At 37.3% G+C, this 275,286-nt stretch overlaps 37 protein-coding genes and 3 pseudogenes across 51 annotated transcripts in view; 18 read left to right on the top strand and 22 right to left on the bottom strand.

Moving 5' to 3' along the window:
- The window catches only part of LOC114731937 (probable L-ascorbate peroxidase 6, chloroplastic/mitochondrial), a 4,326-nt gene extending 2,333 nt beyond the window's left edge, over positions 1-1,993 (top strand). Inside the window, exons 6-12 of the mRNA XM_028919193.1 lie at positions 1-20; positions 100-186; positions 808-882; positions 990-1,067; positions 1,134-1,238; positions 1,455-1,529; positions 1,818-1,993. The exon at positions 1-20 is cut by the window's left edge and continues 48 nt beyond it. Coding sequence (XP_028775026.1) covers positions 1-20; positions 100-186; positions 808-882; positions 990-1,067; positions 1,134-1,238; positions 1,455-1,529; positions 1,818-1,970 — 593 coding nt within the window. The 3' untranslated portion in view covers positions 1,971-1,993. The remainder of the gene's footprint in view (positions 21-99; positions 187-807; positions 883-989; positions 1,068-1,133; positions 1,239-1,454; positions 1,530-1,817) is intronic.
- Positions 1,994-5,121: 3,128 nt separating this feature from the next.
- Positions 5,122-7,435, bottom strand: LOC114731904 (two-component response regulator ARR17-like). Its single transcript, XM_028919156.1, has 4 exons — positions 7,271-7,435; positions 7,036-7,163; positions 5,834-5,901; positions 5,122-5,588 (listed from the first exon to the last, which is right to left on the bottom strand). Exons 1-4 carry the CDS (start codon positions 7,398-7,400, stop codon positions 5,360-5,362), a joined length of 555 nt encoding a protein of 184 aa, XP_028774989.1. The 5' UTR covers positions 7,401-7,435; the 3' UTR covers positions 5,122-5,359.
- Positions 7,436-14,969: 7,534 nt separating this feature from the next.
- LOC114731903 (IAA-amino acid hydrolase ILR1-like 6) lies at positions 14,970-19,874 on the bottom strand. The gene is made up of 5 exons (XM_028919155.1): positions 19,305-19,874; positions 18,526-18,651; positions 16,228-16,542; positions 16,005-16,133; positions 14,970-15,693 (listed from the first exon to the last, which is right to left on the bottom strand). Exons 1-5 carry the CDS (start codon positions 19,818-19,820, stop codon positions 15,328-15,330), a joined length of 1,452 nt encoding a protein of 483 aa, XP_028774988.1. The 5' UTR covers positions 19,821-19,874; the 3' UTR covers positions 14,970-15,327.
- A 10,024-nt stretch (positions 19,875-29,898) lies between these two features.
- LOC114731929 (acetyltransferase At1g77540) lies at positions 29,899-32,161 on the bottom strand. 3 transcript variants are annotated; one of them, XR_003738947.1, is made up of 4 exons: positions 32,014-32,161; positions 31,549-31,833; positions 30,701-30,829; positions 29,899-30,553 (listed from the first exon to the last, which is right to left on the bottom strand). XR_003738947.1 is itself a non-coding variant. In XM_028919188.1 (3 exons), exons 2-3 carry the CDS (start codon positions 31,819-31,821, stop codon positions 30,758-30,760), a joined length of 345 nt encoding a protein of 114 aa, XP_028775021.1. In that variant the 5' UTR covers positions 31,822-31,833; positions 32,014-32,159; the 3' UTR covers positions 30,598-30,757. The 3 variants fall into 3 exon arrangements, 1 of the variants encoding a protein (XP_028775021.1); XR_003738946.1 differs by having other exon boundaries at positions 29,899-30,556; positions 32,014-32,160; XM_028919188.1 differs by lacking the exon at positions 29,899-30,553 and having other exon boundaries at positions 30,598-30,829; positions 32,014-32,159.
- A 768-nt stretch (positions 32,162-32,929) lies between these two features.
- LOC114731927 (V-type proton ATPase 16 kDa proteolipid subunit-like) lies at positions 32,930-34,975 on the bottom strand. The gene is made up of 3 exons (XM_028919186.1): positions 34,795-34,975; positions 33,967-34,252; positions 32,930-33,308 (listed from the first exon to the last, which is right to left on the bottom strand). Exons 1-3 carry the CDS (start codon positions 34,868-34,870, stop codon positions 33,176-33,178), a joined length of 495 nt encoding a protein of 164 aa, XP_028775019.1. The 5' UTR covers positions 34,871-34,975; the 3' UTR covers positions 32,930-33,175.
- A 1,393-nt stretch (positions 34,976-36,368) lies between these two features.
- Positions 36,369-37,002, top strand: LOC114731931 (uncharacterized). Its single transcript, XM_028919189.1, has 2 exons — positions 36,369-36,794; positions 36,824-37,002. The coding sequence occupies exon 1, from the start codon at positions 36,430-36,432 to the stop codon at positions 36,766-36,768; it is 339 nt and encodes a 112-aa protein (XP_028775022.1). The 5' UTR covers positions 36,369-36,429; the 3' UTR covers positions 36,769-36,794; positions 36,824-37,002.
- Positions 37,003-38,620: 1,618 nt separating this feature from the next.
- LOC114731928 (uncharacterized protein At4g08330, chloroplastic-like) lies at positions 38,621-40,900 on the top strand. Its single transcript, XM_028919187.1, has 2 exons — positions 38,621-39,030; positions 40,324-40,900. The coding sequence occupies exons 1-2, from the start codon at positions 38,945-38,947 to the stop codon at positions 40,718-40,720; spliced, it is 483 nt and encodes a 160-aa protein (XP_028775020.1). The 5' UTR covers positions 38,621-38,944; the 3' UTR covers positions 40,721-40,900.
- A 2,054-nt stretch (positions 40,901-42,954) lies between these two features.
- Positions 42,955-51,549, top strand: LOC114731936 (uncharacterized; annotated as a pseudogene).
- Positions 51,550-53,308: 1,759 nt separating this feature from the next.
- LOC114731935 (esterase-like) lies at positions 53,309-55,271 on the top strand. Its single transcript, XM_028919192.1, has 5 exons — positions 53,309-53,570; positions 53,964-54,173; positions 54,258-54,427; positions 54,529-54,793; positions 54,887-55,271. Exons 1-5 carry the CDS (start codon positions 53,309-53,311, stop codon positions 55,144-55,146), a joined length of 1,167 nt encoding a protein of 388 aa, XP_028775025.1. The 3' UTR covers positions 55,147-55,271.
- A 1,153-nt stretch (positions 55,272-56,424) lies between these two features.
- LOC114731925 (esterase-like) lies at positions 56,425-58,396 on the top strand. Its single transcript, XM_028919184.1, has 4 exons — positions 56,425-57,257; positions 57,356-57,525; positions 57,628-57,892; positions 57,993-58,396. Exons 1-4 carry the CDS (start codon positions 57,026-57,028, stop codon positions 58,247-58,249), a joined length of 924 nt encoding a protein of 307 aa, XP_028775017.1. The 5' UTR covers positions 56,425-57,025; the 3' UTR covers positions 58,250-58,396.
- Positions 58,397-60,481: 2,085 nt separating this feature from the next.
- Positions 60,482-62,386, bottom strand: LOC114731926 (uncharacterized). Its single transcript, XM_028919185.1, has 2 exons — positions 61,856-62,386; positions 60,482-60,945 (listed from the first exon to the last, which is right to left on the bottom strand). Exons 1-2 carry the CDS (start codon positions 62,271-62,273, stop codon positions 60,632-60,634), a joined length of 732 nt encoding a protein of 243 aa, XP_028775018.1. The 5' UTR covers positions 62,274-62,386; the 3' UTR covers positions 60,482-60,631.
- Positions 62,387-72,434: 10,048 nt separating this feature from the next.
- LOC114731907 (UDP-galactose transporter 1) lies at positions 72,435-76,152 on the top strand. Its single transcript, XM_028919163.1, has 5 exons — positions 72,435-72,873; positions 73,730-73,979; positions 74,078-74,285; positions 75,105-75,336; positions 75,594-76,152. Exons 1-5 carry the CDS (start codon positions 72,763-72,765, stop codon positions 75,822-75,824), a joined length of 1,032 nt encoding a protein of 343 aa, XP_028774996.1. The 5' UTR covers positions 72,435-72,762; the 3' UTR covers positions 75,825-76,152.
- A 181-nt stretch (positions 76,153-76,333) lies between these two features.
- On the bottom strand, positions 76,334-78,753 carry LOC114731908 (uncharacterized). Its single transcript, XM_028919164.1, has 3 exons — positions 77,406-78,753; positions 76,789-76,913; positions 76,334-76,698 (listed from the first exon to the last, which is right to left on the bottom strand). The coding sequence occupies exons 1-3, from the start codon at positions 77,778-77,780 to the stop codon at positions 76,542-76,544; spliced, it is 657 nt and encodes a 218-aa protein (XP_028774997.1). The 5' UTR covers positions 77,781-78,753; the 3' UTR covers positions 76,334-76,541.
- Positions 78,754-80,219: 1,466 nt separating this feature from the next.
- On the bottom strand, positions 80,220-91,095 carry LOC114731905 (uncharacterized). Of its 4 annotated transcripts, XM_028919161.1 has the most exons (18): positions 90,725-90,814; positions 90,276-90,529; positions 89,848-89,997; positions 89,446-89,616; positions 89,030-89,320; positions 88,755-88,837; positions 87,740-87,824; positions 87,431-87,655; positions 86,736-86,795; positions 85,947-86,026; positions 84,985-85,307; positions 84,805-84,896; positions 84,585-84,714; positions 82,949-84,114; positions 82,569-82,864; positions 81,985-82,176; positions 81,769-81,895; positions 80,220-81,278 (listed from the first exon to the last, which is right to left on the bottom strand). In XM_028919161.1, the coding sequence occupies exons 3-18, from the start codon at positions 89,917-89,919 to the stop codon at positions 81,228-81,230; spliced, it is 3,444 nt and encodes a 1,147-aa protein (XP_028774994.1). In that variant the 5' UTR covers positions 89,920-89,997; positions 90,276-90,529; positions 90,725-90,814; the 3' UTR covers positions 80,220-81,227. The 4 variants fall into 4 exon arrangements, with proteins under 4 accessions (XP_028774994.1, XP_028774990.1, XP_028774992.1 ...); XM_028919157.1 differs by lacking the exon at positions 90,276-90,529 and having other exon boundaries at positions 90,725-91,095; XM_028919159.1 differs by lacking the exon at positions 90,276-90,529 and having other exon boundaries at positions 88,755-88,834; positions 90,725-91,095.
- Positions 91,096-95,620: 4,525 nt separating this feature from the next.
- Positions 95,621-98,041, top strand: LOC114731906 (lysM domain-containing GPI-anchored protein 1). The gene is made up of 5 exons (XM_028919162.1): positions 95,621-96,541; positions 96,798-96,915; positions 97,007-97,168; positions 97,279-97,310; positions 97,489-98,041. Exons 1-5 carry the CDS (start codon positions 95,866-95,868, stop codon positions 97,773-97,775), a joined length of 1,275 nt encoding a protein of 424 aa, XP_028774995.1. The 5' UTR covers positions 95,621-95,865; the 3' UTR covers positions 97,776-98,041.
- A 955-nt stretch (positions 98,042-98,996) lies between these two features.
- Positions 98,997-101,584, bottom strand: LOC114731912 (uncharacterized). Of its 2 annotated transcripts, XM_028919168.1 has the most exons (6): positions 101,213-101,582; positions 100,879-100,993; positions 100,549-100,760; positions 100,447-100,474; positions 99,718-99,826; positions 98,997-99,311 (listed from the first exon to the last, which is right to left on the bottom strand). In XM_028919168.1, the coding sequence occupies exons 1-6, from the start codon at positions 101,462-101,464 to the stop codon at positions 99,230-99,232; spliced, it is 798 nt and encodes a 265-aa protein (XP_028775001.1). In that variant the 5' UTR covers positions 101,465-101,582; the 3' UTR covers positions 98,997-99,229. The 2 variants fall into 2 exon arrangements, with proteins under 2 accessions (XP_028775001.1, XP_028775002.1); XM_028919169.1 differs by lacking the exons at positions 98,997-99,311; positions 99,718-99,826 and adding an exon at positions 99,844-99,978 and having other exon boundaries at positions 101,213-101,584.
- Positions 101,585-103,510: 1,926 nt separating this feature from the next.
- On the top strand, positions 103,511-108,816 carry LOC114731911 (uncharacterized protein DDB_G0283697). The gene is made up of 9 exons (XM_028919167.1): positions 103,511-103,840; positions 104,342-104,447; positions 104,928-105,235; positions 105,398-105,503; positions 105,588-105,950; positions 106,222-106,298; positions 106,383-106,507; positions 107,403-107,681; positions 108,350-108,816. Exons 1-9 carry the CDS (start codon positions 103,716-103,718, stop codon positions 108,367-108,369), a joined length of 1,509 nt encoding a protein of 502 aa, XP_028775000.1. The 5' UTR covers positions 103,511-103,715; the 3' UTR covers positions 108,370-108,816.
- Positions 108,817-109,715: 899 nt separating this feature from the next.
- On the bottom strand, positions 109,716-113,443 carry LOC114731913 (gamma-glutamylcyclotransferase 2-3). 2 transcript variants are annotated; one of them, XM_028919171.1, is made up of 9 exons: positions 113,194-113,443; positions 113,014-113,090; positions 112,185-112,238; positions 111,295-111,321; positions 111,143-111,199; positions 110,899-110,939; positions 110,740-110,811; positions 110,082-110,161; positions 109,716-109,991 (listed from the first exon to the last, which is right to left on the bottom strand). In XM_028919171.1, the coding sequence occupies exons 1-9, from the start codon at positions 113,300-113,302 to the stop codon at positions 109,924-109,926; spliced, it is 585 nt and encodes a 194-aa protein (XP_028775004.1). In that variant the 5' UTR covers positions 113,303-113,443; the 3' UTR covers positions 109,716-109,923. The 2 variants fall into 2 exon arrangements, with proteins under 2 accessions (XP_028775004.1, XP_028775005.1); XM_028919172.1 differs by lacking the exon at positions 111,295-111,321 and having other exon boundaries at positions 113,194-113,441.
- A 5,081-nt stretch (positions 113,444-118,524) lies between these two features.
- Positions 118,525-121,285, bottom strand: LOC114731897 (WAT1-related protein At4g08300-like). Its single transcript, XM_028919147.1, has 7 exons — positions 120,999-121,285; positions 120,799-120,861; positions 120,114-120,230; positions 119,553-119,793; positions 119,279-119,437; positions 119,029-119,180; positions 118,525-118,934 (listed from the first exon to the last, which is right to left on the bottom strand). Exons 1-7 carry the CDS (start codon positions 121,187-121,189, stop codon positions 118,691-118,693), a joined length of 1,167 nt encoding a protein of 388 aa, XP_028774980.1. The 5' UTR covers positions 121,190-121,285; the 3' UTR covers positions 118,525-118,690.
- Positions 121,286-129,258: 7,973 nt separating this feature from the next.
- LOC114731898 (WAT1-related protein At4g08290-like) lies at positions 129,259-131,373 on the bottom strand. 2 transcript variants are annotated; one of them, XM_028919148.1, is made up of 7 exons: positions 131,142-131,373; positions 130,996-131,058; positions 130,613-130,729; positions 130,260-130,506; positions 129,998-130,156; positions 129,748-129,899; positions 129,259-129,600 (listed from the first exon to the last, which is right to left on the bottom strand). In XM_028919148.1, the coding sequence occupies exons 1-7, from the start codon at positions 131,345-131,347 to the stop codon at positions 129,426-129,428; spliced, it is 1,119 nt and encodes a 372-aa protein (XP_028774981.1). In that variant the 5' UTR covers positions 131,348-131,373; the 3' UTR covers positions 129,259-129,425. The 2 variants fall into 2 exon arrangements, with proteins under 2 accessions (XP_028774981.1, XP_028774982.1); XM_028919149.1 differs by lacking the exon at positions 130,996-131,058.
- A 3,402-nt stretch (positions 131,374-134,775) lies between these two features.
- Positions 134,776-137,214, bottom strand: LOC114731899 (WAT1-related protein At4g08290-like). The gene is made up of 7 exons (XM_028919151.1): positions 136,952-137,214; positions 136,798-136,860; positions 136,380-136,496; positions 136,029-136,275; positions 135,773-135,931; positions 135,523-135,674; positions 134,776-135,361 (listed from the first exon to the last, which is right to left on the bottom strand). Exons 1-7 carry the CDS (start codon positions 137,143-137,145, stop codon positions 135,187-135,189), a joined length of 1,107 nt encoding a protein of 368 aa, XP_028774984.1. The 5' UTR covers positions 137,146-137,214; the 3' UTR covers positions 134,776-135,186.
- A 3,769-nt stretch (positions 137,215-140,983) lies between these two features.
- LOC114731901 (uncharacterized) lies at positions 140,984-144,036 on the bottom strand. The gene is made up of 3 exons (XM_028919153.1): positions 143,605-144,036; positions 143,448-143,537; positions 140,984-141,292 (listed from the first exon to the last, which is right to left on the bottom strand). The coding sequence occupies exons 1-3, from the start codon at positions 143,866-143,868 to the stop codon at positions 141,215-141,217; spliced, it is 432 nt and encodes a 143-aa protein (XP_028774986.1). The 5' UTR covers positions 143,869-144,036; the 3' UTR covers positions 140,984-141,214.
- A 248-nt stretch (positions 144,037-144,284) lies between these two features.
- LOC114731895 (aminoacylase-1) lies at positions 144,285-147,275 on the top strand. 2 transcript variants are annotated; one of them, XM_028919145.1, is made up of 4 exons: positions 144,285-145,194; positions 145,278-145,415; positions 146,362-146,697; positions 146,798-147,275. In XM_028919145.1, the coding sequence occupies exons 1-4, from the start codon at positions 144,349-144,351 to the stop codon at positions 146,879-146,881; spliced, it is 1,404 nt and encodes a 467-aa protein (XP_028774978.1). In that variant the 5' UTR covers positions 144,285-144,348; the 3' UTR covers positions 146,882-147,275. The 2 variants fall into 2 exon arrangements, with proteins under 2 accessions (XP_028774978.1, XP_028774979.1); XM_028919146.1 differs by having other exon boundaries at positions 144,292-145,194; positions 146,458-146,697.
- A 4,785-nt stretch (positions 147,276-152,060) lies between these two features.
- Positions 152,061-153,131, top strand: LOC114731900 (ethylene-responsive transcription factor ERF014-like). Its single transcript, XM_028919152.1, has one exon. The coding sequence runs from the start codon at positions 152,153-152,155 to the stop codon at positions 152,819-152,821; it is 669 nt and encodes a 222-aa protein (XP_028774985.1). The 5' UTR covers positions 152,061-152,152; the 3' UTR covers positions 152,822-153,131.
- Positions 153,132-155,510: 2,379 nt separating this feature from the next.
- LOC114731934 (E3 ubiquitin-protein ligase RNF126-like) lies at positions 155,511-157,481 on the bottom strand (annotated as a pseudogene).
- Positions 157,482-162,215: 4,734 nt separating this feature from the next.
- Positions 162,216-164,445, bottom strand: LOC114731917 (MORN repeat-containing protein 1-like; annotated as a pseudogene).
- A 5,478-nt stretch (positions 164,446-169,923) lies between these two features.
- Positions 169,924-172,410, bottom strand: LOC114731916 (probable N-succinyldiaminopimelate aminotransferase DapC). Its single transcript, XM_028919174.1, has 2 exons — positions 172,122-172,410; positions 169,924-171,246 (listed from the first exon to the last, which is right to left on the bottom strand). The coding sequence occupies exons 1-2, from the start codon at positions 172,335-172,337 to the stop codon at positions 170,095-170,097; spliced, it is 1,368 nt and encodes a 455-aa protein (XP_028775007.1). The 5' UTR covers positions 172,338-172,410; the 3' UTR covers positions 169,924-170,094.
- Positions 172,411-174,457: 2,047 nt separating this feature from the next.
- LOC114731915 (nodulation-signaling pathway 2 protein-like) lies at positions 174,458-176,183 on the bottom strand. Its single transcript, XM_028919173.1, has one exon. It carries the CDS (start codon positions 176,181-176,183, stop codon positions 174,675-174,677), a length of 1,509 nt encoding a protein of 502 aa, XP_028775006.1. The 3' UTR covers positions 174,458-174,674.
- Positions 176,184-183,503: 7,320 nt separating this feature from the next.
- Positions 183,504-185,180, top strand: LOC114731919 (uncharacterized). Its single transcript, XM_028919176.1, has 2 exons — positions 183,504-183,629; positions 184,841-185,180. Exons 1-2 carry the CDS (start codon positions 183,580-183,582, stop codon positions 185,067-185,069), a joined length of 279 nt encoding a protein of 92 aa, XP_028775009.1. The 5' UTR covers positions 183,504-183,579; the 3' UTR covers positions 185,070-185,180.
- Positions 185,181-185,548: 368 nt separating this feature from the next.
- Positions 185,549-188,432, bottom strand: LOC114731933 (uncharacterized). The gene is made up of 7 exons (XM_028919191.1): positions 188,299-188,432; positions 188,075-188,213; positions 187,488-187,589; positions 186,977-187,095; positions 186,502-186,782; positions 186,337-186,421; positions 185,549-185,989 (listed from the first exon to the last, which is right to left on the bottom strand). The coding sequence occupies exons 1-7, from the start codon at positions 188,410-188,412 to the stop codon at positions 185,549-185,551; spliced, it is 1,281 nt and encodes a 426-aa protein (XP_028775024.1). The 5' UTR covers positions 188,413-188,432.
- A 6,918-nt stretch (positions 188,433-195,350) lies between these two features.
- Positions 195,351-197,608, top strand: LOC114731918 (flavonol synthase/flavanone 3-hydroxylase). Its single transcript, XM_028919175.1, has 3 exons — positions 195,351-195,849; positions 196,719-197,046; positions 197,168-197,608. Exons 1-3 carry the CDS (start codon positions 195,395-195,397, stop codon positions 197,375-197,377), a joined length of 993 nt encoding a protein of 330 aa, XP_028775008.1. The 5' UTR covers positions 195,351-195,394; the 3' UTR covers positions 197,378-197,608.
- Positions 197,609-199,632: 2,024 nt separating this feature from the next.
- Positions 199,633-208,445, bottom strand: LOC114731923 (fluoride export protein 2). Of its 3 annotated transcripts, none has more exons than XM_028919179.1 (7): positions 208,247-208,445; positions 206,766-207,119; positions 206,578-206,661; positions 206,358-206,456; positions 200,759-200,951; positions 200,257-200,666; positions 199,633-200,177 (listed from the first exon to the last, which is right to left on the bottom strand). In XM_028919179.1, exons 2-7 carry the CDS (start codon positions 207,078-207,080, stop codon positions 199,950-199,952), a joined length of 1,329 nt encoding a protein of 442 aa, XP_028775012.1. In that variant the 5' UTR covers positions 207,081-207,119; positions 208,247-208,445; the 3' UTR covers positions 199,633-199,949. The 3 variants fall into 3 exon arrangements, with proteins under 3 accessions (XP_028775012.1, XP_028775015.1, XP_028775013.1); XM_028919182.1 differs by having other exon boundaries at positions 206,578-206,655; XM_028919180.1 differs by lacking the exons at positions 206,358-206,456; positions 206,578-206,661; positions 206,766-207,119; positions 208,247-208,445 and adding exons at positions 201,174-201,272; positions 201,939-202,016; positions 202,114-202,663.
- LOC114731924 (uncharacterized) lies at positions 204,678-206,164 on the bottom strand. Its single transcript, XM_028919183.1, has 3 exons — positions 206,047-206,164; positions 205,504-205,928; positions 204,678-205,231 (listed from the first exon to the last, which is right to left on the bottom strand). Exons 1-3 carry the CDS (start codon positions 206,102-206,104, stop codon positions 205,022-205,024), a joined length of 693 nt encoding a protein of 230 aa, XP_028775016.1. The 5' UTR covers positions 206,105-206,164; the 3' UTR covers positions 204,678-205,021.
- A 3,459-nt stretch (positions 208,446-211,904) lies between the features above and the next one.
- Positions 211,905-213,079, top strand: LOC114731902 (pathogenesis-related protein 5). Its single transcript, XM_028919154.1, has 3 exons — positions 211,905-211,967; positions 212,048-212,711; positions 212,858-213,079. Exons 1-3 carry the CDS (start codon positions 211,907-211,909, stop codon positions 212,982-212,984), a joined length of 852 nt encoding a protein of 283 aa, XP_028774987.1. The 5' UTR covers positions 211,905-211,906; the 3' UTR covers positions 212,985-213,079.
- Positions 213,080-219,062: 5,983 nt separating this feature from the next.
- Positions 219,063-221,481, bottom strand: LOC114731942 (auxin transporter-like protein 3). Its single transcript, XM_028919199.1, has 8 exons — positions 221,326-221,481; positions 221,034-221,219; positions 220,808-220,920; positions 220,522-220,705; positions 220,303-220,400; positions 219,993-220,200; positions 219,638-219,895; positions 219,063-219,527 (listed from the first exon to the last, which is right to left on the bottom strand). The coding sequence occupies exons 1-8, from the start codon at positions 221,479-221,481 to the stop codon at positions 219,333-219,335; spliced, it is 1,398 nt and encodes a 465-aa protein (XP_028775032.1). The 3' UTR covers positions 219,063-219,332.
- Positions 221,482-225,454: 3,973 nt separating this feature from the next.
- On the top strand, positions 225,455-226,913 carry LOC114731932 (pathogenesis-related protein 5). The gene is made up of 3 exons (XM_028919190.1): positions 225,455-225,515; positions 225,596-226,259; positions 226,402-226,913. The coding sequence occupies exons 1-3, from the start codon at positions 225,455-225,457 to the stop codon at positions 226,535-226,537; spliced, it is 861 nt and encodes a 286-aa protein (XP_028775023.1). The 3' UTR covers positions 226,538-226,913.
- Positions 226,914-227,647: 734 nt separating this feature from the next.
- On the top strand, positions 227,648-230,122 carry LOC114731944 (ubiquitin-fold modifier 1). Its single transcript, XM_028919202.1, has 4 exons — positions 227,648-227,773; positions 227,892-227,989; positions 229,364-229,396; positions 229,837-230,122. The coding sequence occupies exons 1-4, from the start codon at positions 227,706-227,708 to the stop codon at positions 229,920-229,922; spliced, it is 285 nt and encodes a 94-aa protein (XP_028775035.1). The 5' UTR covers positions 227,648-227,705; the 3' UTR covers positions 229,923-230,122.
- Positions 230,123-236,743: 6,621 nt separating this feature from the next.
- LOC114731941 (O-fucosyltransferase 10) lies at positions 236,744-243,032 on the top strand. Of its 2 annotated transcripts, XR_003738948.1 has the most exons (11): positions 236,744-237,263; positions 237,886-237,970; positions 238,183-238,250; positions 238,369-238,457; positions 239,149-239,346; positions 239,432-239,636; positions 239,758-239,925; positions 240,238-240,405; positions 240,983-241,173; positions 242,106-242,655; positions 242,748-243,032. XR_003738948.1 is itself a non-coding variant. In XM_028919198.1 (10 exons), exons 1-10 carry the CDS (start codon positions 236,886-236,888, stop codon positions 242,266-242,268), a joined length of 1,713 nt encoding a protein of 570 aa, XP_028775031.1. In that variant the 5' UTR covers positions 236,744-236,885; the 3' UTR covers positions 242,269-242,800. The 2 variants fall into 2 exon arrangements, 1 of the variants encoding a protein (XP_028775031.1); XM_028919198.1 differs by having other exon boundaries at positions 242,106-242,800.
- A 2,271-nt stretch (positions 243,033-245,303) lies between these two features.
- On the bottom strand, positions 245,304-247,081 carry LOC114731943 (uncharacterized). The gene is made up of 2 exons (XM_028919201.1): positions 246,329-247,081; positions 245,304-246,186 (listed from the first exon to the last, which is right to left on the bottom strand). The coding sequence occupies exons 1-2, from the start codon at positions 246,972-246,974 to the stop codon at positions 245,561-245,563; spliced, it is 1,272 nt and encodes a 423-aa protein (XP_028775034.1). The 5' UTR covers positions 246,975-247,081; the 3' UTR covers positions 245,304-245,560.
- Positions 247,082-258,392: 11,311 nt separating this feature from the next.
- LOC114731939 (oxysterol-binding protein-related protein 1C) lies at positions 258,393-264,814 on the top strand. Of its 3 annotated transcripts, none has more exons than XM_028919196.1 (10): positions 258,393-259,275; positions 259,755-260,111; positions 261,287-261,386; positions 261,665-262,110; positions 262,226-262,381; positions 262,665-262,832; positions 262,905-263,045; positions 263,413-263,643; positions 263,812-263,925; positions 264,468-264,814. In XM_028919196.1, exons 1-10 carry the CDS (start codon positions 258,763-258,765, stop codon positions 264,633-264,635), a joined length of 2,394 nt encoding a protein of 797 aa, XP_028775029.1. In that variant the 5' UTR covers positions 258,393-258,762; the 3' UTR covers positions 264,636-264,814. The 3 variants fall into 3 exon arrangements, with proteins under 3 accessions (XP_028775029.1, XP_028775028.1, XP_028775030.1); XM_028919195.1 differs by having other exon boundaries at positions 258,394-259,275; positions 261,662-262,110; XM_028919197.1 differs by lacking the exon at positions 258,393-259,275 and having other exon boundaries at positions 260,038-260,111; positions 261,291-261,386; positions 261,662-262,110.
- Positions 264,815-275,286: the final 10,472 nt, after the last annotated feature.

The raw sequence follows: 275,286 nt of genomic DNA, 5'->3' as shown, positions 1-275,286 counted from the left end.
GAATGGGTTTGAATGACAGGGTAACTTCAATTCTATTTGTTATTTTTGGACGCAAGCAATATGATTGTGATCTTGATTATCAAGTTGCTGGATCTGCAGGAAATAGTTGTACTATCTGGTGCCCACACACTGGGGCGGTCTCGACCACAGCGTAGTGGCTGGGGCAAGCCAGAGACCAAGTATACGGTATACTATCAGTCATTTTATCAGTCTAATATTCAGTGGTGTGATGCATGATGAATAATAAAGGTCAATGGCATCGGCACTAAAAATTGTTAACAGTAGGTGATGATGAGAGGCGGGGATACAGCCTCCTATATCGGTAACAGTAGGTTAGAAAGAGTAATGAGTTCAGTTCTTAAATGGCCTGCTTTGACGACACGAAGTTTTGGACTCGCTATACACAGACCTTTCATGTTAATAATTTTTTGGGGCCGTTTATATATTTATTCTGCTTATTAATGGACTTGGAATTAAACTTAAAATTTACTTTATAGTCTGAAGTTGAACTGCTATAGCTTTGCTGCGTCAACCAAATATATGTCACTGAGTATCGTGATCTGGGATGATAATTGGTTTTTGTCATTATCTGGTATACTTCCATGCTTGAAGTCTTGCTTCAATTTCTTGTTGAATAAGGAATCTTCATTTATGCTTCAACTTTGTTCTTTCTGCCCTTGAATAAATCGAGTCAGTCTCTAATGTCTATTTCTTCATATTTATCTGGTTTCTTGTGGAATTTTAAGAAATTGAACGCGTTAAGATAACTAACAATAATTTTGAAGTCCTTGTTCGTTTTCTCAACAGAAAGATGGACCAGGAGAACCTGGGGGGCAATCCTGGACAGTGCAATGGTTGAAGTTTGACAACTCTTACTTCAAGGTCAGGGACCTGCATATTCCGTTTTGTTTCTACGAGAGAGCGTTGGAGAGGAGGAAGTTGGTTGTGATACTCAATTTCCATTTTTTAACTGTTGTTTCTTCATATAGGACGTCAAAGAAAGAAAGGATGAAGAACTATTGGTCTTGCCAACCGATGCTGTTCTTTTTGAGGATCCGCCTTTTAAGGTGAAGTGATTGTTTTTATTGATCATGGCTGTCATGATTCAGCATTTAACTCTGAAAAATATGCAGGTCTATGCAGAGAAATATGCTGAAGATCAGGAAGCGTTCTTTAAAGATTATGCTGAAGCCCACGCCAAACTTAGCAATCTTGGAGCCAAATTTGATCCTCCGGAGGTCTGTTCATTTTGGGTTACTTTTTAGTGAATATTACTTGAACTTTAGATGAGTGGACTTGTGTATCCTACAATTGTTTCCCAAGCCTTGCTGAGGTGGAGATATCAGATAACTCTTGGTTCCTTTTTCTATTCGCTATCTGAGTCCAACCAACGACATAAATGATCAAGGTAGATGTCATAATAACAGATTCCTGTGGCATCATCTGGTTTACAGGGTATTGTCATCGATAGCGGTTCTCCAAAACCTGAGCCAGAGAAGTTTGAAGCAGCGAAATACTCGACTGGAAAGGTTGTAATCTTGCATAACTCATCAAATTTGAATATTCGTTTGATTGATAGTTGTAGAAGGTTTAGGACTTCTTATTGTTATTAAAGTGGAAATTTTATATTTAAATATTGTTTTGTTATACTTATCCTTGTTTGTGGCGGGAATAAAAACAAGAAAAGATTTTTCTAGCGTCAGTGTCTTTTGGTACATCAAGAATAGTTTTCAAATCCAGTGATCTCACATGTAAAATTTGGAAGTCTTAATAAGGATTGAAGAATAGATTCAATAGTTTGCGTATTTGAATTGCAGAGAGAGCTGTCAGATGCTATGAAACAGAAGATTCGGGCCGAGTACCAGGCAGTTGGCGGGAGCCCAGATAAGCCTCTACAGTCTAACTATTTTCTAAATATCATGATTATCATTGCCGTTTTGGCATTTGTGACATCGCTGCTCGGAAACTAGTTGGATTCGCTTTCTTTGTTTTATTTTTAAAGGAAAAAAAAAATCTCTATAATTGCACGTGTGTTAGTGTACATACAATCTTCTAACTTATTCCCGGGGAAAAGAAGTCTACTTGAATTAGTGTAAGAAAGCCGCCTTAGGTGTTTAAGGCATTAATTAATAAATTGATAAATAATATATAGATAAATACTGCGTTTTCGTTGAAACTGTGTCTGATTGCTGGTGTTTGGTGAACATGAAGAAGAAATTAGATGGTACGGTGTCGTCGAAGCTGTGGATCCATTTTTCATGCATCTCGAAATCTAATATTTTGTGTAGTTTGAAAATTGAAAGAGTAAGGATTTACGGCAACACGAATTGTTTGACTCGATTGACAGAAGGAGTACGGATTTAGTCTATGTATTTCATGTTTAAAGAATCGAATCTTCGACAGGTAAATCCCCCGAAGTGCCTAACCTTGCCCAAAAAGATCCTCGAGGGCCCGAGATTTAGTTGAGTCGTGTTTCTTATAAGTTGCTACAATTGTAGCTTTACGAGTGTTGAACTGAAAGAGATTTGATTTTTTTAAAAAAAAAATTTGGAGGGTGTTTTTCTTCCGATTCCCGTCAAAAATTTGTCGTGGGTGATGGTATTTACTATTCAGCGACGTGATATTGTAAAAGTTCAGGCTGTGAAGTGTCTGACATTTGAGATGGATTTTGAGTTTGTTATATCTCTTGATATCCGTGGAAAATGTACTTGTTTTCACGTATATCCGTAGTAGGATTCAGGACGCAAAAGGTATCGAAGTTGCATATTACAGCCGACGACGGTAATCGAGATAAATGACATTCATTTAACAAAATATCGTGCATGAGACCATTGCTTTCAGTTAAATCAAATGTACTAGATTCGGCACCTTTTTATTTTTTCTTGGTAAAAGATTCTGGACCTTTTCATGATTAAATATATGATAGGTGTGGCCATTGTATTGCACTAGGAAAAGAGTGCTCCTGTGGAGGAATGTTTCCTCCCTTGATTTTAATATTCCCTTAGAAGTTAAAACATCAGGCAAATAAAATAGTGCGCATCTCTGAGCAAAATTATTACTCTAATGATTGGCACCCCCATTTCACAGCAGCCCCCCTCTGCGCCGAATGATGAAGAGAGGCTCAGTCCAAAAATGATCATTCCTTTTTGATGATTATAATATTACACTAACCAATTCAACGGAGGTTGAATCTAACAGAAGGGACTAGTCCCTCATAACGTGGTAAATCAAGATTCGAATTTCTGTTGAGAGAGGTGAATTTCTGTTGAGAGAGGTGCTCACATTAGTGCCTGATAATATTTTGAATAGGATTACTTCTAATAGAAAAATACCTATACTTTAGCAAATATTACACTAGCCACGCAAGACTAACGTCTGAGGGCACACATGCCACATGTCCTTGTGATCTAGATTATTTAAGTAAGTAATTTATATCATTTATCTTTATACTTCATCCAAAATATCTTTTTTAAGCTATAGCATAAAACGTAAGCCATCAACATAAAATTGAAACCATGGTTAAAAAAAAAATTAAAACAATGTTTCTAAATTTAATAACTAAGCGAAGCCGCCATTGGTTTGTAGCCGTCGGCCTTCATGCGTCCGAACAATAATACTTTGAAATTTGAAACATGCAAGCAAAACAAAGTAACAACGACGGTCAAAGTTCTGTGGAAGGACCCATAGATATGATATCTTTTACTTACTTGGGCATACATCTCATGGTCTTTTTTTTTCCTTAAACCAAAAAGAAAATTATAGTTTGATGCGTATGATTTCAGGTCATCGTGGTCAGTCGGACTTGAAAAACAAAAGGTTCGGACTTTGGATTCAAAGTTCAAACGTGTTCTACATGAGCCCATCACTTTCACTATTGGCCTCTGTTTCTACCGATTATCGGAAACAAATTGTAAGATGCAAACGAGGCCTCTTCGGCTGAGCTGCATCCCCCTCTCTGTAGCTACTTCTATAGGTCAAACTGCGTTATTTTTTTTTTAACACAAAAAAAACATCTTTAATAATTTTATCCGATTTTCCATTTTAATCGTGTATATCTAAGAAAATGTAATTAGGTCATTTTAATTTTAGATTTCTTCATTTCATTATTATCATCTATATTTCAGCAACCCAAACATTATGCGTTATTTTGATAATGTGATTCTACATAATCCAAGTCAATTATTCATTCAAACCACTTCAGCATAAAAATTTAATGTATACATACACACGTTATTTTATTATTTATTTTATCTCTTTCATAACATAAACAAAACACTGCTCCTTCATGTTCTTAATATAAGAGTTAGTTTGACTTTTAGTTTGATTCTAAATATATGACCCCAATTTACTGTCTTTCATATTTATTCATTTTTCTCAAAATAGTTCTTGTAATAGTTGTAATTATTGCACATATCGAAGATTTCATCAAATAATAGTTTTAACTAATATATTTGATCAACAATAATATTTTAAGGAAGACAACACTTATTTATTAAAAGTAGCTAGCTTAATTAATTTTTTTTAATTTCTTGAAATTAGTCAACTCGCTGTTATATTAAAAAGTGGAGGTAGTACATATTTACAGTTCCAAAGGACCCATGACTGATTATATCGTCCAAATATGATACATTGATGACATTATTAGAGTTTAACAATATAGACAAATTTAGTTTCTTACATTAAAATAATGAAGATATCAATATATGATACAAAATTTATAAACTATTTATACGTCATGAATAATATAATTTATCTTAAACTCCATACGTTTTTAAAGCATAAAAATCAAACTAAAATTTGGAATTAAGCGAACGTAGTCCATAGATAAAATAAATACTCGGTAAAAATTACTTGCCCATATCCTGCATGTTGCCGTTGTCCAAATAAGAAAACTTCCAAGCCTCGTATATGATGCATCATCATCATCATCTGCTAGAGGAAGATCATCAGGAAAGAAGAACGAAAAATGTGTAGACTTTGCTTCCTAGCAATGGTTAATAAAATGGTTGCGTGGATTAGGAACCCGATTAAGTACTGGAGGTTTTGAAATTGCTTTGTCTATTTAAGGAGAGAAACAAAATACGTTAGCAATCCTGAGAGAAGAACTGGTTTTGCAGGGATCACAGAATAGAAAAATGGGTTGCGAACGTACGTGGCGTTACTTCTAAAAGCCCAACATAATGAAAGTCTCGAAGTGATTTAACGGTGAACGCCCAAAGAAGAAAAATGATGTGGTTATCAGAACAGAAAGCACTACTCAGATATGATATGCTTGGGATTTGCATATATATGGCTGCCATGTTACAACGCTCTACAAATTCAGCAACCTCTTGAGATGAAAATTACTTTATTTTTCCATTCACACAACCTCTAATTCTTTCATCTTGGATCTTGATCTCTCCCTAGGTTCCGGTGACGTCGCCTTCCGTTTGCTAATACTATTACAGTTATTATAGCTATTGTCGGTAGATATGCATTCTCCTTCGCAGGAATTGTCGGGTAGTTTCAGGAAGTAGGGTTGGAGCTTCTCCAAATCTGATAACTGAAGAGGCTTCAAGAGAAACTCCTCTGCTCCTCCTTCCAGGCACCTAATGATAACACAATATTTCACTTTATTTTGAATTTCCAGCCAACACCCATACTTGATGTATAGTTGATGCACTGCCTTTTTCTATGAATTAATAAAATGCAGCTAAAATCACGGTGAACTTTTTTAAAGGTTTAGTTAATCAGGTCCTTATTTTTCTATGAAGGTATTATCGTTGGATGAAAAGAAAGAAGAGACTGTTAAAAGAGAAATAATTAATAGTAATATCAATAATAACATTCTCACATGCTGATTCTTGAAGGCACGTTTTCTGATGACATAATGACGACGGGTATGTCTTTCCAAGGAGATCCCTGCAGGACACAGTAAGCAATATATAACATAAGATGGAAACCAAATTAAAGACAACAGAATATAAAAACTAAACAAAAGACGAGAGCAATCTTTGATTTTGAGTTAGAATTGAAATTATTCTTCTTGTTTTCTTTCGTCAATTTTTTTCGCGTCCCTAGTCTGTACTGAACTTGGGGCATTATATAATATATTTCACTTGAAAGAAAATGATGAGAATGCTGTGGTGGAAAGGTCAGAACTGATAAGAAACTTTGAAAGAGGAAAATGAAGATGGTGGTGTAGAATTGAATGAAACAAGAGCACTAGTACTTGTGGTGCTTGTTATTCATGAATGATATATACACGATCACATGTATAAAGAGTAGAGAAAATATGGTAAAGAATAAGACCTTGAGCCGTTTAAGCAAATCATAACCGCTCATCCCAGGCATGCAGTAATCTGTCATGATCATATTCACTTTTGTACCCTGCATTTCACACACAATTTAACACTACTTGTTACTGTTTCGCATAATAACCATCCCCAGTACCACTACAAGGATACCCCTAGCTAGCTATACCTACCACCACCCTTTTAAACGTCACCTCCTATATCCTTTTCTAGAACCGAATTAGTAGGCTTTGCTCAGAAGTAAAAGCAAATTGATATAAGATAGCCGGTACAGTGAAAAAAAAAAAATCTCCTGCATAACCGGCTACCGCATTCTTCTATATATGTTCAAAATGAATAATAGAGTTGGAGATTCAAATGCATTTTCCATTAAGATCTTCGATAGTTCTCTACATCTGAAGCTTAGTTTCTTTTTTTTTTTTTAACGTGAAGTTCGAGAACTTGACCCTGGGTGGACTTCATACCTGTAGAGGCATTCTAAAACTTTTTTTTTTTTTAACTTCGGAAAAAAAGGAAAGGATTGCTGTGTACTGGAAGTTCGACTTGTGTAGGACGGGTTCTCGTCTTCTTTTAACCTTTGTTTTGGCAGAAGAGAGATTTGTGTTTGTGTGATTAGAATCAATATATAAATATAAGCTGCAGCTAGGAGGCTCAAACATGGCAGTTAAAAAACAATAGTCTCAGATTACGGTCACAGGCAGGAGAAGAAGTCGTGGATGAAGATCATTAATAAATTAAATACCTCATGGTGGAGCGATTGATCAGGAGAAGACGAAGGTGAAAGGGAAGAGGAGGTAGCATCAATATTGTGAAGGTCATCAAGCAGACCAAGGTACTTCAAAGCTTTATCCCCAGAATCCACGCAGGTCACTGCACAGTTCAGAATAATTAAACACAATTCCTCACAATCGAGAGATTTGGACGAGATTAACAATTAGAGCGCCAGGATATAGGTATATATGTACAAAACTTCAAACCTTTGCATGAAGAAACTGTAAGGAGCCTCTCTAAAAGCTTCCTGTCGATGACACTGTCATCTACTGCCAGCACATGAAAATGCTCTTGCTTTCGCCTGCCCACCACCACATCCTCCGATTCAACCGCCATTATTTATTTATTTTCCTCCTTCCCTCCGGACTCTCTCTCTCCCCCCCTCTCTCGCTCGATATGTGCATTTCTGCTGAAGACCAAACCAAGTAATATATATTCACCAAGTAGTAGTTGTATTCTAGGAATGAAATAGCGATCCCTGTAGGTCCCATCCAAGTAGAGCCCACTATTTATTCTTCACTCTCTCTCTTTCTCTCTATCACACACACTTTGCGGTACAAGAGAGGAACCACCCAGGCCGCAATTTACACACACGCAAAAAAATGAGAGAGAGGACAAAAGAGGGAATAGAAAAATGAATGACAATGCAAGAGAGGTGGCAATTTATTAAGTGCCCTTTTGTAGAAGTGGACGGACGCATGATATGAATAGTGGGAAGGAGGAAAAAGATCTCATACTTGTAAATTACTCGTAATAGTTGGGGCTATAGTTTGACTTTCTTTATTAAAAAGTTCTTATTTTACTGCCACATACATGAAGATTAAATCAATGTAATGATAAGAAGTAGTCTTATTCTTACTGATGTGTATTATAATGTAATAGATTTAGCCTTGGCTGGGGCTCATGCCGAGAAATCTGTCTCTGGAGTCGCTCCATGGCGTTGGTACAACCACCACACACTCTAACACTATGACACTGATGCTTTTTCTCTCTGTATTTTCCCTTTCTCTTGGATTTTATTTGATTGCCTACCAAAATCTCAAGATCTTTGATTCCATCATCGTCATCATCATGACCAAAGTTACGACTTTGATTTTGGGCGTGGATCATCACTTTTAATTTAACTGATTAAACTGCTATTACTTTTCCCCTTTCCTCCACATCAGTGGGGCCTTCTTGTCTTCACATTCACCTTATCTTATTATTCTTCTTCTCTATTTTCATTTTGACACTGAACACACAGTGGTCTGCATTAATCTGACAATATCATTTGTTAAATATCATACTCAAAAACACAAATAAACTGTACTGGTTTTTAATATTAAAATAAGCAGTAGTTACATTTTCATCTTTGGAAATGACGAGTACGAATAGAATAGAATTTAACTCGAATGTACAAGAGTCTCCCTTGAGGACACCTAGAATGGACAAATACTTGCTTTATTTTGGTATAACTAATGTAATTTTGCTGGAATTCTTTTCTTGAGTTCCTTTCATGAATGATTGCCAGTTTGTTGGGTCTAGAGATAAGCCATGATTCCCAAACGACGTCTTCAGTAAATTTCAGCCGATAATTCTGATTATTCCCTTGTCCATTTATCTCTGCTGCAAAAACCCCACAAAATTCCTCAAGAAGCTGTCCATGTGACGCATAATATATTTACGTACGGTTCAAAATATGATTCACATTAACAGATGGCAAGACACACAGAGACAAGAAAAGAAGAAGTAAAAATTACTAAAGCTCCGGTAGTGTAAATCATCATATATCAGAAGCTAGTCTGATAAGATACATGTACAGACAGATATACATGTGTCACATTAATACGGAGAGAAGTATATACATTATATAGTGAGTGTGACTGTATATAACATAGAGAGGGAGCGAGGAAGGATGGAAATGATTGAAATGAGAAGGTGGATGGGAGCAAATATAATCTTGGGTGGGGTATGTTTGGCATAGGGATATAGATCTCCCATATTTCGAATCTGTTGCCTATCGAGGATGTCGACATTCATACGCAGCAGAAAGTCTTTCCTTTTATTCACACTTGATTGCGGGCCCCATCTTCTGTCTGCCACGTGTTGCTCCTTTCGTGCTTAGACCCAATCATACGTCTGACAATGAGGCTGATCATTATGTCCTAACGTGGTTTCACATTGACCGTCTGATCACATCACCATCAACTCCCTCCACCCCCTTCTCTTGTTCTTTTCTCAACCTTATGCTAAAATCTCCAATTCAATCTCTCGTCCTTCTTTTGTTTGTTCTCTTCATAGAATGGCACATCATCTCATCAATGTGTGTCGCGTATCACGGACTAACGCAACACGGCGCAACACAAAATAATAAATTAAGGGGTGAAGAAACATATGTATAGAAGACGACATCCAATATGAACTGAAATATCTATTTAATTATGTATATATACACTTATCAAGTATATCTCTTCATTCCTTCATTTGCCAAACCAACTTCTAATTTGCACCGCCTTACTATTTCTGCCTTTGTCCATCACATGTTTTCTTTCCTTCTCTCCCCAGCATACAAAAACATACTCCCTCCGTTCCTTATTATAAGAAACATTTGATGCTTATAGCATGTTCTTATATATAAGAGACACTTACAAGTTGTCTCTACTTTTTTGTGTTGATTTACTATTTTACCCATATTTATTATCTCCAATTCACACTCTCTCTCCCTCCCACTTCTCTTTCTTTTAATAATTTAATTGTTCTCTCACATGCTCTCTCTCCTTATTAATGAGGGCATTTTTGGAAAAAAAATTATACTTTTTACACATTAATTGTTCTTAACTAATTTTAACTATTTTTTTTATCAACGTACTTTAGTTATTTGTCTTTTATAATAAGGAACGGAGGGAGTATTTCCAAACACACATTATATATGCTATATGAGTTTCGTCCCAAATATACAAGTCTACTACACACTCACATGCACATATCTACTTGGATTTGTCGTCAAGGTTTTCTTTTTGGTCTGATATATATATATTACTAACAGTAATAATTACAAACGTTGGTTTTGTCGCCCGGAACAAAATATCTTATTTTGCTTTACCTATTAACTGTCTTCTTGTTGGGCCAACCTTTATTAACCATCTTAAATTCGATCCCTTTAGTGTATCAGTTTCTCTAAGTTTGGTCAGAATTTGAATCGTCATGTGAGCTTAAGCTAATCAGAAATGGACACACAAGAGCCCGGCACCTCTATCGATATCCCAGGTCAGCGTCATAAGGATTATATTCTTAGCTAAATTTGTCTCGTCGATCATTTAGCTAGAAGTCAAATCAAATGATATAGGGCGCCCTTCCTAACTATAAAATCTGATCTTTTTTTGGTGACGATAATTATTTAATATTTCTCATACAATCAGCCAATTAATTATCTGCATGAAGCAAAGCAGCTGCCCCCAGGACTTGAGTCCACCCAGTTGATGAACTACCATGAACCCTAATGAAACATAGTCACACCTGTATGCATGGGTCTTTCATAACGTTAAAAATACAAGGGAAAAAGCTTCGTAAACTTTTGATCGATGATATAAATTCCAGTTTAATAATGTTAATTACTCTCGCGCACGCCCCATGCATAATTTTAGACTACTTTCTCATGATTGATATAGTGTGTATTAGTGATTAATAGTCGTCCTATTGTCTCAATTAATGCCGAAGCCAAAAAGACAAAACAACAAAAGCGAAAATGACACAATTTTTAAAACTTCAAAATTATTAATTTTGATAAAGCAGGATTTACTTACGAAATGACTCTAAAATTAAAGAATTATAAATATTATCTGAAAAATGTTAAGCCAGATTTAAAACAAAACCTCACTAATTAATCCTTCGTCCTTGATATATCTGACAAGATCACATCACAATATCACATGCACCCAAATACCTCATTTGTGCATGAAATTCAAAAGCAGAAAAGGTTGTCTTGAATGAATGCATGCCGACTTTAAGCAAATTTCTCTTGGGATGCTAGTTCTCCCAAACCGGAGATTAAAAAAGTGAGTTTAAAGCCTAAATACCGTCTTTAACAAACATTTATCGCTTCTTGCCTGCATTTTTGCAACTGCTTGCCTGTTAATTAATCAATCAAGCTGTTCACGAGCTCCTTTTTTTTAAAAAAAAAAATTACCTATCAACTTTTTCCACATTCATTTTGACTTTGAGTTACCAAACGTGGGGCCATCTCTCACGAGATTAAAAGGATAATCTTGAGAGATTACCATTTAAAATTAGGTCATGCCCCTGTCATACGAGATTTCCCTAGATCTGCTTTCCGGGCCCACTCCTGAATCTGGCCATGTCTCTTTAATCTCCTTCTTTTGTTTGTATGCGATTTTCTAAAGGAAAGGGCCCATCCAACCAACCTTTTTTAATTTGGGAATTTGAAATATTTTTCACCCGTACTCTTGTTGCCCAAGTTTCTTTTGGTCAACTAATTAATGAACGTTGTTTGAATTAGGGTGAGACAAAATCACAGTTTTAAAATGCTTATTTTTTTACTAAAAAGGAAAGATCATAGTACTCAATTAGTTAATGATGCGTACAAGGATCCATTCCGATTTATGTACGTTACCCTGGCCTGCTCCTTTTCTCTTCCTCCAGATTCGTCACCATCCGAGATTATTTCTCATATTACAAGGAAAATAATCGATGGATTCAGACTGGTTAATAACTAAATTAAGATTAGCTCCATTAATTGCGATGATTTGGTGATAACGGAAACGTGGCATCCAAGCCTGGATACTGGCGGAAATAGATTCTCCTCTCTTTCTTTTCTGGTCTCTCTCTCTCTCTCACATGTCGAAACATAATGTAGAGGGATGATGATAAATATTTCAGAAACAAAAGCCCAAAAAAAAGAAAAACAAAGTGATAGTGTGCTTAAAGAACGGGAGAGAGGACTGGGGAGATGCAACAGGAGAGAGTTGAATCTCAGCCCGGATACTGACAGAGACAAATACTGGATTTAATTTAGGATGGACCAACATACGGAACTAGCCAGCAGGCCAACTCATTGATAATGATATACTCCCCACATACGTGGAGCTCATTCTCTGTCTAGTTCCAGATCAGTATCCTATCATTGCACATATCACATGATTTCTTTTGATCATCGTCGTAACGTTAAAAAATACACTTCCCAAAAGCTCCTAGGAGAAAACTCGTCGTTCTACGGATGGGTCTAATACTCCAATCGACTTTGTGAAGTTAAATAAGCCGATGATATGACAGGGTTTTGAAAGTGCCATAATGTCATGTTTATCCATTGTACAAAATAATCTCTTTCCGCAAAAACATCAGATTTAAAATACACTTTCCTAGCCGGAGAATAAAATGTGCATTGCCCTTAATTTTCAACCAAGTATATCAGATTCAAGCGTGATTCGGAATGGTTCGTATAGACACGCCCGCAAATCATTATCAATATATATCACGTCCCCGATCTCTTCGTTCACGTTTTTGGATGCACACATTATTGTCTGTTGTTTGCCTTTATGTAAGGTCTGTGGCTTGGTTATGCAATCGAGTCATTCAATACAGATATCTAGTTTGACGTTGAAAAGAGGAAAAGAAAAGTGGTAAAATCTGTAGGAAGATATTGCATGTCGTCGTTTGTGACTTTATTTTAAAATGAGAAACCCAACTGGGACAAGTTACGCAGAAATACGCATGATGATTCGAGATCTCGTGTTTGAAGCTCTGACAAGCCCACCAAAGACGGAGGTCAGTTAGGTAAGAAACATTGTTTTCATGGTAAAGGAATGTGTGGCTTTATAAAAACGTGACGCTTAAAAGGACAAAAGATGAATCAAAGCAAAGAGAAAAATCAGCTCGAATGGAATGAGGGGTCCCTTCAATTATGTGTTTGTGTTGGGATCTTCCTGTGCTGGATTAATGGCCACCCTCCCAACTCACATGCATGCCCCTTATCTTTCTTTGGAAACTTAAAGCATATTTCATGTGGTCCATTTCATTTTCTGAAATATCTACTCTTACTGATCCCCCTAAAGTCTTCTTAATTCGTAAGTATGGTTTCTCTGAGATGCGAGATTTGACGCTAGAAGAATCGACCCCACCAAAAAAAGAACGGGACGAACAAAGATCCAAATCATTAAAGGTTGTAACTTTGAAAAGAATTGTGAAGAAGAGTAATCCATTGAGGCACTGCACCTTTTTCATATCGGCAAACAAAGAATACAAACGAGAATCTGAATTGTACAACAAAGAAATTGCATGAACAATAAAGTTTGCATGCGCATTCAGCCTTATCTTTGATGATTGGCTTCTATTGATCTCACAAATACGGTTACCTTCTATGAATCTATAGAAACAATGGCACCAAAATGATTTATAAAGTAAAAGGTAACAACTTTTGATTAATATGAATTCTATTTCGCGTGATTATCAGTTGTGAAATTGAATGGTAAAGAAGGGTGAACTTCTTTCTCTGGCTATTGAAAATATGAATAGCTATGAACTAAATGGAGATTTACGTGAGCTGATGCCACGACCATGATGAACAAGATGGAGGGTGCGTGATTCAAACGAGTCGGTCTTCATTTCCTGGGAAATCTGTTACCGCCTTATACTTTGCATACGAATGGATTAAGATTGGAAAAATTCACTCTCAGCAGATTGGAGGCAATTCAGTATTAATTCCTTTAGTCGAACTGCGTACGTTTGATTCGCTTGTATGTACTTCGGCTTTTCGCTACTCGTCTAAATGAAAAAAAAAAAAAAAAAACACTACATCGACCTGCCAAACTACCAATTCATGTTGCGAGCGAAGAAGTACTTGACGACTTGTAATTAATGTTGGTTAATGGATCAGGAAAAAAGAAAGAAATATATATATTTGGTGGTAAGGCTACTTATGCAGATTAATTGAAGCAGAATTGGCTGGGGAGGGCATGCGGCTATATATGTTCTTTGATGGGTGTGCAGTGATGTGTGGTGCGAGATTGTGTAGGTCACAAAAGAGAAACAAAAAACACGTACATTTCAACGAAGGCAGCAGAGAATCTCTCTCTCTCTCTCTCAGCTTAGTCATAAAAGCCGTCCCAAGAATGTGGACAGAGTTTAGCTTCTCTATACATGAATTAGATTCTGCAGACAAAGTACAAATACTTTGCGCAGAAACAGGCTTTGAGATTTGAGCCCTCCCAAATCCTGAATGGCTTCATGTGAAGTGCTAATATTTTGCGTGCATGTATCCAAGTAAACCGAATTACAACAACTTGCATGCCTTCTCTCCCTGTCTCTTTTATCAACCCATTGGTTGCGTGTAGGTGTTTGGCTTAGTTGTTAGTTGTTGCTCTTGATCATTTGAATCTTGGAACAGTGATTTTCCTCCAAAGTTTTGTACAGGCGCATGTGAAAATGTGGCAAGATAATGAATGGATACGAGATACAAAGGGGTAAAAAAAAAAAAAACCAAAGAGAAAAGGATAGAGAAATTATCATGATAAGAATGTGTTTTAAAGTCATACACATAAAAAAGACGGGAGAGAGAGCCAGGCCCATGAGGCAGCGGGCATCGCATCCTAAATCGCATCCTAAATATAAAAACTAGTTGACTAATTTGAGTAAATTAAGAAAACAAGTTAAATTAATTATTTATAATAAATAGATGTTGTTTTTCCTAAACATCTTTAGTAATCAAGTTTACTAGTTAAAACTATTATTATTAGAAAGACCATCTTGAAAACAAATAAATAAATATGAAAGACAAAGTGAATTGGAGTTTTATATTTAAGACCAAAATAAAAATCAAATGAAGTCTTATATTAAAAATTGGAAATAGTATCTGCTGGCGCTGACTCCTCAACAACATAGGCAGCATGGGCGCCGCGTTATTGGAATCATTTCGGAAGGGGCAACAAATGAATATGAATCTCTGGGAGAGTAATATTCGATCGAGTCTTATCCTTTATAATATGGGTCTAACCGTATATACGAGTTCCTGAGCTTCCTAGTAGTTTACACTCATGGACATCTTCGTCAAAAGCGAATTGAAACACCATTGACAATTTGACTTTTGGCCCATTTTCTGGAGATCCACATAACGATAGAACGGGCTTTTGTTTTGAGTGGATCTTCCAAGCCCAGCCCAAATGACAACATGAGCGCACAGGGAAGATTCGATAAACCTAACGTGGCTATTCTAATTTTGTACAAAATAAGTTGCAAACCGGAGCCGTGAGGCGTAGCTTTGAGACATGCAGAATCAGTGGTGTTCAATGAGATACCTTTCAGCAATGGAGGCATGAGTAGCAGCGCCAATGGGAAGAGCATCCTCATCGATCATAAAAAGAGGAGAATGGCCAGTGTGAACAGACCCCAACGTTTCGTTCCTGATTCCTATGTAGAAGAAAGCAGCAGGCACCACCTCGGAATAGAAGGAGAAGTCTTCAGCGCCCATCATGGGTTGGACCACCCTGAAATTTGTTTCGCTCAGCAAATCCGTCGCCACCTTCTTCACATGCTCATACGTTCGATCACTGTTAACTGTTGGAGGATAAATGGTATATTCCTTTTCGAAGAAGTCTACTTCTCCCCAGCATCTGTAGACGCTGGCTTGTTCCACAATCACCTGTTTCACATCATGCAATTCGACTTACCTCCTTCGCTATTTTGCTCTAGTACTCTAAATCAAGCATTCATGACCGTGTCCCTCACTGTGCTTAGTATATTCAATATTAAGAGTGGCTTGAATAATTCTAATTACCTAATTTCAGACCAGCAATTAGTTCAATTATTCAAGATGCCGCGGCAAAAATATATTCCCCCCGTTTTTAGTGCGTTACTTTTTTTGAAAAAAAAAACAGAGAAAGAAAATTTGCGTCAACGTTAAGTATAAGGTTTGTCCATATATATGTGTGTGTACATATATTGGTGGCTAACCTGCTCTATTCTTTCAAGGAGCTGGTAAAAGCTTGCGTTGGAGAAAGCTCTGAAAGTGCCACCAAGGACCACTTTATCGGGTATCACGTCGAGACTGTTGCCTCCGTTGAGAGAAGTCACTGAGACAACCTGAGTTATTAAGTCAGGCCATTGTAAGTGAGAGCTAGTCAACAGCATAAATGAACACGAACAAGACAAGACAGATGAAGAATTCGAAATAGACCTGGGAATCTAATGGATCCGATTCTCTGGAGACAATACCCTGCAAGCTGATGACAGCGGCAGAAGCAGCCGTGAGGGGATCAAGAGAGCGGTGAGGAGTGGCAGCACGAGCCCCTTTGCCACTAATGACAGCTCTGAAGAAGCCACAGCCAGCGAGCAGAGGTCCGGGCCTCGACCCGATAATGCCCGTTGGGAGCTGGTGAGATACGTGAGCCGCAAATATGGCCTCCACGTCCTCCAAAGCCCCCTCTTCTATCATTCGTTTCGCTCCATTCCCCGCTTCCTCTGCTGGCTGGAATATCAGCACCACTGTTCCCTGTGAATAAGAACACAACAGTCATCAAAGTTTACTTTTCCTCCCTTAAAATAACTCCGACAAATCTAAACTTGACCCTTAAATACGTAAATGTTATTTCCCAAGAAATCTTATTGATATCTACCCAAAAATTTTAAAAATAAAAAAACTTCTTAATCATTAGAATTTTTGTTTGTTTCGGACCTGAGACCAAGAACTCTCGAACGAAATTACAAATACTAGATAAGTATAGTGATTCTTGCTGTTCCAATATAGTCTGCGGGGTAGATCACGTATATAACGGCATCTGAATTTGTACCCCAATTCAACGCGAACAGACAGAAAAAAGAAAAAAACTGAAATCTTTTCAAGGTAACTTTACAAAGCTCCCGTACGCGTAGATTCCGTTCTCCTCGAACGAGAAGAAAAGGGAACCGAGCAGCGCGGCCCTATTGAACCACGTGCTCTTGTCATTGGTACAAAAGCTAGCCGGCCATATTCAATATCGATATTCGATGGCGAGCATCTTAGCTCAACACCATATATATTAACATTTCGTCAGAACAAGTTCTTTCCTAGTGACGCAGGAGATGCCAATCTGCCTGTCCCACTTAGCAAAAAGTATTCACTTCAAATTTTTTGAAAAAGAAAGAATAGGATAACGGATTCATAGAATAAGAATTGCTTTAACTAAAGTCTGATAAAATGTTAGTGAATTATCTTAAAAGGCAATTTTAAAAAGTAAAGGCTGATGAGAAGGCCATTTTTTGTAGGGCCACAAATGAGTTGACCTAATACCAGTTGAAAGACAAAGGGGAAGTGTTAGTTTGTGAAAAAATAAAGGGGGTTGGAGGGATAAAGGTGGAAGGCAAAAGCAAATGGTCCAAGGATGGAATCCGTTTTTGTTTTCTATTGTATGTCCTGAGCGGAGACATCAACTGACGTCCAGGGTAACTCGAACTAACCCCACTCGGAGCTTAAAAATCAACCGAAAGTCGATGACATGTTTGTACACCCTCAAAAACTGATTCTGGTTGGTGTACAACATAATGAGGTTCTCTGGCCCCAAACTGAAAAGGCACGTAACGTGTTCTCAACTGAAAAGAGTTATCATATGGAAGCGTCTCGATCACCTCCTATATCCATTTTGATCCATACAGATACATTAAAATAATCTCCGCACACCATAGACAGCATTGGCCCGGCCGGGGGAAAAACTAATCACCGTACTCCGATGAACACACCATTTTTCTGTCTGTTAATCAGAAGGAAAAGCGGAGACAACATCCATTGGGCAACCATAAATCACAAATGGACAGCGAAGGGATTGCACGGCGGAACATGTTCCAACGAATCGGGTTTTTGTAATTACTGCACTGTGCTAGGGGTTAAAAAGAAAGTCTGCAAAAACACTTTAGAGTCGACCCCCCGGAAACACGTGTCGACCATACCAACCCCCTACTAAACGTCTAGCAGAAAGAACCGACCCACGTGAACTTAGTTTGCTTGGATTCCGGAAATTAAATTAAAACAGAATAGGGGATGGGGAAAACAAAGAAGAAAAAGAAGATTGTACATGTGGAAAACCCAATTGCCCCTCCCAGAAGTCATATATCGTCAAACCCTAGCAAGCAGAACTTGAAAATATGCATGTATTTTTTTGGGGGGGGGGTTACAGTTTATTACTCCATTTTATATTAAAAGAGCTTAAAATGTTGACCTGTTGATACGCACCATTGTCATTTATAACTTCATTGAGGATATGACAATAAACAAGAAAAGAAACAAGAGGTCAGAATAAAAACATGCAAATGTTGCTGGCGCTCGTGTGCCCTTGTGGTTTACGGCCACCCTTTTAAACCACAGGGCACGAGTTCGAGCGCTGGCATCCCAAGGAAGGAAAAAAAAAAAAAAAACGTGCTAATGTTAAGAAACAGACCGACAATTTTTGATCCACTACTACAGTGTAAAATGGGGAAAGGAATGGAGAATGAAAGGACGAACCTTCAATAAATGCTCCCGACTCTTGAGGATTTTAGCCGCACCGATGAGCATGGTCACGTGTGCGTCGTGCCCACAAGCATGCATTTTACCCGCAACTTTAGATTTGTACTCCCACTCCGCTGCTTCCTACAACCAAGTTACCCCACACCTTTTTCATTACACTCTGTAAAATGCCCAATTGTCTTTGTTTCTTCCGTGTGATAAGTACATAACTAAGCAAGTTACTTGATATAATACTCAGCCTTCTTGCTTGCTTGCTTTAATTTGCTGGAATCAAGCTAATTATAATCAAGCATATCGCGTTTTAATGACACATTATAATATTGCCCCGGTCCACACGTTAGTACCAAATATCCCCACAAAAACAATAGTTAACTGCCATTTAAACACGTAAATTAAGTACCTCGGTTAATGACTTGTCAAAAGATTTCAGTGCAACGTTGGAGAGGAATATGATTAATTTTATATTTTATGACGGTGCGTGCATGAGAGTTAGAAGATAGAGATTTTTATAATCAAGTATTTCATCATAAGAAACTATGGTTCCCGTTGAAAGTCCCGGAAGTCTACCTCTGTAGTACTGTTAAAAAGTGATGAAAAAGAACAAGAATACTTTAAGATAAAATTATTAGAAAACGAGAGTGAAAGGAAGAATATTCAATAAACCTCGAAAATGGAGGAGGGGTTAGCCAGAGCAACGCGGAGTGTTTTTCTTTTCTTCTTTTTTTTTTATGGAAAAAAGAAGAAGGACGAGGAAAAAGTACAATTCAGGAGGAAACCTGAATAGGAAGCGCGTCCATGTCAGCTCGGATGGCAACAAAAGGAGGACCACCGGTGCCGATCCAGGCCCGAATACCGGTCTGAGCCAGAGGATATCGATAACTAACTTCCATCCGATCCAACTCCTCTCTGATCAACCGGCTTGTCTCGATCTCCTCGAAAGCCAGCTCTGGATTCTCGTGGATCCTCCTCCTCAACCGTTTCAGCCACTCCACCGTCTCCGGCTGCCGCGCTATACTCAGCACCCCCTCCGAGCACGCTTTGGTCCATACTTCACAGCCCGATAGAGGTGCTCGTGATCGGAGCGTCTGGTTTTTACAAGTCACGGAGGAATTCAGCGAGTTCTTCGTCTCTGCTTTCTGGTCCAGGCTGTAACACCGGTCGGAGGAGAAAACGGCGTCGTAAGCAGAGGCAGCGGGCTCAGCGAGGGATCGGGTGAAGTGTTTGGGGGCCAAAACAATGAATAAGAAAGTAACTGCAGTAGTAAAACTAAAACAAGATTTATGGATTTTCATGGTTGTGTCTGAGAGGGAGAGAGGGAGAGAGAGGCAGCAGGGAGAGGGAGAGGGAGGAGAGGGGATGAGAGAGAGCGTGAAGGAAGGCGGACGAATTTAAAGTTTAAACACGTGGTGATGAAAGGGAAAGATAAAAATATAATACCCTCCTCCTTTTTAATATAAAAGTTAATTATTAAATTAATTTGGATTCTAAATATAAAATTTATTTTTTATATTTATTATTTTTTTAAAATTATCCTATGAATACATTTTAATCATAATCAAGTAGAAAAGAGAAAGACGATATTAAAAAGGATAATTACGGTATTTTAATAAAAACATGTCATATTTCTTATAATTAACTAATTTATCTAATCTTTAATATAATCAAATTAGTTAAATATATCTTATATTAAGGATCAGATAAGTAATACTACATCTAGTCATTAATATAAGACATTATTTGACTTTTACTTTGATTATAAATATAAGATCCCAATTCACTTTGTCTCTTATATTTATACATTTTTTCTAAGATAGTCTTTCTAATAATGATAGTTCTAGCTAATACACTTGATTAGTAAAAATATTTTAAAAATAACATTTATTTATTATAAATAACTAATTTAATTTATTTTTTTAATCTCTTCAAATTAAATTAGTTAATATTTAATAATACCAGAGGGGGCCGTTGATAGGGAATAAGTGAAATAAGCACGTGGAGAGAAGTGGGAGGGGATGGAAGCGGTGAGATGTGATTGATTCGAGACGGGGCAGTTGGGACCCCTCCACTTTCATTCACGTTCATTTACGGCCCTGTCTTTCATTCTTCGCTTTCTTTCCTTTTCTCCTCCCCATTTTTCTTTGGAAAAAACGCAAATAAAGATAGTAGAATTAGAAAAATTACACACAAATACTGATTCAAAAATTATTATCAAAATTCATATTATTATTATCAAAACCTATACTAATATTATCATGGGTCTCAATTTATAATTTTTATAATTTTATGGTTTTTATTTATGATTTTTCCTTTTTTAAAATTTTTTTGACTAAAGAATACGTTTATTTTTTAATTTTATGTAAGATTTTAATTTCGATCTTAAATATAAGACTCTTATATTAGTATAAAGGTGTTATGTTTAGAACAGAAAGAATATATTTTTAGTCATTTAATTCTAAAATTATTAATCTTAAATGATAATTTTTATAATTATTATGGTTGTTTTAAATATCAAACTTAATATGTTAGCATTTAGTAATATTTTATCAGTATTCAAGAGCAAAATATCATTATTTTTTTTCTTCTAACAGTTTTAGGGTTAGAGGAATAAAAAATTATTTTTTAAAGTTATAGGGCCAAAATAAAACTTTGTGTAAAGTTAAAAGACTAAAAATATACTTTAACTTTTTTCTTTAATGTGAACGTTGTATAAACTATAGATTGTAATCATTGAAGGGGCAAAATATTTGTGATTTTTTTTTTAAATTATAGGGACTAATATTTTAAATAAAAAGTAGTTTAAAGAACTAAAACTTATGATTTGAAATTTGATAAACCAGAATTAAAATGAGAGCAAACTTAAAGGATAAAAAATTATATTGAATCATGCACTACCTCTGGTACTAATCATAAGAGCCGGTTGACCGATTTGAGAAAATTAAAAAAAGAAGTTAAGTTAATTATTTGTAATAAATAGGTGCTGTCCTTCCTAAAATATCCTTACTGATCAAGTATGTTGGGTAAAACTATAATTATCAGAAAGACTATCTTGAAAAAAATTGAATAAATATGAGAGACAAAATGGATTGGGGTCTTATATTTAAAATCAACATAAAAGTCAAACGGAACCTTATATTAAGGATCGGAGGTAGTATAACATGAGCTAATACTACTTCTGGTACTAAATATAAGAACTAGTTAGCAGTCCTATATATAAGATTTTAATATATTTTATCTCTCAAATTTATAATGTGTCCTTAGAAATATTCCTATTGATTGTAAAATATTTACATTCAAGCTTAGTCCCAATATATATGATTGAACAATGGTAATTTAAGGTAGTCAACACACATTTGTTATTAATAATCAGTTTAACTAATTTTTTTAATATTTTTAAATTAATTAGCTAGTTATTATATTAATCACGGGAGATAGTGTATAATTATATGTATATGTTCGTGCATATTTTGTTGCGCATTTTTCCCCCCCCAAAGGATCAATAATTAACCAGCGCGCGGTGGATTCCGCGTTTATGAATAAATATTAAATCACGGTCTCATTAAATAAGAAGCTTGCTGCAAAACATGGTTGCCAAAAAAATTAAATTTTTGAACATGTGATTATACGGAGGTAGCAAAAGAGAAAATCAAAGATTTCATGCTGTTTGTGAACACTACTATCTCCGATCCTATTTATAAGAGCTAATTGACTAATTTGATGAGATTAAGAAAAGAAGTTAAGTTAGTTATTTGTAATAAATATGTGTTATTTTTTCTAAAATATTTTTACTAATAAAGTTTATTGGTTAGAATTATTATTGTTAGAAGGACTAGCTTAAAAAAATATATAAATATAAGAGATAAAATGGATTGAGTTGTTATATTTAGAATCAAAATAAAAATCAAATAATATTTTATATTAAAAACTTGAGGTGGTATAATGCAGCTGCGGGCGGAGTAAAGAACAGTTTTTGCATGTTTGTGAAGTCATCATTTTCCTGCCGGCAATACACGTTAAATGCATCAAGCAGCGGATCTCCTGTGAACGCCTACCCGTGCCTCACGCGTAACATGCCACCGCCCACAGCACTAAACCTTTATTCAGTAAAAAACAAAAAGCGAAGAATTTGTAAATTCGGATAAGGAAGTAATATCATCTTTTATTTATTTTGTTGCTACGCCCGATGAGATAGTTAGAATTATTATAATGAGCCGAGTTAATTCCGTCGATGCATGTTCAGTAAATTAGCGTTGTGAAAAGGATGGGAACAAATTTTTACACCGTATCTTTAAGCTCAGAAGCTCCAAAACACAATTACCCAAATCAAAAGCCTTGATATAAAATGAACAGATTAAAACCATGTGCTTGAATATTATTTTTTAAATTGAAGAAAATTCCCCGTATTAAAAATTTTATTGGTGACAGATTTGTAGAATACAATCAGTACACGTGCTTTATGTGTAATTCTTTTTCAATTTTCCCTGATTTTTTGAAATAGGATGGTAGGATTATTCGCTTTCCTTTTTTGGCCAAAAAAGTATTATTCGCTTTGTAATTAATATGATTTTCGAAAGTATGGGATGTTTGGTCCTAATCAAGTGCAGTGAAAAAGAATCACAAAACTGTAGGACGGGTCTTGTCGCAACGATGGCGTTGCGGGAGAACCCATCTTCCCAGTCAATGAATTAACGGGTCATCATCGGCGTCGCTACAGTGGACAAAGAAAGGTTAAGAACTTTTCTTCTGCCACCCCCACCGGCCACCAAATCCTTTTTGATTCATTACAAATAATTAAATTATTTAAATTAATGAATTAACTAAAATTAGTTGGAGATAATAAATACATATAAAATATTTTTTTTAAAATATACTCTTATCTATGAAAAATATGAGGAGGTGAGTGAGTGAAAAAAATATGAGAAAAGCAAGTAGAAAAAAGATAACAAAATATCTATACTTAATTGGGGTCGGTTAAGACAGACTATTTCTTGAATTTATCTGTTGTAAGTAAGTTTATTCCATAAATTAAAAAAAAAGGGGGGCTGAACCCACGTTTTGTTTGACTAACGTGGAGAACCTCCATTAATTCGTCCTGAATTGAACTTGTTATCCAAACATATGAGCTATGTTATTAATATTTAAAGATCAAGAAAAAAGTTTTCAGCTGATTATTTGGGGAAAAAAAAAGCTTTTTAAAAAATATTTGTTTCGGCGATTTGCAATAAAATTACTTTTTTAATGAGACTTTCTTAATATGTACTACCTCTGGTCTTTAATATAAGACCTCATTTGACTTTTCTTTTGATCCAAATATAAGATTCTAATTCACTTTATCTCTCATATTTATCTATTTTTTTCAAGACAGTTCTTCTAATAATAATTCTAACTAATATACTTGATTAATAAAGATATTTTTAAAAGATAACACATATTTATTATAGTAACTAACTTAATTTATTTTCTTAATCTACTTAAATTAGTCAACTAGCTCTTATATTTAAAACCAGAGGTATTAATTATTAAGAGAGCTTAGAAAAAATATAATATAATTATAAATTTGAGAAATAAAACCAAACAATATTTTATATTTATAAAAAAATATGTATCTTCCTACTACTTTTTCTGGACTAAAAAAGAGTATGTAATTAAGATTTGAATGTAATTTGAATATTACTTGAGAATTTACAATAAAAACACATTCTTTGTCGACTAGTAAATGTTGGATAGTAACATCTTGTTTTTGTATAAACTATTAAGTGCCTGTTTGGAATGACTTAATTTAACCCATAAGTAGCTTTTTATCAGCAAAAGCCCGATTGAAAAATTATCTAATGTTTGGGAGGGCTTATAACATATTAGGCTTATCTCTTACAAGCTAAATGATCGAGCTTTTAAAATTAAGTCAAGAAGATGAGCTTATTTGAAGCATGAAAAGCTTATCCAGGAACCGTGGGTGTGTCAGATTTATTTTTCTCTCACTTCTGGCATTATTCCCTCTTTCATTTTGGTTTTTTTTTAACCGGAGCTCTCACCCGTGATCGTCTCTTCTACCAATCTCACTTGCCCCATCACCTCCTCCTAAAAGGTCCGTCACTGGTCACCGTGAGCTCTGTTGTGTCACTGGTGTGAGGTGTGCGTCGCAAGTTCGAAGCTGTTGCCTTGTCCAAGCTGTCTTCAGCTTCCGGTCTGTCTTCGAATGGGTCTTCTCTAGTTTCATCTACGCATTCTCCTTTGCCCATGGTTGCATCGCCTGCGGCTACCTCAGCGACGACTCCGGTGAGTAGCCCAGTCAGGGCTTTGCCCGTGGTTGAGGGACCTTCCATCGTGGCAACTCCTAAGGCTTCTACTAGTATTCCTTCAAGTTCAGAAACACCACCGGTCTCACCAGTAACCCTTTTGTCAAGCAGAAGTTCACCGGTGATGGCGTCGACACCGGCAAGTTCATCTCATGAAACGAGTCCGGCAAGTGATGCATCGGGTGCAACTTCAGCATATGGATTCTCAGTTATTTTTCTGTTTAGTGTGGGCCTTTTGTTTTGCTCCCGCCTGGTCTTATGACGGTGAGGCAGGGCAATTTTAGTCATATATCGCTCTGCTTTATTTACTTTTTAATAATTGTTTTCCTATTTGTATTTGTTGAACAAAGTCTTTCCACTAGTTCAAGAATATTAATTTATTTGATTCAATTCTCATTGTGTATTACCTTTGTTTTCCTTTCTTTTTTGCCAACTTTCTTTTTCTTTTCATGTTATATTGTCCTTTAAGCATGAGTTTTCTCCGGCCTAAACTTAATCATATCGGATTGAAGGGTAAAGGGTACACATTATGAATAGTTACATGAACTGGGATTCCGAGATGGTAATGCAACTCTCAATTATTATCATTTCAATTTAAGGTACACAATAGAAAGAATACTTAGGGTTTGGAAGAATAGATTTCAAATCTTATGAAATATATGTAGTTACGACTTCCAGATATTAAACTGATTTGCAATAATTTTTTTCACTCATTAAATTTGACTTCTTATATTAAATTATTTTAATTTCATTGTATTATGAGAAATCAATTTTTTAATCATGTTTCCTTATTTATTAAAATTCATATCTATTTTGATTATTTTACAACCAAACTTACTTTTATTCAATTCTAACCCAAACAAACTTTTAACAATCTCACTTTTATAAACTAACGTTCTTGAACTCCAATTCTAACACAATTCAACTTATTCAATTTAACTTTTACCCAACTTTACTTTTTCAAAAACTAAATTAACAATAAGCTATTTTTTCAATCTCTAGTCTAAATGGATCCTAAACCGCAGTCAGAGTTTACAACATTTGCAAGTGTACGGCACTTGACAGCGACTTGCTAACTCCTCTGCTCATAACCCCACCACCGGCAGCTTCACCCCCCCTCCCTCTGTTTTTTTTTTTGGGCCGACCACCATTTTTTCCTCACATTGTGAAAAATCGAGTATTTCTTAATTTAATTGAGTTATGTTGCCGGTAATAATATTCATGAAAACAAAAATTCGAATATCAACATATAAATTTAAGGAGCAAGTAGCAACCACTACTCATAAATCAAACACAGATAAGTCTTGTAAATAAAATTATTTTAATAAAGCGCCAGTGCAAACCACATTTTAGAAATTAATATGAATATGCTCTCTAAGTCATGGTCGGAAGAAAATAATGGTGCCGTGGTTCTTCAAAAAAAAAAAAAAATCAGTGGTAGAGAAAGTTGGCCATTAATTTGGTTGAAGACCTGGTGAGTGTCGTCTGCCACGCTCCGTCCAAACGAGGAAATGAAAAAAGTGCAACAGTGAGACCAAGAAAACGACCCCTCCGAAGTCACCATCATCTTATTTCCATTTTAATTCTGAATATAGAACTTTAATTTCTTTTATTTCTAATATTTATCTCTTTTTTTTTACATCAGGTTAATTTAGCTAACTAATAAATTGATATATAAGAATATTTAAGAAAATTTTATTACATTTTGCAGAATTAAAGAATTTCTTACGTCAAGTATTGGGAAAGTAAGTTTTTTCATGTAGATATTTTCTTCGGCTAATTTCTCACGTTTTTTTTTTCCAATTTAATCTTTCGCAGCAGTGCTACTGAAACCTACAATTGCAGATAATTTTTTTTTTTTTTGGTTTTGACCACATGTGTATAACTCAAAAAAGTGTTTCGATAGAAACTGAATTATTGTTTTAAAAATAATTTTATAATGTACAAAATGAATATGTGGAAAAAATTTATTTTAATTTACATGAAAATATTTTTTTAAGTGATTTTGGGTTTTCCAAACACGCCAATCAGATGGGGAAGCTTCTTTTTTTTTTTTTTTTTGAGGAGGATGGGGGTTTACTGTGCCTGATAAATTAGGATTAAGTCTATTTCAAGACGACATCAAGGAGCACTCTCCCGTGAATCTTTCAGTCAAGTTTTGGGTATTTAGAAAGATAAATATTTCAGGCGTGGACCGCGATGAAAACTAAAACATCTAATTAACAGAATGAACTCTAAGCATATGTGCTTACATTTTATTCCAGCCTTGGGGCGTCCAAATTCTGAATAACTCCTTTCACTCAAATCCTGTTCCTAGCCAGGCATGCTAGCTCTGAGCAGAGCAATGAACTCACATTTTACGAACTCTGAGTAAATTATGCATATTTTCTATGAACTTGAATTATTTTTTTTCAAAAAATAAACTGCCCCTTTTCTTTCTTTGTTTTTCCCCCCCTCTTTTTGGCCAGAAGAAGTATTCATTCATTCAAACAACAAAGTCATTACAAATACCAATCTAAAAGTAGCCAGCCAATGAAATACATCAAACTCAACTCTAAAAACTACAAATAGAGCCCTTAACACACCACGATACTGTGAAGTAAATTTCCAAATTCCCAAAAGATAAGACTGCAAAGTTGTGTCCAGTGATCCTTGATAACCGCAGGAAAAGGTGGTTGTCGTATGACTTGTTTAAATATTGAGCCCAACCCTTTATATACCAATCAATGTTTTAAGAACCGGATCGGACCGGACGGTCGAACCGGTTGAACCGTGACCCGGACTCGTTAACGACTCGGTTTGGACCAAAAAACCGTTCATATAGTTGAGCCGGATTGGATCGGAGTTGAGTCGTAATTAAGCCGGAAACCGGAGTTGGACCGGAAACCGGAACGGTTTTCAGAAAACCGGACGGTTTTTTAGCCTGACTGAAAAAATACTAAAAATTTAAAAAAAAATAGAAGAAAAATAAAAAAATTGATCCCCTTAAATATCCTAATATATTTTTAGACTATTTATAACCATAGAGTATTATTTCATTGAAAATTTCATATATTGTGGTGTTAAAATGTGAGTCGCTAGTCTTTTTGTTTTGATATTTGGTCTATCGTTTAAAAAAATATTTTGATTTGAATGAATTGATAATTTGTAATATCATTAAATATTTTAAACATACATAAATTTAAATATATAAGGTTTTAGTCCATTTTCAATGATTTCATTATAATTTTAGATTATTTAAATGCATTTCTAAATTATTTAATAATTTGATATTTTTCATATATACTAATTATATGTATATAATATTGTTTTAAATTAATTATTGCATCACCGGTCTGACCAAACGGTCCGACCGATCCGACCGATTGAACCATAACCCGTTGATCTTTTCGATTCGACTTCCGGTCCGGCTTTTAAAACATTGATACCAATGCTGCATTTTTATCAGCAGCTTTAACAGCCCCTCTCATACCAAGAGGGAAAGAACACTGAAAGTTATTGAGAACTTTCAGCCCCTTTTCGAAACCCGCGTACCCATTCTAAAAAGCAAGTTACATAAACCTTCACAGGTTTTTATTGAAATGACGTAGATTTTCTTTTCCGTTTTCAAATTCTACACAAATTTGCTATGAAATAAAGAGAAAATTACAAGAATTTAAGGAAATAAGAACAATTTTTTTTTTCCAAAGAGAAGTCAAGTTAATTTAGGTTTTCAAGATAGAAATGAAATCCATGCAAATTTAATGTAACACACGACACGAGGAGAGCCAAAAAAAATTTCCGAAGATAATTACACCGAATGTCAGAGATCTGTGGGATTAATTCACAATAAGTGATGTCTGTGCGCTCTTTATGTTTTCCGAGCCAACTAGTCATGGGATAAAATAAGCACATATTTTGGCGCACATGGTGGTGGGGCCGGAAAACGCTTGGATCATATCCAATTTTATTTTATTTTTTCAAATGAAATATCGAATCACGTCAACATAAGCCAGGGACATGAAACAGTCAAAAGAGGGCACCATCAAAGCCTTTAAATATGAAACGCCACCGACCACCGTCTCACCAATATTCTAAAATGGTGGGTCTTCAAATTAATATGTCAAAAATAGCATTAGAGAACTGACACCAAACATATTTAATATGTCGAAAATAGCAAAACATATTTTTTCTTCTCTTTCTTTTTGCCAAAGCCGACATTCTTTTTTTTTTTCGGTGACAAAAGAGTGAGTAAAAAACTACGTGTCCGATCCTCTAGGGATTACTATTCCTGCAGCGTCTTTGTGGAGGATGTCAACAAAATCACTCGGCGGTGACTCCCACAGAACCCAGCTTTCTTCCAGGTAAACGCTTTTCTTAGCTAATTTATCGGCACATCTGTTGCTTTCCCTGTATGCGTGTTGGAACTTCAGCTGCCAGTCTTGCTTCATCAGTTCTCTTAAGTATTTCGTGAGGAATGGGTCCCCTGCAATTTCACTGTTGCTGTTTATCTGTCTGATTACGACTTCTGCATCTGCTTCAATGATGATTTTTCTTAGTCCCAGTCTCCAGCACAGCTTTAGCCCTTCTATAATCCCCCAGAAAAGCCGACATTCTTTAACCACTGAATACCGTCACTCGTATGTTAGGCGGGCCTTGCTAATTATGCCTGTTTTCTCTTTTCAAAGGCTGCGGGCTAACTATAAGTTGGCACAGCGTAATGAGATTTATGTTTAAATAGATATTTATAAAAAATTAGTTAGAAAAGTTAAAGATGTTTTTGGATTGGTGTTGGGCAAAACTGACTTCTAGTCTGATGGATTTTCATGATTAAAATTAGAGTAAAAATCAATTAGTATGATATGATTTGTGTTTGAATAAGTATTTATAAAAACTCAATTGAAAAAATTAAAAATTATTTGGACAATTAAATAGAAAAATGAGTTCCGTGGGAGCTTCTTCCGAAACATGAATTTATATAATTAATGACCGACACTAACATCTCCTGTCTCGCTAACCATACTTATTCAGGCCATTTAAACCTGCAGGAAATTATTCTCCGCTTTCTTCCTCATCTCTCATGTTTCTGCTCTTCCGATAACCGATTGTCACCAACAATAATATTGAGCTGGTATCGTTCTAACAATCTTCACAGTCTAACAGTGAAATATAGTTTGACAGCAAGCTTTACAAGTTGCTAAAAAAATTAAGAGTAGTATGTACACACACACACAGAGAATGGGACTATGCATACTGCATAGGTTAAAGAGGAAGAAGCGGCTACAAGGGGTGTTGACCAGATTAAAAAGGTTGATCAATCTAGTAAGTAGGTATACAGAAAGATGACAAGGCAAAAACAGAGTAAACATGTGGTATGTTTGTGAGATGATGCATGAATGCCTTTATATAACACCGACAACTTGTGTTAGTCGAAGGTGCTTGTCGCGGATATGTGTATATGGCGGTGACCAGCTGGATTATATTCCCTGAACCTGATATTTTGCCACCCGCCTCGAATCTGGCTTTCAATTCTCATTCGACCATGCCTTTCTTGGACAGTGTTAACATCGCCTGTTGGACTGAATTAATTAGACTGGCCAATTTTAGCAGTGAATTTGTAAGTTTAATTATTAGCTTCCCCTGTATACCTGGTCCACATTGATGTTCTGACCCCTGGTGGTGGAGATGTGATCTCTTGTCCAATTACCGGCAAAGTCATGAGAATTGAGTCCACAAGAATTTTGCAGAGCTCCCTACTGTTTCATCCCGAGAATCCAGTAAGACAAGCAATACTCAATAACACAAATGTTCATTTTAACTATATATATAATAAACGCCGAGTTATTTATTTCAACACCCCCTACATGAGGGTCCAAAAGCATCATCATGCCACAACTTACATTCAAGGCTTCAGAAAAAGCCTACACATCTATTTCAAAGCTCAATGATTGTTGAGTTCACATATTGGATTTTCCGCCCTCTGTGTACAAGACAGACCTCCAAGATGGGTTCCTCGGAACAAACGTGTCCTGCCAACAACATCATCCGTCACGCAAGGAATAAAAACACTCATACTCACACCATTTTGGTATGCAGGTTTAAAGCCGCAACTTTGGCACATAGGAGGTGATATAGTTAACTCTGAAAAGCAGAGATGATTGGTTCACACCAAAAATCAACACAGGAACTTGCTAAAAATCGTAGACACGATGACACGAAACTAAACCAAACTAGCTATCCCACAGGTGAATTGCAGGATGAGCCGATGCTCTGTGGGGACATGAAATGTTGAATATGCTTAAATAACTTGAATGCTGAAATGATGACCATGAAACATGGCCCAGTCGAGATTCAAGCTTACAATGATAACTGATGCCAATAACTAAACAAGTATTTTCTATTTCTTATGAATTGCTCCGGCCAGTTAAGATTTAATATTATAAATGCTAATATTTGTCAGTTACTAAAAACTGGTCTTGTATACAGAGACTGCACAAAACGAAAGGATAGCAAGCTCTGACCATAAGACCTATCTTGTTTGTGAAAGGGAAGATCGTCCTTTGTGCACAAGCAGTTTAATTTAAGGTTACGCTTTCAAGTAAAGTAAGTTACTGAGTTATGGGTCTTCCATAATTCTAATAGGTAAATTGGGGGGGGGGGGGGTCAGAACAGTTAACACACTTGCCGCTGTAGTTGTGCAGTGTAAATGAAACAAACACGGAAAGGGGATGGAAGAAATCGAACTCACAGAGACGTAAGAACAGGTTGGGATAACCGAGAGGGAATGGGACTGGGCGTGACGAAAGGCGGCAACACAGAGATGAGAGGCCAAGCCCAAACTCCTCTTGGAAGAGGGCACAAAAGTGTGGATCAAGTCCATGACCTTACCATCATTTCTCAGCACGTACTGTATATACGACTCCTTGTCCTCCGTCTCGAACTTGTGCTGTCTTTCGTTCAAAACTATCTTCGGAACAGCCTTGGCGCCACTCTGCCCCTCCGATTTGGTCGTCGCTGCCATTGCCCCCGGTGTCTGCGTTGTGCGTTGACATCAAGCAATTGATTATGCACATATCAAAAGTCAAAACCTCAATTGATTAAGGGCAAGGCAAGGCAAGGCAAAAACTGAGTAAAACAAAAATAAATAAGGGAAATTGCAGTGTTCGAGGGAGAAGAGTGACGATTGACAGGAGAAGAGGGAAAGATAACCCACCGAAAGAGAGGGGAGAGCGCGAGATGGCAAAACAAGGAAGGGGGAAGGGGACGCTTTTAATCAAGGAAGGAAAGAGATTGGTAAACGCAATGGCAAAAGGAGGCACGAGGGAATAGAGATGCCTGTTTGCATCGCATGTGACATGAGAACCAGGACGGCATGGTGGATTAAGCGATTCATTTACCGCAATACGCATCTCCATACACAAGATGTTTTTTCACGCTTCCAATCCCATCACCCTTTCGTTAATTAACAAAATACCATTAAAATAATAACGATTAGCACAAAAAAATTATCAACTGAGACCGATAGTGATAAAAAATTTAAAAACAGGAGCGACTTCAAAAAATAAACGGAGACCTCAGAGACCATAGTCCATATATTGCAATCGTTCCTTCGGCTTTCGTTAGCTGTAGCCTATCTCCATTTGGTGTGTTGACATTCACTTGACAACATTGGGTGGCTTGATATTCGCATACACGTGAGGATAATACTTAAAAAACAGAAATGAAAAAGACTCCAGTAATATACTAGAATGTTACCCCCGCACACGCATAATTAGAATTAAAAGTTAATAATAAAGAATAATTGCTGTTGAATAATTAGTATAAAAACACCAATAATTCTTATATATCTTAATTATGTACCCAAAAAATAAAAATTTCTTTTGCTACACAAGCAATAGTTAACTTTTCCATTGATCATTTTTCAAATTGTCTCACCTTTCCATACCTAATGGCAGGTCAAGCAAGTATTCCTAAACTATTCAACAATAATAACTTCTAGAGATGAATTAAAAATATAATTAAGATCAATAAAAATATATATTTGATATTTAATTCTTTTTCAGACTGCCCGTATTAATTGATTAACATGATGCCTACGTATTTAACGATACTAACTTCGGGGCAGAATGTGATGGAGAAAATCAGAAATTCAGAATAGGATAGATAGAGTCACGAAATCCTATCATAACAATAAGACGCAGGAAAATCAAAACTCGGAAAAACTGTTGGAATCCGCGTATAAGATACAGGGCGTGTCTCCTGAAAAAAATAGTTATAATAAACTGCAGTCACAAGAAATGCATAATTATGGTACATCATAAAAGATTTACTGATCGGCTATCAACTATAACGGCATAACCCCATACGGCCTAATTTCAATCAGCACGGGATTGGCCAGCACGAGATGACAGAATGATACCCACGATGAGGCCGTAGAGGGCCAGAGCTTCCGCAAAGATCAGAATAAGAATCATTCCCACGAACAGCTTTGGTTGCTGGGCGTTCGCCCTGAAAAATCAGCAACAAAATACCTACCTCAGGATTTTCATCTATGACGTGATTAAAAGGGGAAACAAAATGGAGCACAGGCAGGTGCGCAGATGCTCACACGCCCACAGATAAGAAGATGAAGCAATACGACGATTGGGTGTCAGAAATGAAAGCATCAGAAAACATAGAAATGCAATAGGTAAACTACCAGGCCTCAAGTGCCAAACAAGCGTACAGAAACGCAAAATGCTTGCAGAGATTACTCAAAAGTTGCACAAAATACAATTCTCAAACATACGAAGTTCCTTCAATTGATGCTAAATTCATTCATATGCAACTTGTCTCTCGAAGTGCCAATTGCTACCAATTACATACAGCAACTATGACAGCAATGCTCTGATATTCCTCCAATACCTCCAATTAAGAAGATAAATAGTAGGTTCCTTGAAGTTTTACCAGGAGTCGACATAGTCTTATTTTACACTTCATATGGTTGACAAGCCCAGTTTATCTTCAGTAATCAATTTTTCATCTTACCATTGTTTGCACCTGTATTCTATTTCTAGGTCCAGGACTGCATGTAATCAAGCTATTTACAAAATCAAGTACGAGACCGAAAAAGAAAAGGATAGAGTAAGAAAAATACTTGTAAAAAGAAAAGAAAAATAAAACATACCGAACTCCAGCATCACCAACAATTCCAATCGCCATTCCGGCAGAAAGTCCGGCAAGGCCACAGGCAAGGCCGGACGATAAGTGGGCATACCCATCGAAGAGATAGTAAGATTTTGCTTTCGGGTTAATTCCTGTACTAATAATAACAGCTATGATTAATCCATAAATACCCAGCACTCCAGCCATTACCACTGGGACAATGGATTTCATGACGAGCTCTGGCCTCATAACTCCCATAGAGGCCACGCCTACTCCACTCTTTGCTGTTCCGTAAGCGGCTCCCATACCTGATATTGAAGTTTAGTGGGGGAAAAAACTAAGCATGTCAAATTTCATTGTTATCTATTCCAAATCGTTGTTTGCTGGGATTAGTACAGAGTACAAGAAAACACAATCCCAACATCACTCGACTGCAAATTTTCAATGCTATCTGTTCCAAAGCGTTGTTTTCTGGGAGCGGAGTGCAATAAAACAGAAACACAATATCACAGGGATCAATGATTAAAGTAACTCGAATAAGCGCAAATCGAAAGAGAGGGTGACGCATGGTTTCCCTGATCATCGAATAGGAAAGAGTTTCCCAGTTATTGAAAGTGAAACGTGCTAACAAGTACTAGTCTTCATACATAAGCTTCCACGATGTCAGCAATGCGAAAATCCCTATGAAATTAATTTATCGTTCGGATTCCCTTTACTCAACTTCCAAGACGGAACATAAAATTAATATCATAAATGGCAAGTTCGTTAATTGCATATTTCTTTGACCCAAACAGCCCGAAAACCATAAAATTACGCCCAAGTGCATTTACATAGAAGTTTAGAAAGTTACAGGAGAAGACAAGGGCAGCAGCGGCTCCAAGGAAGCCAAAGAATGGAGCAGTTTCGTCACCGCTGAAACCTGCCATCGTTGATCACTGTCGAAGAGGCAGAGGGATCTTTCTTTGTGGTAGGGATGACGAAGGCCGAGAGAGATCGGTTTCAATGATTGAGGGGGAAATTGTGAATCGGGGTGATGATCGCGCCAGCCACGGGGAATGGGGGAAGTTTCGCCCAGCCGTCTCATTTACCATTATACCCTTGTCCCCTACTTACTAACTGTTGAGCCTCATTCCCTCCCTTTCTATCTTCTTCTTTTTTCTTTCTTTTTTTTTTTACCATTAGGTTAATATTTTAATAGTTCGCGTTTAAATCTTCTTAAAATTTAAAATTTTTTATAATAGTTTATAAAAAATTAAAATTTAAACTATTAAAATATGTTAATTTAATAATAAAAAAAAAAGGATGAGAAGGGAAAAAAAGAGGCTTCAAACGGGACGCCATTGCCATCACCCTTTTTTTGGTACTGTGTAGCGACACATTTTAAGGGAGTGTCTGGGTAAGAATAAAACTATAGTTTCAAAAGTGCTTTTCGGTATACGAAGTAAATATGTAGAGAAATTTGTCTCGATTTGTCAAAAAATACTTCTGAAAGTGCTTCTAGAGTTACTCAAACACCTCCTAATAGGTCTTTCTTGCATCGCTTCTGATTGGGCTACATCAAAGCCCATTGTTTTTTCCAAACAGCTTCAATCTACAGAACCCATTTGATTTTGGGCCTCATTGCCAATATCAACCGAGGAAACCCCTTCTTAATTCTGGCTTATTTATGATATTTTATATTTGTCTAACAATATGGTCTAATATATAATTATATAAGTATATTTAAATCATAGTAAATTCTAGATAATAATATAAAAAATTATATTTATGACAAATAGGAAAACCATGAAGTAAAACAAGAAAGAAAGTTATGATGTACGTTAAACATAATAGCACCTGATGGCCAAAAGAAACACACAAGAGCACCGCTTTAAACTACATGTCTTGTACCACTGTAACTAATAACTTGGAAATAGAAAAAGGAAATATTAAACGAGAATGAGGCTAAAAGCACAGATGCTGGAGCCTTTCACGCGGTTCTCCATAAATTTTATGGTCGATTTTTTTTTAATCATTAATATTAATTACTCCTCCGGTCCTTAATATAAGACCCATTTAACTAATTTGATTAGATTAAGGAAGTTAGGTAAGTTGGTTAATTATAAGAAAAGTGACACATTTTTCCTAAAATACCATAATCATCTTTCTTAATACCCCTCCTTTCTCTTATACTTGATTATGGTTGAAGGAGTATCCATAGGGGTAATTTAGAGAAAATTGATAAGTATAAAGTATGGATCTTATATTTAGGATTAAAACTAACTCAAAAATTAAGTTCTATATTAAGGACAGAAAGAGTATTATACTTTTGAGAGCATTATCAGAGTCCAGAAAAAGAGAAGGCCCAACTGCCCAAGAATTCTCGAGAGAACCGAGGAGAACAGAGAATATTTAATAACGATATAAACGCGACCGGCGAGCCGTCTTTTGCAGAGAGAGTGAGAGGCTGAACCCTGCGGCAGTGTTTAACGATTGATAGGGGGAGATGTTCTTCTTCTTCGTTGGCGGGTTGGAGCAACAGGTGCGTCAGGTGCTGAAATCGGGTGTGGGCAGATGTATAAACTGTAGCTCGCCGGCCGATCTGGTGGAATACGAGAAGGTGCTGAAGCTCTTCTTCGTTCCCGTATGGCGGTGGCCCGGCAAGGAGCCTCTTTTGTATTGTAACAACTGCAAGTTCTTCTTCCCTCAATCCTACTCCTTGCCACCGCCGCCCCAGTCCACCACGTCACCGCCGGAAGTCTCCGATGTATTGCGTTGCCGATTCTGCGACCGGATTGTGGAATCGGACTTCAGATTCTGCCCTTTCTGCGGCTCCGAACTGTAATTTACTTCTTATTCCCTCTGTCTGAGTTTTGGCTGTTATTGACTGCATATGGGAGTTTTGGAATGGTCGTTCGGTTCCAACTAATAGGAATTAAGAAGCGATTAGGTGTGATCACTGGTGTTGTATTCCGATTATATGGACCCCAATGCTTATTATGTAAATAAGATTCATGCGAGTCTTGTGCCAATTTCGTTAATGATCCTTCTTGACTGCATCGCTTGCGTTTGTTTAAAATTACGGGTCGACAAAATTATTCAACGAATTTATGACTGTCTCATTAGTAATGCCTGAAGTCGTATGAACACGAATCATTCAGGACCCTCTAAATTATCTTTGGGAAAAAAAAAAAAAGCAGCCTATACTTACACGATACCACAGATGCCCCGCTGTTTCCGTGGTGAGGTGAAGCCACCAGTTGAGATGGTGGTGGTGTTAGAACAAAGATTATTTTTGCAAAGAGACATGAATTTGGGGATTGCCTCTGATCAATTAGCAGTGCCACCATGGCCCAAGGGGATGCCTCTGCAAGTGCCACGGGCAATGCTTTATTAGAGTGAAGAAAGAGCAGCATAAAGCCTCAATATTTGTTTTTGTTATCACTTACTATGGTAGACGCATTGAATACGACCCTTATTTACAGAGGATATGCATTTATATGCTGAATGGTCATACTCCACAGCTGATCCAAACAGCCGATTAAACAATAAAACCAAAGGGTCATTTTGCTCTCGGAGCAGGCGGATGGACAGCGTCCATGTTAATATGAATGCATCCATGAAATTTGGAGCTAATGCTAAGCATCTTAGGAAACTCCGAAACAGTGTGAAGCGGCTTTCCAGAGGACACGAGCTTCCTTCAAAGCATAAAATTTAAGAAAAATATTTACATCAAGTTTCTTATATCTATCGTGTTAAGATTTCAATCATATATGACTATGTGTTCTATTTTTTAAATATTAACATTTAATACTCCTCCGGTCCTTAATATAAGACCTATTTAACTAATTTGATTAGATTAAGAAAGTTAGGTAAGTTAGTTAATTATAAGAAATATGACACGTTTTTTCTAAAATACTATAATCATCTTTCTTAATACTCTATCTTTCTCTTCTACTTGGTTATAGTTGAGGGAATATCTATAAGGTTAATTTAGAGAAAATTGATAAATATGAAAAATGAATCTTATATTTAGGACTAAAACCAACTCAATAATTGGGTCTTATATTAAGGACAGAAATAGTAACATTTAATTATAAATCCATATAAAATAAAATAGAAAACACATGGTCATGTATGGTTGGAGAACAATCGACCTAACACCAAGTCACCTCTTTGAACCATTTAGGTTTTATAAAAAGTACAATACTTGCAAAACTATATTATATTATACATATTACAATACTATTTCTGATTTTTAATATAAAAGCTAATTTGACATTTAATTTGATTTTAAATATAAGACTTTAATCTACTTTATCTTTCATATTTATTTATTTATTTTCAAGGTTATTATATGTTAAATGTTTCGTCAAATAATAATTATACATATGATTAATAATGACATTTTAGGAAAGATAATATCTATTTGTTACAAATAACTAACTTAATTAATTTTTTTAATTTATTTAATTTAGTTAACTAACTTTTATACTAAAGACATGAGACAGCATATTAATAGTAGAATTTAATTAAACAAACACCTAAATTTACAAAAATTTAATCGCGCCGGTGCAGAAGTACGGTTTTTTTTTTTTTTGGGTGATGCCACTCGCTTCTGGTGCTTTTGCGGTTTCGCCTCCAAGTTACGTTGGTTAAGAAGGTTTTGCCCCCTTGTTTTTGGTTACCATGTTTTCGTGAGGGTAATGAATGTCGAATAGTGAATTGAGAGGCAAAGGGAAAGAAAACATCGAAACCCCACTAAACAGTTATCCACTGCCGTCTTTAATTTCCCTACCCTTGCGCTCATCATCGTCTTCTTCCTTCTTTGCTCTGGGTAGCAATCTTCCATCATAAAGCTGCGTGCTTTGGATTACTTTCTGTGCTCAAAGTCTCACCCAATCGCCTGAGACACGCTCGTTCCTCTTGCTAACTTCCAATCCATTTCCTTCTTTCGTCGCTGTCGCTCTTTCGCGTTGACCGTCGCTGTCGCCGTTCAAGCTGCTGATCTCTGACATTAGATGGAGAAATCCGTGTTTAATAGAGATGCTCACCAGAATCGAACATTTTCCTATTCATGTTTTTCTCAGAGAGATGTCTGTTACAGGTTCAGTCTCTCCCTTTCCTCCCTCTCTCCAAGATTCTGCTCTGCTCTACCGAAATGTGTTGATCAATTTTTTTTTTTAAAAAAAATCGTTGGGGAAGTTGGAATCTGAATTCCGTTTTGGCTTTCAGTCGTTAGTGTTTCAAGTGTAATAAATTCCATTTCAGAATACTGGTATGCAATTGAATCGAATTCTTGATTTTGGGGGGTGTCAAACGCAGTTGTCGTTGTCAAGAGTGAATGAGATTTTTAAGGGCTCTATTTTGTTATTTCAATTTCCTGTGTTGCGAATTATGACTGATGATAAGGATCACAAGATAAGAGGCCTTTTCCATGAGTGGTAGGTCTTTGCTAATCTTTGTGGGAAGTAGGAACACGTCATATAATGATAAGGGATACATGGATGATGCTCGAAGCAAAATTAAATTTAGATAAACAACGTACAGAACGTAAATGCTTTGAAAACTCTGTTCAGATGGCATTTTATTGATAATCATTGAATCGCCCAACATGCCTTTAAATATGTATTGCAGCTGCGCCGGATAGAAGAAACCAAATCACCCCATTCTTTAATTCAACCACAAGGGATAGAAATTACCAACAGACTAGAGAAAATATAGAGACAGAACGAACATCAAGTCTTTACCTGTGTCAATGATCTACTACTCCGGAATTTAAGCATTTACGGGTGACTTTAAAATCACATCTTCAACATAAGATACAGACCAATTTCTTCTTTATCAACTGAGAGAGAAACTTCGGTTGTTTTCCCCTTCTCCTGATCTCGAAGGGCGGGAAAATCTATACTTCGTTCGTATTCTGGATTTTGTAGTGATATAATTGATCTTGTTAATTTGAAGGATGCGGTGTAAGCTGCTATCATAATGCCACTTTTATGCATTATCTGTCTGCAGAAGAATGAAAAAAGATTGGATTGTGGACATTACTTTTAAATGTGATCAAATCGTCATGACAAAAACAAGCAAGGTCATGCTTAATTTGGGTCTTCCAGTCCCGTTTTGGAAACATCTTAAATTGGAGAAAGCTTGGTTTCCTCCTTTTCCTAGCTGAGTATGATAGTAGCAATCGCTTTTTCTCCCTCTTTTTCACTAGAGTATGTGATTTAGGCTGGTTTGAGTGTCCTAGTTTAGAAAATGTAGGGAGGGATTCTATATTTACATTCCACTCTCAAAGTAAAGAAGCCATATCTTGTATTTCCAATTACTTTCTTTTGTTCATTCTGGTTCGTTCTGCAGCAATTACTGTATCTTATTTTCTTTCTGTTTGATTTGGCAGCTGCGGTGCTTGTGGATATGAGCTGAATCTGACATCCTCCAACCGGAACACCTCAACCATCGGTTCGAAATACGGGAAATCCATAAAACGAGGTATAATATCATTCTTCAATATTGATGAAAGCAGATTTACGCAGGTTGATGAGATTCAATGCGTGCCCCATTTCTCAAAGCACTCTTGGGGTTTGTTTCGACGAAAAACAAAGCTCCTTTGCAGGAAGTGCGGTAACCATATTGGGAATGCGTACAACGGTCACAGTTCGACCCTTGTTCTTGTGTCTGATGGAACAGAGCCATCCTTAAGCAACGAAGCATCCCCTCATATGAAGTATGACATTCGCATCCGTGCATTGCAGCCTTCGTCTTCTGAGGAATGTGGAGCCCCTGTTTTGGCTTGACGTTTCTGCCCAAGTTTGTTTCCTCTCTTCTATACTGCTAATGCATAATGCCCCCCGCGGTCAGAAGATTCGTAGAGGAAGTAAATAGTGTACGTAACGTTATGGTAAGGTTTTTGTGTTCCTCCTTCTCGAAGGAAAGTTATTGATTGTTGATTAATGTGTACATGAGTCGTAAGAAGCAAACCGGAAGATATCACGTATTTGGGATTTTCAGAAATTGGATTAAAATGTACATCACTGGAAGATAAAATGTTGATTTGTTTGGAATAGGAGTTGTATAGTTCAGTATAACCGTGCGGGACAAGGTATTTAGTGCCAGGAGGATCTCGTCTCTTCTTCTTCCTCTCTCTTTCCCTTGCATCTCTTGTGGGGAGAAGAACTAGTGGGGATGTGGGATGATAAGAAGGGGTAAAGGAACAGAAAAAATAAGCGGAGAATCAATAGAACTGACATGTTTTCTCCAAAGCTTTTTTCCCAGAAGCAAAGAAATTTTGGAAAAGGATAAAGTATTATATTTTGGACAACGCGACGTAATATATATGTTCTCGCTTTTAAAGAGACATGAAAATCCTATGTCGATTTTATCATACCTTTTTTATTTTTTTATCTATCAAAATAAACCAAGAGAAAACATTTTTGCTTCCCTTTTCTCTTCTTTTAATTTCATCTCCTCCTATTCTCTTTATTCTATGTTTTTTTCAAGAGTTTTATCCCCAGAAGCAACAAGAGCTATGCGGTCCGCATCATGGTTCGGGGTACGGGAACCGCCAAAACTTGGCATTATTCTATTTTTATCAATCCGGACGAAGCATAGAACCAAGAACTCAAGAAGTACTGGGCTTAGTTTCGAGGAAGAAATACCTGCATTTAAGATCCGATAGCGTGTTGAATAAGACTCTGCCTTTTATTCTTGCTTTAATTTGCTGAAATACCGAATACGAGAAGAGCTGTAGCTTTTTAATTAACATGCAAAATTATGTCGAAGGCATTTACCGTTTAAAAAATAAATTTGTGTCGTAGGCCTCCCAATAAATTCGCGCCTTGTTCTTCTTACCCTGCTTGTGCGCTCTTGTGTGTTGGATGATAATAAAAGCCTCCCTTTAATGGCATGCCTGCTTTAATTTCCATTCTTTATTTTCTTGTTCTATAAGAGGCGCCGCGATTTGGAATCTGGTTATTCAAATAAAACATTCAACCAATATATTTTGTAATAAAACTGAAAAGGAAAAAAAAAAAAAAGAATCACATGCTACCAGGCATATTTTTAAGGAGAAATGATATTTGTGTCTCAAATTTTTGTTTAATAGTGACGATTAAAGCCCAAATCATATTACTAAAGACGATCAATTGTAAATAAAAATTCAGATAATTATATGTATACATGATTTATGGTCACTTCTAATAATTTTCAAACAATATTCCTATTTACATATTACTACCCCCCACTTTATATTAGACTAGTTTGACATTTAATTTGGTTATAAATGTAAGACCTCAATCTATTTTATTTTTTATATTTGTTTATTTTTTTTACAAGTTTGTCCTTGTAATGGTTACATGTATTAAATGTTTCATCAAATGATAATTTTAACTAATACATACACATGATTAACGTTGATATATACACATGATTAACAATACTATTTTGTAAAAGTATTTAGTATAAATAACTAACTTAACTAATTTTTTTTAATATATTTAAATTATTCAACTAACTCTTGTATTAAAGATTGGGGATAGTATTTTTTTAGTAAAATTTGTTGATATCATCATTTTCTATTCAAGGTATAGTAATAAATATAATGTAATGTTCGTAGTGCTTCTTTGTCCCAATGAAAGAAGGAGATCAGTCAGCTCAGATCTGCTTTGCGTTGTTACCATTATCTATCTGGTAACATCCGATCGAACCTCGTATGATCAGGAAGGAATATAATGTCATTCATAACGGCCTTCGCGACTGTACTGTCACGACTCTAATCACTCTCTTACTTATCTTTGATGTCCTTCAAATTAATTAACAGCCTTGAAAACAACAAATTCCCAATAATAGTACAGCCTCTAATTGAATCGAGGCTATATATCATCCTCATTCCAATACGCAATGCAACTTTGTGTTTGCGTACGTCGAGGGCTTTGCTAGTAATCACAAAACAGGGTCGAGCATTTGTGGTACCACACACACACACACACACACGCACACAGAGAGAACCCCAGATTTCAGTGTAATCGGGCCAATGAAGTCTTCTAGCGCCACCAAGTTTCCCATGTCATACCCTTCTGGTTTATTTGTTTTGTGTTTGGCAACTACGTTGAACCCTGCGTTTGGCGCTCGAGTTTGTAAGTTTTCTGCAATCTTTAACTCCGGCGGCTCTAACTCTGACACCGGCGGCACGGCGGCCTCCTTTTTAGCACCGCAGGCACCGTATGGGCAGACCTATTTTCACAGACCTTCGGGAAAGGTCTCCGATGGCCTCCTCATCATCGATTTCATTGGTATTCTAACGCTTCATTAATGCCTTGCTCTTTGGTTAAGCAATTCTACCCGTGATGCATTCATTATTAACAATTTACCCCGCGCATTCTCATTTTGAGGATACCAAATTGTCTTTGGTTTTCTGCTTTGTTATATAATATTGCAGAATATGGCATACAGAGGATTCCAAGGTTCATGATTTTGACTTTGCATTTCGCATTCGATTTTAAGCTGCTTTCATTAATGATACTCTTTCTGTTATAAAGCCAACTGCATGTTTTGTTGGGGTATGAACCCAAATCTCATTCTGCACAATGGAATTTAATAATAGCAACGTATATAATTGTATTTTCCTATCAAAATGAAGCTGTTTTTAACCTTGATCTGTTTGTTTTTACGATTTCAGCACAAAATTTTGGACTCCCATATCTTAGTGCATATCTTGATTCTCTGGGCACCAACTTCACGCACGGAGCAAACTTTGCAACGGCTGGATCGACAATCAAGACCCCACATTGTGGCCTTGTCGGATACAGTCCTTTCTTCCTCGACCTGCGGTTCAATCAATTTGCAGAATTCAAAAACAAGACACAATTAATTAGACATGAAGGTAAATAATTTTTAAGTAACTCGAGTTTTCACTAGTCTCAGTAGTCTGTAACATATTATAACTTTATAAAGCTTGATGCATACAAATTAGCAGCCATGCATGAACAAGTACTCTGATTTTTCAGCAGGAGTATTTGGAAGCTTCATGCCCAAAGACAAGTATTTTGCAAAAGCTTTGTACACATTTGATATCGGTCAGAACGATCTGGGTGCTGCCATTTATGACAAACAAGACCCTGCAAGAAATCGATGCTTCTATACCAGATGTAGTCAACGGCTTGGCAACTAATGTTAAGCTAGTTTAATACCCGTCCCATTATTGTCTATTTCGATAATGCATTAATTAATGCCTGGCTTTTCACTAACATAATAAATTCTGTTTTTTTTTTCTAAATTCATGAACTTGGGAATCAGAACATATACAATCTGGGAGCTAGAAATTTCTGGATATATGACACAGGACCCATCGGGTGCCTCCCTTATATGTTGGTCAAGTCCTCATCAGCCCAACGAGACGAGCTTGGTTGTGCAAAGCCTTACAATGAGTTAGCTCAGAAGTCCAACCACAAGTTGAAAGAAGCCGTAGTTCAGCTTCGAAAACATCTTCCTCATGCCGTAATCATACATGTAGATATCTACGCTGTCAAGTACTCTTTGATCAGCAACGCAGAGAAATACGGTGAGCCTAATGAAAAATAATCGCTTTGATCTATTTTTATGTACAAAGGATATACGTGGTGACGTGGGTGGATGGATTTGCAGGATTTGAGAAGCCAACAGTGGCATGTTGTGGGTATGGAGGGGAATACAACGATGGGAATGTGCAGTGTGGAAGAGTAGGGATGGTGAATGGTACTGAAACATTTGCTGGATCATGTGAAAAGCCATGGGTGAGAGTGAACTGGGATGGGATTCATTACACAGAAGCGGCTAACAAGTTCGTGTTCAACCAAATCTCCACCGGAGCATTCTCTGATCCACCCATTCCCCTGACTATGGCCTGCCAAAGACATTTCAACAAGAAGTTTCACTACTAGTGTTTTGCTTCCAGGCTAGAAACTGATTGAGATAGTTTTGTTAATGCAGTCTGTGGATGTGTTTCAATTATATTTATGAATCGATCAGGGGCCGAGGGAACAGATATATGTGGGATAAAGTTGGAGACAGCAATGAGGTAATATAGTATTGATTGAAGGTTAGTGAATGCATTCGCTTATTTAAATTCACTTGTCATCAAAATGGGCTCAAACATGTGAATCACTTGAAAGATATCAGCATGACACGAGATCGTGGTCATCAAAATATTTTGCCGATTGCAGCTAATGATGCGGTAATGCGGAGGGTCAAATGAGCTGATGTTTTTGTTGTTCCTTGGGCGGCTAAAAATTGAAGCATCAATACCAACGCCAATAACTATTGATTCTAATGAAAAGAGCTGTGTTGGCTTTAAGCATGAGGCTTTGAATGTGTAAATATGGAAATTAAATTATTTCTGAAAAGCTCATGCCAATTGAATCTCATCACATAATACTTACTAGATCTCAGAAAATTATATTACTTTTAGATTCTAATTTAATATTCAATTTAATATTAAATATAAGATTCAATATACTTTATCTTTAATATTTATCTACTATTTTATCCTTAAGTACTCTCTATAATGGTTATATATATATATTAAAAAGTTACTATTAACTAGTAATTCAAACAGACATGATTAAAAAAATATCTATTTAAAAAATTAATTAATTAAGTCTCAAAAGTAGGAGTATATGACATGGGGTTGGTTGCAACTTGCAAGTTGCAACGACGGGGCCGAGAAGACGTGCGTCGGCAACCTCTCCACGGTGATTGCAATAAACACTGATAAAAAATGGGCGAACGCGCTAAAGAGCGAAAGGAATGGATGAACAGAATCCAATGCGACTGCTAAAACCATTCTAATGATCATCGGACTGCCTCTTTTTCTCTCTCCTTTGAGCGGCCCTTCACTAACTGCACTGACACTTTTGAAAATTACCGCATTCATTTAGTCTCCGGGCCTTTTCGTTAGCTGAACCGGCATTGATATTACATCTCTTCAATTATTTCCCTGTAAAATAATACTCTTCCGGTCCTTAATGTAAGACCTATTTAACTAATTTGATTAGATTAAGAAAGTTAGGTAAGTTAGTTAATTATAAGAAATGTGATACGTTTTTCCTAAAACATCATAATCATCTTTTTTAATACCTAATCTCTCTCTTCTACTTGATTATGATTGAGGAAGTATCCATAGAGGTAATTTAGAGAAAATTGATAAATATGATAAATGAGTCTTATATTTAGAACCAAAACTAACTTAACAATTGAGTCCTATATTAAGGACCGGAGGAGTACGTCAACATTTTTTGAAAGGCCCCTTTTTCGCATCTGGAGAGATTTTTTTTCTTCTTCTTGAAATACAAGTGGCAAGCTCAAGATTGAAACATAAAACGATGGCAAAAAATAGGCAAAAGCATTGAAAGATAAAACAAAACTCAAAATGGGGAAAGCTGCTGGGAGATGGCTGGGCTGGGCCCTTTAATTAAAAAAGAGAAGAAAGCAAAATTGGTCTAGCCATCAAAACGCAGATTGTTTTTTCAGGGCCTGTGGCGAAGGGGTCTAGAAGCCTAAGATGATGGGAACCGGCCTTTCATTCAACCTTATCCAACGTGGACGCTACGAATTTCGAACGCTAATAAGCAATAATACAAACACCTATGAGCTGGGAATGTCCTGTGGTAGTGGTTGTTTATCCTAACAAGCAATGTTGTTAAGAGCATTAAAATCCTGTTGGGTCCAAAATCCTTTATTAATTTTCTCAATCCCTCATCCGTCGTGATGCTGCATCTTCCTTTTGCATATCAAAATTCTATAACCCTCCCGGCCGTTGGATCGTTCGGGAGAGAAAGCTGCATAAGGCACGTCATGGTTTCTTTCTGGGGATACGACCTTAGCTGTGGAGGGCGTTGGCAGGAGACGATTAAAATTATTGCAGTGACTGTGTAGTAAGTAATGCAGGGGACCCTTGTCTGATTCTGATCGCCCGGCAGTTTCGTCTTCCGGTTCAGGAAAGGCTCCTTCTTGTCACTTAATGCCGGCGCCGATGGAGTCTCCCTGCACCGCGAGGTTCGTTATCCCATTGTTCTCTTGTTTGGTGTATGCTTGTATTGCTGCCACATCTTCTTTGAACCCTGTATTGGTCACTCAAGCTTGTCAATTTCCGGCCATCTTTAACTTCGGCGACTCTAACTCCGATACTGGTGGCCTTGCTGCTTCCATTTGGTTGCCACCCCTACCATATGGCCAGACTTATTTTCGCCGACCTTCTGGAAGGTTCTCCGATGGCCGTCTCATTATCGATTTCATGGGTATTTATTCTTTTCATCTTCGCTTTCTGCTCTAATTCTTTCATTCCCCCACTTCCATTACTTTTATTCTGGATAAGCTCGATAATTGCTCTCTAATGTTGCCCTATAGTAATGATACATTGACAGGATAATCATCAATAAAAAAGTAATATGAATACACAATTCTAATTTCAGCTGAGAGTTTTGGACTTCCTTATCTGGATGCCTATCTCAATTCGCTGGGGACTAATTTCACACACGGAGCAAACTTCGCAACTTCAGCATCAACAATCAAACTCCCCTCCATTATTTTACCTCAACCAAATGGATTCAGCCCTTTCTACCTTGAAATACAGTACAATCAGTTTACGGAATTCATGTCAAAATCAGATTTTATTAGGCAACAAGGTAAACAATGGTGTCAGTTGATATTTTGAACTACTTTTCATTATTATTAATCTGAAACATACAACTCATATTGGCGTTGTCACAGGAGGTGTCTTTGCAAGTTTGATGCCAAAACATGAATACTTTCGTGATGCGTTGTACACATTTGATATTGGTCAAAACGACCTTGGCCGTGGGTTTTTTGGCAATAAGACTATAAAGGAAGTCATCGATTCTGTACCCTATATAATCGATAATTTCTCAAGAGATCTTGAGGTAGTTCAATACTCATCATCAACAACTATATATTTGAATTATGGTTGAGTCTTATTCTTGACTAATTTAACTCTTGTAAATTGATGGACTGGAAAATCAAGTACGTACACCATTTGGGAGCAAGATATCTTTGGATACACAACACAGGCCCCATCGGTTGTCTCCCTTATATTTTGGTCAAGTTCCCAGCAGCTGAACGAGATGAGTTTGGATGTGCAAAGGCTCCAAACGAAGTGGCTCAATACTTTAACCACAAATTAAAAGAAGCCATAGTTAAACTTCGGCTAAGCCTTTCTCCTCCCGCTGCAATCACATATGTTGACGTGTATTCTGTGAAGTATTCTCTTTACAGAAACCCAGAAAAATATGGTGAGCCAAATCGATATATGATAACATTTTTGTGCACAGACTTGATTAATTTGCTGCTATATCATTGCTGATGTGGATGTGTGTGTGCAGGATTTGAGAAGCCATTGGAGGCATGTTGTGGGTATGGAGAGAAGTACAACTATGGGATTGTAGGGTGTGGGTCGTCAGAAGTGGTGAATGGAAGTGAAGTGTATGGAAGGGCTTGTGAGAAACCATCTGTGAGAGTGAATTGGGATGGCATTCACTATACAGAGGCTGCTAACAAATTCGTCTTCCATCGCATCTCTTCTGGAGCTTTCTCTCATCCTCCAACCCCACTGAACATGACTTGTCATCTCCCCCATAGTTAACAGTATTACACCTTAAAAGGATTCCAGTGATTCCAAATATGCTAGTCACTGCCTCCGTTTATGTCGAATAAGTTTTTAACATATGGTGCATCATTCATAACAATATTCATTGCTGTGATCGTTACCAGATCAATCTTTATATATTTCTAACTATACCGACGGCGAAGTATATTATTAAGTGGAAGACGCTACTTTAAAAATAAATAAATAATGTGAATAAAATACAAAATCATGTCTCCCGTGTTGAGAATCATTCAAAATCTCTGGCATAATTATTTGGGGGAAAAACATTTTTTTTCTCGCTTAATCTGGTGGGCTTTACTTTTCATTCACATTATAATTTTGTCAATATAGTCCCATATGAATAAGTTAATCCGTTTCTTTCAATCAGGCATGGTTTGACTCCGATTGATCAGAAATCGACAATGTAAATGCAATATTAAAATAGCATATTCAACCATGAAAATTCGGAAGTATTGAAAAAGGAGAAAGAGTTTACCGTACCCTACAAAGCTTGTTTTGGCATAAGCCTGAGAATTCAGAACTCAGGAAAAGAACATATTTATCATAAAATCATGACATGCGCTAATAATAACTTTATCATAAATCGTGATAAGTTTAGAACCGTTGCTATTTATTTTTTGTTTTTTCTCTTCCGTTTGAATCCATAGCAACCGATAATATTATTTCATTAGTGAAGGAAGGCTTAAACAATGGGAAAAGACAAAAAGTCAACCATTGTCAGAACCATAAAAAGACCCTAACTTCCTTCTTTTCTCTGTGTTTTGACCAATGGAGGCTCTTAGCTCTACCAAGCTTCCCTTCTCATTGCCTTGCTGCTTGGTGCTGCTGTGTATTGCAACCACGTTGTTGAACCCAGTTTCCGCCACTGAAGTTTGTAAATTTCCAGCCATCTTTAACTTTGGTGATTCTAACTCCGATACTGGTGGCTTCGCTGCTTCACTTGAAGCACTGGCCCCACCATATGGTGAGACATATTTTCACAGACCCGCAGGAAGGTTATCTGATGGCCGTCTCGTAATTGATTTCATAGGTATTTGTCTAACAATTGATCTTCACTTTCTGCTGCACATGTTTGCTTTCATATTCTCTGAGATGGGCTTCTTATTTCATCAATTTAAGTGGTAACATATATACCCTCGTCTTTGAAATACCCACGCAGCCACAATTTCGAATTTCTATTAGATAAGCATGCCTTTCATTTCTCCTGAGCTTAGAAAGTATGTGCCTTTGCTCTGCGATGTTAGAGACTGGAATACAGATGATATTGATGATGAAGAAGGGCCGGCACTAGTGGTGGTTTGATTAGAGCATCAATGCATTCAAAGCTACTTTAACTTTTTTTTTTTTTTTTTTACACAAGTGAAAAGGTTTTTATTTTTTTGATTTTTGGGTGGAGGCCCAAATGACGCGCAGAGATTAATCATATTTTTGTACAACTTTTTGGAGTACACCCAGTGAAATATTTTTGCTTCCGACAAAACCATTTTTCCCGTCATTTCGTCTAAGTAGAGAATGAAGGTAATTTCCCATGTTGCAATATGCATCCATTAGAAAATAATTTAATATTTTGGAATTATTGGCTTCATGAATATCTGTGTAATTTCAGCTCAAAATTTTGGACTCCCTTATCTCAGTGCGTATCTTGATTCTCTTGGGACGAACTTCACACATGGAGCAAATTTTGCAACAGCAGCATCGACGATCACACTTCCCCCTAGCATCATACCAACAGGGGGTGGTTTCAGTCCCTTTTACCTTAATATCCAGTACTCTCAGTTCAAAGAATTCATACCCAGATCACAATTTATTCGACACCAAGGTAATTAATATGAATCATTATGATCTGTTTTGTGCTCTTCGATTCTCACTAGCAATCATTTATTTTGGGATTTGTATGAAATTGTTTGGCAGGAGGAATATTCACAACTCTGATGCCCAAAGAAAAGTATTTTGCTGAAGCTTTATACACATTCGACATCGGTCAGAATGACCTGGGCGCTGGCTTTTTTGGTAATAAAACTGTAGAACAAGTCAATGCTTCCGTACCTGATATGATCAATGCTTTCTCAACCAATCTTACGGTAATTATATATCCCAATATTACAATTTTGGATCATGCTTGGGCCTTTTTTCCTGCTGATTTTTTTGTTCTCAATTGATGGAACTCGATGACGAAGAGCATATACAATTTGGGAGCTAGGTCGTTCTGGATACACAATACAGGACCCATTGGATGCCTCCCTTACATTTTAGCCAACTTTTTATCTGCTGAAAGGGATGCATTTGGTTGTGCAAAGCGTTATAACGAAGTAGCCCAACATTTCAACTACAAGTTGAAGCAGGCAACATTTCAACTTCGAAAAGACCTCCCCCTAGCTGCAATCACATACGTAGATATTTACTCTGCCAAATATTCTCTGTTCAGCAACCCAAAGAAATACGGTAAGACTAGCTAACAATGACTACATCTCTATGCACAGACTCAAGACTTGACTTTAATATCGAATGTATAGGATTTGAGAAGCCACTGGTGGCATGTTGTGGATATGGAGGGCCGTACAACTTTGGCAGTGTTATATGTGGAGGCACGGTTACTGCGAATGGCACTGACATTTTTGTGGGATCGTGTGAAACACCATCAACTCGAGTGAATTGGGATGGAGTTCATTACACAGAGGCAGCAAACAAAGTCATCTTTGATCTAATCTCAAGCGGGGCTTTCTCAGATCCACCCATTCCCCTGAACATGGCATGTTACAGAAATGCTTCGGTGGTGACCTATCCCTCTTTAGCTGCAGGTCGCTTCGTCCGTACGTATTAAAATAAAGTGTGTTCTTCCATGCAAGCCACACTCATATAGTGGCACTCATTATTCATTATTTCTTGAGCTTTATTTTTATATGTTTCTTCCCTTCCCTCTTTCCCATCGATCTGTCTACCTATGTATGAACATTGCGTCCTTGCAAAGCATGGAAAACTCATGGTCGATGTCCATTAGAAGAGATAGTCCAATTGAACGCGACGTTATTTGTGATGAATTCACCCCCTCAAATGGTTATAACACTGAGTAATGAATTAGAACAATGAGCAATTGAAACTGTAAATGCTTATATTACTAATGGAAATGCTCAGCCACAGAGTCTCATTGCAAAATACTACCTTTGGTACTAATTTAATTCTAAGACCTCATTTGTAAACTATAAACGAGGTCTTATAATTAGGAAGGGAGGTAGTATATCCATACAACTTAGCAATTCAGAAAAAGAAAACAAATGCTGTCAGATGGAAGGGGATACTCAGGGAGAATCGAAAGAAAATTCATGGAGTTAGGAGCAGGGAAGCCAGGGGGAGAGAAACAACACAATTTCTTCACACCCAAGCCACCCTCTACCTCCATCTATGTGACCTGGTCGCTTCTTCGTTGTCAGTCCAACCTCCAAGCCTAATTACCCAATCTTTTGTACTATTTTCGGTTTGAATCATCCATATCTTATTTACATAGTCCACATTTGATTGATTTATTTTTTTATTTAAAATAATTTTTTTAATATGTATAGAATCTAAAATAGGGATAATCTCTTAACTATCATTCTTTCAAAAAATAATTTTTCTTTTTACAAAGAATCAATTAAAGATTTTAAATTTGGGCTGTTTAAATCAAATATAAACAGTTAAAATCTGATGAGCTTAGAGTGCTTGTCAAAGTGATGAATACTGAAATTGGTTCTGTCCATAATATAATTAAGTCCACTCATCACATCAAATTTTTCCCTGCTCATTTTTGCCAAAATTCACAAAATCAAATAAATAACGTCAGGAAGGGGAAAAAAAAAAAACTGAATAACGTCTGAAGCTACTATAAACACCCAAGTTTCCCAGGGATCTTTGTGTTCCACTGTGCAATACAACATTGATGTTAACATCATCAGTTGCTGTTATCGTAACCAACTCAATTCAATTTTATATTCTGACTATATTGATGATCGACGAAGGAAGTACATTATCAATTAAAAGATGCTATGATTGAAAAAAGAATAATTTGAATACAATACAAATTGTCTGTTGTGTTACTTTGACAAGGTCAAACAATAAAAAATAACAATTCTATTTTGAGAAATCATTAAAAATCTTTGGCACAATTATTAGGGGAAAAAACAAATTTATTGCTTAATTTGTTGCACTTTGCTTTTCGTTGACATTCAAAAACGTATGAAAGACTTAAAGTAATGGAAAACTCTACTTAGATTATTTGTTTTGTAATGATGTGCTTGTAGCTAAAATGATTTTATAATTTAGTCAATGTTATTATAATTTTGTCATAATATTGGTATACAAGTTACTCTGTTTCCTTCACTTAGGTATGGTTTGACTTTGATTGATTAGAAAAAGTTACACGCCAGCAATATTAATGTAATGCATACCGAAGTCTATGCATGAGTTTAGGAAAATATCATTTGTATTTGAAGTGTTAACGACGGAACCCAATCTCAGCTCTAGCAATCATGACATACGCTAATAATAATTTTTTATCACGTCAAAGCATGATAAGTATAAAACCTTTACCTATTTATTTTCTGCGTTTTATTTCTTCTGGATCCGTAGCAGGCGACCATATCATCTCATCAGTGAAGGAAGGTTTAAACAATGGAGAAAGTCAACCATTGGCAATCGGCAGTACCGTAAAAAGGCCCCAAGTTTGCTTTCTTTTCTCTGTGTATTGAATTGACCAATGGAGTCTCTTAGCACTACCAAGCTTCCCTTCTCATTGCCTTATTGTTTGGTGCTTTTTTGTATCACAACCACCTTGTTGAACCAAGTTCAGGCCACTAAAGTTTGTAGATTTCCAGCCATCTTCAACTTTGGTGACTCCAACTCCGATACTGGTGGCTTTGATGCTTCTTTGTTTGAACTAACACTACCTTATGGTCAGACCTATTTTCATAGACCAGCAGGAAGGGGTTCTGATGGCCGTCTCATCATCGATTTCATAGGTGCCTATTAATTTGCCTAATTGATCTTCTCTCTTCTTTTTTTTTTTTGCTGCACATGTTTCCATTCTCAAGTGGTGACATGTGCTCTTTCAACTGAAAGAGCAATACACATTCCATTCCAGTTTTTGAATTCTGTTAGATAGCAACCTTTTGTCTTTTTTTAAAGGTTAGAAAAGCATGCTTATAATGTTTCAGAGCATGGAAAACAGAGCATATTGATAGTGACAGTTAATTTTGACTCTGGTAGGTCAATCAAATTCAAAAGCATCAAACCAAGTCCTATTTCGCACGAACGACTTAGATTATAATTTATAAATTACAAGCTTATTTAGTGTTACCGTGAAAGTTATGGATTATTAATCTTGATTTTTTTTTTTCTGGTCTTAATTCTAGCTCAAAGTTTTGGACTTCCCTATCTTAGTGCATATCTTGATTCTCTGGAGGCTAACTTTACGCACGGAGCAAACTTCGCAGCAGTGGCATCAACGATCTTACCTCCACCTAGTGTTATGCCCGTGGGTCGTTTCAGTCCTTTCTACCTTGATATGCAATACTCTCAGTTCACAAGATTCATTCCCAGAACGCAATTTATCAGCCAACAGGGTATCCATTGACATATATAGCTATTTTGTCTATTCAGATCTTCATCAACACGAAAACATTTAACTGATAGAAATTTTCTTTTAGGAGGAGTATTTGCAAGCCTGGTGCCCAAAGAAGAGTATTTTGGTCAAGCTTTGTACACATTCGATATCGGTCAAAATGATCTTAACGCTGGCGTTTTTACTAACAAGACTGTGGAGCAGATTAATGCTTCCATCCCCGAAATAATCAGTGCTTTCTCAACAAATGTCAAGGTAACTTAATACACAATCATTGATAACTTGGATTACGCTCAGGTTCTAATTAATTTCTTACTAACTTTTTTTCAATTTCTAAAATGGCGAACTTGATGAAGAACATATACAATTTGGGAGGTAGATCGTATTGGATTCACAATACAGGACCTTTTGGATGTCTCCCTGATACTTTGACCAAATTCTCATCTATTGAAAAAGATGCGTCGGGTTGTGCAAAGTCATATAATGAACTAGCTCAAAACTTCAATCACAAGTTGAAGGAAGCCGTAGTTCAACTTCGAAAGGACCTCCCTTTAGCTGCCATCACATACGTAGATGTCTACTCCGTCAAGTATTCTCTGATCAGCGATGCGCAGAAATATGGTAAGATACACACAATGATCACAATTTTCATATGCGCAAATTTAGGATTATCTGAGGATGTGGAGTGGTAAAGTTGGATTGATGAATATGTAGGTTTCGAGAAACCACTTGTGGCATGTTGTGGATATGGGGGGGAGTACAAACACGGCGATGTTAGGTGTGGAAACACAGTGACTGTGAATGGTACTGAGATTTTTGTGGGATCATGTGAAAACCCATCAACTCGAATAAGTTGGGACGGAGTTCATTACACAGAGGCAGCTAACAAAGTCGTCTTTGAACAAATCTCAAGTGGGGCTTTCTCAGATCCCCCCCTTCCCTTGAACAAGGCATGTTACAGAAATCATCAATAGATTGTAAACTCGTGATCTCTGGCAGCCAATCAATTCAGCTGTATCATATTTGATAACGTCACGCCGGTGCGTTTGGTTGGAACTTGGAAGGGAAGTAATCTTGTTTACTTCAAGAGGAGTGGGGAGTGGACCTAATAATAAGCTGGCAAATATAGCCTTATCATTTCTTTTTAAAATTTCGCTCTTTTTATTTTATAATATTTATATCAGAATTATTATTTCCTAATTTTTAAATCTCAAAAACCTATTAATTCATGTATATATGGAAAAATATATGTTATTATTTGCATCTTGAAGGGTGATTTTATTAATTCTAACGTGTTATATAACTAATTTTAATTCAATGTGCCTTTTAATATCTTCTACATCTCTAAATATGATAAAACTAAAAAAAAATGAGACACACTTCTTTAGAAGAAACTTGAAAATTTCGTCTCTATATTTATATATTATATATATAAGGAGACTTCGGGCCACGTTGCTGTAAATATTTCAATCCAAGCACGAAGGTTTTCGCGAAAAAACGGTGGGAAGTCAAAGACGTGAAATAAAGGTCATAATTAGCTGTATAAAAGGAACACGTGACTCTTTTCTTGGGAGGGCTGATGCTGAACAAGGATGCCAGGATCTGAGTAATTAATGCAGAAGAAAAGTCGAAGCCAATCCAACAAGCAGCTTGACGTCTAAAATGTGAATTATGTCAAATCTTCAAATTTCATCTGGATACATGGCGTGCGTGGAGATTGAATTGATTGAGCTAAGATGCAAAAAGTCGGTTAAACACATAACTTCTTTGCGTATGGCGGACTGCAGATCAGTTCCGTCAAGATCATCTGTGAATGGGCCTCTTGACCCCCTGTTTAGCGAAGAAAATGGATAAAGCCTGGTCAAACTAAAATACAACCCTGCATTACATCACGCCTAGGACTAGGCAGGAAAAGCCCACCATTAGTTACACCATATAATTGCCCCAAGTTTCCTTATCATCTCTATATGCTTTTGGCCAATGGAGTCTCTTTACAACACCAAGTTTGTGATCTCATTCCTTCGTTGCTTGGTGATTTTATGTATTGCTAGCACGTTACTGAGCCCCGTTTTTGCAACTAAAGTGTGTGAATTTCCAGCCATCTTTAACTTCGGTGATTCTAACTCCGATACTGGAGGCTTGGCTGCTTCACTTGAAGCACCGACCCCACCGTATGGGGAGACATATTTTCACAGACCCGCAGGAAGGTTCTCTGACGGTCGTCTTGTCATTGATTTCATAGGTATTCGTCTGATAACTGATCTTCACTTTTTGCCGCACATGTTTGCTTTCTCAGTCACTTAGAGGGCCTTTTAGTTCAGCAATTTAAGTGGTAACATATACCCTTTTCACTGAAATACACATGCAGCCACAATTTCATTCTATTATTAGATAAGCATGCCTCTTCATTTATCTTGAATTTACAAATTATGTTTGTGTCTGCTCTGTGATGTTAGAGAATGGAATACAAAGGATGTTGATGATGAAGATGGCTTGGCAGTATTGGTAGTTTGATTAGTCCGTCAATGCGTTCAAAATCACTTACTTTGACTGTTGTTTTAACCAAAGTGGTCCATAATAGCGACTAGCAACTGAGAAGGTTTTTCTCCTTTTTTGAATTTTTTTCCTGGTGGAGGCTTTTTTTCTTGGCCAAACAGGTGGAGGCAATTAATGCACGTACAAAGATGGAATGTCACAAGAATTGTATTTTTGTAGAACTTTTGGCAATACACCGAAAAAAAAAATATACCATGTTCCCCCATCATTTCATCTTAGTGCAGAACGAAAGTTATTTTCCATGTTGTAATATACATCTATTAGAAAATAAATTAATATTTTTTATTTATTGTCTTCATGAGTATCTCTGTAATTTCAGCCCAAAATTTTGGACTCCCTTATCTCAGTGCGTATCTTGATTCTCTCGGGACCAACTTTACGCATGGAGCAAATTTTGCAACAGCAGCATCGACGATCACGCTTCCACCTAGCATCATACCAGGGGGTGGTTTCAGTCCCTTTTACCTTAACATCCAGTACTTTCAATTCAACGAGTTCATACCCAGAACACAATTTATTCGACGTCAAGGTGCTCATTAACATGAATCGTTGAGATCTGTTTTGTGCTTTTCGGTTCTTATAAGCAATAATTTATTCTGGGATTTGTATGAAATTGTTTGGTGTCAGGAGGAATATTCGCAAACCTGATGCCCAAAGAAAAGTATTTTGCTGAAGCTCTATACACATTTGATATCGGTCAAAATGATCTGGGGGCTGGCTTTTTCAATAACAAAACCGTAGAACAAGTCAAAGCTTCCATACCTGATATAATCAATACTTTCTCAACCAATCTCACGGTAATTATATATCCAAACATCACAGTTTTGAATTATGGTTGGGCCGTCCCCCCCCCCCCCTGCTGATTTTTTGTTCTAAATTGGTGTAACTCGATGATGAAGAGCATATACAATTTGGGAGCTAGGTCGTTCTGGATACATAATACAGGACCCATTGGATGCCTCCCTTACATTTTGGCCAACTTTTTATCTGCTGAAAGGGATGCATTTGGTTGTGCAAAGCCTTATAACGAAGTAGCTCAATACTTCAACTACAAGTTGAAGGAAGCAACAGTTCAACTTCGAAAAGACCTCCCACTGGCTGCAATCACATATGTAGATATTTATTCTGTCAAATATTCTCTGTTCAGCAACCCAAAGAAATACGGTAAGACTAGATAACAATGATTACATTTCTATGGACAGACTGACTTGATTAGTATTCATATGTGGATGTGAGTGGTAAAGTTGGGATGATGAATTTGTAGGATTCGAGAAGCCACTGGTGGCATGTTGTGGCTATGGAGGAGAGTACAACTTTGGGAGTGTTCTGTGCGGAGGCAAAGTTACTGTGAATGGCACTGACATTTTTGTGGGATCGTGTGAAACCCCATCAACTCGAGTGAATTGGGATGGAATTCATTACACGGAAGCAGCAAACAAAGTCGTCTTTGATCAAATCTCAAGCGGGGCTTTCTCAGATCCACCCCTTCCCCTGAACAAGGCATGTTACAGAAATGCGTAGGTTATGACCTATTGCTCTTTAACTGCCACTGACTTCGTCCATATGTATTACAATAAACTGTATTCTTCAGTGCAGGCCGCACTCAGATAGCGGCACTCATTATTCACTATTTCATAAGCTATATGCGGATCCTCACGTTTGGTTGCATATGTTTACTGGTTTAGTCACTTAGACGGGTCTCTTCGTTAAGCAATTCAAGCAGTAACATTATGAGAATCAGAGTTCAGCCCGGACATTACAAACAAAAAATGTGTTGGGACTCTGTCCTTTTTTTTTTTTTTGGTGGGGGGGGGAGTTAATGAAGCATTTAAATGAACAGTACTGTAAGAAGATGGAAAAGAATGATGTCATGGTGGATGTAGTAATTTAATTTCAACTGAAACGGAAAGGTGGTGAGAGGAAGGAAATAGAAGAACTGAAGATAATGGGGGAGATGGGTAGCAATTATTATATAAAAGAAAAGGGAATAAGGAACAGGAAGGGAACATATGGTTAGGACTGTGGATCATCTCAGTCTGTTGTTTGATAAAGATATAGAAATACGGCAACTTTCAACTTTTCATGACCTTTGCCAATTATCAAACTTAAAGCAGTGAGTGACCCCCCCCCCTCAAGCCCCATTGTCGTCACTTTGTCACTAGCTATTCAAATCAATCTTTAAGGCAAGCGCAACCCTTCCATGATATATTAGTCACATTTCCTTCACAATTTATTTGTTGATTCAAGTTTAACTTTCACTTCCAGCAACTTTATTAATGCGGCTGTTACATAATTTTCTTTTTTAAATTTAAACACAGGGAAATCGACCATAGTTGCCACCTTGGTTGCTGTGAAAAGTGAGTTTTGCCTCTTAAAAAAAAACAACAAAGGAAGAAAGAGTTTGAATTCTGGTCTTTTAAATATCTTATGATGTGTCCCATGATCATCAAATCTATTGTCACACATATTCAAGCATGAGCATTTTGAATTATTTCAGCATCAACCCATAAACATTTTATTTGTACTTCTCAATTTTGATCCCGGCGATTTTTTTATCCCACATAATAAAATTAAATTTATTTCATGAATGCGATCATATTTTTCACAGCGATGTACAGAACACTGACACGTAAATTTAAGGGGAGCTTAGGTTTGGATTTATTCAGTTTCGCCATTTCAACCAAATGAGTTAACTTAGTTAAATGATTGAGAACTCCGCCTAATCAATGTGATGGTAGCATCTTAAACCTAATGCATCGTTGGCATTGAGGGGTACGTGGATCAATCATCATAGTTGGGGCCTTAACCTACCAAACAGATATTTACAAGTTAAAAGCCATGCGTGCCTTGGTTCTCATTCTCAAGTGCGCCACACAGCTCCCTTCTGTTCAAGCGATCAATTAGCCATCAAAATTGCTTTCTCTGAAAGGGAAATGCATTAATTCTCATTAGAATCTATGAAAGTTGCTCATTACACAACCCTTTTCAAGCGAACCTGAAACGTAATGATAAAGCTACACAAACACTCACGCAATAATTCAAATCTCAATCCTTTTCCTCCTACAAATATGCTCCTGTGATGGAAATGATGCCACACTTGCTATATGTCCTGCTGGTGATACACTTGTTGATTTAGGTTGGAAGGTATGTGTTGTCATTTTCCTCCCTTGAAGCTTTCCTCTATCAGCCATGTCCATTCCACTTGGGGGGTCCTATCGATTTGCCGTCCATTATTACATTGGTCAATTTCCAGGGGCCTAATCGGACATGCACACATGCATTCTGACTTGCACGTGGGAATAATATTATTGGGATTCATCATTGTTCTTGATTGCCAATACCTCTTCTGATTCATGTCTTGATGCAACTTTAAGACTAGTTTTATATTGGAGAATTGAATTCAATTCCAAGGAACTACACATTGTTTCGCTTAGTGACAACAATAGGACAAAGTCCTATCGCGTCCGGCGTCCCCCAATAGGGCCCTTGTGCCTTACTGTTTCCCGCTATGGGTACCTAACATGGGGAGTTTGGCCAGTCCTGCACAGTTCATATAAGAAAATACTCAAACTGCTACCCCATTTTTAGTATAGAATATATCTTAAAATCAAAGCAATTTAATAAACTCTTTGCAGCTTGTGTGGACTATGGAGAAGCTTTAATAGAGAGAGATTGCACAACAAAATTAATGGACAAGAACTCCAAGCACTCAGACCTCAAAAGCATACTATTACAGAGCAGCTGTTGTTCTTCTTTTATGAACTGAAAAGGGCAAATCTTTTAGCCGAGTAAAGCTAGTATGAGTCTATCATCTATATAGTGTTGATATAACTTTTAGTATATAGTGACGGTGAGGAGTTTGGAGCAACCCCACCCACAACGAAAATTGAAAAGCCTTCTCCTTTATTTCAAATCCGCTGTCTTTCTCTTCGTCAGCGTCCTCATCCAACTCTTCCTCATCTTGACTCCTTCCACGTGGCCGTTCATGGATTTCTTCCATCTGATGACTTGGAACAGGTGCCCTATCCGCTTCCGCCACCTCAGCGGATCACGTGATTTCCCATGCTCTATCACCCTCTTCTTGGAGTCCTTGTTTGGGATCATCAGGCTGGCATGGTTCCAGGACATGTCGCAGTTATTCATAGTCACCTCAGACGCTGTGTTTTTCTCCCACGATGCTACCCCATTCCCTTCAAACTTGATTGATATGAATGACTCTGTAAATGAAAGGCTAATCTGGAACGTCATTATGGCTACCAACGCTTTAATAATCTTTGAAAAGAGAAAGAGCAGCAAAACTAGGATTAAAGGACAAAATAGAACTTCAAATTATGCAGTAGCAGTGCGCTGATGCACCTGAAGGAACTACCGGTGTTGGATTTTTGGAAGATCAGTTCATTTGATACTATGCCTACATACACATATGGTCACCTACTTGTTCTGTTCATTCTGTGAATTAGCATATCTTATATGATTAAAGGAGCAAGTCCGTTCAAAATCAAACATTCTTGGTTATCAGTATCACCCTTTTTTTCTTAAAAAAAAAAAAATCTTGCATTGGAAGCAGTGATATAGCTTTGGTCTTAGCGTTATTGATTATGAGTACGAAAACAAAAAGAAGACAACTTACCCAGTTTGTTGTGTACCCAAATTTCCCACCATATCCATATATAATATAATGTAGCAACAGTGTTAATTTGTTCAGTATCATAAGGGCTCTCGGTATTTGAATCAAGCTGCCAAATGACAGGCCAAATCCTCACCTGCTGCCTCACACTCTTGTCTTAACATCCACGCTTTTTGACCTTAGTTTTGTCACCACCCCAACCAAGTCGTGAACTCAAAGACACGCTCACATGCACTGCCCCTGCTAATTCTCCTCTCATAATGAAAGTCATTCATGGACACCAACAACCCCTGCCCCCACCTCACCATCAACGACTAATTGAAAGAAAATAAAATCAAAACCACCCACTATTATACTACTAATTATTATGCTTGATGCCCAGGGGGAAGAGAAAGGTTTCTCTCTGTCTTAGAAAATGTTTGAACAGAAAGCGAGAGATCGGAAGAAGAGGAAGAAGAAGAAGAGAAATTGACAGATGCGAGGCATTATTAGGGTATTACCTTCTGGACTGGAAGAGGAATGACAGTAATGGTCACGAGAGCGAGGACGAGAGAAAAGAAAACGAAAAGGAAAGATGCTTTGGATGGAAGAAGTTGACTGTGACTTGGTGCGAGTGGAAGCAGAGAGGCCCTGTTTTTCTGCTAAAATGAGGAGCTTCTCGTTCAAACACAAGGGACACACCCCCACAACCCTCTGTTTTGGGTGGAGATAGCAGCCACAGCTTTCCTCTGATCTCTTCTCATTCCGATTCATCTTATGCCTTTTCCCCAACAAAGAGAGAGCAGAGAAGAGGAATGCAAGCAGACCGGAAATCCAATGTTTGTGAGGAATGAAATAAAAATGATGCAGTCGCGTTTCTTGGACGTGCGTGTGGGTATGTATATATGATGGGAAACTAGAATCGAGAAACATGAGCATGCCCCACCAAATGAATCCCACTTCGAACGGTGGAACAGTGCCTTCTATTCTAGAGTAAATTTTATTTCATGGATTATTATTCAAGTACACGTGTGAAGAGCCAACAGCTTAGACCAGGGTAATAATAGATAAAGCTGTCGGATTTTGCTGGATGAGCATTTCCCCCCTTTTAGTTTTATTACCCCTTTGATAATTGTACCGTGGTATGGTGGATTGGTGGTATTTACAGTGATAAACAAAAAAAAATGTTAAAAAGATATTTAAATATTTTATATAGCTTTAAAACACTTATTGGATATATGAAACATACATATTTAGTTGGCCAAAAGAAAAGACAAACACGTTAGGTTTCTACTTTCTAGTACTCTGTAATTCCCCACCTCCCACCTTGGTCGCAGGCTGGCACCAATAATATTCTCTTTTGTTTTGAATTTTGGGATTAAAAACAATACTCCTCCGGTCCTAATTATAAAACCCAATTGACTTATTTGAGGAAATTAAGGAAGTAAGTTAAGTTAGTTATTTATAATAAATAAATGTTGTTATTCCTAAAATATCCTTGCTAATTAAGTATATTGGCTAAAACTATCATTATTAGAAGGATTATCTTGGAAAAAAATGCATAAATATAAGAGACAAAATGGATTGGGTCTTATAATTAGGACCAAATAAAAAGTCAAATTGGGTCTTATAATAAGGACCGGAGGAGTATAAAATAATACCACCTGCTATCCAAAATATAAGATTTAGCAGTGCGGAGTTTTTTTTTTTTTGTGCCTTTTCATATGAGAGAGAGTGAGAGTGAGTAGTGACCAAAGATCAATGAATGCCTTATTGTAATGGACTGCTCAATATATGTACAATTATACACGAAGTGACGCCGGCTAGCACAGCAAGTCAAACGGGTAAAACCGAAGCTAATTTTGTCGTTTAATTAACTCTTCAGAAATTAAAAGCGTCACTTGAATTCAGACTGTGTTTATAGTTGGAGAAAGTGTAGAAACAACCAAACAGGTTAGGGGGGAATCAATTTTGTCCGGAATATCAAATACTGCCACTGCATCACTGTGGATGCTTGCTGGGATGAATCCAAGGAACTGCATTGCCATCACAAGCAGGTGTTTCTGATACATAATATTTGCCTTGCAATGGTCACTCTTCTCTGAGGATGACACGCATATATCTGATTACTATTAAACTTAGCTCAGACATGGATGCCCAAATACAGGGAGCTAGGGTGGATTGCCTTCAGCGTTCAGATGAAAGTGTGGCAGACACAACAGTACGCGCACTCAGCTGCTGAGTGCTGTGCAGTATGAGACTAAAGTAGGAGTAGTTTGAGGAAAGAGTGAGGGCGAAAAGGAAACCACACCCTCAAAGAATGAGGTTGAAAAAACTCAAAAAGGGGAAATAATACTATAGTCGATGGAAGCAAACAAGAGAAAGCAGGGGTCACATGGGGGGGACTGTTTCCCCACGACCTGGCTTCATCACTTCACATGGCCTCTTCCCCTCCATTTTTTTCATTTTTCACCCAAAAAAACAAAACAACAGTGTCCCTGCAGTTTTAAGTTACTGATGGTTGGCTTCCCCTTCACCTCACCATCATCACTGTGCATGGAACTTCTCGTTCATGTGTCAATAACGTTTTGTAACCCTGGCAATCATATGTGCCTCTCTCGTGTTTCCTTGTGTGCAGGCAATGGCATTAGCCCCATTGACCCACGCCATATATATATATATATATATATATATATATATATGCTACCTCCCACTTACATGAATGAGCCTAGGTCTTAGGGTATTAGCGAAATTGAAGTGCTTTTGAATGAATTGATGTTCACGTCAAAGTTTGCTCTCCCATTCATGTAATTCAAGGGTAGCTAACCCAATTAGTTTGATTGTAGAGGAGGTTGGGCCTCAACTTCTAGAGTGTGTTTGGATACTTATCATCAGAAAAACCTTCATTCCATCTTACTTCTCTCATAAAAATTATATCTATCAACTTCCATACGAAATGATTTTCATGGACTAATCAAACATCAGCTAAGTAGTGCACCTACTCGAAAGAAACCTTTTTTTTTGGGGGGGGGGGTACATAAGAAGTTCAGGAAAAGAGAAACTAAGTGGGATTAGATCCCAAACAGTCCTTTTCTACCAGGTTCCTCACAGTACTCGAAAGAAACTGAATCAGCAGTTCATTGGCATTGAAACCCATCCCTCCTCTGGGGACTGGTGTCTGAAGCACTGCCTCACTCTTTGGCGTCTAAGAAAAACCAACATCTCATTCAAACGCCACACACCCACCCACCCCCCCCAAAAAAAAAAAAAGAAGAGAGAAGAACAGCATGCAACATAATCCTGTGTCACGAATCCGAAAAATAATTAATCGTGTCAAGACAACTGTGTCCTTCTGATTCATTTTAAGACATCAACTCATCTTTCTCTTTTGGGTGCGTGGAGATAACACGAGTCAGCGTCTAACAACAGTCAATGTATCAGTCGGATTATTTAACCTTTTTTTTTTCCTTTTAATATTGCCGGCCAAAAAATTGAATAGTGATGTACTGCTCCGGTTCTTAATATAAGACCTATTTAACTAATTTGATTAGATTAAGAAAGTTGGGTAATTTAGTTAATTATAAGAAAAGTGACATATTTTTACTAAAACACCATAATCATCTTTCTTAATACCCAATCTCCCTCTTCTACTTGATTATGGTTGAGAGTGTATCCATATGGGTAATTTAGAGAAAATTGATAAATATAATAAATGGGTCTTATATTTAGGATCAAAACCAACTCAAAAATTGAGTCATATATTAAGGATAGGAGGAGTAACATCTTTTAAGGGGGACATATTTTGGGCCTCAATTTTTGGACGCGGAAAATACAGCCCAGTTGACGGGCTGATCGACGCGCCCATTGCCTATGATCTTTTTTTTTTTTTTTTGAAAATAAAGATGCCCGTGAACACCCTGTTAATTCAAAATTTTCTGCAAAAAAAAAAAAAACTCAAAATTTTATCAGGAATCCATATGTTTTATTAAAATATTAAGATAAAATTACATCTTCGATCCATTAATTTTGTATCATATTTTATTCTGATTTCTTGATTTTATAATGTACTCGTGTGATTATCTAATCATAACAGCGTTATTTTTATTTGCCAAAGATGCTGATATCGGGATCCCAAATATTGACCCAAAAAAAAAAGACCCATTACTGTTGCATCATCACTCCCAATTGATCCTACGCGGTGAGGGAATTAGTCAAATTAATTATGGCAATTGCGTGTGGAGGAGCAGCGAAATTTACTTGTGATGCGTTTTGTTTTTGGAGATACCGATAATTCAATATGCCGTGCAATGCTTTGCTTGTTAAGATGACACCACTTATTAAGGCGCTAAGTGAGGCCGCGTAGTGCAACGAATTTGGAAAACTAGGCTTTGATTTCCATCAGTATTAAATTAAGCATCCAAATCATAAATGACGACTATTGTGTGGCGAGTGAGGACCCTAAAATATTTTGGAATATTCGGTTTCTCTTTTTCAGGCTTGTGGGTTTTTTTTTTTGGGGGGGGGGGATAAAACGGCAAGTATATCATTTTGTTATTGCGAGACAAGCATTTCGTGTTCTTTTTGCAGTTCACGCAAGGATGTTTTGTGATATTGAGTAATGGATTGAGTAGGAAAATAACATGGGCAGCTGGTTAGGGCCTTAGGGGTTCTCTTTTTCACGTGTTCCTTCCTCCACTTTGCCCCCACAAGGCTTCATTTGCCCATTACGCCCTCCTCCCGCACCAATTACAATGCGAAACGTTCAATATGGGACACTTTGCGTGCCCTACGCAAGTCCTGTCTCTACTGACTGCTCGTCAGGTTTTATAAATGGGAAAAAGTTATTTTTCATAAATGTCATGCCATATATATCAAGAAGGCTAATTATATTAGACAACCGCTAAGTGCCATGGTTATTGTTCATGGTGCGGAATTTATGAGGGGAATATAATCCAGGAAGAATTACAATCAAGTCTTGACAAAAAAAAAATAATTATTAAAAGGTCTTAATAACAAACTAAGCAGTCTGTAACGACAAATTTTAGAGTAAGAAATAACAACTTCTAGGATTTGTTTTGTAATTTTTTTTCTTGAGGCCTGATTATAATTCTCTCCATAATTTAGCAAGTGGGTATGAATTAAAAAGTAAGAAAAAGGTGTGTGTGGATGAAGAGGGAAGGCATGTGGGTACGGGGAGGCCTAATTAAGTTGGGGCAATTTAGGGGGAAACCAGGAAAAGCAAGTCAATCAGTTAGGTGATATGTTGAAGACCAAGACAAGGAATAGAACCCCGCCGCTGGGGGCGTTGACACTGAATATGATTTGTGCTCTTCTTACTACTCCTGGTTTCCTAAATATAAAACCCTTATATATTTATATAAGAGTTTTATATTTAGGATCAAAGAAGTACAGCCATATTTGCATCTTATCCCATGCATCATGTTCACACAATGTTACTCCGCACGCGCTTGGACGGAGTTCGGATTCTCCCACAATTTCTTTCTCTCATTTTTTCTTAGAATCTCATCAGATTAAAGAATAATGCTAGAGCTAATTAAATAATTTAAACAGATTAAAAAAATTAATTTAATTAGTTATTTATAATAAATAGGTGTTATCTTTTTTAAAATATCCTTATCAATATGTGTATTAGTTAAAATTATTGTGTGATGAAACTTTTAACATGTACACTACTGTCTTTTTATATTTATAACCAAATTAAAGTTAAACTAGTTATTATATTAAATATCAGGAGGAAACTTTTAGATTTAATATTTTATAAAACTGTTCCTGTAATATTACATGAAAAGAAGAGAGAAAATCAACATCCATCTTTTAAATAGAACAATAACATCCATTTTTCCCCTTCTATTCAAGGATATAGTTAACATTATTCTCGTAATTCTATTTATAAAGTAAAGAGAGGAGGTATTTTTTGGTTCTATTTATAAGACACTGAGAAATTTTTTGTATGGATGTATAATTTTACTCTTCATTTATTATTATGTTGATTTTGTTTATATGAAATATAATATCCATTAAATAGGGATAAAGTAAAAAAATTATTGAATTTTAGATGAGAATTAATGAAATTTAAGGTTTTTTTTTAGTTTGTATGAAACATATTGAAAGTGACTTATAAATATGATCAAAAGAGTACAACGAAAAAAGCAGGGAGGGATGTTCATCTTCTCTAATTTAGGATTTTTTAAAAAAATAATTTATAAATAATTTTTTAATCATAATTTATTAAATATGAGATAAATTATAAGAGAAGTTTAAGCGCACAAACCGTGTTTTCCAAACAAACAAGCCCTTCATTTCATCGCCCGCTCCGTGCATGGAGTAACCAGGGCATGACACGTGTAGCACGAGCGCCATTCATATGATCGTGGTGCGAACATGCGGTGGATCCCGTCTGTTTCCAGGACCGTGACTGACCACACAGCATCTTTTCATGGCATATTTTTTTGTGCTTCTCATCGCCTGTCTCCTTCTTCTTTCTTTTTTGTTTTTTTCCCCGAAATACCCCTTTGTCCATTCGTTCACCCCGCCTGCAATTTTCCTAGTTCCTGGGTCAATCGCGCGGTGCAGCATCACCCTTCAGTATTGAGACCTTTTCTAACAAAAACAGACAATTTGTTATTATCAATGAAAAATAATTGCCAATAACAATGTTAGTGATGATGATGCGACTTTCATTCTTAAATATTACTCCTCCGGTCTTTATTATAAGACCCAATTTGACTTTTTATTTGGTCCTAATTATAAGACCCAATCCATTTTCTCTCTTATATTTATGCATTTTTTTCCAAGATAATCCTTCTAATAATGATAGTTTTAGCCAATATACTTAATTAGCAAAGATATTTTAGGAATAACAACACTTATTTATTATAAATAACCAACTTAACTTACTTCCTTAATATCCTCAAATAAGTCAATTGGGTCTTATAATTAGGACCGGAGGAGTACTACTTTCCATTATTATAACAGTCAACCTGCTGGCACCATATATCGTTCTTGCCTTGGGTTCTTCGTCCTGTCCGCCTGAGTAAATTGTTCTTTGGGGATTAAATTGAGTGGGCGCGCTTCCAAATATATATGTATATATATATGTTACGAAGAAAAATATATGAAGATATAAAAAAGGATTAATTCGATCAATATATACTATGATTTTGACGATTCCAATGACAGAGATGAGCAGCCTGTGAGTGTGAGGGTTAATTTAGGGCCCGTTTGAAACAGTTTATAAATAATTTATAAACTGTTTTTCAATAATAATTTATGAAATACGAGACAAGTATATGAGAGAAGTTTTGTCTCGATTTATATAAGACATATGTATAAAAGATTTCTATCGCTCTGCCAAACTGGGGCTTAGTCTCATCCGTTTGATTGTGAGTCCCCCGCGGTTGTTATGATATTTTATCAGAAGCTACTCTTCACCAGAACCACCCCTTTTAAAAAAAATAAATGAATAAAAATTCATCAGTTTTGGGCGGGAACGAGATGTTACACTTGCATTTTGATTGGGTACAATTAAAGTTGCATGAGATTAAGATTTGCGAAAGCGCATGATTGTGATGATAGCACCAAACAAATAGCCTGTTTAATTAGTGATGAGGCTAGCTTACTCCCTCATTTTCTTATTATAAAATCAAAATTTTTAAATGGGTCTGTCTTTTTTTATGAGATTCTCTTTGAGTTTGTGGAAGCATTTAATGCATTATTACCTATTTTACTCCTAATTTAATGTATTTAATACATTCTATTTCTTTATTTATCTCACTATTATTTTCTCACATTTATCTATTGATATATAAGAGTATATTTGGAAAAAATTATATTTACTACATATTAATTATTTTTAAGTAATTTTAACTATTTTCTTAAATCATGTAATTTAATTAAAAAAATCTTATAATAAAAGACGGAGAGAGTTAATTAACCAGCACAAACGCACATGCAGTCCCTTCAAATTCCATACTGTCAAAGTCATTTTGAATCTATCATGGCGTAACTTCTGCGCCCATCTCTTCCCATGCCAGCCCCTCCATTATTTCTAGTCTTTTGTTCTTCTTCTTTTTTTTTTTTAGAAAAATCAATTCCCGTGTCACTAGACCTTCGTACGATTTCTTCTTATTCCCCTTTCTCTTTTCTTTTTTCTTTGCCTGGCTAAATTTGATGGCGTTATTAGTTTTAATTAAAAAATATGGTATACTCCTCATAATACAGCAAATAAAAGCACATATTAAATTGGAAGTTGTAACAATTTCTTGGTTTCATTGTAATTCGATTATTCTTGAACAGATTTTTTACCAATATACGAAAAACAGTAAAATTATATATCAAAATACTGTATTTTTGAAACTATTTACCAATATGCTGCACTCAAAATCGTTCTTGGCAAAAATGATTTTAAAATTACACACAAGTCGTTCTTGGCGTGAACGATTTCAGAAATCGTTCACCCCAAGAACGATTTTACTTTTGACTGTTCACTCTCTCACATACGAATCTCTGCCAATTTTATATGCAAAAATAAGAATCATTGACAATGCTCCCCCATAAAGCTATAATGTCTATATTGGATTAAAATTTGAAAATCCCAATTTTTTTAATTTTTTAAATAGAGCTTGATGAAATTTTCTGTCATTTCCTCTTCTTTTTATTTTTCTCATGTCAAATAATATGTAACCAAAAAAAATTATGCTTTGATTGTAAATTTTTAATTGTAGCAATTAAGTTGCAGGACTAAATTATTATTATTATTATTTTAGTCATAGGCATAAAAGGTCAATGCCCAATACTTGATTTCTTGTCAAACCGAACAAATACCACACGACAGGCTTTTTTACCAAAATACTACAAAAAGTAAAATTATATACTAATATGCAGCACTTTTAAAAGTATTTACTAATATGCTACACTTAAGATCATTCTTCAGGTAAATAATTTTTAAAGTCATTTATCTGCTGAACGATTTCTTCATAATCTATCCTTGATGTGTATGAAAGCTTGTGTGGCATTTATCTGCACTTAAAATCGTTCTTGGTAAGAACAACTTTCAAATTACACACAAGTCATTCTTGGCGTGAATGATTTTAGAAATCGTTCTTGGCGTAAACATTTGTTAAATGAAGAAGTCGTTCAGCAGATAAATGACTTTAAAAATTATTCACCTGAAGAACGATTTTAAGTGTAGCATGTTAATAAATACTTTTAAAAGTGCGGTATATTAGTATATAATTTTACTCTTTGTAGTATTTTGGTAAAAAAGCCTGTCGTGTGGCATTTGTTCGATTTGACGAGAAATCAAGTATTGGGCATGGACCTTTTATGCATGTGACCAAAATAATAATAATAATAATTTAGTCCTACAATTTAATTGCTACAATTAAAAATTTACAATCAAAGCATAATTTTTTTGTTACGTATTGTTTGGTATGAGAAAATAAAAAGAAGAGGAAATGACAGAAAATTTCATCAAGCTCTATTTAAAAAATTAAAAAAATTAAAATTTTCAAATTTTAATCCAATATAGACGTTTTAGCTTCATGAAAGCATTGTCGAGGATTCTTATTTTTACATGTAAAATTGGCAAAGATTCGTATGGGAGAGGGTGAACAGGAAAAAGTAAAATCGTTCTTGGCGTGAACGATTTCAGAAATCGTTCACGCCAAGAATGACTTGTGTGTAATTTTAAAATCGTTCTTGCCAATAACGATTTTAAATGCAGCATATTGGTAAATAGTTTTAAAAGTGCAGCATTTTGATATATAATTTTACTGTTTATCGTATATTGGTAAAAAAACCTTCCTGAACTCTTTTCAAATTATATTTTTTCGGAAACCCCCCATATATAAAAGGAAAATAATAAAATATTATCATGGTGAATATAATAGACGAGCTTAAAATACAATCAATCTGGAGCCAAAAAAATAAACCCAATCAGATTTTTTTTAATTGTTATGAAATACCGGTAATCATATGATGTTTAATTTCACCAGCCAATATACTGATAGTTGATGGGAGAAATAGGGAAATAGAGTTGAAAAGGCGAAGATTAAAGAAGCGCAAATCGCGTAGTTGGCGAAATTAAGAGGTACCAAGTATAATAAAATGACCCGCCCCCAAATTTTGGGAGCTCACAAGTGCCGTGATTCTACGCAGCATCGTCCATTTACTTTGTCTATTGGGGAACTTTGAACATAGTATTTAATTAAAACTAAAAAATTTAAGTATTATCAACTCTATCTTAAAATTTAGTATTTTTATTTAATAATGAGATAACCATACTACTTCTTATTATTAATATAAGAGTTTATTTGATCTTTATTTTTATCCTAAATATAAGATTTTAATTCACTTTATCTCTCATGTTTATTCATTTTTTTCAAGATAGTCATTATAAAATAATAGTTTTAACTAATATACTTGATTAATAAGGATATTTTAGGAAATATAACATTTATTTATTATACATAACCAACTTAATTAATTTTTTTAATGTACTCATATTAGTTAATTAGCTCTTACATTAATAACCGGAAATAGTATTATTAACAAAAAATATTTCCTCGGATTAGAAGAGTAACTTAAATCTCTCTTGTTTCTTCCAGTCTTCTCCATTGTTTCTTTTCTTTCTTTTTTTTTTTCATCAAATAAACTTTTCTTACCTCTGGGCTCTAACGATTTCAACTCCACAAATTTAAAACATCAGGTCGATCATATTCCATTTTTGACCACTTGGATTGCGTTTTTTGGAATCGGACTAAAAGGAAAAAAAAATGGGGCGTCCCCTAGAAATTGATGCTAAGAATGCTTTTATGATTAGAGAAGTAAAGACTTGAATTGCAATTATGACATTAAATAACCGAGTTTCTAATCCTTCAATGAATTTCAATTTCAATTTAAAAGCCTGATGAAAAATCAGGGCGCCTGAATTCGGGGAAACCCGAAGGACCCCCACCGAACCCGAACCTTGGAACTCCATATTCCATGGGACCCACGGTGCCAAATCGAAGAAGGATGAGTGAGGATCGAGGAGGTGGGGAGAAAACGGGACTTGCACCTACAAAAGGCAGCGTAATTTCCATGGCGTGATGGATAGATGGAAAGGCGAGAAAAAGAGACGGAATGAGACTTGCGGCAACGTTTAGAATTTTAACGCAATAGAAACAGAAGAGAGGCACGGCCACATACATCATTTCAGAGGTGGAAGAGCCACCTTCACCGTTCCTGGCACTCTCTTCCGTTCATACCCCTCACCATCTTCCTTGCCCAATTGCAGCTGATTTATCTTCCATTTCCTGCAATCGGCTTGTTCTTAGTTATTCGGGGAGGAGGCTCGGATATTGAGTCGGGACTAGTTCGAGTTGTTTGATCTGTTTTCAGCTGTATTGGGTTCTTGGAGGAGGTGATGGAAGAGAGCCGAGTTTGCCAGGGGAGCTTGATTAGATCCCTTCTCTCAATTCTTCAATGGTGGGCTTTCAATGTGACTGTAATTATCATGAACAAGTGGATCTTCCAGGTATTTTTCCGGTTCTTTTGTTTATCCGCCCGGAGAAAGTTTTCTCAATTTTCCCTATTGAATTTTTGTCATAATTTTTATGCTTCATTCCGCCCTTCCCCTCCTTTTATTTCTGATAAAGTATGTCGCCATATATTGTTTGGCACCGTTTATTCCCGTAACTAGTTTTATAACCTTGATCCCGCAATCAGTTACATTCTGTCATTTTTAAGTTAATTATATTCATAGCTCTGCACTTGTGTGTGCAGTTTGATTTGAAACAATGAGGGACTACTATTATTTCATCACTTGGGACAACTATCCGTTTTCTATTGTAATTGTTAGCCAGAATTCACCCCATAAAATGCTGAAACTTGATCCGTTAAATTCTCAGAATCTGGAAAGATATGAAATTACCAGAGTGAAAAGAACTCTAGGAAGATATAACTTTTTAAATTCCTATAACTGAATTCTTCAGACTTTCTTTATTGTATAACATACTTTTTGATCAATGAAATTCTAGTTTTTGGTCAACAATATGTTGTTCATGGAGCTAGACCTGTTTCACAACTGTGATTCTCTTAAATGATCTATAAGCTGTATCCAAACACGTTTATAATTCACTTAACCAGCCTTTAGAATGACGTTTGAATGTGTCACCATGTCACCGATATCTAGAAGCAGAAGACATGTTTATAATTTCCCTATTATTTAGATCGTTTTATGTTCCTGTTTCATCAGTTTTATTAAAATTTTTGTCAATCTTTCTGCATTTCCTTCTTCCACACCTTGGCCACTCAATCACCTTATTGAAAAATTTTATAAATCACGGCAAATGCTATAAATCTGAAATATCTTCGTCAAATTTTCCTTTCAGAAATTGGACTTCAAGTTTCCCCTCACAGTATCCTGTGTCCACTTCATCTGCTCTGCAATGGGAGGACACGTGGTAATTAAGGTGCTGAAACTTAAACCACTGATAACTGTTGACCCAGAAGATCGCTGGAGAAGAATATTTCCAATGTCTTTTGTGTTCTGCATTAACATAGTGTTGGGAAATGTGAGCTTAAGATACATTCCAGTATCTTTTATGCAGACAATAAAGTCGTTCACACCTGCAACCACTGGTAAGGTCCTGTAATTGGTAACACATCCCCCGTCATATTTATTTCTGGATTTCAACATTATTGAGAACAATTTCACAGATTATATTTAACTCTTGCAGTTGTTTTGCAATGGCTTGTATGGAGAAAGCAATTTGACTGGCGTATTTGGGCTTCTCTTGTACCCATTGTTGGTGGGATACTTCTCACATCCATCACAGAGCTCAGTTTTAATATGTTAGGATTTTTCGCTGCATTATTTGGCTGTTTCGCGACATCTACAAAGACCATCCTTGCGGAATCTCTTCTACATGGATATAAATTTGACAGGTAGGATCTGTGTATTTGACTTTTCTTCAACATTTAAATTTTACTATTCTTTTGTGCTTTTGCTTCTTCATATCTTTCTGGTCTTTTTCCTATGTAAACCTAACACTTGTTTATGTGTTTGCATTACCCACTACTGTTCTTGCTGAAGAATAGGTTTAAAATCATTTGTCCCCAGTGTAGAACTCCAAAATATTACATATTGGAGCTTAGCCAATTGTTAGGTGCTACTGCACTGGTTCCGGCATAAATTAAAGATGATAGTAAAAGGATTATGTGTGTGATATGATTGACTTAGTTGTTCATAGTGCATAACAACCTGATGCACATTCGGCTAAACTTAAGTGGTAGTTACACCAGAAACAGTCGTGGCATATGGGAGATTTTATCTCAAAGTCCTTGCTCTGTTTGAAAGTTAGGAACTTTAAGATCCGCCATTCTAGAACTAATGATTTTATCTAATGACATAATTTCAATTGCATATTAGATATGTTATTTGGTTAGAAATGAGGATTGCAGATGCATCTCATTTAGTTTTTTAATTGCATAAAATAATATTAGATCTAGGCAGGTTTAAACCTTTCTTGGTTGGGGGGAACATCCCTTTGTATATTGGTTTTAAAATGAATAGATCGCAAACAATATCAAGAATGAAAATTATAATTTGTAGCTAAGCAGCTTGTGTTGAAATTATCAGTTTCTTTTCTTCCATTTTGGTGATGCTGTATGTCTGTATTTTTTGTTATTGGCTGGTTTCTATGAACTCCTTGGGTTTGATTTTGCTGTAATATGGAAGCTGATATATCTTTTGTGTATCTTCAGCATAAACACAGTTTATTACATGGCACCTTTTGCAACCATGATCATGGCTATACCTGCAATATTAGTCGAAGGCAATGGAGTTATCGATTGGCTTAATACTCATCCTTATCCTTGGTCGGCCCTCACCATTATTTTAGGCTCAGGGGTTATGGCTTTCTGTCTTAACTTTTCGATCTTTTACGTGATTCACTCCACGACTGCTGTCACATTTAATGTTGCCGGAAACCTCAAGGTGAGATTTGAGACAGGTTTATTTTGTCATCATCTTCACGCATGAATTCACCATTTTCATCATGAGATGGTTCAACTCATTAGTTTAACTGAGAATCTGTTGGCACATTTTCATTATTTCTACAAAGATGACTGTCCTCTATTTTTCTGTTTCAACAACCTAGCTTCTTGATAATTTGATTTGTTTCTCTATTGTTTAGGCCAAAAAAAAAAAACCTTTTTTATCAAACTAAGTATGAAATCACACTTCTTGAGCAGGTTGCAGTTGCGGTCCTTGTTTCTTGGCTGATATTTAAGAACCCAATTTCGGCTTCAAATGCTTTTGGATGTGCCGTGACTCTCGTTGGATGTACTTTCTATGGCTACGTCAGGCAATTGCTATCCCAACAGCCACCAACAGTTCCAGGAACACCCCGAACCCCTCGAACACCTATGTCTAAAATGGAGCTGCTTCCTCTTGTAAATGATAAACTCGATGATAAAGTATAGTTTTTCTTGCCATGTGAACTTCTCTGCCGGTTGCCTCGGGGCAGTAGATGGCTAAAGGTACAAGGAAAAAGGGTGTTCAGTTATTTGCTCCGTTAGATTATCAGCTCCGCAGATGTCCACCTTAGTCCTGCGGCTTCATTATTCACCAAAATTCTTCTCTCTTAATAGGAATTCTGCTTTTTTGCGCTCCATCTTATCTTACGGTGAGCGGGGGTTAAAAGACCTGTGGCTAATTCATAATATGTGATTCTTACATGTTAATTCACAATGGCTTCTGCAGTAGGACGATCACGACACACCGGAACTTTATAATTACTTGTCTCTTTTTTTTGGGACCTGGTTATAATTACTTTTTGTAGGACAATGTGTCTACAGATTCTCAGCTTTGATTGATTTGATTCCGGACAAATTCAACTACAAGTTCTCTACGACTCCTAAACATTCCGTCGTTATAATCTTCTAAAATGGTCATAAAATAATTTACTAAAGAAAATACAAACGAAGCCTTAGATCCAGAACAATCCATAGTCATTCAACACTCAGATAAACTGACATGGATATGTTAAATTATAGTACCCTCAAATCACATATCATTAGTACAGGGATGTGGTTAGTAGATACAGGGCGAAACCGAAAAGATGCAACATTAACATGGTAGGTTAATCTTCGCGCTTATTACTTTTGTGAGACAATCCTAAATTAACAAGTGAGTAAAGCTTAAGCCAGTAGCCAGAAGTTCTTCTGCCATCTAGTGCTGATAAAGTAGCCATTGGTTCCTTGGCTTCGCTTCCTCACTCCTATCGCCAGGCAATCAGCGTTGTTGATGCACTGCTCTACAAATTCCTCTGTGCTGCTGCTGCTGGTTCCACATAAGCTGACAGAAACAAAGCTGATTAAAATACTCTTTAAGATTTAATTCCGCTAGTTTGATATCTATGGTTGGGATCTGCTTAAAAATTCTCACCAGTTGAAGAGCAGGGAAGGTGGCTTCTTTTGGCCCAATACCAAGACAGATACCTCAAGCTTCTTGACTTGGCTCAAAACTGTGGCCAGCCTTGGCCCTTGAATTACAAGTGCTTCCACTTCCACCTGTGACAGTCACACCAACACATTATTATAATTCTCAATAAAATAAAATAGAGCAGACGTGGAGAAGAAAAGCTGAAAACTCTGAACAGCTCCCCTGATATCTCTCTGGATACAGAGAGCAAAGGTAGCGGTGGAGGCAGCAAAACTGAGACAGACTGACTCTTGCCCTCGGAACAAGAGAAAAAAATCATGGCTAAAGAAACCTTCAAAAAGAAAAAGGAGCGCCAATTTCCTCTTTTTGAACAGCTTTGAAATGTTTAAAGTAACAAGATTCAAGATCTAGCAAGCACAAGTTACTAACCCTTGGCCTCGCTCTAGAGCTAGGAATCCGAAAATAAACTAAAAAAGAACATGCAAGAGGGAATAACAGAGTCTGTGTTCAAGACCATGCCCACCCAACCTCTAATCTTGAGAAGTAAAGGCTAAAATAACATTTATAAAAAAAAAAAAAAAAAAAAGAGGAATAAGAGTTCAAACGTGAAACAGATGTACCTCGGGCTTGCAATCTTTGCAAAGGGAGCCTAGATAGTTGACAAGATAAGTTGAACAAGAAGAAGAATCAGATCCCCTGTTTGGAGGGACAATGTGAAGAAGGGTGAGCAAATCACCCTTATTGGCTACATGGGTGAGTGCCCACATCATAGCATGCTTGGAATGTGCAGTGGGATCGACCACCACCATCACTCTCTTCCTAACCGTCATGCCACTGTCTTCATTCCCATACATACTACTAAATCCTTCCATTTGACTCACGCTTCCCTCACACCCACCACAGCTATAGTTGTTGCTCGCACTCCACCTGCTTGAAGTTGATCTCCAGGCCTCCTTCGCACTTAACTGTCTCAAAAATGAACCTGAGCTTTGCATCCCTCTCTTTTATACACGTACTCCTTAATCCTTGCGCCTGATTTATCACGAGCTGAAGAGAAATAACGAGTGGTGAGTAGGGTGCTAGAGTGTGGCAGAGGTCATAACAAGTTATTCCCTGGAGAGAGGGAGGGAGGGGGAGAGAGAGATGGGGAAGGACTTGGGATTGGAATGAAGGGATGATGCAAGGTTAGGGTAAGGAGGGGTTATGATTCATCTGAGGGCAGGTTGGAGCGTCACGGGAATCGCTGGCTAGTCGTAGCTTTATTGTAGAGAGATGGAGTGATGAATGGAAAGTGGTGCAGGGTGTTTTGATGATGAAACAGAGGATCTTTGTACGATCTCTTTCGTCTATTTCTCTATTTCAGATTTTCAGATTCCCGATGTACAACACCACTTTGACATATTTTGTCATTAAGAGCTTCTTTGCATATAAAACAAGCAAATTACCCATTTCCCATGATGGGTTACCTGATGCCACATGATGCACATGATCATCCTCAGTGGTCCTTCTTTGGTCTTTCGAACTGCCATCACCTCTTAACATGAGCGTGATTCCCTCTCTAATACGGCTCCCTTTGCTTCCGCCTTTGTGAGTCCTTTTGGCGGGCAACCATACTCTTCTTTGTATTTTCATATCATTATTATGGTGAGATGAGATGGTTCCTCCTCTTAATTATACTATCATCAATTTGTGTACATATACACACGTATTTTCCGAAGAAGTAACAAAAATGAGCCTGAGTCTGTCGGCGCCTCATCATCGTTCTAGTTTTTGGTCGAAGCAAGCTAAAAGCAAATTTCAGCCACTTCAATAGGAAGCATCGAGAGGGCAAAAAAATTTATTGGCGTCAGAGCTACATGGGCTATAGTAGGCATGAATGGCCATTGTAGCAGACCATAATTGAAGTTTCGCAGGAAGAAACAGGCAAGAGAAAGCACGTAAACACCTCAACATGTTAATAATCTATAACCATAGTCATAAAATACTCCAGAAGTACTAGATCTCCCTCTGCGGGTAATCCCATAATCCTTATCCCTGATTATCCCGCGGAATTTCCCCTTATTTAAACCCAATAGGGCATTTGGGGGATCACCACAGCGTTAAGGCCAAAATTTTTTCAATGAAAACATCCAGAGTAAAAAACAAAAAACAAACATATAATGGGTTTCTTTACTTACGGTGCACTCGTCAGTTGTCAGTGCACAGTAAAAGAATCCTGAGCAGTGACAGGTTATATAATAATAGATATAATAACAAAGGCAAATTCGAAAAAAAAAGAAAAAGGAATTGATTGTAAATAGTTTATACAGTGCAGATGAAGGAGGGGTGTCAGAGTTGGGACCCCTCGTGAATTGGGTTTTGTTTGCGTTTGGAAGATGATGAGTTATGATGGAAGACGAAGTCGCACTCACTTCTCTCACAGCGGTCGTACTTGCAAATTATTGCTCCCGGGAAACTCGCTCAACCCACTTTACCTTTTTACCTTCACACATTTCTCTTATTTACCATCCAAACCTCTCTGATTCTTTCTTCATTAAACTAGGCAATTTCTTTTAGTATTGTTCATTTTGGAGCAGTGCTTCGTACCTTAGCCGAACATCGCTGCATTATCTAGTCGTTAATTAATTAAAATTAACACCGAAAGTTTCTGCATGCACATGAACGATTAATTATACATAAATGTATTGCTATTCCATGGCCCTACAGGGATGAAGAGGCTGCCGGTACAATATCCAGTGTATTTACTTTGCTTCATTCACTGCACTTTAATTCAATTGGAATGGTTGTTCTGGGTTGGGGTTCCAGAGTGGAAGGAAAATGGCGAGTCAGACCAATATCGCTCCAACGACCTTTCATCCTGAAAGTTTGAGCCTTTCTTTCACCAAAAGTTAAAAAAAAAAAAAAAAAAGCTTGAGCCTTTGTGAATTGGGAATGACAGTCGACAGGGAATTGATTGGATATTGAGACGATCAGAGAGGGATTCAAATTAATAGAATACAGACGAATTAGCGTTCAGCGACATGCATCTTCGCAACTCGTGACGAGATTTAAATATATTGTGCCATCAACATACTATTGTGGATACATGGGCAATGATTAATCGGCAAACACAGTTCATCTAATAGTCTATACTAGTGCTTGCTATGATATTAAAATATACTGATCAGTCTTTTCGGGGATGGTGAGTTACGGTCTTAACTTGCCGTCTTGGCCAAATAAAAACAGTAAGCTAAATTATTCTTGCATGAAAGGAGCAGGGAGAAGTCTGGGGGAAATCTGAAATGGTTCGTCGTGTAGTATATAGTACCGCTTAAAATAATTATAAACAAATTTTCAATTATAATTTATAAAATATGAAAAAAATTTAATTTCAGTTTGCGTACAATGTCCAGAGAAGACAATACAAAGAAAACAAGTGGTAAGGGTTTGAACAGAGGAAGAAAGGCAGAGAGAGAGAGAGAGAGAGTGAGGGGGTCATAATGAAGCAGGGCGACTCATTTCAAAGGCTCACAGTCACAGCTCTGGAGGACCAAACCAAACAGAACAAAAAATGAAGCGCAAGGATGAAGTTGAATGTCAGGTTTTGGCAAAGCAAAGCAAGAGCAAGCAATCGCAGACTTGTCCGCAATAGGCTTCAATAATCATGACAGCTTATTAAGTACACCCATTTGCTTCCTAATACAGCCGCGTCAGGACGGCAAGGCTTTTGGCATCATACAATCATGATTCCCTTGAAATCAAATTTGTTATCATCATTTCACCCCCCAAGAAAAAAGTAGTTATGAAAATCCAAAGATATAGTTGATATTTCTAAAAGTGAAGCTAAACACCAAAGTATGGGGAAATTCTAAAAGAGATGACACTTCCAGATTGAGAGCCAAAATCTTGATCTTTTCAGAATATTTTTAGAAGTTTTCAAAGTGAAGCGACGAGGTCCCCAAGTGACCCCCTCCCTTTTTTCAGTAGCGGTAAATGACAATAAGCTGACCCTTCCATGTCGCCGGTAAGACTCAAGTGTTAGGAACTGGGGATTTGTCTCACCACATAGATCATCAGGAGACTCAGCCTTTGAGCAATAGAAATTTTCCTTCGTAGGTGATCACCAACACAAGATTTGGGAGGCCACAGAAAATTTGAAGCCAGGGAAAGTTCATCTATCATCCGCATACGCATTGCATGGACCATCCTACAACATATACAAGCTCAAATGATATTCTGTCCCTCGGGATCTCTTATTCATCCACTCGTTGCAGCACATTACACTGATTTCTCAAGACTATGCTCAGTTTCATTTTCGCGGAATTACAAGACGCTGTCTAGAGTTTGGGTAATCTACCTTCGTCCTCTGTCCTAGCAACAATTATTAGAGACGCTAGCTGCACGGGCATTTTCACCTCCGCCTGATTTCCCTGCCATTAGCAAGCGGCAACAGAGCGAGAAATCTACTTCATGGAAATATTTGACCCTTTAGTTTCAAGCTTAACGCCATATAGCCGTCGTAATAACGGTTTTTTATTGGGCTCACCATCACAACCAACCCCCCCCCAAAAAAAAGAAAAGAACTGACGAGATGAGAACATTTGAAACAGACGTGACAAGACCTATGAATGATGTCCAATTACAAATTTATGGAGGCATTTGCTCAGGCTGAACAACACCCCAGAAAATTAGTTGACAGGATTAATTAAGATATACTTGTGTTAAAAAAGAGGAAAGAAAACCTGGGCTTTCAATGATATCATTTTACAGAACCGGGCCAATTCCTACTTCGAATCCTAATCCGCTCAGCCTATTTCTTCTGGTTCAATTTACAATTGCCGCCCACGATCGGAGGGCCCCCATCCTATGCCGATCATCATTCTTGTGAGCTATGAATGTCTGGGTGTAAAGTGTGGGGAATGAATAAATTATTATTATTTTAACAAAATGAATAAATTATTAACTCTATGCCCAATCGTTCAATTACGTCAAGTTGCCATCCACCTTGTTGCTGGCAGCAACATACTTGGGGAAAATCTTCCTGTACAGATCTCCTTCACACAACAATGATATATCTTCACGCGACAACGTCATAGTACCCTTGCTCAAGTAATGTTGAGCAACCCGTGCCCTGCATCGAAAAATCATGCCAATTAAGACACTACTTAAGTGATGCCAGAATTAAATTTTTCCAGCCAATCGGAAGGGCTCGAAAAATATAGAATTGGCTTCGGCAACACGTACCTTCGCCTTCTAGTCTTTTCAGCACCTTGTGACATGCGGAAATCTTCTAAGCCGGCAATAAGGCGCAATGAAGATAGATATTCATTGAATGCAACACCTTTCAGGGCTAAGGATAATCTCGCAGGAACAATGGACTGGACTACATCGAACAGTGATGTTTGCATTTGGCTGTATCGAAGGCTCCCAAAAGTAAGGTTCGTGTATAAACATGACCAAAATACAGTATGAATAAATGAAAAGTACGATACAGGCCATTCGTGAAGATTAGATACAAGTTAAAATGAAAATAGAAGGGTGACTCCGCTTGGGATTACTTAATTATTCAATAATTTTCAATCGGCTTTGCTTTGACCTTAGAAGTGGATGACAACTGCGAGGTTTTCTTCCTGTTTTTTTTTTTTTTAAAAATCTTCTGTAGAATAATAATATCCAAGTCAACAGAAACTTGTACAAATCACTAAAGATGAAGGATGACTACCTTGCATGGAAATCTGTATAATCAAATCGGCAAATGACAAGAAAATTTGTATTAAATATAATATTGCAGCAAAAATACATACCTGCCTGGCAAATCATTTCTTGACCTGTTCTCTAAGTCCTTTTCAGTACAGGGGTTAGTACGGTTTGTGAGGCCCTGTCTAGATAAATGGCCCAAGGCCATTATGTTAGTAGTGGAAGCCAACATCTCCAAAGTCAAATCTACACAGTTATCGCGGCCTGACTTCAATCCCATATCTGACAAGTGCTTAGCGTAAAAACAAAACCCATGTTCAGCAACAGTGGATACCATCATTTGCTCATCATACCAATTAAATGTGCCTTCATTAAAAAGTGGAGATGGGGCTTCCAAAATATCCTGCAGATTCATCACTATCATAATACTGACATGGACAAAGAAGAAAAATTGGAAATTTTATTGCAGCCATTACAAGGAACTTACACAATCTTTTTGTTGGTAGTTGCTAAACAGCAAGTCAGCCTCTGATATTAGATTGCTCATACCACAAGCTAGTTTAACAACTTGAAAAGCACCTGGCTGTTCAGTGGCAACATGCTGTCTTAAATCTGTTCGACATTCACGAAGTTCTCTCCACAGCTTATGTATAACATCAGTCCCCGTTGATGGAAGGGGTTCGATAAAATGGGACTTCATTTTGAAATCCACCCGACTGCATTCATCCATCACATTATACACAGGTGTAGTTTCCATATTTTCATCAACTAAATCTTGCGAGATCTCTTTTTGAGAATATTCTGGTATTTTGGTACTTCCCAACAAATCATCATCTTGTGCTCGCTTGGTTAAGCAATTACAGACACGGAAAGTGAATGGTAGTGACTCGTTATTCACAGAGACTTCCACAGGATCAGCAAGATTGCCACAAGACACTGCTCCAGAGATAGTCTCCACTTCATTAATGGTCTCAGGAACGAAAGTTGATTCTGGAACGCAGGATACATCAAATGACTTGGATGTTTCATTTAAACACATACCATCAGCTGTTCCTAAACGTTTACTCAGGTCCACCTCAGACTCCTCCAATCCGGTACGCCGATTAAGAAATGGCGTGCTGCTATATTTATTATTAATTGGAAATTTAGATGGAGAATCACCGTTGTCTTCAAGAGATGGTCCATTGTTAGCATCATCACACATGTCTAGAGGATGCCCGTTATATAAACCCTCATCCTCAGAACCAGAGGACATCACTACAAGCTTCCTTTGAATCTTTCGATTAGAAGGTGCAACTGGGGTGCATGAAGAATTTGAAATCTCAGAAAGAGCATGAAATTGAGCCTCCAATTCGCTGTATTCTGTAACAGATCCATTCCTCTCAAGCATTTCTACTTTTTTGGCCTCTATGCAATCAGCTCCCATCTGCTGCGCCTCTGAATCACTTTGCTTTTCATTTACGTCAAACTGCTTCTCAACTGACCTCTGCAAACTAGAGTTTTCCTCCATTGTGGTTATTACCTTGGTAACTTCGTTCTCAATTAGTTCAGATAACTGAGAGGGAAAATCCCAGGGCATCATCTTGGGCAGTATCTGATGGCCAACCTCAAGGTCAAATGGAAGCGAGCTATACAATTTCTGTGCTTTTCTGTCTGGACATAAAGAGATTAAATCATAACTTTATTGTATGTCATGACCATGTAGAAACCAAAACCGCCCTCAAAACATAAAGAGTGCACAGGACAAAAAAGAAATAAAGGAGTATTAATTACAACTGAGCAGCAATCTCAAGACAAATCCTATACACGTGCAAAAAGAATCCCCTCTTGAAAAAATACTAAGTTTACCTGTTTTTCAGTAATACTACCATTCACAACTAAAAATTTGTATGACCTAACCCATCCTAACTTCAAATGTGGTTATACCCACTTTTTAAATATTTCCTCAGTCAATAAATGCATATAACAACCGTCGCTTAATATGCTATCACTGAAGATGGGAATTGAAGGTCTTAATTGTAAGAGAACACAGTACACAATGATGAAGGAGAATCATTATGGTTTTCATAGAAGATAATCATCATAACCATGCATGATTTAGTAACAAGCTTTCCGTGATGCACCTTTTCTTAATCTTTTACTCTGGAACCAGAACTGAAGATGCATGATGGTTTTGCGGATATCACCGCCACAAGATTGTATAAATTTCTCCAATATGAGAGGATGAATGTTGACTGCTTCTGTGACACAAACCTGCATTTAGATTCATTGCAACATTATAAAATTTCAGATTTCCTACCCTTTTCCCTTCTTTAAGAGGTAGGGGAGTCCTTAAGCACATACCATGTACAAGTGGCACAGCAACTCCTTTGCGGATGGCAATGAGAAAGAAACACACAATCTACTAAAATTATCTGGCAGCGCAGGATTATTGCCTGATTCAAAAGAATCATATAAAAAATGAACACTTTGATAAAAACTATACATTGAACAAAGAGTCATCGAATTAAAATGTCATCTTACTATTGCAGGTTAGTACAATTGGCCCCTTGGCTGTCTCTGCAATTTGTTGTATGGCAGCAATACATCCACGATCTTCAGGAAAAAGGATGTCCACATCCTCAATTAGAATTAATGTTTGGACTTTATCATACCCAATTAAGTTTCTGTGGCCGGGTAATGTCCAAGATCTTGCATCAGGGCAGACAGCTTCATCATCAGATATGGCTATTGGTCCAGCTACCCCTTCATTTAACGCATCAGATGCTTTGTTACAAGGCAAAGCCAGGCCTGAGGGTAACTTCCTCTTTTTCTTCATTGGTGAACTATTGGTGTGTTCCAATAACCTTGATATACAACATGTAAGATCCATTATTATAGGACAACTTAACGAAAAGGTTTCTCACCAGAAGCAGCTTAATTTTATTAGAATTAATTGAATAAAGGAGGACAATGTAATTAAGCAGTTTAACAAAAGCTTCATGTTCTCTTTCTCCTTAAACCTAGTTTTTCTGTTTTTTTCCAAATGGTGGTGAAGAATGAACAAAGAAACAGCCCAGCCCCACATCGTAAGCTTATCACCTAAGACATCTAGGGGAACCAAGTAACAAGTGCCATTTAATGCTTAGCCCATGCTTGATTTGACAACTACGTGGACTTCTAAAATTTAATTTCCTCTTCGTAGGTGAAGATTGACACTATAGACATCACAATTTCCTCTCCTGTTCCATGACATCACAACTAAAGCTTAAATCTCTAACAATTGACATCGAGACAACACAGGAAAACTTATTTGATTTGCATGTGTTCTAAGAAGTAAGAACACAATGGCTCATGCCATCCAACATATATTTTCGTTTAGTCAATGGGATGAAAGGCATCTCCTCATATAAAAGGAATGCTAAAATAAGTCAACTGATGATACAATTGCTAAGGTCCAACACTTTTGCATCATATTTCTACATGCATTGACAAGAAATTCTCACCTTTTGAACCCACGTGATCCAAGAGCATCTCCAAAGTGTTGCTTGACAGCAGTCCCATTCCGACAGTCTGATGCATTGAGCTGTTTACACAAGAGGTGCAATAAGGTACAGTGTAATTTTCTTAATAATAATAAGAATAAAAGCTAAAGGAAATTTTGGGTTAATATAAATATCTACTAATATATAAATTATGTAGCAAGCCAAATATGTAGCTTGGCTTGTGCATTGTACCCTTTGGATTGTGTGATATGGTCTTGTGTTTAATTATTTGAGTGATGGAGTGATTTGACTTTGATTTGAGAATAATTTGAATTGGATAGTAAAGTTCATTGTCTGACTGCTTTGTTATATGATTAAACGCAAATGATAACAGTGAGTTGACAAGAGAGTGGGTGGGATATATGACACATTTTATTAAAAATATTGCATCAAAGATTACACCGTAATTTTTAATGCTAATTGAGCACTGAGTTGCACGGGACGCACCAAAGTGCAATGCACATAAATTTAATAAATCTATATCTACATGCACCAAACAAAAAATGTAGGGCTAAGCTTGATTCCAAAGCGAGAAGAAAAACAGGCAAGCATAATAGAACATCAGAACAACCACTTCGATAAGTAATCACTTGGCCTCACATTCGCTAATGCTTTTCAAGGATTGAAAGCAACCACATGCATGAGATCAATGAATTCATGTAAATACATATGTAGGCCAATCAAAAAATATAACTAGCCACAACATCTTCGAAACAGATACATCTAAATGGCCAAAGGGAAAAAAAATACCTCTAGAACCTCAAACCCCTCCTCTTGTGCACAAGCATATACAGCCGCAGACTTCCCACACTACAACATGATATTTTTATGCCTTAGCCACCAATATGGATGCTACATAGAACAAAATATTTGATCTAGCAACAGATAGATAATGATGATGCTCTACAGCTGTATTAGAAACAGTGGCGGGTGAATGGGAAAGTTCAAACTTCACATACATATTTTTAATGAAAGTAACAGGAAAACATATTATCCTATCCTCAAACTGAACAACTAAGTAACATTAACCCAAATACCAGAATTCATTATGCCACAAAGAAATTTTATATACAAGAGCAATTGGGGTTTAACCAATTAGAATTCAACCCTACACCTTTCCTATAATTTATAATTGGACTACGAAGCAGTCAAAATTCATCTTTGTGCAAGCAATTTTTCAAGGGCTTAAAAGGATTGCAGTGTTAGCCAGACTATCAAACTCATTTCATTTACCATACCACTTCGACGAGTTGCATCTACTAGGAAGTTTACAAGAAGTTCCTTAAACCCTAGTCAAGTTACTGGGAGTGCTTCATCCATATTTTAACAAATAACAGCAGCCAACGTTTAAATAATGGTAGTCTTCAATTATAAATGATGAAGAAAAAACAATTTATGCAGACAAAATGTGTGCCATAGCTATAACAAAGAAGATTTTCACACACCCCTATTGGTCCAGTAATTAAGAGGACATTCTCCAGGGAGTCCTCCTCGGTCATGTCTTCTGAATCATAGTCATAATGAGAACAGACATAATCATGATCATCGTCATCGCCTTGCATATCAACTTTATCCCTATACAAGGCATCTTTCCTTCTCTGATAACGTCTTCCATGCCAGAGTTGTAACCAGTCACGCAAAAATTTCACAGACTCATCATTACCACATACCTATTAAAGTCAGAATTTAAAGCCGTGGAAAATTATCAGATATAACTTCAAAAATAAAAACAAAGCTAACCAAAAACGTCAAACCTCAAAGGCCTTTGTTGGCTTGTACTTGTATGTCCATAAGGTTCCCTCGGCCTTATCTCCACAACTATGGTAATACAACCTCATGCTGCAATGCACAGGACATGGGGGGAAAAAAACTGCCTGTCAGTGAAAAGCATTCCCGAACCAAAATCTAATATATGTAGGACATAATAAATGAGTCCTTCAATTGCTGGGCCATTACTAAAAAATATGCAATCAGAACTATAACTATTTTCTCTTGTTGACAATTGAAATTTTCTATTGCTGGACAGCCTAGAAACCCAAGTACAGCAGCAACTTAAAGTACAGAATGAACCCTTTAGAATTAGAAGATAAGCAAAAGAAAAGGAGGAAAGTAACCAGCAGAAATATAAAATTACAACCAAGAATTCATGCTCATCAAGATCTAGACACCAAAAAGGGAAAAATTTTAGTGGACATCATAACATGATCTCAGAAGTCACAACTTTCTAGCTTGAGCCAAAAATGCACAAATAAACCAATCAACTTGAATTCTACCTAGCCTAGGAATATCATAGGTGAGATCCAAGCAATTTTTTGATGACCTAAGTGTTAGAACAAGAACAGCCTTATTTACTAAATGGGGTAGGCTACACGGAATGCACAATAAAATTTTGCTTTATCTGAATCCAACTCTTAAACCATTAACCAAGAAATCTCAATTAATGACTGTCTCAAGTGTTCTTTTTTGTCTCTCAACCTCTCTTCATAGGGTAAAAGACTATCTGCTCACCCTTATTGACGACCAAAATGTTGTTAAAAAGATAAATGAACAGAAGGAAACAATCGCAACATGTTCTAATATTTAAAAACCTTGCGCTTCACAAAAAAGGAATCTTTCTTAACTAAGCAGTTAGCATATGCCTGGCAGATCAGAGAGGTCATAAGCTGAATATACGTATTGACAACACTTGGTAGCCCTAAATACCATTTGCAATATGAAGTCAAGTGTGGTTTTACATCATGCAGATTTACGTAAATACAGAATATGAACCTCTCTTGAAGAAATCTACTCTGTGGTTCAGGATCTGACTTTCTAAAAATGCCAGCTTGCTCAGTATCGGCTTTCATGTCCTGCTGATAATGTAATTGCCAACAGTAACAAATTAAAACAGAAGGAAAGAAAATATCTCCACCTTTAAAAAGCTTCCACTGATTACCTATAGGCATCTAAATCTCATATATCTTTTTTTTTTTTTTAATTTGTCCACAGGAATTACTGAAGAGCATGGACGGAAGGCACTTTCTAATATTACAACGAACACGTACCAATTCAGCTTCTAGTGATTGAAGGCTTGTTTGCCCTCCAGCCGGTCCAGCTGACTTTTCTACTTGAGGCTGCGTAGATTCTATAGATTGTTGATCTGAACCAGATGGGACATTTTGAGAATCTATACAGCCAGGGGGATAAAAAGTACTGTGAAGCTTATCAATATTTAAGGGCTCAATAGAACCCTCAAAAACAGAGGAAAATGAACTTTCTGGACAGCAATTTGCTTTGGCAGTCTGCCCCAAAAAAGTCCAGTTTTTCCAGTCTGGCAATGATGTATCATTGATATCCTGCATCAAAGAGTTTTGCTAAATTCTCAGACAGAAATAACAGAATTTTCAACGAAGGAGATACAAATCGCCCACTTTTGTCATAATAGGATGCTAACAACAAATGCGTAGGACAAGTAACGTACCTGATTATTTTCAAACACATGAATAGCAGCACGGGCAAGTACTTCCTCATCTTTCCTCCTCGCTCCACATAAACTGAGTTCCGATTCAGCTGCCTCATGAGGTTTCTTCCCAACCTTCCATGAAGAAAAAAAGGGATGTATTTGCCGTCCAGCAAACATCCTCGAATTTTCCTGATTAAATCATAGAAAGAGTGTCTATCACCAATCTTTAACAAGTCCCATGGAAGTAACAGCAAAACTGATGCCATAGTTATAATCAGAGAAAATAATTTGTCAGCGGTGAATGAAAATATCAATGCAGAAGGATTGCTTGCCAAATAAAGAACACAGCATCGATCAGATTCCAATAATGCAGGCAACCCATTAAAAACAAATAGAACAGTATGAGCCAGTCGTACGAACCTCAGCTGACAGTTTTGCCTCCAAACGCAAATCAGGGACTGCCATATTAATCTGTGCCACGTCGTTCACCATTTGCCGTGAGCTTGCCCCCTTAACCCCATTGGGTGACCGTTTCTTTGGCGTAGTATTCTGCAGCTGCTTCTCCTTTTGCTGTAAGGGAAAAAGAAAACAGTAGAAATGTCATATTATTAGGATTCGAACCTTCCGATTATCTAATTAGTCTAAATGCAAATATTATTTGGTCCCTTTTATGGAAGAAAAAGTACTCGAGTTTTATTACGATATCAATAACAATAAACTCAAAGTTGAATTTAACATCAGAAACTCCAGTCTGCTAAAATGCAGGTGTAATACAAGAACCCCAGGCTTAATTACTGTAGGCTGTTCGCACAAGACAGCTCAAGAAAATTGAATTGCTGAAATTTGACCTTGGAATTCTTGGATCGAGAAGTAACTTTTCGGTTGGAATTTCCCTTCTCATGCTCATTCACACAAAAATGTGCCTCTTCTTTCTCTTGTCGATCATCAAGGCAATTGTTCTCCTCCTTCTCATCGGCTCTGTCATCGGACTCTTGGGTCTTCTGTGGGATAATGTCGACTGAACCAACTTCAGGCGAACATTCCGGCGCTTGGGTGTGCCCATATTCTCTAGCGCAGTATTCTGCAGTTGCTTCTCCTTTTGCTGTGAGGGGAAGGAAAAGGTTACTTGAGTTTTACTACAATAAGAGTGGCAATCAAACTGAGAGTTGAGTTCATCAGTGAAATATCGATTCTCGAGTCCGCCAGGATAGAGGCGTAATGGAGGAATCACAGACGCAATTTATTTTCAACTATTCACAAATGAAAACTCGAGAAAATTGAATTGCTGAAATCTGACCTTGGAATTCTTGGTTCGAGGAGTAACTTTCAGTTTGGACTTTCCCTTCTTGTTCTCATTCGCACAACAGTGTGCCTCTTCTTCCTCTTGTTGATCATCAGCTCTGTCATCGGACTCTTGAGTTTTCTGAGGGAACAATGTCGACTGAACCAACTTCCGGCGATCATTCCGGCGCTTGGGTGTGGCCAGATTGTTTGGACTGAGCTCCACTGTAGAGCCGTCCATCTTAATAGAATACCCGTGAAATCGGACGGGATTCGGTAGAATGAATAATTAGGGCTTTGACATTGGGGGTAACGGTAAAAAGCGGGGTGCAGTAGAGGGGAATTAGAATGAACTTTCAGAGAAAGCAAATTGGAGGGAAAGACGACTTTGTTCCCGCCATCCGGGTTTAGGGCCTCGCCTCGGAGCGGTCAGGCCTTTCAATTCAAGGCCGTTATCATATGGGTCCAGTTATATATAAGATTATCAAATTATCAAATTTCAAATTTGGAAGATACAGAGCCTCTTTAGATAGTGCTCAAAAATTTTTCTCAAACACTTATGTTTTATAAATTATGATTAGAAAGCTATTTTTAAGTTATTTCAAACCAACCCATGGTAAAAAAAAATTTACCAGCTACTCTTGACTAAAAAGTTGAAGAATGATTCGCCACCCTTGCTAAAAAATTATCAAATTATGAATTGATTTTCGGCCAAAAAAAAAAATTATGAACTGATAATAAGAAGATCAGATAACGGATAATTGTTTGCGGACAAAAATAAAAGATATAGGATGATTTATGTGTTTGATAAGATAAATAAAAAAGAAATTCAATATGCGGGTGTGTGTTGGCAAGGGAAAAATCAAAACATGTTACTCATCCGATCATTAATATAAGACCTATTTAACTAATTTGATTAGATTAAGATAGTTAAATAAGTTAGCTAATTATAAGAAATATGATGTGGTTTTCCTAAAACACCATAATCATCTTTCTTAATGTCTTCTCTTCCTTTTCCGCTTGATTATGGTTGAGGGAATATTCATGAGGGTAATTTAGAAAAATTTAATAAATATGATAAATATGCTATATATTTAGGATCAAAATTAACTCAATAATTAGGTTCTATGTTAAAGATTGCGGGAGTAATTGTGATGTAAGCACGCGGACAATGCTAACCGTTGGCCAGTGGGAGCCTCGCCAAGTGTTTATAGAACAACAAACGCAACATGTTCTCTGGCCCCGCTGATATCAACAACTACAATTAAATTAATCACAAGTAATTAGATTATTAAATTAATGATGAGTAATAATAGCAAAAGATTATCAGCCATCAAAGTGTTCACATTTTGTGCTCATCAGCCTGATGAGCACGAAGTGCTCAGCACTCAAAACGATATGCTTTTTGAGTGCTGAGCGTTTTATTTTTTTTTACTTTATTTTTTTTGTTACAAACAAATTTATACTATCTCAAATTATTAATATAAAAATTAGCTTGATATTTAATTTAGTTTTAAATAGATTTTAATTCACTTTACTTCTCATATATATTTATTTTTTACTACAGTCCTTATGATAATTGCACGTATTAAAGATTTAATCAATTAGTAGCTCTAGTTAATACACGTAACTAGTGAAAAGTATTTTGGAGAAAACAACACTTATCTATTACAAATGACTAATTTAGCTAATTTTGTTAATATATTTGAATTAGTTAAACTAACTCTTATATTAAGGATCAGAGGAAGTATGTATTAAAATTATTTTTTGTTAACATTTATCTGGCACTCAAAAATATTTTTTAAATGTTTTTAATATCTTAAAGTATTTTATGATTCATTTAGTATCTTAAAATATTTTTTACGTGCATTTAATGTTTTTAAAAAAATTTATTTCTTGATATTGTATCACAAAGTATTTTAAAATACTGAAAAATATTTCAGGATATTAGATAGATAATAAAATACTTTAGAATACCAGACCTTAAAATATGTTTTTAGGTAAGTCCAGTCACAAAGCATCTTAGAATAATGAACACGTGAAAAAATATTTTAGGTACCAAATAGATTACAAAATACTTTAAAATACTAAATTCTTAAATATTTTTTCAAATGCACTGTCAAAAAATATTTTAGAACACTAAATACATATGAGAAAATATTTCAGGATATGATAAAATATTTTAAAATATTGAATATATCTAAAAAAATACTTTGGAGTATTAGATAAACTTTAACCAAAAATAATTCTCATACATTTTTTTTGTGATGAAAAAAATAAAAAATAAAAGTCCCTGGACGTTTTGAGTGCTGAGCACTCCGTGCTCATCATAATGCGGATCCGTCAAAAAAGTTTATGACTCGAGGCTAAGATAAATACGGAATAAAGAGTCTGTTTGGATCGGCGATTAGAAAAGTAACTTAAAAGTAGCTTGCGGAGAAGTGAAGTTGAGTAGAAGCTAAATTGGATAAGTTGAATTATGTTTGGATTGGAGTTTAGAAAAGCTAGTTTGCAAAAATGAGATTGGTAATAGGTTGTTTGGATTATAGTTGAATAAAAGTAAGTTTGGTTGTAAAATGACCAAAATGGGTATGAATTTTAATAAATAAAAACAGATAAAAAAATGATTTCACATGATACAATGAAATTAAAATAAATTAATATGAAGAAGTCAAATTTAATAAGTGAATTAAATTTTAAATTTTTAGAAAAATCATAAAAAATATTTTAAATATAAAATGAAACATGATAAAAAAATAAATTGAAATAATACAATTAATTTAATTTAATTTAATATAACAAATAAAATTTAATAAGTAAATTAAAATTGAAAACATAAGAAAAATATAAAAAAATTACTGCCAGTGGTTGTAAATTATGGAAGATATTAAAAAAGGAAGAGCAAATGAAGTCCAGAGGCGAGAGAATATTATACGTGGACCCTTCCTGATTGGAAATAATAAGGAGGAGTGAGAAATAATGAGGAGGAATAGTGCCATAAGGGAGAGAACAATATGGTGGGAAAAGGTTATCTGACACACTTGCAGAAATAAGTTCTTCCAACTGAGTCATAAGCTCCCTCCTCCAACTCATTCTAATTGTGCGTTGAGCTAGCTTAAAATCCAATAAGCTTAATGTATTTGAAGCCCTACCAAACATCATCAAACACTGTAATATGGCTTATCTTGAAATTAAGCCACATTTGGGCCAGCAAACGTTAACCTAATCAGGCACAAAATAATTAGGGAACTAGCCTTTGGACACGTCAAGATGCGATTGCGAACCAATACTGACCAATTTCAGCAAACACAGCATACAAACTAAAATTTACTAATACACAGAATCATAAATTTAAAATAAGCCTGTTTCGTTTTTCCTTCTCAAGAAAAAGTTAGAATTCGAAATCTTAACATTTTTTTATTAAATTGATGACAACTTGTTATTGCTGATTTGCTTGCTTGTAAATTCGGCTTCAGTACATAATTTCAAGCAAAATGTCACTAGATTTTATATTAAGAATTAAAAAAGCAATGCATATAATCTTTTATACCCTTGGTTGTATAAGCAAAGGTATATCTTAGCACCCAATCGCCTTTTTTTTTAATGGTGTATCTATCACTTTATTTTTAATTTTTAATATATTCAATATTTTAATCTTATTTTTGATATATCTAACATATTAAATCTTAGATGTAACTAAAAAAATAATGTTGAGATGCTGGATATATATTAAAAAAACAAATAAGATCATCATACTAGGTAGACCATTAAAAAAAAAAAATCAAAATACTGGAAGATTTTTATTTTTTTTAAAAAAAGGCGAATTCCAAGCTTAGAGCCATCGGTTTGAGCGGGTTCCGGTTGAGGAGCCCTCGGATGCCGGTGGTGGAGCCGATTGCAGGTAATTAGATGCTTTGATTTCACCCCGAAAAAAATTTAAAATGCTTGATTGTTTTGATGGCCTTAAAATCTGGGAAAACCGAAAAGCCGCGGATCCGAACCAACACCTAGTCTGCATGTGGGCCATACCTGACTGTCCCGCCATTTCAAAAGCAACCTCCGAAATTACCATGACATCCTCGCTTCCAGCAGGCCCCGGAACATATGTCATCAGCCATCCACCACAAAAACTATTAGAAAATATGTAATGTTCGTAATATTCATCTCCAGTCTTCAAAAATTTCTTTTGCTGCTCCTCTGTCGCAATAAAAAATACTCCTCCGGTCCTTATTATAAGACTCAATTTGACTTTTTATTTGGTCCTAATTATAAGACCCAATCCATTTTGTCTCTTATATTTATGCATTTTTTTCCAAGATAATCCTTCTAATAATGATAGTTTTAGCCAATATACTTAATTAGCAAGGATATTTTAGGAATGACAACACTTATTTATGATAAATAACCAACTTAACTTACTTCCTTAATCTCCTCAAATAAGTCAATTGGGTCTTATAATTAGGACCGGAGGAGTATAACTTTTGTTCTGAAAAGAAAAGAAATACATATTTTAATGTTGTTTGTTTATACTACATTTTCGGGCCGAGGAACTCTAATTAGCTTGAAAGCACACGGGGGCAAACTAGTCCAGCTGGACGCCAATGTTGGAAACTCTCCATCACGAAGAATGTGACGGAGAGGCCAGTGTAGCGACAAGGTACACCGCTTTTAATCTTTCTGTTCAACAATCCTAGCCTTTTTTCTCACTCAAATTTTCACTCATCCTCCAAAGTCCTAGCTCTCTCCTTCTTGCTTTCGACGCTGGCTTGAAAAGAAAACGCAATCAATCCTTTAAGCCCCCGAATTCCCCTTCCTCGTAGGGGAAAATTCCGACCCTTCTAAATCCACCTCCGATAAGCTTTGCCCCTCGAATCTTTCATCTTTCTGGAAATACTCTTCAGCAGTACATCATATTTCCCTCCTTCGGTTAATCTTTCTGGACTTGCCGGTTTTACCAGCTCGAAGGCCAAAACGTTTCTTTTGCGAGCGGGAAAAGGAGGTTCGTTTGGCCTTCTCTTTCAACTTCAAAGGCAAATCCTGCGCAGAAAAGATATTCATTTTCGGGTTTTCTGGGTGTTTATCACTGTTGATAGCATAGCATCTTCATCTAGTTTCTCTCTCCCTGAAGGGGTGCGGCTAGATAAAGACGTTACCACAATGCCAAATAAAGCATCCGCCTTGCGAAGCACTGTCATTTTGTTACTTTTGCAGGTTTTGAATTTGATCAATGTCGGTGATGTCAGTTGTAAATCTACAATCGAGCCCTGCTCCAACTCTGACTCCTGCAATGCTCTGCTCGGATATACCCTCTACACTGACCTAAAGGTCTCTGAGGTGGCCTCCCTCTTTCAAATCGACCCAATTGCTCTTCTCACTGCTAATGCCATTGACATTTCTTATCCCGACGTGGAGCATCACATTCTTCCCTCTCGGCTCTTCCTCAAAATCCCTATGACTTGTTCGTGTGTTGATGGAATTCGCAAATCAGTATCGACCCACTACAAAACTCGTCCCTCTGATACTCTATCTTCGATCGCGGATTCAATATATGGGGGTCTGGTGTCTGCTGACCAGCTTAGGGAAGCCAATTCGATAAGTGACCCTTCTGTACTGGATGCGGGTCAGAATCTTGTGGTGCCGCTACCATGCACTTGCTTCAATGGTACCGATAACACTTTGCCTGCAATCTACCTGTCGTATGTGGTCCAGCCAATCGATACTTTGGCCGCGATCGCCGCGAGGTATTTCACCACTCTGACTGACTTGATGAACGTCAATGCCATGGGAAGTTCAGCTATCAACGATGGCGATATTCTCGCTATACCCATACCCGGTAATTTCTGGTTCTATTTCTGCTCGCAGAGTTTAGCCTTTACCCTTTAAGTACCTATGTTCTTCCTTTTGAACTCGTAATAATTCTGAATGCACCTGATGAGTTTTCCTGGTTAAGCTCTTATTAGAAGCTCACTGTAATGCTAACAAATTGGGAAATAACATATGTCATGCTAATTTTACTTCAATCTTTAGTGCTTAAACCCCAAACTAATCGGTGCGCTGTTCAATTTCTGTTTCTGTTTGTCATGTTACAGCTTGCGCGTCAAATTTCCCAAAATTTGCCTCTGATCATGGCCTGCTTGTACCTAACGGAAGCTACGCCGTCACAGCTGGTCACTGTGTACTATGTAGCTGTGGGCCACGAAATTTAAAGTACTGAGCAACTCTGTTTGTGGTTTCCAGTCTTTTTTTATTATACACCCGGCTTCCGTTAAATAGACTGCTAACTGGGGTTTCTCCGCAGTTTATACTGTATGCCTGCTTCTCTGGCTGTTTCTTGTTCAAGCATGCAATGTAAAAGAAGCAATCTCATGCTCGGAAATGTTACAGCCCAACAGGGTGGTGGCGGCTGCAGTGTTAATTCTTGCAATTATAACGGTTTTGCTAATGGCACTATAATAACAGCGTATGTCTATCCTGTGCCTGCTGGCTTTTGTCCCAGTGATTTGCAATATGAACTTTCTGGCTGGACTTGGACTTGAATTGTAAGCTTATTCTATCTTTCTCACCCTGCAGGTTGTCTACATCTCTTCAACCTCGATGTCCTGGTAAGCATGATGTTCAGTTTTTCGTTTTCACGCACCGAAATAGAGAGAGATTCTGAATCACTGTAATCATTGTATTCCATTCAGTGTCGATGAGTATTTTCCTCCATTTTTAGACGTTCGTTTGCTGATCAATTATGTTACTCAGTTCTGATGTGCCTGCTGTGATTTCATGATGTAGGGCCGCAGCAATTTCCTCCACTCACGGCACCGCCTACTACAGTTCCGAGAGCTTCAATATTTGCGCCAGCACCATCACCTGTGTCAAATGGAGCTGGTCCTTTATCACCCAAATCATCAGTGGTACCGGCGACGGGGTCATTTCCAGGGGTCCACCCTGCAAATGGCCCGATTAGTGGCCTTACTTCTGGTGCTTCCCATGCTTGCTCTTTAGTGAATCCTTTGCCTGCTTTGACATCTTCGCTTGTGTTCTTGCTTGTCAAGTTGATGATCTCCATGGGATTGTAATTTATAGTCTCAGTTTTGAGCCAAGATGGTGTGTCTCCTTTGTCTTAGTTTCAAATATCTATCTTTAGTTGCATTTCCTTCCTCTTTTTGCTTTGGCTATATTTGTACGAAACGGGTCCTTTAGTGGTTATTATTGTAACTCACCGAATTTAGTGACCAAATTGCGCGGGGTGGATGCTTTGTTTAAGGCGAATTGGAAGTTGGTTTCTGACTTTCTGTAGCACGGTCAGCTTCAGATATGTAACTTCGTCAATATTTGCTCGTGATATCGTGATCTTCCTGCGTGCTCTTCTTAATCCTAAATGTAAAAATTTGATAACTAATTTATGGAGTTTGAAATAATTAGTTAAATCAATTATTTGTAGAAATATGTATTATTTGAAAATATCTTTTTATTACTAGCATCAAGAACTGCGCTTTAATGAAAAACTGTTCCTATAATTAATAGGTAGAGTTTTGGAGGGAACATAAATTTGAAAAATGATTTGAATTAAAATTTGAGATTTAAGACTAAAATATATATATTTTTTGGAAGAGTACATTTTATTTAGTTTTTCTTAACTACCTCCACGGTACCCTCCACATTTTACCTGCGGTCGGTAACTCCGGTCTGTTTTTGGTTCAACAAAATAAACTACGGCTGTTTTGACGACCTTTTTCCAATTAATTTGGCAATAGCAATTATTGCTTTGATGGATGAATGCCCAGTCCAACTGGAGCGCTCGTAGATCGTAATAACCTCTCTGTTCCCGTAGTTTGCCAGCCTTGCCCTTGCCATATTGCTGTTCAACTTTCAGCGGCCCCCATGCAATAACGCCAAGACAACAGAGAAAATTTCGCTCACTCCGGCCAAGAAAAAAACATTTGAAAAATAGTTTTCCAAAACGAGATTGGTACGAAATAATATCCTAATAAGTAATAAACACAAACAGTCATTGGATATCGTTCAGAAAAGAAGCCAGTAGACTTCGTATGTTCTCGCAACCACAACATTCATTGGTTTAATTCCAAACCAGCCTCTCCATCACGTTTGCTCCTCATAATCCCCAATGCTTGATGAATTAGATAAGTCGGATAGGTCATAATTATTATTCGTATTAAATATCTTTGACTCACTGTATGAATCACTCCACGCCTTTCTTGATGAATCAGAGATGTCATAAGTTTTATTCGTGGCAACTATTATCATTATCATATACGTCTAATAAGTCTCACCTGACATGGCAGGCAGCAAAATTTTCATGTCCACAAAACCATACTCGGCATTATAATGCAGAAACCAGATGTTCAATACAATGAACCAATTGAGCAGTTTCAGGAGCCAATTGACAAGATCAATGTTATTTACAGTTATTTACATGAATTAGTGCTTATAGGAAGTTCATGTTCTAGCAAGGCACCGAGTTCCATATATACATTTTACATTTGCCATGGCCATGGAACTACCTCCATCTTCAAAGAGCCCTGAGAGCTAGTTTGCTGCCAGTGTGAACACCCTTTGCAGCAAGTCTCAAAACCCCACGGCTTTTGTACAGTCTGTTATCAAAATAAAAAACAAAATGAATAAATGGAGGAATGAAAAATTGTCAAAGCCCACGCGTTTTCTGGGTAATCGCACAAGATTAGTAATGATTTTAACGGAATACAACACTAAAAATTAGGCTACAGAATTTTCCCTACTGTCAAATGAGTTCTGAAACTCCTCTCCAGTCCCGCCCCACCTCAAATGCGAAGGGTAGGCAAAAAAACTAATATATGATTATGCCTGCGGGTTAATAGAGAGACCTACACACACAATCACATGCAAAACGCATGAGGATATCCCTGCAGAAGCTCTACAAGTCTGTCAAGGTGATCACGGTAGATGATATATGAATATAATCACTTGTTACTCGGTCGATTTTATTAGATTGTCTAAGCAAGCTAATAGAAAGAGTCATACCCAGCCAAAGCAAGTCCCCAGGTAGATAGCGCATAAAACAACTTCCCTGCATGCCAAATATCTAATACCCTCTCCAGTTTGCTTACACCACCCAATGCCTTCAACAGAGCTGCGCATCAAATGATTTCAAATAAGAAAAGATGCCAAAATATTGTCAATTCATTACACTAGCAGCAAGACGCAATTCCATACTTAATACAAGATCATATTAAAGCAAAGGAAAAGGTGACAATTCATTGCAAAATATTGCCTTCAACAGAGCTGTGCATCAAATGATTTCGAAAATAAAAAAGATGCAAAAATATTGTCAATTCATTACACTAGCAGCAAGACGCAATCCTATACTTAATCCAAGATCATATCAGAGCAAAGGAAAAGGATGTCAAGTGTTCAAAGAAAATAAAACATCTAGTTATTGGAATTAGGCACGCTAAACCTCCACAAGGAAAAGGCAGAAATCATCACAATGATTATTGGAGTAAATAATAATTACATCATCCAGCAAGTTTAAAAGGAAACTTATCTACTTATACCATTTTGAACAAAGGTTACCACTAAACTAGTAAGATCAGATGATGACACAAGATCAAAGATTCTATAAATAATTACTTTCCTGTGCAGCATAAACTTAAATGGGCTGGAGAGAACCTCCACCCCGACCCATTTGGTTTAAGAGAATGCAACAGACAACCCATATAAGATGCAACAAAGGCCTGACCAGAGACTTACTTTTCCGTAGTTCCTCTGGTGACAAATTCTGCAATCAAAACGAAAGAAACAAAGTTGGATATGGAAAATAAAAAATCAATATCAGTATAAGCGAGAACATACTCGAGCTTTTGGGTTTGACAGAATGCACTTAGCCATAAAGTTGGCAACTCCATCTACCACATGTTCCTCACCAATGACTACGTAATTTTCATTATCAATTCCACTCCATTCCTCAACATTGCTTGGTTCCACCTCATCCTTGACCCACACCCACCAGCTCGGTTGTTCGGAATCAACGTTGATCAGAATATCCGCAGATTGATAATCAATATCTGCCGATGAACGACCAAACAGCATACAGTTGTCAATTCCAAGTACTCGCACACAGGACGTATAAATTCGTTCATTTAACTCCTCATCCCCACCTTCTACCCAAAATATAGTCAATACCTGTGGCCTCCTTGAAAGGGAATTCATTGCCTCCCTCAGTACAATTTTGTTGGAGGCACTTGAGCCGCGTCAGGTAATCATCAGACCTCACAGTATCCACTAAACGAGCTTGCAGCTATGTTAACAACAAGAACACATCAACAGAATGCGAGAGACGAATAGGGGGAGGGAGTGTATACCCAAAGGCACTCGTTTTGTTTACTTTTTATTTAGCTTGCAGTAAAGCAATTAGTAAGAAAACTAGCATCTCTGATATAAAAGTCAATTTTTTTGGTTAAAAAAAAAATATGAAGGTTAACTACTCCCAAGAACAAAGTAAGATAATAGGGCATACATCTGGAGGACAATCGTTCAAGAATGAAGGCGATTGAGAAAGCTTATAAAGTAGCACCAAATTCTTCTCTAGCAAACTCCTAAGTCGCCGATTTTCGGATCGAAGTGACTCCAAATTTGCATCGCTTTCATCTGATGAGCTGTGAGAATTGCCGTGGTGGCGGAGATGATGACTGCATTCCACGGCAGTCCAAGCCACATCGGCGACCTCCAGTACTGTCTTGGCCACCTCTACGGCGTTCGGGCTCACCATAGTTGCCGGGACTACGAATCTGGAACGTGAATTGGGCGAAGCGTTCGATTAGAAATGGGAAGCCCTAATTGGGTTCTCCGACAAGACCTCAGCGTTTGCGTGTATATGTTAGAGAAATGTTTCCGCGCTCATAACGATCCGGTTTTTCGTATATAACCAAAAAAAAAAAAAGGTTATAGTTTTTCTAATTTCTACATAAGCCGGCAATTATTTGGCGCAGATGCTATTGCTAACTTTGATAATGCTGACGCTATTTGGCGCGGGCATGAGGCGGGTTGATTTGAATTTCATATGCTGGGGGCAAAAGCTTTAAAAAAAAGAAGAAGAAGAAGAAGGGACAAGAGTTCTCTTCCAAATTTCATGTAAGTTTGTTTTTATGTATTTAAAATAAAAAAATATTATGCAGACAATTTTAATTATTTGATTCTGGGTACTTAATCTAGTGAGCCTTGTGGAGGGAAGGCCAACCTTGAATAAATAAGAAATATTCAGTGAAATTAAATTGTACTATTTGTGGGAAATTAAACGAGTCGTATAAATTTAAACTTTTATTTCATGCCAAAAAAAAATTTAAACTTTTATAACTTGTTAAGTTGAAGTAAATATTAATATTAAATGTATTTCTTTTTTTTTAAATACTGTTTTGGTCCTAAATATAAAACCCATTTTGTAAAATATTCTTTCGGTCTTTAATATAAAATATAATTGTTAAGTTAGTTTTGGTCCTGAATATAAAACCTATTTTTCATATTTATCATTTTTTTAAATTAATCAGGTAAGAGAGGAAAGGAAGATATTAAGAAAGATAATTATGGCGTTTTAGAAAAAATATGTCATATTTTTTTACAACTAATTAACTTACCTAACTTCTTTAATTTAATCAAATTAGTTAAATATGTCTTATATTAAAGAAGGAGTAGTTTATATTATATGAGTCTTATATTTAGGAGGTGTTTGTTAACCTTAGCAAAATCAATTTTGGAGCGCAAACCATGATTTTAGGATTTAGATTGCCAAACATCCCACATTTTCATGAAACCATGATTTGGCTCCAAAACCATGGCTTGACCTACCCAAACTATGGTTTCATGAAAAGCAACAAAAAAAAAACTTTTGGAAAATGTGGTCCTTTTTTTTACATTGCAATACTACTTATAGTCTTTAATATAAGAGTTAGTTAACTAATTTGAGTAGATTAAGAAAATTAACTAGAGAAAATCACAAAAAAAACCCTGAAATTTGGAAAACGCAGATAGGGACCGTGACAACTTCACCATGACTTTTGACAACTCTTTAATTGTGATTTTTTCAATTAATTAAGTTAGTTATTTGTAATAAATATATATTATTTTTTCCTAAAATACTCTTTCTAATTATATGTACTAACTAGAAGTCTCATTTGATGAAATATTTAATATACGTAACTACTACAAGTACTATTTAAAAAAATAAGATAAATATGAGAAACAAAATATATTAGTTTTTATATTTAGGACCAAATTGAATATCAAAATAGTTCTTATATTAAAAATCAGAAGTAGTATGTTATTAAAAAAACTAGCTATAAAAAAATGTTATGGGATTTTATGTTTAAAATCTTTATGAAAAAAAAATATTTTTCAGTTGGCAAAAAAATAATCATTTTTCTGAAACATATTTAATCTTATGTTTTATAAATACATATACACGTTAATTAATTATTTATTATATTGGTAAAAAATATTATTGACAAATTTATTACTTCGAATAAAAATATATTATAAAATTTATGTTTTATATAATTATCATATTAACATATATTTTTTTAATAATTTGTACATATAAAAAATACTTCTGATAACAACTATTCAAACATTTTTACTTTATCAAAATCATATTCTTACAAAATCTATTCTCAAAAATTATTTTTTTTCAAAAACTATTTTCAATCTATGATTTGGTTTTATCACACACTTCTTTACATTTAGACGGGAGGAGTAACAATCAGAAGCCGGGGCTATGGGTCGTGGGTTTCGACGTCGTTAGTCGTTCACAGTGTTTTGATCAGTAGGAAGGCTCTCGTGTACCCTAGAATTGCTGTTCTGGGATTACACCGAAGGAATCGAACCATCTTCGTCTCTTTTTCCACTCCTTCGTACACAAGTCACGCCCTCTGCGCCTTTCGTCCGGGGTTTTAGCTTGGGGACCGGAACGTGGTCTTACACTTTTACACTGCAACATCTGCTTCTCCTGCGCTCCGAGACGGCAGATAATGGCGGAGGAGGCACCGGAAACCGAGACTCCTAAGAAGGATACTGAGGTGGATGCGCGCCATATTGAGTCTCAGATTCAGACTGCTATGCGCTCTCGCGTTGCTCACTTCAAGGAACAAGCCGAGTACTTAATTCTTCCTTCTCTCGCTGCTTCTCTGCTCAATTGGCTTCAAATTTGTATCAATTATTCGCATACTACATGTTTTATCTTCATTTGGGAAAGCTCTCTGTACTGTGTAATAATCTTATCGTCTGCATTTTCCCAACTTCCAAATAATTTGTCCTTTCGACGGGAGTCTGATTTGTTTAACGCATATACATATGCAGCTGTCATTAAACACCTCATCCTCTTGCACTTTCCATTGGCTGAAAAGTATAATATTACTCTGCTATCTATAGTAAGAGCTTTTATGTTGGCGTGAATATTAGCACCTAGCAACATAGCGAACCCAAGAAAACACTGGATACTGTCGAAATTCGTTGATTGATGGATATCTACAGTACAACGATGATTTGTTGCGATGACCATAATTTCTCTGCCTAAGTGACTACTGATGAATTCTGTATCAGACCGTGTATTGAGATATCTAAAATATGAATTCTTGCAATTTTGTCTTTGACGCAGTTCTTTGACATTTGAGGGGGTTCGTAGATTGCTTGAGAAAGATTTGGGGTTGGAGCCATATGCATTAGACGTGCATAAGAGATTTGTCAAGCAATGCTTGCTGAAGGTACTTTTGTGGATTAAAAACCTTTCATCCTCACCTAGTGAAAGAATGAATATGCTGTGCTTGGGCCTTTTCATCCAATTACTTACGATGTGATTGAGTAACAAGGCTGCTTTTGTGCGAATTGAAATAGAATGTTCAACATGAAATATTGTCATAGCCATTTAAGTGAACCATTGATAAAGCCAAACTTGTTTTCTACTTGAATTCTATTACATGCTATTTTACTCTTTGTTTAACGGGAGCTCAGTGTGCTGAATAAGACTTTGGTGAACATAATCAATTATTGTAGAGGACGGTGATTTTGGATTTTTTTTTTCTTTTTGGCTGCTAATTGCTGTTGCTTTATAATGTATTTTATCTTATTTTTGAAACTTTGATCATGCAATAAAGCATGCTTATTTTTGTTTACTAGCCATATATCAACGTGTGTGTGTATTGTTTTTTAAATTGATATTTTTAACCTCTCCTTATTACTGGTAGAGCTTAGAAGGGGTTGGAGATGATAAGTCCCCAAAGGTATCTGGGGATACAGGGGAAAAAGGTACTCGTACACAAGAGAAAGAAGGATCAACTGAAGAAATCCTTTCAAAAAAGGATGTAAAGACTCGTTGTACTGACAATGAAGATAAAATGGAAGATTCTCCAGTGTTGGGTCTGCTAAATGAAGAAAAATCTGTTAAACTTGAAACTAAGGAAGCTGAAGGCAATGACAAAAATGCAATTCCAAGTGAAACGATGATTAAGAAAGCCATTAGAAAAAGATCTTCTTATGTCAAAGCCAATTCAGAGTATGTAACATATTCTTTCAATATTTGTCATTCTGTTTTCGCTCAACAGTATTATAGATCTTATTCATCACATATTACCCAGTTCTTATCGTCCTACTGTCAATTTCATGAATTTTTAAATTTTGAATTTGGACGTGGGTGTTTTTGGCTTTCTAATTTCAGGAAAGTCACAATGGCTGGTCTTCGTCGACTATTGGAAGAAGATCTTAAACTTGAGAAATTTTGTCTTGATCCCTATAAGAAACTTATAAGTCAGCACCTAGAGGAGGTGATTGATTTGACTCCAGAAAGTGTGATTTAGGCTGGTACAGTGTGCTTTATCAGATGTTTAACTTTTTTTTTTTTTTTTAAGGTGTTAAAATCTTGTGAAGCTTCAAAACCTGCAAACAGTGCCAAGAAAATTGTTAAGAAAAAACCTGATGCCAAAGCAACTAAAAAGGTCAGTAGTGAAGAGAGCTCTGATGACTCAGATGTTGAAGAGGAAGAGGAACAGGAAGATGAAATTAAACCTAGAAAAAGAAGTATTCCGAAAGGGAAGTTGCAGAACTCCCTTGAACCTAAGAAGCGGAAAGGATCCCCAGAGGAGACTGAATTATCTGCTAAGAAAAGGATAAAGTCATCTAGAAAAGCCTCAGAAGACAGCAGAGATGCAGAAGATTCTGGAAAAGACTCTGAAGATGATCAGTCCCAATCATCGCCAGAGAAAATTACAAAGGTGGTACTGATTATTATATGATGGTTCTAATGAGACAGTTTAGACCATAACCGCTTTTTAATGGAATAGCCATGTTCAATGAAAATAACTGCTTTTATAATATAATACACATGATAGCTGTGCTGTTCAGGTTTGCATGAAGTTAGCATTGACTTTCTTTATTACTTATCTGCCTGCTGGTTGATTGAATAACATGCATATTTTTTATGTGCATGTTTGTTCTGTGTGCATGCATGTTAATGTCTTTTTGCTGTCTTTCCCTCAAATGCAGAAGAAAGAAGTTTCAACTCCTGCATATGGTAAACAAGTGGAGCATCTAAAATCTGTTATTAAAGCATGTGGAATGAGGTCATTTGCTTTCCCTGCTTCACTTTTTATGATTCCAGGTCCTTGTTGAGGGTGGTAGCTTTACTTTGCATACTTTTGTTGCAGTGTTCCACCCGTTATCTATAGGAGAGTCAAGCAGGTGCCTGAAAATAAACGGGAAGCCCAGCTAATAAAGGAGATGGAAGAAATACTGTCTAAAGAAGGATTGTCTTCAAATCCATCTGAAAAAGGTTGGCTTTGGTTGTTGAGCTTACGTTTGTGTATGCCCATGGATTTTAGCTGCGATATTTATGCTGTATGTTGGAATTTGTATTCTTCAAAACAAAGCTTTTGGAGTTGGAGCTACAGTTTTCCGTTATGTGTTTTTATCTTTACTCTATTAAACAAAACGGAGCCGTTGCAAGTCTAGCTTATTCCTAGTTTTGTTAGTTCTGAATCATTCCTTAATTTTTTTTCCCTCAGAAACTTGGCTGCAATACTCTATAGAATGGTTGATTTTAAGTTTGCAAGTTTAACTAGTACAACTTGTGAATTAAGTCTTCCAAAAATTTATTGAACTTTCAAAGTTAATTTATCACATAACCTGCATAGCGTTTGATCATGCAATGAATTGTTGAAACCCTGCCTCCATTTTCAGGCAAAATTTCACAATGAAGTTTTTCACTCATTTACATAAAATTTATTCATGTAAAATCACAGCAAAGAGTTCTTGGACAACTATTAGTATACTCATAATGCTGCTTTTTGCGTGGGATCCTTCTTTTACCTTTTCTAAATATTTCACGTCAATTTATATATATAAATATAAATAAGTAATACATTACGTAAACTAAGGTCCGAGATTGGCAGGAATTTTACTACTGAAATCCAGACCCTTGAAGCACACATGGAATCCAGAATTTTACCGGTGCTCATAGGGTATATGAGTATTTTGTCCTCCTAAATTTGTATGCCATCTTTATTGCCTCAATCCCATTTATAATTTTCATTACTTATCAATAAAATAATTGTTTAGAAATCTAGATGCTGCATAAAGGGTTTCTGACATTACAGCCTACAATTTAGTGCAGGAATTTGTTATTCTGAATTTGGTATTAAGGACCCATATATTTTTTATTCACACAGAAATTAAGGATGTAAAAAGGAAGAAGGAAAGAGCAAAGGAACTTGAGGGTATTGATGTGAGCAATATCGTGTCAAGCTCACGCCGGCGATCAACAGCTAGTTTTGCTGTTCCTCCAAAGGCCAAAGAACCAGTTGAAACTAAAACTAATGGTGATGATGTTGAGAACAGTGGGGATGACAATGATGATGAAAGCAATGATGATGAAGAGGATGAAGACGAGGAAGAAGAGAACAGTGGCGACGATGATGATGGAAGTCAAAGTGAGGAAGTTAATGAGGGTATGTCTATCTAATATGCAATAAGGCTATTTTTTGTTCTCTTTTGTTGCTTATAAGAGAAATTATTATAGATTCTGGCATCATCTGATCCTTTGTGCTTTCCGCAGTATTAGTAATTAGCTTCCAGTTAATGATAACTAAACTCTTTGGTAGGGCCGAAGCACCATGGAATCATAGATAGCAGGAGCCATCTGTGATTGAATGATTTCAACATCATACTACCTTAGGACATGTCCTGTATTTTAAGTTGTGTTTTGGTATCTTGATGCTGTCACTAATCATATTCAGAACTTGTATAGAGTGGTACAAGTATTTGATTGTCAGAAGTTATCTGGGTGTCGAAGCCTTCATTTTCTAGGACGCTTTGCTGAATTCAGGCTCCGGACATACGTAAACCGTTGCTGCGTGCTTTGTAACTTGGTTTTGAATTGAGGCTCGAGGGTGAGGGTCTTTTTTTTTTTTTTTTGGGGAAACTGAGGGTGAGGGTCATTCAAATGAGGGAGATGTAGGAATTCTTTATTTTTCGTTAAGTGTGACCAGAGAGATTTAAGGTGCATTCTGGGTAATGCAATATGCATGTGCTGCAACTGGCTGACTTGGAGTTGAAAAATGGTTTTTGCCTTTTTAAGAGATTCCATTGTGTCCTTATACTGTTCTCCGTTGTGCAGATGAAGAGGACAGCGATTAAACCGTGCAATTGCTGACATGTGAAAGGTCGATTGCTGGGTAATTAAAAAGCGATTTTCCCCTGCAAGTTAGAGGGATCATGTATAATGTAATTCAATACCCCTTTGCTCCCTGTGGAAATGGACGATAGTTGTTTGATGTTACAGACTATTGATTTCGGTTGTTCAAGTGGTTGAGATAGGAGACACTGCTTCTCCCGTGGTCCGTTTGTAGGAACGAACTTATTGATAGTGAGGTTCATTTTTCTTATTTATTTTAGGTAAATTAAGTTACTGGCTTATCTTAAATACAATTCAGTTTAGCCAATAGAAATCACTGTCTGTGATCCATTAATTTTATTTCATAAAAAAAAAACCATTGTAAGCCGCCTTGATGGTCAGGATACAGAGGGTGATAAGGTTGCATTGTTGTTGATCAAATATTGTAAATAAAGTGACTTGATTTTTCAGAATATGCATAATGCATGGAGCTCAGTCTGGCGCTCAATAATATTAGGTTAGGTTATTAAAGTGTTTTTCCCGGCATTTTTTCAGCATTTTTGTAATTTGACTTGACCTTTCACCATCCCCCCTTTTTTATGGGGACCGGTTTTCATCATCCTTGAGAGATGAAGGAATAGGTTAGTGACTGTAACCGCAAATCTTTTCGGTCCGAAGTTAGTGAATACATGTATCAATACTAAATGGGCCGGCAGGTTGATTGGATCTGGCAGCGAAGAACCAGTCAGTCGGTCTGAAAGGTTTAAATTTTTCAACACAAAAAAAAATGAAATGAAAATGTCTGATTTTTTTTTTCCCGGTAATCAGAAAAATTTAATTTCACGCAGGGTGTAAAAAAATCATCACTTTATTTACATAAAGGTGGATGACTGTCTTCATCCCCTCGCGAAGACTTGATGTAACTGGACCGGAATCAAGTGTCAATACATCATGGGGAATAGAAGCTCCTGATTTGGAGCCTGCGGCATTAGTTTTCATGGATGACCCAGGGCGATGATAACCAATAATGTGGTTCTTTTGGGCAGATGCACTTATAATTTGGAAACTCTTAAATAATTTGTTTTCAAAAGCTTTTCCAGTAATTTTTTAGAACTTTACAGCAATTCTCCTTCTCTTTTAAATCATGCGTTAAAAACGGAAATCACATTATTGACCTCCCCCACCTTCCATTTCCAATTTATACTTTACTAATAGTCGTCAGCGCAACTGGCAAGAACTAGTGAAACCGTGGCAACAACATTATTATCCCTTTAGCTAAAACAAATAAAAGATTGAGAAAAGACAAACTGGTCGCGCATGAGGTTAAGCTATCACGAACATGATACAAAACAATTGCGCTAGATATGCCTTGTGACGTAATTGATCAATCAGTGACGTATGCATTGCGATGGTGCCATTGTTAATCTGAAAGATTATAGAGGCATGACCTCAACATGGATATAAATCTTCTACCAGTGTCTAGAAACAATACAAGTTTAGAATGTAGTTCAATACAGGATTGCTCCATTTTGAGGATTTAGGTCCACACATTGGGTGCCAAAAACAGCCTGCAACATTCAGTTCTCTTCTGAAAGAATACGCCTAACTTCATTTGCAAGATCCATGACGTGTTTGTCTTGGCATCCTAAAGAACAATTAATTAGAAGAAAAGGAAGACACAGATAAGACATGCATTTATTAGAATGATCAGTATGTTCTCATAAGTAGACCTCACCTATTTGAAGAAGAGCTTTCTCAAGTTGGAAAAGATAATCTCTGTTGGGTCCTGACGGACCTTCTGCCCGAGTTATTTGCCTATACAAATACAATGTCGGAAGAAAAATGAAACATAATGACAAGCAACTAAGCCCCAACTTTCCATAGTACATGCAGTTCTGTAGCACGAATCACATTATATGATATAGCAAGTAGACAGAACATTCAACATGATCCTCCGTATTTAGCTTGCTAAATATCATGCATGATAACAGAAGAAACAAGAAAGGGAGGGAGGGAGAGATGCGTGGGGGTTTGACCTGACATGAATCTGTATAACTGATGCTACTTACAAGAACTAACAGAATAACATAAGCAACCACATGAATTAAATTGTCTCTACTATCTTTCCTCAAATTCGGGTAAGCTTAGCAACCTGCTTCCTGGACATGATAGTTCACCACAGACTAATCATCACCTTGTAGATTTCCAACAACTATCCAGTGAGAAAATCACTAGTCATTTACTAATTTACTAATTTCGAAAAGCTTGTACTTGATATGGGATTGAATACTCAAGATGAGAGTTCAAACTGAAGTAACTAATCTATCATGCTAAGTAGAGATTAATTTATGCCAAAATTTAAGACCAAAAACGATGGGGCAAAAGATGCAAACCTCGCTATCTCTTCAACAGATGCAGGGCCCAAGTAATTTTTGTTGACGCTCTTGTCTGGAGATGCTATGTATCTGTAATATGCAAATACCGATTATTTTAACTATTGATGATGAGACATGTAAACAACGAAAAGGTTCTGCAGTGTCTCTTCCACTTACACCATCACTCCAGAAATGGCTGGAACTGTAGCTGTAAGCTCCTGAAACAAATTTTAGCGGATGCTAATTAAAAAAAAAAAAAAAAACCTCTAATAGAGCAAAATAAAATACAAGCAGCCTTATCCCACTAGGTGAAGTTGGCTATATCAATTGCACAAAACCATTGTACTCCATCAACAACTAACTCTTCTGACATATCATTAATCATCTAGGTGCTAGAAGAATCGTGGCATATGTTACTCACAGTGAAAACATCGAGGTAGGCCTTTTTGTCATACTGCTTCTCCCTCACCTCAAGATACTGTACAATAATTACATTAAAATATATCAATCAAGGATACATCAAAATTGACTGAGCGGCCTCTCGCCAGCATTGAGTCCTTTGCAACAATTTACCCTTGCTTGGCAAGCATAATGCAGTCTCTGTAGGAAAAAAGTCGTTTTGTAATAAATTTCTGTAAGTTAGCGGTTATAATGCTCTCAAATCGTAAGATTCTTTCTGTGGGGCTTGAGAGGGGGAATGCCTTTGTCCGGTGGTTTAGATTGACGGATGAAAATTTCAATTTTACGAAGTTATCATAACCAACCGGACTTCACTGTTCAGTAGTTGAATACTGGGATCATAAGGCCTAGTCATTCCCCATTGTCCGTCTTTCCAAGCTTGACTTAAGCTTGAGCCTCTCATGGCTGTCCCTAGCAAACGTCCAGTAATTAATGCATGTGGTTTCGTTCATGGGTCAGAGTAGTAGTTCCCGCATCATTGCTCAATGCGTTTTAAAGATCTTCCAGGCTCCTGTCTACTTCCTTGGATAATCAAGCTACATGAGTCAACTAAAAGACTTAAACCAAATAACACTATCTTCCTTCACTTTGATTTATATAAAGGATATATTCAAAAAAGAATTTTGCTGTTAGGACTTCAAAGCGGATAAGTACTAATCTTACTAAACAAAGCACCGATATCATGCTTAGAAAAGCATCAGGCCCTGAATTAGTAAATGTAGTCTTCTTCCATTCCAGATTATGTCTGATTTATATCCTATTGAATTTCATCATTAACGTGTGGTAACAGCACAACAATTGAACAGACTCTTAATATATGTGACAGTAAAATTCACACTAACAGTCATTAACATCAGAACAAAAATAAGGCATGTTCTGACTAGTTCCAATTCCTTACCAGACAGAGTAGGCACTGGTCATGAGCGGGGAAAAAAAAAAGACATATCCATATATAAGCTTAGGGTCTAGCAACAGCAAAAGGATATGCACGTTAAAAAGCCTACCGTAAAAGCAATTTCTTGATCTTCCTTCTTTGAGATCTTGTAAGCAACTCCCCACTATCTCCTTGCAAAATCAAGGAATTACATGGTGAAACGTTGCATTCAATAATTTTAATTCATGACACAACTAAGATTTAGTGCAAAAGCCTTACATAACATCAAGGAGTGGAATGAAGATATTGCCACACAAGGTCACGGTAACTAACCAAATAAAAGGTCTTAATTTGGACAGCATATGAAAAATAATTTTTGTTTTACCACCAACAGGCAGTTAAAATACTTTTATTCTTTTTGAAGACTCTATTTCATCTTGTAGGTGCTTAATCACAGTGATTGAAAGTACAGAAACTGATTAGACCATACTGCTTGATTTAGCCGCTTAGGCACTCAAGACAAGGGAAGCGCACACACGCACACTGATATATATAACTACAACCAGAAAAAAAGAGAGAGAGAAAAGAAAATGGGCCCTTATCACCTTTTTTTTTTTTTCCAAGTAAATTCTTAAACAAGGATGAATTATGTAAGCAACAATTATGGCTATGTCCAACTAACTAGCCTAGCAAACAAACTGAGTGAAGATATAGTTCAATTAGAATAACATTGAGAAGTCGACAATAAGGCAAAGAGCTTCTTCCACTCCATTTTAATGACAAGATTTAGAATTTCACAGAAATGAATTACAATGATCAACATTGTAACTCATACCGTAGCAAGTTTCATGACATGAAATCAAATGCAAGACCTCTGAAACACATGCATTGTTTGCCTAGATCGACCAGTTGAGTGAGGAAAAAGTGAGCGTGGTAATTATGCAGCTTATAAGACTTACGCACACTTCTCCTTCGGCAGGCTCGATGGTTACTGTTCTTCCCGGGTATTCAGGGGTCCCCCTGTGGTCAGTACTGCCTGGCAAAAGCAAATCATCGACGCTGTCTTTTGTCTAATCAAGAGTTGAATTGAACACACACGGGAGGGGATAAGAAAGAGATATGGATGCAAGAAGAAAGACCTTGATGGAAGACACGTCGATAGCCTCTGATGAAACACACGACGCTTTCATCAAATGGAAAGCCAGCTTTCCAAATCAGAGAACCATACCCGAATACCCACATCACCATTTTCTGGCTTCCGAGTTTTGACTTTTGACCCACTTTAATTTCTCCTAGCCGCTTTATTGTTAGGTGCAGAACCACATTACTGAAAGGCTGGTTCGTCAGTTAGGTTGGAAGAGAAGAATGATAGAAGCACCCAATCAGGCACGAACAGGAGTAACGCGGCGGTAAGAGCATTGAACTGACACGGGATGCACTAATCATTTGAACTTTATTTTTAATATAGGGAGTGTTTGGGAATTAGAAGAAATGTTTTTTAAAAATATTTGTTTACAAATCAAGATAAATTACTTCACATATTTATTTTGTATACCGTGAAATCACTTCTAAATTATAGTTTGTTCTCTATTCAAATACCCACTTAATAAAAGTTAAGTTACACTAGCTATATCCATAAAATGATTATTTTTCAAGCAAATTGTGCGCATAATAAATAATAATCTCATGACGACTCTTTAATTAAAGACATGTTATGTTGATTGAAACAAAATCAGAATTAAAACATTTCAAATGTAGACTCAAATAATATACAAAGTAAAACAGAGATGAAAATAAAACATAATAATTAAATTAAAAAAATCTAATCCTCATTGTGACTATAGACGTGCAAATGGGTTGAACCAAAGGCGAGAACAGTCTAATTTTCACATAATCTATAATTTTTTTCAATTACAGACAAAAAGTGTAGTGCATGACCTTTTTTTTTTTTTTTAACCTTTTGTTTCAATTCCTCTTTTTGGCAAAAGTAAAAAAGGGGAGGGGGTAAGCCGGCCTCCACCCAACCCAACCCACGCCACCCCACCGGCTCGCTCACTGGTGCCAATGCCACACTGCCATTAGTGAAAAAAAAAAAAAAAATTACATATCCTAGTGGAGAAATATTAACAAAATACAAAATAAGCGTAAAAATCTAATAAAATTTGTGCAGAAATATTAAAAGACTGAAAATTCTGCATGGGATCTAAAATATGGTTATGACTTATGTAAACATTTAATATTTTCCAAATCTTTATGAACTTATTAAAATATTTCATTCGTTTATAAAGTGAAATATTACCTTCAGCTCTTAATATAGGGTCTTGTTTGATAATCCTTTTAACAATAATAGTTCTAGCCAATATACTTGATTAGTAAGGATATTTTAGAAAAGACAACACCTATTTTTGATAAATAACTAACTTAATTTCTTTTTTTAATCTCCTCAAATTAGTCAACTAACTCTTATAATTAGGACCGGAGGTAGTATTATTCGAGATTGCTTGTCCAAAATTATTGACAAGTGCAAGGAAGTGGTTGTAAATTATGGGAGATATTTAAAAAGTGGTTTGCCACATGTCAAATGAAACGTTTCCCACTTATCATTTTCATGTCTTTTGAAGGAGCGATTGCTGCCAGAAATGAAAGACGACTCCCAGATCTCTATCTCTTGCTTTTGACGTTATGGCAAGAGATCAAATTTTATAGATAACCTTCATCTCAACTCTTTCCTTTCCTTATCAATCATCGCTCACAGACTTTTGAAGTTTGTGCAATGCACATCACAAAAATGCAAAACGAAAACCACAAAATCATAGTGGGTAAATAATTTTTTTTGGGGGGGTTTGGAAAAAGGAATGGGTGTAGTTTAGTGAGGGAAAAGGAAGAAAAGAGACATATGTGGCTTGGTTTGATCAATTTTTGAGAAATGTGACTTAAAGCAATGAATGGTTTATTCTAGCACGAAACGCGGCATGTAGTTAAATCTATGTTGGTACGTACTTGGTTCACTTTTTGGTACATCAGCGAGACCCTCAAGCAAAGGCTGTTCTTTTAACCAGAAAAATCAAATTCATCCTCAATGATGCATGAAACACGTACGCACACTTCTTCACAAGGGCAGGCGTGTTGGGGATTTAATTTCATTGCTTGTTATTGATTTCCCATTCATTATAAAATGATAAGGACCTTATCTCTGGAAAAATAAAGTCTGGTCCTTCACTCAATTGGTCAAAAAGAAGGATGTCTTTGCAAATAATATTAAAAAAAAAAAGAAAGAAAGAAAGAAAAGGAAGGCTAGCTACTCTCCATCGTCCCATTCATTTATGGATGGGGCACGCATGCTTTTAAGCTGTTTCAATAATAAACTAATAATGCATACTCCTTTCGCAGAAGCTTAATTGGCAGTGAGTCCTCAAAAGACAAAATTCATCAATGTGCCACACCCATTAAATTTCATGCATATATCCATCCGAGTAAAGTAAGTCCAAATCCATTTAAAAGCACTTGCACATTGCCATCATTCAATCACGCAATTAATGCGAGCAAAGGTGGGATCCGATTATTCAATTATAACAGGAGCAAATTGTATTTTGCACTCATCCAAACATATATGCAATTTGATCACTTTTTCATTATTTGTATGTGTTGTAAATGTCACGGGGCATTTAGAGCTATACGTATGTGCAATGGATACGTAAGTAAAAGATATATTGTAATTGATTTTAATGGAATTATTAGCAGGTTGGTGTGGATTTTCATTTTCTGATTTAAGGTTTGGTTTGAATGAGGAGGGAAGATAAAAACTAATCGCAAGAGGCAATAGGTGTTGAGGCAGATTTAATTTGATAGAATCGGACCGACAAGACCACATGACAAATAGGAAGTTCTTCTTTGCAATTCATTGGCAGTCAAAGCAGCAAAATCACAACTTTCCACTTATTAAATTAAAGTTTCATGTGTTAACGAGATATAAAGGCTTGTCACTTACATAGAAATAGTTTGAGCGCGCTATTCTGAATAGACTCATTATTTCTTTAATTATGATTAATCTTCTAATCACAGGACGTAGGACTCCATCGTACATTTAATCTTTTTCTCTAATATTTTTTATTTTCTTTTCTTCCCTCCTTTTTTTTTTTTTAAATCACGCCAGCCATGTAGGATACCATATTAGAGTTGCATTAATCACACATAAAGGCCTGTCACTTACACTAAAATAGCTTAAACTACTTTGAATGGAGTCATGACTCCCTTTTATAATTGTGATTAGTCTTCTAATCACATGATGTGAGACCTCACCATATATTAAATAGCACCATGATAGGGAAGTGGGTCGAAGAGGTGAATTATGAAGTGAATATGGAAGTCACTTGTCATGAGTCGTGATGATGTGGGAGGACATCGCATTGGAAATAAAAGTGAAAGTAACCTGACAAAGAAATAAAGTTGGGTTGAAGTTAAACACATGCACAAGAAAAACAACAACAAAACGTACAACTCCATTTGGATAGAAGTACAATATATACTAAACTTAAGGGCTACGTGGGAAAACAAGAAGAAATCAGAGAAGTTTCCCCTCACAAAACATAAATACATATTGACGGTTGACGTTGTACGTTATGGCTTATCGAGAGTGTTTGGTAAGTAGGAATTTCAGGGGAATTGGAAAGCAACCACCTCCACTCTGCTCCGTAATTAGCCTGCCTCATTGTAGTAGTTCAAGTGAAAGTTGCATAGTGGGAATTAACGTGAAGAACAATATAAAACAAGGCTATATGAATATGGTAACACATCTTCGATGACACCAGACCACATTTTTATTAGAATTATGAATAATATGAATCATGAGACACCCAACTCCCGAAGAAGTTTGGCGTCACACACAGCTTGAAATGGGAGTTTGAGATCAGTGGCAATCCATAATCCATCCTCTTCATATGTATACTCCGTACGTATCAAAGAAAACCAATCGCACATAAAGAAGCCAAGAAACTGTACTTTTAAGGAAACTTCAATTTTGCTTATATATAGTTGTCCCCCACCGGAAAAAAAAAACAAGAAAACAAAAAAAAAGGGGGACTGGCGTCCACCTGTTCCTCACCAAAAGAAGAAAGGACGTGGTGAGAAATTTTGTTAGTTTAGGTCAAATGAGAAATCCAGAGCTTGCGATGTGGTCCAGTTGAAAAGGTGCATAAAAAAAGACAAGCATTCAGCCGAAAAATAGAAAGAATGACAAGCAATATGGACGACAAGTACAAGTTGCTAAAATTGAAGAACAAGTTGAAAGACATGCATTTATGTATAAGTCGTTCGTCGTTAATTATGTGCAATTAGTAGGGGCGGTCAAAATTCTTTGGTTTACTTTGATCCATACATGTGTTGCAAAAATGATATGACCTATACATGAAGCTGGGTGGTTCATCGACATTGATGATAGCTACCGCTCCATAATGAAGTTCGAAAATGGAAAGTCCAAGGTGATGATGCTGCCAAACTCACTGAAGGGGCTCACACAGGCACAACACGCTGGTGTTTATTTATATATATATATATATGGACGCGCACACTCTACTCCTGATTAACTATGCATTAGAAAATACAAATAGATGATAAGTGAGGGTTTTATTGATGCGAAGAAGATAGCGAGGCGGGAGTTGGGGATAGGATCGAGGAGATAGCAGATGGGACAAGCAAGGACCTAAAGTCTAGATTAAAGAAGCGTGCAAGTCTCGCCAACTTAATTAGCATGATCGGAGGAACATCTTAACAGTAACAAACACAGAATATCTGCACACATAACGTACGGATATGCATATGTAACACCAACATAAATCAATATGAAACCAACCAGGGACATTGGAAAAGTGACGCCCCCCGCAATCACGAGTCAATAACACTGATAAAAGTAAAACCCACTTGCGCACTCCCAAAGCTGTATGCATTCAACTTGTTAAAAGCTACAAGTCATATCCCAAAGCGTAAGACCCGACCTACGAGACACGCACTCCCCGGGCTTTGCTCCTGCATGTATCAATATGTGTTATTTATTACCCCTTAATTTTTGCTATAATATTTATTATCATGGCTAACCCTACCCTACTTACCCCCAGCGCGTTGTTTGGCTTTGGGGGTGTTTGTGGGAGAAGTAGGCTGCAAGGAATCCGAAGAATTCGATTCTTTTCCTTTGCTGCGTTATTTATTAATTTGGATTCGTTGGGATCCATAATTCATGGAAAATGCTGAATGGTCATTGTTAAATCTTTGAATATTATTTTGGCATGTAACCGATAAAGCATTCGTCAATTATTCTGTAATAAATTCTAAATGCTCTGTTTTGTTTTTTTTTGTAAGTAAAAAATGGATTCCACCCTTAAATTATTCGGTTGAATAACTAAAGGAGAAAAACAAAAGGAAAGGGAAAAGGAGAGTCACTACTCTGAGATGAAAGACAAAAGCAGAGACATGCAAAAGCTAGCAAAATTAGGACATTAATTATTTCATATTGAGATTCCAGAGAGGTACAGACGAAAGAGCAGTCAATGCAATGGGAGAGATTTGTACAGCTACAAATCTTTCTTGACATCTCTTCGGGTGGGAAAATTTATAAAAAGCTATCTAGTCTTAAATAAAGGAGGTTCATGATCTTGGTGGGGGTGCTGTTTGTGGCACATTAATGTTCTTCCCCGGACCCTTCGACTTCTCAGCAGGAACACTGACCTCAATCTTGTCAAAAATGTCTGATCCTGACCTTGTGCCGTCCTTTATTGGCAATTCGTGACCTTCCCCTTTCACTGTGTCGTCGCTTGTGCTTTGAATGTCTTTGCTTTTCCCCCACACCACAGAGTAAAGCCCGAACACGATGAGTATAGCTCCAATTATGCTGAAAAGCATCGACACATTTTTAATAAACGAAGCAAAATTATAGTGATATATTACCAGGAATATCAAATAATTGAACGTAAAGAATTATGTACCTTCCCACGTGGACTTGCTCGGCTAGCACAAAGGAACCCAAAGCTGCAGTAATAATCATGATCAATGGGCTAAAAGAAGTCAAAAACACTGGTCCACGTTCTTTGGTTACAACCCCTTGTACATAGTAAGCCATGCCAGAGCACACCACCCCCTAATTGTCGCAAAATTGTCATCAGTTCGTTAGTTAAAATCACAGAGGTGAAATTAATGCGGCGGCGAAGGTAAAAAAGAAGAGTTTGTGGTACGCACAGAGTAAACACAAGCGAGGAGCCTGGAATCCCAGCCAATGACCCAGACGCTCAAGTCCCTTTCCATAATAAATGTTGCGATGGAACCCTCAACAATTCCCGTCGCGCAAATCCAAGCCGTGAGCGAGAGCTCTGCCGGGTACATCTTCAAAGTGAATGACTACAGTCATAAAAGCAGAACACGTCAATCCAAATCACTTCAAAATGAAAAATAACTAAACAAGGATATGGTTTCTAATGATTTAAAGAAAAATGTTTGGCGGGTAGTTAATTACCTGCAAAATGAAGAAGCCAGCCCAGCCACAGCAACTTCCGATGAGGTAAACGGTGCCGAGCACCCAGTGCTGGTCAGAGGGTTCGGTGGAGGCAGTATCATGATGGCTTATGCCTCCTGCCTTTATGATCTGAAAGGCTTTGCCTTTGTACAAAGTCATTACCATGGCACCTGACACTGTTATTACGGTTCCTATTATCTTGGCCCAGCTGGGTAATTTTTTCAGGTTCACACTCTCTAACCTGGTTGACATCATTCATTCATCAGAATAAGAATAAAGCCAACCCAAAATACTATAAACAAGAGGAATCTGATTAGATATGCATGTCTACGTTTGTGCGGTTACATTACATCATCAAGCTTTAATATTTAATTATTTTCTTAAAAAATGGATTTGTGAAGACATTTTGTCAGCTAGTGGTCCCACATGGCATGCAGTTTGTGGTGTGGCTTCCAAATTAATTGTTGGATTCTGGCTAAGAAGGAATGCAACTAGGCTTTTTCAACTGTGTAAGCGCATAAGCTGACAATTATGCAGCAATCATTATATTGAAGCTTTTACCTGAAAATGAGTGCCATCAGAAAAGTAATAGCTGGGAGGACATTAACAATGGCGGATGCGAAAGTTGTTGAGGTGGCCTTCATCCCCATGTTGTACAAGTTCTGATCCAGCACTGGCCTGTTCATTTTCATATTTACAAGTATGAGACTTTAAACTCTACATATGGCATCTATCTTCGCAAGAGATCAATTAAACCTCTCTAGAAGTTAATATGTAACTCATATCTTAATCTACAAATTCAGTCCCCAAAAAAAATATCTTAATCTACAAAAGTAAATTGCACAATTCCTACTACATGGCTAGCTAGTAGATGCCAAACTCCTTATTTCGTGATAAAAAAATTGAAATTAGCTATGATCATGCGCAATCCCTGGATAAGCATATGGCGCGTATCCAGGGGCCAACAGGATATATGAAGCACCATTCGGATAGCCTCAAGTCGCAATGATCATGTGCATGCATATTGAAAAATATTTTCCATTATTATTGTCATGATCATTCTAGTGCTTCAAAAGAGATGGATGTGAAGAAGACGGTTGGTACATGCTTGTGTGCATAAGTTGTACTTTGAAGATTATTGCAGGGCCCATGAAGAGAGCAAGTGAAAAGAAAGGAACAAAATGTAGATATGATAAAGTAGTGCAAATGGATTGAATTGATTAAAGGGTTTGAAAGGGAGGCTTACTCAAGGAAACCAAGCGCCACCATCCTGAGGAAGATTGGGAGAGTCATCTTGGGCCTTATTTTTCTGCGAGGAATATCAAAAGGTTACGCTCGTTACCGTGAGGCAGAAAACTAAAGCAGAAACAATAAACAAAAGCTGCTTTAACGTGTGCAAGTGTGGTCGTAGTAGTGGAGAAGAAGGGGAGAGAGATGAAGGAAGACCTTTCAAGGACAAGAGCAAAAGGAGCAATGATAAGGAGGGCGACGACATGACGGTAGACAGAGAGAACCCAGTGGCTCATTCCATGCTTGAAAGAAACCATGGTGATGACGTACATGCCTGAGTAGCCAAACTGAAGGGAGATGATAGCCAAGTATGGCTTCACCTTGCGCATCACCTCGCTCATCCCCATCTTCTGTGCTTAATTAGTTCTCTCTCTAATAAGTCACACCAAACCAAAACTCAAGCTCTCCCAGAGGAGGAGGTGTGGCTTATGACTTACGATGGAGTTTGCGGGTGACTAGCTCACAAGGCCAAATGCCCCTCTTATAGGCCTAAAAAGCAAAAATACAGAACCCCTGATTTACACTACACCTCCACGTTTGTCTAATTAAGCCACTAATTCTCTCACCTCATTTTTTGCGCCCCCCATATAGATTCTCTTATATCCGTTTACAAACCAAAAATAAATTCTGTATTATATTCCTAACACTTACTAGAATCCTATCGTACCGACGATAATTATTAATTGCATTTATGTGACAATATATAATTCAGGTTTGTTGTTGTTTTTTGTTTTTTAAAATGTATTGATGAAATTATGTGTGTCAATAATAATTATGTATGTATGTGGTGTGCTATACTGTGAATGAATTGTTTATGATGAGAAGTGTGGAAGTGTTTGATTCATTGACCACCAAATGGAAAATGGGTTTAGTGCTTTGGATGGTGACGCGAGCAGAGAAGGGAGATGTTGGCTTGTGGTGTTAAGTAAGAGAGTGGGTGCTTTGTGGACACCATTTCATAAAGAGGATAAGTGAATGCGAATGAATGATTACTCCTTAATTGAGCCCCTCTCTCTCTCTCTCTCTCTCTGATTTTTTCTTCTCATTTTCAGCCTTCAAGTGCCTTTATTTGTGAGTCACGCCACAGCTATATTACTTGTAAACCCAATCCTCATCAACTCCTTTGTATTATCACACTTGTTACTCATTTTTCATGCTGAGCAAGTTGATGCCCCAAATCCATCACCTATATGTAAATATAGTTAAAGAATTAAAGTCATATGTACCCACACCAAAAAAAGAGAGAAAAGAAGTTGATCCAAATTGACAGAAAATACTACATACGTAAGCTTTTGATTTTTTCATGTAAATCTCTCTCCCGAAATAGCTCAGATAAAATCTGAAGACAATCCTTACCATTGTAGTATAATATAATATATATACATATACACACACACTGCCTCCTATTTTTAATATAAGACTTTATTTGACTTTATTTTGGTCCTAAATATAAAACTCTCAATTCACTTTATTTTTTATATTTATGCATTTTTTCAAGGTAATTCTTCTAATGGTAGTTTTAGCTAATATATTTGATTAGTAAGGATATTTTAGAAAAGATAATACCTATTTATTATAAATAACTAATTTAACATATTTCTTTAATCTTCTCAAATTAATCAACTAGCCACACTGTCACTTATAAAAATGTGAAAAAAAAAAAGAAGAATCGGACAGACTAATGAAGTCAACTAGTTTATGAAACAACAATATTAGTTATTTTCTGAGGGTGGTAACTCAAATTAAATTTAAAAGATAACCAATGGTAATCTTGTTGATGTGTTCTTCATATGAGGGTTTGAAATTTGCAGACAATAAGTTATGATAAAAAAAACTCTCATTTCAATTTGACAATGCTTGAATTTGAATTATTAGTTGAGATAATAGTAAAAATTAGAAAATTATAGCAAAAGAAATCAATAAATAAAAATATAAAGTATATAAATAATATGGATATGGATCGCGCACACCGTATGTTTGAGGTATCACGCGCATATATTTTATAATTGGTGCATCCTTCATTGAGGGAGATGTTATAAAAGCCATGATTATTTTTTGGCTAATGACCCTTGATTAATTAATTCTTGGCCAAAAAAAAAAAAGACTAATTAAGTCAATACGAACACTATGATGTGAAGGCGACAAATTTAGTGCGAGTGACGCGAGCAGTAATTTCGGTTTCTGGAGATTCTCAGATACACACGTCACATTTGTGTATATCTAGTAAAACAAAATCAAAAAAATATAATAATATATTCGCTTGGCTAGCAAAAGTTTAAGATTACTGAAATATAATTAGTGGGATGTCGGTGTGAAATAGAACTTCTTATTTCCCCCCCCCCAAACCGACGCATAATTAAATTCAGATGAACTAAAATTGTTTATCAGTTGATCTCTGGTGATCGCCTTTTTGTATCTCTAAAAGAAGCACTCTTGCAATTTGCAAACTATTGGAAATTATTGAATTTAATTTAGACCAAAAGTTTCGTTATGCATTTTTTATTGAAATAAAATGCGTGGCAATAAAGCACTGAAATTACATAGACATGAAAAAGGGGAATGCTTTTCCTTGGGTCCTTCTTTCCATAAGTTGATTAAAATTAATTAAGTTTTCTTGGTTTTCCAATTGCGTAGCTCATTAAAACATAAGCTCCTCATGGAGAAGGAGGTGAAGTTGCTATTGTTAGTTTAACAATTTATAAAAGCAGTGAAAAACAGGGATGCTAAAAACAGCACTTTCGTCTCCTATTCTCAATCATACATGCAATCAATTCAATTATTTCCTGAAAACAGTTATCCAAAAACTGAGACACGGAATTAAATTTGCACTTCTAGCTTTATGGGTGAGTCTTTTTTATGTTTTCACGTAAAATATCCGAAGTTGTGGAGATAGTGCAAATTATAAAATAGACCTAATTGTCTGTACATATGCCTGAATGGATGAGGACAAGAGATTTTAAAGAAGCATGACCCCTTTCCGATTTATGAGACCTAATGAAAGAGAACACCATTCAATACCCTTGAGTTTGTTTGCCATCAAGTTTCCAGAGTCATGACGGATAGATATTTTTCATACGCTATAACTTTAATGCAGGGCATATATATGGCGAGATTTTTAATTACTCCCCTTCAAGATATTAATAGGTCAAGATCTTGGATCCGTCGCTTTATCTTGTAAGCCATGTGATTGATTGTTGATAGAGCAAAAAGTTATTAATAAGAGAGGCATTTTAACAATTTATCTTAAGATTTAATTGTTGATAGAGCAAAATAGTATCATCTAATCCGTGTAATTGATTTCATTTATGGGATAATGCTTGCTATTATTAGTAATTAAAGGTGAGACGGACTATGGAAGAATTGAAGGGGGAAATATAATTGTTGAGTAATGAAGGAAGCGCACAAGCAGAGGCGAATTGAAATAATGATTATGGACAACGACTGTGCTTGCAATAATAGCAAAGCAATTTGGAGTCACAGATTGTGCATGTACATACATACAAATAATATTACACATGGATGAGGATGCGGATGAGATTAATGAGAATGGTGTATTTTTAATTTAATGAGGAATGAGAAAGGGAGCAAAGAAACGTGGGGGGAGACAAGTTCCCAGAATTAAAGTTTGGTGCTTTTCGTGTTTGGATTCCATCGAGCAGCAATCAGGTTGGTGGAATCCCACCCGTGTCTTCAACATATTGGACTTAACCCCTCATACCAACACTTGTATCTGAGAAACCAATTCTCTAATTCTCTCCGTATATTTGCAGAAAAGGAAATCAAACTTCTAAGAAATATAATCTGGAGGCTTACTTTTAGGGCTGCGAATTTTCCACAGGGAATGGAACATATTAAATCAGCGATTTGGATTGATGGGTCTGTACGTGAGCCCCTCTGGAATTTATCCCACCTTGATTCTTCATTTTATACATATTCTGCCACCCACCCGCACTGTTACGCAAGATGTGCCTCATGAATCATCCTGTCTCCAGTCCAATCACCGTTGACACACTTGCTAAGTAGCTTTCACAATTTGCTCGATCAATAATATTCCTAATTCCTTCGTCATTAAACAAACTGTTATTTTTCCTATGATTCTTCTGAATCCTTGTAATTTAGGGCCTTCATTATTCCTTTAATCACGTGAATCTATTATAGTTCAATCTAAGGGAATCTCGCATCTCCTTTTATCGACTCTATATCCGGCTTCCAAAACAATGATCCTAAAATATCTAGCTGTAGTTTCAACAGGGACACTGGAGAGGCATACATACATATATGTATATATAACTTCAGTGTTTTAAATGATTATTTAAATCCGCGTCACCTTCATTATTTTGTAATCAAGTTTTATCAATAATTGACACAAACGCCAACTCCACCCAAATTGCTATAATGTGGCTCCCTAGAAAGTGACAGTGACAGAATTAATCAAAGCAGTAAGTAAATTTGGACATATTGTCCGACCAGTTAATACATAGTAGCATATCCACACGACACACCCACAATCGAAATTATTTCATTTAGTGGCTACTTTTTTTCTGGATAGACGAATATAAATAAGCAACATTATCCTGACCATTCACAGTAATTAAAACCATCCTGAAGTTTGCTATTTTACCCGCACAATGCTCTAATGCTTGATATCAGTGATCTTGTTATTGTTTTAACACGTGATATAACTTTTTTTAAATAGAATGGCGCGATTTAACTTTAAATTATATGCTTAAAGCCTATACATCCAAAGTTCAGAGAAATTATTTATTTGTCTACCAAAATAGAAAGTTTTATAATTAAAATCCATTAATATAATGACATTTTTGTCGTGGGGGAAAAACATGATGACTTTAAAGTAAACAACTTTGCAAAACTTTAAGACCGCACGTTTGGATCAACTCGGCAACGTGCAAGTGCGTGTGTCGGCTGTGCTCTCCCATATTACCCAAAGCGACTTTAATTTGCCATATTTTTATTCATTTTATTAACATTTTTTAAAAGGCAAGCTACCAGTTAACGACAATTAACCACTTCCCCACATATCTAGTACTCTCTCCCTTTCATATATATATATATATCGTTTTCTCTGAGAAAAAATTTTGTTTTACATGCCCTTTCTCAATTCCAAATTAACGATATTATTTTTCCTGATTTATCTTAAAATAAACTAATATTTTTAAATGCATTGAGTTATTGTTGGCAATAAATGAGTGGCAAATTTGGTGAACTATATCATATTTATTACATTTCTTATGATGAAATAAAGGATGGTGTATATTAATAATCTGGATTGTTTGGTGAGAATGCTTCGAAGCCATATCTCTTATTAAATATAATATTTAACGTGGACGAGGAAATTTAGAAATGGTAATCATAGACCTTATGTACAGCTAGTCGCCATTAACAATAACCTGTCTCACATTGGTGATAAATACCATACTATCCTTGCTCAGTTCTTCTCCACTGTTATTCCTCCAGAAAAATTGGGGAAATTACGGTACAATTTTACTTAATCAATCTAATTATTAAAAACTTTATTGAGTTGCGAATATATTATGACCTGTTGTCATTTTTCACACCAAATCTCATCACTACCATGCGTTGCTTACTTTGTCATGAGATTTTTTTAGTAATAATCATTATAAGACTATATACTATCTCTGGTCTAATTATAAGGCATCGTTTGTAATATACAAATAAGGTCTTATAACCAGGATAAGAAGTAGTAGTACTAATTAGTTAATAATGATACGAGTAGTGATAATTAGTAAGAGGTAAGGGAGATATAGTCATACATAGTTAGGCATGGGATGAAGCGCGGTGGCTTTTCAGCCTAATCAAGCAATGAAAAGAATAAAAGCAAAAACAGGGGAAGATATTTTAATTTGAAGGGAGATGATTATATGGGGGAGGGCTTGATCCCAAATGAGATAGGACAATGAAGGGTGAATCTGATACGGATGCCTCTTATTTAGTCCACTTTATGACTTTCACTATGGGGTGCATACCTAAGATGCACTCTCTAAACTACATGACATTATATATATATATACATATATATATATATACATCATTCTTTAATTTCCCATTTAATTCTATATGTCGTCGTTACGGCCAATTTGCAGCATAAGCTGCGTCGGATGATTCTTAACAATCCCTTAAATTTGCCTACAGCCCCCTCACCCACTTTCGCCGGATACCTTAAAAATATCATATATATCCTGGTGAAATATTTCAAAGAATTGATTGTATATAATGCAAATGATCGTGTAAGTTTTCTTTTTATAAAAAAAAAAAACACATTAGATTAAAGCAGGTGATTCTGTAATCTCACCAAAACCAAATTATTTTACAACAGCGCAAAAGGTGTTTACAAACAGAAATATTCGATAGCCACCACTCCATGGATATTGTTGTTGAGAAAAGTAAATTGTTTTATTTTGTACAGGCACCAACCAAATATGGTTCCATGCAGCGCTGCCTGGCTTATATTTGGAAAACAATATGATAAAAGCAACAAATTAAAATGAACGATGAGATCTGACCCGACATGATGTTAATAATTAAAACGTTATTTTCAGTAAGATATAATGGGGATGGATAATGATTCGTGTGCAATAGAGGAACAGGTTTATGGAGAAGAAATAGCCCAAATATGTAAATTCTTGGATGAATAGGAGGGACTTGTGTTGAAAATAATGTAGACAGTATTGAAATTGATTTCTAATATCCACTTTGTATTGAGTCAACTTGCTCTAATTTGCCAAGTCCCTATTTTGATTTTTTTTATTTTGAATTAAAACAACAGACAGTAGTCATTTGAGATTGTAAGCTTGACTAAAATCGCAACTTTCTATCTGTAAGAAAATTTTCATGCCTTTTTTCAGTAGATACAAAGGCAATATTATTCGAGCTAGTATCGGGTATTAAATATAAGTATCTTTCTTAATGGAGATTTGAATCTTAATTTACTACATTGTGAAGGATTAGTCATTCCTGTTAGACCTAACTCCTGTTGGCTTTGAGTTATAAGTTAATTAACCATGACTCGCCAAATTTAATTCAGAATAGATTTGTATTAAAAAAAAAAAAGAATTCAGAATAGATTGCCTGAATGGTAGGTATAATGGGCTTTACCCAGCAAGAAAGAGATACTTATGTTAGATTGGGATGGAGTAAAGGAATCCATCTTGATATACTGGCGTGTTCTTCATCTGGATTTGTAGGCCCGGCCCCGGACTACTTTATATTTGTGAAGCCCAAGTTTAATAACGAATAATTATGTCATTATGACGTTGCTGCCAAGGCAGCCGGCACCGACTCGCGACTCGAACCATTAATGACGGGAGTCTATTACATTCTGTCATATTTTCATTTTCATTCTTTTCTTAATTGCTAAAATTAAAAATCTAGACATCTTTTCCCCAGACCGTGCATGGGAGGATGGTTAATATATTTTTTTAAAGTTATACTCATCTTTTTAATATTTGAATATTATTGACATACTATATTTAGACAAAATATACATTGACGTAACAAACATAAAAGCGCGCTGAGCACAAGAAAATATCAGGACAGAGTTTTTTTTTTAAAAAAAGAAAAAGGTACACAAAACTACTAGAAAAAACAGCACATTATTCGTGACGTAGCGAGATTCTTTGAATTTTATACTTTTAAAAGAAGTTGAGGTAGTGAGGGATGATTATCAGCCAATGCTGTTATCTCGAGACATAATAGTAAAAATTGCAAGAAAAAAAAAAAAGCTGTCCAGCTAATTAATTAAGGTGATCCTTATATATTGACAGAAATTGGTACAGTTACTCAGTTAATAAGGAGTCGGCTTCTAATCTATAAAATCAGAAGTTCAAATTTAGCTCTTAATATAAAAATCTCATTAGTAAACGATCTGTAAATATTTCTGTAAGTTTTTCAAGTACGGAGGTTTATCCAATGAATTCCCCAATCCAACTCACCTAATTGCTTTATTGCCCGGGAAAAAAAAAAAAGAGGGTTATTCGTATATGAAACTACTGCGTTTCTAATAATGCTGTTTGAAAGAAAGCGCATCAGAGAAGCCGATTGAGTGACGACCCCTCCGACATTGAGAGAACGGCGTCGTCTCAAGCTGCGGCAAATTACTCTGCGGGTTAGGTAAGCTTCCGGAAACCGGCCGGAACCCATGTGCCAGCCTGCGACGCATACTTCCATATTAGTATTCCACTAATGTCTGTGCCCACGTCCCAGCTTCATTTATTGATGAGTCATGAGCGGTGTATATCAAACAAGATAAATAATTCTGACGTGTTACTACTTTACCTATACACACACGCACACACACATATATATATATAGGATCCATGTCAGGGTGGAGATTTATTCATCCATAGGGAAAGCTAAAGTTCAGGCAGGACTTAGACCATTTCAACAAGACCAAACCATGACGTTCTGCAAAATTAGGAGGCAATTACAGCTTGTCATTTTACGCAAAAACAGGAAAACTTTGCTTGAACAACATGTGCATATATAACAACCACCAGTTACTTGACTCCTTCGTTTTGTCTTCGCGGTGAGCACGTCATTCTCTGTTCACTTGGGGGTTTGGTAATAAATAGGTTTGTCAGCAGTATCCATTGAGGTAACTGGCAGCTCTTGTGCTGATTCCTTCACTGTTGCCGGTGGCGTCGGGTCTGCCAGCTCGTCCTTGCCTTTTCCCCACACCACACAGTACAGACCCACAGCGATAATCATCCCTCCTATTATACTGCCATCACCAATAATCCAGCCATATATAGCATGAGTCGGCCATAAACCATCACTATATATCAATAATGATATAAACCACACACAAGAAAGAAGAGAAAAAAAAAAAAAAAGGGTCGGACTGAGGTCCACAAAATAGAAAATATACCTTCCGAGATGGAGTTGTTCGGACAGAAGGAAGGAGCTCAAAGCAGCAACGATGACCATGCAGAGGGGATAGAAGGCCGTCACGAACACTGGGCCTTTGGTCTGCAGCACCAATCCTTGCACGTAATACGCTATCCCCGACCCAGCTATTCCCTGCATGTGTCGTTTCGATCATGTTTGTATCCTCATCAGTGCCCTGAATTAACCATATATAATAAGAACTATATGCAGCTCGGGTGAGAAGTGATGACCGCGTAGAGAGGAGAAAAGAGCCTGTAGTCCCAGCCGAGAGACCAAGCGCCGGGGTGGTGGTCCGATATAAGAGCCGCAACTCCACTCTGCAAGCTGCCCACTAAGCATATCAAGCACGCCAGTGACAGTTCCGCCGGGTATTTCTTCACCGTTATCGACTGTATGTACACATGCAATTTCACTCTTGATTCAGTTAAACATCGTTAGATCTGAGTTACGTTAACGAGTAGGGTTTAATATAGGATTGAACATGCGGTGAACCTGCAAGATGAAGAAACAAGACCAAGCGGCACAACCTAGGAGTAGGAAAAGTGTTCCGATGAGCCAGTGTTTGTGAGGGGAATCATGGCGTCCCTCTGCCTGCTGCTTGCTTGCGCTAGTTGCAGAATGAAAAAGGGGTACGATGGGGCCTTTGTACAGCGTCATCAGCAGCGCCCCTCCAAACGTCACCATCGTTCCCACCACCTTCGCTCTGCTCCCTGCCTCCCTCATCCTCAAACGCTCCAACCTGACCCCAGTTTATCAGAGATAATCATATTCATTAATTACTCCTGCGTGTGTTTGTTATTTCATAACAATGAAATTTCCTTTGTGGCTGGCTACTGAGTTCTGACCTAAAGATGATAGCTAATACAAAGGTGAGGGAGGGCACGGTGTTGATGATAGCAGACGTAAACGCAGCTGAAGTGTACTGCATCCCCAAGAAAGTGAAACCTTGGTCCACCACCGGCCTGAAATCACATACAGGTTAGGTTACGCTTAAAATTACCTATTATAATAACACGTTTAACTTTCTCTGAACGGCTACTTATTCTTCACCTAACAAATTATATCCTTGAATGAAAAGATATGCAAAGGAGAGTTAATTTATAATTTTTAGATATTCATAAAGATCAATTATTCATATAATTATATGATATTGCATGATTATATCCTTCTTTAAGTGACATATATGTGATATTGAGGGGGTCGGGATCATATAAGTCGAAAGTAATACTCCAGAAAGCCGAGAAGCATGATCTGTAAAAATACAGAGATTGTCATCTTGGGCCTCACTTTCCTGCAAAACCAAAAGCAGTAATTAAATAATAACGGGAGAGGAGGCAGATGAGTATATAAAATGAGGGAATTAGAAAAACGTGCCTATCAAGGAAGAAAGCAAAAGGAGCAAGGGAAAGAGCAGCAAAGGCATTGCGATAGGCACTAAACACAAAACGATTAACACCGTGCTTCGCGCTGGTCATTGCGAACAGCACAGTTCCTGCTAGCAAGAATTGCAATGCCACCATTAGCACAAAAGGCTTTGCCTTGTTCACCAAACTGCTGCTGGTTCCACATATCTCTCCCATCGCTCACCCACTCACTCAATTTTTTCTGATCACAACGCTCAGAGATGATGCTTCCAAGTGAAATATAATATTAGGTGGGTTGCTATAAGGGCTGCGTATTTTCCACGTGGAATGGAACATATTTATTAACTATTTGAACTGATGGATCCGTACGTGTACGCCCTCTGGAATTTATCCCACCTTGATTCTTCATCACTTCATACATATTCTTCCACCCAGCAGGGAATACACACACCACCTCATGAATCGTTCTGTCTCCAGTGCAATCACCGTTGGCACACTAATAATATTCCTAATTCCTTCTTCATTAAACAACTTCTTGTTCTTCCCATGATTCTCCTGCATCCTTGTTATTTGAATTTACGGCCTTCATTATTCCTTTAATTAATCACGCGAATCTATTATATTTCACGTACAGCAACGTAACCAAAGTTATTCAACCTAAGGGAGTCGCTTCTCCATTTACTGGTTGTATATCCACACACCACACACATAATTGACATTATTTCACGTAGTGGCTACTTGTTCTCTGGATAGATTAATATAAATCATGAAGTTTATTATTTTACCCGCATAATACTGAAATGCTTGATATTAGTGATCTTCATATAATGACTCTTTTATCAGGGAAGACAACAAAAACATGATGACTTTAAAGTAAACACACCTTTGACCGCGTGTGTCGGCTGTGCTTTCCCATATTACCCAAAGGGACCTTCATTTCCAATAGTTTATCCATTTTATTTAACATTTTTGAAGAGGCAATTAAGCTACCTGTTAGTGACATTTAACCACTTCCCCACATATATATCTAGTACTCCCTTTCATTATATTTGTTTTCTCAAGGTTAAAAAAATAAAACTTGTTTTAGGAAGAATTATTATAAAGTCCTAAGAAATGAATGTAATCATTAAAAAAATCTCATAACAATTAAACAACATGCAATAATGAGTTATAATGCTCTTTTTATTTCACATGTCATTTCTCAATTCCAAAATAACAATATCATTTTTCCTGATTCACCCTTAAAATAAAATGATATTTGTAGAGGTAATGAGTTATTGTTAGCAATAAATGGGCGACAGATTCGGTGAATTATGTCATATTTTCACATATTTATTACATTTCTTATTATTATGTGCGCAACATAACCTTAAAGAATGAATATATTGAAATAGGATAATACTTGCATCAAATTTCTTATATTCATGATGTTAAATTCTCCAATTACACATGACTATATGTTTTGTTTTTGAAATATTATATTAGCATTTAATACCACTTAGTTATAAATTCTCATGAAACAAAAAATAACACAGGACCACATATTATGGACAACTTGACATAATAGGCATAAAAAACTTGATCCAAGTTTTTTTCCCAATTGAAAGAAAGGTCGTGGTGTATTAATAAACCGGAGGGGTTTGGTGAGAATGATTGTAAGCCATATCTCTTACTAATTAAATATGGTATTTAGCGTGGATGATGCAAATTGTGATAATCCGTATGAAGCAAGGGAGATGTAGTCATAGATAGATACGCAGGCGATGATGCGCGCGGTGGCTTATCGGCCTAATCAAGTAATGAGAAGAATATTAGCAGAAACAGTGGAAGATATTTTAATTGGAAGGGAGACAGTAATATCGGGGAGCTGGCTTGATCCCAGATGAGAAATGGGAATGAAGCATGAATCTGATACGGATGCCTCTGGTTTATGCCACTTTACGACTTTCACTGACTATGGGGCATATGCAGGGCGCACTCTCTAAATAACATGACATTATACATATATCGTCCTTTTCCATCGTCGTTATGGCCAATTTGCAGCATAAGCTGCGTCGGATGATTCTTAACACTTCTTTAATTTGCTTTCACCGCCCTCCCTCGCTTTCACCCCAAACACCTCAAAATTATCACATATTACACACACACGCACATAATGGAAGTGATTCTGTATGTTTTCTTTTTATCGGAAAAACCAAATGAAAAAATGACCAGAGAAAAAAACTAGAAATTACTAAATACCAAATAAGGAATATCAACAAAAATTTGTTGTCATTTGCAAATTCAGCATCATCAACACTAAATAAAGAGTTGTTATTAAATCTGATTTGAAATTTAGTAATTTTCAGTTTTTTTTTTTTATCATTTTCTCAAACCAAATTATTTCACAAAAGCACAAAAGGTGGTGACAAAAAAGAAAAAGTCGATAGCCGCTGTGTGGATATTGTTGCTGAGAAAGTGACCTGTCTTAACAAGTCATGCCCTCACAAATGGCCTTCACTGGAATTATCAGGATTTGAAGGGGCGGTGAGTGATCTCAATTTTCAATTTGATTGTTAAGAATGCATTCATTCATCAATGCACTACTATTATAGACCTGTCCCATCCCGTCATGAGTGAATTTCTTTTAAACATGGGGAAATATGGAGGAGTATTATATTATTATACTGTTTTTTTTTTCCGCTACTCGTAGGTATCATTCTATTACCTCCAGTCATAAATACAAGACCTAATTTATAGATTATAAACTAGATCTTATAATTAGGACTAGAGGTAGTATTAACTACTATTTTATTTGAAATACTGTTAGGCACTAAATACAAATACATTTCCTAACAAAAATTAAAATTTTGGTTTATCATATACCAGGAATTAGCCTTTTCTCTACTGTTATTATGTCTTGGGTTCCTTTTAGATGGCACAGAATGAACCGAGTGGTACGGGAATGTGCGTGGGTATGTGTATTGCGGGTTTGAGTCCGCCCTCTTGTAACTCAAAAAAAAAAAAAAGGTGGCATAGAATGAAAGAGGGCAGAGAATAGGATGAATCCAGAAGATTAACGAGGGCTTGAAGCATGCTCCCATGTAGCCAGCCCATCTTCATAGTGCTACGGCCGTGTTCTTCCTTTCCACCTGTACGTACGGCCCAGGCCTGCTTTTCCTTGGCGAAGGCCTTGTTTAATCGCCAATCACTGTATATAATCTGTCTGATTGATACTGCGGTTCAGAATTTGGTTTAGAAAACAAAGTGTTGTTTGAAAGAAAGCGCGACAGAGTCGTAAATTGAGCGACTCCGCAGCCGGGTCTGTTTCTCCTCCTCTGATTATCTGGGTCCACTCCTCCACCATCGAGAGAACGACGTCGTCCCGAGCTGTGGCGTATGATCACACAAGTTAAAGGTAGGGCGGAGCAACCGGATGAGCTATCCCAAGGTAAACTTTTGGAAACCGGAACTCATGGCCCAGCCTGCAACTCATATTTCCAGTTGTTATTATTTTACTGATGTCTTTCTCCCGTCTCGGCTTTATTTTTCTTTTTTCTTTTTTTTGTGTGTGACTATCTCAGCCTCATTTATTGAGTGGTATATATCAAACGCGATAAATAATTCTCACGTGTCACTCCACACAAACACACAATCATATATAATACAGATAATGAAGGATCCATGTCAGCTCCAGGTAAGGATTTATTCATTGGGAAAGCTAAAGTGCAGACATGACACAGACAAGATGGAAGAATTACAATAAAATCTCAAAAAAATAATTATAAAATAAGTTTTAAGAGGTGTTATATTCTACCCTGAAACTTGTCATTACAGCTCACTTAAATTGTTATTGAAACTTCTTAATAATTATTTTTTTTGTTTGGTAGCTCAGTGTAATTCTCTTCTCTAACAAAACCAAACCACGACGTGCTGCAAAATTAGGAGGCAATTACAGCTTGTCATTTTACGCAAAAACAGGAAAACTTTGCTTGAACAACGTGTGTATATATATAACAACCACCAGTTACTTGACTTCTTCGTTTTGTCTTCGCGGTGAGCACGTCATTCTCTGTTCACTTGGGGGTTTGGTAATAAATAGGTTTGTCAGCAGTATCCATTGAGGTAACTGGAAGCTCTTGTGCTGATTCCTTCACTGTTGCCGGTGGCGTCGGGTCTGCCAGCTCGTCCTTGCCTTTTCCCCACACCACACAGTACAGACCCGCCGCGATAATCATCCCTCCTATTATACTGCCATCACCAATAATCCAGCCATATATAGCATGAGTCAGCCAATCATATATACTTGATAGACCAGCACTATATATCAATAATAATCTAAACCACACACAAAAAGAAAAGGACAAAAAAAAAAAAGGAGTGGACTGAGGTCCAAACAATAGAAAATATACCTTCCGAGATGGAGTTGTTCGGACAGAAGGAAGGAGCCCAGAGCAGCAACGATGACCATGCAGAGGGGATAGAAGGCCGTCACGAACACTGGGCCTTTGGTCTGCAGCACCAATCCTTGCATGTAATACGCTATCCCCGACCCAGCTATTCCCTGCATGTGTAGTTTCGATCATGTTTGTATCCTCATCAGTGCGCTGAATTAACCATATATAATAAGAACTATATGCAGCTCGGGTGAGAAGTAATGACCGCGTAGAGAGGAGAAAAGAGCCTGTAGTCCCAGCCGACAGACCAAGCTCCGGGGTGGTGGTCCGATATAAGAGCCACCGCTCCGCTCTGCAAGCTGCCCACTAAGCATATCAAGCACGCCAGTGACAGTTCCGCCGGGTACTTCTTCACCGTTATCGACTGTACATATGCAATTTCACTCTTGATTCAGTTAAACATAGTTCGATCTGGGTTAATGATGAATTGAGTTCATTATAGGAATGGACATGTGGCGAACCTGCAAGATGAAGAAACAAGACCAAGCGGCACAACCTAGGAGTATGAAAAGTGTGCCGGTGAGCCAGTGTTTGTGAGGGGAATCATGGCGTCCCTCTGCCTGCTGCTTGCTTGCACTAATTGCAGAATGAAAAAGGGGTACGATGGGGCCTTTGTACAGCGTCATCAGCAGCGCCCCTCCAAACGTCACCATCGTTCCCACCACCTTCGCTATGCTCCCTGCCTCCCTTATCATCAAACGCTCCAACCTGACCCAAGTTCATCACATATAATCATATTCATTTATTACTCCCGCATGTGTGTTATTTTATGACTATGAAATTTCCTTTGTGGCTGGCTACTGAGTTCTGACCTAAAGATGATAGCTAATACAAAGGTGATGGAGGGCACGGTGTTCATAATAGCAGACGCAAAGGTGGCTGAAGTGTACTGCATCCCCAGGAAAGTGAAACCTTGGTCCACCACCGGCCTGAAAATCACATACAGGTTAGGTTACACTTAAAATTATCTATTATAATAACACGTTTAACTTCCCCCGAACTGCTACTTCTACGATATTTAAAAACTTGTTGTCTAGTCCATGTAACAAATTAGATTCTTGCATGAATATATATATATATATATATATATATATATATATAAATAAAGGCGAGTTGTTTAATTTTTAGACAGGCAATAGAGATCAATTCATACATGATATTGCACGATTATTAGTTCCTTCTTTAAGAGACATATGATACTGATGGGAAAATATAGGTTAAGAGTAATACTCCAGAAAGCCGAGAAGCATGATCTGTAAAAATACAGAGATTGTCATTTTGGGCCTCACTTTCCTGCAAAATCAAACAGGAAGAAAGCATGAGATAAGAACGCAGTATAGAGGAGGCGGATGCATAAATTAAAATGAGGGAAAGAAAGACGTACCTATCAAGGAAGAAAGCAAAAGGAGCGAGGGAGAGAGCAGCAAAGGCATTGCGATAGGCACTAAACACAAAACGATTGACACCGTGCTTCATACTGGTCATCCCGAACAGCACAGTCCCTGCTATCCCAAACTGCAATGCCACCATTAGCACATAAGGCTTCGCCTTATTCATCAAACTGCTCGTCCCACACATTTCTCCCTTCACTCACTCAATTTCTCTGATCACAACTCTCAGAGATGCTCCGAACTGTGTCACAGCCTGCTTCTTTTATATACAATCACCTCAGAGAGCGATGACCGAGACAACCAACCCCACTTGGCCAAGTGCATCTGGATAAGCATCAAAGTTTCTGCTTTTTAGATATATTCCCCTCCCTAATTAACTCAATTCTCACTCTTTTGTAATTAATAAATAAAAACTCCATTCAGGCCCCTCCCCCCCCCCCCCAAAAAAAAAAGCTTCTTTAATTTAATTTTAGTTTCTTGGCAATGTGCCAATATCGACGTAGATGCGTTAAATTAGTTAGTGGAGTACTGGCTTCCTCTATGTTGAGTCAGAGCACACTTGGGGGCATGTCACCATGTTTTCCCATCAAATCCTCAACTTTTTCCTGAGTATGGTGGGCTCTCCAGGCCATTAATCTGGCTAAACCTGTTTCTTTATTTCAAATTGCGAATCCCTTTCTCCCTCCAATCTCAATCACACCGAAATTTGCTCTACGTACCTCACTTACGCATGCAGTGCCAGTGGCTACTAGCCAGCTACTAGCTAGTCCCAATAATGAGTTCATCTCTCCATCATTTATTGGTAAATGATAATTGATTGGCCAAAAATAAACGTTATTAATTTGTATTTTTACTAGAACAAAATATATAGCTAGATACTGAGAAGAACAAGAGAAATTAAAGGGCCTTCAAAATTGTGAGCATCATGTAAATGATCTCTTGTTCCGTGTGTTCTTAAAAGGAGGGATCGTGCGCCAGGTATGTGTGCTTCGACTTTTTCTAATCTCATCCTCTTCCCAGCTTTATTCATCATTTATAACTCAAAAGTTAAGATGATACGGTGCACGTTTTTCATTGGATGATATTGGGGTTAAGTGAAACTTCGTTTTCGTTGAATTACACAGGAGATACGCGAGAATCAAAATTATTGTGAGCCCCAATGATAGGATGGTCATGCTTGTGAAATTGGAATTTGATAATGTTGCTTTTTCTTTTTGAATGACGATTGTGTGTGAAAAAACTAAAATAAATAAAATTCATTCAGATCATATTCAAACGACACGAAATTATTATTTTTTTGTGCCAACGATACGAAATTAATATTAAATTCATAAAGTAAACAAGAAATTAAACCCATAAGATTCATTGTGAATGACCATATATAAATGAACACTGTGCTAACGAACCAAATGACTAAAAAGGGGACACAGGTTTGAAATGGATTCTCAGTACGTAAAACCCCTCAAAATTGTACCCCAAAAAAAAAAATCCCTCAAATATATTCTAATATGTTCAAAATCGAATCAAATTGGTTATTTCCAAACAAAACTAATTAAACATGAGTTTGAAATGGATTCTTAGTACGTAAAACCTCTTTATCAAGATCCATGTTTCGCTTGGCGCCTGATCCGCCATATGTTTGCTTTTCGATAAACTTGGGAAAGGAGAAGGCCAAAGTTAAATCGAAGATACCCCCATCCCCATTTTTGAAGTTTCTCCCCTGTCTCTGTCATTTTCAAGTTCAGTAATTTTTTTTTTTTGGGGTACTAAAGTTCAGTATTTGAAGCTAAACAAACTCAAAAGTTCTGGGTTCTTTCCAAATGCGGTTGTCGTACCAGTCTTTGTAAGTACGTCACACAAAGTAAGTCCATTTTGTAAGGATATCATTTTCAAACTCACCTTAATTTTAATCTGCAGATTTAAATGAACAACTAGAAATTTCTCCCATGCGATGCACAGATTAATCTATTTGATTATATTTAAAAGTTTAATAAATTGCGTTATCTAAGATAGTTTAAAATTTACTGCTGATAGGAATATATTTTTTTATTCATTTTAATGGAATTTGAATTAGAAATGCAGAATTTATGGCGAATAGATGAAAATTTGAAATTAATTATTTATTTCTCTATTTAAGCCTCTTATTGACATGCTATTTAATTATAATACCTCCTATTTAATTTAATATATTCAGATTTCAATTAAGATATTATTTAAATTGAAAGTTAATTATTAATTTTTTCATTTGAATCTCTATTTGAAATTGCATTTATTTATAATGTTTCCTATTTAACTCAATATATTCAAATCTCAATTAAAATGTTATTTAAATCTCATTAATTAAAGATATTTGGATTCTATAATCTTATATTTGACTTATTTTTAAACAAATTAAATATTACAAGTTTTTAAAAATATAATTGATTTAAATTTTACTTAATTGATGCATAAAGTATTTAATTCATTGATATGTCACGAGAATAAAATTTAATACATATAATTGATTTTATGAATAATAAATCATATTTTTAAAAGTGAGCGATATATTAGATATTCATTAATTGTATTTGCGTCAATGATGCGTTTTAGTCTTATTTTTCATGACTTTTCGCATTAAATATCAACCGATACAAGCTTTTATGGCTGAAAAACAAAGAGATGTAAGCTTTTATGATGGGGGAGAAAAGCTTCTCAATATAATTTTTTTATTTTAAAAAAATAGAGGTGACGAGAGATTGCACCCGCATATCAAGGAGAGTGCGTCTATCCGTTTAGTAACGATAAGTTGCCTTGTAGGAATAAAAATTATTGAGTCCAAGTATTTTATTTCATCATTTCATGGCCCCAAAAAAAAAAAAAAAAGCAGAGAGAGAGAGAGTTTTTAATTGGTTGCTTCTTATTCAGCATGCATAGTCGAACTCTAGGGCCTGGAAGCAAATCCGTTTGCTTCATAATGATGCGTTCTTTGTGTAATGCTCTATGGTTAAGGAAAATGATTTCGAAAGATCCATATTTAAGTGTTTGCATAATGGTCACTGAACAATACTGTTAAACGCAAAACGAGTATGGGGGCTATGGCTAATAGTTTCTTATCCTCTGTCATTGAAATCCAGGGGCGTGATTTGTCGCAGTGAGTGCAAGCACTTTCTGTTTCCCATGCTGGTTTAAACTAGTAAAAACGATTACGAATAGATGAAAGCCGTACATGGTAAGCTTGCATTAGCATATAGAAAAAAGTGAGAGAAGATGTTGCTTGGTTTATTTTGGCATGCTCAATTATAGAGAGAAGACGTGCAAAATACAACTCTACAAAGGCCAGTTTTACAAAAGAGAATAAAAGAGAGAAAAAGAACGGTTCAATTTTGAAAATAAAGAAAGGAAAGAAAATGAAGAAGAACAAGACAGATGCAGAGAGGGAACCTGGGCACCACAACAAAGACCTACTCTTCAATCATCGTGTGCCCAAAAAAAAGCAAGATAATAATAGTAACGGAGACGAGATAGGTCAAAGGAAATACGATTATGGGATTCCTTTAGGCTCATTAAAGAATTCTGATTTAAACGTGGATTAATCATTCTTTTCCCACGTACGTGACACAACAAATCTCTACTCTCCGCAATACTGAAATGGGAAACAAATGGGATATTGAGTGTCTCTTCCACTAAAAAATTGCCATCGTTTTCATGCATGTTCATATTATCCTCTACACTAATCACTCTCAATAATTCAGGGTTCTTCCATATCTGTTGGGTTCAATTTTAGGGGTAAATCGCGACGTCACACTAAAACCAAGGGCGAGGCCCGAGTGCCTGATAAATTCAATAAACATGCAGAATAGTATTAGTAATATTATATGCTGGGTGGAATTCCGCATCAACTTCTTCTAAAGCAGATTTGGCCTCCTGCACTTGCTGCAATATTGCCTACTAGACCAGTGCTTTTAATAAAATAAGCATGAAAGTAGTAATAGTAATTGCATTACCTTCATGCGAAAGGTAGAGTAAATTAGGTGGACAGCAAAATCTAAGTCAACGAGATAAAGAACAATTCAATCACATCCAAACAAAGTAATGTTTCAATTACTGGAGTTAAGAAATTACTTGACTAAGTTTATCATGCGGAACAAGATTACGACAAGTCTAAAAAAATATGATTCAGGAAAATTGTCATTGACTAAATGGTACAGATGTAATCAAACAATCATCTCTTGCAGCTTCCCGAGTCCTATAAAAAAGGTCCCTTTTAACTTCATCTTCTATTGTCTGAAAGCAGCGGCTATCTTCTTTTGAAGGAGTTCCACTCCGACACGAGGAGACAATCGCGGTAAAATTTCCTGAAAATGAGACAAACTTTGTCATGACACAGAGATTCAGATAGGTGAAGGGTATGAAATGGGAAAACAAACGATGATGCTACTTCGCTGGACCTAAGATGGCCCAATGGTAACTCATCCCAACCAGGGCTGGGCGAAATGGCCCAAATTCAGCATTGCTAATGCTTTTCAGATGGGGATGTCACCAGATCGTAGGCCAGCCGTTTACGTTACAAAGCTCACTTCATCAGTTCATCTTCATCATTTAAGCGTGGGAAAGCAAGGATCTCTCACAAACTCTCCGAATAAAGCTTCTGCAACTGCTCTACTGTCATCCTAACGGAGTTTTCTAACAGAACGTTGCAGATGGGAAAACATTGATTAGATAGACGTGGAACGAGAGTAATCTTTATAGCCAATGATGTCAGACTCACATACAACTAAACTAGATGTACTACTTCCATTTTTAAAATATGAGACCTAGGTTGTGGTACAATGCAATTGGACTACAAACTAGGTAGTATCATTTATAGGCAAGTGCGATACTGCAATGAATCAAAGTACATCTGATTGGGACCTGCGTGATGCTAATTTGGCGATGTCATGTCATTTTTCCCCCTCAGGATTCATGATTTAATAATAATGGTCAAACGTTCAAGTCATAATCACTTGCTAAACTGAAACCTAAAAATTCTCAGTTTTCCAGAGCCATAATCTAATAAATAAATCATCAAACCAAAGCCTCAAAACGTTAATATATAGCTTTTGCCCAGGACAAATGAAGCCTGCATGATCAACTATAGCAGCCTGATGCCTTAAAACTCTGCTCTATTCAACCCCTACTCAATCTAAACTTATTTCAGACAAAATAGTTCAAGGATGAAGCAGACTAGATGGCACACAAGGGGTACATTTCACCCAACAAATGCTCCTTAATCAATAGAGATATTAAAAGAATACTGACATACCAGAACTTACTGGAAAGAACTCAAATTTTATTAGTATCTGAAAGTGAATGCGAACAAGCTTTTCCTCACTAAGGACCGACTTCGTTTACATATAGAAGCAACTAAGATCCGCTAGCCAAAAAAAAGGATCCATATTCATTTATAATAACTCAATATTCAATAACTATGCAATCATAAAAACTATGCAAACATCGGGACAGAGTTGGAGGAAAGATGGCGTGACGCTCAAGGGAGAACAAAAAACAACTACAAAAAAGTAGGAATAATACAGACTCAAATGAAGAGCTAAGAGGTCATTCTGAGTGCTTCTTAACAGGCAAACTCCAAACTCGAGGTTGAAGCAACAAGTGCTAAAACCAGTCGTGTACTGGGAAAAGATTAAACAAGTGACAAGGGGCTAATCTTGAATGAAATTTTACAGTTCTAAGCCAGGTGGTTTGGGACTTTGTAATACCACAGATCATGGCAATTGCCACTGTTTTGAATATATTTTCATGAGCATAGCGAGAGTAATTCATCCATTTATAACATTTTAATCATCAGTGAAACTCACTGTTCCATTATTGATTGCTATTTGCTACTCTGCCTACCATTACTATCTGCAAAGTTCAGTGACAGCACAGGGGCATGAAATGTAGATTTTCTCGTTTTCAAATTAGCCACCCTTTTTAATCTTCAAATGAGCAAATGCTACCATTGAACTTGTGGATTGTGGTATATACCGTATGCTTTTACAAATGAAACCTTGTCTCGGTAAACAATAGCCCCAATGCCCAGTTCGTAAGTCATAGGTCTTCAACACTGAAAATTCGATGCGAATGTGAAAAATGAGCACTTGCAGATCTATTATCATAATTTAGGAGTCACTGCTCCCAAACCCCTATGTCAGCCATCCCCCCTTCCCTCTTTCATTTCCCCACTCAATTCGGAGTAATCATAGTGTCAAGCAATAACCGCCATAGAGTTTCTTGCAGGCGTCAAGTCAATGTATAGGCCGTTGTAAATGTTTGAAGCTCTCAAGCTCCACCGTAAAGGTCAAAATTTGTCGTATGAGACAGACAGCATGCGACTCCTAGCTTTGGGTAAGCTAACCAACACACACACAGAGGCACACACACAGAGCAGTAAAGAGATCGAGGCTCGAGCTAAGGGAGAGCCCATTAACCAAATGGCGGTCCCGAAAACCAAGCACAGTATTTGAAACTGACCTCTGTGCCATCGGAGTGTAATTTGGCCAACACGGGTATCTCATATTGGTAAGCTCTTTCCCATTCCGGATTGCTAGTTATATCCCTTATCTGAGAAAAACCGACATGAGGAACCTGATATTCAAACATACAGTGGAGGAGGGAGAGAGGGAGATACCTGCAAATCTACGTCGTGAAGTGAATCAGGACCAGAGAGCAAGAAAGCAGCTTGAAGTTTCTCTTTGAGACCATCGCACAAGCAGCAATCGGGCTTCGAGTAAAGGACGAGCCTTCGAGAAGGTGTGGAAGGCGAAGATGGAGATGAGAATGAAGAAACAGCGAGGGGCTTGAAGGCCCACCTAACGCTTGGTCTGGTTACCATGACAACGGAGGAAGGCCTTGCCAACGCCGCAGCCGCCGCCGCGGCGGTTGCAAACGCCATTGGGGCCAGGCGGAAGCAAGAATCGGGCACCAACAATTGATACTGCTTTGAAATAAGAGTTCAGGGCCCACGCCCCGCGCGCGAAGTGTAGATCGGCTTACCAGTTACCAGTTATGCCGTTTATGCCTCCTATCACTGCCTCGCTCCAGGCCACGGGATATTGCTTTCCTTTCCCGTGGATATTTAGCCTGAGACGCTTTTGAAAATTTACTTATAAAATAATTGATCAAAATTTGAAATGATTAGTTGATAGTTTCCCCCCTTTTTTTTTTTTTTTGCCAAAGCGTAGTTGAGAGGTGATTAAATGGTAGTAGACTATTAATATTCTGGCAAAAAAATGATAAATTATCTATAACACTTGTGAATATTCCAAAGCTTACGAGATTTTTGTGTGTACTTGACGTGAGCCAAAAGATATAATATTAGAATTTAGAAGAAGAAGCGGCACCCGCTCTGGCCACTCATCGACTTCCCTCTTCCATGGCGCTCCCTCACTGCCGCCATTTCTTACTTATTCATCTCATTATCCTCTCTGCAACTTCACTGGCCTCTCCCCAAGAACAAGAGACGCCGGTCACTCGCTTCCAGCAATACCTGAGGATTAACACGGCTCACCCACAACCAGACTATGCTTCCGCTGTCTCCTTTCTCATTTCTCAAGCACAATCCATAGGCCTCCAGTATCGAACTCTCGAATTTTCACCTGGGAAGCCCCTCCTCCTCCTAACATGGCTTGGCTCAAATCCATCTCTTCCCTCCCTTCTTTTCAATTCCCATCTCGATTCAGTTCCCGCAGAGCCCTCCAAGTGGCTCCACCCCCCCTTCTCTGCTGTGAGGACCCCTGACGGCAAAATTTTTGCTCGAGGAGCCCAGGACGACAAGTGCATCGGCATGCAATATATTGAGGCAATTAGAAATCTAAAAAACAAGAATTTCGCGCCTGCTCGCACAATCCATGTGTCTTATGTACCGGAGGAGGAAATAGGTGGTCTTCATGGGGCTGCTAAGTTTGTGCATTCGGTGGACTTCGAGAATTTGAATGTTGGGTTTGTATTGGATGAAGGGCAGGCCTCGCCTGATGACGAGTTTAGAGTTTTCTATGCGGATAGGTCACCATGGGGATTGAAAATAAAGGCAAATGGTCCACCGGGACACGGTTCGAGGATGTATGATAACAGTGCGATGGAGAATTTGATGAAGAGCCTTGAAGTTATCAGTAGGTTTAGGGAGAGTCAATTTGATGTGGTTAAGGCGGGTAAAGCGGCTAATTCCGAAGTTATTTCGGTGAATCCCGTTTATGTTAAAGCTGGCGTTACTTCAGATACAGTGAGTAGCATGAGCAAATATCTTTCCAGGTGAGAACTTCTACATCAATGTTGTATATAAAATGGTTCGTGGCATTTATGCAGGGATTTGCGATGAATGTGCAACCTTCAGAAGCAGAAGCAGGATTCGATCTGAGGTTGCCCCCCACTGCGAACCCAGAAGAAATGAAAAGGAGAATTGCTAAAGAATGGGTTCCAGCTATTAGAAATATGTCATATGAGGTTAAGTATTTGTGAAATTGGTCCTGTGGTATTTTTTAATCGAGTGCAACTATATCTGTCATTGTGAAAGTATTCGTTTGGGACATATAAATATTAAAGTTTGAGACGGATTATTTCATTTCATTTCGACGGATAATGCTATGTTATTTCAGACATCAGCTAACGAGTTATGTTTCTACGTTCAAGTTAACTGTACTTTTGCTTATGTACTGTTTGAATTTCTTTTTTTGAGGACATTGGCCTGGTAGGCTAGCCAGTTATTCTACATGCCGTGACTTATGTAATTAGCACGAAAACGTTGTTGTTCTTTTTTTGGTCGTACGTGAGTATTACATGCATGAACATGACAGAATCTTAACTAGCATTGTAAGCATGATTATCAGATTGCTGCCTGGTGATAGCCTAGTACCATCGTCCATGCACTTCAAACAAGTTTGAAAGAAAAGGGTGAATGAACACTTTTTTAGACATATTTTTCTTTGCTCTATGATTTGTATTCCCGCTAATTTTTAAAGTAAAATAGTGCTATTTGGATGGGTTCCTGGTGTATGAAACTCGAAAGGTACCGTTTTTCACCAAAATTTTGAAATTCAAGGGCTGTGGAGGGGAAGGTCGGTTGGTTACTGGTTATATGACACTCATTATTGTTTAGCATAAGTGTCATCTGTTCAAATTATTTTGCCTTATGAATCATTTCCATCAATCAAATCATCAGAAGTTGGGGTGGGTGTTACTCCCATACATCCTGGGATGAATTACTTCCGTCTGAGATACTGTTTTCTTCATTATTGTGCTTGTTTCCTTGATTAGTTCATGATTTCATCGTTTCAGTTCTTCACTTGCTGCATGCATTGACAACCTTGATATTTTGGCTATATTGGATGTAACATCAGAAACTGAGATGCTTTGGAAACTCTGACCGTTTTGCTAATGGTCATTGTGTTAGCTTTTTATTTCAGGATTGTTATTCTTTTGCTTGTTTGTGATCAAACAAAAGTATAGAATGATGGTTGACAGGCTGATTGCATTCTGTATATGGCAGATCATAGAGAAAGGACCCATTAGAGACTACACGGGGCGCCCTTTAATGACCTTAACTAATGCCTCCAATTCATGGTGGTTAGTTTTTGAGCAGGCTATCACATTTGCTGGGGGAAAACTAGCGAAGCCTGAAATTCTGTCTTCAACAACTGATGCTCGGTACATTAGACAGACAGGAATTCCTGTACTTGGTTTCTCACCAATGTCAAATACTCCCATCTTGCTTCATGACCACAATGAGGTTTGACGATTTCTAATTCTTCATTGGGAATCTCTCCTGCTATTTCATATGATTTCAGTGATAGCTCATCTCTTTTTAACTCCCATGAATTCACTTGCAGCATCTACGAGATACTGTGTATTTGAAGGGAATAAAAGTATACGAGAGTGTGATAAGTTCCTTGAGTTCATTTATGGAAGCATGATAATCGATGTCCACCGTTGTTTCTTGGTAACGGACGAGGCTATCTTGTTAAACCTCGCAACGACTGAAGGTGAAGAATACTTGAGCCTCGTGTGACTTGTAAGGTGAAGAATTCTGGGAGGTGGATGCTCCCACCCCACGAGGCATTGGGGAATCAGATGTTCCGGCACTTGTTATGCGTCATAACTTTTGAAATTTGTCTGTGTGATCTGTAAATAGTTTCCATAAGGCATTGGAAAGCCAGTAACAAGCAAGATGTCTGTTTGACCCTTAAGTAGCACTTTGAGTTGATATCTAATTTAATTAGTTGCCACAACTCTGCGCTGGTGGGGTGGATTGACATGGTTTATAATTTTTCTGCAGTATTCATGAACTTGGCTTCTGTGCTTTCATTTGCATGCGTGTGCTTGTCTTCTAAGCGTTTTGGGTCAGCATTTGCTCTTCTCTCAGAGCTCAGTGATTTTCTTCTGTGGGCCAAAACTGATTAGTGTGGAGTATGGAGTAATATGATACCCTTGTTCGATCCTCCGCATATATTGGGCCTGTGGGCCTTTGAAAGAGTCTCCACAACTTTCAGATCGTCAGACTTTATTATGATTTCCATTTGAATCTTCTTGGTTACTCCGGGTTCGTTGAGTGAATTCTGGGTCCTGTAAAGCTTTTCCCACTTTTATTTTAGCATATATAATTTAAGGGAGAATTTTTCGGGAAAAAAAGCTTAAAATTACTAAATTTTAAATAAGATTTAGCACCAACCTTTTAATTGATTTTGACAATATTAGACTTGTAAATAACAATATATTTTTGTAAAAATTCTTCATTTGAGATTTAGTAATTTCAATTCTTTTGGTAGGATTCTGCCGTAATCTAATTCTTTTGATGTGAAAGTCATTTGTTTCATTAAACTATAACGAAGAGAATTTAGTTTTCAAAATGATTTGTCGTTCGCCAATGCTATGAGTTACAATAAATATGTCTAACATTGCAAACCATGTAATAGTCAAGGGCTTTTTTGGATTCACAATGCTTTTTTAGAATGGCTTATAAGCAATTTTTCAATAGTAATTTACAAAATGCGAGGTGAATATGTGAGATAAGTTTTGTCTTGGTTTATGTGAAATGTACTTATAAGTGATTTTAAACGTGATAGCAAACGGGACCTAAAAATCCTCGTAAGCATATGTCTCACGTAAATCGAAATAAAACTGCTCTCATATGTTTATCTTGTATTCCGTAAATCACAATTAAAAACTGCTTATAAGTCATTTCAAACGTCCATAATCCTCACTCCAAACGGCAATTTTTCTTAATTTTTTCCAATCTAGTAAATTCAAGAGAAGTCAGTGAGGCGGGAAAAAGGAATTTCATGATAAATTACTAAGACGCTAATTATCGTGCCGCATCCATGAACAGCTGAAAATCAAGTCTTCTTTTTTTTTTCTCCGGTGATTAAAAAAATCAAGTCTTTAGCTCAGAGTAGTGTATACTATGTAGCAAACACTTACTGATTCTCGTTACATTTTGACTGAGGGTAACGAATAACTCATAATGCTTCATTCCCCCGTCGAAAGTATATCTGTCCATCTGTTGCTTTTGTTGGCCTTATTATATCCAAAACTTCCCCCCAGACAAGACCCAATTCAGTCAATTAAAAAGCTACGAGAAGATTTGTTAGACAGTGTTAGCTGGAATAGTGGAAAAAGAAACAGGTTGGGGAATAGGGAAGCGGCTAAGAAGGTTACTAGTTGCAGCAAGTGGATGAAGAAGTCGGGTGCAAGAGAGATATATTGAATTATATATATGTTATTGCACATAAGGAAACAGCTATCAAACACTGAAGGGGATGACGCGAATTGTAAACAGATATGGTTGTTGAGGATATCCATGCAGCGATGGGAGAGTGTTTTCTGGGAAGTTTCACTAAATATGCATTTTATCTAAAGCAGAAAATTGAATCCCACAAATTGTGAGACGAACTCAGAGGGCACATGGATACTGCCTCTTCATCCCCCAACAACCAACCCAAATGAAAAAGAAATGCTGACCAGTGCAGATTCGCCCATCCCTCCCAATCTCTTAGCCCTCCTCATAATTTATTTGAAAATGAAGGATCTGATCCTGCTCTGATATGCATGCACAGGCATGCTTCTTCTGTGAGGTTTCAATATGGAATGGCCCTACTTCCTGCTGGCTGTACTCGCCTCTCTCATTTATTGCGGCCTTATATTATTTGCTTGTCGCTTTCACTCAAAGTCTGAGGGGTACGGAAGGTCCAAGTCGGTACGGGCCAGTTAGGATAGAGGTACTACTAAGCATATCTCTGCCACACTATCAAGATCGCATGCATTTATATTTATGGTCAATCAGCTCCCCACCAGCTGATCTCCCTGTGTGGTTTTAGCTAGTCTATGATATAGATAACGCATTCCTTCATTATCCCAAGGAAAAAAAGAAAATTTAAAGGAGACAACATAAAAATGTGCTGCTTTACAGAAATTAAACATCAGCCACTAGCTTCAATTCTCCCAAACACACGTTGGCAAAAGCGGTAGATATTATTTTGCCCAGGAATGCAGGAGTTGCTCGAGTTGAGAGAACTTTGTTTTACTTTCCAGGTAATCATAATCAGTCACAACCCAATTTAATACGTCAGTCAAAACACATGCACGCAATTATATTATAGAGGTGGTCCCTTTAATTTACTCTATATTGCGCGCACATGTATATAAAACATTAGCAGATGTAGAATTATGTGAAAAAAAGAAGGGGGGTGGGGTGGGGAACAGAGTGATCGTGTTCACATATATTAGCAAAATTAAACGGCAAACTTGTCAACTAATCCCACAAGGTCCAGCTAATGCAGCATTAGGCTCAAACCCAATTTTGCAGACGAAGTTTCCATCCAGCTTCCAGCAAACAGAACACTCGGTCTCTCTCTCTCTCCCCCCTTCGATATTTGAGGGATTTACAATGAGGAATGCGGCAAAAACATGTGGGAATCATTATAATGAAAAGTAATGTCACGTCAAAGACCGTACCCTTAGCTGCACCTAATTAATCAAATGTCAAATTTTGTTAATTAACAGAGCACGTACGTACATGGTTTTAAGATTCGTAGAATTTGTTATCAGCACCAGACGTGATGCCTTGAAACCTGATATTTATATTCTTTATGTTCCCGAGTGCATCACAAGAGCGTTAGGAAGAAGAGAGGAAGGCAGACGACTTTGTACGGATTAACGACACTGCTCTCTTCACTCCTGTATTCTCATTGGAGAATGCAACTTAACTCTCGACTGTTACTATTAATTTCCCTTTTTTTTCATTTAATACAAAAGGACACGCCCGTTGCAGAATCCTTTGCTCTATACACAAGCTCCGAGTAATTAAAATAGTACGATGGTAAGAGGTTTGGGTGTCTTCTCTTCATTTTTTAAAATGACCATTACAAATTCAAAAGAGGAGGAGGTGGGCTTCTATGTGGACTAATGACAAGCCTTTGCTGTCAGGTTGACAAACACGCATACTTTGGTTTGCCTACTGGCTACTACTACCATATGAACTTCAAATGATGATGATGATATATGGAAAAAGAAATGATAGAACGAAGGTCTTTGAATGTGAGAAAGTCGACCCTACAGAACAGACCCATGTTAGAAAGAGTCAAAAACTTATATTAAAAGGCAGTGTTTTGAAAACCTATCCTCCAATCCCATGCATATGTGCTGGCATGGCATTTTTCCCGAAGGAAAAAGGCATACAACGTTTGTGCCGTACCAGTGGAGAATCTATTGGAATACCTTAAAACTAGAAAGGAGAGTGAAAGTCAAGTTATGGAGGCGTGGAGCAACTAAGCATGGCAATCCAACGGTTGAGATGAGCAGAGAGATTGATGCATTTAATTATATATTAAATAATGTTTGATTATTAGATGGAGATAGACAAAGATGCATGAGGATGAGGAAAGGAGGCTCCTTGACGCGGTTTTGGAGCTGAGTACAGAGAAGCAACAGCTGGTTGCATCACAAATGGGTTTCACTACTGATTTAGACTGCGCGTCTCATCTGCTACTGACATATTTTTCCCTTCCTCTTTTTTCTTCTTCTTTTCTTTTTTAATTTTCTAATAATTTCTTTTCCTTTTTTGGATTCTTGTTATGCACCACCACCTGCAGATCCTGGAAGCTGCCTCTTATTTAACAGGGAATCCTATGTTTTCTCTCTGCGCATACATAATTATTATTGTCATAAATTAATATAAATTCTCGTCTCATATATTTATATTCATTCTCTTAATACGTTATTTAAATTGCTATTCATTTTTTTATTTACTGTCCTTTGGGAACCATGATGTTACCCGAGACAGTCAAGGGGGTTAACGTTCTTTACTATCTCCTGCTTTTTTTATATTATTCCTCCATAGGATTGAAGTCCAAGTCTAACGCATTTTAATGAATTTTCATCTTATTTAAACAGTGGCGTTTTGAGAATTCTCTCTTCTTGGGTTGTCCTTAAACTGCCGACTTCAAGAAAGTCGTATTCAATTATTTGTTGTTTAGTTTCCATAGGGTAACTTCTGCAGCATCTCACGTGGTAAACTAGAAATATTTAACATGTTTTAACAAGAAATCTGCCATTGACTAAATCTTAACTGCCCCCCACCGAAGACCAGAAAAGATATTTTGTTATTCAAACGCACCAAAAGGCTAGTTCACATTAGTGGAGTGCTCAAAATGTGCTGAAGAGTAATCAGAAAAATTACTCTCTTTGTTTAATCCAAGCGATGAATAAGCTCAGAAAATAAAGAAAAGAGGTAAAAGTTGAAACTTCTATGGTACAAAATGAAAGGGCATGTGACAGAACTGCGATACAGTTGCAACCAAATGATGCAGCATGAAGGAAGCTTCATATAGAAAGGACAAAGAAGTCATTTTAAGACCTAGGTTGTCTGACGTTAATGTTCACATTAAATTTAAATCAACTAATAACCATCTGGCAGAGATGTCATATCTTGAATAGAAGTTCTTGTTTTTCTTTTGGGGTGAATTGAGTAGAGTATTTAATTAATGTCTTAGAACACAAGCATTCATCTATAAATAGGCCACCTTTACTTCCCCCACATTCAGTTCGATCTGATTCATTCCCTTACTTTCGGAATAGCAAACAGGAGGAAAGAAAAACCACATTCAAAAAGAGAGGAATAGAGACTTGTTGAACACCCTTTGCAGCCCAAGGAGAGTGATCTTGAGACATCTTTGAGTCGAGTCTCTATAATGGTCAAGAGAGGGCACAAGATCCACACAGAGACATCAAAGCCAATTCAACCTCAATCTTCGTCGCCAGCAGCATCAGATGGGAAAAAGAAGTACAAGGGAGTGAGAATGAGAAGCTGGGGTTCATGGGTTTCAGAGATCAGAGCACCAAACCAGAAAACAAGAATATGGTTGGGGTCTTATTCAACCCCCGAGGCTGCCGCTCGAGCCTACGATGCTGCACTTCTATGCCTTAAGGGTTCTTCAGCAAATCTCAACTTCCCTTCAAGTTCTTCACACTATATTCCTCAGGATACCGTTATGTCTCCAAAATCAATACAAAGAGTTGCTGCAGCGGCTGCTAATAGCTTTGCTGACAATGCCACAACCCCACCTTCGCCTCCCCCTGCCTCTGCCTCGACCTCATCTTCCTCAATCGTCTCGTCCCCATCAATGTCCTCCGATCAAATCGATGACGATGTCTCACTGTCATTTGGCGCCTACACTAGCTGTGATCAGACTGGTGAACCAGTCTCTTTGATGGACTCTTATTGGTATAGCTTTGATGATTTACAATCCCCAAAGTATGTAAATCAAATGCTCGGTGGTAATTTGTTTGATATTGATCCCACACAGCTGCTGGATGATTGTTGCGAAGAAAGTGATATTCGTTTGTGGAGCTTCTGCTGAGATATATATATGCAGGCCAAAACCCAATTCTTTTTCCTTACAGATTCATATTCGTTTGCCTCCAATGCTACATGTTGAAGATACATATATTACTGACTGACCAAGTTTAAAATTCTCATTTATCTATACATAAATGGTTCCTATATGTGCATGTTAGAAGAAGAAATTCATTGAGACAAGACAAATTTTTTGGCCTACTCTCTGAAGTGAATTTCTGAACATCTGAAATTATGTACCATTGATGCAAAGCTCTATCATGTTTATGTTATAAATATCCTTTCCATGTGTAGCAGAATATATTCATCAATGTCCCCAGTAATAAACAAATGTTTCGGTTATTTTTTAGATTAGTATGTGGATTGTGGAAAGCCCCTTCATTTGTCGCACCAATCGAACGACCTTAGATTCTCAGAAAAATTAAATAGTTAACTTCAGAAAAAGAGGGAACCATGTGTTGCGGGTGTGGGAACTTGAAATCTGTCGGAAAATGTGTCTTCTGTTATAATGTATCCAATGTTCATTGAACCTTACATACAGAACAAAGGACGATTCCTTGTCTGAGCATTGAAGATTGGCAATACATGAATTACACCATCTTGGAATGCTATCCATGTGTACGAAATCTGCCCTCCCCCGCCCCCCATCCCAAAAATTTTTGGGTTGAGTGATGTTTTGAAGTTGGTTTTAAGGCCAAAAGCCAATTGACAAAAAATGATAAAGCTATCAAAGATCATTTCTTCATGTGATGATTTGTCGGGATTCCATGCCTTTCAGCCGACCCAACTTCGTTCACAATAAGCATCACATCTACCACGTTCTTCTTATGATGCAAGCAGATCTGTTCTTTTCATATGTCTCATGCTAAGGTTAACGTGTATATTAATATACAAGATTGTATTCTTTACCTGCTTAGAAGGCGAACTGTTTGACCCTTTTGGCCAAGTAAGGAAGCTAAAATGATCATAAGATGGAGCCGATTTAGGACACATATGAGATGTCCTGTTGTGGAATAGGGAGAGGTTATGGGGACCCATCCTCTCTTGTTTTTTACACTGTATCTGGATGTCATGAGCCTAGAAGTTTGCAGAAGAAATAAAGCTTTTGGTTTTGGTATTACGTGTTCAAAGATACGCAGCAATAGTAGCAGAGAATATCTTCCCTTTCTTTTGACTCTTCCCCAAGTATGTAAGGACGGGTTTTGGTCTACACAGGGCTACCTTCCTCCATCGATCAACTATTTTAACTTGATCTCACGACGATGCACATGGAAATATAGAACTAAAGGACAAGCTCAACTTGCTGCATTTCAGACACGGCATGTGGCCGGGTTCTAAACGCCAATCAATTAATCCCCAGATTATAATATGTATGTCCAACACTATGGGTGCTTTTGTTTTGATATTAACAAACTTTGGGCAGATGAATTCCCCTTCTGAAACTGGGGCTAGTAGTTTAATTGGCGAATGTAAAGTAATGAGATACGATGTGGGTAGAACTCGACAAGAGACATTATTAATGTAGGTAATTATTGCTTGTGTTTTTATTTACTACATGCATCCAGAAACATGACACTTGGAATAGTGCTCAAGTTTCTTACTTCATAAAGAAGCCTGGATTAAAGTAGGAGCAATTATTTATGATATTTCATGTGAGCCCACTCGTTTCGCACATCATCATTGAGGCAAAGAATAATTGCCCGCCACGAAGAAAGGCAGCGGAATTGAGTTCAAGATCCAACATTAAGCATGAGATTAATGATCTAGGTTTGGCCTTATTAAGACATAATTTTATTAGATTTTTTTAATTTATGACAATTATATATACATATAATTTGCTGCTGTGACTTTTTAAAATTGAAATTGCACTTACTAATGGAGAAATAATATGGTTCCATTTTTTTTATTGGGGGCGTGGCTTTGTGATGCTTGTTACAAAATCAACAAAGGAGCAGTCTTTTGCAGACCGAACTTTGGCATTCACGTGGCCCCTTTTCACAGAACGCCAATATTAAGATTGAATCATGACTCTCAATATTTTTCCTTTCACATGAGGGCTTGTTTTGTCCAAGTTCTAAGAAATTTATAGTGACAATTATGTTTTTTTGGCGCAGGATATTTGAGACTCTTGCTCATTATTAATGTTTTTAATACTTCGTTTGTGGGATTAACACAGATTGACATTTTTTGGGAACGACTGGAGTTGTTCTTATACTAAAATAATAAAAACAAAGAGAAAAAAAACTTTGAATTCCATATTATCAATCAGAATCCTGAATCGCTATAATCTTTTTATTTATTTATTTGTGGACTAATTTGTCAAGTAACTAAGATTTTTATTCAATATTATAAGAAAAGAATTTTGATGGGAGAGAATTTTTTGTATGTGAATGTGGAACCAATATGCCATTTACGCACAAATAGAAACCTCCAGTGTCCGGAATTCTAATTCTATATAACTTTCCAACAGAACGAAGAATAACCATATTCCTCGGCAGACTATTTTTCCCGGTTGCCTAAGGTGAATCTCAAACAATGATCTTTGGTCTACTTGAGTTTTTTCACTTTGGTCCCTCGTGTGTTACCTACACGTCCATTACTATGCAGAAGCCCAAGAAATGGCCTTCAGAAGCGGGATCAAATAAAGCTGACCTGAGATAAATTTATCTACATAACACGCTTTTTCACCATAAACGCGAGAATTAACATAAGAGATTTCCAATATTAGATCTTGAAACAAATGTTACTGAATTCCATTTTGGGTTATCCATGTTCGTTGGCCCAGAGCGTCTGTGTTTGGTTCTATTTTTGGAACTCCAAGAGAATATGTAATCGTATTGAAGTAGGGGCCGCTGTTTTCTGATAGGGGAGGCAGAGTGAACTTCAAGGGTAAGCCGAGGCAAATCAGTGTCAGTATCTTTAGTGAACTAAAGAATACAGCATGATGAGATCCGCCGTGGACTAGCTGCTGCAAATGGCAAACAACGAGTGAAAGTCAGACTTAGTACAAGTGCACCAAATGGGTCTTTCAAGATTATGCTATTATTAGCATATAATTAGATGCATTCAATCTGCTAGTGTTTTCGTTATATTGTCCTCCCAGATTGTTTAATTTTTGCATGGACAGTCGCACACAAGTCAACAGGTGTATTTTAAAACAAAGCCAGTATTTCTCAAAAAGCATTTACTGCTTGTTTGTTCTTTAGAGAGTTGGGTCATTTCTATTCATGGAGTAGAGTTATAGAAAAAGGATTCCGTTATCACCCCTTGCAGAAGCGATTACATGATTCTCTTCTTCTGGACGAATCCGACGATGCCTCCCGTGGAAGGGCCACAAAAAGCCAGTCGAATCTGACTCCATCTCAAGCACCTTCGCAGCCTGCCTTCTCCGCCACTGGGTTCACCGGACTCGGAAGACACCGGCTCCGGCACCGGCACCGGCACCTCAAGCCGGCAAACAGGGCAAGAATTGTGAAGCCTGAGCCAAGGAACAATGCAATCTGAATGGTATATGTGCTTGCAAGGCAATTCCCTTGCATCTCCACCCAGTTCAAATTCTTCCTGGCAAACAGGGCAGTACGAGTTGTCCTTCAGATGGCTCTCCGCGATTTTCACACTTGGAATCGCATTGATAGCTCTCTCCGGCGCCGGCGGTGCCCCTGGCCTGTCATTTTCTGTCAACTGGTCAATCAGTTCCCCTAAGCCAGGACCAAAGTAATAGTCTCTCGGGTCCACACCGCGCAGTATAGGGTTTTGTCGTCTCCGAATCAACTCCAATGGGCTAGACGGATCTATAGGTGGAAGAATTAGCCAAGTCCGAGGAGGAGGAAGAATTTCAGGTTCTGGAACATCTGCATCAGAATCCCAATCTCTCTGAGCAGCCCGACGATGTCGTCGACGTGTTCCACGACGGACAGGAATTTCGCCATCGGAGTCGGCTTGACGCCCGCCTTCTTGCGGGCGTGATCGCTCTCGCTCCTGAATCCAACGGAAGCGGGGAGGTTGAGCTTGAGGATCGTGGAGACGACCATTAAACCGCCTAATTCGCGGGTCAAACAACCAAGAGAGGGCTTCTAGCAAACGGGCTTCCGGTGATGGATCGGCGTCGGTAAAATCCGAGACCGGTCTAGGCCCCGATAGGTTGATTTCACAGAGGAACTGACCAGAACAAAGTGGGCAGGTAATGTGGGATGGGTCTGTGGAGGAGGGGAGACGGACCTTCGGTGGCACTGGTAGCACCAGTACAAGAGGCTCGTCCTGGGTCCGCCATTCGTCCTCTGGCGAGGAGGGCTAAGAGACATTGTAGGTTTTAGAGTTGGAAAACCAAAAAGCAACATGGGCCTCCATGTTAATATGAATTTTGGGTTTCAAGATACTCCAATCGGAAGGCACAAACCTAAAGCAAGGAATGACTTATGGGCTCCAACTAAGTTACTTTAGCTTCTCGGGAGAGTTTGGTCTCCTCCTTTCTTTCCCCTTCTCCCCCACCCCACCCCCGGGGGTTTCCTGTCATAATAATGGCAATTTTTCCCAGGATATGGCCTTGCAGAGCTATGCAAGGTTTGCCCAGAATTAGAGGTCGCGTTCTTTTTAAGATTTTGAGCCCTACAAGATTCGGATGATGGCTTCCCTTTGTCCATATCTAAATGGGCTTGGTTGCCCATTTCCGTATACGCTTCAAACTATGACCCCCGCCCAACTAGGGGAACAATTGATAGCATAAAAAGGTCTCAAAAAGGAAGTGAAGAAGCAATGGATTGAAAAAAGATCCCAAAAATATTTAGCTTGATGGATAACCCTATAAGCTTCGGTTGCTTCAGCTCTGCCTGGTCGTAAAACCAAGTAGAAGGTCGACTTCTACCAGATAACCGCATTTTTACTGTTTTTTTTCTTCTTATTTTTAATGGCACAATCATATTCATGTGCAGAGACGTTGCATTTGCTTAACAGTGTTTTTTGGCAATATTCCGTTATATTAACGTCCCCGCCTCATCAATGCATTGATAGCCCGGAGGTCCTTTTGAATTATTCAAACTGTGTCGACTGATTAATCGACACTTTACCTATTCAAGTAGTGCGAGAGATTAGCCTTGTAGAGGTAGAATTAGGACCATTATATTAAATAAATTTGACTAGCTACTCAGCATCATCATATAATTATATAATCTCCGTGGATGTAATAATTGATTTGGGAGCTGACTTTTCAGTCGACGAGTCGATGAACAATCACGTGGTCGCGGTAAAAGTGGGGAAAGGAAAAAAGCTATATGTCTGAAAGCAGTCCTTCCTTCGATGATTGTCCAGTGATGTTCTCGCATACGGTGAAAGATAACATCTGAGTGGGAGTGCTTAGAAATTTATATATAGGCGGAGCCGGTAGCGCAATCATCCAGCTACCTTGTTCATCAAGAATGATATACCCATGGAAGCTCCGTATTTCAACAGCTCCATCAGGAAGCCTTTGAATTATTCCAGCCACCTCACCATCAAAATACCCACGCACGTATATGTCTTTTGACCTCACCATCCAAGCCACATGTATGGATGAAAGTCGGCAATGTACAATTAATTTAATGAAGCCTGATTTTATGGTTGTTGTTTTCAGTCTCAATTTCAGACCATCATCGTCAATTCACAGAACCCCGTCACAGTCTAGTTTATTTAAACATAATTGCATCCCCCCCCCCCAAAAAAAAAAAATGATACTTTTAGTCGAATTAGCTTACGCTTGTGATCGAGTTAATTAATAGATGTTGCACCTAGGCAATATCAGAGATGAGAGAAAGAGGGGTCAGACACAAAGTTAGACTAACAAGAAGGAATAAGAGGCGATGGTGGGAATGCTGAGTTTGTCATAATGTACATGTTTGGTAATGCGTGCACGCAGGTATGATTAAGAAAAGCCATATATATATATTCTTTAATTATAATTAATTGTGATATTAAGCTTGCTAAGCTTCATCGACATTTACGAACCACGTGAGCTAATGAGCCACGTCATTTTAAGAGCCAGAGATGTCGACGTTGATGCATGCATGAAAATCAGAAGAAACGCTGAGATTTGGTAAGGTGTGAATTATATTAATATTAGTAACTAAGAAAATATATATATAACGCACGCAAGGTTTTGAGTTGCCATCAAGTCACATATATATACCGCGCAGCTACTTTCAAGTTTGAATAGAGAACAAGGCTAATTGTTTCTTGTTCTTTTACGTACATACTTCAAAAGTTCAAATGTCCTTGTACTACTTTTTTTAGTTGACTTTGATTCGAACTGAGCAAGCTTTTCCTCGTTGCAACAACCAAAAGGGAAAAAAAAAAAAAAAAGTCTATTGGCACTGGCAGTCAAACCAGACCGCTTCCCCCGTTTCAAGCAATCCCGGTCAATTATGTCCATATGGTTATAATTTTTCATTTGTATATTAATTAATAATGAAAATGATTCCTACTGGATGGGGTTATTGTCTTCTATATTCTATATACCAAGTTCGTTAGTATTGAAAGCCAAGCCTTACCGGCATCGCTTTATTTCCGGAATTTGAGTCTGCATGTATTGTCGTGTTTATCCCTGCCTGCTTGAAACGAGAGAAATCAATGAGTCCAACCAAAGCAAATTAAATGCACATGCATGCACACATATCTTTTTGGTGAATTAGTATTAATGATTGGATTTGAATTTCTCCTCAGAGTTGAATCAATCAGTGTTTAATTTTTGAGATTCAGATTTCATCGAGGATTTTACACAATACAAATAGTCAAAATCAGAAGAAGACTTGAAAGTTGGTTGTGAATCTCACATCTGACAGTGCTCATGTTATGAACATGATTAAGGTGAAGCAGCCCTTTTGTGGTAAGTCTGTGTGTCAGACTGGGTCTGATTTGATATCAGAACATTCAATTTCTCCAACCTACCTTGCGTTTGCTTTCTGGGCCACCAAGACTGCACTCTCTGCTGCTCAGAAATAGACAAAGAAATGGATGTTCCTGCATAGTTAATGGACTTGGAATTAAGAAAACAAAAAATAAAACAAAAGTAACTCAAGAAATTAACTTCATATGTACTGATATGTCGAGGACCAGAGAATCCCTCACATGCATGTTAGCTTCAAGTGAGTCAAAATGACACGGTCCTCTCTTATTCACATAGCAACAGATCGAAGCCGTAGCTGCTTAATCAGCCTACCCAGAAATTTAAGCTTTCCCAATTGGACCACTCCCTCTACTGAAATATCTTCTTTCTAAAATCATGAGATGCTCTGCCCTTTTGCATTATGGTTTCTGGCTTTGACTAAATTGCAAGCAAAGCAATTATGATTTCTGCACAGTTCTCACGGTGGAACATCCCGCATCAATCCTAACGTGCCACATGGAATTCCATGCAGCACCAAAGAAAAACAACAATAATTTCATCTCTCCCTTGCCTCGTGAATGGCGTGGGACACACACTACACCATCTTATTAATCTAATGCATATTATATATCAGATGGTGTGGTCAACTCAGCTCATCATCATCAGTCTTGGCTTTTTGTTCTGTAAGGATCGGATTCTATGTGAAGGGATTAGGTACTTGATTTTGAACATAGTGTGGAAGCAAAATGCTGCGGATGATTTTATATATTTTCAATCTCCAGCAGTATTGACTAGAAGAATTCAACATCCCAATTCTACGGTGACAGAGCTTTGCTGATTGGTTATGTTCATACCCTGCGCTCTTCAGCCATCCCCTTCTTGCTTCAACGTTCATTTCTTGGCTAAATTTCCAGAGTACTATAGCTCAATGCTCTGAACTGTACTTAAAAGTCATTTTAAGTTTCACGTTCAGTTTGTGGCAGTAGCAAAGTTTGGTTCCTTTTTTTCAAGTGTATTTATTTATTCGCTTTCTTTACAATTCAACCTTTTCAACTCTGTTGACATAATTGCCTAAGAAAAATCATAATGTTTTGGTGCTGATAAAAAGTGTGACGAATCACATTTAAAAGTATGGAGAAAATGATTTAATTGTGCAAAGCGATGATTAAAGTAAAAATAAGTGCGAAGGCGGTCAAAATACTAGTAAAATTATACACTGATATTATTATTGCTGAACCAACTTCAAAGCGGCGTTGGTTAAGTTAGGTAAACCAAACTCAGGAAGTGTCACCTGAGTCAAATATATTCCCTCCACACTGCCTCATTATTCTTTGGGATATGACCTTTTGCATAATGGCAGCAGGGCACAGTGCTTTACATGGGGATTCTGCAAGAAGAAAAGGTTTCAAATGCAAGGAAAACAAAGGCCTGCGTATCACTATCATCACACCATTATTTTAATTCTCCATGGCACTCGGTCAGAAATTGACCCCTCTGAAGGCGACAAAACCAAGGTTATTAGCAATTAAAATCAGAATAATTTCCTAAATGTTAGTGTCCTGGCATCTCCTTTTCCCATGGCCAAGATGCTACTAAGCAGTATTTGATAGGGGAGGCCGAAAGGTTACGGACTTGCTGTTTCCTATCCCTCTGTGAAGATAGCATAGCCGCCTAAACGCGGAGACGGCAATTCAAAAAAGAGAGTTAAAGCTCTTTCCACGGAGGCACCCCTACGAATATTCTACTGTACATCTCCTTCATAGGACTTTTTCTGAGAAATTGCACAGGAAAACTTTGAACAACACAACAGATTTTTCAATCTGGGATTTGTTAGAATTTTAAAACGAAAATACGGGGAGTAGAGACAATCATGGACTTCCAAGTACAAATTAATCACTAAAATTTATACATATATGCATGTCTCTTTCTTGGAAGTCAGAAGTTATTCCCCGCCTCGAAAAGGATAAGGATCAAATGCACAAAACTATCCTGTGCCGGATGCACCATACACTGCACAATGCATGGACAGAAGTGGGAGAGGGATCCTTTCCATGATTACTGCCAGATTCAGACAGATTGGCAATGCTAGTGCAATTTGATTATGGCACTGATACATATTTCTTCCATTTCCCATCCCAATATAATTGTACAAAAATAATGAGGGCTTGTCTCATAATGTCTTGAACGACATAGAACCGGCTTACAGGGAGACAGGGAGACAGGATTTTTAATGGCGTGGATGATTTTTTGACCGCTTATTGGGAGTTGTTCGCCTCGTCCAGATTTGAATATCTCACAGTAAGTAATCCTAGCACGGGCAAAGCCATTTATTCACAAAGGTCAAGCTCACACCAGCTTGTACCTTTTCAATTGATAGCGATTTCATCCGGTTGAAATAATAAGTTCAACATGAACCTTGCTAATTCCATGGATAATAGGTTGAAAAATGATACTTCTGGAAACCGTCCTTAGCATGGAATCTTTCAATGCGAATTAATGGAGTCAAACTTTAATTTCCTACTCCCCAATTGCCCCGTCAAGAAAATGGAGTTGAAAATTATCCTGTCATTGATATAGATGGCTTTATATACAAGTTACAATGCGATGAGAGAAGCCAGTATCAAAACATGCTCTCACTAAATTAGTAAATTCAACCTCTGATGAGTTTGCTCGACGAGGTGACGTATGACTCCCAAGTAATTAAGATTTAAAATTAGCAAACTTTAATATTTACAATTCAAAGGAAAGCTAAAGTCTAAGTTTTAGACCGGAGTGTCGCAGAATTTTCCTTCCATCCTGTTCTGAACAGCTTTTACAGCGGCAACTCTGGCAGCGGTGGCGGCTCTGTTGGCAGCAGCTATAGCTTTGTTAACTTGTTCATCCACCCGGCGAAGCTTTATAGCATTCTCTGCTGTTTTCCTAGCAGCCTTCGAATTAAGAACCAACAGATGAGAACATAGTATTGTCGTTTCTAAAGGGACTCCGATGAGAAATCTATAGTTGAGGATGGTATTAAACGACATATACCTGAACTGATCCGAGGAGCTGATGGGTTAGTGATGGTAGAGGATGAATGAGGTTGCCAGCATCCCATTCGCCACATTTTCTGTCACCATTTCGAAAAGTGTAGACCCCAAGACCTTGCCTACGACCTTCATGCCACGCTCCTTCATAACAATGGCCATTGGCAAAATGGTACACCCCAAATCCATGTATTTTGTCTCCAAAATACTCTCCCGCGTATCTATCTCCATTCCTTTATCACATTCAAAAATTAACCATCATGGGTTTGCACAGAGAACAAGTAGTACCACAAACTACAGTAACTATCTATCAACAAGGACTTCAAAACCAGACTCTCAGATCAATCTTGGAAATTTCAGCCAATTCAGCAACTAGGCCAACCAAACCTCAAACCACATCAATGCGTAACTAATTTTGTCGACAGACACAGACTGTAAAGAATTGGAAAACACGGCCAATTCCACGTAGCTGCCCAGTAAGTAGTAGATCAGCAGGAAAATAAAATGGTTCAGACACAACAAAAATAAATGGAAAACAAAGACCGCATTTCATTTCTCCCATCAATGCAAATTCCGGGCATAAAGGCAGCAGAAACTCACCTAAAATGGTAGCATCCGTGACCGTGCTTGACGCCGTACTTGAACTCGCCGATATAACAACTTCCATCGGAGCAAGTCTGTACTCCCACACCGTGGCTCTGCCCATTACACCATTCTCCAGCATAAGAGTCCCCAGTATAGAACCTATAAATCCCATAACCATGTCTCAGACCCTGCCTATACTGTCCCCTGTAGCGACTACCTTTTGCCCAGGTCTCAATCCCATACCCATCGTGCCTTCCGTCCACCCAGTCACCCTCATATCTCGCGTTCGCGAAGTAATTGTAAACCCCACTTCCGTTACACTTTCCTTTGTGGAACTCCCCCTCGTAGAAGTCACCATTGCCGTAAAATTCCACGCCTCCCTGATAATTCTCTTCTCCGCTGGTCTTTTAATTGCTGTAGAGTCTCCGATGAACCACTGCACGGGCTTTGGGTTCGTCTTTGAAAGGCCGAGTCTTTTCAGATTCTCATCCCACGAGTGTTTCAGAACAGAGAGACTCCGGTGGATCGCCCCCTTGTTCTTAATTGCAATATATAGCCCGACAGAGATAAAAATCAACGCTATTAACAGGTTCTCCGAGTCGAGCCTATGTTCGTGTTCGAGATAGACAAAGTAGAATAGGTAGAAAAAGAAAGTGTATGCGCAAAAGAAGATAAAACCGACCGAGGTTATAACAATAACCGGGACACTGGTCCGAGTCGAACCGGTTCGTGGGGTGGAAGCCCGCAAGTGGTACTTCACCTTCTGCTCTTCCTCGCTTTGAGCAGCGACAGCATCATCTTCGTTTATCGAAGAGAGACTGGGAATGGAAGAACGAATTGTGGGTGAGGAACGAAGGAGCGAGGAGTGAGTTCTGGTAAGCTTGGCCTGACTCTTCTGGCCTTCCATTGCTGAGGGTTTGGATCTGAGAAAGGGTCAGATCTTCCCAACTAAGCTCTCCTGTAACGAGATATTCTCGTAACTATCGCTGCCCCGGATGCCGCCGGCAACATCTCAGGCGCCGCGCGAGAAGCAGTGGTGGTGAAGTCAGCAGCAGAAAGCAAAATCGGATCATCGAGAGAGAGAGAGTGAGAGAGAGCCGATGAATTGAATTTCTATTTTAGTCCGAGGAATTGGCCTTTCGAGGGAGGGAAATAAATAACAGCTACGGCTGCCCTGTGGGAATGGATACCCATTCGTGCCGCCGGGATTTAAAGCAGAAACAAGAAGAAGGGGGAGTTAAATTCAATCTGAACCGTGGGATGGATACCCGGCGCTCGGATATCTTCGAGCGAGTTTATCACCGTCCATTTTGAACAAAGTGTCCCCCTGATCTTGACCTTGACGGTATGGTCGTCGCGTCTAATCTGGTTCGGCATTCACTGTAGCAGGCCGGCACGTGCCTTCAAGTTCACACTTTTAACTTTTTTTCGCCTTCATATTTTTTTTTGGGCCAATTTGTTTACATTAGAAATGTTTGAAATTTCTATTTTTTAATCACATCTTGACCAAAAAATTTCTATTTACACATTACTCTTCTCACATGAATTAGTTTCATACGATTTATCAAATATTTTAACTCTAAATTTTTATTCCGACGTTTTCGTTTGATTTTTTGGTAATATCTTTCTTTTTTCTGAGATTTTTCGTAATATCAGACAGTGTTATATCATACTTATCCTAATATATAAACTAATTGTTTAGTTGATCCTAATTCTAAATATAAAACATATTTTTCATATTTTAATTTTTTTGAATTATCTTTACTGATACTCTTGATATAATCAAGTATGAGAGAGATGGAGAATATTATAAAAGATAATTATGGTATTTAAAAAAAATATCATATTTCTTACAATTAACTAATTTATTTAAATTAAATAGGTTTTAGATTAAGTACATGGCAAATGATAAAGTTTTCTTCTTCTTTTTTATTGTTACGCCATAATATTAATTGCTATTGATTTTTTTTTTGACCGGATAATTGCTATTGATCTGCTGATTCAGGATTTTCAGTTTTTATTGTTACGGCATAAATTCCATATAACGGGCTAGCGGAGATTTTCAGTTTTTATTCAATTATTGGACTGAAGTACTACTATGCCTTAAAGCCATGCATAATATTTATCGTAGGAAAAATGAGAGAAAAGAAGCTTCAAAATGTGAAATGCCAATTTGAGAAACCAAGAAATGTAATTACAGACAGGGAAGTTTTTCCAAATTGAAATTTAAAATTCAGTGAAATGACAAAAAAATTTTGTAAAATTTACTAATCCAGATTCAGGTGAAGAAGAAAACTTGAATCTTCCAACAAACAGCTCTGCAACCGACCGGCCACCACCGGTGGCAGGCGACCACTGCCGGTGATAGCCTCCGACGGCTGCCGACCGCCTCTGGCCACTGGCGCGGCCACGGTGTGGTGGTAAGTGAAGGATTTTTGTGATAAGATTTGTTTTTTTTTTTTGAATGGGATAATATTGGTTCAAAGTGACAGGGGTGGGATTTGATCTCACAACCCTTAGCCACTTGGACCAACAAAAGGAAGATGGCCCCATCAAAGATTTTTAATCTTATAATACAAATAAAAATATAAGTTAACTTTTTTACTATGATTCCAGCTCGTGACAACAATTTATCTGAGGATGACAAGTCTTAATTGAGAAATAACAAGTTTAAATTTGATATTAACAAAGCAATTTTTCCTTATACATAACAAGAAATAGCATGTACGTTAATTAAAAATGACCATAATTTATTTGAAAATAACACGTCTTTACTGGAAAATAACAACAATTTATTCGGTATTTCTTGTTATGTATAAGGAAAAGTTGCCTTGTTAATATCAAGTTTAGACTTATCATTTTTTAGTAAAGACGTGTTATTTTCAAATAAATTATGGTCATTTTTAATTAACGTACATGCTATTTCTTGTTATGTATAAGGAAAAGTTGTCTTGTTAATATCAAGTTTAGACTTGTCATTTTTCAGTAAAGACTTGTTGTTTTCAAAAAATTATGATTATTTTTAATTAACGTACATGCTATTTCTTGTTATATATAAGGAAAAGTTGCCTTGTTAATATCAAGTTTAGACTTGTCATTTTCCAGTAAAGACTTGTTATTTTCAAATAAATTATGGTCATTTTTAATTAACGTACATGCTATTTCTTGTTATGTATAAGGAAAAATTACTTTATTAGTATCAAGTTTAGACTTGTCATTTTTCAGTAAAGATGTGTCATTTTTAAATAAATTATGATCATTTTAATTAATGCACATGCTGCTATTGTTATGTATAAGGAAAAGTTGCTTTGTTAATATCAAATTTAGACTTGTTATTTCTCAATTAAAACTTGTCATCCTCAGATAAATTGTTGTCACGAGCTGGAGTCACAGTAAAAGAGTTAACTTATATTTTTGTTTGCATTATAAGGTTAAGAAATTTTTGATGGCCATCTTCTTTTTTGTTGGCCCAAGTGGCCAAGGGGTTGTGGGATCAAATCTCACCCCTGCCACTTTAAACCAATATTATTCCATTCCAAAAAAAAAATTGTCACAAAAATCCTTCACCGGCAGCCACCACACGGATGGCCAGCGTCGGTGGCCAGAGGCGATCGGCGGCTGTCAGAGGCCAGTCGCCGGCGGTGGTTGCCGGTCGCCGGCCACCGGTGAGGGGCTAGGTTTTTTTTTAAAAAAAAACAAAGGGCATTTTTGTCATTTCACTGAATTTCAAATTTCAATTTGGGAAGGACTTCCCTATGTGTAATTACATTTTCTTAGCTTCCCAAATTGGCATTTCACATTTTCAAACTTCTTTATCTGTCATTTTCCCTTTATCATATAACATGTTTATTACTCCTCCTGTCTTTAATATAAGACTTAATTTTTGAATTAATTTTGGCCTTAAATATAAGATACATTTCTTATATTTATCAATTTTTTTAAATTATCCCTATGGATACTCCCTCAACTATAATTAAGTGGAAGAGGGAGAGGAGGTATTAAGAACGATGATTATGGTGTTTTAGGAAAAATATGTCATTTTTCTTATAATTAACTAACTTACCTAACTTTCTTAATCTAATTAAATTAATTAAACGAGTCTCATATTAAGGGTTGGAGGAATATATATTTAGATAGTCTAAATTTTAAGTTATATTTGATTTGATTTTACATTTAAGTAATCAAGTAATATTTTTCAACAATTTAATAGTTAGAATGCAATTTTAAACAATCTGCTCCCTCGTTTCATGAGATTTTTAAATGTAGATGTGATTCTGCGAACCCTTAATCATCACTCATACTATTTGGATTTGTTAGAGGTAAATTATTTAAATATTTAAATGTGAGTGTAGTTTTTCTCACTTGCAAATTGGAATATTATGGGGGAAATTATATAATTTGATAGCATTATTGGTTTAATTCAGTTTTTTTTTTATTTTAACCAAAATCTTCTAAAGCGCACCAAACTGAATATGGAGTATGAAAAAAGCTTCGGCATAAAAAAACTAAAATCCAGGCTGAAAAGATCGAATTAACTTGGGTTGGATTTGGTCTTTGATTCTGGTTCAATTTTTCTAACATCTAATAATACACGAATCGCTTCTAAGAATTTAATCCATCAACGTATATTAACTAAAGAACAATATCTTATATTAAAAAAAAAGAATAACAAGTCAATATTTTTATTATATTTATTTTCCATGAAAATGTGTTGCTCCACTAAAGTTGTGATTTCTTTTTAATTCTTTACGATTTATTTATATTCACACTTCACTGAACTATATTTTTAAAATGTATTTTAACCAAATTTAAACGACAAAAAAGCGTACTCTTTAAAAATAAAAAGTTATTAACTTTCGTGTGTATTGCGTTGCAGGAGGAAAATGTGTTCAGAATTTAAATTCTTAAGTTGCATTCTTTTAAGTAGGTGTGTAGGTAAAAAACAAACCATAATTATAAAAGTTGTTTTACAGTATACGAAGTAAGTATGTGAAGAAGTTTGTTTCTATTTGTGAAAAATTAAAATACTTTGAGTGTTTATAAATCCCTCCTAATTTAAGACCAGTTGGTTTATTTAAAAAATTAAAAAAATTACTAAATCACTTTAAAATATTTATATTTTTTTCAAGCTAATCTATGTCACTTATAAATTGATATATAATCCAATAATCAAGATTAAATTTTAAAAAGATCATGTAACATATGTTATAATTAAATAATTTAATTAATTTTTTAATTTTTTTAAATAGTTAGTTGAGTTTTATATCATCAAGTAATGTAAATGTAGTATGAATGACGAACTCATCCGGAGAAAATATACTACCGCGAGGCATGATGAATCAGAGGCGATCAAATGAAACGACAATGACCATGAAAAGACAAACTTGAAAGCTGGATAGCCAAGGCCTAAGGTTACGTTTGGAGCACACATTTTTATTTTCTACGGGGATCGGCTGTGAAACTGGGAACACCAAAACACTGGGCGAATTGCAAGGAAATCTCAAATAAAAAATATAATTATTGAAAAATTTTATTAACAATAACACAATTTGTAATAACAAGTTGCATGTTAGCAAATAACAATTATTTTTTTATCATTAAAACTTATCGATATTTTTTTTTTTGCAGTTAATTAGAAATGACTAGTATCCCAAAATATAAGATGTGCAGAGTGGCAGCCGGAATTAAGAAAGGGGCAACCACTTGTCAAATTGAATTCACTCACAAAGCAGTGTCAGGCTCGCAGATGCTTGGATCGTACAGCTAATCCCCAGAAATATAAATGCTCATATCGTACTATTCGGCTCCTCCTGATAAAGCCTGCTATATTTTGCATTCCTTATCATAGTTACTTGCGTTCTTCACTTGTACTTCTTCGCTCGCCTCAATTAACTAATTAAGGATACGACTGCTATTCTTAAATTTTAAACCGCCCATGAGAATTTTCATGATACTAGAAATATAAACTCACTGGCAAACCATGTCTTTCTCTTGTCATCAAATTCAACCTAACCCTTCGATTTACCTTCATGCATTTAAAACTGGCTTTTGAACACGAGACCCGCCCAAGTATTTGTTGAGAAACACCTTAGACAAAAACCATCATTGATATGTTAACATGCTTATTTGAAATGACCGCAAGATCCTTTAAACAGTTTTTCAATCAGAATTTATCTATAGAATCTGACATAAGTATCGATAATTTAGGTGAATGTGTTTGTTCAACAGCATCTCCAAACAAGTAATATATATTTTATAAATGGCTTGGATATGAAGAATACTTATTGGGCTTAATAGCTCAATCCACTATTCACTGTGATCAGATTCGCCGTCGCTGTGTGTGGACTGACTCGTCATGCCCACGGGCCATCATTATTCGCCTACTATTGTTATTCTTTTATTCCCATCTCTTTTCTCCCTGCTATTTCTAGAATTTCATCCAAATTAATATTATTCTCAAATTAATAATTTTTTAATTTTAAAATTTGTTATCTAATTATTATTTATCTCATGCCAAGCACGTTAGGGGGGAAAATCTAATTTTATAAAAAGAATAGAAAAGAGAGGGGAAAAAAGAGGAGACAAAACCTTGGATCGGTAAGGGAGAGCCAAGAAAACACCACTTATAGAAGCAACTGATGATAAGTTAATGAACTCTGAATAACAAGACGGATTAGCTTCCTCTAGCAACTAGCAAATTCCCCTAGCTTCAATGGCATTATTATTTCTCGAAATGACACGGCCTTCAATCTAGAACTATTCTCGACGAACGTTCATTCCCTAACTTAACAGGCTTCAAACTAGTTCCTGTTCTGATCACTTTCCTTTAAGCTTCTCCTTCATCCTCTCCACTGCCGCCCTCAAAGTCTGTTCATCCTTGCAGAAAGTAAATCGGACAAGGTTCTTTCCCTCTTCTGGCTTTAAGTAAAATACACTGGTGGGAATGGCCACTACTCCGACCTCCTTAATTAGATACTCACAAAACGCAACATCATTTTCCAGTCCGAAAGTTGTGTGATCTACAACCACAAAGTATGTTCCACTGGATGGGAATACCTTGAAACCAACGTCCTTCAACCCATCCACCAAAATAGCTCTTTTCGCCATATAGTCCCTCTTTAGCTCCTCAAAGTAAGAATCCGGGGCTCTAAGAGCTGCGGCAGCTGCCCACTGCATAGGAGTGGAAGTGGCGAAAGTGAGGAAAGAATGTGCCTGTCGGACTCCCCATGTTAGGTGTGGCGGTGCTATTGCCCATCCAATCTTCCATCCCGTTAACGAGAATGTCTTTCCCAAGGAATTCATCGTAACTGTCCTTTCGAACATTCCTGGAAGAGAAGCCATTGAAATGTGATCCATGTCAAAGGCCAACTTATCATATACTTCATCAGTGAAGACCAGGACATCATTCTCAATGCAAAGCGATGCAATGGTTTGGAGCTCCTCTCGAGTGAACATCTTTCCTGTCGGGTTGTGAGGAGTATTTATCATGATGGCACGGGTATTTTTGGAAATGGCAGACTTCAATTCTTCCATGGGGACAGCAAAATCTGGAGGGCGCAAAGTGATGCCTTTTATTTTTGCGCCAGCCATGGATAGAGTGGCTTCATAAGAATCATAGAAAGGAGCAAACATGATAACCTCATCACCAGGATTTATTAATCCCAACATAGTTGCGGCAATTGCCTCTGTACACCCACTTGTAACAGTAACTTCCCTTTCGGGGTCCACTGTAAGTCCAGTATCTTTCTTAAATCTATCGGCAATGGCAAAGTTCAGGTCTGGAACTCCATATCCCCGAGCATATTGATTTTTCCCATCCCGAATGGCCTGAATCGCAACTTCCTTGACAAAATCTGGACCATCAAAGTTTGGAAAGCCTTGACCAAGATTTATGGCTCCATGTTTTATGGCAAGAAGACTCATTTGGGTGAATATTGTTGTTTTGAACTTCTCCAAGCGCTTCGCAACCTTGTATACAAATTATCAAAATAAGATTCAATGAGGTCACGTACAAGTAATTCACAACGAAACCCAGAACTCTTCCTCTCGCAAACGCTCCCCTTTCTACTGCACAAAATTTGATCCTAAACCTCTGTCCTTGCATCAAATAACAAGTGCCAGGACTTGAGGAGCTAGCATCTTCAATTCCCCATCCCCACCCAAAAAATAGAAGGAAAAAAAAGCTTAATGCAAGAAACCATGTGGATATGCCCTTTACTAAGAAACTATAAAATCCACAAGGATACGGCAACCAAACGACAATGGGAAACGAGGGTTGAGACATGCTAAGTCATTAAGAGGGGGGAAGGGGGAATCGTGATATTCATAATAAAGGAAATATAACTGCTTTACTTCCGTTGTATGGGGGGCCAAAAAAAAAAAAAAAAAAGGAAACATAACTGACTCACTCCCAACGACCTATCTTAAGAACCGAATAAACAGACCCAAACGATTGTTAAGGACGGCAAATCAAAGCAATTTTAGAGCAGGTTAGCTACAGCACCAGTACATCAGTTGGCCCTATAGTTGTATTAGAGCATGGAAACAGGAACAGAAATAATATAAACTTTGATATTGGTGAATGTACTAGAAACAAGGTTAACCACAAATTGATAGCCACTTGGATGGCAGAATTTTCACATCTAACACCAATTCCAAAAATCAGACAAGAGAACTAAATTAGCCAACACTGTAAGCATAATTGCAGGAGACGAACACAGAAGGGGAAAAATGGATAGGAATTGCAAATGGCTAATTGTACAATGAAAAAGAGAAATCGCAAATAAGATTGAAGTATGAACAATTTGACGAATAGGCATCATAACAAGGGACAAGAGATGTACCTGCAAAGGGTGGTGGGTCTTGTGAGTGACATCGCTGGAAGGAGAGAGGGGTTCTTTCTGAGTAGAAAGAGTGGCCATGGTGGGGAGGGAAGACAGCGGATTTGATGTCGGGACGCAGGAGGGGTTGAAGACCCTGTAGAAATGCCGAGACAGGTTTGGGAATGAGAATGTCTTGAATCTCATTCGGGGATGCGTCGATGTACACGGAACCTGCATGTCAAACGCGCAAATCGTATTAGGGTTTCGTTGCGAAGGCAGAGCAGAGGAACAGCGAGAGTGTCATGCTCGATAGAGATTCTTTTTTTTTCCCCCCCTATCCCCGGGGAAGGAGAAAGGGAAGGGAAGGGACTGTGGCGTGCGTTTGAGCACGGGCACTGGGGACCATGGCTCATACGTGGGGTCCTCAAACGAGTCAGCCAATCACCAATGTCACTGGTGGGGGAATGCCGGAATGGGGAAGGATGCACATGCACCCGAATCGCATTGAACGATAATATAATAAAATGAAAAGGGGAACAAAAATAGATGCGATGCATTTTGGGCCCATGTGACATGATTCTGGACTTTCTCCCGTAAGGGCCGATTTGTTATAGATGGGCTCCGGCCCAAATAAACTTTTGATTGAGCAGAGCTTCACAGTCTCATCTGTTTCGCTCTCTTTTTATTTCAACAAGGCAATAATTCCAAGGATCTTGTTTCTGCAACGGAGTTAAGAAATTGGGTTAACATGAATCGAATGATTAAATGAGGTCAAATGGACAAGAATAAATTGGAAAAATGAGAGAGAATGTGTATAGTCAGTTGATCTAGGTTTGGATTGAAGAAATAAACTAGTTAAGCAGAACGATCGCTGGGCGCAGGATTACAACCCCTTGTCGGATTATGGAGCATGTAAAGAAAAGTGAGGGAGTATGTTATAAGTATAATTAATTGAGGGGTCAACCCAAAGCCTAAACTTATATATGTTTTTGTGCGTGTCCACTTGTTATATTCAAATCATATGCGACAATCCATAACCCTGGCGAACAAATAAAACTGTTGCTGCAAAAAGTTGATCAAACCATTGAAATCTGGAAAGATAATTAGCTGGCAAGATGTTAACTAAGGAGAATTATGATTATGTCAGATTCCATCTCTCTCCTTTCCTCTTTCTGAGCATATATATATATATATAGATCCAAAAGAACTCCGATCCATAACTATATATCCATATAATTAATCAACTGGGGTTGTCGATCAACTACAAGTAGAAGGAAGAATGTCGGTTTCATTAGCATTGCCGATCCAGCATTAATTTGCTTATTAATGTGGATGGTGATGGCGCTGCGTAATTAATTGGTTTAGCTGGAGTAGCCTGGGTCCTGATCCAAAAAGCTGGAACATAAAAAAACATTTAGTTTAGTAGTTGTTACAAGACGAGTTATTTCTTTTTCTTTTTCTTACGCAAATCCAAACAGAGTGATGCATATGTACGGGAACATTCCCAGGAATCTTCCTCCACGCCGGGCTTACACATGGAAGAGAGGGAAATGGCCACCTACCGCACGCTTAACGCTCCATCATCCTCTTCACCCCCCAAACCCTACCCTATTTCTTTTCTTTTCATAAAAAAGGTAGATATATATATTTATATAACTTTGCCATGAGCAGTGAGTCGGGAATCCTCATAACCTCCATTAATAATATATGTGATATGCGCACTGCGCTGTTTATGTACCATCAGGCCAGGTTTATATTTATTTGAACCCCACTGGATAAATATCAGTGTGTGTGTGTGTGTGTTACTCCGATTTCAAGTAACTAAAACGAGTTCATTCTTGCCCACGTACAGTCAGCAAATCTCAGAATTCCCTTCTGTAGTCTGTTTGTATTGGGTTCAATAGCTGAAATAATATAGCTACTAAAAGGGTGAGAGACTCCCCCCCCCCTTTCTCTATATATGTATGGTGAATGCTCGGCCTAATTTACTTTTTTAAGTGAAAAGCACACAGGTATATGATGAACGTACGTGGAAACTGATTATGTCTTGATCGCTGGGAACCAAAAACTGCAAGTTACACACACACACACACACACAGAGGTATGTTATTTGTATACTTTAGGTACTCTTAATTAACATATTTCAAGAAGCTCGCGGAGATCACGAGTTAAACCAGCACATGCGGTATCTGAAACTAAGATATAGAAAAATGGAATATATGCGAAGAAGCTTTAAGCTTTCCGGTAAACAACACATGAATGGATTACATAATAAAATTCGAAGATAAATACATGAATCAGATCGAGAGCTCTTGAGAAGAAAAAAGCTGCGCCTACATTGGTTGTGCCTCCATTTGGAAATTAAATACTATAACGGAGAGGAGGAGAGGAAACACAAAGCAGATACTAGCTGCTTCATCGAACAGACCCTGAGGCATTCATTCTTCAATGGCGACCGAACACTTTATGAAGAAGACGTCTCGAATCATGAATTAGTGTACGTCCCCAGACACAAAAGCAGAAGAAGATGCATGAGATCAAAAGAGAAGCGAGAATGGGCATAATTAGAATAAGCTAGGATTGAGAAGAAGCAGTGGGGGAAGAAGATGTCCAAAGAGAGGCGGAAAGCAAACGCCTACATCTCCAACTCAACACCAACTTATTGCAGCCCAACACCTCTGCCTTATAGCCATCGTTGAACAGTCCCAATAGCAGATTCGCCTGGCATTGGTTTGCGAAGCTCATGGCCACTCCCTTGTACCCCATCTCCCCCAAGCTCTCTCCCCACGATCCTCTCTCCTCTTCACACCCGTTTCTGTATATCCTCGCCACCCTCCCCGCTATTCGGGGACCCAAATACACCCGCTCCACCAACGTCCTCGCCCCGCTTTGCATGGGTATCCCCGCCTCCAGCGAGTCGTAAAGGGCCGAGTAATGGTGCAAACAGTCCATGAAACGACTCACAAACCCCCCGTCTCCGCTCACCCCGGTCTCCTCCTCAACCAGTGTCACTAGCCTCGGATTCAACGTCTTCGCTCCGTTCATGAACGATGCCACCGATTCGGATGCCCGGTGAGTGAGGTGGGGAAGATGCAGCATGCAGTTGAACACCAGGGTCTCTCCTCGAACCAGCTTCAGACCCGAAGGTCGGAATGTTTCGTCTGAGTCCAACCTGCATTGATGAAACGAGAACGGTTGACCCACGGAAGACGCGAACGCCGTCAAACGACGCCCCGTCTGTTGCACGGTGGCGATGGATCTTCTTCCGCCTCCGCTCCTGGACAATGCGGTGATCCTGAGGTGTGGTCCGGGCAGGCCGTCTGTTTTGGCTGCGAGGGCCTGAATTAAGGAGGCCCACTGGATGCCTTCCATGATGTCATAATCGATGATGTGGACTCGCCTCTCGTTGGCCACGGCCTCCAGGATGGCCTGATTTGCGGTGAAGTGGCCGAACTTGACGTAAGGGGACATGTCCTGAAGGAGCTGGAAGGCGGCCAGCATATCCATCGGAGGGTGGTCCTCACGGTGGGGTCCATTGCCGATGAAATGCCTGTGGTGATGGCTGTTATCCTGTGAGTCCCCCGCGCTTTCTAGCAAACCCTGCAAGGCTTCCGTAAAATACGCCGCCAACCTCTCCATGTTGGAGCCGTCGGTGGGGGAAACCAACTCCTTGAGCCGAATCAATATCACTCGAGCCAGATCATGGCTCTTATTGGCGCCGGCGAGGGCTTCGGCGGCCGCCATCAGAAGGTGCACCAGCCTGAGACCCTTGAAATCCTCGACACCGTCGCTTAACTCTTCGTCCACCAGGGTTACTTCAGTCGAGGAAGAGTTGGCCGAGTTGCAGCCTTCTTCCGTTCCGTGTTGGGGGCTGAGGATGCCGGCAGAGTCATCTATCATGGACTCTATGAGGCCGTGGAAATCGTCTTCGGCGCCGGCGAAGGCTTCCCAGTTGACAAGGGGGGACCAGTGGTTCCAATGGCAACCGGCGGCATAATCATCATCCTTGGTTGGTGTGGTGGTGCTGCTGTAGCCGGAGAATTGAAGTTCATGGACGGAGTCCATGCCCATGTCCACGGGCATGATGTAGAAAGCAGAGCTTGAGCCGTCCAAGCTCGTCATGAGGGGGGCGTTACTGATGGGAGATCGTATATATGAATAAAGTCGGCCAAGTTGAGGCAGTAAGAGTTGGGCCCCGGGGAGGGGGGGGACCTGAGAAGGGGAAAATAGTTAGAGGAAGGGAGAGGGGAGAAGCAAAAGGTGAAGTGTATGTGATGAAAGAGGGCACTGGGGTGGGGAAGCTGATCCAGCGTTGAATGCCGTTTTATTTTCGGAAAGACGTGGGCTCCACCTTAAAGGCATGTATATGCGATTCACCAACTCTGAATGATTACCAATCTCTGAATCGCCCGTACTGTAGTTCACCAACTCCAAACGCTATCCATTCCTTGAAGCCACGAGTTCGGCTCGCCCTTGCCATTGAACACAACACCTAGAGGTGGCAATACGGGCCAACCCGCGAGTTGCGGGTTAGCCCGTGGTGGGTTCAACCTATATGGGTCGAGTTGAAAAGTGTCGTTTGAAAGCGGGTTGGCTTTTAGCCAACCTTAACCCACCAAGGTGAGTTGAGGAGTTGGCCCGCCAACAATTATTTACTTTTTTTAAAAAAATTTTTAATCTTTTAATATTATTTTTTATTCAATATTTAAAAAAATATAATGATATTTTTACATTTTCTTGAAATATTTAATTGAAAATACCAAATAAATTATATAGGTATTTTTTTAATTTTTTAGATATAATATCATATATAATAATACAATTATAAAAATTTTAAAAATTTTAAAAATAAAAAAAATATATGCGGGTTAGCCCGCGGGTTGGCGGGCTAACCCACGACGGGTTGTAGGCCTGGCGGTACGGGTTGGAAAGATTCGTTTACTGGCGGGTTGGCCTTAAGCCAACCCTAACCCGTTATTTTTTACGGGTTGAACCCGCATATTACCAGCTCTGTCAACACCCCAAAAAAAAAAAAAAACACGCGCGCGCATCCCTTAATGTTGTAACCCCATCTATGTATACAACTTTTACCTCGTATTTTTCCTGCATCTACTTTGGTCGCTAATTAGAATTCATATTTTATATACTCCTCCGGTCCTTAATATAAGACCCAATTATTGAGTTGGTTTTGGTCCTAAATATAAGACCCATTTCTCATATTTATCAATTTTTTCTAAATTATCCCTATAGATATTCCCTCAACTATAATCAAATAGAAGAAGGAGAGAGGTATTAAGAAAGATGATCATGATGTTTTAGGAAAAACATGTTACATTTCTTATAATTAACTAACTTACCTAACTTCCTTAATCTAATCAAATTAGTTAAATAGGTCTTATATTAAGGACCGGAGGAGTATTTTCGATGATGTCATGATTTCATTATCCAAGAACATAACAATATTCTCGTAATAACAGCGCCTTCACTATCAAGTACCAATCTCGTTCGTCGTTACTTCTTCATTATACACAAACACAAATGTAGGCAAGGGCCTTGGCTTTTATTATATACTCTACTCATTGTCATTCCTCCATTCTCTGGCAAACAAAAAAAAAATGCCATTATATTCCTCCATCCGCTTTAGTTTGATCACTTCATGCTGGAGTACAAGTATTACTCCTCCAGTCCTTAATATAAGATCTATTTAATTAATTTGATTAGATTAAGGAAGTTGACTAAGTTAGTTAATTATAAGAAAAGTGACACATTTTTCCTAAAACACCATGATCATTTTTTTTAATACATCATCTCCCTCTTTTACTTGATTATGATTGAGGGTGTATTCATAGGGATAATTTAGAGAAAATTGACAAATATGAGAAATAGGTCTTATATTTAGGACCAAAACTAACTCAAGAATTGAGTCCTACATCAAGGACCGGAAGAGTAGTAAGAAGATAGTTATACCATTAAACGTAGGGAGGGAAAATCATGAATAGCTTTTCAAACATGCTATTGATTAATAAAGTCAATGCTATATCAATTATAATAAATTAATTACTTATAAAATGTAACTGTACAGAAGTGTACAAATTAGGGAAATAAATGCCAAATACTCCATAGATCATCAACGTATACTTATATATACGACGACCAATTAATCCAATCTGAAAGAAGTAATATGCAAGAGCTCTTCTGACTTTGAGATTAAAAACACAGAAGCAGTTATTTAAATAAATTCCCATCCCAGTTACTAGGGGGATGAAAGCAGGAAACAAGAAGAGAGAAATTATAATTAATACGGGCATCCATAAATTCATGGGTTGACCATCTTAAGCGGGCCAATAATGGGTATCCTTTCGTGAACTGTGAGTCAAGGTTTAATTATAATTTTATTCCATGAAAAGGGCGAGGGAGAACAAGCCAACCGTGAAATTAAATAAACAAAAAGGGTCCAATAATGCCGACAAAATCAGTGAGGACAAATCCAATAGTAAATTATTTGCCCCATAAATAATGAAGCACACTTGTTTAATACACAAGTGCTTATGACCGCACAATAATCTCATATAGGTATCATCAAAATGAAAGCTCAGCTTTCGATAATATTCATATATAAAATTTCAAAATAATATAATTAGTAATTACGTAAGAATCAGTACCCCCGACAACGAATTACACATTATGTATAAAATTTAAGAAGAATATAGTTAGCCTTGACGTATATTGCAAAGTTTCACACAAGGGCTTTATCTTAATTGGGCTTTATCTTAATTAGGCTTACTTGTCATACTTTCAAAAAACTTAATTTTAAGTTTGCTACTTATTTTTGCTGGTTTATTTCATTTTTATTTTCCCAAAAAATTCAAAATATTTGTTAAATAGAAGCTATATAATTTTTTAATGTCGAAGACATCAATATATTTTTTTTCTAGCCTCCGATTGTTTATCATTTTAAATTTTCTTGACTAGAGAGGTAGTTTGGACATTTTTTCTATTTATATTTGATTGGTCTTCTCTGCCTGTCCTGTCCTCAGCGATCCTATTTCTATTTTTAACTGGACACTTCTTCGTGTATTGTATAAAATCTATGATAAATTCTATTATCCAAAATAAAATAATGCAACTTGTTGTCTTCAATTGACAGGGCCTCGACACTCATCAGAATTGATGGTTGCATCTCTATTTGGGTGAACAGTGTTCCGTCTTTCTTTCTTTCTTTTTTCCGTCTATTTTGTGCTGCATATAAATTAAAATTATAAATCCATGACCTTCGGCTTATCTAGCTGGTGTTTTCAACATTCCGAGCATTTCACTTGGGCCGATCAAAATTAGGATTTTTTTAGGAGGGAAAAAATTGGTTTACCTCTTAGGGGATGCCACGCCATATATATATTCTATTAAATTTAAGTAACCTCGTTTATGGTTCCCAAAACAAGCCACGCGAAGATGCGTTTAATTGCAAGTTTAATACATAGAATAATTAATGAAAAGACGTGAGGGATCAAGTTTTCAATTTATATAATGATGATATTTGCCGCATGAATATTAAGGAATATAATTTGTAATAAGAATCATATAATTATCACCTCCCATCTAAATGTCGTGAAGGGACGCGCGTGTCCACGTAAATAGCAGCAACAAGTAATGACGATTAGCAAATTAGCCACCAAAATGAATCAAATCAAGAGCCATTGCATTATTAATTTAATTTAATTTGCATCGAAAAGTTGAAATCTGAAATGCAATGGCCGGCCGGCATGTTCCTCTAAGCCAGGCAACCTCCCTCTACTAACCCCATTCGGACGGCAAACTCGGTCCGTTCACTTCCTTTTCATAAAGGTTATCCTGTCTATCGGATATATATATATAAATTAAGCGTGATGTCATTTAATTTAGGTTATCGTTAGTTTATTGACATTTGAGAGAATGAATGGTTTTCACGATCCTTCCGACGACTTTGATACATACTGCATTACTGTTTACTGATCTCGGATATATAATATCTATCCGACCTTTGATGCCAACGTACTGGTAGCCACCCTTGGAGAGGGCGACAAACTACTAGTCAGGTAAATAGAAGGTTAATTAATACGTATAACGAGTTAAATTCTTGGAGTCGCTAGCTAATTAACTAGCTAAAGAATCTGCAGAACAGAGAACGCTGATCCATAAAATATTGTACTCCCTAGCTGGCTAGTTGCAGTAAACACGATAACGCATTTAATTCATTAATGTTGATAACAGTCTTATTCTCGTCCCTAGACCTAAAGGGTCGGAGTTCAATGCGGAAGATCAGTAAATATATATCGGTGCAAATGGATTCGATAGAGTTCATTCATGACCATATATATTATTAGAACATGTACGCTTTCAAAGACCCCCCCCCTCTGTGTGTGTGTGTGTGTGTGTGTGGAGAGGGTTGATTGACACACATAATAATAAGCTCTAAAAGTTGCAACACGCACGCGCATAAATCATGAAATTTTCTTTCTCCATGTTCATATAGAATATGGCAACATACATGTCACATCAGAATAAGGCATTTCTGTGTTAATACATATTATTTTCCCTTCATGATTTCATCTCGGCTAGCTATAGCTGCGTGGCCAGTAATTGTTTATTTTTGAGGAACAGTGAACGTCCAAGATCAACCCACCAAATTCGGGTTTGAATATTGTTTAGAATATGAGTTAATAATAGCATGTTGATGAACACGTCACTGTCAAAGACAAACGTTGGTAATGTAAACAGAGGGACTACATATAAGACATGTCCTCTCGTAAAATATATAAATATGATGCATGCAGCCAAGAATAGATTCCATCCCCTCACTGCTGTCTTCGATTAAAGTAGTAACCTGCGATTTGCAGTGCTGAACTCTTTGCAGGATGGCATATATGTTTCACAGGCTACTTAATTACTGCCTACGAGGTGGCAGGACTTGACTCCCAACATTATATATATACAGACACACACACACACACCCGTTAATCTTAATCTATATATATAAACCGATCAGCCTTTATTTGCATTAACCTAATTAATTTTGATTCAAGTCCAAATTCGAGTGCTCATGACTCAGCCACATGCATGCATGGTGTTTCGGCTGCCACCAAATGATAATTAGTGAATTAATTATTAAGTGACGTAGGCCCCATTGCTTAATCATGCCTCAATCACAACTTGACACCTGGTTAGTTTAGATGCCCGTATTATCATTTCTTTACTGCGGAGGGAAACAACTTCATATGTAATTATACCATTCAACAAGTTTCCTATATCCTATAAGGCATTGTGTTGCTGAGATGAGAGAATTACAATCAGGTCTCAAGTAAGAAATTTAATTATCTTGAAGTTTATTAAGAAGTAAAAAGCAAGCAATGATAAGTTTAAAAGCAGGTAATAATAACAAGTTCACGCCGGTCACTTATTATTGGAATTTTTTAGTCATTAAGTTTTTTTTCCTGGCACCTCTTGGTGGTTCTCCCTGTTAAAATTGTTTCCATATAATCCTCTTTTGGTATGTGTCACTGTCACCATTATTCATGCTCTTACACAAGCATCACATTTATAATTTTATGAGGGGAAATTCATATGTAAGTGCCTCCTCAAGTTAATGCTGTAAACATAAACAGCAATATTGTCGGAGTACTAATGACGAGGGCACTGTTAACGAAACAACCGACATCTCTCAATGCCTCGGGGATCCTGCAGTCTTTGATTTTCTTTGATGTATTTGCTTCCCGTTTATTCAGATTCTCATCATTCGAATTAACTTAATCCTAAAATGATTATTTATAATTTTAGAAGCAAAATTCCTTTTGCCTGCTTCTCTCCCGATCTCTCTCATGTTTTTTCTTTTTAATCTGGGATGCCAAACCATGGGAACCACGCCAATATTCTTTTTTCTCTCGGTGTTCAGCACCGACATAAAATTAAAATTTCATCTTTAATGTGATGGCGAAGATAATTAACTGTTTTTAAAAAAATCATAAATTTCTTCCTGAAAATAATTTGTTCATGCTTCATGAAAAATAATCAAACTCTTCCTATCCTAAATATAAAACCCACTTTAATAACAAATCTTAACAAACTTTAAAATGAAATTGAAGCGTTACCTTCTTTGAAAAGCAGCCTCAAAATCCCAGTACCAATCTCCGTACCAACATCTTTTGGCAAAAAAAAAATCTCCGTACCAACATGCCCTTTAATTAATCCTATGATCATGGTCTTCGTGCAGGTCCTGAACGTTCTCTAGTCCTTGCCCCAGTGATCAGGCCCATGGGAATGTCGCATTGGGCTTCAGGTTCACATATTTATAATTCCAAGATAACATAATTTAACTTTATGAGTTCTGGTCTAGGCTCTTATAATATCCGGAATTAAGATTTCACTTCCCACTAAAAAAAAACTCATATTTAATATCTGATAATGTCTGTAATAAGAGGTATTGTGAGAAAAAACATAGTTTAATTCAGCCTAAAAAGCGTAATTTATTATAGGTTTGTTATTTTCTGATGATGTGATATTATAATTACATAATCTTTTCGTTACAATCCAAGATTGAAGATTCATAATGAATAATATGAGGTCATACACAAATAAAATTAAACATATTTGTAAACAATGCAAGTTATTATAAATTTCACATATTTACGTGGTTCATAAGCATAGCACGGATTGCATTGGTATGAGGCAGAACAATAATTTTATGTTTGGGTAAAAACTGGGACAGTCCGCCCAAAAAAAATTCTCATTCATCATATGTGCAGTTGCTTGGGCGGGAAAAACCGCTGTATCCATATAAACGACATTAACAGGCAATATTATTAAAGCTCTGATATAAATCTACATGACGACATCCCGAAAATTCAGTGTAAAGATAATGATTTTTGTTGATCATGAGATAAATTTTGAATTCGTGTTTTAAGGTAGCACTTAGCACGTTATTTTGTTGACGTGAAAGTTAGCACTAGTACGTTATTACTGGTTACTCCCTTTACATCTACTACTCCTCTAGTCTTATTTAGTTCTATTTATAAGTTATTTTTAATATGTTTTTTACAGATAAAAAAAAACTTTATTAAGGATGCTTCCCTGATGAGAACAGTTTTTTTCAAAAGATAAATACAATGAGAGTAGGTAATTATTTCTTGTATTAAAAAAATTATTTAATTTTGAGAGAATTATAATGAAATTTTAAAAAAATAATTATTAAAAAGTCACAATAGCTTATAATTATTTTTATTTTTTAGATCTCATTGTAATTATTCTTTTATTTTTGTACAGAAAAAAAATAAGAAAAGAATCCTAATTTTGAAGAAATTTACTTCGTCTTCTTTCTTTCTTTTTTTTTTTTTCCAAACAGAGAGGATTGTCGATTACCCGCTGCTTCCCTGCTTCCCGCTAGCCCTAGCTTTCAGCAATCTTGGCTCCACCTGCAAAGTGAGTCATCGCAAAGGGGAGAGGAAGAAACATGGCCGGCCAAGATAATGTCAAGCATCTCGAAGACTGCTCCGTTGCCAAGTAACTTCATCCTTTCTTCTTTTTTGTTATTTTGATTTTTTTCAAACTACCTATTCAATCATCTCTGCTCCCTGGTTCCGAAATTTCTAACTTGATATACTCGTCTTAATCGATTACCTTTGTAGAGGTGATGGTTCACAGAATTAGATTTAACCGGCTGAGAATGGCCAGTTCCTTACGGGGGTAAAGGGATAACAACTTGCTGTAGCACCAGGGACGGGGAAAATACTGGGCTCAGATATGAGAATAGGTCCTCATTTCGCGTCTTAAAATGGGTAGATTATTCGATGAACACGTCAAACTGGTCTAATGACAGGCTATGATGTGAATCTAGTTTTATTAATGGTATATGCTGGTAGATGATCCATTCCCTTGAAGTCCTCAATCGTGGTTGTTAATGAGCAGCTGTTTTCTTTGTTCTTTGGATGATTGAAAATGTCATATATTGCTTGTTTGAAGTGTGGTTTGTGTTTTTGGAATCTTAAGCCGACAAGATGCATCTATTACTGGTTCACTACCTTTTCATTAATCAGTTACTAGATACTGCATAAGATTAGCCATGGCTCATTACTGAGCTTCGATTATATAATAATTTTATTTCACTCAGACGAGGGATCCTTCATTTCGTGAAATCCCTACATATTTTGAAATTTCACTTTATAAAATGCCGGCCATATAATATAATAGCTTCAAGCACAAAACACAATGCTTGTAGTCAGCAGTAATCCTCTACTGCGGAATGGCATGTCCTAAGTACTACGACCATCCTCAAACTGTTGGATGGACTATTTAGGTGCTCATGTGAGCATTGAAGAAGGATTCGAGACATTCTTCAACAGCACTTTCATCTTCTTATTTTCTTAACTCTCACCTTCTTTCCGTGCTCTTTGTCTTAAGATTATGTAGTTTTTCCATGAGTATTTACAAAATGTGGTGAACTGGTGATGAATTAGAGTGAGGTTGGTGCCTCTTTGAATAACTGTCATCACTCAGTATATATATATGTTCATCTATAAACACCTCTTGCGAAAGTTGTAATTGGACAAAAGAGATTGAAAGAGAGCCTATAAATAACCGGGAGTTAAAGGAACCAGCAAGTTACAAAATCCAAAACCATGACAGAACTTTGGAATCAACCACGGGGGTGATGTGTCTGTTCAAAATTCTTCTGCCGCTGGGCTATTCTGATACTTGCATTCTTTGCATTGCAGTGCACTAGGCACTTGGGTGTTCTCAGTAGCAGGAGCATTGCTGGCAATACCAGTGGGAATAAAGCGCAAGTCTCTGGCACCGCTTGTATTCTTTGGAACGACTGGCACTATGCTGGATATCATTATGGGAGTTAGTCAATGCGAAAGGGAACATGCAGAGCGCCAAATGAAGCTACTTGAAGAAGCTCAAGCCGCTGCAAATGACACGCCAACTGAATCCCATTCGTGATACCCCCTGTATTTACTATTGTCACCTTATGCTGGCAGATGGCTGTAACAAACAAACAAGTACATTTTTTGTGCTGGTGAATAAGAAAGAAAGGATTTCTTTGTTAGTTGATTCATGTCCCCATCCGCTTATAAGTCGCTGGACATCTCTATATTTTTCTTTCTGACAGGTAGGGATTTTTTAACGGCAAACATGAAGGAGAGGCCGACCTCACTAAAAATCTCAATAATCACGAACAAGAGAGGCCATTGATCTGTAATCCTCTCGTATGCCCATATTTATATTAGTTTAGTATAAAGGCGTCTTCATATTTAACCTTTACAAGGTTATATTCTTAAGCTGATAAAGCCGTATATGGAGACGGAGATTTTAATTGATATACAAATTTTTGCCTCGCGGGCCATTTTAAGCGAACTTTTCAAGAAATTGCAAATTGAATAGAAGTAGGAATTTGAATCAGCAAAAGTTGATAGATGGTATCACATACTTCTGTAGCAGGGCAACAATGCAGAAACCATTTCGAACTTCCCATTTTCTGTAGCTAAAGTGGAATCAACGGTAATCTCAAATTTCAGGGGACTGTTCTTTCCTTGTTGCAGCAGTAGCTTCAGAAAAATTAACCAGATCTGATAAGAGTTGAAGCCTGCAGCATGACGTTGCTTTCCCTCCAATTGCAAACTATTATCGGCACTTGAGGGACAGGAACTGAACAGTCCTTTCGCAGAACCATTCAGGCTATTTTTGAATCTGGAAGTAGAATCTTCAGCCTTATCTTCACGGCTTAGTTCAGGACTTTTATTTAGCTTTTGCTGTCTGTAACTTGAATATACTTTTTCAGCCTTGTTGTTCCCAAACAAGATTTCCGCAGCTCTGTTCTTGACGAGAATCGGCATGTAGTCTGATTCATCCCACAAATATAGCTGCCGAAAAGCGCACCTATTGGTACTAGATAAGCTTATATGACTAACGAGGAAAATAACGAAAAAAATTTACAACCAGATATATAACATTGACTGGTTTCGTGACTACGAAACATAAAAGATAAGCAAATAAGAATATAGTTGAGTATCCGAATTTTTAAGAGCTTGCAAGACGGAGAAAATTGGTTTGGCTAACAGATTACTTTATTTGATTTGTTTTGAAAATAATAGAGTACAGGCATGTGAAACCCTCAATGACAAGAAGAAGCTTCTTTATTAGCAACAAATCCTAAGTGCTATCTCAGTGGTGACAATTATACCAAGAAGGAATATGAATAAATTGTTACCATGAAAGGCCTATATATCAAACATACTGTATGAAGGCCACTTGAGCTTTTCGAACAAATCAGTGGAATAACATTCTGATCATATCTGAAAAAAGTAAAGGATCATCATAATCATGTTGGTAGCCACCGCAACAGGACTAAAGGTTTTATGTTCTGAATTCATACTTTGTCCCCATGGGTGAACCACAAAGCTGACAGCCAGTGCATATGAGATCTTCCACTAAGTTATTATCCCCAGTTTTATAAACTCTCCTGCTAAGGAAAATCTTCTCTTTCTCAGTATCACCAAGATCCATTGTGCTCGCTTGTAGAAAAATTTCACCAATAAATGCACTGACTATAGCTTTGCAAGACGATGTCAGTTGAGATAGTTCTGAAAGTGAAAAACAGTCTGTAGGAATTCGCTCTTCTACCACTTTCCAGTTTTTGGGCAGATGCCCTGTTTGCTGAGCAGATCATAATTACTATTATTCAGAACATAAAAAATCAAGGCAGCATGAAATGAAGCACATTGACAAAAGTAGCGTTAGTAAATGAATATTGCCTATACAGGACTCCCTAACAAGTAACCAGGATAATCAGCATAAGAAGAGTTAAGTAAACAGGAAAAAGTAAAACTAAAAAGTAATCAGGACAATACTTGATAAGAGTTTGTGCTGCATATGTTAGGTCTAGACTGCTGCACCCACTTTATGACCTTCCTAAGTTTGTCCTTGCTGTTTATCCCAACGCGACAGCCTGCCACCAATTCTTCTATATCTGCGCTGGAAAACATTATATTGCATTCCTCTTGTTTTTTTCTCCATTAAGAAAATTCTAAATAAATAAAAATGTATTGCAAACTCAAACTTATTACTCATCTGATCCTAAATATAAGATTCATTTTTTAGTGTAAATTACACTACAAAATAGGTTTTATATTTAAGACGAAGGAGCAAAATCCTATTGAACAGGGCAAATCAAGTTACATAACTTGGGTCTATTAAGCATGAAATTAAGTCATACACAAGCACTTGCATACCCGCAGCAAAACCTAATGACTAGCACAAATGGATAAAACGCAGCAATACATTAAGTAATTAACTTTCTATCAGTCATTCATCTAGGTCATTCCAAGCTGACAAGAAGCCGACAAGAGAACAAGAACATACCCTTTGAAATAAGTAACTCGTAAGGGTGGATCAAACAAAGTAGTGACGACCACTGAACGGTTCTGGCCTCAACAATATCTCCAAATTTTACTATCTTCACATCTACCATATGCCAAAAATAAAATTATGATTGATTACAAAAATCGACTATCTATATCTATATAATAGTTTTTTTTTATAAAGATTTTCAGTTAAGGACCAAATATGGCTTAAAAAAAGAAAGTAATAGAACGGAATAGAATAAGCAGAGAGATTCCCATGAAGAGCACAAGCTTCGTATTACTTGTATCTGAATACATCACTGAAATGAAATTTTTGTCTGGATTTAGATGGTCAGAAGGTTTCTTCGGCAACCAAGACGGATGGAAACAAAGATGTATTTAAAATTTTATAAATCAACACAGCGGAATTAAGTTATGTGGCACTGCAAAGTGATTGAACATGATAACGAGATTGTATTTTTGAGATGAGCATCGATAGCCATCATTAATAGCACACTTTGGTTTCAAGTGAGACTGTAAAATAAATTAACGCAATGGGACCCCTGAATTCGAAACATAGATGGTCAGATGGATAATAAATCTTACTTTGTAATAGTATAACATCTCCCACTGATATCATGGATTCCATACTCTTCTGCCAAACAGACACTACAAAATACGGCCTCGTATCATCCCCGACTTGAATGTCTGTCCTGATTCGGTATCGTCCTTTGGAAGACTTACACTGCAAATGAGAATGAACCGTAAGCCATATCCCAATCGTGGACATTGCACAACTAGGGAAGACATGATATAGAGAAGTTGAAAACCTGAAGCGGAGTGGAGTGATGAACGAAGAGGAGAAGCTGAACGAAATCGCCGATGTGAGAAGATGCCCTCGAGAGATCTATAAGGGGACCGTACCATCCCAACGCTGAAGCCATCTTCAGCTTGAGCCCCACGCCCCTTATGAAATGGAAATTGCTTTGAACTCCTGGCGGTGGCGAGAATACTTTTTGGCGCCAAAACACTCAGCCGGTTTAATCATGGGCCGCATTTGGCCGCGATGGTCATATATCGGCTGCGGAACTCCTTTTCGGCTCAGGGAGGCTTCAGTCAAATACCCGCCGGTTAACTAATTATTAAGTTGGTTTTAATTTTAAATATAAGATCTATTTTTTATATTTATTAATTTTTTTTAAAATTATTTCTATGAATACTCCTTTAACCATAATCAAGTAGAAGAGGGAGAAGGGTATTAAGAAAGATGATCATGGTGTTTTAAGAAAAATATATCACATTTCTTATAATTAACTAACTTACCTAACTTTTTTAATCTAATCAAATTAATTAAATGAGTCTTATATTAAAGACTGAATGAGTAATTACTTAATAAAACTACTTCGTTCGAGGGAGCTAGTCTGGGCCTCCCATTTTTCTTCTTTTTATGCTAGTGTGTCATTCACTTGTTCTTCTTTTTATGCTAGTGTGTCATTCACTTATTCTTCTTTTAAACTAATTTGAATAATCTGATACTAGTGCTCGTATTCAGTTCTTGGATGTGAAATAAGGGGGGTTGAAGTTTTTTCCCGCAGAATAGTATCTAATATTTTAAAATATTTGTCAGGAATACTCAGTATTCCAAAATAATTTTTAGTAGATTCAACGTTTGTCTAAAATATTTTTTCAATAATGCACAGTATTCTCATTCCATTTCATTCGCGTTAAATGTTCCTATTTTACAACGGCGGGAGCGGGAAGAAAGAGCATGAACAAGCGTATATTTGGGCCAAAATAATCCTCTCGGGTTTAAGATTGGGCCGACATGAGGCCCAATACTGGCCGAAATTATTCATGAATAGGCCCACTAATATGATTGACTCGCATTTGAAACTGTCAATAATAACCTAAATTTTAGCGAGGGGAGTTGGGTCTACCTCACAATATGGAGAACTAAGGTTCTAATCCTTTTTGGGAGAGGTGTCCACATTTAATACCCAACAGTACCTTGAATAAGATTGTCTTTAATAGAAGAATACCTATACTTCAGCAAAAATAATAACCTAAATTTTTTTATACCAAAAAAAAAAAGAAAACTAAAATTTGTCTTTTAAGTGGTCAATAACAAATGAGTTTGGTGAGGGTAGCTTGTACTCAGGTGAGGGTGAGGGCGTGTTTGAGGTAAAAACAAACAAATTAACTGACAATAATAACTTTTTTTAAAAATGATTTTATCAATATTTAATTTTTTTAATTAAAATATAAATATCTTCTTATTAGAGGCACTCATCCTTTTCCAATTAATGTAACCATTTTTTTTTTTGTAACAGGGAGGCCCAAGGCCCAAAAGGTATCCACTTTTGTTTTGTTTATTCACTGCACATGGGTCAGGGTCAAATTAGTTACCCGGTCGTCTCTCTACTTGTGAGGATTTAAAAAACTCTCATCATCCTCTCGTTTCCACTCATCCCATTGACGTCACTGACATTTAAGAGTCAACCTTTGCATGCGCTGCACTACAAATGTAGTAGTATTTTGACTTCAAAAATAATAATAAAAAGATTAATATAATTTTCGGTTTCTCAAATTTACCTCATTTTGATTTTGGTCTCTCAAATTTTATACCATAGATTTTGATTCTTTTAGAGACAAAATGGTCCAAATTTTTATATAGCGACTATGTTTTAAATAAAAAAAAAATTGGTGAACCAAAACCTATATTTTGAAACTTGAGGAACCAAAACCAAGATGAAAATAAAATTGAATGATCAAAGTTTGTATTAACCCAAATAAAAACAACCTCAAGATCAAATGAACTATGAGTATTTATGTTGACACTGAGTCAAAACTGCCCAGTGTCCGCCATATAATAAATAAACAACTAATTCATTGATATTAAAAAAAACCAGTTATGAATATTAAAAAAAATATTAGTTAAATTGGCTGTTTATAAGAAATGTATATTGATTTTAATGAAAATTATGCTAACATGTGCGATCAATATTTAACAGGAATGTTTTAGCAAAATAATTATAAATTTAATAGACAAATTATGGTGAGGCCTTGTATCTATGATTTAAGAAATTTTTTTGTCTGACTATTTAAACTTGGTATTTTAGACAATAATAGTTAAGAATACAATAAGTTATGTAAGCAGTACCATTTCTGCTCCTTAATATAAAAAATAATTTAATTTTTAATTTGATCGTGAAATAAAATTTTAATTTATTTTTTATATTATTTAATTTTTAAAGTAATTCCCCTAAACATGTTAAAATTTTTATTAAATTGTATTTTTAATTAATAAACATTACTAGTAAGGTTATTTTAGAAAATACAATATTTATTTAATTACAAAGAACTAGTTTAACTAATTTTTTTAATTGTCCTAAATTAGCCCACTAGGTCTTATATTAAGCACCAGCAGTACTATCTCCTGTCTTTAATATAAAAGCTTGTTTGACGTTTATTTTGACCCTAAATATAAGACCCTAATCTACTTGATTTCTCATATTTATCTTTTTTTAAGACTGTTATGTAATAATAATAATTCTAATCAATATACTTAATTAGTAAGGATATTTTGAAAAAAATAATATTTATTTATTACAAATAACTAACTTAAGTAATTTTTTGACTTACTCAAATTACTAAACAAACTCTCATATTATGTATCAGAAATAACATTACACAATAAATTAATAGTCTAATAAATTGGGGGTGAAAGTTCCTCTGTGGGATGATAACAGTGGATATAAAAATCAGTTTTCAGTTTTCTCATTGACTATAAAATAGTATTCGTCAGTCAATTAATTTTAGCCTGGCAGCCCAGTTCGACCTTTTTTCTTTTTTGCCCATGAGCAGCCCAGTTCGACTTGGGGCATTAAATATTACAACTTTCCTCGTCATGACTTTACGCTGCCCATTAACTATTATTTTGACGTCAGCCTCATCTGGATTTCAGTCCTTAATTTGTATTTTATTATATGATTTGTTTGACATACATGTTAAAATAATGAAAATGAATGTTTAGAATTCAGAAATAGTAGCATAAGATCAATGCCTCACAAACTATTTAAAGCTAAATGACGTGTGAAGGTGAGGAATCTAATCCTATATTCTGACTCGATCTTGAATGGTTGCATTTATGAATATTCAATTTTTATAAAATAGCATAAATTGAATAACTAGTCCTCTTCTGTTCTCCATGGTCATGTCCAGCTGGGGAATATGGGTCGAAACCTTTTTTGTGTTTTTTTAACGCTAGTCCTCTTCATATACGAGTAAATGAATAGTTGAAGTTACTTGCACCAAAAAATAGAGCTGGGAATGCGGGCTGGCGGTGCGGATACGGGCCAGCCCGCAGCGGTGCGGGCCAAAAGCGGTGCGGGCTGAAGTAGCCCGCACTTTGGCGGGCTGGCATTTTGCCAGCCCGAGCCCGCCAAGGCGGGCTGGCGGGCTAGCCCGCCGGCCCGCCTAACTTTTAAAAAAAAAAAAAAATTATTTGTATAAGTTTGAGCTTAGTTTGTAATGTTAAATTGGACTTGGAGTTTTAAACTTGAGTAATAAGTTATAATAAAATAATGTGAGGATTAATTTATAATTTGAGAAGATATTTTAAAAAAACTAACACATATTTTTTTCTAAATAATTAATTTGACTATTTTTTCTATCCAAATTAATTAAGTAGATCTTTTATGTATGTATTACATATGCAATTACATGGATGAGAAGATGTAAATATAAAATTTGGGAGTTAAAATCCTCCAATTATATTGTATAACATATTAGAAATTATATAAAAATTAAAATTTAAAAAAAAAAAAAAAAAGCGGGCTAGCCCGCGGCGGAGCGGGTTGAAAGCGGTGCGGGCTGGAGTAGCCCGCACCTTGGCGGGCTGGCATTTTGCCAACCCGAGCCCGCCATTTTTGGCGGGCTGGCGGGCTGGGCCCGCGGGCCCAGCCCGTATTACCAGCTCTACCAAAAAACAATTAGGATGCAATAAATGAATTGGGCCTGTAGGTTGGGCCCATTATGTAGCCAGCCTACGTGGATGGGGGTGGTCACATCTCCCAACTCTACAGAAGAGATTCCGAATTGCGTCGTGCAAGAATAAAATGGTCCCAACTCCCATGGTTTCATTTTCGTGGAACTATATTCAATTTCATTGAGGCTGGGCAGATTAATGTTATATACTCCTCCGGTCCTTATTATAAGACCCAATTTGACTTTTTATTTGGTCCTAATTATAAGACCCAATCCATTTTGTCTCTTATATTTATGCATTTTTTTTCCAAGATAATCCTTCTAATAATGATAGTTTTAGCCAATATACTTAATTAGTAAGGATATTTTAGGAATGACAACACTTATTTATTATAAATAACCAATTTAACTTACTTCCTTAATCTCTTCAAATAAGTCAATGGGTCTTATAATTAGGACCGGAGGAGTATTTAGGAACGAGCTGTAAATCATGCTAGATATTCAAACTGAATTGTGTCGATCTGAATATTAAAATCGCATTTGTTACTATCAATTCATATTTAATAGCACATTCAAATATACGTCCGCTTAATACATCAAAGTATCAAACATTGGCTGCTTGACCCCCGGGGGGGGGAATTCAATTACTCACCCACGAGGCTATGGCTTATTAGTCAGTGCGGTGGATTTATCCAACAATTTTTAGACTCCCCGAAATTATTACTATCTCCAGTTTTTAATATAAAATCTTATTTAATTTTTATTTTGGTTCTAATTATAAGATCTCAATCCATTTTGTCTCTTATATTTATGTATTTTTTTAAAGTAGTCATTCTAATAATAGTAGTTATAGCCTAATATACTTGATTAGCAGGGATATTTTAGGAAAGACAACATCTATTTATTACAAATAACTAATTTAACTTATTTCTTAATCTCCTCAAATTAGTCAACTAGCTTTTATAATTAGGACCGGAGGTATTAATAGCTTCTATTGAACATCTTTGATCCTGAATATAAGACATATTTTATAATATAATTTACATTACAAAATGGGTTTTATAATTAGGATTGGAAAAATATTAATTTTTGTGGGTGAAGGATTTATTTTAAAAAATAAATTAGCATACTTTATTATTTTTTTGAAAGACTGACGACTAATCTTAAGCCATCCAGCCCACACACACACACACACATTTATTCTTGCGAAGGCAGATTGTAAACATATATATTTTTGAATTATTCTATTATTATTATTCAGAGTCATTTATATGAGCTTACTCATTTAACAACTACTAAGGATACTCTTCCCATTAGTGAGAACCTGTTTAATTAGCATCTTCTTTATGTGTGTGCGCATGCGCCCCGCTGAAAAGCAACACAAATATGGTGTTTTAACGCTAATTAGATTTTATTTTATTTTTTATTGAATTAGAATCTTCATGAATAGTCATAATCAGATGAAGTCACGTACGAATTGTAAGGCCTGATGTATATGAAAATTATCCCGCTCAAAGCATGAAAATAATGGGCACACTGCAAGCTGTAATATTTATTTATTTTTAATTATTGTGATTATATTCAAACAAGGTTGACATGAATGAATCTGAGAAAACTTGGTTTGTAGATTAATTTCAAATTAATAAGTTTGACTCCAAATATTAAAAAAAGTCAATAATTTATATTAAAAAACCATTTAAAAGCCAAAAGATTGGAATTTTCCCCCACTTTTAACAGGAAGTCTTAAATTCTAATTAAGAAGTTTTATTATTTGACTCTTATAGATGGGAAGCATGATCTGGTCCTCAATATAAGAGATAGTTGACTAATTTGAGCATGTTAATAAAACTAGTTAAGCTAGTTGTTTATAATAAATAAGTATTATTTTTTATTAAAATATCCTTACTAATCAAGTATATTAATTGGAACTATCATTATTACAATAATTATTTTAAAAAAATATATATAAAAGATAAAATAAATTCAGGTCTTACATTTAAGATAAATAAAAATTAAATAAACTCTTTTCCTAAAGTCCGAGAAAGTAGTTTATCTGGAAGCTTTCCTAGAGCCTATTTCCCCACGCCGCTATGCCACTTATCCAGATTTTTGACAATCACAGTTGCAGTGAATGCCGCCTCTAAATTTAGGACGATGATAGGCTGTATAACCTTTTGAGGAGGGAATTTTCAATTTTCATTTCAAACATAAATAAATATATATTACTTGCCTTCCTGTAAAAGTTATTACTTCCGGTCTAATTATAACTCCTCGGTTATAGTTTATAAATAATATATCGTAAATATTTATATTAGCAGCCAAAAAACAGATCAACTGTGGAATTATTCTCTGCACGTAATCTGACCCGGTCAAGATATATATTATATTTTATATTAGCCCATTTTTGCAAAATACATTATTAAATATGCATATGTGTATAATTCAAGAAACTATTGTCATTAATACTTGTAACCCATTGAAAATAAACATAACAGATTAGCATAGCATATATACAAACTATAAAAAAAAATTAACTACACAAATATTTTCCTAAAATTAGAGAGTGGATCAAAATTGGAAAAACACAGCTTTTTAAAAACAAATCATTTTTAGAAATAATTACCAAGGTTAAATTATTTAAAAAATTGCAATTCGTGGCCTAAAAACAAACAAATACAAATAAACATTCTTGGAAACTGAGAAATGTATCTAAAGAAAACCAAAGATGCGAATAAATAAGTAGTGAATACGTAACAAATATAGGAGGCGAGGAAGCTGGTGAAGGGCACGTGGGGGGAGCAATAGGGGTCGTTCTTGCGGCATGAAGCCAACTCAATTTGTCTATAAATTCCGACGGACGCCACGCCTCGCTCTCACACACACACAATTCGTCCCTGCATTCCAAAGCCCACCTACCTGCCTTGTTCCTCCTGAATATCCATGGAGGTAGTAAGAGTGCAGAACGTGGCCTCTTTGTCTCAAGAAAATATCCCGTCCGAGTTCACCTGGTCGGAGACGGAGCAACCCGGCCTCACCACCCTTCACGGGGTTCACCTGCAGGTTCCGACCATCGATTTCAGCAACCCCAATGAGGAAGAGCTGGTGTCTCAGATTGTGGATGCCAGTAGCCGTTGGGGTATGTACCAGATCGTGAACCATGGGATTCCTCAGGAGGTTATAGCCAATCTGCAGGCGGTGGGCAAGGCTTTCTTCGAGCTTCCTCAACAAGAGAAAGAACTCATTTCTAAGGTTCCTGGCTCCGTCGAAGGTTACGGCACTTCGCTTCAGAAGGAGATTGACGACAAGAAAGGTTGGGTTGATCATCTGTTTCACAAAGTCTGGCCTCCTTCCGCCATTAACTATCGCTTCTGGCCCAAGAATCCTCCTTCATACAGGTTTGTCTTCTTCCATTTTCTTCACATTCTATTCGTAACCTACAAATTAATATCAATCACGCCAGTTTTATTTTCTTCGACATCGTACGTCCACACTTCAAGTTCATAATAACACATTACACATTTTCCCCTTTAATTACATTTCAGATATATATGTAGATGGAAATATTCTCGATCCTAGGTTAATTGAAGGGATTTAATAAATTGATTAAAGAGGCAGCCGGCTTGACGGCTTCAATCTTTTTGCACGCCTGACTTGCAATATCTAATTTGATTCCTGATCAATTAATTGAAGAGATCCAAACATTGGTGAAGGACCATGTCATCAAATGAGGAGAAAGTATTAATACTAGTTTATAGTGCCGCCCATTTCCCACCACTACATAATAGAGTTTATTTTATATATATAAATATATATACTACTATTTAAAAGTTATTGAGGATTTATAAGTTATCTTGAAAGAGACCCACTCCGGGTCATACCTTGCGGCAAAGTCACGTGGACGCTGGAGGTTCATGGGATTGTTGATGAAAACCGGTAGAGGGATCAACTAGAAGCAACTATGCCTCTCTCATAAATAACATCATCCTTTTCGGAAAAGTTCTCTCTAGCTCAGAATCAACGGGATTGACGAGGACGAATTAAATTATAACCTAACGCTACGTATCGACGTTTTAAGCTGCAAAAATAGAGGCCTGCTTGGTGGTGGGCTCTTCTTGTACGTAGAAGTCATACTGTTATAAGATATATACAAGTCATTAATTAATTCAAGGATGGGATTAAATTATTAGAAAAACAAGATATGATAAATATACAGCACTGGTCGTACAGAATGGTTAGTGAGGAGTGGGAAAAATGAAATGGGCAGGGAGGCGAACGAGGAATACGTGAAGAAGCTGCATGGGGTGGTGGAGAAGCTGTTCAAGAGTCTGACAAAAGGGTTAGGGCTGCAAGGGAACGAGATGTGGGAAGCGGCCGGCGGCGACAAATTGGAATACCTTCTGAAAATCAATTACTATCCTCCGTGCCCCCGCCCTGAGCTGGCGCTTGGGGTCCCACCTCACACCGACATGTCCACCTTCACCATCCTTGTCCCCAACGAAGTCCAAGGCCTTCAAGCCTTCAGGGACGACCACTGGTACGATGTTCAATACATCCCTAACGCCCTCGTCATCCACATCGGCGACCAACTTGAGGTACCAGCGTCCACACTTTTCTCTTGCTTCTGTGAATTGCAACCAATAACACACGCACGCACACACACGAGATATGCTGATATTAATTATTATTACCGTTGTTGTTGGAATATAATGGCAGATTCTGAGCAATGGCAAGTACAAGGCGGTGTATCATAGGACAACTGTGTGTGACAAGACCAGAATGTCGTGGCCTGTGTTCTTGGAGCCTCCCTCAGATCATGTCGTAGGGCCTCTCCCTATGCTTATTAACGATCAAAACCCACCCAAATTCAAGTCCAAGACTTACGGCGACTATGCATACTGCAAGCTCAACAAGATTCCTCAGTGATTCTTCATGTGCCTTGCTCCTCTTCCCTTATAGTTTGTGTTGATCACTTAGGTGCAGGGTTATTGTTATACAAAACCGTGCATGTATCCCCACAGAATAACGATGGGCGTCCCGTAATCCTTTGTTTTGTAATACTATTGCACAATAAATGCAATTCATAGCTTAGCTACTAGCTTCTGTATTGACTCCGTCAATTTAATATCCAATGAAAACAGTGTTTTCATATTATATCTTATGCTTGCCTGGATTGATGATGAAAGCTGAGTAATTTAGAGAGGAAAATTTTAGATTTAAGTATACGTGTAGTGTACGTGACCGCAAAAGGGACGGATAAGAATAAGTATTTAATTTGTCATTTCTCCACAAACATATATACATATATAATATGGCCATCATGACTTGTTCGCAAACCGTTAATGTCGAAAGTCCACTGAATGTTGGTAACGTAATGCATATACACGCAGATTTTCCATGGCCCTATATGATTATTTATGCAGCCTGGTCAATAATATTTTTGCGTGACAAGTACGTACCCCTCTTGATTATACTATATGAAGTCCCAAAACAAAAACAAACAGATAATTATCATTCAAATTAAACCAAATTTTAATGATATCGATTGATAATATTTATACTTTTAAAATTATCAAACATGAACCATTAAAGTGCCGGCCGAATAGAAAAAAGAACCAACAAACTGGTAGAGAGAAGTTATTAATTTGCCCAAAAAGGTGAGGTGGCATTGTGGCAAGTATAGGAAGCTAAAACCCATAGTGGAGATATATTCTCCCGCATATCGTTGGGGATTATAAGCTGATCACAATAATTTAATCTAATGATTAAGAAATTTAAATTTGTTTTCTTTATGCTTTCACGATCAAATATCCATCCATTCAGTGATATTGTTGGGGTTTTATTTATGGGCGAGCCTGCACATTAAAACCAAGATGGCCACAGATTCTCTGCGATATTGCTGGGGATTTTAAAGCTGATCACAATAATTCAATTGTACAATTAAAAGTTTGAATAACACACACACACACACACTATATTTTTATTGTCAAATTCTCCTGACGTCTGTAGCTTATACGTTCAAGTCAAACATATATATATATGATCCTAACTTACTTTGAATAAAAAAAAAAATAATGTAGTTTTCATATTCCTCGTTATGTCGTCAGAAGCAGAGTAAAAGCCTTCACCATTATTGACCAGAAAGTCAGAAATTCTCGCGTTTGATGAGCCTGTGAAAATTATTAATTGAATTTTCTCAGCATTGAATAGATTCTTTGGAGATCTCTTGTGCCGACAGATGCAGAATCAGCTCGAGACGATGTTTTATAGCGTTCGTTGTGTTTCTATATGCATTTCTGTCATATTAAATAACTCAGCTCCATTCGGCTTGCTTCTGGTTCTGTTACAGTCCTACTGCTGCCATATGGGCGCGTGTTTCTGCATGACGACGTTCCATGCATGCAGTTGTTCCTTGTTGGGTTTTGTTTATGGATGTCGCTTTTTTGCTTGCTGTTGTTCTCGGTGGTTCCTAGCCCAACTTCTAGTTGGACCTATCGCTGTTTATGCTGTGTCTTTTGTTCCATATTGGGCTTTGTTCGTCATCGAAGCTTAATGCCCAATGTGCTTGTATCGTTGCTTTTAGTGAATAGAATCGTGTTTCACAAAAAAAAAAAAAAAAAGAGGTTATTATTTTAATTAAGACCACGACTCAACGGCAATCTTACTACCAAATTTGATCACTTTATAGGTTGGATTTAATGAAAGGGATTAGCACCTCACAACTCGATAAATCAAAGTATGAATTCCTACTAAAAAAAGTGTTTGCATTTAGTACTTGATAATGCTTTTAATAAAAAGATAGCAATGTGTAGCAAAAACCAATTGTTGTTCCCAGAAATAAGGAAGACGGTATTAGTACAAAGCCCAAAAGAGAGGTAGGCCCAACCCAAAATAAGATGAAGCCTCTGCCTTCCACGTGCATACGCTCCAGGCGTTGAGGTTTGGTATTCAGAGGAAGTTGGATGACAATAGCAGTTAAAGGAGCTTTGCCTCCTTTGGGGAAACAAGAACGCGATTGTGGTGTTAGAATGAAGCTACTGATTAGGAAATATGCTTCTAGTCTTCTATGGTAGTGGTAGGATCTCTAATTGGCTCTGATTTATGGTCTTCAAGATCGCTCTGCTTTTAGCTGATGCTCTGTATTGCTTTTCTTCTGTTGACTGCGTTTCTGAGTGTCACTGTTTCCGTCGAAATGAAAAGCATTCATATTTAGTATCATGGGTAAAACTTTACATGACCAACCATAACAACGACCGAAAGCAAGATGATTCCTCTGTGATCATCATGCCTTTTGGAGTTTAAAAAGAGCTAAGTTGTTTAATTCTTAAGCATCTAGCTTAATGGACCGCCAAACTCGTGAGCAGAAGAACGAAATGGAATTTTAGTCTGAACCGCGCGGTCCTTCTCGGAGAGTAAAAAACGAGCTAACTTCGCCTGGGACAAGACAACATACAACTATTGAGATTTCAATCCCAAGGTTGTCTTCCATGCTCGCTGGCTATGTGTCAATGTCGAACCCCCTCGTCCAGACAGGCACGCAGTAGATTAAGATGCCAAGAGAGAAAGACACGCATATGGTAATTGTGGCATATGCATATGCTCTCCAAGGATGCTTGCTTTCTCTCATCGCGTTGAACTCTGCAGCAAATGTAGACACAGTACTCAGACACCCCATTAGACCAAACTGTACCCCTGCCACCACAGTATCACAATTCCTTGTGTTCACCTGCATCAGCCACCCAATACTGGTCACCATCTGCAAAATCAAAAGAACAACAAAAACGAATGATTCTGCAGAAACTTACTGCTTCCTTCACAGTGGCAAGTGCAGCCATGACACAAGCGGCAGAAACATTAGCAATCAGAGTCCCAAATGGAAGCCATTTCATGAGGCCTGACTTCCCTAGTCCTCTTCCATTCAGGCGAGCTAAGAACCATCGAATCCATACGCCTACAGGTCCGACCATACAGCCAAACCATAACTGAGCAGCACTTCCACCATGCTTGAACTTAGCCTTCGCCAATGCGCCAAACACGCCCCATAATGAGCCTAACACCGCGAGCAACACTGCCATGACTCCCAACTGACGCTTGCAGGTATTCACCTTCCACTTCATCTCATATCTTTTAGTTATGGAACTCTTGTTGAGAAGCCACCTGAAACCCTTGGCTGTCTCTATTCCAAAGATGATGGAAAATGCGACGAGAAACAGGCCTGAAAAACGCATCCATTTTTCATGTTGGGGTTAACAAGATGCGGCTGGGAAAAAGGGCTTTCAAGATGAAAATGCTATGCCTATATTTTACCTATAAAAAAGCCAAGCGCTGCGAAAAGCCAATGCCCAGAGACACTGAGTTCCAGCATCTTCTGATTCCAGCCGCTGAAAGTTGTGAGGCTTCCTAAGTAACCAGTTGATATTGCTATGGCTAGATGCTCTGACACGCGTGATATGTCTCCTTTGAATACAACACCAAACCATCCCATAAGAAAAGAACCCACCTGGAAGAATATATGTACGGCATTTGCATAAGCAAATCATGTTCATTAAGTCAACATGAACTTAAGTGCCACTCATCTAACAGCAAGGTTAAGGCTTCTATCAGATTGGCCATATTTAAGCAATTCTACGCTGATTACCAATTGTGCAACTCTAGTAGTTGCCGCTTAGGCCCTTGCGCCTTTATGACAAAAAAATTAATTAAGTCAGAGAAAGGAGCAGACCATGTTACTGGGGAGGTCCAGGTAAAGAATGGTGTGGTCACTTGTTACGCCGGCAACTCCAGGGCCAAATAATTTTTGCAGTAAGTACCTTGTCAAGACCTGTGACGAGAAGTACATTAGAATATTAGCAACCAGCAGATGTCCTAACTTGAAATTTGATCACTGTAAGGATATGACACAGTGAACTGAAAAATGGACGGGACCTCCAAGGCATCAACTTTGTAGTGCTTATCCTTAACAGAGCATGAATTGCACTAAAACTCCTACTTTGCAGGATAACTTCGTAATTGCGTGTCTCATTGAATTGAAGATAGTTGGTCAAAATACAATTCGAACTTCTTTTCATAGGAATCAATATTGATAGAACTATGAAATACCAAATTTTTTTTGGCCTAACTATCAAATGTCGACCAAGACCAACGCGCCAATCATTATATTGTCCGACCAAACGCGCACACCACAAATGACCAATGACTTTCATGTTTTTCACATCTGGTTCCGGGTAAGATACGTCTTCATTAGCAACATGCAAGATATCCTCTTTTCAAGAAATCAGAGATGTTTTTTTTTTAATCAAATTTATTATATGGTTTTAATCATACACACGAAGTTAACATTTCAACAAAAACATGCAATTTTAGCAAGCAGATTGCAATTGATATGATTGAACAGAATCGGCATAAGTTCAAGTTCTCCAGTTTCGAGAAAAATGACCAAAACACCACCGAAAGGAATATTAATGCCAATGAAGGATCAGCATATTACCCCAAGAATTCCAAAAACAGCTAAATGGATCAGACATGAAGCGTAGTCAAGTAACTCCGGCAGCCCTTTATCAGATTCCTGAAAGTATAAATAACAAAGCATGATTTAAGACGGTTCATTTGGGCAGAAGTAGATCGGAATTAATTTATTTGATGAAACCACCACAAAAGCTCACTTGTTTTGAGTCCTCAGGACCCAGTATTGCAGAGGTTGGGAGAGGCGATAAGGCGTCAGGCGGTAAAGGAGCAACAGAGGGAGTGGAGTGTGAAAAGGGAGCGGGAACGGAAGCATTTTCCGACAGGCGATCAAAAGAGAGGCGGAAGCTGCTGCTGGCACTGTACCTCCGGCTGGGAAGAGCACGATCCCCAGTATCTCCGGCTTCTGAAACATTATCACTCCTTGTTTCATCATCTTCTTGTACTGGATGGCTTCTACGACTGGATATGCTCAAGGAATGACGTCTCAGCGAAGAACCTGCGCTCCCTGCTACCTCCATGTGAATGCCGGCCAGAGGGTATTGGTACCGTTGAGTTGACGCTAGGACCTCGCTGTTAAATTAAATATGACAAAACTGATATCGTGCAGACGTCCTTGTTTTTATTATTATATATATATATATATTTGTTCAGAGATGGCTCCACGATGACACACACACAAACATGAACCTTCGAGTTTGATAATTGAGATGGAACTAATCCATCGCCACAGAAGTAACATAAATCCCCAGTCCCAGCGACGTCAACTAGTACGCGCCGACTTATAAATTAAATTAAGTTAGATAACTAAACACGGGGCTAATAAATACGCGGTGAAAAATAGATTATTCCATGGGGGGAATATCTTTGGTGGCGTACTCACGCACATGGGAGTCAAGGGGATGCGTGGACAGAGAAGGAGCGAGGACAACTATGAATATGATGTTATTTGACTGGGCAGGGCATTTTTAAAGAAAAACTAAAAGTCCAAATTGAGTTTCCCAAGGCGTCAAGAAAGGATCCGCCTCTGTTATTTTCAGTACTCGTCGTTTTGTCTGACCAGAAATCCGGGAACCAGGGGCTGGCAACCGCTTGGGTGGTGCTGGCGCGAATGCTTGGCTTCAAGTTTACGTCCGAATGTGTACACAAGGAAAAAGTTTACGTGTGGTGTATATGTGTGCAGCGTGATATGTCATGTGTGGACCTTTTTTTGGGGCCTGACGGTATCACATCACGTATCTGAACGCGTGAACCAAACATTATGCATAATTCGAGCTTCAGCTAAAAAGATTAATAACTTTGAGCTGAGTATAATATAAGAATAAGTTTGACTTCTAATTTGATCTTAAATATAATATTTTAATCTAATTTATTTTTCGTATTTATTTATTTATTTAAAGTAATCTTTATAGTAGTTGCAGATATTAAATGTTTCATCAAATAATAGTTTTAGTCAACATATATTCTTGCTACCTCTTGTTTTTAATATAAGGTTTCGTTTAATTTTTATTTTGGTTCTAAATATAAGACTCGAATCCATTTTGTCTCTTATATTTATACATTTTTTTTCAAGATAGTCCCTCTAATAATAAAAATTTTAACCACACACTTGATTAAAAAAGATATTTTAAGAAAAACAATACTTATTTATTACAAATAATTAACTTAACTTATTTTCTTAATCCATTCAAATTAGTTAACTAGTTCTTATATTTAGAACAGAAGGTAATAGTGAGGATATTTTTAAGAAGACAACATATTTATTATAAATAACTAATTTTTCTAATTTTTAAAATTTTTTTAAATTAATCAACTAGATTTTATAATAATAACATGAAGTAGTATAAGATAACACAGCTCCGCGCCCCCTAATTTTATGTAACTTTGACGTAAAATTTATGCATCTATTCTCTCCTTCGCTCCTCTGGCAAGTTGATGCTGCTGACGAAAGAAGCATTAATTGCTAGCGTACCTACGCGTTTGACTCATTTCTGTGGTAATCGATTCTGGGTTTCAATTAAAAAAAAAAAATGCATCTAAAATAAAATCAAGGGTTCAAAATTACTACAAGATGCTATCCAGTATACTAGTGAAAAGCCTTTAAGACATTATTTCTATATTTACACTTATTTAGTAGGATATCTCAATTAGAAAATCTTATTAATTACGTTCCCAATTAATGACATTTTCAGAAAAAAAATTATCAATTACAGGAGAGTTTGGAAAACTTGAAAAACACTTAAAAAAACATTTTTATAATGCAAAGTTATCAAATTCACGAGTTTAAACAAACTCGTGATAATAATATAAATTTAGATTGTAAACTCGAATTGTGAAGTTTACTTTTATTAATAAACTGATATTAAAAATATATAATCAAATAATTAATAAATGAGAAATGAGAAAATTTTCATTTAAATATATTTTAAATTTAAATAATTAAAATTATATCTATTAATGTTCATAATTTATCATATTCAACAAAAAAATTTCTATAAAAATCATATATAAAGTCACTAAATATAATCAAATTCAAAAATTTAGCGAGTTTGACAACAATGCTCTCATATACTAAAATACTCCATTAATGTTGCTGGTCAATGATATTATCTGAGATTCTTCACAAGAAAGCAAGTTATGAAGAACGAAAACAGATACGAGTGCTATGTCGCTTTCACCACTCCCAAGAAATTAATCTATCCTCATTTGAAAATACTTTGCAAAGTCTATCCTATATTCGTGATAGAAAGCATCTCCTTCGTTGAAAAAAAAAATGCTTGATCTTGATATTTGAATTTAAGCAAGACTTGCACTTCAACCCCAGGAATAAGATCGAGGAGCAACGTCAACTAAACTTTGCACTAGAAGCGGTTCTTTCGAAATTTTGCAACCTTTGTCCTTCGGTCCCAACCTTTACTAACCCTTCCGTAGAACCAATCATCCCCAGCTACCTCTCATACCTGAAGCTGAAGGGAAAGATGCTTGAGCAAAACCTGCATCTATGTCTACATATCTTAATTCCCAATCCGTTGGCCCAACAACCATCTCATATCAGATTTATGGCCTTTTAAATGTAGCTATAGGCACAAAAATAATTGCCAAGACCACTCACATTTTCCAAACATAGATGCCGTATAGCAAGATCCCAAAAAAGAACGAAACACAAATGGTAATCATAGCATATAAATATGCTCTCCAAGGATGCATACTTTCTCTCATGGCATTAAACTCGGCAGCGAAAGTAGAGACAGTACTCAGACAACCCAGTACACCAAACTGTATGCCTGTTACGACAGTGTCACAGTTTTTGGTGTTCACCTGCATTAAGCTCCCATATATTAGTTCAGAACATTCACAATTATCATGCTGATTATTAGACTGAAGAGGACAATAAGGCCCTGTCAGAAAAAGAGAGTAGGAGGGCAAGAGCAGCAATTTAAAGAATTAAATACCAGTCAAATTTATAAAATATGACAGCAGCATGCCCACAGCATACGAATGGAGATGATGTTCTATGGGAGGGAAAAAGCAGAGATATCCAATCATCAAAGGGAAATAAATAACACTCTCAAGACAAGGGTGTAACTTACTGATTTCTTCAGAGTAGCGAGTGCAGCCATGGCACAAGCAGCAGAAACATTGGCGATTAGTGTCCCAAATGGAATCCATTTGAACAGCCGTTCCCTTCCTATTCCACGACCATTGAGTCGCGCTAATAACCATCTAATCCACACACCTAGCGGTCCAACCATGCAAGCAACCCACAACTGAGCTGCACTACCACCATGCTTGAACTCCCTGGCTGCTAGTGCAGCACTAACACCCCATAACAAGCCTAACATTATCAAGAAGACCACCATAACTGCCAACTGATCTGTGCGTTTCGCCACCTTCCAGTTGAACTTAGAACTATGATTTTGACTTCCTGAACTCATTTTTAGCTTGCCGAGAAGGCACTTGAAACCTTTGGCTGTCTCTACTCCAAAGATGATGGAAAAGGCAACAAGAAACAAGCCTGCTAAATACCAATCGTTCACAAATTCATATTATCAACTAGAACATGCTAAAAAGAGAAAAGATGAGTGAGAGACAGCTATACTGGAAAATTACTAGCATCAAATGTGCCAGATTACCTATTAAAAAGCCTAGCACAGAGAAGAGCCAATGTCCAGAAACACCGAGTTCAAGCATTTTACGCAAAATTTATGATTCCAACCACTGAAGGTTGTTACGCTTCCCAAGTAGCCAGCATTCTCAGGCTATTAACATCATGAAAATTAACTGTAGGAGCCCACAACTTATTTTCTTCAATTCTCCTCTTCGACTAGAATCTTATCAAGTTTTAGCGTCATATATATTTTTCTTCCTTCTTGAAAATGCCATTCAGTATAACACAAGATTATATATAATAATCCGTGCATGAAATATAGAGGGGGAGAAGGACCATGTTCGAAGGCAGGTCGGGGTAAAGAATTGTTTGGTCATTTGTCACACCAGCAACTTTGGGGCCGAACAACTTCTGCAATAAATATCTTGTTAAGACCTGCATATGCATAATGGTATACGGCGCATCAGTATCAGGGTAAATACGGCACATTATAACTTGAAATTGATAAGAAAGAAATTATCAGCTATTCTGCTGGAGTTTGGAACATGAAATGTACCCCGAGAACTCCGAAAACAGCTAAATGAATTAGACAAGAAGCATAGTTCAATGTCCTTGGCAACTCTCGGTCAGCTTCCTGAAACTGAAATGTTCTAAATATTCATCTTATAACCATCATTAGCAAACATTTAAAAAAAAAGTTAAGAAACCCGAAAAACCACAGAACAATTGCTAAAGAGGGCTCACGTTTCTTATGTTTTCCGGTCCCACTTTCCCATCAATACAAACAGGGGTCATGGACTGACCTGGTGTCATTCCATAAGAGATAAGGTTCGATGCTGGAATAGGGGCAATTATTCCTGTTGCCGGAGTGCGGTCATTGGGCAAGTGGAAGCTGCTACTCTCGCTGTGTCTTCTGCTATGAAGAGCTCGATCGCCTATGTCTCCTGCCTCAGAGACGCTCTCACTCTCGACATCATCATCTACATGGTGGCTTATACGCCTTGATAGGGTCAAGGAGTTCCTACTAACTGAAGAATTCCAACTGTTCATCCGCTCCATGAAGCAGAACACGAAAAAAATTGTTTCCTCCTGAATTAACTACAGACGCGCCACAGAAGCCAAGTAAAGATCAGCATGAATATTCCAGCAAGTACCACCACAGGTCTTATATATATATATATATATATATATATATATATATAATTCTTTCGCTCTTTTCCATTTCTTTTTTGACAAATAAGGATGAATCCGAGAGCGACATCATTTATTCATTAAGTGATATCATTGATTGACAACCATTCACCTTGAGAAACGAGCAATATGCGAGCAAAATAACTGTTACCAACGACGTAGAAAGCAACGAAAAAGAAACGTTTACAACTAACGAACAATATGAAGCAATAGTTCACTTACAAGGACAGCAAGTCTCCGTATAAGAGAAATCAAAAGGCAATTCTAGCCTACAAGAGAATGAAACATAGCATACTGAAACTAATTTTTTATTCATTATTTTTTTTGGGCCAACTATTAAGATGAATTAATCAACTCGCTCATTTTAAACATGCAGCGTACAAATCAAACCGTACTAAAATACTTAGTGCGATGCTGGAAACGGAAGAAGTCCAAACTTCGTATATTCACGAGTCACCTTGAACAGTTTCTTTCTCTTTTCTCTACTGGCTATCAGAACAGAATAAAAGGTTGACGGGACCATGGCGACCCATGCACCCCCAGTCGTGGGCCGTTTCAAATGAACAGGAAAGCATATAGTTGAAGTTTGGTGTCATCTTGACCCTGGCATCTAGATACCTAAGTCTCCTGTACTGTATATCTACATCATCTAAAACTATCACAGTGCTTAATGATAATACCGTTTTCTCATCCCACTCAAAATCCATATAAACCTTAAATCACACTGATTTTATTATTTTAAAATTTTATAAGCTAGTATGATTCTTTGAAGAATAACCAAAGTGCCATTCACCGCAGTATCTCTGCTATGGAATGAGACGAAAGTGTTACAGTATTAGCTGATATTTGCTAAATTAAAAATACACGGTAACTTCTCAAATAAAATATACATATTAGATTTTGAGTTCATAGCTCCCTAGAATTTATCCACTTATCACAATCGAGCCTGTGAAAAGTATTGAAAGAAAACATGAACGAGAAAGATAAGGACGGGAAGAAGGAGAAGAAGAAGAAGAGAGAGTTAGGTTAGGTACCTCAAGAAGGACGTGGAATGCGACCCGCGGAGGCGAACAGGCTCCGAACTCGGCCTAACGCGAGGGTTGCAGCCGATGCAGGAGACGTTTGAATCAGGTGAAGAAGGAAGGAAGCGAAGAGTGGAGCAGAAGAACAATAAATGTACGCGGGAGATAGCTGTGGCGGTTTCTTCCTCCCAGGCGGGGAGCGCATGCCTATCGTGCTTTTATGAGGGCAGAAAGGCGGGGCCCGCACAAAGGCCCCTCCTTTCTTCTTTCCTTCATGAATTCTAAATCTGGGTCAAATTTTTTCGTTGATAAAATTTAATGTTAAGTAAGCTGTACCTACTTTTTATTGTTTATTTTGCTTACATTAGACAATAAAACTACATACTATATAATTAATGAGCTAATCCACAAAAATTGACACCGCTTTCAAAAGTACTACTCTTCCTGTATTTAATATAAAATTTATTTAACTAATTTGATTACATTAAGAAAGTTAGGTAAATTAGTTAATTACAAAAAATATAATATATTTTTTCTAAAACACCACAATTATTTTTATTAATATCCTTTCTCCTTCACTTACTTAATTATAGTTTAAAGAGTATCCATAGGATAATTTTAAAAAATTAATAAATATAAAAAATATGTTTTATATTTATGATTAAAATTAACTTAATAATTAAGTCCTATATAGATAAAAAGGGTATAATTTAATTTTTCTAATAAGTTATTTGATTATTTGATTTTGATGCGAGAAAACTTGTGGGAAAGCAAGCGCCAAGCGGAAAGGCGCGCGCAACAAACAAGAAACAAGAAGAGAATGACAGCTAAAACTTATTGGCCTCTCGTTCAATCCCAACGTCCTCTAACTTGGCGCATACGATGCTCATGAAATCTTTTCCTGATCCAACCTTTTCCTTTCAAAAACGGCCTCCCTTATGTGGAAATGAAGCTTTGAACAGGATCCCTCAATTTGAAGGCCTCTATAGATCCCATTTCATTTATCTTTGCCCCTTTCTAATGGGGTGCGCGAGTAGTTATAGCCCAGACCCAAACGTTCTCATCCTCAAATGTCAATAAAAAGCTGAAAATAAGAACTAGCATCAACCGTCGGATTAAATGGTTTATTCGCAGGAAGATGACAATAAACGAAACAAACAAGGTAATAGAGAACAATAAAAAACGAGTGAATGCGAAAGTTGCCTGAGTAGAAAGGGAACAAAGTGGTACCAATCAATTCAACGGCATTTCATGGCCACAGGTTCGGCATCCCTTTATATTCTCCGTTCTCAAATTCTGTCCATCACTCTACCCCTATCACATGCTCTTGCTTCCTTTTCTGGACACGAGATTTCACTCGTCACCGGCCGCTTGATTGGGCCTGGGCTTGAGGCCCGTGGTTGATGGACCGTAAAAAACGTATGCCGCCCTTGGTCATGTACAATTCTTTCCGCCTGCCGTGAACCTTGGATTGTTTTTAAGGACCATTACATGGGAGGAAGCCCACAGAGACGTACCTTTGATCTTGCAGCTTCTTAGTCTTTCGATTTTAATTTTACAGTTCCTTACTGCATGAAAGCTGGTTCTCTATACTCAGTGAAGCACACCTGACAAGAGAATAATATACATACACATCCCCACAGACACACACAGAGAGTTGGTCGGAATTCTCATGAATCAGATTTGGATTCTTAACGGTGGACAGGAGATGGTCAAGGCTGACACTGAATGTTTGCACTTTTGACGAATTATTATATTCTCACGAGTGTTCAGAACTTTTGCTTCATATGGTTGCAGTATTTTTTGCAGCTAATTTTTAAAGAAGACGACTTATTTTTGGTCCATGAGCATAACTCTTGCAGACTTGGATTTTGAGCAAAGAGAACGTATACCAGAGAAAGGAATAAAATCCTCGCCTATTGTGCTAATCAAAATTAACCTACTTACACCAATGAGTTTGATAAATCTCCTCACAGTATGGCAAACCAAGGCAACCATGCATTGAATAAGATTGCTTTCAATAAGAGTATACATGAAGAAGGAAAAAACTACTTAAACGGGGATTTGAACTGCATATGCTGATTAATATTGTACTGAATCCGAGTAGATGCTTAACTGGTAAAACATTTAGAAACGGATCTTAAGCTTATTCATTCTAGTTCTTGTTGTTTGTGAAAAGCAGCATATTGGAAGAAGAAGAAAATTGTGTATTGGAATAAGAAAGTATGCATGAATGGACAAGACCCGGCGGTATCGTGGTGTCATGCTTCTGATATGCCTCCATGACAGTGATAGCAATTAGACCTTCAAGTATTTGAATTGAATGATCTCTATCAGTAGGACCAAAGCACATCACGCTCAAGTGGGAAATTACAAATACAATTGTTCGATTGTTTCCATGACTTTTGCGTCTTGCTTCACACTCATTTTCTATAGAGTAAGTTTCCAGCATGTCACGTTTTCCACGACAATTTTAACAAACGCCATTTGTATTGTCAACACAGTATCTTAGCTCAACTGGAATTAATGCAACTAAGCTCATCAAGAATCTTCAAGGTGCGAAGGCATACCACAGCTGCTTGGGGAGGTCTCCCCCATATGCATCTCCTGGAACGATGCTGTGTAAGCAAAACAAGATATATATATTATTCAAACAATCCAGATTATATACATATATGTATGTGATGCTCGAAAGAGTTACAGCGGAAGACAAATAAATACCTCTCGCCATTAGCTTAGTTGATTTGATGTAAAACTCGAATATGAATAATAACAAGCTATGGATTGAAGAACACTGTTAGAGAAAAAATGCAAGGAATCTTCCAGCTGGTGACTGGGCACAGTGATGGCAACTAGAATGTAGCTGTCACCAGTGGAGAACCCTCACAGAATGAGCAGAAAGATTAGGGTTTCACTCTTGACTTAGTATATTGTATGTTTTTTAACTTTAATTAACTGAGTCAGTTACCTATCTTGGATTGGGCCCAAAATGACTACGGGCCACACTCAGAAATATTTATTAATTATCTTAATAATATCTAAATAGTTATAATAATAATACTCTTTCGGTTCTTAATATAAGACCCATTTAATTAATTTGATTAGATTAAGAAAGTTAGATAAGTTACTTAATTATAAGAAATGTGATATGTTTTTCCTAAAATACTATAATCATCTTTCTTAATATCCCATCTTCCTCTTCTACTTGATTATGGTTGAGCGAGTATCCATAGGGCTAATTTAGAGAAAATTGATAAATATGAAAAACGGGTCTTATATTTAAGACAAAAACTAACTCAACAATTAGATCCTATATTAAAGACCGGAGGAGTAATAAATATCTCACATGCTGTTGTTGTTATTACTTTAAAAAAGGGCGAGAGGAAGATTGCTTTATTATTGTCGGTAGAGATATCTAAAAAAAAATATCTGAGGAACTTTTTATTTCCACTCAAAACTTGGTGCCATAGTGGACAAGCGTGCGAACAGGGAAAGAAGCATCGATTCTTCTTTTTCTCAAAAGCATACTTTTGCTTCTTTGATTCACTTGCCTTTTTTCTTCTCGTATTCTCCCTACCACCAAAAACCGCCCTCGCACGCTCTTCACCTCCTTTTATACCTCCACCGCTTCATTTGCACCCCAACCCTTCCAGATAACCTAGCACACACATCATGGCATTACATCTCCAAACGTTGTTACCAATCTCCATTATTCTAGCCATCATTTCATCAGGTAATAATATAATCCTATATTATTATTGTCTGTGCAATCTTCCAAATTATTCATTTTTTTCTTGCTTCAATGGAGCGCAGGGCTGCACCCGTGCGAGTCAGCCAGAGTCTTCACCATAGTCAACAACTGTAAGGAAAACATCTGGCCCGCCGTCACACCAGGGGACAACTTCGACGGTGGCGGCTTCTTTCTGAAACCCAACCAATCCCGTGTCTTCACTGCCCCCGTGAGCTGGTCGGGCCGGATATGGGCTCGAACCGGATGCAAATTCGACTCCAGCGGAAGCGGATCGTGCGTGACAGGAGCCTGTGGTTCCTCCTTGAAATGCTCAGCCTCGGGAAAGCCTCCTGTTTCACTTGCGGAATTTACCCTCGTGGCCTCGGATTTCTACGACGTGAGCCTCGTCGATGGCTTCAACGTGCCGGTAGCTATTCTGCCCATAAATGGAACAGGAAATTGCACTACGGTTAGGTGCGACTATGACATGAGACCAAAGTGTCCGTCAGAGCTTGCTGTGAAGTCCAACGGCAAAGTTGTGGGGTGCCGGAGTGCCTGCGACGTGTTCAACACCGATGAGTACTGCTGCAGAGGCAATTATGGGAACCCCACTACGTGCCAACCTACGAATTACTCCAAGAAGTTTAAGGACGCGTGCCCTAATTCTTATAGTTATGCATACGATGATCCATCAACTATTTTCACCTGCACGAGTCCTGACTATGACATTGCCTTCTGCTCCTCCAGGTTTGTAGTATAATAAGATATATGCTTATATACGTCTATCTTTACTTGCCTATATATATAAATATATATATATCGAAGCTATATTCTTTGTATTGTGATAGCAAAAGTAAATATAACATTTTGCTGGTGGGCATATTAATCTGCAGGAAGCAACAAGTGTGCCCGTACCAACAAGTGTGCAATGGATCGAAGGGCCTAAACTCGTTGATCGGAAGGTGGATGGTCAGGGCGATTGTGGGATACTGGATGCTTAGTCTGTGGAATCTGTTCTGAAACTGGTTAATATTTATATAAAGTCGGTTCTTCTGATCCAGTTCGTTTGACATGAACGATTTTGGACTGAAGAACCAACCTGCTTTTTTCCTCTCTCCTTTGGACGAATAACGTCTCTCGGAGGCTGTTTCACTTTGGTTGTGATATATTTCAACAATTTGTTAAAATTCTTTTCCTTGGGTTCAAGAAAAATCTGGGAAGGGCAAGTGCAACCGCCTCTTTCGTACATTCTCTTGCTCTTTGTGTTGTTAATTATTTTTCCTTAATTTATATGAGGCCTTCTCATCTATTTATATGTAGTTCTGGGGAAATCCAAATTCGTTTTGGATTGGAGCCTCGGTGATCAAAGTCAATATATATAAACATGGGCAGGAAATTTGTCAGCTCGCAATAACACAAACATATAAATCATGTTTAAATTTCTAAAATTGAAGTATTTATCACGACGACCTCAACATATCTCTTAAAATTGTTTTCCATATCATCGACTGAGTTTTTCTGCATTTAAAAATATATCATTTTGATATCATTGCTGACTCAACTGAAAACAGGATGATAATGATCCAGAAATCTTTAGATCAAGGCTAAATTCAAAAAATTCGAAAATAAAAGGGGAGGATGAAGGAGAAAGTTCCTATTGGTGTGTTTGGCCGGGTCAGAAAAGAGGAACTCAAAAAAAAAAAAAGCACAATGCTTACACTTATTATTGATATTAATTGTTATAAAATTATAAAATTAAGAAACGATATCTATTTCGAGAGGGATGCCACGGATTCATAGTTGGAATTTGCAATATCATGTTGAGTCAAGGAGGACGTGACAAGTTTGCATCTTTATTCTATTGAGCAAATGGGAGTCCTTCGAAGCAGAAAGAAATAACTATGTAACGAGATTCTTAAAATTGTATTTAGCTACTCAGGCGATTAGCATATGGGCATGTGGGGCCACGAGTTGACTCGTTAACGACGACACAATGGCATTGCGCATGTCGTTTTAACGCCGGTGAGAAGACACATGGGAAGGGCCAGTAATACGACAATGGACGTTACAAATACGCAAATACTATGGTCGCTGGCGTATTTATAGCGATCACCAGTATCCGAGCACGAGGGCATTCCGCGGAAGTGAAAAATGGCGGGCGGGGGGAAGGTCTCCTTCAAAGTTACCCTTCAAAGTGGACGCAATTTCCCATATCCTCGTGTTTTCTCTTATTGCCTTCGTTTCTGAGCTTCTAGTTCCAATTCGTTTTTCGTCGTTTCTCAATCTCTCAATATCTTGCCCTTCTCAATATCAGATTTAGCGTTCCAGAGGCTGCCCCTTTTACTGCCGTTCTCAAATTCGCAGCTGAAGAATTCAAAGTGCCCCCACAGACCAGCGCCATTATCACCAACGGTAATTAGCTCCGTAGCTTGTCTCTCAGATTTTTATTTTCTCCATCGTTGTGTGTTTCTTAACTTTTTCTTTTCTTTCATGTTTCTTGATTTTATATTGTTAAACTGAATTTCTGTTCAAATTTTTTTAACAATGTAATCAAAGATCGGATCGACAGACTAGGGTTGTTGAGTTGTCAAGTTTTTGGATTATTCAGAGTACATTTCCATTTACGGGGAGTTTTTCCAATTCGGAATTGTATTAGCTCTGATAACTCTTTGCTAATACTCTGCAGCAGAAAAGCACCTAGTCATAATCTTGGACTAGATGTTATTGTGCGTTGGCACACTTTTTTCTCAGCTTACGTTGGCATGCTTCAGGAACAACAAGGATTAAACTCTGAATGGAAATTAATTTCAAACTCTTCACTACTATCATCGTATAAATTGAGATGCAAACTTTATTTTCTTTCTTAACCTTGTTGTTTCTTAACCAACCTGTTCTTTATCGCTACCGGCCTCTTGGTTGGGCCTGGGCTTGAGGCCCGTGGTTGATGGACTGTAAAAAACGTATGCCACCCTTGGTCATGTACAATTCTTTCCGCCTCACGTGAACCTTGGATTTCTATCTCTCTGTTTTCAAGGACCATTATATGGGAGGAAGCCCACAGAGACGTACCTTTGATCTTGCAGCTTCTTAGTCTTTCGATTTTAATTTTACAGTTCCCTACTGCATGAATGCTGGTTCTCTATACTCAATGAAGCACACCTGACAAGAGAATAATATGCATACACATCCCCACACACACACACACACAACTTGTTGGAATTCTCATAAATCAGATTTGGATTCTTAACGGTGGACAGGAGATGGTCAAGGCTGATACTGGATGTTTGCACTTTTGACCAATTATTATATGCTCACGAATGTTCAGAACTTTTGCTTCATATGGTTGTGGTATTTTTTGCAGCTAATTTTTAAAGAAGACGACTTATTTTTGGTACGTGAGCATAACTCTTGTCGACTTGGATTGTGACCAAAGAGAGCGTATACCAGAGAAAGCAATAAAATCCTCGCCTATTGTGCTAATCAAAATTAACCTACTTACACCAGTGAGTTTAATAAATCTCCTCAAAGTATGGCAAACTAACGCAACCATGCATTGAATAAGATTGCTTTCAATAAGAGTATACATGAAGAAGGAAAAAACTACTTAAACGGGGCTGAAGTGTTTGGTCTTCAACCTGATGGGATTTGAACTGCATATGCTGATTAGTATCGTACTGAATCCGAGTAGATGCTTAACTGGTAAAACATCTAGAAAAGGATTTTAAGCTTATTCATGCTAGTTCTTGTTGTTTATGAAAAGCAGCATATTGGAAGAAGAAGAAAATTGTGTATTGGGATAAGAAAGTATGCATGAATGGACAAGACCCGGCGGTATCGTGGTGTCATGCTTCTGATATGCCTCCATGACAGTGATAGCAATTAGACGTTCAAGTATTTGAATTGAATGATCTCTGTCAGTAGGACCAAAACACATCATGCTCAAGTGGGAAATTACAAATACAACTGTTCAATTGTTTCCATGACTTTTGCGTCTTGTTTCACACTCATTTTCTTTAGAGTAAGTTTCCAGCATGTCACGTTTTCCACGACAATTTTAACAAACGCCATTTGTATTGTCAACACAGTATTCTAGCTCAACTGGAATTAACGCAACTAAGCTCATCAAGAATCTTCAACGTGTGAAAGCATACCACAGCTGCTTGGCCACGTCTCCATTATGTGCATCGCCTGGAACGATGTTGTTGTTGTTATTACTTTAAAAAAGGGTGAAAGGAAGATTGCTTCATTATTGTCGTTAGAGATATTTAAAAAAATATCTAAGGAACTTTTATTTGGACTCAAAACTTGGTGCCATAATGGACAAGTGTGCGAACAGGAAAACCAGGAAAACTTCAAATGCAAGGGTTTTGTCGACTAACATGTACCATTTCGGAGGGTCAACAGCAGCTTGAACATTCAAGAGTTTAGACAGCATTGTAGGTAGATAAAACTATCAAAGTGATTTGGAAGAAAGGATTTAGGATGGCGTGGGCCAAACGCTACGCTAATTATTATTGCAGGCACTTCAACACTTCAACGTCTTGCTTTTGTCCATATCTTGTGAAATATTGCTCTTAATTAATGAACTTCTCTTTGGGTGTGTTTGGATGAAACCAAACCGTGGTTTGGAAAAGTGATTCTGAAAAATAGATTCTGTGAAGAATAGATTTTGTAAAAAAGTGATTCTGAAAAGTGAGAGTGTTTGGATAGTTGTTATCAGAAGCACTTTTTATATATACAAATTACTAAAAAAAAGACATAAGTTAATATGATAATTACAGAAAAATAGATTTTATGATATATTTTAATTTGAAGGAATAAAATTGTTAATAATATGTTTTTTACCAACATAATTAATAATACATAAGATAATATAATTAATAAATAATTAATGTGTATATATATTTATAAAATATAAGATTAAATATATTTATAAAAAAATATGTTTATAAAAAAAATAACAAGATACATATCATATAAGCCCTCACACTCTCTCTTTTTTCTCCAAAAGCAAAAAAATTTTGCTTTTTTCAAAACCATGGTTTTGGAGTCAAAACCATGATTTTGGTTTTTGGAGGGGGTGTTTGGGTGATTTATTCCCCAAACACACCCTTTATCAGAAATCTTCCTCGAACTGTGTCCAAAAACGACGACTGTGAAACAACCACACTAAATATCCACCATATTCTATAAAACCTATATCGTACCCAAATTCACTATACCAAAAAGCTAAAAGTAAATGCTGGGTTGTCTACGAAGCCCACATGCATGGATTTATATCAGCTTTCTGTATAACGTGTTATTTTAATAACTAGACATATCTCGTATGCAATGCACGCTATTTATCTCTTATAAGCGGTGTGGTTTGTTATAAACTCTATTAATTTTTGGCTAACAAAAATATGGATTTGAATTTTGATTATCCACCTTGCTTCTGCCAAATTGGCAATTACCAGTCTGATATTGTTTGAAGTTCAAGGTGTCAATATTGTGAAAATTTTCTCACTTGTTACTGCTGATCTTATATTTTACCATATCTTTCTGTTCTGACCATTTGATCTAGAACGAGGAGCCGTATTTTTTTTCCTTTTTCAAGGTGACTTTTTTGGCTGGCATTTGAAGGGTGGGGCCATCCCTTTTATATATATTGGAGATTGGATAGCTGGTCAAACAACACCAACTCTCTGCGAATCGTCAGATTCAATGATCCACGAAATAATTGAGACATCTCCAAGAAAAAACTGCGAGACAATCCTGGACATGGAAGGTTCTTCAGAAAACGAGTACTTGTGGTTCCCTACCACATGTTACTGGATTTGCTTTCGCCCATTACTACCTCCATTTGCGTTTCAATGATACACAAATTTCATATTGCTATTTCACTCTCAATAATAAAACTTTACCTTTATTGGAACTTTTCTTTCTCTTTCCACATCCATCTCTGCTTGCGAGATTAGGATTTAGGTATGCCGATCAAGTCTTTTTGTGTGTTAGATGTAGTCATGTGGACAAATGATAGGGGGCGCTTTCTTAGCTTCGTAGACTTAAACTGAGCATCCCCATGTGATTGCTGGCTATCAGCTTCTATTTACATTGTAAGCTGTAACCATTTTTCTTTTCCAGTACCATAGATTACTTTAGAGGACCATTATACATGGTAGGTCCATTCTCCCACCCATAAGTCCTTTTTCGTTTCTATTGTTTGGTGGAATTATGATCTTTTTTTTTAATTTTTATTTCTATTTTACAACTATCAGATTCATATCTGTCAGATAACAGCGCAAAGTAAGGTAGCCATTCCCAGAAATTATGAGTAAATGGAATGAGAAAGTGAGGGGACAGAAGACAACAATGAGTAGCCGGTAAAGTTTCAAAAATTTCTGTTGTTCATAATGGTTGTCGTCTGGGATAGTGTACAAGGAAGATATATCAAATTAGAGGACATCCGTTTTAGTTGCATGACAAGTGATTGAATAGTACATCTGTTGATAGATATCACAAGAAGGCCCGTGGTCCATATGACTAACGTACCTTAAGATTTTGCAATTAAATTCATAATACTTTCAACTTTCCAAAGCCAAGCAGACAATCGATTTGAGGTGAGAGCAATCAAAGAGGGTCAAGTCCTTTTTCCATCTTTGCAAGCAAAGGATTTGTGATAAGATTCGGGATTTAGTTGATAGTAACATGATAATTGAACTTAGAGCTCGCTCTTCTTCCAACGCCATGGATCTTCCAATTAAGTCTCTCTCTTGTCTTCTATCCTTAGTACATATTATAACAGCAATTAAGGGGAACAAATATTATAGTAGATCTAAATTCTCAGAGCAGGTTAATTATCTTGTTTTAAGTATCTGTAAAGTGGATCTGAATAGTTTAGAGTTAAATAGAAAAAAGAGTAGAACCGCTTTGTGCATTTAGCTTTCACTTTACCCTTTCAAAATAAATCTCGCATACTTTTCTTGTTGACAATTTCCTCCTGTTGTACTTTACTCCAAAATCGAATTACATAAGAATGGTTCACAAGTGAACTGAAAAGCCTCTTATAACCTCCCCTCAATTATTTAAAAGTAGAGAGAGAGAAAAGAAGCAAGGTCGTCCTGAAAAATGCAAGGTAGTTGCATAACAAGAAATGATTAATTAGCACACAGCAAAGTTTTAACTGTAAGTCCGTATAGGGGGTGGCCGTGATTGCCATCACACCTTGCGCCGAAACAATCAACACTAGTCCATGGCCTCTTACAGTGAAAAAAAAAAAAAAACAAAAAAACAAAGGAGGAGGGGAAATTAAATAAAAGGAGGAAAAGTTACAAAAGCCAATCTCTTCTTTACACACTGTAAGTATCACAAGGAGTGAAAATATAGTAATTATGCCTTATGAGGAGGACACTGATAGCACTTGGCGAACAGCCCAAATGTGTTTATCTGTTGTATGAAATTTAGCATGCTCGCCCATCCTCCCAACCCAAATCCTACCACCAGAACCCACACCACCACAAACACGTTCACGGAGTACGTTCCTACCCATCCTCCCACAATCGACGGTGGTCTCTCCACAGCATTCTGAGAAGAAATGAAAAATACGCAGCATTAGAGAGATTGGTTCGTTTTATAATTTATAAGAGACAAATGAAGAAAACATATTTCATATGCATGGTGTAGAGGTGGCTTACCTCTCTAGCCGGGGCAGAAGCAAAAGTGACCATGTGTGCCATGGCCGGAATAATGTAAACAGTGAAGCTGACCAAGAGAGATCCAACAGTTGAGTTAATGGGCCCAAAGAAAGGGAATATGATGGCAAGAAACCATATTGGGATCACCACAGGAAGTCTAGCCAGCGCCCTCTTGAACAAACTCTTGGTTTCATGCACTCCGATGAGTTTTTCCCACACGAAGTACAGAGGAGTGCAGGCAAATCCAAAAGTTATGAACTGCAAAAAGCATCACTCATTCTTTAATAAACGCCCCCAATATGTAGTTTTTCTTGTCTGAGAAGAAGCTACTTATATTGAGTATGATGAGAGAGACCTGGTGAATAAGCATGAGAATGACAGCAACATCCCTGAAGCCTGTCCTTGGGAGCAAAGAGAGCGCATTGGAATGAGTAAGGAGCATGTCCCCGAATGCCCAATACACAGCTGCTGCTGATGGTAAAGTCAAAGTCAACACATATAATGTTGCCAATAGATATATCATCTTGAACTTCTGAGGCTTCCACATCGCATGCATAATTTCCCTGCAATATAAACCATTAAGTTCATGCTTTGCAGTTATTGCAATATTATACCCCGTAAAATACTGTGTGTTTGTAAGATTGAATCCAAACTCGAGGCCTCACACTGTGACAGCATGTCCACCAAAAGTGTAGAGAATGTTAGTAGCCCCAGTAAAGTAGAGAACTAATTTGGCTGGTCCCGAGTGCTTCACCCCCTCAACCTTCAAAAAAGTGTATCTCCCGTTATTAATGTGGAGAAACAATTATTGAACAGCAGGTTCTGATGGTACTCTTTATTTTTCAACTCCAAAATCATGATCTGGCTTGTGAATGGGAACTTACCTGTCCGTGGAGAAGGGAGGCTGCTGTGAGATACCATGCGGTGTAACTGGTCATGATGAGGCCCAAGAATGACCAGATTCTATAATTGTGGAAAGAAGGGATGAACACTGTTGTCGCGCAGCAGGCGCCAAAGATGTAAGTCCAGGTTCTCTTGTCGAGGTTGTCGTTTATGTAGTATATGTTACTGAAGCATTTATTATTAGAGAAACGAAATATCCACGTTTTAGCTACTATATAACATTTAAAGAGTTACTAGATACACAAAAACCCTGAATCAAAGGCCTACCTTGCGCAGGCAATTAGTTGAATCACTGATCCAAACAATAGGAAAGTGCAGTTGAAAAAGAGACCTATGTTTCTCCAGTGTTTGCCTAGGAGTCCATCAAGAACTTCAAACCACTACAAGAACAGCAGGATTAGTACAAGAAGAACCTAAAGCAGCCCATCAATATCGATACAAGGGTCCACGTAGTGTATGAATTGAAGGAGTCAAGAAACTAGAACATAATTACCTGAATCACATGGTTTCTGAAATCAACCTTTTCTCTTTCTTTTCTGGTTCTGTACTCAACATAAAGGATGCTGATGAGGTAAGCGGTCCAGCTTCCCATCAACCCATAAAAAAGTTGAAATAGAATCCCAGATAACATCCCCAGTTGGGAAAATGAATATGGTAATGTCAGTAACACTTGTGCAACCTGCATTAATTACGACACACAGTTAGTGAGCATGAGAAAAAAATGACACTGCTTCTTTCGAACCAGGGAATAAAATAAACTGTGATGTGTGATGTTTAATCAGTGCCTGATTAGAAGCACAGCTAAACCATGCATCATAAACCGAGCCACCATGCCAGAAGAACCTCGATAGCTTGCCCCTAGCTGACTTAGAATCTTCATCTTCTCTCTCCATTTCCAAGTAGTTTCCAGCAACCACTGTCTCAACCTTCTCGGAAGCCATGGTTGCAGCTTCAAGAATTATGAGGAAGAAGAAGATGAACTGAGTGACTAAAGAGAGAGATCAGAGAAGTTTTCTTTTCACCCTCCCTTCACATCCTATGCAGCTCCCCTTTCCTTATATAAACTTTTTCGTCACCAATAAACTGAATAATCCATTGGTGGGGACCTTGTTTGTTCACCCCAAGCTCAAGTAATTTATGTAGCCATAAGATTTAGTCAACCTTCGTAATTTTTCTATCACCAAGGTGCAGCTTCGGCATCAGTTTTGAGGGTGATATTTCACTTTCAACCACTGCTTACTTTTATTTAAGTTTAATTGTTACTTGTGGTTTCGATGGGGCCAGGCTAGCTGCATTGCACGAGCAGGATGGCCCATTGCTGGCCTACTCTTTTTTCTTTAATACGAAAGAGCTCATGCATGCCGATCGATCATGAATGTGGATGGGGGAAAAGCGAGAAAAAAGAGAGATTTTTCTACGGAGCAAGATTGGAAAAAAGTTTGAGTGAGTATGAGTGTTGGCGTCTAGGTGGGGGAGACTAAGATGGAGTGAATGATTGCTTTTAAGAGGGGCTTGGTGCTAATCATGATTAGCACCACACGTGTTCCAACTGGCTTTGCCAAAAAAAAATCTAATGAAACCCATCCTTTCTCAATTCTTTTCTTTTCGTTTTTCCATATTATTTGCTTTCTGAAACTACCTATATATTTTGAATGTATGGGCCATTGATGTGGCATGGGCTAATGATGGTGCTGAGTGCCTCATGAAGTCACGATTAGTTGTCAAAATTAATCCTGCCATTGTGTCTCGCGGATTCCCAGCTTTAATAATGGCAGAGTCAAAGGCATTCGTTTGTTCGTGGCTGTTTGCGAGTTGCGAATATTTTCACGGGTTGAACAAGAAGAATGAATTTGACCAAAAAAACAAAAGAGCAAGACGGATTAATTATAGTTGTAGTTCTAATCCTTTCGGATATAGTTATGAGATGATCCTTATCTTGTGGTCAAAAGAAGGGAAACATCAACTCAAAATGAGCAGAAAGAAAAGTTTCTTATGGCAAGCATCACATCTTGTAGGATAAGGTGGTCAACCCCGATCAGCATGGCCCAATTTCTAACTGATCCATGAAGCCCGATTCCAACCTCAAAACTAGGCCCCCCCAGGTTCTTTTTCATATTTTCCTTCCCATGTCATCATCACAGTCAAATGAGTTAATCTCTTACAATACGACGAATCAAAACTTGAATACTCTAAAAAACAATCACTGTCTCGAGTCTTAAAACTGAAGCTTTGCCTGTGACTATGAACAGTTCAAGCAGTGTGAGTGCTTTTGTTTTCGCTTAAACAAGATAACTTTAGTTGATAAATAATTGAATTATAGATGCTGTTGAAGTCGCAAATTGACAGGTGATGGATTGGATGGGGTGAATTGAGAGTGGGGACTTTTAATCATAGCTTGAGTCTTGAGTCTCGATGCATCCGTAACAAAAATGATGACGAGTGATTCGACTTTAATTTGATAAACCAAAAGATAAACCAGCTTTATGATTTCTCATATGGAGTGGGGTAAATTGGATCGTATCCTATGGACAATTATTGAACATAACACATAACACACCAGGAAAACCACGTGAAGCGTTGCTTTCTCTGAGATGCTGCCTAGATAGTTACATAATAACAGTAGCTGTTGGGCTCTTTTGCTTTTCTTTCTTTCTTTTTAATGAGGTAACAGTTAATCAAACAATTGAGCTTGATGGCGACGGCACTGATGGCCTAATTAATCGTCACTTTTGAATCAATGAATGGATAAGTTGCAACCTCCGGCACGGCAAGGGAGGGGATAGATAGGCATATGAGAATGCCACTGCCTTTATTTTCTTGATCTTTAATCCATATACTGGGACCCGCACAAGGCTTTAAAAGAGATGAAATATCGCATTGCCTTGCTCCCCTAGCATTAGCACATTTTTTCATGTGATCATTGATCAGATGATTTCATTTGATTGGATCCGCAGATAGTAAAAAAAGCGAAAGGTGAAAAAAGATATACGGGAACGTCGGTTGATATAATCAACGTCAGGTCCACACCATTTTTTTTAACCTGAAAAAGCCACGCACCTGATAATGGGAACATTAAATGTGGTATCTCTTTTAATAAGAATTTGAATTTGAATTCCTCGTGTTGTGAGGAATTATCCTATTCCGGCTTCTACTAAACTTAATCTTGTTAGTTAATAGTTATGTCTGTTTTTTTTTTTTGTGGTTCTAACGCATAGGTATTCCTTTAGAGAAGGTAATTTTATTTTATACATTAAGAAATATTAAATGTGAATATATCTCTTAATAAAATTTGAACTTTATTTTACCATGTTACTAAGAATTAGCCCTTCTTACTAAAATTTTTTTTTCGTATACACCATCTTAGGGTGTTCATGATGCCCAATAGCCCGGTATGCCCGCCCGTGCCCACCAAAAAAACGCCCTGCCCAGCCCAAAAAGAAGTGGCCCGAAGAAAAAATGGGCATGTTTGGGCAGGGCTAATCACGGGCAGGGCTGGGCCACGGGCATGGCATGCGGCCCTGCCCATTTGGCCCTGCCCAAAAAAATATATATGTATTTGTGATTATTATATTATAATATGTATTTTTTTGCTAGAATTATAATAAATATAGTGCAATATTAAGATATTATATTTCAATACAAAGGAAATTGCTCCATAAGACTCTAGATTTTTAAAGTTTTAGTTATTTTAGAAATACCACCTTTTTTTTTAACTTTTCTAAATTACTTTGCTATGTACTATAATTGTCTTTTAACTTTTCATGTTGATATTACTTCATATATCATGAAATTATACTAATTTGAATGTGACATATAGAACACTATAGATTATATTGAATCATAAGTTAATAATATAATTGAATATGTTAACGTAGCTTGTATCGTGGAGATTGATGCAAATCATTTGAACTTTAAGCTTTAATTATAATTTTTATTGTCTTGTTTTTAAAAAACAGGATATTATAATTCCTGGAGTATAGATTTTGTTAAAACATATGGTAGTATTTTAAATTTCAAGACTTGAATTGTAACATTGGGCAAGAAAAGCCCGCCTGCCCAGCCCGCATTAGCCCTGCCCAAAATGTCTAGGGCTTCTAGTGGGCAGGGCCGGCAGCGGGCTGCATTTTACAGCCCGCATATTCGGGCTGGGCATCGGGCAGGGGTCCTGCCCTGCCCAGCCCTGCCCATGCACACCCCTACACCATCTTACTAAATCTAATTTGTTATAGCCAGTCAAAAAAAAATAATTGTTATAGCCACCCCTTTTCACATCCCATCAATCCGTTGCAAATTTTTTCCCGAAAGCCCAACACAAGAATCCGAAAGTTAAACTGTGGCCTGGGCCTGAGGTGGATCATAGGGAAAGTTTTCTTGCAATGCTGATGCTGTTTGGGTTCGTTAGAACAGGATATTCTACAACAGAAATAACGATAGGCCCAGATGCTTGGTAGAATTCTCAAGGGGCAAGAGGGTGTTTAAACTGCGCTCGAATGCCTGGATTGAGTTGATCAAGAAAGATGCCTTTATGCAGCATTGAGTGAGCTTGAATCCCCCCACCGTTTTAAGAAATTGCAAGAGGCGTAGGAAAAGAATCAGCTTCCCACCCCAGCCAAAACCATTAAATTAAGAACTATCATTAAAAAAAGATCAAATAAGTAGCCTCAAACCCTGCACACACCACTACAGTTATGAGGAATATAGAACCCAGCACAGACTTGCGTATGAGTATTAGGAAAAGAATCATCCCTTCTTTCCCTCAAAAGCATGCCTTTTGCTTCTTTGATTCACTTACCTTTTTTCTTCTCTTATCCTCCCTACCACTGAAAACCGCCCTCGCACGCTCTTCACCTCCTTTTATACCTCCACCGCTTCATTTGCACCCTCAACCCTTCCACACAACCCAGCACACACATCATGGCATTACATCTCCAAACGTTGTTACCAATCTCCATTATTCTAGCCATCATTTCATCAGGTAATAATATAATCCTATATTATTATTGTTTGTGCAATCTTCCAAATTATTCATTTTTTTCTTGCTTCAATGGAGCACAGTGCTGCACCCGTGCGAGTCAGCCAGAGTCTTCACCATAATCAACAACTGTAAGGAAAACATCTGGCCCGCCGTCACACCAGGGGACAACTTCGACGGTGGCGGCTTCTTGCTGAAACCACACCAATCCCGTGTCTTCACTGCCCCCGTGAGCTGGTCGGGTCGGATATGGGCTCGAACCGGATGCAAATTCGATTCCAGTGGAAACGGATCGTGCGTGACAGGAGCCTGTGGTTCCTCCTTGAAATGCTCAGCCTCGGGAAAGCCTCCTGCTTCACTTGCGGAATTTACCCTCGTGGCCTCGGATTTCTACGACGTGAGCCTCGTCGATGGCTTCAACGTGCCGGTAGCTATTCTGCCCATAAATGGAAAAGGAAATTGCACCACGGTTGGGTGCGACTATGACATGAGACCAAAGTGTCCGTCAGAGCTCGCCGTGAAGTCCAACGGCAAAGTCGTGGGGTGCCGGAGCGCTTGCGACGTGTTCAACACCGATGAGTATTGCTGTAGAGGCAATTATGGGAACCCCACTACGTGCCAACCTACGTATTACTCCAAGAAGTTTAAGGACGCGTGCCCTAATTCTTATAGTTATGCATACGATGATCCATCAAGTATTTTCACCTGCACGAGTCCTGACTATGTCATTGCCTTCTGCTCCTCCAGGTTTGTAGTGTAATAAGATATGTGCTTATATATGTGTATATTTACTTGCCTATATATATATATATATATTGAAGCTATATTCTTTGTATTGTGATAGCAAAAGTAAACATAACATTTTGCTGGTGGGCATATTAATCTGCAGGAAGCAACAAGTGTGCTCGTACCATGACCACAAGCTCCATTGCAATGGATCGAAGGGCCTAAGCTCGTTAATCGGAAGGTGGATGGTCGGGGTGACTGTGGGATACTCGATGCTTAGTCTGTGGAATCTGTTCTGAAGCTGGTTAATATTTATATAAATTCGGTTCTTCTGATCCAGTTCGTTTGACATGAACGATTTTGGACTGAAGAACCAACCTGCTTTTTTCCTCTCTCTTTTGGACGAATAACGTCTGTCGGAAGCTGTTTCACTTTGGTTGCGATATGTTTCAACAATTTGTTAAAATTCTTTTCCTTGGGTTCAAGAAAAATTTGGGAAGGGCAAGTGCAACCGCCTCTTTTGTACGTTCTCCTTGCTCTCTGTTGTGTTAATTATTTTTCCTTAATTTAGATCAGGCCTTCTCATCTATTTATATGTAGTTTTGGCAAAATCCAAAGCGTTTTGGATTGGAGCCTTGGTGATCAAAGTCAATAAATATAAACATGGGCAGGAAATTTGTCAGCTCGCAATAACACAAGCATATAAATCATGTTTAAATCTCTAAAATTAAAGTATTTATCACAACGACCTCAACACAACTCTTAAAATTGTTTTCCATATCATCGACTGAGTTTTTCTGTGTTCAAAAATATATCATTTTGATATCATTGCTGACTCAACTGAAAACAGGATGACAATGATCCAGAAATTTTTAGATCAAGGCTAAATTCAAAAAAATCGAAAATAAAAGGGGAGGATGAAGGAGAAAGTTCCTATTGGTGTGTTTGGCCGGGTCAGAAAAGAGGAACTTAAAAAAAAAAAAAAGCACAATGCTTATACTTATTATTGATATTAATTGTTATAAAATTATAGAAATTAAGAAACGATATCTATTCCGAGAGGGATGCCACGGATTCATAGTTGGAATTTGCAATATCACGTTGAGTCAAGGAGGACGTGACAATTTGACCAAAAAAAACAACAGGAGGACGTGACAGGTTTGCATCTTTATTCTATTGAGCAAATTGGAGTCCGTCGAAGCAGAAAGAAATAACTATGTAACGAGATTCTTAAAATTGTATTTAGCTGCTCAGGCGATTAGCGTATGGGAATGTGGGGCCACGAGTCGACTCGTTAACGACGACACAATGGCATTGCGCATGTCGTTTTAACGCCGGTGAGAAGACACATGGGAAGGGCCAGTAATACGACAATGGACGTCACAAATACGCAAACACTATGGTCGCAGACGTATTTATAGCGATCACCGGTGTCCCGAGCACGAGGGCATTCCGCTGAAGTGAAAAATGGCGGGCGGTGGGAAGGTCTCCTTCAAAGTTACCCTGACCTCCGATCCAAAGTTACCCTTCAAAGTGTACGCAATTTCCCATATCCTCGTGTTTTCTCTTATTGCCTTTGTTTCTGAGCTTCTAGTTCCAATTCGTTTTTCGTCGTTTCTCAATCTCTCAATATCTTGCCCTTCTCAATCTCAGATTTAGCGTTCCAGAGGCTGCCCCTTTTACTGCCGTCCTCAAATTCGCAGCTGAAGAATTCAAAGTGCCCCCACAGACCAGCGCGATTATCACCAACGGTAATTACCTCTGTAGCTTGTCTCTCAGATTTTTTATTTTCTCCATCGTTGTGTGTTTCCTAACTCTTTTTTTTCCTCTTATGTTTCTTAATTTTATGTTGTTAAACTGAATTTCTGTTCGAATTTTTTAACAATGTGATCAAAGATCGGATCGTCAGACGAGGGTTGTTGAGTTGTAAAGTTTTTGGATTATTCAGAGTCCATTTCCATTTACGCGGAGTTTTTCCAATTCCGAATTGTATTCGCTCTGATAACTCTTTGCTAATACTCTGCAGCAGAAAAGCACTTGATCATAATCTTGGACTAGATGTTATTTTGCGTTGGCACACTTTTTTCTTAGCTTATGTTGACATGCTTCAGGAACAACAAGGATTAAACTCTAAATGGAAATTAATTTCAAGTTCTTCACTACTATTATCGTATAAATTGAGATGCAAACTTTTTTTTCTTTCTTAACCTTATTGTTTCTCCCCCACCTAGTGGAAAAAGACTCATTGTTGTTGTTGTTGTTGAACCTTATTGTTTCTTGATATACACTGAGATTGACTGTTCTTTGTTTGTTGAATACATCACGTTGTATGGAAAAAAACTAAAATCCCCAAAAGTCCTTTTCTTCCTCTGCATGAAAAAACCTCTGGTGGACGATGCACTGGACTTTTAACGATATTATTAGTCCATTGAAATATGAATTTTTACTAGGTGCCATGTAACCTTGGCGATGTTGTAACTTTTGATGCCATGGTGTAGTGGCCAACATTGTATGTGATGTGCCCTCTCTATTTTAAATGAAGATTGATTTCCAGAGGTTTGTTCTCTGGGTTGGGTATACAAACGCCCTGACCAAGGTTCTGTTATATCCAGCATTCGTGTTCATATGATTCTTAGCAGCAACATAGCCAATTGGATGTTCTGATCACTTTGTCACTTTGCTTAAAAATTTTGCCCAGTTATATCTTTTGCGAAAGTGGCCCCTTGTCATTCCAAAATCAAAGTGCAAGATTGAAAATGAATAGATATTGAGATTTCATTGGGAGAAGCTGACAAATTAAATGCTTGTAGCTTCTAAATTTCGGATTGTATCTTTTAGTTGGCGAACTCATCATTCCCTTTTTTTTTTTTTTTTTTGTGGGTGCACACCCCACTAGTCCTTCGTTCACTGTTTCTTGGCTTTTTCCGGTGCCAATTTATATGGATCCTCTCGAGTTGTGGTAGGAAAATGACAGTCATTGGTCTATGATGTTCAGAATACTTTTTTTACTATTAACACTTGATTTGTGTGCCTGGAAGACTTGCGATTTAATATCTCATCTTTCTTATTAGCACCTTCATCTCAGATGTGCTACAAATGATACTTATTATTTCCTCTGGATGCAGATGGTGTTGGGATAAATCCACAGCAGAGCGCAGGTATGTCAAATTGTCAGCTTTCTGTTTTTTTTTTTTTCAGAAAAAAGAAATAAATAAACTACAGTTGGAGGATTTTAACCTTGTATCCCATCTCATCTTCATTACCTGAGCTGGCTTTGGGTGGCTGACAATGCTTAATTTTAGTTAGTTTACTGTGATATTAGTTTCACTCTGTGTCCCATATTGGTCAATACTTAATACTCATATAATAAATCATGCACAAAACAAAAGAAATACTTTATTGAATAACAATGGTAATGGTATTTGGCGTTTTGCTTACAATTTTTTGAGACTGCATGATTCATGTAGTCGAGTTGCAATCTCTGGCTCCTATAAGTTGTATGGGTGACCGTGAATTCAATATGCATAATAAATTAATACTAGCTTGGTTACAATTGCTGACATCATTGGGTTGACATGCATTTCAATGACATTTTCAGGCAACGTTTTCCTCAAGCATGGGTCAGAGTTACGGCTGATCCCGCGGGACAGGGTTGGAGCCTCTGAAACGTTGCTGAGTGTCTGAGGGGATACCTGCCTTTTAGTTATACTTATCTCGACTATCGTAGCTTCCTAGGTACTATGAGTATTGCTGACGTTCTCGTAGTGAATGCAAATTATAATGATTTCATGGGGTGGATAATGTTTGGTTGAATAAATAAATAAATTCTTCGTGAAGGTAAAGCATGCTTCCCTGACATTTGAGAGCCTTGTGGGTTTTGATTATGTTCAGTTCCAAGTTTTCCTTTATTGCTTCAATTCCTTCTGATGTTAAAAAGGGGAAATTAGTCCCTTTATCATCACTGATCAATGTGGGGATTGGAGGTGAAGATTACTGAAGCGGTTCTTCTTGAATCGATGATCCCGCGTGGGCTCGTTTCTCTTATTATGGCCTAATCCATCGGGTCTGACATCTCTAGTCTCTACTCTGAATAATTGGCCCAAAAGAAGTCATCGGATGAAATGAGGTGAGAGGAGCATGGGGCATGGCACCGGAGCCATACTGGGAGATGGACTGATGATCAGGTAGCTAGGAGAAATAAAAGCAACGCCATTTAATTTTTGCATCCAACAGAAAATGGCACATTCATCTTATCATTAATTAACTGACTCTCGCTGAACTGGTCCCATAACATTTACATATACTGGGGGGGGGGGTCATTCCTTCCACTTTTGTACAAATATACAAGATCAGGCTTTCCCTTCAGTTACTTCGACCTTGAACAACCCATTATTTGATTTAGAGGCATTCAATTCCATCCTCAGTTCCTGGAACTTCTGCAGCTTAGGAGATCTGAAAATTACTCTTCCGGTCTTAAATATAAGTCTTTTTTATAGTACAATTTATATTATAAAAAGAGTCTTATATTTAGGATCGAAAGAGTATTTCACAATATAGGTCTAACCCTTGTCCGAAATATGTATGATTTCGCCAATATATGTGCACTATACTTGAATACTTCTAAAAATGTGTTTGGATACTCCAATAATTACTTTTCAGAAGTATTTTTTCACAAATCGAAACAAATTTTTTTATATATTTATTTCGTATACTGTAAAAATACTTCTGAAATCATGGTTTTGATCTTACCCAAACACTCTTTAAGTTGTGTGGGTGTGTTTCATTTTTTGTGTTTTAATTTGTACTCTGATTTCAAAGGTAAGGACTAGATAATTAAATTATAAACAATAAGACAATTAATTAATTTAGTTATTTATAATAAAAATATGTTTGTTAAAATAGCTCATTTAGTTGAACAGGTGGAAGACATTTTTAATATATGTAATTAATATGAATAATTAGAGAAAGATTTTTAAACTTGGAGGTGTGCAATGAATTGACTTTTTATGTTTAAAATTATTTTTAAAAAAAATTAGCTCCGTGTTTAGAACCCAAAGGAATAATTGCGTGTTGTTCTTGTACGTACGTAGAAGCCGCGCTCGGTATGCGGCGAACACCCAGCCCTCCCCCCTCAATGAATTAGCTTCATGATTGCTATACTATACGAAGAATCAATCGTCCAAACTACATTCAATAAATTAACATCCTAAAACAAACCTGTTAGGCAACTCCATGGAAATTTTCAATCGAGTTAGGAAAAGTGAGCATTTAGGGGAAAGCCAGGTAAGGAAGAGTAAAATTTGTTGGCTCAATGAAATTAAAGGATTAACCCATTTGGGCTTTTGCGTGGTTACTTGGGATGTACAAGAGGACGTAATCAGCCATCCAATTACACGGTTTTACTTGCAAATCAATTTCCCGAATGCCTCAGTTACTTGCAACCTCACTAAACTCTCTCTAATTATAGGATTCAGCTGTAGAGCACCAAACACACGCCTTGCGATCAGATAGCGACATACTCCAAGGCATTTGAACAAGACGTGGAAGTTATGGAAGAATACAAACACAGTCTCTTAATAACAAGCAAAGCAACAGCAGCGATTTTTTTTTCATGGTTTCCTTGGTAATCGGCGAGCATAAAATTCCTCAACACGTTGTGGGTATTGGAGAAACACACTGCTCAGACAACAAATCTTGAGCCTATTGTTTCATTTTTTTCCCCTCTTAACCAAAAATTAAAGGACCTGAGTAGAGATAAGAGGGTTGTGATCCAAGATAACAGCTGAATTCTAGATACGCCGGCACATGCAATGTCATCGCTCTTGTTTTTATATTCTATCTTTGGAAACTCGTCAGCGAGAAAATTGCGTCTCTGTTTATTGCAAACGAAAATTTGAAAATGGAAAAACGACCACAAAAAAAAAAGGAAATTACTAAATCCCAACTCAGATTTAATAACAAAATTTTTTTGGTATTGATAACACTAAATCTATAAGTAATAACAAATTTTTGTTCACATTTTTTATTTATTAATTTTTAGCTCTTTTTTTTTTTATCATTTTTCATTTGAAAATCTGATTCTCCAAAGGGAACTTTCTTCCCTTTGGACCAAACTGGAAGTAGAACTGAGAAGTGAAAAGTTGAAAGCAATTCCATGACATTCAGTAGCACAGTGGGGGATGGATCTGCCGGTCTATTATTCAACAATGCCCATCTAATCAGGAACGATGGAGGACACATGGAGAAGCTTGATTTTACATAAATGCCCTCATCGACGTCAAAAAATAACAATCTTGTCAACTCCTGCGAGTCGTGTGGCACTTTTCTCTGTTTTTTTTTTTGGGGCCAAAGGCACTTCCGTGAATTTCAAACATAGACAAAAGGCGCTAGAGATTTAGTACCAAAAAATGCAAAAAAGGTCCTAGAGATCAACCGCATATCTCGCCGGTGATTCAGGCGGCCCCCCCACCTCGGCCCTCCTAATGCTCAAATTCTCACATGACTCAATTTACCAGTTGCCCTCTATTTTCGTGATCGGCAACTAAAGCGTAGGCTCCGCTGTATTACCCTCCTGTACAACTAATTAAAAAATTAATATTAATATAAGATTTAATTCATTTTATTAATATCTACTCAAATAAATTAATTAGGTTTTATATTAATAATTAAAAAAAATATTAAATAAGAAGGATGCAACGACCTTGCTTTTACGGTTTTGGTGATTGTTGATCTGGTCCCTCCTCTACCTGTACGCTTCTGCTGTCATTTTCAATCCCAGCGAATGCATGGAATAGGCATGCCTAACTAGTGATTATTTTCGTTTTCGTCTGTCTATTTTAATTACCTTTAAATACCTTCTTTCATGTATTCCTGCTGCGACGGTTTAACATTGACAAAAGGGTAAGACACATCAAGGCACGGTGTAAACGAGGGTTTTAATTGTCATTATAAGGAGCATGACATGACTGTTGAAAAAAGGGCGGAAGATGGGACGAAAGAAAAAGCGGCGATTAAAAGCTGAATATTTAGATTGGAAGGCCTGAATAAAAAGCCAAATGAGAGGGTTTTAAAATGTTTCTTTTTGAGTATTTTATCAAGAAAAAATGGGACTATCACGAATAAAGACAGTAGAATTTGAAAAATTACAGGCAAAAAACTCATTTATAAAAATTATTATCAAAATCTATATTATTATTATTATCAAAACCCATAATAATATTGTAACGGCTCCTATTTATAATTTTTCATATTCCCCGCTCTTTCTTTACGATTTTTTCAGAAAAAATCACAAAAAAACCGCAAAAATTAAAAAATTACACATAAATACCAATTTATAAAATTATTATCATTTAATTATCAATTATTATCAAAATCTATACTAATATTGTAATGAGTCTCTATTTATAATTTTTTCATTTTAAACGTTTTTTTTCGTGATTTTTTTAATCAATCGATTTAAATAAAATGATGTGAGCAGCGAAACCGAGGCGACTCACTTTGCCGACCGCCTCTGCCAGAGTATGACCCCGTTCCCCCGCCAGCAACCCCGTTCCGTTACCGACCGTCTTTTCGCCGTACTTCTAATTTGTCGTTTTTGTCTTCACTGTAATTCCCGGTTTTCCATTTCTTCAAATTTATATGGCATCCCGATTGAATTCGCAGCCAGCATGAATCCGAAGGCAACATTCCCAGATATCCAACAAGGAAAAAGCTGGGTCATTTAAAATTTTGTTATTTATTGGCTAAGATCTTAAAAAGATTTAGTTATTTCGCCTAGCATAAAAGAAAAGAAAATAGCCTGTCAAAAGATTTGGTTATTCCTTGCTCATTTGTTGGGTTTAACCTTATTCCTTACTTGAGCCAATTCATAACCCACACAAGCTCTAGTCAGAATCGTCGGTTTCCTGGTGGCCCCTCTCGTTTGCTTCACCTGCAAGTACTATTTCTCTCTTCCGTCCCTGCTGTATTTCACTGGGAGGATGACGCAAAACTCCTATCCTCTTCAAATATGTGAATATTTTTCTCTCTCACGCGCATATTGGGATCATGGAACATCATGTTTTTTAATGTAATCTCCAGAAAGCAATTAGGAAAAAAAAAATCTATTTAGGAGAGGGTACTTTGAGGAAGAATCACTATTTTATCTTAAGAAGTAATAATTTTTATTATGTGAAGTAGTAACTGAATTTTAAACATCGACAGCTATTGTTTCAAAATTGAAAATTTCAGTTGAGGTTTAGAGATAGGTGATTACTTTAGTTTAAGAAATACTACATCCGATGCTTAATATAAGATCCTGTTTGACTTTTATTTTGGTCCTAAATATAAGACCCCAATCCATTTTGTTTCTCATATTTACTCAATTTTTTTCAAGATAGTCCTTTTAATAATTATAGTTCTAGTCAATACACTTGATTAGTAACGATATTTTAAAAAAGACAATACATATTTAGGAAAAATAATTAACTCAACTGACTTTTTTAATTTCTTCAAATTAGTCAACTGACTCTTGTAATTAGGATTGGAGGTAGTAACAATTATAATTATCTTAAATGAAAACAAAGTCGTAAACAGTCATGGTTATTATTTTAAAGTTTTAGGTTTCAATGGTGACTTGGAGATGAGTAATTATTTCACCTGAGATGTAATAATTTTAACGTTAAACAATGACAACTCGTTAATTTTTCTTCGAGAAATAGATATTCATGTTCCATACACTCTTTTCCCAAACTCTTGCTAACCGAATTAATTTTATTTGTTGGAAAAACACTTTCAAGATCTATTTAACTAATCTGATTAGATTAAAAAAATCAAGTAAGTCGGTTGATTATAAAAAACACGACATACTTTTTAAAAATATCATAATCACTTTTTTTAATATTTTCCTTCTTTCTTCAATTTGATTATGACTGATAGAGCATTAGTATGGATAATTTTAAAAAAATAATAAATATAAAAAATAGATCTTACATTTAAAACTAAAATTAATTTAATAATTAAGTCTTATATCAACATGAGCAGTATTTTCTATTGCAATTTAAAATGTGCGCAAATGACACACTAACCCCTTGCCTGGATTGAAAGAAAATTGGGGAGAAAAGAAAACTAGTGAGGAAAACATGGAGAGAAATAAGTTTCTTCTTGTTTGGATAGAGAAAAAATATAGGAGGAAGGAAAAGTAGATGAGAAAATAAGATGGATCCCGTGCTTTATTTTCTCTCCGTACATGTAGAGATTTGGAATAAAAAACAAGATTTTCATAATTACCCTTCTTCTCTTTTCCTCTCCGCATTTATTTTCTTTTATTATATTTAAAAAGTTATTCGCTTTTTATTTTTTATCTTAAAACAATATTTTTATTAAATAATTTGGTTTTAAAACATAATAATACGAAAAAATATATAAATCAAATAACTTGATTTTAAGTTATTTGACTATGCTAATGTTAATATAATTTTTTTATTACAATATTTAACTTAATTTAATTTTAAATATGATATATTTTGATAAGAATATTTTAGTTATTTAGATATTTACTAATTTTCTCTCATCTTTATTTTCTCTCATCCATCCAAACAAGAAGGATAATGACAACTTCTCTCTAGTTTTTCTTTCTCTCTATTTTTTCTCCTCTTATTTTCTTTCCTCTCAACTTTTCTTCTATCCAACAGAACTCTCAACTTTTCTTTTCATCTAAATAGAGTATAAGAACTTAATATGTCAACACAACTTGTTTTGGTTTAATAAAGGCTTCGCGCCAGCTCATCCCTGAAAGCCTATAACTACAAACACAAGCGAAAGTGGCGAGCAATAATAATTATTAGTTTTGATTCTTAGTTTAATTTTTAATTTAATTCTAAATATAAAATCTCAATTTATTTTGTCTTTTATATTTATCTATCATTTTAAAGATATTTCTTATAGTAGTTAGAAATATTAAATATTTTATTAAATGATACTTAACGAGTAAAAAAACTACAGAAAAGACAATACCTAGTTATTAAAATAATTAATTTAATTAATTTTTTTAATCAACTTAAATTAGTTAACTAATTTTTATATTAAGAATTAGAGATAATAAAATTTATCTTATAGTTGAATAATTTATTTGAAACAAAATGAAATAATATTGACAGTGGCCAAGCCACAAGCTTCCAATCCAATTCAATATGCTCCGATATGTAAGACCCTTATACACACCAGTATAAGGGTCTTATATTAGGACCGGAGGAGTAAAATAAGCCGTAACAATACCAAATTACCAATCCCGTTATTTCATTCACAATTTTCCCAACCGTCACTTTCGTCGGTTGTGTCTCCACCCTCAAGTCGAAGCCAAAACCATCCCTCCTGGCCATGCTTACACCCGTACACACTCTGTTCTGAGCAGCTGAGTGGGCCCTGCTTCTCTATTCACTACATAAAATAAAAAAAATAAAAATCTGGGTGATGGGAGCCGGAGCAAAGAAAGCACTCACACTTCGCTTCCCAAGTCATAGCTACGACCTCCCCGAAAATTACAGGCACGTCTCTGTTTCACTGGCCTCAAACTAGAACTCACATTGTTCTGTTCTCTCCCTCCCTGTATTTCATTACTGGTTTTGAGACTGCAGGAGGTGATCATCGTCATCGCTGGCTTAGCTTGCGATGAAATCTAAGAGCCCTGCTCACACTGGAAATGGCTACGCAACCGAGAGTGGTAGCAGCAGCTCTCCGAGCCCACCAAGGTCACCGCGCCGTCAATCTTCCACTAACATATCTCATTGCCGCCGACGATTGCGGCCCAAAGCTCTCTCTCATACCACCCGTCGTCTAGAAAGTTTTGCCGCCGGTATCATTGCTCGCCGGAATCTCCGCTATTTCTTCCTTCTGCCACTTCTCTACATCTCTGGCTTGCTCATGTGCGTTGGGCCGTTCTCTGCCCTCATTGGCCATGCCTCTGTTCCCGGCGCAATTTATCGTAGTCACGAGATTTTTCAAAAGCTTTGGCCCGATATTGAGTCTGATAATTCGTCCGCAGTGGAGGTTCGTTTCCCGGGTTTCTCTTATTTGCACTGCATTCTCTGTCGTGTTCGCCTTATTCTGTGATCCTATTCTGGAAGGGAATGGAACTAATACTTTTAGTGAGCATCAATATACCAATCCTCCCCACTTGATGTGTAGAAAATGGCACGCCTATATATAATGAAAGTGAAATTCACGTGTGGCATGCTCACCGCAGCATAAGCCAGGTGCTAAAATTTCTTCTCTTCTGATAAAAATCAAACTAAAAGATGATGGTAACTCAAAGTTCTGTTTAAATCTTTTTCTTCTCTCACCCTTAACTAGCCGCTAATGCCTCATGGCAAAATTTAAGAAAAATGCGGCTCTGTAATTATTTCACGAGGTAAGATCCTTGTGATGAAAAAAAGGGAGGGCCTTTTCCTCTTCATCATATTGTTTGCCATTATTTGTTAGGTTGCTGGCGAAGAAGTGCATTTTAGAGTCGATTTACTGTTTCTCTCATTTATCCAAATTGGCTTTTCCATCAATTATCTGTTCTTAAACCAGTTTGACTATCAAGTATTGACTACTTCATAGATGCATAAAATAAGAAACTCGTTCTCTTTACGCAGGAGAACTGATTTGTTTTTGGTCGTTTCAACAGTTATCTTCGGTGTGGAAGTACAAAAGAAAGTTGAGGGAGCACAAACCTTGTCCAAACATTACCGCCGTGCAACATGAACATTTTGGTATGCACTTAGATAGCTTGTTATCCTATTTGGTTAGGATTTATTTACTCGGATATTCCATAATTTTTCCAAATCTTGCTTTGAATTATTATGCTATTCGGGCTGTTTATCACCCTGTTCCAACTCCCAACTATTCTTTGACAATAAAGTGGGATTCGCACTAGGCTAAGCTTGGTGTATAACATTAAACCAATGCTTCTTTTCAATTTCAGCGTTTTCAGGCCATAATGGTTTCCTAATTGTGGAGGCTAATGGAGGCCTTAACCAGCAACGTTCTGCAGTATGATAGTTTCTTTTTCCCTCTTGAATTAAGCTCTTTGATTTTGATTGAAGACTTAAAGCTCATTGCATCATCCATAATTTTTTGTTATACTTTCTATCATATGTATCTTCCACAGATTTGCAATGCTGTGGCCGTGGCTGGACTTTTGAATGCTATACTCGTTATACCTCACTTTGAATTCCACAATGTCTGGAGAGATCCAAGGTATCTACTTATCATCTGAGAAACACAAAAGCTAGGCCTTAAAAGTGATTCTTCAGAACTTTTTAAAGCATAAACCTTGTGAATTATTGGGCTAATTTCATGCTTTCCAACTCTCCAATATGTGGTTGAGAGGGAAAAGATTATTCTATTTTAGTTAGTAGAATGTTTCCTGCATCTGAGGATCTCAGTTGTCTGGCAATTTAATTGCACAGTATCAAGAGAAAAGTTGTTTCTTGTGCTAGTAGTTCCCTGCTATGTTAACATTGTTTTATCTCTTTTAAAATAAATGAGTTGGAAAAGTAAAATAGGTTAATACATTGATCTCGTTAACAATGTTATTGCTTTGCATGTTAAAAGTTATCATCTAGTTACACGGGCTATAAAGCCTAAAGTCAGGAGCAAATCTCCCACAATCTGATTTGTTGAGCCAAATTAGTTAGCACCTGTAAATTTTTGGCATGTGATAAGTCAAGTTTTTAATTTGGTACATGTTTTAACCAACTAGCAGTGATAATGAGATCAAACAAGACCTTACTGGATTTGTGATGTCTTTATGAAACAGCCCAGAACAGGAATTTCTAATATTTAAATGCAATATAGTGAACATAGCAATGCTTCTCTGCTCATTTTTTTCCTGATCTTATTTCTGGAGCCGCTTTTGAATGTTAAATTAATATTACTTGTCTCACAGTGAATTTGGGGATATATACGATGAAGATCATTTTATATCCACGCTTGAGGGTTATGTGAAGGTAGTCAAAGAACTTCCCGAGGTACTAATGGAGAGGTATAATTACAACATCAGTAATATCACTACCATCCGGGTCCAAGCTTGGGCTCCTGTCAGTTATTACTTAGGAGTTGTTTATCCAATCATGCGAAAGGAAGGGTACGTACTGGACGGCTTTCTCATCCTTTATTATTTAACTTTTTATAATCTTTGGGATGAAGAATGCTTGGTAAATCCTATGCAGGGCCATCCGAATATCACCATTTGCGAACCGATTGGCTATGAGTGTCCCTCCTCACATTCAATTTTTGAGATGTCTAACTAATTATAAAGCACTGAGGTTTGCCTCTTCAATATCAATACTAGCCAAGAAACTGGTTGACCGAATGATTGAGAAGAGCTCAAGAACAGATGGGAAGTATGTTACTGTGCACCTACGCTTTGAGGAGGTACTGATGCCCATTCTGCCCTGTAGAGAACAACTTATTGGTGTCAGTACTTCATGGTCAGGGGGTTTACATTAACCAGTTTCATGTAATTATTGCATGTTAATTATTTATAAACGTACAGGACATGGTGGCATTCTCCTGTTGTATATATGATGGAGGAGAGGTGGAAAGGTTGGAGATGGATTCAGTTCGAGAAAAAGGATGGAGGGGGAAATTTAAGCGAAAAGATCGTGTCATTCTACCTAACCTCAATCGAATCGAAGGAAAATGCCCACTTACCCCTTTGGAGGTACTTATTTATTTGAATTAATGCTTTTCATATTTTTTCTAAATTATTAAAAAAATTCTTAATACAACGTTAACCAGATTATGGTACTAACCTAATTGCTGTATCCTGATTCTAGTGGCTTTTGTCTTAAGTATTTGCATTTTTATTAACAGTCATTAAATCGTTAAGGAGTAGCAACATGAGAGAACCAAACAAATCTATGCAAGTTAACTTGGCCCAAAAAATAGGAGAAGATCAAATCTATGCAAGACTGTGAAAAAGTTCTTGTTACACAGAAGACTCATGTTTACTGTATATTCCTTCACTTTGTAGGTAGGGATGATGTTGCGTGGCATGGGATTTGATAACAATACGTCAATATATTTGGCTTCTGGGAAAATATATCAGGCAGAGAGAAATTTGGCTCCTTTAATAAAGATGTTTCCCAATCTGCATACGAAGGAATCACTTGCAGCTCCAGATGAGCTTGCTCCCTTTAAGGTAAATTTTCTTAAAGAGTATTTCACCCAAAAAAAAAAAAAAACTTCTCAAGAGTGAATTTGGATGGCATCTATGGAAGAAGGGATGAAAGAAATCATTCCCCTTATTCAGCAGTTTAATTCGTGTTGGGAGGAAAAGTAGTTTAGAGAGGATGGGATGCCCCTCCTACCCATCCAAAAAAGAGAAGTGTGGAGGGGACACATCCCGCTTTTATCACTGGCCTCCAAACTACCTCCTGACTTGCTCATTGAAAAATTTATTTATAATGCTCAAGGCTATATTGAAGTTGAAAGTTATAATTTTTGCCATTCTTTTCCCTCCCTTGGTTAATCATCCAAACAAAGCTTGATCAGGGACGTCGTTTTTCACCTTTTTCTTAAAATATGGTTCTCTCTTCAATCTCATGCAGTTTTTAATGTCTTACAAGTTTATACTGCAATTTATGAGAGGTTCAAAAGTTCATCATTCAGAAGATTAATTTTAGTGTTGTTGCTATTAGTGTATTACCCTCTTCTACAATGCTAAATTTGTTATTGGGAATTTTAAAGTGCTGATACTCAACTTCATCCTTCTTTAGGAATATTCCTCTCAATTAGCAGCACTGGACTACACAGTATGCTTGTTTAGTGAGGTGTTCGTAACAACTCAGGGTGGTAACTTCCCTCATTTTCTGATGGGTCATCGAAGATTTCTGTATGATGGACATGCAAAGACCATTAACCCTGATAAGCGCAAGCTTGTTGCTCTCCTGGGGAATGCTACTGTTAGGTATACAACCCCCCCCCCCCCCAAAAAAAAAAAAACTCTCACCTCCTCTTTCTTTTTCTCTCATCATTTATAGACCTTCTATGCTTCAGTAAAGCATTTCAAACTGCTGAAAAGAATATTTAATTTTTTTTCTTGTTTTCATTCTGTTTTCATTTAAAATATTGTAAAAATTTTGATCTAGTTAAGAGTTACTTTACAAAATTCTAATAGGTTGCAAAGTTCATACTGACTGTTTCCCATAGACTTGAAAGAGAACCTCTCAATTAAAGACTTGTTCTATTTTTCTTAATTAAAGACTTGCAATTCAATTTCGATGATGAAATTGAGCAAATCTGCCAAAATCTTGATCTGTGGTAAAACTTGGAGAGTTTAAGGGGCACCATTTGAGCTGGTGTGGCCATGTTGTCAAACTTTGGTGATTCAGCAGGGGAAAGGGGACCAGGGAAATGACCCACACACACAAAAACAAAAACCATGGCATTGGCATCTGAATGAATCTTGTTGGAGAGCACTAATAATAAGGTCTAAATCTTTGCACTGATTAATAAAAGAATATTTTGGGGGGGAAAAAATACAAAACTGAAGTGAAGTGTCTATTTTGAAAATGAAGATGACATCTGTGCCATTTTAACAAAATTTAAGAGAAGCCATGTATTTTTCTCATAAATTTTTCACTGGGATTTTGCAATTTCAGGTTTTGCATAATTTGTGTTATAAGGTCTAGTTGCTACTTTCTCACTTTTTTTTTTTTTTGGGCTTTACCACTATTATAGTTTAAAGTTTTTGAGCTGCCCTCTAACACTTTGCTTTGTATCTGATATATAATAATATAAGTATATTGGAAAGTTTACTAAAATTTAGGCCTGGGGCTAGGCATTGAAAAAATTTGAAGACACTGGGTGATAGAAAATGTTTGGATATCGGTTTTGCAGTTGGCGAAGTTTCAAGGAGCAGATGGAAGCTATGCTTGGTGACAATGACCGGAAAGGAATCCTTGTACCAAGAGTCAGAAAAATTAACAGGAAAACTTCAGTCTACACATACCCGTTACCAGAATGTAGATGTCTACAGCAGCTGCATAACAGTCAAAATTGACCACAATCTAGTCAGCCATGATGACGACATTCGAAGAAAAACTTAAATGAATAATGCCGTTCTTCTGATTGCCTTCTGCGCCACTGAAATCATCAGATTCGTGTCAGTTCAACACCCTTGGTGTTTCACCCTTCTTTGTGTAATGATGCTACATCTTCTGATTTTGAGGGTAAAGATGAGTTGTTACTGCCTAATGCCAAGATGGGGGTACTGCAGTTCTGAAGACGAGAAATTCCATTTTGTCTGATTTCCTGCCGCTGGATGAGGATTTTCTGTGCATGTTACATGTTGTCCATGGTCTGATGGTTTTCTGGCTTGCCATGGGAAGGTAGAAGTGGTGATGCCGCACAACTTTGCTAGTGTTTCTCAGAGAAGCATAGAACTCAGGTGGAGAGTTGTATTTTGATTTCTCTCTATCCATGTTTTTAGAACCTGATGCGGATCTTCTACATATTTTATTTCCTTTGTAAAATTATTAGGGTAGGAGGGGGAATTGAAACAGTGAATTGATCAAGTTTTGCATTTTTGGATTCTGTCTATCTGTTTCAACCGAGGGAGGCATCCTATAGGTGCTTTGGATGTGTTATGGCTCATTACCTCCTTCATCTTCTAAGATTTAATTTCACTTATTCAGACTGTTTTTCTTACCTTCAAAACTTTCTGTACGCGAAGCTTCCTCAGATGATGATGTTTGAAAAGCAGGTAGTGAAAATTATCCGAAAGGAGTTGAGATGTTTACTTGTCTTGAAACTTATCCGCCCCTGCATAATTGCAGATAAACTATAGCAGGGTTTTCCTGCCTTGTGTAAGTTATAACCCTTCTCCTAAAACTGTATTATTTCGCCATCCCTCTAATCCCACGTCAAGATCAAGTTGTCCGTGTAGGTGTTACCAGAGAGTAGACACGAATATTTCAGGGGTAAATTCAACTAGGCAGCAGGAAGCACTTGATGTCTGGGACTCGTAATATTCTTGTCGCAGGGCAAAAATAGGGCAACGCTATACTGGGAAATATTTTGTTGTTTTGTTTCCTGGTAAAATCCCATTATATGCGCTTAATATGGTCAGCAAATTGCAACAATGCCCAAGTATAATGTACCTAAATTCTCGCAAACCAGACATAAGCAAGGGGGCACAGCCAGAAGTGAAGTGGTCCTATCAAGTGTCCACCAGGCCCTGTTATTCCATCTGAGAAGCACTGGGTACATCAGGAACATGGGTAGGTCCCACTAGAGACAGGATCAAATGCATGTGAGCCCCACCCTCTCACTCCTCGCTCCTTATCATTGTCACTGTAACCTGGCCACCCCAAGGCCCACTCCCTATTCTGTAAGGTCAATCTTATTCTTTAATCTTCGCTAAGCTTTAGACCTTTAGTCCCCGATACTAAATCCAAAAATAATAACAACAAACATGTTTCTAGTGGTATTGTTGGACTCTTTGCCATGCATGCTGGCGCTAGTTTGATCTTCTTTTCATCATTTCATCCACTTGGTCGCCCAGTGAAGTCTTCATTCTGACTTTTTCTTGTTGTTCTTTTACAAGCATAACATGGCCAGTTGATTCTGAGCCTCCTACTTTATTCAATGGCTACAAGCACGCACTGCAAAAGTTACCCCATAACCTCCATTTTCGCCTTCTCTTTTTCTCCCTCTTGGCGTCGTATTTACTCTTGCCACGAAAAAGATGTTTCACTATACAATAATCAATCATATCTGAGCTACCTGCCTTCCCATTATTCTCGAACCGTGGTGAGACAAGCATTGCATCTGTTAAAATAGTGTTTTTTTTCCCTTCTGCAGTTATTTCGTGGGGTTTGACGTAAATTTTCTCTTGAAATTGCTAGTGCCTGTTAACCCCATGCCGAGTCGCTCCACTTTAGCCAGCAAACCTCGAAAAGATCCCAAATCATTGCACAATGAGTACAAAACTAGAGTCAACTAGCAGCGCAAATGGTTCTGGAATCCATGGAATAGAAAAAACACAACACGCTAATCTAGACCCCACGCGACCCCAGAACTACACAAATGCTCCCGCCACGAAAATGGCTTCACGTTTCCATGTCTCGATTAGGAAGCCCTTCTGTTCTATTCCTTCGCAATTCACAGCTTAGCATTTGTCCATTTTTTGTATTTCTAACGGCTTATTGAAAGTTACTCTCACTCCAACCGGTTATTTCCCCGGTTCAAGAGGTATTGGATGGAGCTAAGTTGTTCATTTAAAAAGGGAAACAAATTGTTCCTTGTTGTCGGTGATCCCCCTTGGGTTTGGAAGAATACTAAATTTTTAATAGAAAACTAACCAAGTACAACAATTTTTTTCTGAAACGATAAAAATTTATAAATATATCGCCATACTGTTCCTACGTTTTGCTATGATGATAACTTCCCCCGGACTCAATCTTCATTTTGCAGTAATTCATGGAGCCATTCACTCACTCGTAATGATAACACATGAGTACTCTCTTCTTCGTCACATTTATGAGATGTTGACAGGGAAAAAAAACAGGAATAATAATTCAGACCATTAAATAAGCTTTTCTTTAGGTCTTAATCACTTCAATAATTCAATTTATCTGTTTTTTTAGCTTGAACACTTTCTGAACGTTGACTGTGCTGAGAAATTGTTTGTCTTCCGCAGATAACTCTCATCTCAGTGTAATGAAAATTGAGTACAAAACCTCTGCAAGTCATCTTGCCTTTCTAAAGATACCATCTTGTTTAAATTTCCTATTTGATCGTTGCAGAAGACGAGTGCTTATAGATTTTAATGTGGGTCAGGCCTCAGGCAGTCATGAATAGGTTAAATACAAGTTATTCCTCAGTTTTCAATTTAACCAAATATCTGAAATCTCTTTCTCAAAAATCAAGTAATTACAATATTATGGATGTAACAGCATAGTCTCTATCCATAACTTTTATAGCAGCAACTAGCAAGTAAAGTAACAAGAAATACTTCGTTTTTTATAGAAAGTTTCATAAAGAAATAGCTTTGACACAAGGCAGTGGCGTCGGTGTGCTTAGGCAAGGCAAAAAGGGAAAGGTAAATTGTAATGCTAATACAGTGATCAGTAATATACACTTCTGAGTCATGTGAGCCCTCAATTGGGAAGGTAACGATAAGTGATACCCTCCAATGCATTCAAACCTGAGATTATTCCATCCTTCCCCACCAATCGCCACGCTGGCACGTACTAATGATTCAACTAAGGTGATTTGAAAAAGAGCTAACCAAGCAAAGAAATTCAGAGTAGGAAAGGTTCAGTCCTTAGGCTCTAGCTTAAGAAGACGCATCAAAAACCAGAGTAGAAAACGACGAAGCAAGGCAAAATAGCTCTAGGATTGGACACATACAACTCTTCCAAATTGGAATAAGCCCCAACTTCCCCTGCTAAAGAATCATACTCTTCCGTACTCATTATTCCTCCTCCCTCTATATTCTTCTTCACCCTCCCTGCTATCACCCTGCACACCAGCATTGCTCTCTTCTCATTATTCTCGTCACCTAACACTTCGGCTTTGTCGTGTGCTTTCCCACTTGTCGCTGTTGTCAGTATACCTTTTCCACCGGCAAACACCTTGAAGCCGTTCTTGATTATGCCACACGCGCTGCACTGTGGTGTTGAGTTACAAAGGCTAGTGGAGCCTTTTAGGCCCAGTGAGCACAAAGAGGTCGTGCAATGGAACCTCAATAGCTCGTTTCCGTCTGCTATGCAACGAGGGTGCTTCTTGGAAAGCTTTATGGCTTTGGCTTTGATGGACTCTCTGTACTCTTCGAATTTAGTAATTGTCCTCTGGGTGTTGTGGACTTTAAGGATGCGGTCTATTTTGCAGACTGGAGATTGTTTCTTTAGCCAGCTTGAGTGGAATATGATTTCCACTATGTTCTTGCTCGTATCTTCTGGACCCAGTTCAGATACTGAAACAAGTAATATAAACACATGATGAGCTAACCCAGTTAAAGGAAATCACAATCCAAAGAACATGTCTTTCTAGTAACATATCAATCTAAAGGAATTATGAAGCTACTGGATGATTATAGAGTGGAAGTGATGATGTACCTGCATGTTTAACAGCCTGATGAAGGTCTAAATTTTCAGGCTTCATGAAGATCTCCCCACAATGAGGGCAAGGGTAGATGCTACTCCTGAGAGAAGGGTCTCTAGTGAAAGGAAGAAGAGGGTCAACCACCATTCGACACTCATAGCAACCAGAGAACCTCCTGAACGGCATTCCCCTAAAAGACCCACTCACAGAAGAGTTAGAAGAAGAGGCAGTAGCAGCCACCCCATTCAGTTCTTGCAAAGGAGCTTTCAAGGATCTGTTTGAATGAGAAGCATCATTGTTGGCCGAGGTACATCCACCCAGAGACGCCTTTTTGACCTTGTTGATGTCAGGAGTCACTGTTTCAGGCCTTGCCACGATCTTGGTGTTATTACAAAGTGAACCTGAGCACCTCATTTTCTTGCACTTGTTTCTGCTTTCTTCTGAGACTGCTTCTTCTTCTTCTTGTAGTTTCCTTTGCTCTTGTTTCTGCTTTGGTTGTTTCACTGCTTCCAGCTGCGGCTGCTGAATTTGGACACTTCTACAAGGCAACAGGCCTCTTATCGCTGCCCAAGAGGCTTGTTTCTCTGTTCTCTGGAGTTGTTGATTCTGGCTTCGGTTGACATGTTTGGAGTCTTTCCTTTGGGTTCTAGGTTTGCTCATCGTAGGAAAAGATGCAAGTGGCTGCTTTGCTTTTGGACTTATCTCACAGCACCGCGCAGTAGGGTGTTTATAACTAGACAGCGCTTGCGCTCCTGTACTTGCAAGGGCTGAGAGCTGAAGCTCGCACGTGTAATATTTATACTACCACATAGATTCGCAAAATAATGTCACAATTTATAAATTTATTAGGAACTTTAATCTCTTGTTGTCTGTATATATAATAATCTAGTAAAAAAGGGTACTTGTTCTAAAGAGCCCGTATTGAAATGGTACCATCAGTTTGAGCTGCGTGTTTTTTCCTTTTAGTGTTTTCAAAACTTGTCTTTCCTCTACATAGGGGATAAGATGTACTTATTTAATAATTTTATACTTGAAACATACATGCCTCAAAAGAAATAGAACATCTACTTTTTTGCAATGGAATAATATTGGTTTCATTCCTGTCTGTTTGGCTCCTAGGGAGTGTCGAAGAGGGAAATTATTGGACGGCTTAGAGTCCATATATACGGCATTGTAAGATTGAAATGAAAGAGGTGTGAAATTTAGGCCTCTGTATAAAATTCTGATGAGCTTTATCCTATTTAGTCTTGTGAGCTGGCTTTCAGAATATGACTTTCTGAGTTCAAGTCGGCAGTTTCATCGGCTTGTTGAATATATCCATTGATTGCGTTTCCATATATTACTATCTTCATATTAAGCATTCCGTTAATATCACACTGATCTTCGATATTCCCACCCTGAACTATTGAATTTGATGCTTCTTCTTCTTCTTCTTTTTCTTGCGTGGCGGTTGGATTCAATACTTACTTGAAATTCCTGTGAACTTGAAATGTGTTTGTGTTTATCGGTACTTTTGAAGCCAGTGAACCGCCCAATGCATGCTTTTAACTAGCACATAGTTATTCCCTAATATTTAATTGCTTCCTTTACTATATTGAAAGATGCTTCTTGTCAATTCAATGACCTGCCTAAATATTAAAATCCTACCATTTTTACGAGCTCTGAAACTATTCATTCACCCATCAATTTTATAGATGGAAGAATGAAGCCGTTTGTTTTAGAAATGTCGGTTTGGGCATTATAAAAACAGAAATGTCCTGGCTACTTAGGTTTGACACAGTCGCTGGCATGAATGATGAACCACATATATAACTGGCATATACCAGAACTGCAATTTGATGATCGAGCTCCATATAACTATAGTATATATGAGTAACCAAATTTTGCATCCAGGTGCATTAATGATTAGTTCATTATATGTTTCATTTTCAATTTTGATTTTGATAGCGTCAAGGGTGGATGGGGGTTGGAATAATTAATTGGGGCTGTCGTTATTAGAAGCCCAAGGTGAACCTTTTTTTGGGTTAAGCGCTGGGCACAATCTGCTAGGTACTCTACTAATTACCCCATAATGCTGTCTTTTTAAGCACACATTACAAAAGCTCTTCAACCTGATTCCTTTCCCCTCAAAATCATGCATCCCACTTAATGAAGTTTCCACAACTCTGTTCAGCGCTTAATTACATCATCATCTTAATCTCCATCCATATCTGTTCCATCGTGTGGCTTCTTATTTCTTCATCACGTCGATAGATGGAAACTACATTTGATCTTAGCCTAAGGAATGATCACCAACAACAACAAAAACTGGGGCAAGGGCTTTTGATTCTCAGCTTCTCAGTTTGGCTGGCAAAATCGGAAACTTATTTAAGCTCTGGAAAGCTGCCATCTTGCTTTCACATGTCTTCGAGCTTTTTTTATTAACTTTTTCAGTGGGACAATAAGGTAAGAACTTTAATTGTTGCCCCGTTTGAGTTAACGTACTAAAGCTTGATAATGTACCATAATAATTAAATGGATATGAGGACAGGCATCAGAGTCAGGGCAGAGCACTGGTTTGAAATTTAAATCAGAGTCTGGTCAGTTAAAGCACACTAAACAGTGTTTAATATAAGAATAATAATGAGAATAAAGAAGGGAAGCTGAACGCTAACTTAGGGAATATTTCCCTCAAAAGATTAAAAAAGGTGAGCCGTGAGGGATGGGTTTGAAAAGCTTACTATGGACGCAATTGTAGTGGATTAAAGGCAGGACCCGACACTTAATTACGAGTACAAAGGAGTAAACAGAGAGCGCGAAAATTAAGAGACGCTGGGACACAAAGAGCCTTCGTTTGTTAAACGAGACACACGCAAGGAATTTTGGCAACGAACAGTGACAACATGAGAATCAAAGGTCCCACCAAAAGTCGTTCGAACTACGGAAATAAACGAACATTGCAACCCCTTCTTCGGGTACCAGTCCAAAAATTCTATTTATAACTTACTTTTAATATATTTTATGCAGATTAAGTAAAATTTTAAATTTTATTAATTCTAATTTAAAATTTAATAACTTTCCAATTTAATTCCGGAGATGCAGTCAAAAAAAAATCGAGAAGATCAATAAACCTCAGTAAAATTATATATTTATATAAAATGGACAATACATCTTTTCCCAATATTTTTCTGTCTTATAAATAAGATCAGAAGAGTATAAAATAATCTTTAACTGTATGGGCCTCAAGGCCCAATAAACTTTATAGCCCTGGTCCAGTAGTTAGCTGTCTTCGGAATCCATTACCATCACCAGGACGCTTTACAATGATCATCACTACGACTTATAAGTCATTTTCACATCACATAGATGCAAAAATCTGTTAGCAGTACCTTTTCTCACACACAAAACTTAAGATTAGTGAAAACTTGCCACAGCCTCTTAGAAGCAGTTGGCATTTTAAAGAACTATACGGGAGTATACGTTTAGTATAAGAATTACTTATTGGCTCTTAAATGTAAAACTTATTTTATAATGTAAAACACTATAAAATGGATCTTGCATTGAGTATTATCTTTGACTTGTAGGTACATTAAATTGGCATGTCGTGGGCTGATATAGGTGGTGCAATCTATGAGTTCGCATTATTTCCGCATTTTATAGTACTATTTCTAGTCTCAATTATAAGAGCTAATTAACTAATTTGAGAAAATTAAAAAAAAATTTAAGTTAGTTATTTGTAATAAATAGCTGTTGTTTTTTCTAAAATATTCTTGCTAATCAAATATATTAGCTAGAATTATCAGTGTTAAAAGGATTATCTTGAAAAAAAACATAAATATTAAAAATAAAATGGAATGGGTCTTATATTTAAAATCAAAATAAAAATTAAACAAGGTGTCTAAGAACTGGAGGTAGTATATTTTAATTTGATATGTTGATGATATGATTCTGACGTTGATATTGACATCTTGTTGATTCTATTGGGTGCATCGGCTTTGGGTGTTCGGTCCGATTAACACAAAAAGAGCTGGCTGCGAAGTTGGGCTTTGTCTCTGCACTTAAAAAAGGGCTGAGGTCTCCCGAGTCCACGAAAGAACTAGTCCTAAGTCACTAACTAATAGCCAGCCCAGCAGGGTCTCGTCCAAGTCCAGGATCCGCTTCTCGTCGACTCGCGTCTCTCTGTGCTCTCAGAGCCCAGCAACTGCTCTGCTCGCCGGCGTCAGCCAAGGCAAAGCTAGTGCCGTTCAGAACCGAGGCAATTTGACCAATTTCCTTTGCCCGCTCCACCGGAGGCAATAAGAATTCTTCCACATTGTATGCAGCATCAAGAGCTTGGCTTTATAGCACTAAATTTTCCAGTGTTCAAAACTTGTTCATTGTAGCCAAAGTGCACACTTCTATTACTATCACAGATTGGCTCTTGGTGTGGTCAGTAAAAAAACTACACACAATTGCCACCAAAACGAAATGAATATAATCTTTTGGTAGGACTCGAATCCATGATTACATTGTCAATCATTTGTACGGAATAATTTTCTCGCCAGCTATGAAATCATTTGAATAAATGGTTGTTTGGTTCTCTGTATGTTCCCTAATGTTGTCCTTCGCCTCCCAAATAAATTGTGATGCACCATCAGATTTTGTTGACCGACATTCATCTACCTCGATCCCACCATGACCCAACTGTTTGATTTCGTGTTAAACATGGAGCGGCGCTTTTTCTTTCCTCCTGTAATTTACCATTTGGCTCTAAAAAAAAGTAGTGAGTAATCATTGGGGGGACAATCGACCCTTTTGGTATGAAACAAAAACTCGTAAAGTGACATGTTCTCTGATGGTGGGGTGCTCGCTCTTTTTCTTAACGGGTCTGGGTCGTATTGTCTTTATATGATTGTATTCCTATAGAACAACGAAATAGTTCCCTATAGGCGCACATGCACAACCCTCATTGTTTCAACAAAATGCCTTAGCGATATGTGGCTTAGAGACAATAAATCATGGCAGATGTTTATGTAACATCCAATGTGTCTGTCACTACGTGTGATCATATGGTGGTCGAGTCATTCTCAAAAGGACAGCAAAATAGAAAGTGGGTGGAAGTCGACCTTTCCATCTCTCCATCATTCATGCAAGTTTCAGATATGACAAAATCCCTAGCAGACAAAGTTTCCCCCATTTGGTTGAAATAACATCTCGATACAGCCGTTAATTATTAGTTCAGATATAGTAGTATATGTGAAAGACGAAATAATTTGAGCAAACTGTGAGCCATTGGGGGGGGAGAGAGAGAGAAGGGTTAAACTAGGGTTGTCGTTATGTTATGAAAACAAGCACTTAGGTTAGTAAGATGTAGCTCTCCATAGGAGACAATGGCCTGAATATAAGACTTGGCATTTGCTGTTAGCTACGTCCGTTGTCACCACGTCTCGAGCCCCATGGAGTTTATTTACGGAGTTTGGGTCGGTGAAGGATAAAGCGAACTTGTGATCACGTTTCGAGCCCCATGTATGGAGTGCCTTCCAGCAGGTGGGGGGAAATGTTTGGTATATGTCGCCATCAGATATCAACCCGTAATGCTAAATAATACCATAAACGATTGTACCATGTTTGTTTAAATACAAAGGAAGGAAGGGAAAAAAGATCAAGGTACCAAACAATCTAGATGTCCAAGGAATAAGGTTGTTTTGGGCACTGTCATAAAGGTTTGCGATTGAAAATTTCACCTTCATCGCATGATTGCTAGAGGCTTCGGAAAAGTGGAGATCCTCAACCCATCTTCAATATGGACAAAAGAAATTTGAGATTTGGAAATGGAAAAGAAAGTTGTGTTCTTTTGGGAGTGGGGTTAATGAGCAAATGACGAGTCTATATAATCACCTTTACACTGTGGATAATAACTGGAGCAATCATGATGCGAATGGTTTTAGCAACCGTGGAAATGTCAAAAGTGAAAGAAATTGAAACTTCCGGTGTCCTGTAGTGGTCCTTGCGAGGCATGCAACGACAGATCTTTTCCACAGCCAAAGAGAGAGAGAGATTAAAAGTGACCACAAATGATAAATGATAAAGCGAAAGTATTTAAGAAGCATCTGACTCGGAAGACACACAAAAGCTATTCTATGCGCGATGGAGTTAAGAGCTGCGGTGCAGTCTCTGCAGAGTATTAAATTGGGGAATGATAGTATCTCGCTTATGATCAATGCCAAAAGGAAGCAAAAGCAGATTAGTCAAAGATCCTTGAGATGATCACATGGGGGAGCAGGCCTTGGTGGGCCAAGTTAGTTGGGAATGCGACTCCGTTTCACAATTAATCATTGATGATTAATTAACGTTTTGGTAATAAAGGTGCAGGTCCAACAACACCCTCATCCTCAGTTCAACATGCCACTCACGGAAAATTCTGAACTTGAGCATAAAAGTGTTTTGTTCCAACCCCTGGTTGAGCCACTGGTATGTTATATTATTATATTTACATTACCCTAATCAAATGAGATATGTGAACTGATGAATGCAGATCTTTTCTTTCGTTCTTTTTTTCCTTTTTCGCTATTCAATTACCTGGGCGCGCATGCACGAGACCATGGACATGAGTTACTTTGGAATAACATATTCTACATTTGCTGCTGATAGAAGAGAATGGATAATCTTACCGTTATCGAAATAGATATGATAAACTTCAATCATTAAAGTGAATTAATGAATCAAAAGGGATTGTCCCCAGGAAGACCGAATAGTGGCTGAAGAAGAAAGTGATATATATATATATATTGATTTTCTGCGCGTGAGCTGTGGAATGTCTGTTCCGTCAACCACACTTTATCTGCATTTTTCTTCCACATCTCGCGGATGTATTAGTTTATTCTGTATACAGTGTGGAGAGCAGATGAGTTGGGATTTGGGTTAACACAAGGGGCTCCTCTCCGTTGTGTCGACCATGGCTTGTGCGAAAGGTCGATGATATGGATGGATACCCAACGTCATGTTAAAGTCATACTATTGTATTTCAAGAAAAGGGACTCCGAGTAAGTGAGATGGATGAACATATATTATTAAAGGAGGAAGATGAGGATGGTGGGTCCAATCATGTGGCGAAAAAGATGATTGTCCCGTTGTATTTGGAAGAGAGTGTCTGCGTCTTTCACCAGTTTGGACCATTTGGTCACATTTGGACGAATCTTGGTGTGCACGCAGTGATATTATGTATACGCACACATGTGAAACTGGAAGATCGATTCATCACCTCACCCTATATGCATATATAGCTAGCTTGCCTTGTATTCTCCACAATTAGTTTGTCACGCGTGATTTCGTATCTTGAGATTACGTATGGAATTCAAAGATCCATATTATCACCAGAAAAAAGATTGAATATCTTATGTGAATTTAATTGTGATTGCATAGAGATTGAATCGAAGTCGGGTGTTTTTTAACTTTGGAGAAAATGGGGATATGGGGATTTGCTATAAACGTGCTTTATATTCAGTGAATAAATTAATAGTAATATATACTATTATTTTTGAAAAATAACTGAGAGGAGGAGTAAAATAGTGAGATGAGGAGTATTGATGGCTATGGGGGGAGGAGGGATATGGGAGGGAAAACAGAGAGTAACGGCTGGTAGGAGAGGGAGGCCCCTCCCCTTGCCCAGACATGTTTCGCTAATTCCTCTCTCCTTGCCTCTCTACCAACCTCCCTTAGTTGCTCCTCTCTCTTCATTATTAATTACCCCTTCGCCGTTTCACTCCCCCGACACCAAAAACAAAAACCACAATTACACTGCAATGATTGATGCATAGTAAAATAATAATGCACTCTTCAAAGTTCAAATATAAGATTTAATTGATGGACAGTACTCTTTCAATTCTGGATACAAAACCCATTTTGTAATATAAAATATATTACAAAATGAGTTTTATATTAGAATTGGGAATATAATTTAATCCGATCCAAACTATAAGATATCGTCATCCTTTATCTTCTTTGTTTGATTTTATGCTATACTCCTCTGATCTTATTAAGGTACATACAGCATATTTCATACAGATAAAAAAAAACTTTAAACTTCATTAACTTTCATTTAAAATTTAATGACTTTTTAATTTTATCCCTATTTAATATACATTATATTTCATATAAACAAAGTCAATACAATAATAAATAAAAGATAAAATTGTACATCCATACAAAAATTTCTTTTAGTGTCCTATAAATATGACAAAAAATACATTCTCTATCCTATGAATAGGACCAGAGGAGTATATCCTTATTAATTTTACCGTTTTTCTCACCCTCTTCTCTTCCATATTTAATACACGCACTAATTAAAAATGTGTTCCACGTTTATATTTTTTTTATTGATTATTGATTATTCACTTATGAATTGTTGACTTACGTACTCACATACACTGTCAATGCCCGATATATATATAATTTCAAAATTGATTTAAATTCCAAGAAGATCACGGTTTAACTAACACGTGGTTATAAAACTTATAACAAACTCACATGAAATACGAACCAGAAACAATACAACTCATTTATCAAATCCTTTTATTAATAAACCAGAGCTATGTGTCTACTTTTTTTTTCCTTAAAGCAAAAAAAGCAGCTCTCTGTGTGTGTGTATCTTTGTTTTGATCAAACGAGTATCTCAAATAGCGTAGGTGAAGTGTGAGACGGATGTCGTGTGGGATATTCTAAACAAAAGGTGGGAAATTTTCTCGCTCTATTGCTGCTTTTGCTACAGAATATGAAATAGCAGAGAAAGCCGAGGGATCTATCTGTCGCACTTATAAGTGGATACGTCAAACCGGAAAGTTGCCCGTTGGACTTGGTAATTAGAATGATTCTAAGATTCCCACCTAATCCTCTTATTTCTTAATTAGTATATATCTAATCTTCCGTCTCCGAATACTATCAAACTAAATTAAACTAATTAGTCAAGTTTCTCGATCGTGTGGGCCAATTATTAATTCCACTACCTGTTCCTTTTCCTCCGTCCACTTCAACTAACTTCCTCCCCCCAATCCACAACCCATCCTATAATTATATTCCAAACATTAACTGCTATATGTTTAAAAGCTTTCATATCTCTTCCATCTCTACATCACTTCCATCTACAAATCAATCAATTCCAGCATAGTATAAAAGCACGCGTTATGGCTACGTTCCCTGGTATTAAGTTAAGCCATCACGCTTGATTTTGCTGCAGTAACTGTACATGTACCGACATGATCTTTGATTATTCCCTCCAATCTCATTATGAGTCAGTTTTAGAGGGTGTTTGGCATTCTCCAAACCATGGTTTCAGAAGCACTTTTCCGTAAAACAAGACAAATTCCTCACATATTTACCTCGTAAACCGTATAAAAACACTTTTGAAATCATGGTTGGTTTCTATCTAAACACCTCCTTGATATCTGGGCGGTGCTATGATTCTTCAAGCATGTCAAACAGTAGTCTGATAAAAAGTATTGCATACACATATAAAAGGAATAATTTTTGTGCGAAAAAATTAAAATACAAAAATACGTGATATATATATATATATATATATATATGATAGTATTCCTGACAATACGTGCATGCATGCCAAATCTCCTCAATATTTAAAAGTATTGACAAGTTCTTCTGACAAAAAAAAAAAAGTATTGACAAGTTAGCTTGTATAGTACTACCTCCGGTCCTAATTGTAAGAGCTAGTTAACTAACTTGAGGAGATTAAGGAGGTAAGTTGAGTTAGTTATTTCTCCTAAATATATGTTGTCTTTTCCAAAATATCCTTGCTAATTAAGTGTATTAACTAAAACTATCATTATTAGAAGGGCTACTTTGAAAAAAAAATGTATAAATATAAGGGACAAAATGAATTATAGTCTTATATTTAGGACCAAAATAAAAGTCAAATAAAGTCTTATATTAAGGACCGGAGGTAGTATTAATAATTAATACACCTGTCCCTCCATGACAACTAACCACGACCTCGCATTTAGCTCGCGCCTTCCTTTTACTATGACCGCGTCACCCCAGTGCTTATGATTAATTAATTAATTTAGTTAACCTCTAAAAAGCATGGGGGAAAAGAAGAGGGCAGTGGGAGTCTACCTAGCGATGCTATTACTTCCGGTCTTTAATATAAAAATCAGTTAATTAATTTGAATATATTAAAAAAATTAGTTAAGTTGGATATTTATAATAAACAGGTATTGTCTTTCATAAAATATTTCTGTTAATAAAGTTTATTAGCTATAATTATCATTACAACAATGACTATCTTAGAAAAAAATGAATAAACATGAGAGACAGAGTATTTAGAGTCTTATATTTATGACCAAATTAAAAGTCAAACTAACTCTTATATTAAAAATCGAAAGTAGTATATAAATACAGTACTGAAACTGCCTTGCCTTGGAGGCGAAGACAAACACATAAGAAAAATGATTCCTGACTTAAAAAATAAACTTAGGAATGCAACAAAAAAGGATACTTTAATGGAGTCAAAGTGGTGGTGGTGGTGGTGCGGAATATGAGTGCGAAAATATTGCGAGATCTATGTCTGAAATATAATAATGCATGCATCGAATATATAAATAATCCCGTTTTACTCTTTCTCCATTGATCCCCAACCCCACGCACTAATTAATTGTATTACCCGCTCCTGTATGAGCATGCGCATCTCTTCATTTTCAAAAGGTAATATGTTGCAGCTGTGATTCGTAATTCTCACAGATCATTCTTGGTTGGGAGCAACCTGTCATGTTCTAATTAGCTCTCATAATGTTTTTTTAATGGTCCAGCACTTTGGCTCAACTTTACAGTTCAATCATTTCAGCAACGTACGCCTTCTATATTTAAATTTGTTGGGTTTGGGTTGGCCGTATGGGAAAATTCTGAGAGCAGAGGATATTGCATTGCATGCAGTGGAATGTACGGCGAGCAAAGGAATGAGCTCCAAGTTTTAAAATAAAAGAAAGAAAGAAATGCAGAAACTGAGGGGTGGATTTAATAATTGGGTGAGGACTGAGGACTGAGGACGACAAGCATATTACGTCGTAGACGGGAACAATAAAGGCCTGTGCATAAATATATACGTACGGTACGGCTGAAGTGAACAGAAGGTTTGACGAAGCGCAGTGGATGGAAAATAACGTCTCATAATTGGCTTTGGCTTCACTTGCTTCCATTTCACAAAACGTCTTCACAGCGTCCTCTTCCCACCTAATAACCCGTACACCCATTTCTCTCTCCGCATCATCAGTTTCATTCGCCCTTCGATCTCCACGTCCTCGCCTTTCTTTCCCTTACTTTCCTTCCCATTTACAACTCCAACTAACTTCGTTAAGTCACATATATAGCCTAATTCCAAACCTATTCATGAGAAACAAATTATAATTGAGCTTGAGTTCGTGATATCCTGTGTATATTGCGCACACTTCATTGTGTTCTCTTCCTATTCACTTTCCTCCTAAACACTAAATTACACAACATGCATGTTTGTGTTGTGATCAATAATGACAACTAATGATTCACACACTCGCGGATTATACATGCGCATTCAGGAATAACAAAAATCGCTAGTCTTCTTTTCTATTTTGTGTGTCTCCTATTTGAAATTGATGTTACACTGGCCTGCCTCAATTACCGTGTAATATTTCTTGAACTCTCAGCCTGAACCATATCAAAACACATCATCGCATCGCATGCAAGATAAATCCATCTCTTGTTTACTCCAACTCCAGTGACACTTTTGGATGGGATGCTCATTCAATGTGTCTTTTTTTTTTTTCAGTCATTTTCTATATCCAATCGATGTTTTTATTACTTACCGATTCCCTATCATATTACGACATTGTAAGAGCTTCTTCATTTTAATATAACTGGTCTCGTTTTTATTCCCGAAAAAAAAACAAATCGCTAACTGGTATCTGTAGTCAATAATTCGAAACATGGAACCTTTGCTGTTGACTTACGGCCACGTGTCTTCATCTGGAGGAGCCGGCGGCTCTTCCCTGCATGTGGGCTCTCCGCACACGATCCAGACCTCGGGTCACCATAATTCTTCCCAACCAACCGCCTCGTATTTAAAAAATGGAGGAGCATCCAATTCCCCCAGCGGTTTTCTTCTTTTTGTCTGCGTCTTCTCCTTCCCCCAGCCACCTCATCTCACCGTCGCTCCGATTCCTTTCCCCTCTCATCACCCCGTCCCGACTTCTCAACCGTCCCTCTCCTCTCTCCCCTCTTTGCTTTTCGCTTTATCCCTTTTTCATTGTGGCTTCCTTAATTCCTCCTAAACCCATCGTTTACTTATCCTCAGACGTAACCGTTTTATCTCATTTCTCACGCCAATCTCTCTTCGCACTCCTCCCTCCCCATTCTCGTGATCGCTTATAACATGATGCTCCTGATCGTCTCTGCCTCCGCCGGCTTCACCTCCGCCCTCCAATCCGTTCGTCTTTCGTATTAATTCCCAATGCATCCCTTTTGCTGCGTCTCCGCCGTTTCTGATCAGTCTTCGCCGGTCAAACCCTCTCCTGCTCCCTTCCCTAGCTTCCACATGCCTCCTCCTCTTCCCCCAGCCGCCCCTGCCTCTGCCATTCGATCCGATTCGATTCCCCGCTCGAATAACCACAACCACACCCTTAGTAATCACGGCTTCGGCGAGTATGGACGGCTCAGTCCGCGAGAGCAGCAGCAACCGGCGGTAGATGTGAAGATCAATGACTTGGTCGGGAATGGAATCTCGGGGATATTGTATAAGTGGGTCAATTACGGTAAAGGCTGGAGACCTCGATGGTTCGTTCTTCAAGACGGCGTACTTTCTTACTATAAGATCCACGGGCCCGATAAGATCATCGTCAATAAAGAAACAGAGAAGGGTTCCAAGGTCATTGGCGAAGAATCCATGCGAAGGATCTCGCGCAACCGCAATTCTCATCAGCAGTCCCTCCATCGACGAAAGCCCTTTGGAGAAATCCATCTCAAGGTTCTACTATCCAGTCACAAATTTTATTCTTGCATGCTTCATGTTTGTTTATTTGTCCTGCTTACGTCTCTTTTTACTAATATGTATACACACACATATTTGGTGTTCAGTTTCGGGCGTAGTTTGATTTCTGCTTCTCCTTCCAATTATTTTGTTCTATTGATGATTGTGGTCATCGTAGCAAAAATGCTGATTATGAAACTGTGAAGTTTTTGACCCGTTTCTGACGTTTTTAGTAAATAAACCTTTGCCTCTTCAGCTATGAACCAGAACGAGTGATCAATTTTGTGCAGCATTTTTCCTGACCGATTCTAACAGAGGATATAAATAGTAATTTAATATGAGGACTTGTTGATTTGGGTACCATTCTAGTTCTAGTGTTACGAAAACAGGGAATATGGGTCCTGTTTCCTGGCGGTTCTTCCGTGCATTTCTGTCCTTTCTATCTTCTCTATTGAGTGTCAGCTCTTCTTCCGTAGGTTTCGACTATTCGCGAAAGCAGGTCGGATGACAAGCGTTTTTCCATTTTCACTGGAACTAAGAGACTCCACTTGAGGGCCGAGACCCGTGAAGATCGAGTGGCATGGGTGGAGGCATTGCAGGCAGTGAAGGATATGTTCCCGCGAATGTCCAACAGTGAGCTGATGGCTCCGTTAGACTATCTAACGATTTCAACTGACAAACTGAGACAACGGCTTCAGGAAGAAGGTGTGAGTGAGGCAGCCATCCAAGACAGTGAACAAATTATGAGAAGTGAATTTGTAGCGCTACAAAATCAGCTTGTGCTGCTGAAGCAGAAGCAGTTCATTCTCATGGACACGTTACGACAACTAGAGGTACGTTTAGTGAAAAGTAGATACTCGGATCAAATAAATAGGGCATCCTTTGCTCTTGATCGGTTTCAGCTACAACATAAAATTGCTGTCATTTTTAACACTCTAAAATTCTCAGTCAAACAAACGGGGAGTGTCTGTTTTCTTTCTTAATAGTAATAGAAGAAGGCGCGGGAGGGGGGGTTTTTCTCTGATTCATGAGAGTGTATCAGGCTGATTCTTGTTTTATGAAGCTGTTTTTACCCCTTGGGTCATGCTTCTGTATCCTTACAACAAACGCCTTAATGACTTCTTTCTATTCTTTAATCAATATGGTGTCAGTGTCACGTGGTTCCCCATCCTACTTTTACTTCGTGGATGTAGGTAGACAATTGATTCCACATTCAAAAGTGTTTAGGTGTTTTCAGAGTCCGCGCCTTCAATTTATTATATACCCAACGGATTATCCAGCTCCTCACATAGAAAATTTGAGATACTGTCATAAACTTGTGTCTGTGTTCATTTATCTCACTCTAAATTTAAAACCAGTTGAAGGCCTTGCAGACTATAGGGTACAGCAATAACTTATTTTGATTTGTTGGTTAAGGACTCAAAAGTCTGTTTCATGGTGGTCAATGGATTACAAATTGTCAAAATAATTAGAGTGGGCCCCATGCATTTGTGCAGAGCCCACCCGTGATGGGCTAAGCGGTGAACTGTGTGGCTTCTTATATTTTTTATATGTTATTGATGAGATTGATACTAGATTAAGGTTTTAATTCTCAATACGGTGTTTGTTTGCAAGTGCACTAATCCTTAATAAGGAAACGCAGGTCACTTCTTCTAGCATACATTGTGAGGACCTGGAATTATCTTGTATCGTGGGTGAAGAGCCATAGATGCTATAGATAGAAAAGTTTTCTTATTTTCAACCTAGAAAGATTTTGAAAGGGGGAATAGGGATGGACTCAGTTGAATGTGGAAGAGAAGAATGTTTCAATATTGTCTGGAATGAGATGGCTCTAAATGTCGTAACCTGTTGAATTGCCCGTGGTTTCTCTTATGCCCAAATTAAGATTTCATTTGTCACACCAGACGGTCGGTCTGGTCTTTTCTTTTTCTATTAAGTACTGTTTGTATGAGTGAATTCCTTATTCCTAGTGTGGTAAGAAACTATCATTTATACTGCTTTATTGTAGACAGAAAAAGTTGATCTGGAGAATACAGTTGTTGATGAGAGCCAAAGGCAGTTGAATGATGAAGAGGCTTTTTCCAGACTAAAGCATGAAAAGTATAGCGGTAAGTTTTTGCATGATGCCCTTTTCACTGTCAGTTATTAGTACCCTAAGCTTACTGGAATCTGTTTATTGCTTGATCTATCAAGACTCAACCTACTTTTAGTTTAGATGTGCCTATGAATTTCCTTTCATGGACAATCCTTAAGACTTGTCTCCATTAGCGGGAAGCCTAAAGTCAACTTGTCATCAGTCTGAAGAAGCATTTCAGTCTAACTAACTATAATTTGATTGTGTCGTTTGCAATTCTCGTTTTCACTTTTTACTTTTTTAATCCAGAAGGAAGTGCAAGTGAATCTGAGGATTATAATGAGAGAAATGATGCTGCAGAGGAAGAAACAGATGATGATGAAAATGCCTTTTTTGACACACGCGACTTTCTATCATCCAGTTCTTTTAAAAGTAATGGGTCTGATTATAGGGTTTCATCTTTCTCTTCAGACGATGAAGGGCTTTATGCGATAGAGTCAGACGAGGACATAGATCCATCAATAAGATCAGTTGGAACCAGCTATCCCTATGTTAAACGGCGCAAGAAATTGCCTGACCCTATTGAAAAAGAAAAAGGCGTCAGTCTTTGGTCAATGATTAAGGATAATATTGGAAAGGATCTAACTAAAGTATGTCTTCCTGTTTATTTCAATGAGCCTCTTTCGTCTTTGCAAAAATGTTTCGAAGAAATGGAGTACTCATATCTCCTGGATCGAGCATATGAATGGGGGAAACGGGTAATCCTGGACAATAAATGATGCCATTATTTATTTGGATTCATTACTCACTGTTAGTTCTTTCAAAGTGCATAGATGCAACATTCTCACTTACATTATTGGACATATCATTCAGGGTAATAGCCTCATGAGGATTCTTAACGTGGCTGCTTTTGCTGTATCCGGCTATGCCTCAACTGAAGGAAGAATTTGCAAACCATTTAATCCTTTACTAGGGGAAACATATGAGGCTGATTACCCAGATAAAGGCCTTCGTTTTTTCTCAGAGAAGGTAATTCAAACCTTGAAAAATGGTGCTTCTAACATGTGTATTTTTTTCCCTTGCTGACTTTAGCTGGATCTTTGTTTGCAATGTGTTGATATTGAAATGTTGTGAGGAAAAGAGAGTAGGGGAAAAGGAAGAATGTGAGAACTCCAATAGTTGTTATGTTGCTGTGGTGTGTATTTGAGTGCATAAATACTTGAGGACTGAATAAGCATAATTTTGGCATCAAAGAGCAAAATTGTGTTTTTACAATTTATTGAGAAAGTATTAATATGTAATTTTCTTTCAGGTTAGTCATCACCCTATGGTAGTTGCATGTCACTGTCAAGGTACGGGTTGGAAATTTTGGGGAGACAGCAACTTAAAGAGCAAATTTTGGGGCCGATCAATTCAGCTTGACCCTGTTGGTATTTTGACTTTGGAATTTGATGATGGGGAAGTTTTTCAGTGGAGTAAGGTATATTTAAACTGCTTCAATTGCTATTTTGCCTTGGTTTGGTTTTCATCTCGATTGCCCTTTTTCTGTCAGGTGACAACGTCAATATACAATCTCATATTGGGGAAGCTGTACTGTGATCACTATGGAACAATGCGTATACAAGGAAACGGAGATTACTCATGTAAACTGAAATTCAAGGAGCAATCTATAATTGATCGAAATCCCCACCAGGTGCTCTATTTGCTTTACAATGCTGTCTTTCTCAGTTATAGCATGAGCCTATTGCTTTGCATGTGGGTGAGTTGCCTCATTATGCTTCTTGTCCATACGCATTGCATAGCAGCCTCAGATTTCCCTCAAGTAATTCTTCTTACGCAACTAATAGCTTTCTGCAAGTTATCTAATTAACGACCATTCACAGTTATGTGTGATTCTGTAAACGAACTGAGTTTCAAAAGCCCTACTAATTTCTCAATGGTAAAGCAATGGACTTTATCGCTATAACTTTCATTTGGACTCTTACTAGTTACTTATACGCTCCCCACATTAGCCTTTGAACTGGAGGATTTTCTTATTGTGGTTTGACTGTTTTCTTAAGGTGCATGGAATAGTTGAAGATAAAAATGGAAAAACAGTGGCAACCCTTTTTGGAAAATGGGATGAAAGTATGCATTATATTTCTGGAGACTTTGCTGTGAAGGGAAAAGGTTATGAGTCTTTGTCAGAAGCACGAGTCCTGTGGAAGCGGAGCAAGCCTCCAAAGTATCCTACTAGATATAATTTCACTCGCTTTGCCATCACATTAAATGAACTGACAACTCGATTGAAGGTCTGTATTTTCGTTTTCGTTTGACACTGTCCTAAGTTTTGTAATCTGTTGTTCTTCTTGTTCCTTTGAAAGGTAGAGTACTGAAAAAGTTATTTGTGTGCACGCGTGCCTGTGTTTAACATTTGTTTGTAACATTGATTCTTAATTATACTTTAATTCAATATGCAGGAGAAGCTGCCACCAACTGATTCCAGGTTGAGGCCAGACCAAAGGTACTTGGAAAACGGGGAGTATGAAATGGCAAATTCAGAAAAGTTGCGACTAGAGCAGCGGCAACGCCAGGTGATCAATTTTTCCTTATGATCTCTGTGTTTTACCCCTCCGTTTCCCTTGTCTTTGGTTAAAAATGTGGATTGACACTCAGGGTTCTGAGTAAGTAGTTTTGTCCCGCTTGAATTTTGTGCAATCGGGCGAAGGTATCTATGTAAGTGGAATCGACTGTTTTAACTGTTGGATTCGTGAGGGCGCAATGTTTAATCAGGAATCATTTTTAGAAGTCCTTGCATTCGGAGCAAATTTATCATTAGAGTCAATATTAAGTGTTATTTTTGTCCTTTTCTACCCGCTAGATCATTTAGCAGAAGCTCGAGTGGGGCAATTTCCATTTGTGAGTGTGTGATAATCACTAGATGACTGGGTTGCCTCCGTGGTTAGCAGCTACAAGGATGCCATGAGCCCGGGTTAGAAACTTTCGATATGGTGCTTGAGTGATAGGAAATTGGGTTAAACAGATAAGCTTGGTGGTGATGGGTCATAGACTTGGTCAAAAATAGTTTTGTTAACTTGGATTCAGTTGAGCTTAAGTATATTTGAATGGCGTGCAGGCTCGGAAGATGCAGGAGAGCGGTTGGAAACCACGGTGGTTCGCCTTAGACAAGGCAAGCGGCACTTACCGCTATTTGGGAGGGTATTGGGAAGCCAGGGAACGAGGAAATTGGGAATCTTGCCCTGACATTTTTGGTCGAATCCCCTCTGACCATCCTTCTGATTGAGAGCCTAATTTTCTTTCAATTTTTTTCACCATTTTTTCCGTCCGAAGGGTGCTCCATGACTGCTAGTTGGCAGTTATTGTGCCCTGCAATATTCATGTAATAATGTAATCTCCCCTCCATTTTTTGCCCCTCGATTCTTTTTTTGTGCGCATTAATCATTATTAATTTGTTTTATTGGGTAACAAGGAGTGAATGAAAAAGCTAGAGCGCATCGACCTTAAGCAGGCCCATGGCCCATGGGAGCAAGCTCCCGCTGGCCGCTGAATCCATAAACCACCATAACAGTAAGGGCGTAGATATAGAATAGGGACCTGGTGAATGCTGCATACAGTGTACATGTTGCGTGCACAAGGTGGCTGAAGGGAATGGAGTAAATAATCCCACCCAACAGCCACCAACAAAAAATGCCCAACCCAACCCCCGTCATAAAAAACGGTCAGAAAAAAAAGGGTTGTCTTTTTTTAATTCTGTTTTTATTTTTTCTCTTATAATAGTTTTGTAAAAAAATTTTAATATAAAGAAAGTATGGATGACTGTACCAAATTATCATGTGAGAAAAAAAACAAAATTTTTTGAAATAATTGTTTTTAAAGAACATTGGGTAAAATGGAGGGTAGAAAAGGCAAGTAGAAAGGGAGTAGATTGAGGCTTAGATTGAAACCTTTTACAAATGCGTTTTATTTAAATCACTTACAGGCGGTTCATATACAACTTGAATTCTATATTTACTTTATATTTTATAAATCATTATTGAAAACTCACTTATGAGGGAGTGTTTGATTAGGAACAAAATCATTGTTTTTAAAGTGATTTTATAGTATATGAATATGCTAATTTTTAAAAGTGTTTTTTGGATTATACCAAACACCCCTTGAGCCATTCTAAATGAACCCTGAATCAGTAGAGTGGTGAGTTCAAACTTGGGGTGGAAGAGCTTAACCGATGATGAAAGAGGTTTTTTGTTTTTTTTTTTGCAGTGCTTGATTTTATATAAAAGAAAAACGATCTTGTAGAACAGAAAATCAGAAAACGTAAAAAAATTATTTTTGTTTTTAATTTTTTCAAAACTGATAATTTTTAATTTTATAAAAAAGAAAAACAAATTATTATAAAAATAGGGAATCAATCAAGTTCTTGATTTCCGTTAGGCCAATGGTTGAAGCAATCCGGCGAGTCTTTCAAATCCGAGAGCAGTAACATAGCATGCATTTACTTTCTCGTTCCCAATGATTTGCAAGAAGAAGAAAGCAGAGTGAAGACTGAATATTAAAAATAGCACTGCTCTTCGTGCCTTATAAGTGGGGTGATTGCAATAATTTATAACGCGGAGATCTGATTAAAACGCTCGAGTGCCTCCTTACGGGATCTATTAATTTTTTTTTGGGACTATTCAAAACTACAAGTGAATGAGTGATGCGGATCTTCCCTCAAATATTAATAATTGTTAAATGTTTTCTCTTTGTAGAGCATCTGTTATGTTGAACACTACTTGACTGAAAATTTAGTAAATGCTCCAAAAAATCACAAATAACTAACCTCTCAAAGAATTGATGCCAGTTAAGTCCCACAAATTCTAAATCAATAGGACTAATGTTATTTCTTAGATTTGTAAAAAATCAAAATGCTATTTTAATTAACCAACCACCTTAATGGAGGTGCATATTGTAACCTTTTTAATAGTTTGGGGACAGTTATAATTTAGGATACCTACTGCCCTCAGGAGAAAATGGCTTAAAAGTAAAAATGCCCCCTAAAAAAATCATGCTGATAACATGTATGCATACATGCATGGGATTGCAAAGTACCCTAAGGCCGTGATTTGAATATTTTTTGTTTAGGAAAAAAGGATTTTTCGGCTTTTTTTTATTTTTTGTAGGCAAGCCTAGGCTTGAAAGCTAGGAAACAATCAGGGTACAAAATCTCAGTTCGTTGTAGCACCGATCTCTTTCGCTGAGATAAGAATCTCTGCAACTTGGGCGTCAAAAAGGAGTCTGATACTGCTTTCCTCACAATGGGCGTTCTTTGCGAGAATATCTGCACACTGGAACTGGATCGTGCCTTCTTGGACAGTAATTCACTTCAACTTCTACCTGACAAAGAAGGGACCTAATTCTTTGTATACGTGCCATAAGTGGACGATGGGGATCACAATCTCTCCTAATCAGATTTGACCCTCCATCCCAGTGATTTTGAGCAAATCTTTATACTGCTATATCCTTGCAGATTTGCAAACCCATAGTTCTTGCTAGAATCTCTCCTTATCTCCTATCCATCTTCTGATGTGTATGTGTTCTTCTCCATAGTGTTGCCACGTAGGATGCCATGCATGTTGGAGTCACCTGTTGTGGTGAATAAAAATAATCACCATCTGTATGAGGATAAAATATGTGCACCAGTATATATTATTTACAAGTTGGCTGATATCTTATCAAACTTGAGTCTTTAGTTACGTGTGAACCTTGAGCATAGGCTTTTCCCCTCGTCAACAAACCTGAGGTTAGTTCAGAGAACGTCCTGCGACAACGATGCCTTCATTATGTGCATGCATGTAGATAGGCCCAATAGTTCTCAGACATTATACTCATTTTTCTGCAACCAAATCTTCATTATTCCAACTCAGATACAAAGAGGCGGGTGGAAAATGAAAAACTTAATGCGCTAGGAGGCGTAGAAACACAGGAAAGGGAAAGATAAGAGGCGGGAACAAGTTAAATAATGTGAATTCTTAGCGTAGGCCAATAGAATAACATATGGACAAGAGGGGCGGTGATAAAAATAAGGGGTTTGTGAGCACAGAACATGTTTGGAAGTTGACATGTTGGGCAAGGAGGCATAGGTATGAGGCTGGGGATAGGTGGTGAATTGTGGTTGCTCCAACACTTGACCAATCTGTCGTTTGTATGCGCTGTTACTTTGAATACGATAGAATCTGCAGATTTTGACTTGATTGTGATTGCTGCATATTATAGCATGTGGAGACTTCATCTGCCAAATAAAAAGAGCCTTTTCTTCCTTCACCAATCACACATCTCTTGCGCACTTCGCGCCTTCAAAGTCCCTGTCACTGCCTCTCCATTCTCCACCAATTACTACTTCGATCCTCAACTTGCTGTGAATGTCCAGTTTCAGGTTTCGATGGCATGGACCGTTCAGGATAATTGCGCAGTGGCCCCTCTGTTTTTTTTTTGTTTTTTTAGTTGCATTGTATACCATATTCATGTGTGAAAAAATAATTTACTGTCAACGTCTCATGTCAGGCCAAATATCATAATAACTCGTTGTCATGTTAGTGCATATTAGAAGCATCTAACTAAATATTACTTTCAATACTTAATATAAGAACTATATAATATAACTAATTTAAATTATTAAAAAAAGTAGTTAAGTTAACTGTTTATTATATAAACGTGTGTTAGTCTCTTTAGATAATTCTCTTCAAACATGTTTTCTAGATGATTAGAATTATTTTAAAAACTTTTTTATAATAAATATTGTTTATTTCTCCAACAATATGATGAGTTTAATTTATCGAAGAATGAGTGACGTGTGATGGGGCAAGAGTGAAGGTGAAGCGACTCTCAGTATAGACTATAGAGGCAGTTGGAGGAGTTTGAATAGGCAACTGTATGATCAGATCATAACCTCACTTTTTCAGTCTCCCTGGTACCATTATGGCCTGACTCCCAGCTGGTGATGTGCATGTCCATCCCATCACATATAACACCACAAGATCCGCCGTCCCTGATCTCCACATTTCTCCTTCCTCTCCAAATATAATCTCAGATATCATATCAGCATACTCATTAGTCACGCTCAACCATATTCTTCAAACCCTGATCATTTGTTGTATGTATATTACCCAGAACATACAGGGACATGAAGCGGATCTCTGTGAAGTGTTTTGTCATCTCAGGAAGCTGCTGTTTTTTAACAGTCACCAGTATTTCTGAGTTGGAGAGTTTGAACAGTGTCTCCTGTTGTGATTTTGACTATGACTTGCGTGGCTCAGATTGGGCTGTTGACGAGGTGATGCTTCCTTGCGTATAAAGTATAGTAGCTAGGCCGGCTCTGCCATTCACGTTTCCCTCTACCTACTTTCTTCTACATTGATTCCTCTGCTCCGTGATGTCACCCCACTCCCCCATTTCCAGCTAGTTCTTGGCCTATTATGTGTGAACTCGTATATATATAAGAAAGTGATAAATCTTTAGCATAAAATCTCCTGGATCGAATCTTAAAATAATGGGTAAAAGTGGACGCATGTACATTTGTATATTGAAACGAAAACGGACATGCATGGCTAGTTGATCATGTGAGTATAGGATTGGTCTGGGGGGGTTAGTTAAGAGAGAAAAGGCTGGATGGATGGGTAAACAAGTAAGAATTGATTAAGTAGTGATAATATTGGAGAGATTTAGTGGCCGTACACTTAGGCATGAGGTGGAAAGAGAGAGAAAGGACGACGGAACTCTTAACTCTTTAAGCTTTTAGAGGGCATGGCCTCAGGGAATATTCACCTGCACTCATCACTTTCCACCCTCTCCTGAGTTGTCTCACTCCTCACCTCTTTCCCCTCTAATCCTGTCCTAAAAACAATAAAAATAATAATGAGTACATAATCACACACCAGCCTGCAGGATCTGAACTTAACTGAACCAAATCCCAGCCTAATGATGGAGCCTGCATAATAAATATTTGTGGCTCAGGCGCTCAGTTATGGAAGTACTGATAATCCTCATTACTTTAAGGTACAAACAGGAGCATATATACCGTCCAAAAAGCTAAAACAAGGCATCTTTAGTGTATGGGGTGGGGGTTAATACTACTACATGAGACTCTCCTGCAAACAATTGTTGCCTTAATCATTTCCTTGTTCTCGATAATATCGATCCGCCTGCATTGGGCGTCTCATTTTTTATTAAAATAATAATAATAATAATAATTAAAGGGAAAAGATGAAACAGGGTCACATGCACATTCATACGCAATCTTCACTAGCTAGGGGTCCAAGGCAACCGACCATTTGCTCTTCGTCACAAATTCCACTCTCCCTTCCCTCCATACACTTCACATGTTATTTTTCACAAAAGGCCAAAATCTTAACACCAAAAGTATCTATACATGTATTCTATTCTATTTCTTATAATTGCAGAATTTCCACGACTGCTAGTTTGCAACCTTATCTACAGGCCCACCCATCTACTTTGTACTGATGATATATTTCTGGAATAAAAATGGCGTCGCGTACACCACCCAAAAAAGCTAGCCACCGTACAAATATATTTTTTATATATCCACCAAACATTGGCAGTAATCTAAAACTAACAATAGAGATTATGTAATACGCAAAGCCAAAGCGGTCCTTGCCACAACGTCCACACGAATTAAAACTAACCTGCGCATCAAGTTCATCGAACGACAGCCAAAAAGACAGGATGTAGCTCCGTGGATTATATATAGCTGCATCCTCAAAAGAACACAAACACGCAAACATTAATTCTTTGATATAACGTTGTGGAGCGATTTTAACAAGGCCGTAATGAAGCGTATATCCACAACGAAGAGTAGGTGCTTCTGGAAAGTCTGAACTACTCCAGGGCTGCATGAAGGGAATCTTTCTTCCAACTTCTATACAACTGTATTTGAGATAGTCGTACCTTCAAATTAAGTATCAACCACCCCACCAAATCTGTAGAAGTTCCTTTGCCGAGCAATATTGCACCGTTAAATAATTAATAGTTGTCTAAATATGAGGATTTTAAAATCTATACACAGAACTCACTTCCCAAACGAACTATCTTCCGCATTATCATTGTACTACAGCTAATTGATTAGTATCGTTCATTAATGAGCCGTTTTGCCTGTTTAAAGAAATTTGATAAGGAAAGATAACAAGAAGAAGTCCGTTTCCCCCATAATAACGACGTGAGAATGTAATAAAAAGGGGAAATTCGATATAGACCAGTAGGCACTATTGAACGTAGCACGTGAGATTAACAGTATGTAGTCTGTAGGAAATAAACTGCATTAAAATAAGAAGACGTGGTTGGCAATGGCTGCGGAGATTTCTAATTAGTGTCTAACAACGCCAGAGAGCGACGTCCCTTGTATTATATTCATCCCATGACGTGGTTACCAACGTTGACCATTTGTGCGATCGCCACCTGTCCACTTACCTGCCAAATCATTGCTCTTAATCTTCATTATTAACATGTTACTTCTATCATTGGAAGGTTTCGCCGAAGTTTTTCAAAAAAGAAAAAAAAAATCGTATTCATCTTCCACATTTCCTGATATGATATGATATAATTTAGTTTGACTTCTTTTTTTTAAATACTTGTACGGTCTCAAACTCCAGAACAAATCCACTTTATTTGCTGTGATGGGATACCAATCTAGATTCTTTATTTACTCTACCGAAGCCTCGGAAGTATGGAGCATACCTTAAAGTTTGTAAACGTTGCGTTTTGTTTTTGTCAAGCTGTGCAGCTTTGTTTAACTCGATATTCATTGACTCAAATAAATAAATAAAGCCTGGGTTAAAAAAAAAAAAAGTGGTATCATTCATGTTCTGTGGGTAACAATGCTACTTATTATTAAAGGTTTTATATTATATATAAATAGTTTTGAAAATTATTCTCTATAATAATTGTATAAACATTACGATGCTAGCTATAATGGGATCGAGCTAATGATTACTTCTAAAACTTGGCAGTATGAAGAGGTACCTAATCACACATGCAGAAGATTTCTTCGTTACGTGAAGTAAAATGAAAGAAATCATTCGACATATATGTGAAGAAGAATCTCTCTGTAACTTGATCGCATGGTTTAATGTTAACTCAATAAATCTCTCTGAAAGTCACGCAAATGCTAAAATATGACACAATATAAATCCCAATATATGTTAGCCTAAACAATCTGGGAAGGACAAAAAAAAAAAAAAAAAAAAAAGAATTCGCATGTGCGCACATCTTGCAATTTATACTCCATAAAGTAATTAGGCAAACCTTAATTCTTCTGTTCGTTCTCTCAAGTGATCCCTGATTCCTCGCTTAGCTCCTGTTTCCTTGTCGATTAATGCTAATCCATATAAACCTAGACTTAATCAATAATATCCTATATTTAAAAATACCAGGGCCACTTACATCTTTGGGAAGCCGTGTTCAAGTTTCACGAGGAATGATCAAACTGTCAACATTATGCACCCTGTTTTTCTAATTAAAAATGAAAACATACGCGATAATAATGGATATCATTACTTAATCAATAATTAACTCCCAATGATCGTACATTGGCCATCCACCTCAAGAAGCTCCTGTCAGGAGTCACGACCACCGCCCCTGGTTTAATAATATAATTGATCAAAATTATATCATTCTGTGATATTTCAGGAACATTAAAATAAATCTGCTAACTGAACACTTGGCCACCCCAGCGTCACAGTACCGTGTTCAGTACAATATAGTAATACCAGGAATGATTTGAGAAGTAACCACTGCAGAATCGGCTGAGCTGTTCCTTTTTTAATTAGATACTATATTATAGAAGCTGACTGGGAAATGATTGTAAACAATGATATTGTATTTGCATAAAACAAGAGGGAGGGATTGAAATTATATATTATGAGGGGAATATAATTTTAAGTTTGGTTTGAAGACAGCATTTTTATTTTGATTCGGTGGGGAATAAACAAAAGAGAAGGTGAGGGAGGGGTCGCCAGAAGTGGTTAGCTGGGAGGGGGACACGTGGGGGATGGGAAGCGATGTTCCATGAAACGACGAGAAAGAGGGGTCGCAGCTTGCAGCATGGCACGTCTCTGTGTCTGTCCCCGAAAGCGACGATGCCGTTTTATTTATGTTAGTTCCCACAGCACAGCTGATTCGCCAGCTTACGTGGGTCCTTCCTGCTTTTCGCCTTCCCTCCCTCTCTTCTTCTTCCTTCCAGTTTTTGTCCTACGAAAAATGGGGTCTTCCAGTATTCCATTTGTTGTATATTTTGTTCAAGCGCAAAAGCTATTTTTTGGACTTGACTGGTGAATCGAAATCTTTTTCTTCGAAGTTATTTAAGACGTTATATTAAAACAATAAGCATAATTAGGATTATATTAGAAAATGAATAAAAGCCTTCCCAAATTGAACTACTATGCGTTCGATTTCAGAGGTATTTGGATGGAAACTAATACTCCAAAATTAAATATAAATATTTGGAGTAAATTTAATCAGAGCTGGGCAAACATTGTTAGTAAGGATGAGTATAAATTTGGGCGACTTCTACGATTGAGTTGTGATTGATTAATTAGTCGTCAAAACCACCAGATTACGTCTGAGACATTCTATAATATATATCATAAATATCCAGACATGGTATATTCTCCTCCTGTGAGGGCTTTCCCTTATTATTCGTTGAAATAAATCTCTGAAGATGAGTCCCACCATCTTTATTCATGCCCGGCCTATACGAATTTTCCAAGTGTTGAAAAATCAACTACAACAAAAACCGTGATGTGTGAATTGTTTTTCATTATTATTTTTGGGCCCGACTGCGTTTTGAATTCTTTTTTCTTTCGAGGAAATGGATTACGAATAGGTGACGAACGTCTGTTGCATCAGATATGTCAATGCACAGTGATCAACCGTGGAGCCTCTCGCTATTTTTCAATATTAAGAATCATGCGATCCTCGGCTCTCTTTGAAAACAATTCCCATCTCTATCCTGCGTCATTGTCCATTTGCGGGTTATATAATTTGATAAATAGTCGTCGGATTGGTAAACAAGATCAGAGCTTCATATAATTGTGTGTTTGACAACATAGTTATCCATGTATATATATAACATACTCTTCGGTGTTGGCAGTTGAAGACCGCGTTAAAAGGTAACAAGTGCGTATGTATAGTATGCGCATGCGCTCTTAATGTTGTCGTGGGACAAATTAAAACGAACAGCAGAATTTAGTGCGAAGAAGGAAGAGGTTTTGAGTGAAGCAGAAGGAAACAGCAGGAATAATGGGTCGGTGTGTTGTTGTTTAGTGCTTGTTGACTCTTGGCTCTCTCTGCTTCGCTGGCCATCCATCAAAAATATATATACCACTACATCCTACTGACCTTTCTTTTTTTGGGTTACATTCAGTTGATCGCTTTTAAATGTGCTATGCATCTGAGTTGACATTCTCACGCAATCCTCTGCATCTTAACCACGAATTCTTCCTCCCGCCCGGCTCTTTTTTGTAGGGGAAAATAGTGTATTTGTATCAATCATATTATTGATGGTGTCATTATGCATTTTCTTATAATTAACTATATTAATTATTCTCAATTGATGGAAGTTCCTGCCTTCAATCATTTTCGATGACATTTTTGTAAGTTGTGGCCGAGCACTAGGGTTAAAATCACCCATCGGGTACGGTAACTAGGTAATTGAATTGCCAACTAAAATAATGTGCAGAGACGCACATCGGTAATATCCGATGGCTAAAAGGTTATCATGATGATGATGATGATCCCATTTAGGTGATTAGCATTATATAGAATTAAATACCGCTACAGGTCAGTTGGAAAATTTATTTTAAAGCCCATACACGCATGAAGCTACTATAATATTACCTCCGGTTCTAATTATAAGAAGTAGTTGACTAATTTAAAGAGATTAAAAAATAAGTTAAGTTAGTTATTTGTAATAAATAGGTGTTGTCTTTATTAAAATATTATTGTTAATCAAGTTTATTAGCTATAACTATTATTATTAAAGGGGCTACCTTGAAAAAATGTACAAATATAAGAGACAAATAGATTGGAGTCTTATAATTATAATCAAAATAAAAATCAAACAAATCTTGTATTAAATACTAAAAGTAGTATTTATGCATGGCGGGGCTTTGAACGTCCGTGGCGCGGAGGCCGGGAGGACGATGCCAGTTGGAGCGGTGGTGCTTTGATGCGTTAATGTTCACGTTATGATGAGCTACGCGCAACGCAAGGCTCCAAGCTTCTATTTCACTTTATTGTATTAAAAGGTATTTGGGTGGGATTAAAATTATAGTTTTAGAAGTATTTTTACGATATATTTTGGGCGCGTTTGGGTACTTCCAAAACCATAGTTTGGAAGGTAAAACCATGGTTTAGATGGGATATCATCCAAACCGCATCAATTTTGGATAAATAATCCGAAACCACAGTTTTGGAGTCCAAAACCATAGTTTAAGGAAAAGTAAATCCATTCTATTTCTGATTCAAATTTGAGAATATGATTGTGACTGTCAGATTAGATCTCAATAATAATATGACTTTAACATGCCTCAATTATTTTTTATAAAGATATTTAATCTTATATCTTATAAATATATACACATATTACTTATTTATTAATTATATTATCTTATGTATCATTAATTATATTGGTAAAATATATATTATTAACAATTTTATTTCTTCAAATTAAAATATATCATAAAATCTATTGTTTATGTAATAATCATATTAACTTGTACTTTTTTTAGTAATTTGTATATATAAAAAGTGTTTCTAATAACAATTATCTAAATGCTCTCACTTCTCAAAATCTATTTTTCACAAAATCTATTATCTAGAAGCTATTCTCCAAACCATAGTTTGGTTTCATCCAAACACCTCTGAAGTAAATATGTGAAGGATTT

The sequence above is a fragment of the Neltuma alba genome, unplaced genomic scaffold, assembly GCF_004799145.2.
Source record: "Neltuma alba isolate B1F8T4 unplaced genomic scaffold, ASM479914v2 tig00012864_pilon, whole genome shotgun sequence".
NCBI classification, from domain to species: Eukaryota; Viridiplantae; Streptophyta; class Magnoliopsida; order Fabales; family Fabaceae; genus Neltuma; species Neltuma alba.
Note: the sequence above shows the minus strand (reverse complement) of the source record. Positions and strands in the feature narration are given on the sequence as shown.

What these genes read in the sequence shown, in the direction of transcription:
- LOC114731904 (XM_028919156.1), bottom strand. Translation starts at nt 7,400, where the DNA reads ATGGCGGTTGAATCGGAGGATGTGGTGGTGGGCAGGCGAAAGCAAGAG. An exon ending in TACAGTTTCTTCATGCAAAG is followed by an intron (nt 7,164 to 7,270) that starts GTTTGAAGTTTT and finishes TGAACTGTGCAG; the next exon opens with TGACCTGCGTGGATTCTGGG. An exon ending in GTGCCTTCAAGAATCAGCAT is followed by an intron (nt 5,589 to 5,833) that starts GTGAGAATGTTA and finishes TGTTATCATTAG; the next exon opens with GTGCCTGGAAGGAGGAGCAG.
- LOC114731903 (XM_028919155.1), bottom strand. Translation starts at nt 19,820, where the DNA reads ATGAAAATCCATAAATCTTGTTTTAGTTTTACTACTGCAGTTACTTTC. An exon ending in GTCGGGAGCATTTATTGAAG is followed by an intron (nt 16,543 to 18,525) that starts GTTCGTCCTTTC and finishes TCTTATTCACAG; the next exon opens with GGAACAGTGGTGCTGATATT. An exon ending in TCCTTGAAAGAATAGAGCAG is followed by an intron (nt 15,694 to 16,004) that starts GTTAGCCACCAA and finishes GATGTGAAACAG; the next exon opens with GTGATTGTGGAACAAGCCAG.
- LOC114731929 (XM_028919188.1), bottom strand. Translation starts at nt 31,821, where the DNA reads ATGGCAGCGACGACCAAATCGGAGGGGCAGAGTGGCGCCAAGGCTGTT. An exon ending in CAACCTGTTCTTACGTCTCT is followed by an intron (nt 30,830 to 31,548) that starts GTGAGTTCGATT and finishes TGTTGTTGGCAG; the next exon opens with GACACGTTTGTTCCGAGGAA.
- LOC114731927 (XM_028919186.1), bottom strand. Translation starts at nt 34,870, where the DNA reads ATGGCAGGTTTCAGCGGTGACGAAACTGCTCCATTCTTTGGCTTCCTT. An exon ending in TGCTGCCCTTGTCTTCTCCT is followed by an intron (nt 34,253 to 34,794) that starts GTAACTTTCTAA and finishes CTTCAATATCAG; the next exon opens with GTATGGGAGCCGCTTACGGA. An exon ending in GTTGGTGATGCTGGAGTTCG is followed by an intron (nt 33,309 to 33,966) that starts GTATGTTTTATT and finishes CTGATTTTTCAG; the next exon opens with GGCGAACGCCCAGCAACCAA.
- LOC114731931 (XM_028919189.1), top strand. Translation starts at nt 36,430, where the DNA reads ATGTTCTTCTTCTTCGTTGGCGGGTTGGAGCAACAGGTGCGTCAGGTG.
- LOC114731928 (XM_028919187.1), top strand. Translation starts at nt 38,945, where the DNA reads ATGGAGAAATCCGTGTTTAATAGAGATGCTCACCAGAATCGAACATTT. An exon ending in CAGAGAGATGTCTGTTACAG is followed by an intron (nt 39,031 to 40,323) that starts GTTCAGTCTCTC and finishes TTGATTTGGCAG; the next exon opens with CTGCGGTGCTTGTGGATATG.
- LOC114731935 (XM_028919192.1), top strand. Translation starts at nt 53,309, where the DNA reads ATGGAGTCTCTTAGCACTACCAAGCTTCCCTTCTCATTGCCTTATTGT. An exon ending in TCTCATCATCGATTTCATAG is followed by an intron (nt 53,571 to 53,963) that starts GTGCCTATTAAT and finishes TCTTAATTCTAG; the next exon opens with CTCAAAGTTTTGGACTTCCC. An exon ending in GCAATTTATCAGCCAACAGG is followed by an intron (nt 54,174 to 54,257) that starts GTATCCATTGAC and finishes ATTTTCTTTTAG; the next exon opens with GAGGAGTATTTGCAAGCCTG.
- LOC114731925 (XM_028919184.1), top strand. Translation starts at nt 57,026, where the DNA reads ATGAGTATCTCTGTAATTTCAGCCCAAAATTTTGGACTCCCTTATCTC. An exon ending in ACAATTTATTCGACGTCAAG is followed by an intron (nt 57,258 to 57,355) that starts GTGCTCATTAAC and finishes GTTTGGTGTCAG; the next exon opens with GAGGAATATTCGCAAACCTG. An exon ending in CAGCAACCCAAAGAAATACG is followed by an intron (nt 57,893 to 57,992) that starts GTAAGACTAGAT and finishes ATGAATTTGTAG; the next exon opens with GATTCGAGAAGCCACTGGTG.
- LOC114731926 (XM_028919185.1), bottom strand. Translation starts at nt 62,273, where the DNA reads ATGCTCATGTTTCTCGATTCTAGTTTCCCATCATATATACATACCCAC. An exon ending in TTCCTCTTCCAGTCCAGAAG is followed by an intron (nt 60,946 to 61,855) that starts GTAATACCCTAA and finishes TTTCATTTACAG; the next exon opens with AGTCATTCATATCAATCAAG.
- LOC114731907 (XM_028919163.1), top strand. Translation starts at nt 72,763, where the DNA reads ATGGAAGAGAGCCGAGTTTGCCAGGGGAGCTTGATTAGATCCCTTCTC. An exon ending in GTTCACACCTGCAACCACTG is followed by an intron (nt 73,980 to 74,077) that starts GTAAGGTCCTGT and finishes TAACTCTTGCAG; the next exon opens with TTGTTTTGCAATGGCTTGTA. An exon ending in ATGTTGCCGGAAACCTCAAG is followed by an intron (nt 75,337 to 75,593) that starts GTGAGATTTGAG and finishes CTTCTTGAGCAG; the next exon opens with GTTGCAGTTGCGGTCCTTGT.
- LOC114731908 (XM_028919164.1), bottom strand. Translation starts at nt 77,780, where the DNA reads ATGCAAAGCTCAGGTTCATTTTTGAGACAGTTAAGTGCGAAGGAGGCC. An exon ending in GCAAAGATTGCAAGCCCGAG is followed by an intron (nt 76,914 to 77,405) that starts GTACATCTGTTT and finishes TGACTGTCACAG; the next exon opens with GTGGAAGTGGAAGCACTTGT. An exon ending in CCTTCCCTGCTCTTCAACTG is followed by an intron (nt 76,699 to 76,788) that starts GTGAGAATTTTT and finishes TGTTTCTGTCAG; the next exon opens with CTTATGTGGAACCAGCAGCA.
- LOC114731905 (XM_028919157.1), bottom strand. Translation starts at nt 90,949, where the DNA reads ATGGACGGCTCTACAGTGGAGCTCAGTCCAAACAATCTGGCCACACCC. An exon ending in AGGGGTTTGAGGTTCTAGAG is followed by an intron (nt 86,027 to 86,735) that starts GTATTTTTTTTC and finishes TTGTGTAAACAG; the next exon opens with CTCAATGCATCAGACTGTCG. An exon ending in GTGTTGCCGAAGCCAATTCT is followed by an intron (nt 81,896 to 81,984) that starts ATATTTTTCGAG and finishes TTTTCGATGCAG; the next exon opens with GGCACGGGTTGCTCAACATT.
- LOC114731906 (XM_028919162.1), top strand. Translation starts at nt 95,866, where the DNA reads ATGCCAAATAAAGCATCCGCCTTGCGAAGCACTGTCATTTTGTTACTT. An exon ending in TCTCGCTATACCCATACCCG is followed by an intron (nt 96,542 to 96,797) that starts GTAATTTCTGGT and finishes GTCATGTTACAG; the next exon opens with CTTGCGCGTCAAATTTCCCA. An exon ending in AATGGCACTATAATAACAGC is followed by an intron (nt 97,169 to 97,278) that starts GTATGTCTATCC and finishes CTCACCCTGCAG; the next exon opens with GTTGTCTACATCTCTTCAAC.
- LOC114731912 (XM_028919168.1), bottom strand. Translation starts at nt 101,464, where the DNA reads ATGGTGAGCCCGAACGCCGTAGAGGTGGCCAAGACAGTACTGGAGGTC. An exon ending in CCCTTTCAAGGAGGCCACAG is followed by an intron (nt 100,761 to 100,878) that starts GTATTGACTATA and finishes GTTCATCGGCAG; the next exon opens with ATATTGATTATCAATCTGCG. An exon ending in ACCAGAGGAACTACGGAAAA is followed by an intron (nt 99,827 to 100,446) that starts GTAAGTCTCTGG and finishes TTTGATGCGCAG; the next exon opens with CTCTGTTGAAGGCATTGGGT.
- LOC114731911 (XM_028919167.1), top strand. Translation starts at nt 103,716, where the DNA reads ATGGCGGAGGAGGCACCGGAAACCGAGACTCCTAAGAAGGATACTGAG. An exon ending in TATGTCAAAGCCAATTCAGA is followed by an intron (nt 105,236 to 105,397) that starts GTATGTAACATA and finishes TTCTAATTTCAG; the next exon opens with GAAAGTCACAATGGCTGGTC. An exon ending in CGCCAGAGAAAATTACAAAG is followed by an intron (nt 105,951 to 106,221) that starts GTGGTACTGATT and finishes CCTCAAATGCAG; the next exon opens with AAGAAAGAAGTTTCAACTCC.
- LOC114731913 (XM_028919171.1), bottom strand. Translation starts at nt 113,302, where the DNA reads ATGGTGATGTGGGTATTCGGGTATGGTTCTCTGATTTGGAAAGCTGGC. An exon ending in CTGCCGAAGGAGAAGTGTGC is followed by an intron (nt 112,239 to 113,013) that starts GTAAGTCTTATA and finishes GCAAGGAGATAG; the next exon opens with TGGGGAGTTGCTTACAAGAT. An exon ending in TCTGTTGAAGAGATAGCGAG is followed by an intron (nt 110,162 to 110,739) that starts GTTTGCATCTTT and finishes GTATTTGTATAG; the next exon opens with GCAAATAACTCGGGCAGAAG.
- LOC114731897 (XM_028919147.1), bottom strand. Translation starts at nt 121,189, where the DNA reads ATGGGGATGAGCGAGGTGATGCGCAAGGTGAAGCCATACTTGGCTATC. An exon ending in GTGGCGCTTGGTTTCCTTGA is followed by an intron (nt 120,231 to 120,798) that starts GTAAGCCTCCCT and finishes GAAAATGAACAG; the next exon opens with GCCAGTGCTGGATCAGAACT. An exon ending in CTGGCTTCTTCATTTTGCAG is followed by an intron (nt 119,438 to 119,552) that starts GTAATTAACTAC and finishes TTATGACTGTAG; the next exon opens with TCATTCACTTTGAAGATGTA.
- LOC114731898 (XM_028919148.1), bottom strand. Translation starts at nt 131,347, where the DNA reads ATGGGAGAGATATGTGGAACCAGCAGCAGTTTGGTGAACAAGGCAAAG. An exon ending in ATGCTTCTCGGCTTTCTGGA is followed by an intron (nt 130,730 to 130,995) that starts GTATTACTTTCG and finishes ATGTGATTTCAG; the next exon opens with GCCGGTGGTGGACCAAGGTT. An exon ending in GTATTAGCTATCATCTTTAG is followed by an intron (nt 130,507 to 130,612) that starts GTCAGAACTCAG and finishes AACTGGGGTCAG; the next exon opens with GTTGGAGCGTTTGAGGATGA.
- LOC114731899 (XM_028919151.1), bottom strand. Translation starts at nt 137,145, where the DNA reads ATGTGTGGGACGAGCAGTTTGATGAATAAGGCGAAGCCTTATGTGCTA. An exon ending in TTTGCTTTCTTCCTTGATAG is followed by an intron (nt 136,861 to 136,951) that starts GTACGTCTTTCT and finishes TTGATTTTGCAG; the next exon opens with GAAAGTGAGGCCCAAAATGA. An exon ending in TCTTTTCTCCTCTCTACGCG is followed by an intron (nt 135,675 to 135,772) that starts GTCATTACTTCT and finishes CTACACATGCAG; the next exon opens with GGAATAGCTGGGTCGGGGAT.
- LOC114731901 (XM_028919153.1), bottom strand. Translation starts at nt 143,868, where the DNA reads ATGGCGTTTGCAACCGCCGCGGCGGCGGCTGCGGCGTTGGCAAGGCCT. An exon ending in TTCACGACGTAGATTTGCAG is followed by an intron (nt 143,538 to 143,604) that starts GTATCTCCCTCT and finishes GGTTTTTCTCAG; the next exon opens with ATAAGGGATATAACTAGCAA. An exon ending in TACACTCCGATGGCACAGAG is followed by an intron (nt 141,293 to 143,447) that starts GTCAGTTTCAAA and finishes TCTCATTTTCAG; the next exon opens with GAAATTTTACCGCGATTGTC.
- LOC114731895 (XM_028919145.1), top strand. Translation starts at nt 144,349, where the DNA reads ATGGCGCTCCCTCACTGCCGCCATTTCTTACTTATTCATCTCATTATC. An exon ending in TTAGAAATATGTCATATGAG is followed by an intron (nt 145,416 to 146,361) that starts GTTAAGTATTTG and finishes TCATTGTGTTAG; the next exon opens with CTTTTTATTTCAGGATTGTT. An exon ending in TGCTTCATGACCACAATGAG is followed by an intron (nt 146,698 to 146,797) that starts GTTTGACGATTT and finishes ATTCACTTGCAG; the next exon opens with CATCTACGAGATACTGTGTA.
- LOC114731900 (XM_028919152.1), top strand. Translation starts at nt 152,153, where the DNA reads ATGGTCAAGAGAGGGCACAAGATCCACACAGAGACATCAAAGCCAATT.
- LOC114731916 (XM_028919174.1), bottom strand. Translation starts at nt 172,337, where the DNA reads ATGCAGGTTCCGTGTACATCGACGCATCCCCGAATGAGATTCAAGACA. An exon ending in AGACCCACCACCCTTTGCAG is followed by an intron (nt 171,247 to 172,121) that starts GTACATCTCTTG and finishes TTTGTATACAAG; the next exon opens with GTTGCGAAGCGCTTGGAGAA.
- LOC114731915 (XM_028919173.1), bottom strand. Translation starts at nt 176,183, where the DNA reads ATGCCCGTGGACATGGGCATGGACTCCGTCCATGAACTTCAATTCTCC.
- LOC114731919 (XM_028919176.1), top strand. Translation starts at nt 183,580, where the DNA reads ATGGCCGGCCAAGATAATGTCAAGCATCTCGAAGACTGCTCCGTTGCC. An exon ending in GAAGACTGCTCCGTTGCCAA is followed by an intron (nt 183,630 to 184,840) that starts GTAACTTCATCC and finishes TTTGCATTGCAG; the next exon opens with TGCACTAGGCACTTGGGTGT.
- LOC114731933 (XM_028919191.1), bottom strand. Translation starts at nt 188,412, where the DNA reads ATGGCTTCAGCGTTGGGATGGTACGGTCCCCTTATAGATCTCTCGAGG. An exon ending in GCAGCACAAACTCTTATCAA is followed by an intron (nt 186,783 to 186,976) that starts GTATTGTCCTGA and finishes TGATCTGCTCAG; the next exon opens with CAAACAGGGCATCTGCCCAA. An exon ending in TGATATATAGGCCTTTCATG is followed by an intron (nt 185,990 to 186,336) that starts GTAACAATTTAT and finishes GCTTTTCGGCAG; the next exon opens with CTATATTTGTGGGATGAATC.
- LOC114731918 (XM_028919175.1), top strand. Translation starts at nt 195,395, where the DNA reads ATGGAGGTAGTAAGAGTGCAGAACGTGGCCTCTTTGTCTCAAGAAAAT. An exon ending in AAGAATCCTCCTTCATACAG is followed by an intron (nt 195,850 to 196,718) that starts GTTTGTCTTCTT and finishes TGAAATGGGCAG; the next exon opens with GGAGGCGAACGAGGAATACG. An exon ending in ACATCGGCGACCAACTTGAG is followed by an intron (nt 197,047 to 197,167) that starts GTACCAGCGTCC and finishes ATATAATGGCAG; the next exon opens with ATTCTGAGCAATGGCAAGTA.
- LOC114731924 (XM_028919183.1), bottom strand. Translation starts at nt 206,104, where the DNA reads ATGCTTGAACTCGGTGTTTCTGGACATTGGCTCTTCTCTGTGCTAGGC. An exon ending in TGTGCTAGGCTTTTTAATAG is followed by an intron (nt 205,929 to 206,046) that starts GTAATCTGGCAC and finishes GGTATTTAGCAG; the next exon opens with GCTTGTTTCTTGTTGCCTTT. An exon ending in TCGCTACTCTGAAGAAATCA is followed by an intron (nt 205,232 to 205,503) that starts GTAAGTTACACC and finishes AGCTTAATGCAG; the next exon opens with GTGAACACCAAAAACTGTGA.
- LOC114731923 (XM_028919179.1), bottom strand. Translation starts at nt 207,080, where the DNA reads ATGGAGCGGATGAACAGTTGGAATTCTTCAGTTAGTAGGAACTCCTTG. An exon ending in CTGTTTTCGGAGTTCTCGGG is followed by an intron (nt 206,457 to 206,577) that starts GTACATTTCATG and finishes ATGCATATGCAG; the next exon opens with GTCTTAACAAGATATTTATT. An exon ending in TTGCCACTGTGAAGGAAGCA is followed by an intron (nt 200,178 to 200,256) that starts GTAAGTTTCTGC and finishes TGGCTGATGCAG; the next exon opens with GTGAACACAAGGAATTGTGA.
- LOC114731902 (XM_028919154.1), top strand. Translation starts at nt 211,907, where the DNA reads ATGGCATTACATCTCCAAACGTTGTTACCAATCTCCATTATTCTAGCC. An exon ending in TCTAGCCATCATTTCATCAG is followed by an intron (nt 211,968 to 212,047) that starts GTAATAATATAA and finishes AATGGAGCGCAG; the next exon opens with GGCTGCACCCGTGCGAGTCA. An exon ending in ATTGCCTTCTGCTCCTCCAG is followed by an intron (nt 212,712 to 212,857) that starts GTTTGTAGTATA and finishes ATTAATCTGCAG; the next exon opens with GAAGCAACAAGTGTGCCCGT.
- LOC114731942 (XM_028919199.1), bottom strand. Translation starts at nt 221,481, where the DNA reads ATGGCTTCCGAGAAGGTTGAGACAGTGGTTGCTGGAAACTACTTGGAA. An exon ending in TTAGCTGTGCTTCTAATCAG is followed by an intron (nt 221,220 to 221,325) that starts GCACTGATTAAA and finishes TAATTAATGCAG; the next exon opens with GTTGCACAAGTGTTACTGAC. An exon ending in GGTGGACATGCTGTCACAGT is followed by an intron (nt 220,201 to 220,302) that starts GTGAGGCCTCGA and finishes TTTATATTGCAG; the next exon opens with GGAAATTATGCATGCGATGT.
- LOC114731932 (XM_028919190.1), top strand. Translation starts at nt 225,455, where the DNA reads ATGGCATTACATCTCCAAACGTTGTTACCAATCTCCATTATTCTAGCC. An exon ending in TCTAGCCATCATTTCATCAG is followed by an intron (nt 225,516 to 225,595) that starts GTAATAATATAA and finishes AATGGAGCACAG; the next exon opens with TGCTGCACCCGTGCGAGTCA. An exon ending in ATTGCCTTCTGCTCCTCCAG is followed by an intron (nt 226,260 to 226,401) that starts GTTTGTAGTGTA and finishes ATTAATCTGCAG; the next exon opens with GAAGCAACAAGTGTGCTCGT.
- LOC114731944 (XM_028919202.1), top strand. Translation starts at nt 227,706, where the DNA reads ATGGCGGGCGGTGGGAAGGTCTCCTTCAAAGTTACCCTGACCTCCGAT. An exon ending in CCAAAGTTACCCTTCAAAGT is followed by an intron (nt 227,774 to 227,891) that starts GTACGCAATTTC and finishes TCTCAATCTCAG; the next exon opens with ATTTAGCGTTCCAGAGGCTG. An exon ending in CAGCGCGATTATCACCAACG is followed by an intron (nt 227,990 to 229,363) that starts GTAATTACCTCT and finishes CTCTGGATGCAG; the next exon opens with ATGGTGTTGGGATAAATCCA.
- LOC114731941 (XM_028919198.1), top strand. Translation starts at nt 236,886, where the DNA reads ATGAAATCTAAGAGCCCTGCTCACACTGGAAATGGCTACGCAACCGAG. An exon ending in CGTGCAACATGAACATTTTG is followed by an intron (nt 237,971 to 238,182) that starts GTATGCACTTAG and finishes TTTCAATTTCAG; the next exon opens with CGTTTTCAGGCCATAATGGT. An exon ending in TTAACCAGCAACGTTCTGCA is followed by an intron (nt 238,251 to 238,368) that starts GTATGATAGTTT and finishes TATCTTCCACAG; the next exon opens with ATTTGCAATGCTGTGGCCGT.
- LOC114731943 (XM_028919201.1), bottom strand. Translation starts at nt 246,974, where the DNA reads ATGAGCAAACCTAGAACCCAAAGGAAAGACTCCAAACATGTCAACCGA. An exon ending in TCAGGCTGTTAAACATGCAG is followed by an intron (nt 246,187 to 246,328) that starts GTACATCATCAC and finishes TACTTGTTTCAG; the next exon opens with TATCTGAACTGGGTCCAGAA.
- LOC114731939 (XM_028919195.1), top strand. Translation starts at nt 258,763, where the DNA reads ATGCATCCCTTTTGCTGCGTCTCCGCCGTTTCTGATCAGTCTTCGCCG. An exon ending in AAAGCATGAAAAGTATAGCG is followed by an intron (nt 261,387 to 261,661) that starts GTAAGTTTTTGC and finishes TTTTTAATCCAG; the next exon opens with AAGGAAGTGCAAGTGAATCT. An exon ending in TTCGTTTTTTCTCAGAGAAG is followed by an intron (nt 262,382 to 262,664) that starts GTAATTCAAACC and finishes ATTTTCTTTCAG; the next exon opens with GTTAGTCATCACCCTATGGT.